This window comes from Atractosteus spatula, chromosome 21, assembly GCF_055471065.1.
Source record: "Atractosteus spatula isolate fAtrSpa1 chromosome 21, fAtrSpa1.hap1, whole genome shotgun sequence".
NCBI classification, from domain to species: Eukaryota; Metazoa; Chordata; class Actinopteri; order Semionotiformes; family Lepisosteidae; genus Atractosteus; species Atractosteus spatula.
This window is the reverse complement of record NC_142726.1, coordinates 4,189,796-4,478,153: the sequence shown is the minus strand read 5'-3', so window position 1 is coordinate 4,478,153 and position 288,358 is coordinate 4,189,796. Positions and strand designations below refer to the sequence as shown.

At 38.3% G+C, this 288,358-nt stretch overlaps 2 protein-coding genes across 2 annotated transcripts; both read left to right on the top strand.

Moving 5' to 3' along the window:
• Positions 1–147,677: 147,677 nt before the first annotated feature.
• znf469 (zinc finger protein 469) lies at positions 147,678–161,448 on the top strand. The gene has a single exon (XM_088938517.1). It carries the CDS (start codon positions 147,742–147,744, stop codon positions 160,300–160,302), a length of 12,561 nt encoding a protein of 4,186 aa, XP_088794643.1. The 5' UTR covers positions 147,678–147,741; the 3' UTR covers positions 160,303–161,448.
• An 11,698-nt stretch (positions 161,449–173,146) lies between these two features.
• Positions 173,147–284,490, top strand: zfpm1 (zinc finger protein, FOG family member 1). The gene is made up of 10 exons (XM_088939068.1): positions 173,147–173,549; positions 221,933–222,076; positions 230,397–230,468; positions 257,349–257,482; positions 274,607–274,709; positions 275,250–275,471; positions 277,361–277,588; positions 277,942–278,037; positions 279,037–279,183; positions 279,835–284,490. Exons 1-10 carry the CDS (start codon positions 173,510–173,512, stop codon positions 282,285–282,287), a joined length of 3,639 nt encoding a protein of 1,212 aa, XP_088795194.1. The 5' UTR covers positions 173,147–173,509; the 3' UTR covers positions 282,288–284,490.
• The last annotated feature ends 3,868 nt before the right edge of the window (positions 284,491–288,358 follow it).

The window sequence follows — 288,358 nt, the reverse complement described above, 5'->3', positions numbered from 1 at the left end:
TGTCTAAGTAAATGTGTTTTGTTGTCCTTGTGCATTTATTTCAATGTACAGTTGTTCTCTTTATAACTTACCCTGTATAACACCAACCCCTGTAACTATCATTTTAATGCCTGGTTAAGAACTTGTGATTTGGGAAGGAGTGACTTTTTTCTGACATATTTTAGATATCACCTTATGATATCTAAAGTGCAATTCCAGTGCATGTTTCTCTTTCACAGGAGCATTGGTTTTGAAAAATCTGCAGACATGGCAGCATGTCTGTGGAATTGATTGCTTGCTTAAAAGTCTTGAAACTGTCTTGAATTTTATTTATTTTATTTGTATGTAATTCCTTGTTCCTTGTAGCCATTAGGCAGGAATTTTATTCTGAACCAGATTCTCAGGATACAGTCTTTTAATTATAAGGCTGTGATACTGGAGCCCCTACAATATAACTCTCCTTAGACCACATACTGCAATTCATTATCTCCAGATCTGTTCTGTATTGACTTGATCTGGGGAAAAGTTCAGAACTGCTTTCACTTTGGTTGAAAATGAACATATAATGGTTTGATTACACCAGTCATGCTGTAAATGTGTCCTCTTCTTAGCAGAGCTAACCACCATGTGTCTATATTGATTCCAGCACATTAACACTTGCTTTAATTGTAGTTGTAAAAGGCCACCAGAGAACAATACCATCTAGTTCCAAGGAATGCACACACATCATATGTATTTAAAAAATCCATTTAAAAAGATGGAGCTGTGGACAAAAGCCATAAAAATATTATATTAAGCATACTTGGTGATGATGCCACTTCAGTAATCCATGTTGAGATTGTAGAAGCTAAAGATAAGCCAACTAACTGGTGCTACAAAAATAATGGTAGCATTTGAGATGTGCAGTGAGTGACATGTCATAGAACTTTTGCAATTAGAAGCATAATGTACATTTTATTTTTTATAACAATTTTTCATTCTTTATCAGGTTTTGAAGTGAATGTAAGCTGTTCGTCATTATCATCTTGGCAGAGTATCACATCCCACTTCTCCCAGGAGATAGGGAGTGTGGACACTGTGTTACTCACAGTACAGTGTCTGTGCAGCACATTGTTTTCTAAATGTCACTGTATTCTCTTAGAATGAATGAACCTTAAAGTCAATTAAAGTACAGTAATGAATCACTGTTATATTGGGTAACAATCCCAGACACTCTTTACTAGTGTCAGTTATCATTTAGTGAGTCATTAAGAAATAACACACTGAATATTTCCACTCCAGTGCAACTATTGACCTAAAAAGCCATTTCCCACAAAACAGCACTTTTTACCTGGCAGTAAAGTGTTGCCTCACAGTCGAGACAACATTATCGGTACCAAAGTAAATCCCAAACAGCTTAGCCTTAAGAAATATGACCCAGGCCGCTGGTTCAATTTCAAATTTGAATTTTGGGTACAGCATGAATTTGAAATATATTCTATGATCAGTACAAAGTTTTTTTTGTTGTTTAGCAATGAAAGTAGGCTTACCAGAATACTTTCACAAAGCTTTTCAAAAGATCACGAGCACATGATCTGATCACTTGGGTTTAAGTCCATTTGCTGGCTGGACCAATTTGTAAAACTGCTTTGGATCTCTTTTTCTCTTTGTGTTGCATGGACAATAAAAGTTAGGCCACCATTTTCATTAAGCAATAAAATGAAAATGCCTCCTATTGCTTGGGGCAGTTGAAGATTAGCCCCAGGCAATAGGAGATAAGCCAACATGTTCTATAAAGAATATCAATATGTGTGGCAAAAGTGACCAAACCTTTTCAGATCATGTGCTGGGGCATGGCACAAAATGATTGCAAATAAGAAGAGGTCATTCAGCCCGTTGGCTGTAGGTCTGGTTGTAGGTCTGCAAGAGTCTGGTTTTCTCTTTTGTAGACTCTTTTTGGTGATGGTGTGAACAAAAAGAGGGCATCGCAAGCATATGAGCCCCACATTTTGCGTAGTGCAATGCATGATTTGTGGGAGACTTAAGTGTTTCTTGCAAAGGTGTCTGGATTCACTTTTATGTCAGACACAGATGTGTACATTAATATAAACAATGAGTAACCTTTGATGGTGCTGTCTGAGTCCCGTGTAGTTCAATAGTTGTCAAGAAAGAAATAATGTCCACTTCATTGGAAAGAAGCGAGTTAACGGATCAAAATAGTCTGAATGTGACCCCAGATGTGTACAAGATGAGTGACATAAAACTGTATAGAAGGAAGCAGACTGTGCACTGGGAAAAGCAAGAATTATATGCTTTGGAACCATTTACTGTACAACAGTAAAATGGAGACTATGTCACAGGCACCCAGCCAATCATCATTAATTTGTGATTTTTGAGAAGATGTACAATTGTTTCTCTAAAGGTCAGAATGTTAGAGTTCCAGAAATATCAAATGCCAAAGAAGGCTGACATATCAACAACTTATATGAGGGTGTCTGACTTGCATGTGTGCATTTTTTTCAGTATGAACCAATATTTGGGACTAATATTTTTTGTGTGTGGTTTTTTGAAATACCATTGTGTAGCTGTTTTTTTAAAATATTTTGCTTCATGTTTAAATGAAACCATCTACTGTAGATGTAATTACATTGTACATGTGTGAAAAAATAGGTCATCCATCATTAATTTGAGTATTAGTATAATAAAGGCTGTTCTGAAATGGCAACAATGTTCTCAGAAGATCTGACCAACGGAAGACCGAACATACCTTTCAAAATACATTTTACATGAAAAAGAACACATTTTAACACGAAAAACAAGCCGCCATCCTCTTTCTAGTAGAGCAGTTGCATTCAATTAGTTGGATCAGCAGTATACATGCCATGCCTTTCTATCATGAACCCTAAGGGAAGAGGATACTTGTGTAATATGAACTGGAAACCATTACAGATACAACAACAAAAGCACTTAGCTGACTTATACCTCAAAACTTGAAAGTCAAACCATAAAAGAATGGCATGGCCTCAGCAAAAAGTATCATATAGCAATCTTGATTTTATTTGAGAATGTAGTGAAGCCATCATATTAAACAACATTAAAATGTAAAGCCTGCTTTTAAAACAGAATGCTGGAACCACAGTTGATGGCCTTGAATTTTTCACGTTTCAAAGGAAGTCATGTTTCTGGTTGTGCTTATGGAACAATACATTTGATTAATTGAATGCAGAAATCTAATGGATCCATCCCTATTTATGTCCTTAAAAATAATCTTAAAAGTAACTTTTAGTTTTTCTTTAGTGTATTTGCATACTAAGTCTCAAATTGTTTTCATAAAAATGTCCAAGCCTCTTAAATGGTGGCAGAGCTGTTAAGATGCATAAAATTAAACGCAGTGTTATTCTCTTTGCTTGTGCTCACTACCAGGGTGATATGGAGCGGTTCACAAAACTATAAGCCCCAAGAGAATTAAGACCAAACCCCATGTATTGATCAGATGTAGACACAGTGAAATGGAAAAACAAGTTAGCAGATGTCTTCAGTTATGTGTTTGAATAAGGATTTGTTGGAGAAAGTGTGTTTTTTATTCTGCTCAGTCAATCTGCTTTTGTGGGTGCCTCTGTTAAACACACAGATGTTTCCTTTGAATGTTTTAAGAGGTCAAAACTATGCATTATGACTCAAATAAAAAAAACAGCACAGAGATGCTGTTCTTTGTGTATTTAGTCTGTCTCCATTCTCATACGTATTCAAGAATGCTGTGGTTAATTGAAGGGATGGTGCTATTTAATGGCAATGTGTTTGAAAAGGGTTGGTTCTACATGAACAGAGCATACGTCTGAACAGTTTTTAGCTAAATATGTAGTAATGTCTTGATATGGCACTTGGCACAAGCCAAAGGTTGTGTATTTTTTAAGAACATATTGTTTAACCATTTTCCCAAGCCTTGACTGATAGTGAGCTGTAATTAGGGCTATGTAGCATAAATATTTATAGGGTAACCCTAGAACAGTTGGTTGTGAAACACCATTAAAGAGCTGCATTTGCCTTTTAGTGTCTGTGTGAGTGCATTACGTCTTTCCATTATTTATCATATTAAGTGGATATCAAGTTCTATATACAGTATACACTGCAGTAGCATCCTTCACAACAAGATCACCTGAGAAACAATGACTTTAACTCTTACTTCACATATGCAGAAACAAATATTGATATGCCACTCATAAAGAGTTAACCAGAAGTGTTGTTTTAATTCAATCTCCAGTACAATATGTAAACATAACTTTTTTCATCTGCTTGAAAGTGGGATCAAGATCAAGACTGAATATGGTAAATATTTAGGCTGCAGTCAGATCTGTACATGTAGCTTCATATACTGTATCTGATATACTGTAGATAGAGGCCATGGCAAAATCTCAGCGTTTTGATTATCATAATGCTATATGTAATGCAACATGGAAATGGCTACATCCTCACACTGGTGAAATATTGCGCTCATGAGTATGCACATTAGGTTTTGAAAGTAGGAAGGTTTAGCCATGAAGATAAAGCACCACCGATCACGACATGCAAGTAAGCCCCACATTGTGAGATGATTTCGACATGGAGATAAACAACACTTGCTCTTATTTTGGCCGAGCTTTATTGTAGTATGTCCACTTTCAATTATAGCTTTGAAAATGTGGTTAGATGGAGTTGGTAAGAATAATTTTGGTGCTGCTCCTCATGCAGTAGCTAAAAGAAGAGTGTCTCTGTGGATTGGCAAGAAACAGAGGAACAAATAGCCTAAATTAAGCTCAGTTTACATCGGAAGTTGCAGTGGGATGAGAAAGTGTTTGGTAAACAGAGCTTAGTGAATTTAAAAGAGGAACACTAGATGTGACTTCTATGTCTGCTCTTCAGGGTTATCTGGTGACTGCTCAGAACCTCATCCAACAAGGTTATTATGTTTCAGATGGTACGTTTGTGAAGCAGGTTGTAACAACTGCTGAAAGAGTTAAACAAAGAAAATAGAGACATTTGACTTTTTTCCTTACTGACCACTTTTATTAGTGAGTCAAATCATTTCTCCATTTTCAAGTAAGATCCTATTGCATATTTAGTCTCATTGACTTGTCTTTATTTGTGTCTGGATGGAATCATATTGCAATTATTTGAAATGTCTTAGTATCGTTGTGAAGTCTGAAGTTGTATTCTGTTACAAGAATTACATCAAGAAGGAATCACAAATGCAGTCTAAATGCTTTGCAAGACTGATATAGCTTGATGAAAAATGTCAGGTTCCCTGCGACCTTGTTTTTTCCTCTTGGTATACTGTGTAATGAAAATCATTTGTGAGTGCTTTAGAGCAAGATTCCTTTCTGTACAGGCAAGATCTTTCTGTTTTCTTTATATGTTGCTGCATTATTACTAAAGAACATCTTTTATTTTGTGACATTTTCTAAAACATAATGCTATATAGTCACCATAGCGGTGTTTATCTGTTATGCTATTTGTTTTTAAGTTTTGGAAAAGTTTAAATGCAGTTATTTTTTGTTCACTGATAAAGGACAGAAATAAGATGAGAAATACAATTCATTTAATAGTGTAAGGCTTACCCCAGAATTAACAGATGTTGCTCAGGAATGACGTTATTGCAGTTTTCAATGTATACAGAACATCACATAGAAACAGTCTAGAATCCTTTTATCTTTCAGAAGAATTGTAATGCCATGGAGACCAGCACTTACTAGTTCAGGCCTTAGTGACAAAAGTTATAACTTCCAACTTTATGAATTAAATAATTGACACATTTCAGAAATCCCGTATGGGTAGTTTGAATGGGTCAGTGATTGAAGACCTTGCACCAGTTTTGACCTAATTCATGCTACTAAGCCTCAAGGCATCCTGCCTATTTTATTACATTATGCGCTTCCAAGAAGTGTTGTTTTTTTTTCCATTTTGTCTCCAAAATCATGCACAGATGCATTTTTTTGCACATTCACTTTTGGAAACCTTCTATTAAGCTGAGCAAGGTGCTAAATTATACAAAATTGTTCTGGAGCAATGTTCTTGCTGTAATTATTACTTGGAATAAGCCACCGGTGCTAATTTCTTTGGAATCAGGCACGGCATTTTGTGCGTTAATTACGTCCATTTTTTTTGTATAGTTATTCGTCAGATGTGTGGTAATATTTTAATAGTTTTAACTGAAGGCCAGACGGGACTGGGAGTGCCAACAACCTGTAAACACTTCGTATCGGGTTATTTTGTTCAGCCATGATTTAAGCGATGCCTGCTGTTTCAGTGAATTCAAATCAATAATGCAGGAGACAGAAGCATTCTTTTGATTTCCCCTTCCACAGAGACTTACTGATAATCACAGCAAGTTCCAGCTTCTCTTGTGAATGAACAGAATGGCTTCACTTCAATGAAAAACGCTTTTCCTTTATTTTAGAAAAGAATGTCTAAAAAAGATTAAGTAAATTTGTTTGAAGGGTTTTCTGTTTTTACAAAGATGGACTGTTATGCTATTCCTTGCTTTCACTTGGGTAATTTTATTGGACATATGCCCTAATAGAATTATTCTTTGCTCGCCACGGTGTTTAATTTTACTGCAGGGTAACAATCTTTACTTTATGTCTGTTGTTTAATTGGATACCAATTTTTCACCTTACTTGAGCATTCTGTTTCTCCCATTGATTCTGCTTAGAACATTCTTACGAATTGTCAAGTGCTTGTAGATTCTGATGAATGCCTTTGTACAAAAGTTTGAAAATATTTCTGATTTACCTTCCATTTATCTCTGCACCTATCATACACGATGTCTGTTTATTACAGTCAAATTGAACACATTATAAAATTTTATGGCAACAAGCACTAAACAGGGAAGAGTTTATATAATTCGATAGCCATAGCTGTCATCAAATTGTTCTGGTTTGTGTGTGGTGTCTGTCGCACATTTTGCCAGCAAAATGACTTCCTCTGATGGTTAACAGGCTGTTTTAGCCGTGTAATATTTTTTGTGAACCCAATGTTAATGCAATTGCCAAATGTTAGTCAATTCAGAATATCTCCAAACATGCACAGAACCTATCTTTAGACAGTGGATAACTCCACAATGCAAAAAGACCAGGCCCTCTACCTCCTCTACCACAGAACTCTGTTTAGATTTCAGAGGGGGGTGACGTCACTTCTGTAACACACAGTGCATGGAGCCCCCCCATCTACTTTCCTCCTACTCCTTCACTGTAACTTCCAAGACCATTAGTCTTGGCTCTAGGCATCAGTGTGACCTGCTCCAGCACAGCTTTACACTGTCTAGATGTCAGAGGGAGGTGATGTCAGTTGTATAACTTGCTCTCTTACTCGAGCATATTGGGAAACCAGTGTAGCTGTTGTGCATCCCGTCAAGGAAACCCTATCCAGCTCCAACCATCCCAAGCATTTGTCAATTGTGTGCTATCCCATTGGGGAGACCCTATCACTCAAAGCTAAATTAAATTATTTGTGACCTATCTTCAAGGTGAAGGTGCCTGCACACCTCCTTGTAACACGTGCATTGAAGTGTTCAAAATGTCCACACTTCAGTGCTTCACAAGTAATCTTAAGGCCATTGAAGAGGAATATATATATAAAAAATGAAAACAGGATAAGGCTGTGCTCATTTAATGCTCTAGTGCAATAGAGCAAAAGGTTTTCATTGCTTTTTAAATGATTGACAGCTTTGAAGAGATCCCCAAAAAATTCTGATTATGTACTTAAGGTTTAGCTTCAATCATCACTATATCAGAAGCCCACCATCTTTTATACTGTAAATAACAAGTTATTATCCAACAGACATAGTTCAATCAGGGGCTACTAAGATATATTATTATTATTGAAAAAAAACAATGGTAAGGAAAGACGTTTGGACAGTTCTTTAAGTCATAAAGCATTTTTATAGACACACTTGCAAAAAAGACAATATAAATACGATATTTTACATGAACTTTTTTGTTGTAAAAAAATGATTGAACTTGGCATGTGAAAAAAATTCATTTGAAATTATACTACTGATTTACAATCTGGAGTACATTGGTGGTTCCTTTTCCACTGACCTGATCACTACCTTTCCTTTCTTCCTTCCTTTCAGACGGCCAGAAACTAAAGTGTTTAACAATGGCTTTTCAGCTTCATCGTGGTATACAATGTTTTGAAAGCTGGAGAAAACTGAGGTGCCATTCATAATTCCTAGTTACATAAATATTTTGTAAATCTGATGACACAACACGTGTTGACCAAGTCTGATCCAGGGAAGTTTCGCAAAACATGATGGTCACTGGACAAAAAGAGGGGTAATGTGATAGGAGCAGCAAATGATAAACAGGTAATTGTGTCTCTACACACATGGTAAAATAAGTTAGAATTATAACGTACTGTATATTAAGATTCTCCTTTTGTAAATCAGTTTGTAATTTTTTTACTTGATTGGCTTTCTTTTGGGATGCTTGTGTATAATAGTTGGATCATTGATGAGTTGTGCATTAGTGTTGCTTTAAATATATATAAGGGTCCCCTTCTTTGCAGTATGTGCTCTGGAATCCTTTGTGCTGAAAAGAAGATGTGTAAATGCAATCAATGATCTTAATTAATAGGATACCCTGGCTTGAATGCATTTTGTTGCTCATGCCATACAGATCGGGAACTATCTTCAAATGATAAAAAGTCATTTATTTAAAAATACATTTAAATTAATACCATTTATGGTGGTATGGTGGCACAGTGGCACAGCAGTTACCATTGCTGCTTTACACTACCAGAGTCCTGGGTCCAAGTCTGTAGATTGTATGTTCTTCCCATATTTGTGTGAGTTTCCACCTGGTACTCTGGGCTTCTGGGAAATTGCCTCTGGTGTGAGTGTATGGATGTTTATCTGTGTGTGCCCTAAGATGGATTGATTGGCAGTTGTGTTCAGGGTGTATCCTGCCTGGTACCTGTTGCTTGTTGTTGCACCAGTCATGCCCTCTTTTGTCTTTGTGTGGGACTAAATATTTCTGGGTCACCCTTTTCTCCTTGCTCAGCATTGAGGGCTCGGATGTCCTGAGACCCGCCTAGCACCAGGTCGTCTCCTCCGCAGCCTGAGGGCATAGGTTTCTACCCGACATCGTCTGACCTCCTGAGCCGGGGCTAACCCCCATTGTGCCGCTACGCATAGGGTCTTTATTGCTCTCCTGGCCATTCCACAGCATGCCCTTCCAACATCCATGACAGTACCCCTGTAACCTTGTATTGGATACAGTTGTTCAAAAATTAATGGGTGAAAGAACAATAAATAATGTGTCAGGGAAAAATAACAGATTCATCCATTTATGTTTTACCTTGATCACAGAGGAAAATGTGTTCATTTCATAAAGTGGACAATGCTTAAACAGCAGTTTGTCACTGGAAAAACGAATGTACATTATTGAAAATGGTAACTAAATGCTATCTAATCTGGATCTAATAAAAGGAGGAAATATTCTTCAAAAGAAACATATGCTGAACAGCAGAATAGAGGAATGCTTTTTCTCTTTTGATAACAAACAGATATTAGCTGACTTTGGAGATCTGTTGTTTTCCAATGAAATAATTTTGATACCACTGTATTAGAATTGAAATTGGAAAGACACTTCCAGAGAGGGAAACACATTTAGTGTTTGAGCAATTACTGAATGCATTGCTGGCCACTTGCCATTAAGTTCTAAAACATCTCAACTTTTCCAGGTGGTTGAACTGATGATATTAACCGTTCTTCAACAATATGGGTGGGGTTAACAGACAACTAATCTAAGGGATGGTGGTGAATCACTAATCTCAACATGAAAGAGACCGAACTGACTGAATGAGAACACATATGGTCTTGAGCAAGAGTTCAGCAAATTCTGCAGATCATAACTGAAAAGATTTAACATGACGAAATGTTCCATCAGAATGGACCAGTCAACATAATGGTGATTGTCTGCATGTATCTTTTATACTGCATGTGCTCTATCACAAAGCCACCAAGGAATGTATAATTTTCCTTGAATTATACAGTATCACATGTTTTCTCAACTCACTGCTGTAATTATGCAGTCTGAAGTTTTTTCCCTTTTTATGTATCCTGTATAATTCATTATCACGTAAAGAAAAAAGTTTGAAATTGTCTGGAATCTTGAATTGAACTAAGTTAATGCAATGCAATGTATTTAGGAGACCTTGTACTTGATTGTCATCAAAATCCTTTATGCTTCAAAATGTTCAGTTCATTTAATCACTGCCTACTTTAGCAGAAGATAGAAAAAGCAAGCCCTTATATTTTAATTAAAAGCTGTTTTTTACAAAAAATACAGTATATTTAAAAATGACAAGAGAAACAGTTTCTAATGAAGCGTGTTTAGTCTGTACAGAACATCATGTATCACTGCAGTAAATCAACCAGGATGTGTTGAATGACACCAGGGATTTGTATTTTGTACATTGCTGTTTAGTGTTTCTGACATTCTGAAATTCTTGGATCAGTACTATATTTAAAAGAAGCTCAGAAGACAACAAGGATAGAAAAAAACAAAATGGTCAAGGAGAAGAATAACAAATATAAAAAAAATTAAGAAAATTACAGATCAACAGTCAATGAAGCAGTTTTACCTACTGTATACTGAGTAATTAAATACTTGTTTAAATTCTATTTTTAATATAAACCTTGAAAACAAAACATTTCATATAAGAATATGGGTTTATTTTTGCAGAAGAATCTCTTGACAATATAGAAAACGGGAAATGTATGATATACAGTAATAACATTTTTTGTTGTAGGTTGTAGATGACCAATCATTTATTTTGCAGTGGAAGGCACTGTATGAAAATATAGTTGTTCCTCTTAATGCCTCTTTGAAAATACAACTCTCTTAAGAGTAAATGTAAAGCAGGCCACTGGTTTTCTAACTTAATTTAAACCTAAATGACTGCAGATAATAGCTATAAAAGTTTGAAGCTATAATTTTGTTTTCACTACTTTTGTACAAGCTGTGATGTTGGAGCCATCACGATTTTCTGCTCTCTGCAAGCTGTTTGGATTAAGGCTCATAAAACTGTTTTCATAAATCTGTAGAATTTATTATCTTGTCTTTTAAGTGAACCATGTACAATAGTTGTGATTGTCTGAGCTTGAATGAAAGCATTTGAAAACAAAAAAGAAAATATCAGATATCAAACTATACATAGTTGTAATCATTCCAGCACAAAGGCATAATTAGCCTTGGAATAATCTACTATAATGTTAGACATAATTGTAAGGCTCAGTGCATATTTAAAGCTGTTTCAGTAGCTAACCCAGATATTGTACACTGTTGTTTATCATGAGCAATGATCTGGTATACCATGTGGTGAAGTAAGTACATCCCCTTAAGATTTTATAATATGAGGTTTAACATGTTTGAGCTTCACCTAGTCCTCACCAGGAATAAATAGTAGATGAAAATAACCTCATTTGACAAATAACACCCAAAAAATCAACATTGTCATTCTTTATTAGAAACATCAGCCAGAATTCAATATCTTTGTATGAAAACGTACAGCCTTTGGCATCCCTAAGCAGCAATAACTTGAGTTAAATGTTGTCTAGAAGAGTTAATCAGTCACTCATATCGCCTGGGAGGAATTTTGAACCACTCTTACAGAACCGCTTCACCTCTGTGTTTTCCAGGGCTTTCTGGTTTGCACAGCTCTCTTTAGGTCCAGCATGTCACAGCATGTCCTGCATGTTTTGGATCATTGTCCTGTTGCATGATCCGCTTTCGATTCAGCTTCAGCTGTCTGGCAGATGGTCTCTAGAATACTCTTGGCACAGTGTGAAATTAAAGGTGGACTCAATAACAGTAAGGCGTCCAGGTCCTGAGGCAGCAAAGCAGGCCCAAATCGTCACCCCCTCTACCACAGTGCATGATGTCATTCGTGCAGCCAAGTTCTTCCTGGAGAGCAGAGGTTTCATTCTGGCTGTTCTTCCATGAAAGCCATTCTTATTCAATCTTCTCCTGATGGTGGACTCACAATCTCTGAGTTTTACCTTAGCAAGAGGGGCCTTTAGATCTCTGGATGTAACCTTGGGGTTCATTGAGACTTTTTGGGAGCATCATACAGTCAGATCTTGGAGAGAATTTCATAGGATGGCCACTGTTGAGTAGATTGGCAACACATTTTTGTCCATTTGTAGGTTTTCTTTCTTATTTATGGATTTAATCATCTTATTGGGAAATGATGGACTTAATGGATAACCCTTTGCAGAATGATAAGCAGGAATAATTCTTTCCGATTCTCACAGATTTCTTTTGATCTAGTCATGATGTGCTTCCACAAACCTGAGTGCTTAAACTGACAAAGATTATTGTTTTATATTCAAATATCTCTTCCAGATAATCTACTAATCATTTGCACATATTTTGGTGCACTTGATTCTATATACTCTCTTAATTGAGATGGTAGAACTACTTTTTCACAGGATGATACTGAATGCTGTCTGAATTTTAAAAAAAAATAATTCATATAATATTACAGTCGTGTACTTATTTTCACCATACTGCACGTGGTTAAACTTTTCTACATTGACCTGACTCAAAGATAAAAGGCCTGGTACACACAAGATGAATGATGGATGAATCAAAGTAGCAGTCTACTGTATATGAATAATCATAGGTGCTACAATCACTCTTACAGAATTCCCCCATATTGTAAAATATACTGTTAAGACATGTTACAGCAGAAAACCTATTAATGAAATTAATCCCTTTAGCATTTCTTTTGTTCTCGTTTTTTTTTCTTTAAAAGAGTTTAATTTGGTTGTGCTAACATGTTGTTATCAATGTACTGTACTTGCAACAACAACTCTTAATTTAGAGAAGAGTCTCTTCCTGCTTCTGTACATAATTATATAAAACTGAGCCAATATCAACCTCAAGGTCACCCACGCAAAATGGCTGCCTGCCAGATTTTGCCATTGGAGAATAAAGCAATATACTGTACAGTACCTGGCAAAACTGGCATAATTTTAACATGCTTATATCAAGCACGTCTGTCACTACTTTACAAACAATTTCGACGCGTTCCTAGAGGCGTTCTTTAAGTTTCTGTTAAGGTGCTGTGATAGAGAATTTGAGTTTTAAAGCATTGTGATTGTTTATTGAATCAGCATTGTTTAGTGTAATCATGTTAAGTTGAATGATGTCAAAATATCAATTTCTAAAACAAGATCTCTGGGCATTCCTTTGATTTCCTGCCATTGTAAACTGTTCCTGTCATATGTCCGATAGGTTATTTGTCTAAGTATGAGAGCTCACACCACCTTAAGCACAGATGTTTATGCAGTTTGTGGCTCTGTTTGGTCTTTATTTTGCCAAAATGTGTCAGACTCCTAATTTTGTGAAATAAAACAGATCGCATTTGCCTCCAGGTCATAATGTTTCCTTGTTTCTCTAAATTAAAAATTAATTTGAGGTACGTTCATGCACAAAATTTGACATGATTCCACAAGAAGTGTAGTTATTGTATGCAACTTTAAACTGTTTGCGAGCCCCTCAAAATTTCGAAACCACCTGGAAATATCACTACAATCATTACGAAGTAGTGAAAATCATAATTAAACCATTGGCTTATGTAAAGTTGTCATATCCAGTTATATTTTATGTATATTCCAGTGCAGTCTAAGAAAATATTCGAATGTGCAGGTTTTTTTGGCTCCTTACATTTTGTGAAAACTATTACCCATTTTAATTGTATTTTGAAAATTATTGAAGAAAGCTTTCGGAATAAATTGAGGCAGGCAGGCATAGAAATCTGGGGCAGAACATAAAGACTGGGTTAAACAACAATTTTAAATGGACAGCATGAGACAGCATCCCTTTTATAAACAGATACAGGGCAGAATAAAGAAAAAAGTTTGTGAACCCCAAAGATAAATATGGAAATTTCATAGGTTTAACATGATAACCTTTTTGAATAAAAAACGTTTTTATATAAATATTCAATATAGTTTTATAATAACTAATTCCATGTTTCCTCAAACAAAATGATGCACAAATTAAACAATGAATAATTAAGGTACAGAAGGCATAAAGAGTACTGTAAGTGAACCCATAGCTTCTATAGCCTAACTAAGGGAATAATTAGGATGAGGTGTTTAAACAGGTGTTTAAACTATTAGGTAGATCTTGGGAGCTGAGTTTGGAAGGCCCAACGTATATATAAAGATTAGAAATGTTGTGAGTCTGGTCTTCTCCATACTGTCTAGGTGCGTAGAATCAAATCATGTCACAATCTAAAGAAATCTCTGAACCTTAGAATAAGTTATGCATGCTCATAAGTATATAAAGGGTTACAAAACCATTTCTAAGGATTTGTTGCTCTACTGCCAGACAGACAGTCTACAAATGAAGAAAGTTCAAATCACACTCTACCCAAGAGTGGTCATCCTACCAAAATCTCTCTAGGAAGAAAGCTGAAAAATCATCAAGGAACTGCAGGCCACGCTTGCATTTGTTAATGTAACTGATCATGACTCAACTATCAGAAAATGACTGAACACAAATGGTGTGGATAAAAGGATAACAATAAGAAAACCACTGTTTTCCAAACAGAATATTATTGTCTATCTAAAGTTCATGAAAGAGCACATGGATGACCCGCAAGACTTCTGTATCTGAAGCAAGATGTCATGGAGTTGAAGGTGTTCTATGAGTAGAAAAGGGGACAAAATTTCCTCAAAACCGATGTGAGACATTGATCAATGGTTACAGGAAATGTTTTCTTGCAGTCATTGCTGCTCAGGGATGGTTCCACCAGTTACTGAATTTAAAGTTTCACAAACTTTGTCACGGACATGGACATTGAATGTGGCATCATTTGAGGATAAATACATGTTAAAGAGTCTTGGGTTTTGTGTCATTTATCAGGTTACCTCTGTGTGTTATTAGGACTTAGATTTTCAAATATGTAAAGTGTGTGGAAATCCTAAGCTCTTGACAAACTTTTTTTCTGACAACTTTACATCAAGACACTTTACAGCAGTTGACACAGACAAAGAGCACAGAAAACAAAGACAATTTGCACCATTAACAAATGAGACCCTTTTGAGAATAATTGTTGAATGAGGGAAAGTTAAAGTAATAGTGTTTTGAAGAGGATAGTTGTGGTTCATGAGACATTTGTGCAGATAAAACACAGCCAGACTTATCACTTGGTTGCTCTTTCTTTTCAGATGGTTAATACATGTTCCTACAGATCAATAGTTCATCCTCATTTGTCTGTATTATTTCTTTCTTTCTTTGATCTTTCAGTTGCCCTAGAATTTTGACTACCGGTAATATGTATTATATACTATTCTATTTGTATGTGTACTTTATTTATTTTTATATTTTGGTTTCTTTGTTTTTTCCCATTAAAATAATAATTCATGGTGGAAGGTTTTGGCATCACTTGTCCAATGTGTGCCACAGATGTGGAAAGTCTGTATCACATTCTATTAGAAGTGTTCTGGAATATGTTTGCCATTAATATTGTGCAACCACATGGCTGTGGACAAACTGAGTCTGGGCTGCATTTGGCCATGTCAGACTTTCATAGTGGGAAACGGTTGATACAAATGGTCATTTGAACAAGTCTTTGAAATACATCATTAACCACAGACATCTCTGTCCCAGCACATGCAGTGTTGCACACTTTTCACATCATCAGCTCATCACATTTTTTTAAATGTTGTTATGTGGCACACAGGAAAAGCAACTGCCAACAAAATGGCATCATGGTTTCTGCTAAATTATCCTTTCTCATCCATTCCAAACCTTCAACCTCACATTACTCTTCCTCTGTTTTGTTGTTCGACAAATAAAAACTCAAATATAATGTTAGTCAGTGTAGCAGCAGAATGTTAAAATTATAATGAAACTAGTATATAGATCCTCTCTACCCCTTATATTATCTACATGCTTGTTATAATCACTTTTTTACACAACAGTATGTTTAGGCATAACCCTGTTTTGTTTAGAAGGTATTTTTTAGGAGTGAGCTTTTATAGGTGTTGTACAGATACAGTACATCTAGAGGCTGTGATGACAATTTACAATTGTGATGACTCTTATCTTGCCTGCAGTCTTCCACATGACTGTCAATGTCCCGGTTTCACTGAGCCTGTATTTTATTTAAGTGTTCCAAATAGGCAAACCACTCGAATTCACCTAGTTTTAGTTTGTAATAATAGTGTATCATTGTCGTTCTGCTTTGTTTAGTGAATGGCAGATCTCCAAACCTGAGATCCCCATCATTAATAATGAGTCTCCTTTCAGATTTCTGACTCTGTTTCAGGATACAACATGTTCCTCTTTCTAATCCTCCTTTTGAGTATTGTGGTATATTCTGTTATGTATTTGTTCTTATTTAAAGACCACAAATGATACAATATTACAGTTTGGAAAAAATAATACTACTGCTAATAAAACAAATGTCTCAAAAAAATAGACTGCTGCACAAGGAATAAATGGAATATATTTAATGACATGAGGACATTGGTATAAGGCCAGAGTGTGCATGTGCAAAAAAAAGTGTTGTGATTGTTGGAAACAAACAATAACAAGAAACATATTCCTGACCGTCATGCATTTGGTAGTGAATTCAGCCCCTAAACTTTCACATGACACTCTTGGCAGTACCCTTGGAAACAAGTTAATTTCTGGCATTTTTGGGGGTTTCTGTCTTAGACTAAAACATGGTGCTTGAAGATTGAATTTGTATACATTTTCTAGACTTTTTAGACGGAACAAGGCCATTTGTCAGTCCTAGAGAAGTGCATAGATAATGGTGCTTTGTTATTTCAACTATTTATTTCTTTTCAATGGTACTCAAAACTACAGGTCTGTATGATTCTGTGTGCAGTTCTAGATAGTATAGACTGGGATAGGTGTGAAGCAATTCAGGTTGTGAAACTCAGTATAAAACATGGATTAAGTTAAATAATCCAGTAGACATATTCACTCATGGCTGTCATTGACAAAAAATAGCCCTCTGTGTTGATCTTTTTCAATAAAAGCATTGGCAATTGTGTTATTTTTACAGAAGAAGAATGTGCAGATTGTAGGCAATATTCTCTTTTATTGATGACACGTTTTTTAAATATATGTTTGTATAAAGTCAAAGTTAAATCACTGTGCCTGCTTGCAATTCAAACGCTTTTGTAATGCCTCTCAACAAAAGAACACGAGCAAATATGTCAAAAATGTATTTTTCAGGTTGCAGTTTTAGTCCCGGCTTATGCTGCTTTCTGTGATTTGGTAAAACCTGATGTTGATTGATTTAATCAATCTAGTCTCTTGTAATGTAAGGAGAGGTATCTGCATGTATCTGAAGAGATTAAAGGGATTTATCATTATAAGACTGCACATTTTTTCTCATGCTCCTTGTCTTTGCAACACATTTATTTTTGAAGACTCAGACAGTTCTTCACTTTTTTTGGCTCTTTTGCTCCCCTTTTGAAATGCCACTCAATTTGCTGTTTTTTTGCAATGGTTCTGGTGAAACTCTGAAAGGTTTTCCACATTGCCTCTCACTAATCCATTGTTTTAAGCATCTAGCTCTTAATAATAAAGAATAAGTATAGTAGACACTGAAATTGAATGTAGTATCTGCAAGCAAGACAGGGTAAGAATGTCACTGTATTAATTATGACAAATAAGTAGATTTGATCATTGTTTATAGCTTTTATGCATTCATCTAGAGCCAAAGTCTGTCTCATATGAAAAACATGATGTCGAAAGTACTTCTTTGTTACTGCTGAATTGGAGATGCAGATGGAATTACACAATGGTGTGTCATTGCCTTCCCAAATTATAACAGATTTGCTACTGTGACGACACCTTATTCCCCAGCTCCAGCTCTACAGAAATTATTATTATGCTGGTGAGGTACATAATATAGAATGAGGAATTATGCTGTCAGTTACATGGATTTAACTTGCAACAGTCTTTGGTCTTAATCTGGAATGCTGATTTAGAGCCACTGCTCTTCTAGTGAAGGAGCTGATGCATTTCTGAAGCAACAGAAAAGAGGGCCTAGTTAATACTGGCACTATTATACTTCTTTAGTATGTTCATGACCAGCAGGAATATTAGAATATACCCAATTTCTAATGGTGAGACTCTGCGTCTGGGATTCAGCAGGTTGCAGCTCTGAATCAATGATCAGTTGAAGACTATGGAAAAGAGACTGGTTTCAACTGGGCCTAAATTGGATCAGCACATCTCGTCTCTCAAGGGTAGAGTTGTTTATGACATTGAGAAATGTCTCTTCTGTTGAACAAGACATGATCAGTCAATTTCTGTTATCTGAAAAAATACTAGACTTAAAGGACTTGAGGAGTCCTTGAATATTTCACCCAGTTAGTAATGACCAGTGCATAATACATTTTGTACATAATGTAGTATATTATGCATTGCCCATGTTTCATGGTGAGGACAAGGAGGCTGTCCCCAAGGGGTTTTGGAACATACTGTACTACAGTTTCAGCTTCACACATTATCCTATATGTGTTTGAGGTCAAGACTTTGATTACCATAATGAAGACGCCACACCATTTCCCCTGTTCCATTCGTTTCAGCTTGTCAATCTGAAAAATCCAGAACAGGACATCCTCAAAATAAACACAACACAAGGACACTGTGACAGAAGTGAAATTAAACTGAGAGGCATTCAAGGCATGTTACAGCATGCACCAACTCACAGGAGGCTCTAGGAGAAGCCGAGTTGTTAAAGATGACCTCTGTTAAGAATCAGGTCATTAGGGCTATCTGTCAAAAGAGCAGAATTGACTGAATTTTCTTGTCTGGTTTGGTTTGTCTTGTCTGGTTATATCCGGTCTTGTACTATAACAGATTGCATTTATTCTTGTTTCTCATTTTCTTTTTTTTGTTCTGCACACATCCCAAATCAAATTGTGTCAAACATTTGGTCAGTTTATTTAACATTTGGCAGTTGTGTTTTCAAAAGTTCAGGGAGACGCTGTAACTGGAGTAGGGATAAACAAGCAGCAAATTTATTATGTTCATAAGTTGTTATGCTAGCTGCAGGATAGATCTACAGTATTACTGTTAAAGGTACTGGATAGTGAACAATAAGGTCTAGGGCCCTGCGCAATGCACCAATTGCTAAGGAGTCTGTCCTTCACTCCGATATCATACATTTAAATGGAAATGGACACTAGTTGACACTGTCTTCAATAACAGGAATCAAAGTACTGTAAGAACATTTCCACAGTTTATTACATCACAACTGGCTGATATACATTTTTCTTTTTAAATAAACTGTGAACATTTACAAGCCTGGCTGCAGGCAAGCTAGTATTTTTATTCCATAGCACTCTCTGAAATTCTCCTCCTTGTAAAACCCTAGGAAGCCTGTTTTCATATCATAAATTCTTTCCAGGATGTCGTAATGTTCTAGGGCAGGCAGGGAGTATACTTTCCAATCTTTTGATGCAAAATAAGAATTCACAATAAACACTAAATTCTTGTGTATGTCGAGCAGATTCAAACACAGAGGTTTATCTGATTAGAACCGTTTCATTGTTCATCTAGATTAAAAGCCTGCAGTACTTCAGCAGTCTGTAGGAAAAGGAGCACTCGAACTATTCTGCAGTACTTTGAAAATGTGGCGAGGGAAGAGAAATATGTCACAAGTCAAAATAATATATATTGTACTTTGGTTTATTCTTTGTTGGAAAAAATATAGGACTCAACACTTTAAACATCTTTGTAGCTAGGCCCCTGATGCCTAAACATATTCCTTTGTCAAATAACAACAAAATAGGTTCTACTAAAAATAGAAGAAGGCTCACACCTGAAGAAGGCTCCACGGCCGAAACGTTGTGTTTTCTTTCTTCTCTTTTCAGCATGGAATAAACCTATGACTTGTTCTTCTAAAAATAGTCTATGATTAAATTCAGAGAGAGTATTCTGAAGATTATTTTAGATATCTGATCATGTAACAAGTTGCATTTATTCTCATTTTCTTTTTTTTGCTCTGCACACATCCCAAATCAAATTGTGACAAGCATTTGGTGAGTTTATTTTATATTTGGCAGTTGTGTTTTCAAAAGTTCAGGGAGACACTGTAACTGGAGTAGGGATAAATAAGCAGCAAATTTATTATCTGTTGTGAGAGAAATTTTTTTCTAGTGCGAGTAGTAATTGCTGTATCGTGTCTTTCTCAAATGACCTTCTTAAAAGGGTTCTTGGAAGAAGCTTAGATCTGCTAATTGATCCACATTGTATTGAACTTGATCTTTTTCTTTTCTTTGATCTCGTGAGGACATTTTTTTTCATCCAAAACATAAACTGCGTATAGAATGGCAAGATTGTATATTGTTGAGCGGTACAATGTACTGTACAGCAAATAAAGAAATCAAAGCACTCCTGAAGCAACAGTTCTTAAGGTTCTGCCTCTTACTTTCCCATAACATAATTCAAAATGTCTTGTATGGATACAATTAGAATTGATGAGTGCAAGGCATTGTGACCTCATAGAAGCTATCATATTGATGTGTTCTGAAGACAATTATGTACAAGATACCCTAATCTATCTGTCATGAGCCAGCATTGTTGCAAATTAACTTCCTTGTCCTTGATGTTGGGTATTGGTGAAATCTCAAAAGAACTGTGTCTCTGACATCTGGAATGGTTTGTAATAGCTTGTTGGGATATTCCAGTATGAAGTTTTCTCAGCTTTTCATTATGCTCTTTAAGTACAGTTATGGTATCGCTGCATATCAGATAAATGTATACATTATATACATTATGAATATGTGGTTTCTCAAAATTTTATTTTATCAACATCGTTTTAAACAATTTAGACCATTTACCCTCACTCTTTGTGATCTGTTGGTCAAAAAGTCTAGGATCCGACCTACAATATTAAAGTCTAGATTGAAATTTTAGTGTAATCTCTCCACTAGCAAGTGTGGTTGAACGGTGTTAAAGGCTGATGAGAAATCCATCAGTATTCTTACCCTCTGTTTTTTTTTTTCCTTCAGGTGTGTTTTCCTCTGCATAATAGAGAGACACCTTTGGGAGGCCTGAACTATTGTGTCCACCGCTGACAACCTGAATCACCTCTTTGAACATCTCAAGGTATGAACCTTTTGAATCCACTCAGCTAGGCACAGCACATTCCTGGAAATGGAGAGAGTGTTTATAGCAGGGCTGTACAGTCTTGTTCTTGTGAACCCCCATGCCTGCTGGTATGTACTACTGCCCAGTACTTGGGTACTTCACTGAACTCATTACATACAGTAAATGGAACTTATTTTTAAAATTTTCATCTTCTTAGTGAAACTGAACTTTTAAGTCATTCTCAAAATGTCATTGTAAAAAGGAAATCTCCAAGACGTTTAAGTGTTCAAAACAATGAAAGACTTTACATTAATCCTATTATTAGTTGTGTAACTGAGATCTCAGACAGAATGAAAACAAGCAGGTGTAGAGATCCCAAGTCAGAGAATCCAGAACCTGAGATTTTCAGGTGTTTTTCTTGCCTTTAATGCAGTTTTCCAGGATCAAGATGTCTGTGTAGTCTCCACAGAAGGCAAGGTATTTAGCATTCATTAAACAATCAGCTATTCCTTCACAATATTTTCATTATTTAATGACTAGATCATTAACAACATTACAATTTACACATTACAAGATTTAAAAGCAGAACACTGAAAATAGCATATTTAAAAATTACATTACTGTGAACACAGTGAATGTTTTTTACCTTATAAAGCTATTAAGTTGCATATTTTAGTAAATCATAGTCAAGTACTTTGTTTTGACAGACAAGCAAATTATAGCATAAATGTTTTACAATTACTTGATTTTTCCATTTCACATGTCCCTGTTATGTTATCCAAGTTCCAAAATAAAATGGAACACTATTGAGTGTTTTTTTTTGTCTAAAACATTAATTCATTCATGTAATTCATTCTCAGTCAATGCTTTTTTTCTATACCATAGTGATTTCCTTTCATTTGTGACTTACAGCTGGTGTTGGATCTTGAAATGTAATATTGTAAAAAAAAGAGGAAGCTATTTTTGAGCAACTTGTAAAATGTAATGTTGGTCAAAAATACTTGTCTTCAGCTACTTCTGAGTTGGCTTAGAAAACAACAACATGATATCCTCATTGGTGAGGGCTGCAGTAAGATATCACATTTTCAGTCTGCTTGGAAAATTTGAAGCTTCTCTTTCTTTTGTTTACTTTTGATGAACTCTGACTGCTTTCAAAGCGTGCCGTGAGTCATGTTTAGTGCTGGCATGTATGGTGACAGAACCTGGACTTTCCTTAAAAAATGAAATGTACTTCGGCAAATAGGTCTGCAATGGGTGAGCATGTGGAAATGGCACATCAAGTGTGCTAATATTGGCAACAGACCTTAAAAACAGCCTTGTCAGCGTGAGACTCACTAAAGTTATTATCTGTTGTTAAATCCACCTCAACTGCAATTAAATAAAGGCTTGTTTATGTGATTTTCTGAAGGAATTCCCACTACTCCAAACAGATACCTGCCTATTACGTTTTATAATGATTATATTTAGCTTCTTTTTATGATGTTTGTTTTATAGAGTGGAATAGACATTTCCAATATTTGAGTGCCTTGATTTCAGTCACCTCCTTTATGTGTGTGAGAGATATATACTGTATTCTATACAGTAGTATTAGACTTTGACCTTTTTTTCACCGGAGGAGCATTTTTTCTTGGGCTAATGAGTCTGGTCAAACTGAATTGAGACAGGAACAGTATTCTCTATGGATGTTAAGGCAGTTTTCTTTCCAACTGGCTAATTTCTGATAATCAATTAACTTTAGATCAGCTTTCTCACAGTGTCTGGGCAACATGCAAGATGTTACAGTGAACTACTGGTTTGGATCATTCTCATCCATCCCTGAATCTCTGAGAGTCTTATTTATGGTATATAAATCATTAATTCGTCTAATTCCATTACTCTGACAAGTATTACTGTACTTGCTTTGGAAAGAACAATGTCTGCTGGAAATACAGTAGTAGGGATGATGGTGTTTCCACCAGTGGAAAACAGTGCAGTGTTTGGTCTCTGAATGTACAGGTTCTGTACACTATTGAATTTCAACCAACATCAAGATCATCATGAATGTAAAAATAAGCATTTTTTATATTTGGAAAAAAAATGGCTTGAATGAATCCAAATAGATCCTTTTGATCTAGAAAGATTATCAGGTTTTGTTGTATTGGTTGCAACCATCGGTTGGTCCCTTCAGTTCAGACTGTACAGTATAAATCAAAGTCTATTTCCATCTGAACACTGTGCAGTCATCTTGGATGTATTGCTACCCATTTGATTAGTGACTTTTGAATGTCAAACCTACAAATGTTCCCTTTGCTTCTGATGTTTTTGTGGCTTCAAAACCTCTGTGTCTCTGGCCTCTACTTAAACTCTATTTGTGCAAGAAAACCAGCCCCTCCTAAACTCAAAGTATCAATTAAACTGAATTCCAAGTTTATTTCCCAAACAGTCTTAGTTCCAGACCATATCTAAAATGTTAGAGTCTAAAATTATAACACGTTTAGTAGGGCAGAAGCCAGTTCATCCTCTTGTATCTTCTGTTTTGCTATAAACATCTTATATCAGAACACATTTTTTTTCTTTTTGCCTTGTATTTGCTTATACAATAAGCCATTCTAGATTGACATTAATTTAACACAACAGGTGTGTGTTCAAGTTTAGAATCAGGCATGGAAAAGCTAATCTGTGTATTAGGGTTCAGTAACAATAGGATTATCTGGCCCATCAGTGCCATCACAGGGATTATGCATGTAGGTAGCATTTAGTGCACAGTAATGAAGTGCAGTGGAAAGGTATGGCATGATTCTTAGTCCTGCAATTGGAAGTGGAAGCATTACTTACTGTATTTCAGGCATGTTTTATTGTGGTGCCTGGAAGTGTTCAAGAATTTCTGAACCACCACTTAGATTTAGGGTTAAAATAGCAAATAAGAGATGACCTATTCAAATAAAATACTGTATGTTAAACCCCCAAATAAAATCCAGTATTATGTACAGGAAACATTGGCTTTATTGTTTTTTCACATTTACAGTTGATTGTGCAGCTAACAGCTTCTGTACTTCTGCTATGCCTGTAGGTAATTGGCAACCAATATTTTAGGTATTTGATTGGTAAATTAACTTGTTTTGTAAAATTTCCTCTTTTACTCTGGCCTGATTAAAAATATCAGATTAAAATTAATTAATATACAACACACTGTATAAGTAAGCTCAAATAGTGCACACTTTTCACAGGAATTTCATAGGTTTTATAAAAACAATGAGCATTAAGATCAAAATTACTTAAATGATTTAAATAACCTCACCAAACTAAACAACCACATTTTTGTACACAGCCCTTGCAGAAGAATTACTTCATAACTGTCATCAACAGGTTGTCTCCGACAGTTAACACTGCTCCGTTGTACCCTATAGTCACATATCATGTTGACATTTTTATTGTGTTCATCAACAGGCAATTTTTAATACCTAATTTTGTGCGCAAAAGAACAGACAGTTAATTGGTACTGACATATGGTGAGTGAGCATATGTTTTCAATAGAAGGGTCACACAATTCACTTCCTGAGCAGTGAACCATGCAAAGGATTTTATTGAAGTTCTCAATGAGCAAACTGGTTATTATACCGATTCAGTGAAGGCATTTACAAGAACAACAATCCTGTAGACCATTCTGAGTTATTGCTCCTACCTTTTACTCTAAGATTTTTTTTTTTACATTGACCTTGTAGGATTTACCATCTGGATACTCTGAGAAATTTCCTTTTGAAGCTATAAGTTGATGTAAACAAAAGGTGTCCATGACAATTTATTAATATGTAGAATATATCATTTGAAATTTATGAAAAGAGGTAGATAAAATATACAGTAATTTCCTCCGCTTTAGTCTACAGATATAGATAGCAGTTCTTTTTGTGACTTGTGTTTTCATCTTGCTAAAAAGGGGGAATGCAGCTCCTCTTGAAATCATTGAAGCATTGACATTTCTGACAGAAATTATATTAAAGTCAAGCCTGCAGCACCATATTCATAGTTAACAGTACATGATCTAACTGATTTTGCAGGAGACATGCAATTCTGCAGTGGCTTAAGGAGTGATGTACTGAAGCGCTGATGCAGTCTAACCAGATGTGTGGGTACCTCTAGCAAGCACCTGCTTGGTCTGACTACAGCTCGGTCCAATTATAATCAATGTTCTGATGAGCAGGGAGTGGCTGATGTCCAATGGATACTCAAGGCTGCTGCTTTCCTTGAAAGAGTCAGGGCTTTTTTGCAATTGCTTCCCAGGCTGATTGATACTGGAGGTTGATGGCAGCATTCTGTCATTGCAAATTTAGATTTTCTTTACGATTTTTTAAAAGATAATAACCTGCATTAATCAGCATTGCACAACTTCCATATGGGCAGCAATGACTACCTCACTGTTATTTTGAAGATCAATGATCACCTTTAATAGATATTGTATAGAAATGTGTCTTTGTTGAATGGTATTAAGTAATTGATACATGTATTAAGAGAATCAGAATGCTGGAATCTGTACATTCATTTATTGAATGAAATGCATTTATATGGTTAGGGTTAGAATGAAGGACAGTTTTAGTGAATCCCTTTAGTGCTTCACTTTTTAAGGTTTGGGATTGCTCTCTGGGATGAATGAACCCTTGCTCTCTGGGATTAAGCAGTGTTCAATAAGCTTCAAAAGTATAATATTGATGAACGTGCAGTATAGATGAATAAATAATATTTCATAAGCTTGATTGAATTGTGAATAACATTGTTTCAAATGAAGTGTTCCAATTATGTGATTGTATTGAATGCTATTGAACAATTATCACCACTAAAATTAACTAAATTAACTAATAGTATACTGCAAAGATTACTATTCAGTATCTTCGGTATCAAATGGGGACGGGGTAGGGCTGTTACAGAAGTATTGCGTCATTGCCTTAACATCGTTGGACAATTTAGTCTTTCATACATGCCGTGCTAAAGAATGCATACATTTGTGTAAAAGACAGATGTGAAAGTTAAGCTAAAAAAATAGCACAACAAAAATCCTTTTATGAGAATTTTTTAAATGAAATCTGTCAGATTCCACTTCAGTGGTAATTAATTGAGATTCTTCTGCAAGTTCACAGTATGTAAGCATGGACCAGGTGTATCTAATTTAATAGAAGATCCACAGAGTGCACTCGGGAGGCAGTTCTTACAGAGCAATTTGTTACTTTTGTCTTCCTCTGTCTTTGTGAAAGGCTGGAACAGAAGCTGTTCAAACATGCCAATGAAGCTTGGGCTGTATCCTGCCCTTGCTGTAGGCTATTTCCATAAAGTAATAAGCCATAAAGATGGATGAAACAAAAAAGGAAATACACCAAACTTCCACAACAAAATCAATTTCAATGGATCACATTTTGTGATGTGCACATACAGTATGTACAGTATGTCATATTATAATCACACATAACATACTGTATAATTTTATAATACATACTGCAAAGCATTTAAAATACACTAACTGAGTTCGGCATCAAAAAAATATTAAATAAGACCTATTATTGTCTATTTATGTCTTAGGTAGTAGAAAAGGGACTATTCCATTTTAATAAGATATTTATTACAGATTAATAACAGATTAGTTGTCAAACTAAGGAAGGTTGAATACAAAGAACATCATTTTTTTCATAAAATTATTTTGATTATTCTGTATCTTCCGTTTTCTGCTAGCTGGCCCCAAAGTGGAACTGGCATTATAGGAGCATTTTTTCTTTCTGGGAAATCATGTTCCACTCAGTGAGAAGCGGTACAAGCAGCTCAACAAATGCATATGATTGAGTATCCCAACGACATACATGCTGATCTCAGAGATGGTGTATTGGGTTCATGTTGGGTTAAAAGAGTGACCAGTTCATCACTGCACTCTGCGTGGTGCCAGGAAAGCACCTATTTCATGCGTCGTCATGCATAAATAGTGTATTGACAAAAGGTGAGATGCAATGGGTGTACTGTAAATATCAACCTGGACCAATCTCTGAATTTCCACACTGCCCTCATTTTGGTGTTGTGCTAGGACTGTAATCAATTGGACCTCTGCATAAGGAAAGAACACTTATCATGGGAGTGTCTGATACAGTGTCATTCCCCTGTCTGCTCATCATCACCTGATCAGCTAGGAAGTGCTGCTTAGACAGAAATGAACCAGTTTTGTGTGCTGAAAATAGCATCCATTAGAGTAGGGTATTTTGACCCTTAGGACTGATCAAGAAACAAGTTACAGTAAATAAAAGTCTAAACAAGCAAACAGGACATTTAAGGTGTTGATTAGCACTGAAGATTTAAAACTGAAATAAAAAGACACAGTTCCTCCAGGACCAGTGTTAGGAACCACTGCATTAGTACAATCACACTTAGAATACTGTGCTCAGTTTTGGTCACCATACCACAAGAAGAATATTATAGCCTTATAAAGAGTTCAAAAAGGGCCAAAATAATGATTTCTGTATATTATATTAGAGTACAGTATATGGACAGGTTAAGGAAGATAAACCTCTTTAGTTTAGAACAGAGGAAATCAACAAGAGATTTGATTCAAGAGTGCAAAATTCTACTCCAAGGGACATTTCAAAACCAGTAGAGACGCAAGGACACAGAATAACAACCATTACCATAAAAAGGGAATTCATTTAGAATGAACTGTTGGAAACTCTTGCTTACACAGGGTTGTGGTTATTGGTGTCTGGAACGGACTTTCCAGTCAGGAGGTCAAAGCCCATACACTGGGCCTTTTTAATAAATGACTGGATGAAAATTTCATTTCACTTAGCTACTATTAAAACTACTACAGAAAAAGGGGTCAAATGGCATTTTCTTGTTTGAATTTCTACATACTGTATGTTTGTACCGATCCCTTTGCATGGACTATCAGCAGATCGGAAGTTGTATAGAAGACCCCGAGAGACAGATGAGAGCCAGGGGAAAACTGCAGGCAGTGAGCTGACAGGGAACAGCTGGGCAGGGCTGTGCGTTTACAGTTACTGGGCTGAGCAGGGAGTGCGCACACTGGAGACGAGCTGCAGGCTGCTTGCTGACAGGCCAGCGGAGTGAGCCGTGCACACAGGCAGACATGGTGCTGCGGTCAGTTAGGGACTCGTGAGGCAGCAGAGCTGCACATTCAGGTCCACAGCGGAGCAGGTGAGACACAAACACAGTCTGAAGCACTGAGGGGAGATCCAAGAGGCTTGGTCAAAACAAGCGAGGGTCAGCTCTGGAAACACAATAGACAACAGACCGGCACATCCAGGAGACAATGTAGTGAAGACAGGCAGGTTCTGAATAAGTAAAAACCGTAGAGCACAAGTCAAAGGGGCATCCAGGGACAAAGCTGTAAAACAAAGTACAGGTCAGGAGTCCAAGAGAGGAAATACTAGGGAAACAGGAAAAAATGCAAAGGAAAAGCTAGGGATAACAAGGACAAGCTCAAGAATTGAGAGGCTCAGAGTACAAACACTATATCTGAGCAGCCCTTAAATTTCTCAGAATCACCTGGAGAGATGAGATGGTAATTGCTTCCAGGTGATTCAGGTCTCCTATTGTTGATGTCCATGGCAACTGTTGCTAAGAGACAGGTGGGTAGAGTAGATGCCAGCTGCAATGCCAGTGCTAGCTCACCCCAGATAGAAGCAGCTGGGGTGAGCCCGATAATGTTCTAGCATTATTAACATTATTAGTGTTTACAGATGTAAATGTACAAAGCTCCTGGGTTAACAGTGTTTTTACAGATGTGTTATCTATGTAGACAAGTTAAAAAATGTTAAACCAACTTGTACCTTTTGGTGTTAATGGACAAGACTTTAGTGCAATTCAGAACATTTGCTGCTTCTCTTTCCTCCTGTTACTACAGAATGTGTAACAAGTCAGGTGTTGTATTGAATTCTACATTTACCAGGTGTTTAGAATGTGTTAATAACACACTATCCATCAATAATAGAGGTCAACCTCTATAAGTTTAACAGGGTTCTGCGAATATGGTTCTTGGATTAAAGAGAATTTAAAAATGTAATGTGCCAACCCAGTGTTAGTCCTCTATTCTGCTCTGGGTATTTGTATTTACCTAGAAATCTATTAAATCTATATAAATTAAATCTAGAAACATAATAAAGATATGGAGGTCAGGGCTTCCTGATGTCCCAATATCTTTCACTGTGCTCTTTGTTCTGTAGCTGGAAAATACACAACAAAATCATTCATTAGAACTTATGGCTGGAATGCCTTATTGGCCCTAACTGATGATTGGATGGAATTGTACAGTCATTGTGGTGTGTGTATTTTCTATTTCCCATCTGTTTAAACTAATTGCAGCTGTGTAATGCACAATGTTTTAGATAACAAATTTAAAATGTCAAAAGCTTAAATCCAACATGAACAACTTCTTGAAAATTGATCAATCTTGCAAATGAAGCTCTCAGCAACAACATGGGAGAAATGTGCAATTAATCAGCAGCTTTAACTAAGATAATTGAAAACGATTATAGCAGCTGTGACCAAAGTTACACTCTCCGGTGCTTGTAAACAGTTGTGTGGTATGATTCAGATGCTGGACACATTGCAGCTATGTGTGGCCTTTAGCATCAGACCCAGTTTAGACACGCCAACACCGTTCAAAACATGTACAGATGAATTGTATTGTAAGATATTGTGGGTTTATTTTGGAAGCATTACTTGGGTATTGGACTCTCCAAAGATCTTGTTAAGAAACCAGCCCATGTTTGCTTATTTTTGTATGTGAAGTGTGTCCTTTGTTTATTTTTTGTTTCCTTGTGTGTGTCTGTCTATGTGTCTGTTAAAGTGACATTAACTTGCTATGACTGTTTCTCAACGATAAAAACAGAACTTTATAAAAACGTTTGATTTTTCTTCATGTATGTTTAGTCAAGGCACACAATCTACAGATGGCTGTTTCTTTCTTATTAGGAATCATCAGTGTGTTGTAAATGCATCTTGACTGTTGAAATGGGCTTAAAGTCATTATGAAAAGCTTAATTCAGAAAAAGGACATTCTTTTCCCAAAACACTAAGAAAAAAGGCATTTCTACAGTTTTGTGTCTCTTTTTAATTCAGTTCTACCTACCTCTGACTGAGGGTTGGCTTGAGTTTGTACCTTCAGTATGTATTATAAAAGTCTTTTTAGAGAGGAAATACTCAGTATAATCAAATTATGTTATATCAATATCATATATTGATTACATTATTCCTGCAAAAATTATGTGCACAATTTTAGTATCTAGATTCTTTGTTTTTTTATAGATTGCCATGCATGGCTGTGGAAGGAAATCTTTGATTTAGAATATTTAAAAGTTGTACCACAACAAAGGACAATATGTGAGACAGATTATTATCTTTATCATCACTTCTGCTGGACAATCAACTGATAAAGTAATATTTTGTTGTTGTGAAGCATTCCATCTCAGTCAGTCCTGAAATTTTTTATTTTTACTTGAAAATATTTTTTGTTTTGTTTTTAAATGATAAGGTCTCCTTGTTCATCAGTAGGCTTGTTCATTTAATACAAAGACATTGCAGTTTAATTAGGTAGAATAAAGAGCCTAGGGAACCTCAAATAACAGTTCTTTATGTAGGGTATTTCCAGTTCTACATAATCACAGCTTTTATCTGCATCCAGTGTTCTGCATCATCGGTAAAGGTATTGCTGCTTTCTTCCTTTGCAGTTTTATTTTGAAAGAGAGCCAACATTGTGTATACCCCCTTTTAGTTGCAAGTTTTTATAAGATAATGCAACCGCTGCATAGTCCTTCAAATGGGATATACTGTATCTTGCACATACTGCAATTGATCTAAATGTGGTAAATTCTCTGTCTGCTCTAAGGCGTTTGTGGAACAAAATATTCTGTGCCAGTGTGCTTATATTTGAGGATGACATTTTTGAACTCTTAATTTTGTTTCGGGCACAGCATGGTGCAAGACATGGTGACTGATTTTTTGAAGTGCTACAGCTCTCTATGCGTAATCCTCTGTGCTTAACATGAATGGGTAAGGAGCTTTGACCAGACTATTTCATGGGACTTTGTGACTCTTTTTCCTGTTGAGCAGGATTAACAGTGTAACAAGAAAGATTGGGGATGATTTGAAACATGAATACAGCATGCAGGGATACAGGTTAGCAACTGCATGACTATTCACTTAATATTATTTTATTACAATAAAATATTTATAATCTTGTCTGGAGGATTGTCCTATGCACCTCAAATCTAATCAAGCATATTGATCTCTGTTATTTGCAGTTTTGTTCAATCCCAAATCAAATTAGATCATAACACATACTTTAATGCTACCTCCTTGCTTCTTAAATATCTTGAGAATTCAGTGTTTTTATTGTGTTGTACTCATTCAGTAGTTTGGTCAAATTCTAAAAATGACACAATTAGTCAAGAAATATGATAAACGGGATTGCTTTTGCATTGAGTCACTTGGCTGAGGAAATGACAGTGCTGGATGAAGATGAGTGCTGTCACAAGCCTCCTCATTTATGAGGAATGAACCAGGGATGCAGCTGCAAGGGTGGAGGGAGCAGAGCTCTGAAAGGTGTTCGAGGAGCTGTGAAATAGCTGTGAAGTATTTACATGTAGAACAGAAAAAGTACAACATTAGAACTTGACCTTCTCCCACACTTAAGTTAAATAACACTGTTTGCTGTGTTCCTAATGCCACACAGTATATTAAATCAATTGAGTTTATGCTATTTTAGAGTTGTGTTACCATTTTTAGTATAACTGTTAAACATATTCAGAAAATGTTACTTGTGCATGATATAACTTAAAATCTTTTTTTGAAAGTATGTGTTTAATTGCTAGTTGGTCTACTTGATTTTTATATTACATAGGAGTCATATTAGGCAGACTATTTTCATTCTTGCATTTCATGCCTAGTAAATTAAACTAATTAATGTTATCCAGTACTTGATGTCTGTGAGTAAAACATTTAAAACATGTTTCTGGTGCATGTTTCTTACTCGTATTATGAAAAGGTAACCCTTGATTTGTTCAGACACATATCAAGTGCAAGTGCGAGTGGTTCATTTCAATCACCTTTCTGCATGATAAAAACACAACATCTTCAACACATAATTTCTTTATAAATTTAATCCTTAATATGAAGCAATAGAGTAAGAGAGATGCTGTATGATGATAAAAAAGTCGAGAATTTACAAATAGAGGAAGGAAAATGGATCACTGAAACGAACACTCCAAGCAGAGAATGTATGTTAGAACATTATTTTAGTTCTGTTTTCTATTTTTATAGGGAAAAATGTTTGGAAGTAATAATACCTTTATCATTAGTATTCCGATTCAATATTATAGATACTAAAATGATCTAAGCAGCTGATATGCAGTAATATGCCATCTCAAGTGTGTTTATGTAAGATTAATGTAGTTTGAAACATTTGTGAAACATTGGTTTGACTTTGCATTGGTTAGGTTTTATTGGCTAAGAAAATCAAAGATGACATCTGAAACTATTAATGTTAGGCTCTGTGCTAAATACAGCTGTCCAAGATGCTGTTACTTTTTTTGCTTTATTAATAGAACCTAAGCCTTTTAAATTATTCTATGTTGAGTGTCTTATACAGTATGCAGCTTTGCTACTATATCAAAATGCCACTGGCAAATGCTCATTATTGGTGGAAATGAAGGAGCTTGTTTTAATGTAGTTTAATAGCAGGTTGGCCATATCTGAATCCTTCCCATGCAGCTCAAAATGACCCAGTGTAACTTATGTCTTTTCAGCATTTCAGTCAAAAAATAATAATGACAAAATGAGCAAATTAATATAATGGAATAGCATATTTAATATTTTGGCACTAAATAACCTGGCTGAAGATCAGTACTGTCACAACTTCCCATCATTTATGAGGAATGAACCAGGGAGGCAGCTACAAGGGTGCAGCTGGGGTAGAGGGAGACCTAGAAAAGATGTGCACAGAGCTGTGGGCAGACAGCGAGTACTTACAGTATATGTAGGAGATTGGAAGTGTGAGATAAGAATTTGACCACCTCTCAAACTTAAATAGCACCATATTAAGTGTGGTTTACAGTAAATTACATTTCAGCAGGATCTTCATCTCACCATGGGGCTGGGAGCTTCAGAGGTGCAGGAGAATGAAAACACCATTTACAGTAAAGTGATTGTGTTCTCTGAAATTGCTGTTAAAACCACATTCAACAGCTTCTTTCGCAGAACATAACAAATATAATAAATTTAACTACATCCATGTTTTATGAAGGCTATTTGAAGTTTGTACCTTTAAAATTAAAGCAGCCCATAGAGTAATTCTTCGGCAATACCCAATACCCTTGAATGGCAAAACAATAAGGAATGAAATGATACTTTGACCTTCCAGTTTTTATTTAATTCTGCTGGGGTTTAAGTGTATATGTCACAGGTGTTTAAGTTTATATAATTTTTCCTCTAATGGATTCCTCCATTAAATGAATGAACAGATTCAAGTAACCTAGTGACTACTAATTATTATAATCTTTACAGAGTCAACTTGTTCCATTGAAACATGAGAAAGGGGTTACTGTTTTTAACCAAAGGGTTCAGTTCACCTGGGTGGGCAAGTAACCCATGACTAGTATTCAGCTCAGGTCTCAAATAAACTGGGTTTTTTGTAAAATGTATACGAAACTTTTGTTAACTGTAACAACTTAACTATAGTTCTGTCACATTTTTTTTTAGAGCAAATCCTGATGCAAACATGTGAATAATCATCATTAGCATAGTTACTAGTAGTTATATGTGTGCACTTACTTGGCAGATGCCATCTCCAGGACTTAATAATCTTTTCCAGGCCTTTAATCAGTATCAACAATCATACTGACTGCTTTGTGGAGCCTAAACAGGGGAGCCTGTGCACAAAAGGTGGTCAAAAATGGTGCTGTCACACTTAACACAAAATGTTGCAACAATATTTTCCAAATTTAAGTCATTTAGACATAAAGTCGTTGCCACAAGTGTTTGTTGTGCATATGTTGTTAGAAGATATTATTGTGACAGACCCTTCCTTCCACCAAGGATCTGTGTGGACAAGGCTTTATTTGCTATCTTTTTTTAGGTTTCTCAACAAACAGCATTCAAAAACCTGCCCTTTAAATAGCAAACAAAAAGTTAATTACACCCCATAGTGTGAAATTCTCACCAATTGTACAATAGATAATTAACACCCGCTCTGGCTATTTACAACGATTACAGGCAGTAGAGTGGCCTCTGGTGGCAGGACTGCTGTAACTGCAGTTCTTTATTAAAATGGCATATCAGAGTAACATGGGGATGTTAATCAAGATGAGAAAATGTTACTTAATTCCAAGATTACAAGTGAGCACTGTAGCAGCCCGTCTGAAAAAAAATCAGACATTAATGTTCAGAAAGTGTTAGGTTATTGTATAATAACCATATGTTCTGCAATGTTTCTGAAATTCTTCACTGCTAATCTCAATCAGTTCGCTAAGTGTAGCCTCATAAACCATAAAGTACCCTTCCCCTCACATAAGAACAAGATTCTCTTGTACTGACGTATTGTGATGCATCACACCCAGTGCAACATCTGTAGACACAAAACAGTCTGTGGGGAAACAAACAAAACGGTGGGTTGCCAATGGCTCCGGGCAGAAATGGCCTCATGCAATACACTAAGTAGTAATATTCTGCATTCACATTTTTTTCCAAATGCAACAAAATCTGACATGTTTCATGTAATGTTTCTGACTGTGGCAACATTATAGAGAATGTTTCAACAACATCCTCTGGTTTCTACATCTACGCATTGCAATGTTTCTGTACTGAGCTGCAAGTGTTTTATGATGGTGCCTCGGAACTACAGTATTTAGGCATCTGGGGTCCTGGTGCCCACTGTTAGTAGGTTTCACCATAACTGGAAGGAGGGTAGGGGAGGTGAGGCAAAGACGTTTCACCACCTGTGCAGCAAAGGAGTAAAAAGGGTAGGAGGGGTGTGGACAGACACAGGGGACTGGAAGCAGGAGGGAGCAGTGTGATACAGGGAGTGGTACTGTAAGTGAGAACAATGTCCTGGAACTGGATCCAAGACAGACAACCACAGTGTTAAGTGAAGTGGCAGCATGGGAGTATCAAGAGTTGAGACAGAACAAAAAAACACCAGAGTTTTGGATGGGAAACCGGGGTCGCAGGGTTGAGGTAGTTAATGCTACAAGGGGAGAGTTGCATGCAGAGTCAGCTTGGAGCAGGAGATGAGGAAATCCTGTAGCTGTTCTCTAAAAGAAATACCATGTTCTTGCCAAAGAAGAGACATGTTTGGTGAGGAATTGATCCTGATCAATGGTGACGCACAAGACCCCTGCTGTAGCAGAAGGTGAAATAGTGCCAGAATGAATACAAAATGAGGTAGAAATATCAGCGGGTGGGGTGAAAGCTGCTTCAATGAATACGTTTTTTTCACGTCATCAAGGTGGTTATCACTAACCCAGGGACTCGTGCTTGGTCCCAGCTTGGCCCCCCTTGCTGTGTGGCACTTGCAGATTCTCCCTTTCGTCTTCCTGAGTGTTTCATTTTCCTGCCACCTTCCCAAGACAGGCAAATTGTATTTGTCTGGCTACTCTCATCTGTTCCTTTTCAGAGCAGTTTGCAAGGGAATTTCAAGCACGAGAAAGTCATTCCCAGCACAGCCAGTACAGGGTGTTTGGACTATAGTGAAAAGGAACCATACCCCCTGACCATATGGCCTTTTCTTCATGTTCCTGTTAGTCCTTGCTTTTAGTTTTCAGATGTTAAGATGTGTTGATCTTAACTACTGTATGTGACTATTTACATAACCATGACACTAAAGGATGAATACAAAAGTGAATTGGGTGAAGTGTATCATTGTGATTACACCATAGAGGTTTTATGAATCTACGATCTAGTTAAAACAACCTGTATACCAGAGCTTAAGTGAAATTGGCAAAATAGCCAACTTTTTTTGGTGGAAGAGCCACCACTTGCTTCTTGTCCAATTTTCTATATATTTTTATTGCACTGGAAAAACACTGGAAGAAAAATATTCTCTGTGCTCACCTGCACATAAAATTACCCCACTTACTCATTTTTCTTAATACATTTTTTCTTTTCTCATGACATGTGCAAGAACCCAAGCTTAGACTTGTAAATTTCAAATGAAATCTCATATTTTCCCCAGCAGCTATTTCAGTGTTCATAGATGCAGAAGATGGGCTGTTTTCTTTAAAAAAACAAGAAGCACTTTGAACATACAGATTGCTTTTATTATTAATGAATGAATGGTCCCTGTCATTAGAGGATCTCATTTGTCTCATGTCCATCATTATCTTGAATTTTCCTGATCTCACAGAACATTGCATAAGAAGCCCTACTGTTACCTTATAAATTTTAGCAGAAGTATTGGAAAAAGAAGCTCATACTGAACTCGCTGGATAATTCTTCATGTTGCATGTCATCTTCAATCTGAATGCTGTCTCATAGTAAAACAAAGTACAGCATGTGGGAAAAGATTTAAAGGAAAGATATTTTAAAGTAAGAATGAAAAGCCCATTGATCTTCACTTTAAATAGGACTTTTTTACAAAAAAGGCAAGCCCATGTTCATATTTTAAATGGAGTCTTTATATTAAACTAAACGCATTAATTCAAGATCATAGATAATTTTGAAATTGATTAATACAAAAGCACTATACAGTATTTTCAAAAAAGTTTTTACAGATAAAAGACTAGAAGGAAAGTGCTTAACAAAAGAAAATCTGATTTCACCCTGTATTTAATTTTTAAAGTTTTGATAGTCTTTTTTTCTTTTTCACCTAAGGTTCACAGAGGATATTATCTGTACACTTACAATATATCATTGTTTCAAAACTCACTTTTCAGTTTCCAAAGAAAGAAAACCTTTTGAAGCGTTTAAGTAATACTGTTTCCTCTTTTTCACTGGTAGTCTCCAGCTGCTTTATCGTAATTGTCAGAAAGGACTCATGTGGTTTTAGTGTCCAAAGTCCTGCAGACATGTCCTGAGTAAGGGAGTAAAGTTATTGTATTGTTTATAATGCTTTACTAACATCACCAAACACATACAGTACTATTGTGGTCCACATTGTGGTTTTCAGAAGTAATTCAGAACTAAAGGAAATGAGGAATCTTTAGGCAATCAAATATATATTATTTTTTTATTTTGTTAGTTGTATTCTTTCTTTTATGTCACTCCATAAGAGAAATAAAAAAACATCACTAGCGATCATTATGAAAGCTTTCCCTGTATAGCCTGGTTGGTCTGTCATTTGAACGCTGTTACCCATACTCTGTTCCGCAAATTATTTCACACAAAATAACAAAAATAAGCACATTTTTTAATCCCCATCTGCAAACTTTTCCAATGGCTCTTGAGACATGGAGCTTCAGTGTAGCAGATGATAAAATAACCATTCATTCATCAAAACAGGGTCTCCTGGGCTGATTATTGTCATTGATTTTGCTTTGGTCATCCTCGGGGCTGTTTTTAATGAAAGGCCTCTTTGAACTTGTTTGGTCTTTTGTTTTGTTCTCCATCGAACATTGTTAGCAGGTCATTGGAGAACACTCTGGCTGCTTTGATAGCACTTTTGTGTTTGCTCGTGAGACAGCTCTAGATTTGTTGGCTTTACGATAATATTTTGATGTGGTGTCTTATAAAGAGTAAAATACATAGTTTTTGGTCCAATTTTAATTCTTCTTAACAATGGACACATTTCCATCTGTTTCCGCTTAGATCAATTGAATTGAACTCTGTATAACTTTGACCGTGGTGTAGGGGTCTAAAAGGAGATTGCAGGGCTGCAGGGGGGTGCTCAGGGATAGAGTAATTCGGATATTTAAAGCAATGGTTTCTCCTTTGAATTACTTCATCCTGCATGTAATGGAGTGAGAGCCGTAGATTTTGGTGTCTTAGTGAACATTCCTTTCCCCTGGTACATTAGAGCAGGTGTTGAAAACTTGTTTGAATCAGTGCGTTGGAATTAATCCTAAAGCATCCAAAATTGGTTCTAGTATTTTCAACCCCAAGGCATGACCTGCAATGAGGAAGGTTTCTTACAGGGAAAGATGAAAGGGTCCCTTACAAGATACTCAGTAATTCTGCTCTTGTTCCTGAGACTTTTATTGCCTAGAGTACATTTTTAAGGTGATCTATTACCTTTACAGGAAACCTGTGGTACTGTATATGAGAAGCTATTGTTTGTTTTGCATTTGAACCCCAAATCGCTTATCCCTATGGATTATTTGCAATTTTTTAAAAAATATACAAAACATAAGACCTAATTGTATGACAATTACAATACCTAATAAAGGGTCTTTGTAAGAAAATCAAAAACATCACAGAAGAAACCCTGTTAATAAGAGAAAGAAACCAGCCTGACATGATTAGGACACATGGTTAGTGTAGTTTCTTTGTAGTAAAAAATTGCAATTAGGGGCAATTAGTTCAAGGGTATTGCAATCTCCACCCAGCTTCGAAAAATAGACTTTAAGTACAGTTAGATCTGCCATCAAAAGATGTTCCTGCAGTAACCTACCTGTAGGAATTGTCACTAAGAAGGAGCAGTGGCTTCAATGACACAGTCACAATGACATTAGTCACAGTAGAGTATATCTTGAACCTGTTTGTGGTATATCATCTTGAATATATACTGTATGATCTTCTGCTCCAGTCATTCATTGCGATTTTCCTGAAGGTGAACAATGTTATTATTTATTCTTCAAAAGGTATGATTAACACATTCCTTTAGCTGAGCAATATTCAATTGAAAGGTGCGCAAACTAACTATATGGTAGGCAAGCCATTTGGGCACATAAACTAATTTCCTTTATTCTACACAATGAGCAGGCTTCTGTCTTCTGTCAGGGACTGAATTTATGAGGCTTATTCTGTATGCAGTTATTATTTCCCTGTGTGGATTTTCAAGGCACTCCTGTTGCACTTAAACTTTTTGTCAGATACTGAAGATTGTTTGGTCTTAAGCCCAAACAATCCCAGAGCATGGGATGTGAAGAGCATTCCCCTCATTTATTTAAATTCTAAAATTTCAGTCTCATTTTGTTTTAATTATGTGTTGGATAAAGTCATTATTAGTTCTTTTATATCCGCGAATCGAATCAATTTGTCATGGCCTTTCACTGGTCTCATGTTTGTGTGTTGTAATTTTCCCCTGGAGTGGACAAGAAACTGAATGCAGATCCCAGAAAAAGTAGATTCAAGGACCTCACGTGGTTTTCACTGAGGCCAAGTGCTTTTCCAGTGAGAGTCGGACTTTTAGAACGGTTTTGATCGTGTTTAAAGTTTACCTTAAAAGATTGCCATCCTCCTAAGTATCATTAGTTCTTCAAACAATACATGTCAGACAAGTGCTTGTCTTCCATTTGCTGTATCAAATGCATTCTGGGAAGCATGGGCAACATGTTGATCCCATGATAAGTCTTCAAGGTTGAAATGCATGACTGGTGTTCATTGAACCACCTTCCATTCTTGCTGAGAGGAGAAGCTGTAACAGAGCTGTTACAGAGAAGCTGTAACAAGGTGGTAAAAGCAAAACATACCCTTCTGCAATCTACAGTATAGCACAAGTGTGCCATGTACTTGCCCGTGGATGTAAACAGTAGCTAGTGCACTATAAGTGCTAAAAGTCTAGTAGAAGGCCAGTTAAATTTTTTCTTGGACGTGCTTCTTGTGTTTTTGTGAAGTGAGGTTGGGCTGGCTTTACTGTCCTGTTTGGGATAATTGTACATTGCAGAGGTCTGTGGTTTCAAGCACTTTTCTGAAACCACATCTTGGGGATCCAGATTTAGTTTTGTTGTACCAACCCCCCGCTGCATCCCTCGTGCACGTTCCCCTGACTCAGACAGAAAGAGCTACAGTACCAGGCGCACAGTCTCTCCCCACCCACATCATGCAGATGCTCACTGCTTACAAGGGTCAATGCTCAAGCACACTGCCCCCACAATAAACTGACGTGACACACACTAGTTGTCCAATATGTCCATAACTCCTTTAGGTCTCATGAGCACACAGATTGCTTTTATCTGTTGTTCTTGATTATACCAAGAACCATTATACCATGCTAAAAGCTAAAAGCCATGCTAAAAGCTTTACAGCAGCACCCTACTTTTGAGCACATGTTTATTTTCCCATTCCCCAAACAAATGCTGCAAACCATGAAGTACATAGTACGCTGTGTTCCTCTAAATTGCTAGAACCTTTGCTCGTTGGCCATAACCTTCAGCACATTGTAATTGATGACAAAATGTGACTGAATGTTTTCAATAAATAACTCAGAAGTACTCATATGGGACTGCTTTTCTCTTTTTCAGCAAACAAAAACCCATTCATCTTCTAAATTAAACCAGATTTTTTTTTTCCATTGTTCATTCTAAAAGCCAAAATAATGCACTTCAAGGTGTGTTTCCATAATCAGTAGATTTCTGCACAATCTAGGTGGTGGAAGACAGTATGACCAAGGACGTCTTTGATAGCAAGATGCTGCAAATGCTATTGTCTGAAAGTACTTTGTGAATCTTTGCTTTCAAGCTTCAGATTTCATGTCATTGGAGAATGCAATAACAGCACAACTCCTCCATTCCATAATTATATTTTGACATAAATCAAATGGATGGTATCAATGGGTGATTTCAGCCAAACTAAGCATGCATATCTTCGATTGTGTGTTTATCATTGGAACAAAGCCATTTATATCATAGCTTAAAAACAGATTTAAAATGTCATTTAAAAACAGTGCCGAAGTCTGAACAGTTCAGTTCATGTGCATTCATAAATGTCTTTAAAAACAAAAACCTTTTTTAAGTCTTGCATTATTATGTGAAATTGAATTAACTTTAATACTTTTATTGTTGTAATTTCCCTCAAACATCCTCTGTTGTGAAAACATTTTGTTCGGGGTCTTAATTAAGATTTCAAGCTTTCTTCTTTGGCATGGTATTAACCATGGTGGAGATAATATGGCTAAAGCAGATGGGTTTTAATCATAGCTGTTCCTGAGTTTGTTAAAAAAGTACAGTTATGTTGCAGTAACTTCAGTCATCTTCATTATAACGTTTGTCCTTGAACACTTTTATTTGTTCTGATTGTAGATAATACAGTACACCTTCGTAGAAAGCACAACTGACACCCCCTATTTAAAACTCTAACCAAATTTGTCGACGGTGGACTTTGTAAAAGATCATACTTGTTTGCTAGGAGCATTTTTATTTTAATTTGTTATTGTCATTTTTCATTTGTTTTTCCTCATCTTGAAAGCTGTAGTAAAATGTGAAGTGTTAGTTGATGATATAAAGTTCTGGAGCTTTGTGCATAAACCCCTTGTTGGTGTGAATGGGATTTGCTGATTTGTAGGAAGACCTGTTCAATCTGATGGGAAGTTTCCTGCCACTTCAGCTCTAACACAATGGAAACTTGTTAGACCTTGTTAGACTCACAATTACATACTGTACTACAGTATATACTGTATGGGCTACAGTTCCAACTTGCAACAGAGATTTCTCCATGCTGTATTAGGCCACTTTTCTAGGACCTACAGTACCTGCTTAAAAATTATTACAGCAAGAAAAGACTTTCTGCCGTGGGATAGAAAAATGTGAAGTTAGTTTTGCATCAGACATTTGTGGGTTTTTTAGAACATTCACAAATTAGTTGGAAGGATTCTTGTTTCTTTCATTAGTGAATTTGAAATGAATTACTCCTTATGAAAACAGGAGCAGACTAAAACCAGAACAGAATATTCAACCCACTGTAGCTCAATGGCATCCTATAATTTAAGTACTTTTAACAGCATTTAAAAGAGAAGATCCCAGTGTATTAGCATTCTGTAATGTGACCTGGCAAGCTATCCTAACCACTATTTCTATAAAAAAGGATTTGCTTGTATCAAGTTGTAAATAATTTTGTGCAAAGTTTCCATGTATGTCTTTGCAATCTGTTTCATAAATTATGTTCAAAATACTTTAGGCTTTTGGACTCACCTTTATTTTTTCCATCCGAGATATTTAAGGATTTGATCATGTTTTCCCTCTGCTTAGGGCAAGTTGTAGTTGTTTTGTGCTGTCAACTTCACTCCTACTTTTCAGTCAAGAAATAGGTCTAGTTGACATTCTTTTGCTATTGGTTAAAACATCTTTATCATTTAAATACATGACATAAAAACACAGTAAATATTGTACATGACAGAACGACATTTGGCCCTTTTATTTATTTGTGGTAGCTAATTGAAATAAGCATATTATCCAGCCATTTTCTTAAACTGTGTGCTTTAAATTGTCACATTGAATTCCTCCAACCTCTTACAACCAATTGTGAATTGCAGTTGTGTATTGTCTTGAAGAGTGTATTTGCTCAGTGCAGTCAGAAGTCTTCCTATTTTGGTGTTGTGCAAATTTAATAAAGTTTGATGACTGTTACCAGGGTCTAGACTGTTGAGAGAAGTGAGGAATAGCAGTGATCCTAATACAGATCCCAGGGGTACACCATTAATTACAGTGTATAACCCCAAATTTCCTATTATTAGGAAACACTCTTTGTAGTTTATATACAGTACATGCATTACCTAACAAACATTGCATGACATCACTGAATGACCCGCTCACAGGCACGGATGTCGGGAGTAGCATTCCGCGACTAGAACAGGGGAACTGAAATTAAAAGCCCAAAGCGATTTGGGAAAACAAAAATATAAAAAAAAACACTGCTCGTGTGGTCAAAGAACGGCTCAGAATTCTGTCACAGAAGCCGGGAGCTAGCCGTGGAGAGACACCGGAAAGACGGGAGGGCCCTATGGGAAGCGGCAGGAATGGAGCAAACACGGGGGTTCGCTCTGGGCTCAAGGTATCGGCTCAAGGAGTCGGGGACGAGACATAAACCCTCAGGTAGCGGACATGGGGCAACCTGGTGAGGCGAGCCTCTCGACAACCGATTCCAAGGAGGAAAGGGAGACCTGGAAATATACTGTATAGCCCCAGACAACAAGACACACCGGAATAACAGGGAAACAAGGAACAGGACAGAGAAGGAGCGCCCTCTGGATGTAGAAAGCATGACAAGTATCGCTTCAGAATACTCCTCTGGGGCATATTGAAGAGTGGTGTCCTGTTTCATTGTAACATCTCAGGAAGATGTTTCCCAAGTTCATTTCCCACCTTAGGATCTGGCTATGAGACACCTGAGCTGTATGTTAGGCTTCTCTAGCTGTTCACAAATAATTTAAATAAGATGATCACCTTAATAACACAAGTGCAACATGGTTGGTTACTTCTACATTGGTTGACTTAAATCTCTACAGCTCTTCAGAGAAACAGTATTATAACATGCACCATACTTACCCAGAGCAGTGTAGGCAGATCGAATTTTGTTCAGACACCATTACAAAGTGATAAGTGTCACTTTGGTTGACAGACTGACAGAGTGAAAAAGCTAGTTAGCTCTTCCATTTAGACAGACAGCATTATCTTTGCTTGTATTGTTTTTCACTTGCAAACCCTCTAGTATTTTAAGATAGAAGTGACTTTGGCCAGATGAGTTTTTGAAATTCGATCTGCATGGGAGTATCCCACCAAAAAGACAGTAAGCAGAGATAAGGATATTAAAAAACATCCATTAGGATGAGGAAAACCCGGACTAGAAAGGTTTAAATAATCATTATTATCATTACACTTTTTAAGCTTTTCCCTAATGTTTGTTTAGAAATTGCCAATATAAAGAATGTCAAATGATTATCTAATCTGACTGTTTCGTAGTAGATTGTAATATCTCATGTACTGTGTATATAGGTATATTCAATCAAACTACAAACTGTGTTTAGCTCCATAAAGCATACAAATGAACTGTACAATGCGAAAAAAAAACTCATTGGTGAATTCCTCTGTATGAATACTGTGCTCGCTCTCTGTGTGTGAATACTGTGCTCTCAAATCCAAGCTAGATTTTCAATGAAAACCCTCAGTGAATTATTAAACTCCTTGGTAAAAGCTTGAAGTTGCTATACGGTTTACTAAAAAGTAGCTAAATACAAATGCACAGCACATGGGGGTGGTTATTGAATGCTGCATGAAATCCAAGAGTACCTGATCTGCTGTTATTGTAAACAGATCATGACGTTGATTATGAATAATAGTGTGTCTTGCACGGAATAAATGAAGTTTTGAAATGTATTAATATCATTAGTTATGTTTTAGCTGAGGTCACAAAGGGCTGAATAAAATGGAATAAAAGAACAGCTGTACTGAGTGTTTGCACATGTCGCAAATCTGACACAATAGCCAGGAGCTGAGTAGCGTGAGCGTGACAGATCACTGAAGCACCCAGGTGTCTGTAGCATTATTGCAATTTATGAGCATGGGATGAAGGTGCAAAGCGGCAGTCCATTATTAACCAACAAGACATCCGCCATTCTTCATCCTATTAATCCACAAATTATTCCTTCTCTATTCAAAGTTCTGCAATCTGCTTTAACACATGTACCTATAAAATTAACAATTGGCTTCTTCTGTCAACGTTATATTTATGCTGTTTTCATAGATGGAAAGATTTTACTTGGCTCTCCATTTTTTCCTCAGGCTCTTCTACATAAAAAAAAAATATCTTGTGGTGGTGCTTGCCACCTTCATCACTGCTAGTGCCTGGCACAATTATATTCATCTGACACACACCAGCTCACATGTCACTCCAAACAAAACCTTTCTGCCAGAAAGAGAGTTTCCAGCCACAAGCTTACATCTATTTTTCGACATTGCTAGCCACACTTGCAGATACAGAGATCTCCTTACACCTTTGTCTTGTTGGTGCAAAATTCAGAGGTTTTCCTTGTCTCCTTGCCAATCACTCCCTTCTTAGCACATTGCAGATGGTGTCTACATTACTGCTTGAATCTGCACAATGGCAGATAGCACTACGTCTCTGTGTTAGTGAATCTATCCCAAAGCTGCTTTTAAATGTATACAGTATGTGCATTATATTATGAGATGTACTGGGGCACCAGACAACATACCAAAGCACAGCTATGTGTAAAATCAACAAGGTCTAGGCACACCCTTGGCCTCTGTGATTGCTGTGGTTCTAGAGGAAGCACTTCACACTTATTCATGCGGATTTCCAGAGGAGTTCCTGCAAAGCTGTTTGAAATGTAAGATGCTAGGTTTGCTCTTCTCAGCAGTTGCTGATTTGCCATTTCAGGTAATTCCATAGATGTTACAGAGGGTTAAGGCCAGGACTCTGACCAGCTCATTAGACATTTTCATTTCTAGTCACCTTGAACCTCTATGTTGCACGCTCATTTTTGTGTAATGTTGCTTTATTGGGTTAGTACTGTAGATGTTCAGACCCTGACCTTAAAATCCTATTAAATTGGAACTCTTCTGTTGTCACTTTCTATTATGGTGCCTTTCACAAAGTTCAACAACCCTAGTCCAAAACATGAGACTGATACCCATAACACCACATTAGCATTGAACAGTTGGTATGAGACAATATGATTTTGAAGCATTCTCCCATCAAAAAAAGTTGCTATATACAGTAGCAGGGCACTCAATAGCAGGGCTCTCAATTGCATAGAATTCACCCTCACTGTCCCGCACCCTGCTTTTGAAAATCTTTCAAATTATGTTGGCAGCTCTGTAATTTGGGACGTTGGGACTCTGTAAGTTGATTGTTCATGTGACTTGGACTGAAATCAGATTAACTATTGGACAGCAAACAGAGGCTGTCAGAGATATGACTGCAGGTTTAAAAGATCTCTTTATAGCAGCAGCACCTGCCAAACCAATTTAGCCAATAATGAGATTATTTAGGTCATTAAGACCCCATGTGGGCTGAGAACCTGTATGTTCTGCCTTTGCTTCACTAGGGTTCAGTAGAGCTTATTGACTCAGCACTTTGTCATTGTATTTCACTGTGTTTGTGCCAGAATAGCAGCTTAGCTGACCTAGTATTATTCATCTTGAAGCAGGCAACTACAGTATCTACACAGCATGCAGATGGAAGCACATCTACTGTATGTGACCTTCAAGTGGGTAATTATATATAGTTATTGCATTTAGCTGACAAAACATTAATAAGATGGGCATTTATAACTACATATCTATACAAGTACATATATACTTTTTATAACCGTAATATAATACTGTATAGTATAATAGTATGCACTATAGTCTAACAAATTGCAGGATATACCCCTTGAAATAAGTTATACAGCATAACAGAAATAATATTAAACATACATTACAGGCAAGCGGAGAATCAAATTTGTCTTGTGTGTTCACCTTTGAGAGGTATGCACTTTGATTTAAAGTTTCCCATCTCAGGAGGTTGTTGTCATTATCATAATCTGGAAAGTGCATCCTCAGCACAACTGGAACAAAGCTAAAAATCCTCTAAGAAGAGAAACAGAGAATGTCCAGTAATCACTCACATTACATTAAATCAAGGTGGACTCTCACTGGACTAGAAAAGAGACAGGACACCTGATCATAAAATCACACCAACACATTACATAAGAAGAGTTTTGAATGAATTATCTAGAATATAAAAAGCTAGCCAGCCTGCCCTGAGCTAAACGTAATTGATTTTGGAAACTCTTCTGAGCTCACCTGCTTACTGTATGTGTTGATGTTTTGTCCTGACTGATTTCGACTCCAGGCAGTGAAAGCAGAAACAGCAGTGCATGACCTAGGGTTTGTCATTCTGTTTCTCAGAGTTGGCAAGTCTGAAGCTGCTGTGTTCCTACGTGTCCTGGCTGGTTCATCATGTCAGCCCTCAGGAGATGTGTTATTGGAGCAGGTGTGATTGGAAACAATGACCTGTGGAAGAATTTTTTTTCCTATATTTTCTGTTAGCCTGAAGCTATATACTGTATACTGCTCTATATACAGTAATGCACTTACACATGTGTACAATATATACTTCTAGCCAAAGAAATCCCACAAGTTGACACAATGTGCAAATGCTTTAACTTTGAAATACTTATTGCATGTGAATAAATGTGTCATAGAGTTGGGATATCTGGGACATAGAATCATTTGATCAACATACATTTTGTGCAATTATGTAAAGTCACTTGATATTTCTTATATTTTTTAGGAAATTTACAGTCATTAGAGACATATAAGATGTAAACAGAACAGTTTTCTAAATCTATTAACTCTTATTTGTATAGGGCACCTATTTATTATTTAATAAGTCACCGGTAGTATGATTGCACATGACTTTTCACAAATGAAATGCTGAAGAGTTACAACAATTGCCTTGGACCTTTTCAACAAATCAACACATCTATGCTGCCAAAATGCTCAGTGAACCAAAAAAACACTCTCTGGACATCACAGGATTAGTGCCAGTATCAATCTAAGGAATCTTAGATTCCTTAGAGAAAGAGGATTCTGTGTTCATTGACCTCTTCAAGGCCATGTGTTGATCCCAGAAAATCCAGGCAATACATCAGGGTGCTGATTCAATATAAAATTAATATCACAGAGTACTGAATAGGAATAACAATTGAAAAAGTGAAATGTCTGAACACAGTTCATGAATCTCATGTGTCTATTTTCTTATTCTGAAACATATGCTGTATATACCAGATACTTATCAGGCCATATAATCAACTCTGATGATAATAGCTCTGCAACCACTTGTTAATGTCACACAGAGTACACATATGGCATCCAAGTCATGTGAAAAATAGAAGAATAAAAATTCCTCATCAGCCGCTATTACAGTATTATTCCAGTTCATAAAGCTCCTCTTCCTGTCTTCCTCAGCTTCCTCAGAGTTATGAGGTTACAGACTGCTGATATAAGCATCTTTCTGTGATTGGCAACTGTGGTGTGTCAAACAGCATCTTTGAGCACGAGCAGAGGCGTGATATGGAGGTAATAGAACTGATCTATTATGTGTCCACAATGTCCATTCTCAAGGGTGAGAGCAGGTGACTTTTCAGGGAGGAAGCCAGCAGTCTTGGTCACAGTAATATTTGGTTGCAGTAATATTTCACTGGAGTGGCAGTGAGAGAAGTTAAACTATCGTGCACGAAGAGGATATCACCTGCGTGTTATCCTTGTTCCAGCAGTGTTACCTTGTGCAGGTCTTGCTTCAGTATGGCTTGCTGATTTTTGCATACAGAACTTAAATGCATGAGTATAAATCAGGATGAAAACTATGTTTAAGATTTCTTTTGCAGCTCAAACACACATGCCCTTTATGGCAATTCATTGTTTGTTCTTGGAGTCCTTTCCCTGCTTTGAATATTTCTTGCAAAATCAGTTTGCAAGATTGCAGGAATGAACAATTTACCAATGCGTCAACAAGAGTGTGTTTTTCAGTAGTTTGGCATTAAACAGTAGTTTAAGAAGATGATATAGCCAGCAACAGATGAAAATTTATCATGACAGAGGTATTTTCCTTCATTAAAGTTGTTACATTATATTTTATAATGTATAAAACAGAAAGCACTGTACTTCTAGTGCTGTTGCTACAGATCATTATAACAATATAATAATAAATTAAATAATAATATCAAAGTGGGACCCATTTCATTCATCATGGAAATCCAGCACCCATCTGGATAATGCTTGGTGGTCATTCTGCACCAGCAGCGCCACAACAATACATACTGTAGCAATCAGTTGGATCAGGTGGAGAAATACGGAAGGGTTATGTTCCCTCAATTTCATGCACTGAACTCAGTAGTTGCTGGTCTTTCATCCCCTTAAAACTAGGTTGCAGATCGGAAAACAGTGTTTGCATGAAGCTATAGAATTCCTTTCATCTATTTATTCATGACTCTGAGTGAGCGGCTATTTTAAAACGTGTTGAGAGACTTACTTTACGGTCTGTCATTGGGAAGGTGCAGGTGTGGCATACTGTATGTGTTGTGATCAGCTGTCCGTATACAAGGCAAAGGTGTGTCTCCTGCTCATTCATCCCCACACTGATATATTATGACTGCGTAAAAGACACGGGCTGACTAAATTTGACACCAGTTTACATGTTTTTAATATTATCTATACTTCAACCAAATCCGACAACAGTTTAACCAATTATCATGTTTGAAAAGTTGCATAATGCGTAAATCTTTCTATAAAATCTATACTTTTCTGGAATGTAAATATTGCAATATATGACGAATCTTTCTATGCCATGTGAATTCACCCTCATTAGCTTCTGTTTCACGTTTTAAAGTTCTGGGATAAATATTTTTGTCCCTGTCCCATGATTTGGACCTGTCACTACAGCATCATTGCTGAAAATATAGAAAGATAAAATAGCACACAGCTAAATAAAATCCTAAACTTTGGAGCAGAAATAATACAGATGGTCCACAACAGCAATGTGTTAGCCCTAAGGCTTCAGTTAGGTAATTAAACTCAGCTGGAATGAAAACCAGCAGGTGTTTGGCCCTCCAAGCCCAGCATTGGGAACCCCTGCCCTGCCTTACAGAATTAACACTGATAGGAGGAGTGGCATGTTTTACTGACATCAATGATGTCTGATATTCGGTCTCTCTTTAGCCAGTGGTGCACCAGGTTTTTTCCTATTCACTGGGGAATCCTGATCATAACCTATGACCTCTGAGTGAGCACCTTTACTGATTTGCCCTGTGGTCACATTTAAAGAAAATTAAACACTGGGGTTGAGACAGACAGAATCTACAGCCCTCCCACCCTACTCTGTTGTTTTCTTTTCCTGACCTTTAAAAGGGGTCTCAAAAAGTGTATGAAATCCTCAGAAAACATGATTCTATAAATGAATGTTACATAGAAAAGCAACAGAAAAGTCCACCTACTGCACTTTCTCTAAATTTTGGTTGTATTATACTATAGTATATAATAACACCTTTTTCCTTTTAGAAAAATCATGTTTTACAAATTTGTGCTAAACATTTTGTATTAATTTGCGTCTTACATTACATTATTAGTTATATTGCATTTTAAAACTTTGAAAAGTTATGGAAAATGTGTGAACAGTCAATCAGATATTTAAAACTCCAGTAGAAAATAGTTTGTTATTTTAAAATACAGTATGCCTTAATAATTATTTTTATTTCTAATATTTTCTTTTAAAATTTTGAAAAACACAGGCAATTATCTTTGTGTTCCAAAAGTGCAGGCTGAAAAGCTAAGTCAAACCTAACCTAAGTGCTTGCTTCTCTTCAGATTGGAAGGCAAATCATGTTCAAGAAAAATAGGTTCTTGTTAAGCTTATTCTCCATTAATGTTTAGATACACCTCATACCAACATAATGAATCAAGACGTCTACAAATATCCTGATACACCATAAAATTAGGTAGGAAAGATTTGTTCACAAGCAGCATCTATAAAATGACCTACTGCATTCTTATTCTCCTTCGTGTTTTATGAAAAATCATGTTTAGCAAATTTGTGCTCAACTTGTTTTATTAATTTGGGACTTACACTGCACTGTATATCACTTATATTGCATTTTCAAACTTTGACAGTTGTGGAAAATGTGTGATTTGGTCAGCATGTTACTACAGAGGATTGCTTCCTGGCATTAGCTTGAAACAGTTTTTCGATGAGCCACACAGGTCCCAGATGTTCTTTTTATAGATTTCCTTTGTTTTTTAAGTAAAAATAAAGAGCAAAGCACATGTGGGGTTTTCTGAGCAGTGACTAAAGTGTGCTAGAGGATCAACTCACGTATTATTTGTTCCTTTTCGCTTGATTCACTGTTGACTTATTGTTGTCATTAAAAGTTAATGGGGCGAAGATGTTTTGAAGTCAGATCTGGAATAGCCATAAAATGTAGAAAGAACTGCAGACTTTCCAGCAGGCCCTGATTGTGATTGACATATTTTTCCATTTTATTGCTTTTATGTTTAGTAAAACATTTCAGAAAGAAAAGAAAAACATTAAAAGTGAACATTCATCTATAGCGGTAGACTTTACCTCTGTGATTTATTTTGATACTTTTCCATAATTCAGGTTTTGACCATGACTAAATATAGCAATGAGAAGACTTTGTCTCGTGTTTTATTTTGTGGGTGTGTGAGAGGTTATTACTCACATAAAGAGGTTTTGAGTTTCTTTATATTACTTTAATATGTAGTCTGTTGCACTTCAGAATTCAGAATATGGCTTCACAACAGTTCCCCTGTATCTCATTATATGAGTGAATCAAAAAAAGACTTTTGGGACAACTTTACAAATGTTGATTTTCTAATTTAATATTGTTAGGTTATTAAATAAAAATTTGTGACCAATTCATTGTATTTCAAAAATGTTTCCGTTATAATTGCAACAAAAAGAAGTGGGTCTTATTACTTTTTATTTCTGAGAGTATTATGATGATTTGATTAACATAAAATGATTTAGCCCACAATCCATCAAAAGTCAAATTATATCAGTCCCGTATTTAAGTTATGTAAACCATTTTAAAGTGCTATAGGTCAACCAATGCAATATGTTTTCATTTTAAAATAATCAAATTCCTAAAATCAATCAAGAACAAAACAAAACTCCTAGTTTCTGGAGTCCCGTGAATTATCTCATAAGAAAACCAAACTTTAGAGAAAACATCTTGCCAAATGGCACTGAGAGAGAACCTTTTGGTTGCCTGACAGTGACTCATAGTTTATAGCCTTTTAAAAGCATACACAGTTTTATCTGAGCTTTAAATTAAAACTTCTTAAGGAGTATGAAGTATAGTGTCTGCATCTTTATTTATTAGTGCAATTTTCAAAATTCTATGCACATAATACTTCTGGCACGTGGTGATTTCCGTGCAGGTCTCAGGCACAGTCTGATTCCACTTAATTTTAGGTTATCTGTGGTGAAGGATGTCCACCCAGATTAGCGGGTCCTTTGATTCTCAGCGGTCTGTTAGCCATCACTAACTTTATTGCCTGTCACTGCTCAACACAGAGGGCTAAGGAAATAATAAAGTAGAATCTGACAGTGTGGATTGGAGTAGGTCAGCCTTTTGAAAACAAGACACCTGGCGGGTTAATTGTTAATGTCCATGTCACCCAAATGAGTTGCATCTGTCAATAGGTAATAAAAGTGAAGCAGTATAAGTCCATTCTAATTAAATGGCAGATAACTAATTACACTAACTTCAAGTGTGTCCATTAAATATCATTCAAAACAATTGCGTTATTTTTTCTACATTTGACAGTCTTCGGTTTTTGTGCAATGCATGTACTTTGAATATATGAATAATGATCTTGATTGTTGTGAGGCCTCATGGATCACCTTTAAAGGCTTTTGACTCCTAACTGGGAGATTCCTACCTAAACTAAAGGCCCAGTTTCAACAAAGTGTTTCACAAATCTATAGCATGTAAACCCTTATTACAGTATAAGACATGTCTCAACATACTCTTTTCCTCTGATAAGACAGGAAGAACTTGACACAAGTAGAGAGTTGACAAAGTTGTCTGAATTTCAAAATAGTGAAAACAGTGAGGCAGGGGCCATAAACACAGAAAGGATTCCTGCACACAACACATTACAGTTTTCTCATTGATGTTTTCAGTATCTTTAGAGATGCATTTTCTAATTTTACTTTGAATTTGCCTTTAAAGCCTTAATCACCTGTGCAGCTACTGTAACTAGACATAAGCATCTAACCTGTGCACCTAACTTCAGGAGACCACACATATGAGTGTGATACATCCCAATGTTGTATTATTCATAGTCTTCTACCAAAGCGATCAGTGATCAAGTGATGAGTAATGTTTGTTTAATGTATGACAATTAGAATAATGGCTTTGTGTTAAATTTGCTATTTGTTTATACAATAACCATATATCCATAACACACAAGTGTAACAATGAGCATTCTTTAAATATCTTAAACTTGGAAATTAACCAAGTTTCTCTTATCTGTTATCTGTTACCAGTCTTAAATGTTTTCAATGGTTTGACTAAATCACCAACACTCTTGGATCTGTCTCAATGTGAACTTTCTGTACTGTAGTGTACTGTACATAAACAGATAGATGGGGTTTTGAAGTGCAGTTGAAGACTCTGGTATGATTCCTGTCATGCAACTCTGAATATGCCAGTATCATTATTGTCCATCATCTAATGGACAATAATAAATTAAGTGGATAAGGATCTTATGAAGGCCTGTGCGTTATTGTATTACAAATGTGTGCATATACAGTACAGACTACAGACACTGATAAAAACATATATGTTTCAGTATGTCTTACATTGTTCTGATCCATTCATCCATTTTCAATAAATTTTGTAAAATCAGCATGGATTTGTGCAATGCAAATGATTTATACAGTATATCCTTGTTTTCACTCTCACTTTAAATCATTGCTAACAACACATTTTGTTATTTTGAAAATAATATCCCAGACTCTCTGTCTCACAGGCAGTGAGCAATTTCTGATTCACCTTTTCTAACATTAGTTCTGGAGGTCTGTTTTCATTACAGGGTGACTCCTCCTTTAAGGCTGTTTTTTTTAGTTTAATTGATACTGTTAGTTCACTCATGACCCGAAAATTAAAAATTAAAACAAACAATACCCCTTTTAATAAAATGATGGCTGGGAATTAAAAAAGAGTCAATGACAGTGGAGTATTATACTTACATGTTCCAAAAATGTTTTAAATATATGAGTGGTTTGTTATAGGCAGACAGATGCTGCACCAACTGGAAGCAGAATGCTGTCTTTTAGCAGACTTGGCTATCACACTGAGCTGCATTGGGCTGTTTGAAATAACAGCAGCAAACATTGTCTCTGCAGTGCTATTTTCTGGGCCAAGTTTTTTTTTACTTCCCTGCTATTTAATGCAGTACAACTTTAGACACTGTGATTAAGAACAGTTTCTCAAATTCATGTCACGTTTCCCTTTGAGTGATTAAAAAGAATAAATGTTTTATCAGCAATTTTAAATGCATTTTAAGGAATAATTAAAGAAGATGAAAGATGTTATAAAGATTTAACAAAACATAAAGATATTAAAATACAGTAATAATTGGACCATTCGTGGATTGCAATGGAACAAGTAAAGGTTTATTACATGCTGAAAAGAGAAGAAAAGAAACCAAACATTTTGCCTGAGGAGCCTCCTTAAGGTGTCAAATACCTGAAACCGAAACGTAGTGTTTATTTTCTTCTCATTCCAGCATGTAATAAACCTATTACTATTAGGTTATTATTATATTACTATAATATTATATTACCTATTACTGGGGCAGTGTGGTGGCTCTGTGTCTAAGGATCTGCGCCTGTGGCTGGAAGGTTGCCGGTTCGTATCCCGCGGCTGGCAGAGGAATCCTACTGCACTGGGGCCCATGAGTCAGGCCCTTAACCCCAGCTGCTCCAGGGGTGCTGTACAATGGCTGACCCTGCGCTCTGAACCCAAGCTTCTCCCCCTGTCTGTGAGTCTCATGAAGAGCAAGTTGGGGTATGTGAAAAAAGATAAATTCCTAGTACAAGAAATTGTATATGGCCAATAAAGTGATCTTATCTTATATTGATTTAGCTCTTTGTATGCACTATAATGCACAAACCACAGAGAATAACCTCCAGCTTTTTTCTCCAGTGAAAATTTACTGCAATTTGTTCTGTCCCCAGATATGTTCTACTGTAGCAAAAAATATTCTGGGTGTTTTGATTATGTGTACTTTCACAAAATGTTTAGGAGCATGTGACCTAGTCTAATTTTTTTTTTTTTTAAATTAAAAATGTTGAAATGACAAAAAATTATTACAAGGAAATTCTTCCATTCCTGTGCAAAGATTTGGGAAAGCTTCATGGAGTTTATTTTCCAGGACGAATTAGTGTGTCAGAGTTCATGTCCAGTGTTGGTGCAGCCGCCAAATCAGAAGCAGGGAAGGGATCCATCTCTTTCTTCCTTCCTCCCATGGTGTAGAGTTCTACACTGTAGGAAGATTTGGTCACATCCGAAAGCTTGCCAGGCTCCCAGCTGAAAGCTCACTCTCGGCAACAGTGAAGGCTCTCGGCTACGCTGCAGGGATGTGCAGCCTTTCATTCCCCAAACTGCCTCATCCAGTACAGGGTCACCTGGCCACCGGGAGGCCAGTCCATCTCAGGCACACATAGAAACACACACACACACACACACTCACACCAGGGTCAATTTTCCCAGAAACCAGTTAAACTACCTTGCCTTCAGACTGCGCGAGGAAAAATGGAGGAGCACCTGGAGGAAATGCATTTGAGCACAGGGGAACATACAGTACAAACTCTGTGGAGATAGCACCCCAGGGCCCCAGCTCTATGAGGAGGCAGTGCTAACCAGTGTACGACTGTGCCACGCAGACTCTCCAGGGCTTTGTTTTTGGCTCCAGACTGGAGCACTATTGGCCCGAGTCCTTTGAATCAGGGCGTTTGTGTTAGTGCAAGCTTTCACGACACCATGCCATGAAAGAAAATTACACTTGTAGCATCTCCAGCCAAGAGCTAGTGCAAGGAAAGCACAGCCGCTTATTAGGATGAATCTGTGGCCAAAGATACAGAGATGTCAGTGGAAGATGAAAAAACAAGAGCTCTATTGTTGTTTAATATTAAACAACAGTTCTGAATTCCAGCTGGAGTAAGTCATCACTCACCGATCCCTCCTCTTCAGGCCAGCTAGTGACAATAGACACTTGCTGTAGATGACTCGGAGGATCTGAGCACCTAAAAACCCATGAGGTCTAATGAAGTGAAGGAATCTATGCCTTGTTATGAGTTAACAGTGAAGTCTTTAAGAATTGTTTTATTGTTTTCAGAATTTTTATTATTTTGTGCATCCCTGGCCAGTCAAAGTCTGTCAAATAGAGATGTAATTCATGTATCCTAAGCTCAGTTTTAGCAACATGAAGGGCACAGGGGTCTTGGTTAACTGCCAAGGCTGACCTGAGCTAACTGCCTGACTCTCTGACCTTGTTTACAAACTGCTACTGACCCATCATAAAAATGTATGTTTTTGCATGGGAAAATATCATATCTTCAGGAATAAAAACCTGTTGTTCTGTTTGAAAAAGTCAGTGAGAGATGAGGCTAACCTCTATTTTTTGCAATAGAGAAATCACAATCTGATTCTTCAGAACTGTGTGGGATTTCCTTTGTGGAGTCTAACAAGTAAGCTGCAGGCTGCTTTTTGGCAGAACTTTTACAAGTCTTACTGTATATACAGTATAAACGCCCCCATCTCTACCAACTAAACTCTTACAGCAGTCTTTCCTGACTGCTTCCTAAAACCGAAACCACTAATACATGCACACACTTTTTATACGCTAACACAGCTAATTAATTCCATGTGAAAATGTGGAACCTAATCCCTCACCAGCAGTCTAATAATTATCCAATAAACACCCAGTGAACATATTTACAATAGCTCGATGTCTTCAGTGACCTCCAGAGACAGGTCTACGGCCAACATAGCTCCTCGAAAGACTGACCTACTAAACTCTCCTATAACGTTCGCACTCGCACCTGTATTCCAAAACTGTGCAAGGGCTGGATCTGGGTAGGCCACTGCGGACACTTAACCGAGGGCTGAGCGAAGGCGTGCTAGCAGTCCTCATCCCAGTGAATCTCAGATCCATTCCTGATAAAACCATGTGAGGTACTGTGAAGTTCAGAGACAAGACAATAATAAGAGACTAAGCTGGGGGAACTGAGAATGTCCTTGATCAAGTATGGAACAGGGCAAGATCTGATCATTAGTAACTTTCTCTTTCTCTATATCACTCATCACACCGTGTTAACCAATAGCATGCCCTAGGATCCAGGTCTCTTGTTGCTATAAATAGTCCTTGTGTACCTGCCCCCTTGCAGATTTGTCACTTGGGGTGTTGACTGCACCCATCCTGCTGACTGGCATTTACCTTCCAAAGCAGAAAGATGTGCTTGCACGAGAGGAGGTTCCTCAGGCTTGAAGAGAGCTCCAGTCAGGTCAAGCCTGATAGTGTTCAGCTCTGCCAGCAGGGATAGGCTGCCCTGTCCAGATCCAGCTCAATCCTTTTGGGGATGCAAAACTGGCTTGCAAGACATTCAGGACACACCTTCTTCTTTCATGCTAGGTGCTATGTCTAGCTCTGTTGGTCCAGCAGTGCAGTCGGAAGTCGGTGTCCATCCGTATCATGACACAGGATGATCAATGCCACCCAGGTCCTTCCAGGTAGTACGCACCAGCCTCAAGCAGTCGGGCGACCACTAGGGGGAGTACTGCCTTACTTATTGCAGAGCAATAGAGAAGAGCAGGGCCAGGAAAAACAACATTTCTTGTATACACTTGTATATACGTGCTTATTCGCTTGAAGCTACAGGGTCTACACTTAGAGAGGCTGGAAACCAGAGTCACAGAGTCACAACAGAACCAATGGAACATGAAGTGGCACCAACAAATGACAACAGAAACAATAAAAAGATATGGTCTCCATCTCAGCAGCTTCAGTGGAGGGGGCTGCATAATTACAGTCCAGCCGTATCTCAGGGGTCCTGACAAATTATATTTAAACCCAATATTTATTCCTGTGTTTCTGGTTCACATAACATTTGTACAGTGAAATATGCTTCTTTGCTGCAAATGCAAAGGAATTTTGGAGAAGCCTGTTCGAAGGGTTAATACATGAGTAAGAGAGAAAAAATGAGAGAGCGAGAGCAGTGAGAAAGATTTCAGTGGCATGCTAATGAGTTGATGACATCAGAAGACAGCAGAGAGGCAGAAAGAGAGAGAGCCTTTATGCTCTGCACAATGAATTGTCCCACCTCAATAACATAACTGTGCAGGTGTGTGCATTCAATCAGACCCAGCTGCAGCCCATCCGCGCGCGTGTGTGTGAGAGAGAGAGGGAGAGAACAAGATCGAGGGAGAGGGAGAGAGAAATGTGGGGGAAATAGTTGTTCAGACCTTTTTGTTCTCAGCCAGTTTCCCTTGCTTTCATCACCAGTCCACATGCAGGACTACTCTGTTTTTCTTTTTTGTTCATGTGCTGCCACATCTGCCTTTTACTTTGAGATAGTGCCGGAGTTTAATGACAGTACAGTTGAAAGAGTACAAATTGAGGACCAGTGGTGAAGGAATGGAATAGCTGAAGAGAGAACCAAGGGCAATGCTCCATTGAGGAAGATACCAGGTGAGGGAGCATTTTGCTGTCTCTCTTCAGGGAATTTCTGTATGCATGTGTGTACATGTGCTTATATACATGCATGGCTATATGTACATATCTCTATACAACCTTTTTGTATATTACTCACAGGTCTGTCTGTGTCCAGGCTGTTTGGAAATTTAAATTGCATTACCAGTGTCAAACATTTCGTATGTTTTTTTTTATTTATTTTCCACACCCTCACTTGTCTTTCCTCCTGATTTATCATGATTCTATATGCATATCATCCAATCACACTGAGAATCACTTCAAGGGAAGTCAGACCTACAGTAGCTATACCAGAAGTAAAAGAAAGAATTATATGAATATATCTCTTACACCTGAATTTGTTTTTAACTCCAGGAAAAGAGGAGGTCCGTTGTGATTCATGCTTTAGCAGGGTTCTGTGTAGTTGCATTGCATTGCATGATTGCTTTACATGTGCTGAGTTAGGAAGTGTGTTTTATTGGCTGGTTCACAGAGGTTTAGAACCTGAATTGACTCCAAGGGAAAAGAGCATTTAGAAGAGCAATTCTCCAGAGAATAACAGCAATGAAGCAAGTTACAAGCACATAAGAGATGTCAGGCTGCTTTAAAGTGGTGGGTATAAAATGAATCTGTGTGGACATCTGATTACAAACTAAGAAAGTTGCTGGCCAGGTTGTAAAACAATCTGGCAGAGAAAGAGGTCAGAGGAGGGTTTTATAATATACTGCACTTGTCTTCTATTGAAAATTTTGTTTTGTTTTACTAGGTTATTGTATGAACATTTTAAGACTTTGTTTTTGCCAGTAGACGAAATTGCTTGTTTTCTTCTTTTTTTATTTCTTCATTTGGTGTGTTTGTTTGCTTTAAAAATTAGAATTATTCCTGTGCTCTTTCTGTAGGTGACAGTTTGCAAAGGACAAAACATGTGCTGTATAATGTAACTTGGTTGGGAATACTGCTGCATGTGCCCAGACTATTAAGAGAATGCCTAAATTGTGAACAGGTTTGATGCTTTCTGGACACTATGTTTTCTGTTATTTATTTTTTTTCCCACATTTTAGATTTTGCTTTGCTTCACATGAACACTCATTGAGTCACACACAGATGGAATCAAATTTTGATTTTTATTGTTCTGCAAATTTTGGTTGCAATCAACTTCTTTTAACTCTCTGAAAGTGCAGTTTCATGTTTTTTTTGTTCAAACATACAGTACCAAACTGAAACAATCCATAAACTAAGTTGAATGCAAGCCATAGAACAACAAATTATTAATTTTACTTTATTTTAAATTTCCCATTTACAGAGACTGTAATTATTATAATATTATTATAATAAAGGTTTGTAGAAATATATTGGTACTGTATATGAATCATGACACCTATCTCTCATGTTGCCAAAACATTCCGACCAACAGGAATGCCAAGCATTTAATCTGTGTCACCTGAACAAATGTGGCCTTGTTTGTTTTTGTGTGTTTATTGTAACTGTTTCAATTGTAAACATAAACTGAGATGTTAGAGGCATTGTCACATTCTTGGGTGGATTTTCTTGTACAAGCTCTGGATAGCTAAAGGCTAGTAGCTCAGATTTTGATTAGGAAAGCAATGCAATTTGTGCCACTTTATTCCCTTGTAACATGCTACATTTTTAATTTGAGAAACAATACACACATTGTGATTGGTTTGAAGCCAAGTTCTAACCAAAGGTAAGAAGTATCATTAAGTTTAGTTTGGGACATAAGGCCATTTGGTTTTAATGGAAAATACTGTCTCTGGGTATGACATTTCTGTGACATACTGTACAATTTGATATTATGAAATGCTGGAAATAAAATCCTGCTCTGTATAATGGTGCAAAAAAGGCAACTGTCCACAGGGAACCCTGGGTAGTGTGAATTAGTTCAGGTCATACTGATGTGAGATTAATGTTTTTTGGGAAAAAGAATAGAAGATTATTTACTCTTCATTTTCAATATGAGAACAGTAGGGAACAGTAGGGCTTCTTGCCCCGGAGAAATGAAATTCTGCTCTGATTTTTTTTAGGTATTTGTCATGATTCACTGAACCCGCAGGACTTAAGCCAAGATTTTGTGGTCAAACATTCTTTCTATCGTGAGACTCCTTAATATAACACACACTTTTACACATAGTTTATCTCTGCATTTTTTCCACAATTAAATAGAAAGAACACATCTGCTGCCGCAAATGAGAAAAAAAACCTTTGAATACAAACATTGATAAAAATCAACTGAAAAAACAGACGTGTATACAAAGACACACCTTGTTTTTCATCATTTTATACTGTGGAGAGATTCTAGACCTTACATCTCATATACTTTAAATATTTCAAAAGCAGTTCTTGAATATTTTAATATGATCTTTTTTGGCTCACATGTTTCCTTTCTATACACTCAGCCCAGTTTTATAAGATAAGATAAGATCACTTTATTGGGCATATACAATTTCTTGTATTAGGAATTTGTCTTTTTCGCAGTTTTGATCAATGAGGAAGACAACGGAGTGTTTTACGGGAGATAAATAATAATAGGAAGAACAAGAAGAAACCTTGATCACTGGAGTATTATTTTAATCTTCATTTTACAGTGTGCATATTTCTTGTATGCATGAGACTTATAAAACTATGTTCTTTAAACAAAAACGCAGATTGGAAGATAGATGGAAAGTTTTGGCATGATGAATCTAAGTGTGCATTTTCTCGCACTATAAAAAGAACCTGTAAATGCTTAGAGACTGCTACAGAGTTATTACAGAAGAGCAAGCATCTGTCTGTCAAACTCCAGGACTTTTTTTAGGTTATACTGCTTCATTTTTTTCTGCCATCAGTAGGTCTTTTCATTTTCTCTGTTTATTTTAAACCACGTGACATCCCTTTAAATCTAACCTAAGTTATTTCTGGTTCCCAGTTAAAAACACTCAAACACCAATAATAATGAAACGAGGCCTGAGCTTCTTTTTCACTTAACATCACAGACACTGAGTGTTTTGCCTCATCAGTCCCTCACGCAGATGACTCTGATCAATAATCACAGAGCAGTTTAACTTGTATTTCAGTCCTGCAGTTTCACAGTGTAGCCTAGAGTGGAGTTCTTATGGTTGTAAGTTTACTTTGTCTCCTTTAACCAGCAGTTCAATGAGACATCCAGACATATATTAGCTTCAACAACATATTAGTAGTATTTACAGTGTAATTGTGAGTCTGGTGTTTAAAATTATTATAGTTAATAATAAAATATCCTCTTAAAATCAAAGGACAATGAATATTTTCATTACCACATCTGAAGGTTATTACTCAGTGGAATAATGTTGCACCCCTAAATATTTGCCTCTTCATATTGCAAGGACTGTCTTCATACCACTATACTGAGAATTATAATGCTAATAAGATTTCTTTGATCAAAATAAAGGAATGCCATAGTTAGTATCTAATGTTGACCTAAAAAGGTCACCACTGGCATTGTCTTTTATCAGGAAATGTTGCTCCTCTGAAAAACAAAAATGGGATTACAGAAAAGCCAACAACTGTTTAAAGTGCCTTGAAAACAGTATAATTAATTTCGTTTGGGGCATTCTATGAAAGCCACAGGATGCTGAAGTTGTTAAAGTGATAGCTCTAGCCAAGAATTTGTTCAGGGGTGTGGATATGTGCAATTGGATTGATGAATTGTCTGTGGAAGATTCTGGCCAAAATCAGGCTGGAGCTTCTGCCTCTGTGTGACTCTGTGTGATGACCAGCTGTGTCACACAGGACTTGGCATTCATGTGTGGATGACAATGAGATTTCCAGATTAGCTAATCATACCTCGTAGTTACTCAGCATACAGTTCTGATTCTGTGCTTTTCTGAAAAGAGTAAATTGCATTTTTATTTGGAGTTTTGAGGTCTTTTTAGCTGCATTTTGTTTTTTATTGTTTTTCTTGTTTAACAGCTGTATTGTTTTTTTATAGAAAGAACAGTTTACTACAAGTGATTTTTGCCTGGTTTTAAGCATAATGGGCGGTATAGTGATATGGCAGTTAGACCTGTTTTTTCACATCACCTGTGCCTTGGACGATTCTGGACTGGACCACATTGTGTGTGGGGTTTGCGTGTTTTACCTGTGTTCATCTGGTTTTTCTCCATGCATTTGGGTTTCCTCTGCCTACCAAAGGCATGGTGGATATGTTTTGATTGGCTACTCTAAATCTTCCTTTACTCCATGGCCCTGCAGTGGGCCTGTGCTCCATCCAGAGCAAGACCTATCATGCACCCGATCGAAGGCAAGAACAGTCATGTGTTCTTATTCCTGGATGGGATATTCAGGCAAGGTCTCATGACCTTCCCAAGGAAAAGCAGTTCCTGATAATGGGTGGATGCATTTCAGCATAACATTCAGGAAATAAATCGTAAAAGATATAGACCCTGCACATTAATCTGTGGGAAACTGTAGGATGTACATATTACAATTATATCATAGAGGTCAGTTATATGCAAAATGTGGCTTATTTTTGATTATCCAAGAATGATCTTGAACAGTCCCTTTTTGCTGTTAACAAATGTTTGTGGAGAACCACAAAGAATCCAAACATGAAAATTTGGAATGCCAGGATTACGGCTAGACTACTGCTTTTAAAGTGGTGTTTTATAGAAGGCTTTGAATTCCAGTTTAGAAAAGCCCATAGAAAGAGATAGTCTACTCTTTGGAAGGCAGTAATTCATATCCACTTCTTGTTTTTTGTATTAAAACAGAATATAATTACTTTTACTATTTGAAAGTGTAGTACAGTTGAGCAGGATACATGATGCACCATTGTGATTAGCAGTACCAAAAACATAGTTCAACTTGCCAATACTGTTTCATGAGAGCAGCCTAATGAATGCATGTTCATTTTATGTTGTCACGATCATTGACATTGACAAAGATTTTCCTGAAGAGATTATCTGGATAAATACCCATAGGTTTACTGCCTGTATTACATTAAGTATGGAAATAAAGATAGTATTCTGAAGACACATTGTTTCCTATGTGATAACCTTTTGCCCTCTTTATTGATAACTGTGAGTCAGATGTACTTGTCAATAAATCAGGATGATTTCTTGAACACTCTTTCAGTTAGTTTCCAGGGTTTAAAATCATGTAAACTTGCTGACAGATCTCATTGCTCTTTCTCTCTCAATACAGTATACACTGTATAGAAGCCAGTGGTAAATGGAATTATGCATATCAATAAACACTCAAGCATTTGTCACTTAAGACATTGTTGAATAGCAAAGAGGATTATGTTTTAAACCTCCTAAAAGCAATGCATGAATGCTGACTTGCTTCACAAAGTAAACAATTACATTTTGGTTGTTTGACTTGTCCTAGCCTGTACATAATGGTATGCCTTTAAAAAAACAACTATTGTTAAATGATTCTAATGCAGTGCTGGTTTTAGTATCATGCTTACTGAATTAATGCTAATAAACGCTGACAAACAGAATATGTCAGTGAGTTTAAGACTGAGGTAAATTGATTTGGACTCACTTGGATTGAGTATTTTGAAGGCCCTCACAAACATTTTCTTTTGTCTGTGTATAGGAGGCTATAACATACAATGTCAAGCAGTTCAGAATGTATGTCTTGTGAAATTACTGCTACGAACTTTGACCTGGCCAATCTTTTCACAAAGCCCTCAGTCTGAGTTTTTTTCTAGGTACTTGGAATTTTTTTTTCTCAAAGCAAACCTCTTGCCTTCAGCAGAATTCAACCTAGTCCTTATATTAATTGTGTTTATTATTGCTCTGGTGAAATATATGAACCACACCCAAAAACATGCTGTAAATCAGAAACAGCAAGGATGTCTCTGTTCTCCGTCAGGATATAGTCCAGATTGTAGCCTTTATCTTACCCCATAAATCTCACACAAATGTCTGAATTTGTTTAAGAATCAAAGTTCCCTTTTCAGACGCTTGCATGCTAAGGTCTTTTAGACAACATAGTGGGAATGTAAAACAAATCTGTTTGAAGTTTACAATTAGATTATGGATTTGATTTTTGTTTTTTTTGTAACCTGTGGGAAATTTTTCATTGAACTCTAATACTAAAATGTGTTCAGACAGAACAGCATAATTATAGATCTGTGAATATGTGGAAGAGAGCAGGCCTTGTCATAAATATATTTTTGGACTAAAGGACAGTTATCTGTCACATTGGACATGCCTTGAAATGCAGTAGACATCAGTTTGGTGCTATCAGTTAAGCAGTACTGGATGCATGAACCATATATTCTGAACTATGCTTTACTAAGCAAATATTGTATAAAATTACAATATACAGTATGTACAAGATGTACATTAACATATGTATACGCTTTTGTACATATGCCAGTTCTTCCTGTGTTTAACCTTCACATATTTTTCTACAATTAGAAAATTAAAGTCAAAGTTGCAGTTGTGACCAAATTTAAATGCATTGTGAAAGTTCTAATCAGAACTCAGATTACAGAAATTATTATCTTAAATGTTTGGATCCAGTGCCACCAGTGTGTAGCCTCACCTGGATGATCGGGCAGCAGCTCCCGTCCAGGTACTGGCCAGGCTCACACCTGTTTAGCTTCAGTGTGTGGCCAGTTGTGAGTTCTAGGGTGATATACAGTAGCTATAGAAACATACAGTATGATTTACCTCAAACATTTCAGAAAACGGGTTCATCCATTGCTGCCCAGCAGTGTTATTGCAGAACTGGCCTTAAGTCTCTAGGATGGGAAGGGGAAGATATGCTGATCGAGACTGTTTAGATTTGCGTGTGCGGCTATGATGTAGCACTGGGCGCTGCTTCTGTCCGTTTTCTAAGTGAAACCTGAGCTCTGCTGTTTTCACTCTGGAATGCAGCATGCCAAGAAGTGACTGGCCTGTCAAGCACATGCCGTGGAAGACCTTGACTTCTGTCAGGTCCGCTCTCAAGTACAGCAGCTGGTTAACCACTGATAATATCAATCTGGGAAGACTGACATACTGTGGGACTGATGTACAGTACCTCATTACATCCAATAGTGACTCCTGCTATAGAGGCCAGCATTGCTGTGTTTGAGTTGAACTCAAGTCTGAAACAAAATTACTTCTCTTGCGTGTTATACCCTATAGTATGATTTTGTACAATGCATTCACCAGTCTGTAGGTATTTAAACATGTATGATTAATGCAGTTTTAATCCCGCATTCTTTTCTTAACGCAGTATTGTAAACTATTTAAGATGCTAATGGTAAAGTAAAGACATTTAAATGTGTGCTTCTTTTAGCATTCCTCTAACAAAATCTTGACATGATATCTGCACTGACACTTTGGGATGAACTGAAAGACTAGGGGGAAATCACTGAGATGTGTAGAGGCCTTGAGGATTTGATATTTCAGCGAAGTGTCTCAACAGCAAAACAGAAGTTTGGTTAGATGTTTTTCCTTTTAATTGGGTGGTTGTGAGGGGGAAACGGTATTCAGTCTAATCTAAGAGAATTAAGGTCCTTTCCCTAGAGTATTTATACATTTTTCCTAATGATAGTAAGCATTGTAGAGAGGGGAGAAGGTATGACAGAGGATGCTGAAAACCAAAGAAGATCCAGTGATGGCCACAGTGGTACCAGGTATGTGGCAATTTGTCTCATTAAATGCATATCAACCCTTCAAAGCCTCCTCATAAAGAGGGACTTAAATCTGTGTACTAGCAAGGTAGAAGAGCACAATGCCGCCATCTGTTTGCCACATGCAACCCTACAGCAGCCACATAAATCTCAGACTCATTCAACGATGCGAAGCAGCATTCCGTCTGGCTAAGCATACCCTGGCTACCTCTCCTCACATGTGTGTATCAGAAGGGATAGCAGAAAATGAGGCACCAGGGTTATAGCACAGGAAATAAAATGCAAATGATCAAATAAGAGCATTAGATGAAAAAATTACAGTCCGCCGTGGTACCACTTGTTTCTCTGATTTGCACAGCAAGGCACAGCAGAGCAATTAATGTACTTGTGCAAACATTGCAGTCCCTTGATGAGTCCATTGTTGAGTTCAGCGCAATTAGCAGTCAAGCACCCATTGGAGTTGTGCTCTGTGGTTCATTATGGCTTGGATCCCAAAGCAATTTTACATCCCTCAGTTTCAGGCCATGATTGTGGGGGAGGATTATATTTCATTGTTTCAGGGCATTTGAACAGAAAAGAACACTGATTGCTCATTTTATACCACTCATTTTGTGTTATTTTTCCTCCACTTGGTTTCCTGTGCAACACATGTAAACCCCACAGAAAAAAAAGATTGCATTACAGAAACACGAGGCAACCGATAAACAAACCTGACTTAATGGTTAAAATAACAGAATTAGCCAGGTGACTTGTATTTCTTTTTAAGATCATCTATAGCCACTTTTTATTTGTTTAGAGCACATTGCTGGTGCACTGTAATAAGTACTGTACAGTATGTCCTTCCACAGGCAAGGAATTGACTTGGCACTTGGCTTTTACAGCTTCAAAAGCTATATTTTCCTACCTGTGTAATACTATTTGGTGCGGATCATCCCCATCTTTCAAAATGTTTGCCACCTGGAGGTTTAATGAAGCAGTGGTTTTCTTAATTTTATTGTAACAAATATGTATATCATTAGCTCATCTTGTTGCCAATTCATTTTAAAGGGATGCGGTATTAAGAAATAACCTACCCTTTTCCGAATTGACCTTTGTTAAGGACTGAGTAGGGAGCTGTGTTAGTGTGCGAACTGCAAGATCATTCCACTCTGGAATATAAAAAGAAAGAAACAAGCATGACAATTCAGCTTTGCTCACACCTGAAGGAGGCTTCACAACTGAAAAGTTGTGTTTTTTCTTTCATTCTACTATTCTTGCTACTTTTCAGTGTGGAATTAACCTCTGCTTTTTTCTTAACTTCTGAAATTGTTTGCAGTTTTACCTATTCTCATTTTTTGTTGCTCCCTATCCTTAGTTCTCTCAAGTGTAGATTAGAAATCAGAAATTTCTAAAAATAATTTTAAAAAATGTTAGAAAATATGTAGAAGTTGCTTAAGAAGTGGATTACTAAACAGACGACAAAGTATTTTTGATGTGCTTTGATATTGCCATTAAATGTCACCTTTGTAGTATTGCAGCCTTTTTGTAAATACTCATTTCTTAATATTTTTATTTATACAGAATTATGCTTATGTATCTGCTATATAGCGTGTTGCAAACTGTAGAATATTCTTTGACCAAGAAACTCAAATTGCACATTCTGTAAGCATCCAATAAATAAAAAAGGCATTGGTAAATGTTCAAGACAGTTTGTAAATTACAATCAACTCCCTATATTATGTTCAGAAATGAAGTAGCCATATTGGGATGTAAAACAGCTGTAAAGCAGATTTGAATTCTTCAGTGATTAATTATAATGGTGTTGTTAGCAACTTTGAAGTGAAAGTGACACAATTTGTCACGCAACTTTATTGGATGTGCCAGAAGACTCAGAGTTGGAGTGTCCACACTAAGGTCTGTAATCTTCCTCTGGCCGTTTGTAAGAAAGCTTTGTTCTGTAGGTGAATACGCCCAGTATGAACTTAATCTCATTTCCCTAAACAGATCATTTGTCCAAGATTCTGCCATTGTGAGTTTGTACTCTATAGCTTATGCAATAGTCCATCTAATGTTCTGTTATTAATTAGCTGCTCTTATTAGTTGCAGAAATGTTAAAGCTCATTTTTAAACGTTTTTCATCTTTCAGATTGTAAAATGTAACTAGTAAACATGAGTTTAAATTCATTGTTATTTCATGATTAGTTCTTTTGAGCCAACATCTTAACATCTTGTGTAAAAAATATAATATTTAATTAAACAGCTATAAGTCTGATAATTCCATTTTGACACAGCTGTTTGAATGCATGTCTGTCAAAATCACATGCACAACTAAAGATCCATATCTGGTTTGGTACAGTATTTATTGTAAGCATCACTGGCTAATAATATTTTGCAGGATTATTCTTTTTCTCTGTCCTTATTTTAGAACTGTAAATTTTTATCTCAGGCCTTTCTCCATCTTCCTCTGTCTTATTCTTAGAAAATTAACCTCATAGGTCTTGGGTTTAGGAGAAAAGGCTATCTACACAAACCTCGGACAGTACTGTTGGATCCCTCCATCCCCAATGTTCTCTATATTATTAATGTAGCAAGTGCAACTGTACACTAAACCATATTTGTTTGACTTTCTTTTGCTGCCAGACAGAGGCAGTGTGAAGGTGTGGTTAGGTTCATAACTAGAAGGTTATGGTTCAAATACCAGTTGTCCACTGTTGTTGTAACCTTGAGCAAGGTACCAAATTGCTCTGGTAAAATACTCTGTTGTATCAATTTATGCATATGCAAGTTGCATGGGATAAAAGTATCTGTCAACTATAAAAATTATCAAATATTTACAGTATATTAATACAGCACAATAAAAGTTGCAAATCCAGCTATACATACCCCATGACTTTAGACTTTAGTTTTTCCTGAATACAGAGACCATGCAATCTATGCTACCCTGATCCAAATTCCTCTGGCCCTAACAATGCAAATACATGTGTTACCTTTTAGTCAAAAATTATTTTCATTCATCTGCTAGGCAGTGGCAAGCAGTCATATTATAATACGTAAAGAAACCAGAGCTTCTTTTGATAAATAGAACACTTTCCAAGGCTTAATGAAACTGCTGATAATAAGAAGTGAAAAGTCGAGGGTGGTGGCTGGGCCAATATTATCTGTAGGTAAAGTTGCTTTAAAGAACATAAGAACAGCTTCAGATGTGAGAACTCTTGCTTATTTGTTTGCTAGTAGCCTGTTGGTCCAAAGAGCTCTTCTAGGCATTTCTTGAAGGATAGCAGGGAATGAGCTTCAATACTGAGTTTTATTGTTGTTTGTTCCAGACTCACACAAAAACTTTTGAGTGAAGAAATGCTTCCTATTTGATGTCCTTTCAAATCAAACTAAAAAAAAAGTTTCCTCATGAAGTCTCTAATGAAGAGACCAAGGAGATGAACAAACAATCCTACACTCAAAGCTTTGTTTTTGTGCAAATAGCACAAATTACAAAGTAGTGTGATTCAGTAACTGAATTATTTACAGCACTTTTGGAATTACTGAAATTAAGGCCAAGGCAAAGTCCTTGATTATATAAATACAAATAGTTACAAAGTGGAACAACTGTATTTTTGGACAGAACTTTACGTCTGGTAAACATTTGGCTTTGCAGATGAACGACTTACCATCTTGAATGAAATAAGTGCCAGCTTAAACAATACTAAGACAGTGGATTCTCAGAAATCAGGAAATTACACTTGCCAGACATTACAGTATCTTCTCTCAGTGGTAGAACCTGCAATTGATAAGACCAAATGCACATTTGTGTAGTTTATGCATTGGACAGTTTGGTTTTGCTGGTCCTGGCTCCCATGAAGCGTAGTTCTGGACCCTATGCAGACAGTATAATCTGGATGTAAGTGGAGAAGGACAACAGGGAGGAGAAGACAAGGATGTGGAGGGGCTGACAGACAGGGGGGTGTGACGATGGTGAACTGGTGCTTGGGGGGCGTAGCCAGGGCGATCAAGTCCAAGGAGTTCAGGGGGGAAATCCGGGGCGAAGTCCAAAAGTCCAAATCCTGGTGATCCAAACAAGATAAACAAGACAAGGTTAAAAACCAGAACAGGATCCGGTGCAGGGACAGGGAATAAAAACAGGATGACGAGGCCAGGCGCTCTGAGCCCCGGACTCAGCTGGGTCAGGACGCCGATAGGAGGCCTATGCCCTCAAGCCGCGGATGTAGGGCGACTTGATGGTAGGTGGGTCTCCAGGCGTCCGTCTTCTGATGCAGAGCCAGGAGTAGCAAGAGCGCCCGGCTTAAATAAGGAGGGGCAGGATTGGGGGCATGTGCACACAATAAGCAAAATAAGAAAGAGCCGGAGCACCCTTAAGAGAAAGGATTACAATCGTGACAGATGCATTCTCTGTATTGTTATGAGTACTGGAACATACTGTAGGATTGAGAGAGGGTACTTTGTTCTTCATTTTGTTATTATTAGGTTATTACGATACAGTAGGGTAAAAGACAGACAACCAATTCTTATTCCAAAACATTTTTCAATATGCCTGCCGCTCTGCAAAGAAATATTTCTTGCCTTTGGTTTTGCTCAGTTCCCTATACATTCTTTGTCATTTAGTCACTCTTACAATGAAGCTACAGCTTTATATAATATGATATGAACAAGATAATCACATTTTGATTTTGGTTACCAAGTGACAGCCTTTCTCTTGTAACAGATGTACAAAATCTGAATATATGGTAATTCAGTTTTTACTGTAGGTGTCATTTTGTATCTATTTTTCTTTGACTATTTTTGTGACTATTTTTCTTATATTTCTATTATTCTGACAAAACTGGGCTATGAATTTGCAGAATTAATCAACAGAGGTTGTTTGCTTGTGAGGGGTTTGATCAGAGGAGGTTTCAGAAGGCTGAGATGGAAATGCTGGTGTGTGTTGGTATGACTGCTCGTGGGCTGGTCATCACAGAATCCATAAAGCATCTAACATGGAAATAAAACCATGCATACAGTATGAAAGAGCTGAGTCTCTAGGTGTATAAATGTGAACCCAGTGGAAAACATGAGATGCTTTAACATGAAAATGTTTCAGACTGGTACAAGTGGAAGATATTCATTGTGTTACTACTAAGAAACCTGTGAACCAGCAAAGATAAAAGAGTGGATAAAAAGTCATGAATGAATGGAAGTGAAACATCCATTCTAACCTTGAAGCAATGTCTCCCTTATTTGATTCAGTTTTACTCATGTCTGTATCTTTTATCCTGCAAAGCACAAGATGTGCAGTAATGGATGTTATTGTCCTTTTATCCATCCATTTTCTTACCTCTTTATCCAATACAGGGTCGCAGGGGAGTCAGAGTCTATCCTGGCAAGCAACAACCACAAGGCAGAATACACCCTGGATGGGCAGACAAACACAAACACTAACATACAGACAGCAGGGCACATTTTCAATGAACAACAAGCCAATGAACCTACCAGGATGTCTCTGGACTGTGGGAGGAAGCCAGAGCACCTGGAGGATACCCACACGAACATACAATTTTTTTCTCCCAAAAGGTTACAGTGCAATTTGCACAATGTAGGAAGCCTCAGTCTGTCTCTGTGTTGAGTCTTTAAGATTTTCTGGCTATCCTGTATATTTTTGGTTTTTTTTAATATAAGCAATTATATTTTGGTCCTTTTGGTGTAGGAATTTGTTTGAGTCCTTAGGAATATGCCTGCAGCCCAGCTCATATCTTGATCTAAATTCCTGTCCATAGCTTAGAGGTTTTAAAGGTTTATTTCATTTTGAAAAATGTTGGCCTGAGATCATCACCTTGATATTCTTCGCAGCTGGAAAATATGTCACTGAAAGATACCTGCAAGGCCAATTTTTCTTTCAAGGAAGTGCAGAAAAAATCCAATTGTTGCCAAGAGTTTTCAAAGCATACTGTCATTTTGTCTTGGGGTACATGGAGTTGATTGCTCTGAGGCAGTGTCTTACTTTGATTTGTAGTTCATATCTTTTACCTGTCTGTCTTTCTTAATATATAACCATTTAGATTGTAACAATCTGGATGATTTGTTTCATTTCATGACATTTGATACTACATCTAGGTTGTTGTGAAGGATGCGGCTTTATAAAGTATCACAGGATTGCACTTATTTGTGGGCAGTCCAGTCAATCACAGCCTGAATTAAATGTATAAGTAACATTGATGCTTTGATTTTTTTTAAGCGAACAGGTCAGAGGCCATGAGTAATGTGCATCCAGCTCTTTTGCTCTTTTTGTTTGTAAGCTATTCTTTCAGCTAAAAGAGCTACACCCAGAAACAATTAACAGTTAATTTAATACAACAATTAAGGGGAAAAGAGGCAGTGTGTTAAGAGCTACTTAATAACTATCTAATAGTTATGCTATAAAATATGTAAGGTGTGTCATGCAACCAGCTCCTGCCATTTTTGGGTGAAATGATGGGGGAGGGGGCATAACAGATCTCAGAATAAAGCATGACTTCATACTCTTTGTATTATCATGATTTAATGTTTTGGCATTTGGTTGCAAAACCTAGAATTTAATGCTAATTGAAATGATTACAAAATGACATAGATGCCGCAAATGACCTGCCACAAATTTTTACTTCCATTGTATTTGTAACAGCAATAGTGGTTTCATGACCCATAATAATAATATCTGAGGGACACGTACGATATGAGATGAGTTGTGCTAGCCAGTAGCATAGCAAAGGCTCTGCCTCATAAGCTTCCAAAGTGGTCAGCAAATAAAAAAGAATAACATGGTGAGCGGAAAACAGTAGTTTTGAGGTGCAATCCTAAGTGCACCAGGAAGTTAGATTGGGAATACCCATAGCTTTGGAAAGTGGGTGGAAATAGTTGGCAATGGTTCATGATCTTTATTTTGATCAATAGTTCAGAATACCTAAAACTAAACTGAAATATAAGCAATATGAGTCCTGAAATAAAAGGATTTTCCATGGTGTTTCCATTTTTTTCTTAGTTATTAAGTAACTAATAGAAACACAGAGTTAAGTGACTAGGTGGCCCTCTCTACCACCACCAGATACTGTACAGTACGTTTGTAATTGCAACATTAATTGTTAAGTGTCTCTTGATGATGACATGGGGGACCAAGAATGGTTTAGCATACGGTAGATGAGACCTCACCATGAGAAATGATTTACTGCTGGGGTAAGCTGTGCTTCTGCCTATCATTTTGCAAAAGGAAACTGCTGAATGAACTCATCAATGGGTTTTATATAAAAAAAGATAAAATCCATTGAGTAATATTGTGTCCTAAGACTGCATGCGAAAGAGATCATCAAATGAAACATCCCTATAAATCAGGTGAGAAGGCTCACACCCGAAGAAGGCTCCACAGAAGAAACGTTGTGTTTTCTTTCTTCTCTTTTCAGCATGGCATAAACCTTTACTGGTTCCTTTGCATCCCTGTAAATCACCTTATGTGTCATGATAAGTGGCATTCTTCCTACATTGCTGTTTGACAGTGGTCTATAAACCATCAGGTGCTTTTAGTGTTTTCTGTAAAGTGGAACTGTTGGAACTGTTGAGACAGACCTGTTTACTGATCCCCCCCCCTCCCCCATCCTGCCCCCCACCATGGTAAGGGCTGGAGGCTGCAGGAAGATCACTGAATGAGGGAGGGGCTGTGTAGGGGAGGCCTTAGCACAGGTTTTCTTCATAGAAGACTGGTGGTTCCAGATTTGTAGACCAATTGTCTCACAAAAGCCAACTGTGCTTTGTCAGTCCAGACGTTTAGGGAGGCCAAGTGAAAACATAATCATGTGTACAGTATGTAGATGTTGTTGAGTGAACTAACAGCCCTTTTTACATGATCAAAGTGACTTTGTGTCACTCAAAATGTGTTAAAGAGCAAATAAGGCAGTAGATTCCAACTCATGCTTTATTAACATTAACCCCCCACGTGTTGCTGCTGTCGTGTGCAATGCAGTGTGACTTTTCTTTTGGCTTTTTTGCATTCTGGCAAGCTTCTAAAATTGTACTTTTTTGAGTCTGCCATAGTCATTTTTTAACATGTTGCTGTGTGAGCTGCAGTCTGGTACAGTGACAGTGCATGCGACTTGTAGAGAAAAGAAACTTGTTTTATACTGACTGTTACAGACACATAACACATGAGTTGTGTTAAGCATGCTCAAGACTGAAAAATAATATATAAAATAGCTTTTATCTAACACAGATTACTCAGTGTAACAGTAATATATTGAAAGACTGCTCTTATACATTAGCATTTTTATCTTTTTAAAAATTATTAATGTGTTTTAAAGTAATGAAGTTGATATAATGTGGCTGAAACTGTGACTATACAAATATTGGAATGTGAAGTACTTCAAAACAAGTTTTTTTTTTCTCAAATACAGTATGTTGTCAAAATGCTATTAAACAAGATTAGATTTCAGGGGTTTAAAGTTGCTTTTTCAATTGTACTTTTCAGAGGAAAAATGCTCAGATTTTGCACCAATATCAGTAATTGCAGAGTGAGCGTAGCTCTTAAAGTCTTTTATCTTTCAATCTTTTTCTTCCTTTCCTTCTTTAATGCTGAGCCAAAATGTCTTTAGACATTTTTTATTAAAAAAGAATAATTCTGGTTTTGTTCTTGGAGGACATGGTTTACATTAAATCAAAGAAGTGATTTTACCTCATCTGAACTTCATTATGAAACTGAATGTTGTCTATAAGACACAAAGGCAATATGTCACTGTTTGTCCAGGTGGGATTAGGTGTGAGTCTTGCTGGTGCTGCATTTATATTTTGCTTAAACCTGTATAGAAGGGCTGTGGAGAGAAGTGCTGTTACAAAAGTGACTTCAGTCCTTATGAAGTTATATGGTTGTTTGAAGCTGGGGATAAAAATAAATACCAAAGGGTAATAATCACATGCTGGATGCTCTGGCTTTGAAAAGTGAGCGCTTTCCTCAGGTCATAAATGAACAGTAAAACTGCTTCTCTCCTGTCACTAAATACTCTGTGCTTTGTAGATAAATCCAGCAGATATCTTATGGCTTTTAGATACCACATCTTTACCTGGTTTGTTGAAACCAATACATTGATGGAGTTTAAGTACTACCACATTAATCCTTCTGTGTTTGATCACCAAAAAATTAATTACTGTAATAACTGATTAATTAGAGAGTGGGCTTTAAGATGCTTAGGTTTTATTACATTTCCATGGTAACATTTACTGCTCTGGTCATCCTTTTTGAGAAAACACACAGTATCAAATTCCTGTAAAGCATTTTGTTCAGTCCCATTTATATGCGGAAGAGATGTTTGTATAAATTAGAAAGGAACTGGCACAGTTCATTGAAACGTTACACATTTTTTCTTCCTATGCTTTGCCACATTTCTGTCTAATCTGGGTTTATGGTTATAGTGGTATTAACTGTCCTGTAATGGAGATGTTGTTTCTAGCTTAGTCATAATTAACCATAAGCTAACAATTAACCATGATTTATATCTAGTGAAAGAATGCTTGAGGAGGTGGCATTTTGCTTTACAAATTCAAGAAAACCAATAAATTAAGGGAATACCACTTACATAGCGATGATTCCACCATTCCAAAAATGAGACTTTCAGAAGACATTTTTTTAAAGACACAAGTTAAAGACATGTATATTTGTATCAGTTCTGTAAATGTGAAACACGGGTGCTTACACTCCTACTTGGTGGAACTGTGGATGTTAAAGCTGTGAATCAAATCACATTCAAGAAAATATATGTTTGAAAACATAGCTTAGGAGTTCACATTTAATAGGTTATTTTTCTCACATTTCCCATTTAATCATTCTGGAAAAACTACAAGTATACAGTATGTGCATTGAGGAACATAATATGAATAAAGTGGTTGAGAAGAATTGCATTACATTTAGACAGTCCTCATTTGCCTGTAAAATGATTTGTTGGTATAGCCAGCTGTAAAAAGCAATATATTGTTATGCATCCTTATTTAGACTTTTTCTTTTCTTACCATTGTTCTTGTTGGCTGAAGTAGTGCTGGGATGGACTCATCAGCAGCTGGAAGTGGTTTATTCACAGTCAGATATTATCCAATGGCTCTGTCCAAGTAAAGAGAGCACATGACTAAATATATGTTTAGGCACTTCCAGCCATTTCTGGAGCTTTGCCAATTTTTTTTTCTAGCCAGGGATAAGCACGAATTAAATGGTTAGCAAGCTCTTTAGAAAGTATTTTGGGGTCAATTACAGGGAGCTCAAACTTTAGAGAGATCACAGTATTTTAAAGCCTTTACATACAGTATTTATTTAGAAAAGTACGTGACCTAAGGTTCACTCTACTTTCTCTGTGTTTGAAGGGTTTCATAACAGAATTGTCACAAACAGCTGTACCAAAGCAGTAACTGTATGCTGTTCTTTGATTCGACTAGCTCTGATGCTGATGCTGATAATGACAGTACATGTTTTTAGATAGCTCTTTACCGTTCTTCCAAATGTTCAACGGCAAAATGCCAGGTCATCAAATTAATTAAAAGTATCACGAAGATCAAATCTTTAAAGCAGCAAGAAGCACCCAAGCATGTTCATTTAAGTGATGCAAATACATACAGTACTTGGGTGGCAGAGAGCTTATGACCTTGTCAGGGCAAACCGAAATGATAGTAAAATACATTAAACAAAGATGATGAATCAATTATAAATGAATTAGATATGCAGTTTCATTAAAAACATCCTAATATCAGGATGAAATTTCTAATGGTACCCCTATCCAGTTATACAGTATTTGTTCTCTAAGTTACTGCAGATTGGCTGTTTTACGTAATTGCAGTACTGTATGTTTTGTCTTTTCTAGAAAATGGTTGATGTTTCATGTTTTCACATTAGACCTTTGTGCTTAGAAGAATCTTGCTTGCTAGAACTTCTTCAGAAGTCAAGATGAAGGCTGTTGTTGATGTTGGAGTCCTCTCTTTTGCAAATGAAACAAGAAAATGTTTTACCTCATTGACCATACAGGGCGAGGAACCGCAGGCAGAAAACACTCTTGACAAACAGCTAAAAGGTGTGTGTGGGGGGGGGTTGGGCAGGACGAAGGATAGCTAAAGGCGGGACTTATTTGGAACCTAATTAGGGTGATGTTGATTGATGATGACAAGAGCTGACCACCACTCCACCTCCCAGATTGAGTCAAGGCTTCAATTCAATAATTGACTAAACATGAAAGTTCTCAGTGGAACTTGTTCCACTTGTAGAATGTTATTATCACCCGGAGATAATCTTCTGGGAGGTGAAAACTCCTGGCCACTGAGGACCATACGGCATCACTCTGTAATTTACCTGTTTAGTCAGTCAACTCCTAATAGCTTCAAACAAAAGACGTGACTGCGTGCAAGGTTCAAATACATTTGAAGTTAAGTGCTCAGTAGTTGTCTCAAAAAGTAAGAACTAGAGATGAAAATGAAGGTGCTGAAAGTATCCCTTAAAAGGTTCAATGGGACTGAAAAAGGAGCAAGAAAAAAAATCTTTTCAAAACATTTTCAGAGAAAAATCAACAGAAATCAATTGACCTGGGTGTTCAAACAGAATATTTCTGTATAATGTCATTTAAAATTTTTATTTCCTCATGGACTACCACTTCACTATTCAGAAGCAACATAATGTCATAGCACAGCCATGAAACACTGTGACACTATCTACAAACCCACTGAGCTAAAATAGCCCTTTTATAGTAGAGAGCTGAATACTGTTTCCTTTTTGCATTTATTTTTGGAAGAAAGATGTAAATTAACCTTGTGCCTTTAGATACACAGAAAGAATATATTAGTTTCTTTAAATGTCCTGTAACTTATGGAAATCAAGGTACTCCATACAGTGAGCCCATTCATATCTGGAGAATATGAAAGCATATTCTATTAAGAATCTAACTCTTCATGGGATATAATCACATGAGCTTGCTTCAAAGAGCATTTTGTGTAACTAGGCATGTCAGCTGTCATGGGAACATCTGTAAACTTTGTGTCTGTGGGTTCAGATTGCAAATCAAATTGCAGTTAATGAGTTTAAAAACCATTTTCAATGGATTACTATTCCAGGATGCATATTTTACATGCAATACAAACATTGATGGTGCTGGTTCTCTAATGTGGTGCACTGTAATCCAACAAACAGAAGTCAGGATTGTGTTCCTAGTGCCCACACACTAAAGACTGAGGGCATTGTTCCAGAATGTACAGTATATGAGTGCAGCAATTTGCAGAAATAAAAGTAACAAAACTGAAGAATTACCCTTTTCACTGGTAACAATAACAATGAATGCATGCCATACCATTTTGCATAAGGTTCTGTTTCATTAATACTCACAACATTATAGTAGTAACAAACTTCAATATACTGCAGATGTGAAAAGGAAAATAGGACATTTATTGATAAGATGGCATTAATCTGCTCTATTTCAGGAGTCAAACCTGAAAACAGACAAATAACCAGAGTAGATCTTAGGCAGGAAAAAGAAAGAGATGGTGGGTAACTGCAGGATCCAGTGTACTGAGGTTCAGGTTGAAGTTAGTTTACAAAAAGACACTGTTCGAGTTTAAAATGATTAAACACATTGTAAGGCAAAGGGCAGGTAATACACTAAGAACTGTCACTTGAGCTCGTGTAGCTGGAGTCTGTGAGTCCTGGACCAAGTTCACAGGCTGAATGCGGGATTTAGCAGTCCAGCATCAGCAGTGTGAAGATTCAGGTAGCAGCTATGGGGCATTGGTGAAAGGCGAAGGGTGACGGCTTAGCTGTGAAAATGGAAGTGAGTCTGAGTTGTCCTCAAAAGCAGCAGGTAGCAGTATCCAAATGACAGATGTGGTGATGGTAGCATGGTGAACGCTGTGAATCATGAGATTTCGCAGTCCAAGGGCAACAATGAGATAAAGAGGCAGATGGCCTGGACCACTGGTGTAGTACAACGTTAGGTAGCAGCTAATGATTGGGAAGAATGCAGACAGTACCAGCAGTGAGTAATTGGCATGTCAGAGCAGTGAACAGTGGAAGAGACTGGACAAAAACCCTGTATTTCTACACTTGCAGTCAGAATTGGCTGGTAGGAATGGAGCCTGTCTTTCTTCCTGGCTTTAATTATAAGCTCCATCAAAACGCTGCATTTTTCTTCTGTTCATTTAATCAAAGGGTTTAGATAATATGGCTTTGTAGACTGTAACTTCACATTGTCCCAGTGTAAAAGACCAGATGAAAAGTATGGGTTAATCCATTTTTTTATGATTGGAAATAGTGGTGGCATGATACATTTGGAAAAGATTATTTGATTGATATTAAACTAAAAGTCCAGTTTGCCATGTTGTCTTGCCAGAGCTCAGATGAATTTGTGTACTCTTTGTGAAAACCATACTGGAGCTCCTGGTAAAACCTACATGAACACAAGGAGAGCAACAAACCCCACTCAGGAAGCAACCCGAGAATGAAACCCGGGTCCCAGCCCTGCAAGGCAGCAGTGCAAGCCAATGAGCCGTTGTGCCAACCACTGTGTTCTCAACTGTGCTTGAGATATATTACATAATATAAAAACGGGTTTTTCTTTTAAATAAAAGTTGAGGTACACGCACTGTATGTGGCGTGACAGCTGAAACATATTTTATACATTAAATAGCGTTCCTAAAGGGTGGGTCTAGTGCTTTTAAAAGTAAAGTGTGACGTAAAAGATTTATGATTATCTACTCAGCAGGCATGCCATCTATAAAACTTAAAGCGAGACCGTTTATTGCAAAACGGTGTGACAAAAATCCCCATATTGAGTCTCCAAAGCAAGATGCATCTGCTTGAAGATTTATGATTTTCATTCCCAACGCCATGTGTTCCCTCCTTGTTATTCATCTCAGTAAAGGTGCAGTGATAAGTAAAGGACTTACAGTTTGCGAGTTTACAATGTATTTTTGCTGAACATACGTATGCTGGCTAAATACTCCTCTGACAAGTGGGGTCCTCTGTTATGTGCTGCCCACAGTGTACTGTAGTAAAAGGGGGACAGTGTCAGATGGGGCTGAGGGCTCTGCACTTCTGACTGGAAGACTGTGAGTGCCCATTTGTGTGCTGTTGATCACTTTGTTTGCGGTCACTGTAGTCCGCCTAGCTGTGTGAAAGTGGAATAGTCCTATGCCGGACTGTGCCGGGGTGGGAATGGAGGAGGGGGAGAGCTGGAAGTTACCATAATCTGTGGCATGGTGAGTCACTTGGTTTGTAGCATGGGCTTACTGTACTTACCTGCCATTTATAGAAAGCTTGGCAGAGAGCATACAGCACATAAGACCGCAACAGGGCTGAGATAGGAGACAAGTTGGTCGCCATTGGGAGTGTCTGACTATTTCTTTTTTGCCTGCTGGGATTTCATCTCTTGATTTCGTGCTTGCAAGCTAGAGGTGCTCAACTTCATCAATGAGAACAAGTCGATGCCTAAACCGAAGCTTTGAAAAGTAGCTCACTCTTTTAGTTGAGTAGCGATGTGTGTATCATCTTGTTTTTTCTGAAGCTGTCTGAGCATGAGCACAGTGTGTAGCCTGCATAAAAAGCTAGAGAAGCACAGCTCGTCTTCAGACGAGATTCGAACTTCCATTTCAGGCGTCTTGCAGCACCCGAAGCCGCACGGCACAGTTTCGGTGAATGAAACATTAATACGAGCGTTACTCCTTCCCTTTCGCTGTACAGTTCATATTGTGTTACAATTTGTAATGGGTTTTGTCAGTCTAAAGGAATTAAAATTAAAGTTTGTTTGGATGTTTCTTGGACAAGAGACAGCAAAAATAAAACCGCAAGGATCACAACGGCATCCGCTTTGGCAAACCTTCAAATCCATAAATCAAACAAATGTCACAATACTTTCGAACAAAAAGGTCAGTAATTAGCAAATCGACTTGGATGAATTGTGCTTAATTCTTTCTTTTTTTTGCCTTCTTTTAAATGCAGAACAGTCAGAAATTCTCCACATGAGGCTTAGAGGAGAGAGAGCAAAAGAAGACATCTTGCGGTTTTAAAAGTGATCTCCAAACACAATTAAAATACTTGTAATTTCATGTCCTTGCATTTAAAAAAAAACGCTTCTTCATATTTTCATTAATGTATTCATGCCTCTGGACCAGCGTGCCGAGTCCTTGAATTCCAGGGCTCTGTGAGTTGTTGTCCTGAGCTGGTTTGTACTGAATGGCTTGATTCATGATGCCTAGCCCAGCCTTCTTAGGTTACCACACCCCCTGGCTTTGCCTGTGAGCCCGTCTGTTTTTCTTTCATTAGCAGGATTCCCCCTGGTGAATACCTTGCCGACTGGATTGTATAGAAAGGGGCTGCAGTATCCATCAGCTTGCATGGGTGGAGGTCTGCTGGTGTTTAGAAGGAATCAGAAGGGTCAGAGTTGTCATCCGCAGAGCTAAAGCTTCAGTTCTGAATTTAAAAACAACCCTTTCTGTAATAATCAGAGACCTTTCTCCTGCCTGTGGTGAGCACCTCACCACACGCACGCATACTCACGTATACTGTATAACTGTTTTGTCTTTCTGGGGACTCCCATTTCATTTTACTTTGCTGTTTTCTACTCAGCTGAAATGAGACGGAACACTGGTGAAAAACTGACCCACATCGACTAGTTTGAACACATTAGGAGTTAAGGGAAGAAGCCATTTGATTTACAAAAAAAAGCCATTGACATGTGGGAGATGCCACCCATTGTCTGATTGTGAGAAGTAACTTTTTTTTTTCACCCTGTTTTTCGTCCGTTGTCTCAAATTATGCCCCAACGCTGAAAGGTAAACACAAGCACACAGAAGCTCTGGCCTCACACGGCCTCCAACAGAAGCTGTTGACAACCTGCCAGTCAGCCTCCTAATCTGTCATCAGCCAGTGCTGTGCAGGGAAGAAATCAGAGCAAAGAGCAGAGGCTGCCTGAGAGAGATCAACAGAATACTAGAAACTCAGTGTCAGAAACCTGTGGCTTAAAGTAATCCATTCACTTGTGCATCAAATCTGCACACTTGATATGATGAATGAACTTGAAGAAAGGTGTCTTTAACACAAAATACAGTTTAATTGTTACACAGTTAAATAACAGAGTAAAGTATTTTAGCGATGTGTCCATGTAGGATGAATGAAGCTGGCTGCCCTGTCCATGCTGGACAAAAAGGAAAAAAAGATTAATCGTATTCTCCTTAGACCTGCCTCTAGAAAACCTTTTCTGCTGGAGCGTTTGTCACCATAACTCAAAGAAGGAAATACTACCTGTGCTTAAAGCTGTGCTTAAATTTCCCCAAAACAACCCCGTGATGCTCATATTATAGGAGTCAATTTCCACTGCATAGCGAAGCTAATTCTCGATTCTGTCTTTCAGAAGAATGAGTTCATTCAGGAGCTGTCCGTGTTGCATATTTGTGAGTTTTCGGTTGAGTCTGTTGCCCATCAGGGAGATGAATTTCTTGGCAGTGTCATTCTGAGGTTTCAGCAGAGTGTGAAATGGCAGAGTATTAAGTACATGGCTGGCACTGCCTGCAGTTTTACCCTATGCAGGAGAGTTGCATATATCACCTGAGGCATTACAGTGAATTATTCACTGTGATCTGAGAAAAGTAAGTTTCCTTTTCTTTCTAAGGAGGGACAAAAGATTCCAGTGTTCTGGGCACTTGAGCATGACAAGATGTAATGCTTTATTTGAATGTCATCGTATGCAGCCAGTATACCACCTACATGGAGGATACATAACTATGCTCTAATAACATTAATAATCATTCATGTGTATAAATATTCATGATGACCCTAACCTAATCCCTAGTTGCAACCATGGCACTAACACTCACACATGCTGTGACCTGTTACATAAACAATTATGAGTATTATTATAGTGTCATACTGTATATGAAGTGTTATACTGGCTATATAAGACACCTTTGGAATAAAGTGTGTCCTTACTACTGGACTTTTTTATGGTGGATTCACAGAACCAATCTTGTAATTGTGTAATCTATTGCTAATTGAATTAATTCATTCCTTATTTATACTGAAGTAATTTAAACACCCTCACCATTGCACCACAAAAACATCCCTCTTATAGAATGATTTTTTTTAGGGGGTTATTGCACTTTGCTTTTTTCTGCATCCTGCTTTGTGATGGAGCCTCTTGAATATTGTGAAATAACCTCTGATCTCTTTAATTATTTACCCATATACTGTATGTATAAAAACTGTCTCAAACAATTAAGTACGATGTCTGTTTCAAGAAAACTACTTTAGATCAGTTGTTTTTAATATTTCGTAGCCTTTAATGTGCTCAACTTGTTTACACTCCTACTGGGCGGAAGTAGATGGGACACCCTTGTCAGTTTTATGGTGGTTTTAAAATGAGCATTATAAAAAAGGGAGGATTGAATTATACTGCAATATATAAAAAGTGGAGTTATAAAATCTAAAATTGTAAAAAATGTACAATTGTTAACCATGCTGAAAGCACAATATAACATTTGTGTTTCAACAAATGACCTCATATACTGCATATTGTTCTCTTGTAGGACTGGTTCAGGATCTAACCTTGTAGTCCTGTTATTATGCTATAATATTCCCAGCGTTATGTTTTAGATAGTAAAATAATGACCTGAATAGGCCTTTTTGAAAAGTGAAAGTAAAACTGAAACATTGCACTTGTACCGGAGTTGTTTAGATTGCGATCTATTGGAACAAGAAACATCTCAATATTGTATTTATTACACAAGGAGGGCAGGTTAGCATTGCCAAGAAGTCCAAATAATTTTCTAAACGCTATGCAGAAAATAACCAGGCAATTGATCTTGTAAGTTGCCTGAAGGTAATTTATGCATGTTAAAGTTAATCAGGAATTGTTGGAATTTGTATTTTATCATGATTTTATGTTTACCTCTACACTAAAAACTAAAGACCTTCATCATTATTAGGAACATTTCAGGTTCTTGGAAGTACGTGTATGAAACTTGTATCTGCACGAATATGTTAATAGCAGTTAAAATGTGTCTTGTGCCTTAAAAACAGATCTTCAATTCAGTATAAAAACACTAATGTTTATATTCTTTTGTGATTTGGATTCTTGTTTATAGGTTCATATTTAGGAATATTTAACAAAAAAAGCCCTATAAGTAAATGTACTGTAAGAATACTTACAAATGAGATGAGGTCATTTGACACATCTAGTTCATTTAGTTGCTGTCACGGGTGCCGGTCCAGGTGTATAGTGCGTAGTTTAGGACCCTATGCAGACGGTATATTCTAGAAGTAACTGGAGTTACTTATCAGGGCAGTTGACAGACAGGGGGGCGTGATGGTGATCTGGTGCTCGGGGGGCGTGGCGCAGGCGAACAAGTTCAAACAGTCCAAAAGGGGAAACCGGGGCGCAGTCCAGGGTTCAGGTGCTGGGAGAACCATCCAAGACAGACGAGGTTAAAATCCGGAACGGGATCCGGAACAGGAACAGGGAGTTAAGAACAGGATAACGAGGCCAGACGCTCCGAGCCCTGGACTCAGAAGGTCAGGATGCCGGGGAATAAGACCAGCCCTCGGACTACCCGCGAGCCCGGAGAATAGGCAAGCCCTGTGGCGTCCATCTTCCAGAGCTGAGCCAGGAATGGCGGGAGCTCCTGGCTTAAATAATAACAGGAAAAACAGGGGTCAGGTGCACGTAATGAACTAAAAGACGAAAGAGTCAGAGCGCCCTTTGAGGAGGGATGATGATCGTGACAGTTGCTTATAGGAAATTGATCTGAAAATCTCATGTTTCTTGAAAGTAGGCTGCTTTGACAGTATTTCTGCGCACTCCTTGAGCACATCTCTTTGTGTAAAGAGATGCCTTTTAAATGCTCTTCCCCATAGTTTCCACCTGCATTCTCTGGTTCATGTTTTACTGTTGATTCTGAAAAGGTTCATTTGCCTAAGAGGTCTTCTGTAGTGTCTTCTAGGCTGCCAATAAGTTCTTTATTAAAGTAAATGTGACTTTTACAAGCTACAAAACTCTTCATCTGTAAACAGAAATCTCCTAATAATCCTTTTTAAAAATGCTGTCTTTGTGTTCTTCCCATGGGAGACTAAATAAATGTACTTAAGTGCTTCTAAATTTGAACTCAGTTCAACTGTCAGTTGAACAATTACATATACTGTATTTTTTATTGACAGCATTTAACACACCTTCATTGTCTTCAGCAGATAACTGCCTCACTCTCTAGTGAGGGCGACTTTATCTGTTGTTACCATAATTATTCATGTGATTTTTAAGGAACAGAAAGCACTCATTTTCATTTCAGAACATTGTTAATATTCAATATTCAACCTTTGTTAATATTCAATCAGCGATTCATACAGCACACGTGGGAGTCTGTGTAATAACTACCTTGAAAAATGTTGTTCCACAATTCTAAATTATTTCATAAGTGTTGGTTACTTTCAGATACAGTAGGTGGGTAAGAATTGCTTAATTGGTGGAACTTAAAATGTTACCAATTTTCTTCCCATCAAACTAAACAGGTGTGAACAGCCCTTATCTGATAATGAGCCAACGCAGTGTAGAAATGGCTGTAGAACTGAGCTCAGGCAGCTGAGGGCCAAACTCCAACAGGCCTAGTAACTCCAGGCTCAAAAGTTGTGAACGAAAAGGGCCCTGTGTTCCTTACTGGCTCCAGCCCTATAGACTTGTGTGCCTTCCAAAGGCATTGGCTGGAATTCTCCTGGGAAAAGTCTTCCTTCCAAGCCAGCATGACCTAGCGAGTAAACATCGTCAGGTCGCCATGTCAACAGGCATCCAGGTTCCCCGTGTTTGCATTTGTTCAGTGCATCTGTTTGCACCAGCTCTCCATGCCGAAAGAAATCTGGAACAAATGAATGTTTTATATTGCTGTGCACACAGCTAACTCGGGAATGAGACATCCTATTGCTATGAAGGCAGCATTTGTAGCATTCCTTTTATCACCTAGCATGCTGTGTTTGGTGAAAGGTGCCTGTGAATGGAATATGCTGAATTTAGCAGTGATGATACAGATCCGAGCAGCCTGTGCGTCAACCCACTTCTTGAATAAAGAGTTCATCGACTTATTCCACTCAGTACTCACCACGTTGTTCCTGCCAGCAGTTCTTCTCAAGCAGGCCTAAATGTTAAAAATCTTTGACATGTTTTTAGAATACTGCTGCTTATGTTTCATTTCTTTGACTAAATATCTTAGGAAGGAGGCTTCTGTGGCCATGGTTGCAGGTCTTGGTCAAGGTGTTGTCACGGTAAATGGGGCTTTAAGAGAAAAGAGAATCTGTTTTTTTTTTTCTCGTCAGGAAAACCTCTTGCGTCAATTGTGTGCTTGAGCCATAATTTTCGATTGTTTAGTAGTAATTGGTGGAACAGCTGGAGATTCTCTTTTATTTGAGGAAAGCTTCTCATTCACTCCTTGGTGTTACGCAACTTCAGAATGGGCTATTGGAAAGCTTGAAAGTTACTTCTTTTTGCAAATCCTAGACAGTGTTTCATTGCAGTTTCAGCATTGCCCAGATCCATGCAATTTTTTAATTCTTCTGCTAAAGTGAAACGCTTTAAAACTGCCAAATTGTAAAATAAATTGATAAACCTGTAGACCCATTTTCTGTTCAGTTGACAAACATGCTATACATTTTAAAGCATTCGCAAAATCACTAAGATTGTTTGCATTCATTAATATTGTTGATAGTGATGGAACATTGTATTGCAAATGTCTTCTCTGGGAATTCATAGGAATTGCATCACATACTGTATTTGTCTTATAGTCAGAATGTTATGATGCAGTTATGTTCTGCCGAAAAAATACGCTAAAACCTGGAATGATACAGTAAATTCTGAGATTGTGCTGAATTAAGATTGATATAAACTTACTATTGTGACACTTAACACAAACCAATACCAATGATCGGTAGGCAAAAATCACCACTGCAACAACAAGGATGAATTACAGTATACTGTATATTTATGTTTACTAAATGTGAAATTTTACTTGCAATAAATATCAGTGTAATTTTGTATGTTTGACACAGTGTGCTGTAATGTGATATGCATCATGTCAGTTCTACCTTTTCTGTGTGTGCTACGTCTTCAAGCTAATGACAGGGAGCAAGACTGAATTGGTTAAGCGAACAGTCTGTGATGCTAATTTGCTGTTGAAGACTGTAGCTGGGCAGAACTGGTACTGTTGCCCCCTAGTGGCGAATTATATTATTGTTCAATTTTTGAAGACCTGTTGAATTTTTTTTTAAGTTGGAATTTTTCTATGAATGTTGTTAAAAAAATATTAATTATGCAGTGATATACTTTGTGTGCTAAAGTTTAAAATTATCTTGCTACTTAATCTGCTGTTAAAGGCCCAGGAGAACCGAGAGATACAGGAATCTCAGTTTACATATTTTTCATATTTTTTATATTTATATTTATTTTTTATATTTTAAAAACTGCTACTTCAGAAAGCAAAATTTTATGGTTCGTTCCTCATGTACAAAACTTGAAATAAGCCATGCACAGTTTAATGTTCTCTAAAGTATTTTTATTTTCTATTTGTTACTCAGAGGTATTTCCCTTTTTCTTTACTAAAGATGTAATATCTAGAACAAAGATATTTGTGGATATTTGTGGATATTATTCCATGAGTAACAATATTACTGATATAACTGTGCTCAGATCAATAAATGACCATTTCACTGAAAAAAGTTCATTTCCCTTTACTCGAATAACTGCTGGAGAAAATAACAATTCATAAATAACAATTTAAAGGTGTAACATGCATTAAAAGGGAGGGAATTATCTGCATTTTGTTGTCTGGATGCAGCTGAAAAGATCCAGTGTTATACCATATTGTTTCCCAGATCAGAAAACAAAACAATCTATTATCTGATACAGTATGTTATAGCAGTGGTTTTAATTAACCCCCCCTCCAAATCAGTGCTGATTAAAAAATGACGTTTGGTAGGCTGGCACAAATGTCTCCTTTCACCCTAGGTTGTGAGTAGATAGATTCTATTCTTTTTTCCCTTCTCTCTCTCTCTCTCACTCTCCCTCTGTTGGCAGGCAGTGTGGCTGGAGGTTTTCTTGGCAGATAAATCACTTTCTACTTGGCTTGGCCCACTCTCACTGCCAATACAAACTGGAGCGTGCTACTGGCTAGGACATATGGGAGGGGGCGTGAGCTCAGAGCCTGAGTCTTTGGTCAGTAATGAAGACTTCTCTTTTCATACACAGATTACAGAGGGACTGTGTAAAGGCAGAACTGCAACTCTAACACACTACACTACATTCCAAAATAAGATAACCAGCCAGGTATGAAGCTTTCACTAACGCCACCTCCAGCCTTACTGCTATGAGGTAAGTCAGACTCATTGTTGCTATTTTCTCATTTTTGTTTTGTCTTTTGTTTGTTCCTTTTTTTCACTTTGAGTAATGCTGACATGCTTTTAATTAAAAGCTGAGATGCTTGTTTTTAGTAGGACATAGATTTGCTAGTGATAAGAGATGGAATGAGAGGTGACTTTTTTTTCTGGAGTTTGCAGTCTCAGTCCCTTAGATGGAAGAGGGGGATTCTCTTTCAGAAGGAATGCTAGTTTTCTTTTCTTTTGTTTTTATACAGACTCTTTCAGATTAAATGTTGTTTTTTCATCTCGGATACTGTTTAGTCTAGCCTATTCCTACCACTGTAAGAATACCGTTTCACTTCCAAAGCTCTAACCCTCTGTGACCCCAGTGACTTGTGTGACTGTGGCTGTATGCCTAAAAGAGGGGTAACTTCTTTGGTTTTGTTTATTTTTCCTCTGATGGTTCATTTCTTCTTCATCTGCTGGACCAGAAAGAAGGTGTTGAGGGGGGGTGGGGTGGGGGGGTCTATTCATCTGTGTAAATAAGAGCTGAGTAAAGCTTTCTTCATCTGCTCAACAGTCCAGAGGCTTTGGAGTAATTATCTGAGTTGTGTCTGTATGACAAATACAGCTTACATCCTTACTTGCCTCTCAGAGGCAGTCAAATCTCTTTTAGCTGTGGTATTAAAATCAGTTCTGTATAACAACAGATTCCTGCTTTTAGGTTGACTATCTTATCTCAGAAACCACATGCAGTATTCTTGTTTACATTCGCAGCTACTTTTCAGATGTCTTTTTGAATCACTCTTATTTATCAATGAGACTGTTTTTTTTCTCCTTAAATGTGAACGCAGTTTTCTGGATAATTGGACTTTCTGTAGCTCTCCTGGAAAAATAAAGGAGGATGTTCCTTTAAGAGCCCTAAGTGACTTTCCATTAGTTTCTGCCGAGTACTGAGAATTGTGGTTTCCCAAATTTTCTTCTGAATAGCGTACAGTAGCCTTGGATAATTTAAAAAACACAGACTTCACTCCAATGAGTGAAACACATTTGCCACTTGCACATGAATTGACTTTCCAGATTAGGTAAACAAAAGGCTAAAAAGCTGCACCTACTTACTTTTGGAGTGTTGGAAAATTAGTGGTAGTGTTAAGTTTTCTAACCAAGCTTTGCTGTGTGAAAGTGTGGGAAAACTTGTAAAGTGAAGTATAGGGGACTACAAGTATGGAAGAGTATGGAAACCATGGCGACTGCAGAACTAAGCTCTGAGAACACATAATTAACTGTAAAATTGCAACACTAAACTTTTACAAGTTATCAAAATAATATGTTTTCCTCCTGTTGGGCTGCAGCAGCAAAAATGCTTTCTGAATGACAAAGGGAGATTGCACGTTTGAAACTGCATACCATCTGAGAAGGTACCAATTTCACATTTGTCTTACATATGACAAGGATATTGCAGCTGAAGCCCGACTGCTGATGTTGATTTACTCCTGACTCAGTGTTGTTTGTTAACAGCGCTTTCCATTAAAATTAAAAAGGTGGCTGTACAATACGACCCATGCCCCATCACTTGTCAGTGTTGAATTTGCTCTGCACATACTAGCAAAGAGACCCATCATTCAAATGTGGTTCTTTGCTCATCCTTGGCGAACTATAAAGCAATGTTATCCCACTGCAGGGATCGTTGACCTTCTGCTCCCCGAACTGACAGTTCACACCTCACTCGGTGTCTTGTGTCTCAGCACGCAGCTCTCTGCTCCAAAGAAAGGACAATCCTGCATCAGATCTCTCTTGCGGATTTGAAGACCTGTGCTGAGGAGTTGAATGGAATCATTTTAATGTAAGGCACTGTTGGCTTTATCAACATGGCAATCCTACAGTGTATGTGCTGAAAAGTAAACTCTGGTTCTTCTGTTACCACATGAGGATTTGTTTCAGTTTCACACTGATCGGATGCAAGATGCAACAAACCGGAGATGCTTATTGGGCATTGTGGCACCTGACCCTTTAATTATCTTTGTGTCTGGCTGCTCTCTTGACCCTCATATTTAGGAGATTCAACTCTAGTGTGGAGTTGTGCGGTAAAGTAGGCAAGTTCCTTGCTTCCACCCTTCATTTTCTGCTTGAGATTTTTAGTTCATTAAAAAGGATTGAAGATGTTGAATCAAGTTGTGTTCTGAGCTTTAGCTCCCCTTAAGAGAAGTAAAGTTATCAAGATGCTATAATGTGCTTTAGAACTACAGTACGTGTTCTTCCTTGATGTACATCATATGATAACTATATGGAATATCACTCATGTAGCATAACAATTAATTTACGTTTACTGGCACACAGTATTATTTCACTTTGTATAGGGCACCCTTTAAATTTTTTCCTGCATAGATTTTGTTCTTAACTGAGTCAAGTTAAACCTTCCATGTGAATCACCTACAATGACTCTTCTGTTTTCTGTGAATATGTCCCAAATGCCAAGTTGGACTATCCTTCATGTGCAAGTCATAAAAAGGTGGCTGGTTTGTCTCTCAGTCAGTCTGAGACTTTGTTTCACCTAAAAAAGGCAGCTGTGAGGAAGAGAGATCCAAGGCACACAAGGTGGGGAGCTGCATGGTGTTGAATTTGAAACCTCCTGCAGCATTTTTTCGAAAAAGCTGGAGATCACTTAAGTGTGTTTTTTATCACAACAGAGAAACAAATTATGTTGATAAAAAGACTTACAGTAGAAGAGAGCCCAAGCAAAAAACATGGCTTATAGAAAAGATAACTCTTTGGAGTGCTGTTTTTATTAGGAAAATTGAATAGTTTGTGATTAGTTTGTGTAGTTCGTGCAATTTACCTTTCATTTACTTTTAATGTTCAAACATTACACACTGGATCTGTTAAATGCTAATGTAGTGTACGTTCCCTGTGATGTGCAAATCTAAAGGTGGCTCCTGTTTAGTAGCTGGTCAATAAGTAGGGTCAAAATCACAAAACTCACAATACGGTATTTATTCAAAGCCTGAAGCACTGTATCAAAATCTACCACTAAATGTGGAGGAGACAAAGCCAGCAGAACAGTGGGTGTCCCTTCTCTCAAGACCTACGCCAATCCACTTTGTACCCAATGAACCTAAATATTGGCTTCAGTATGAGGATGTTCACAGGATTTCCCACTGAATGCTAGACTGCACCATTTCACTTTATGTGAGCTACAGTTTCTTATACTGTACTGTATATACATCAGCATTATTTCCTCTTCATCAGTGCAAGTGCGGTTTATACAAGACCCTGCAGCTAAAATGGATTAAGCTTTGGGAGTCTGATGTTCACCTTTGGGATGGCCAGTTACCTGGGAGGTTAGGATTCATCTAAGAAGTTCCTGGATGGGCTTGTTTTGCACAGCTGCAATGTTACACTAAGTTTGGCAAAGTTCGGCAAATTCCCATTGACTGGACTTGAACTGGGAAATCGGGGACTTCCTCCATAATGTTTTGCAGATCAAAACCCAAGTTACTTGATGCTGGCACAATTCTCTTTTCCTAGAAAGTTCATGCAAACAAAATTGTTCAGGAAGAGCAAGACTGAAACAGTTTAAAACTCTGTCTAGTTTTAGCAGTCCCTTTAGATTACTCCAGACCAGTAATAAGAGAAAAGCCACCTGAGATCAATGAACAAAATCTTTTTTGCCATTCAATGCAGAATTGCTTTCATTTCACTAACTCACAGAAATGCTTTCCTTCCCATCCCTAAATATTGCTCTTTATTTTAGCGTGTAACCAACCCATTGTGCTGTAATTTCTATATTTGAAAAATCTGTTGACATGTTACATTCATATTTTACATTTGCACGAAAAGTTCTAATTCCTCCAGCTGTATGTTGGACACATCATGCAGACTGACTGACAATTAGTCAGTATGCCTGATGCTTTCCAAATTTTTAATGTAGGCATGATGTGGTTATTGTTTCTGACAATGACAACACTTGGGCAGTGCCAGGAGAGGGTTTTTAAAATAAGACTGTCCTAAATCTTAGTGAAAGCATTTGGTAGGAGTAGGGAACATTTTGTTTGTGTGCATTGAAGCCAAGCAGTTCTAGGGATGGGTTCCAAGCAAATGACTTATGAGCAAAACTCTCAGAGAAGGAAAGATGCTTCCACTAACTGTATAATCCACTTCTCCCCTTTTCTGTGCTGCTGTTTCATCATAGTTGGAGCAGATTCTCATTTTTGGTTGAAAAGAAATGTTACTTTTAACCGCAGAGAAAAAAAAAGAAGAATCCAGATTTTGTTGTTGACCTTCAAATTATTAAATAACTGTGGGAGTTCATGTATGTGTTCATTTCTGGCATTTGTCAGTTGTAAAAGATGTTTGATTGTTTAAAAATTGTGCCTTTGGTACATGCAGTTGGGGAGAGGACAATTAGAACTAATAGCTAAAATACATGATTGTTGTGTAGCTTAAGCTTCTAATGTTTCTGCTACTTGTCCCCCATAATATCTTATACTCATTGAAGCCTCATTGTGAAAAACCAGTGACTCTGGCACAGCTTTTATCATTCCATACTGTGTAGGAATATTTCATACAGTATTTCTGTCATTTATCGTGGTATGTGGTTTGTGCTGTGTGCTATCAGCACACCTTGGCCTATGAACAAGGGCTGTGTAATTCTCCCTGTCAGTCCATCGTGTCTAATTATTGCCTCCTGTCCAATTCTCAGCTTTAGCTGTACTCTTTAATAACATTAAACGTTTGCTCAGCTCACTGGGGTCTAGCCTAGGGCATGCCACTCAGAAGTGCAGAGAAAAAAGTTAGGCACGCTGTAGGCTTGTTGTCCAGCCTTGAGAAATCTACAGTATTAAATAGTTTTGTGCTTACCAGCCAAATCATTGTTAAAAGATGCTTTTTTTCTTCTAAATGTTTTTACATTTTGACAAAAACAGCAATACCTCAGGCAATGAGCAATAAGGACTTATCTGTCCACTTGTGTTTTGTAAATTCAAAGGTTTTTTTTTTTTTCAAGAAGAAGTGAAGGGGTCTTTTAATACCGCAATTTGCTACAGTATATTAAATTTTAGATCACGTCTGGTTGTCTCTTGCAACTCTGTTCCAGGGTATTTCAGATTGTCCACCTCTTTTTCTTAAAAACAGAAAAAGTAAACTAATAATAACAACAATGTCTTGCACTTACGCTGTATATTGTGTTAGTCCAAAGCACAGTATTTCAAAAGGATCTCAAAGAAATTATTCGCCACTGAAGAGCAGCACCCACTTGATTTGGTGTGGAAGTGGCAAACTGATTGTATAGCCCAGAGTGGAAGTTACTCAGGACTCCAGGTGTAACACCCTTTCTTACCAAAGGTGTCATGGAATGATTAATAATGGAATGGCACATTTTCCCCAGTCACACTACTGAGCATTAGTTTGGAAATTCTGGCCTAGAAGGAAGAGCACCACCTACTGCTCCACCAGAACTACTAATAGCACCAACATGGTTTTTCTTTGAGTTTTTCAGGATTTCGGAATCCAGGTTCAGCTTAGCTTATCTTCAGAGATCTGATGAGTTCAGGTTACAAAGTAGTAACCACAATGAAAATCATGTTGACGCTTAATGTTGTAGAAATAATTGGAATCTGGAAATCTGAGAGCTAATAATAAACAGGAGAGTATAATCAAATGTAAGGTGGGTCTAACCTAATGTGCTGATTAATTCACCCTGCATTTCATTTCCTGTTACATCAGACTGAACCCCTGTCTCTACAGACTGCCACAGTGAATTGAGGCTGGCACACCGAAGAGTGTTAAGATCTCGAATTTCAGCTTAGTCACAGAGCTGGGACCTTTAACTACCTGTGGACATGTTCCCCCTCTCTCCCCGTTTACATCCTGAGCAAGAAGTATGACCCAGTGCCTACCCCTAACTGTTCGGTAATAGGTTAATGAGCAGGTCACCACCTACAGTAGTAGCTGCGCAGGTAGGCATTGGTGATATCAAGCTTTTCACAGGGGTTTTCCCAACATGACTCAGTGGCATGCTTTGTTTTATGACACATCAATGTTTATTGGTTAGCATCAGAACCTTGTGAACTTTGAAGAGCTTTTTTATTTCCTGGATAGACATTGGTGGTGGAGAGCACTTGATAGCTGTGTCCACTGAGATGCCCTGGTCTGGCTCCATGCACCAGTTGCGAAACTGTTATGGCGCACAGTGCAGCCCTCCTTTATGCCTATGAACCATCCACGCTGTTTGCTTTTATTTCTCTCTAAAGAAAGCTCAAAGAAGCCAGCTGTGCTGCCATTTCCTTCAGCTTCTCATCCTGCAGATGTGCTTTCCTTCACCATTAACAAAAAGAGCAACACTGCTCGGTTTTGATATCACTGTCAGAACCTGCATAGAGTTTTTTTCTCTTCACTTTTTTCCTGTTTTTTGGATTTTGCAGGAGTTCAACCCCCTTTTGGGTCCATATTCTTTTCCTCATTTGTGGCTCTATTGTGTACCATTATAATCTCGGCAGGGCCATCAGATCAGCAAAATTATATCTGGAACCTGACTGCAGGCATTTCCCGAGAATAATAGCGGAAAGACTGAGGTTTGTAAGATTAAATAAAGCTGTCCTTGCTAGGTTTTTTACAACAAAAAGGCTACGTTTTTGAATTTTACATCACTTCCAGACATCTGTATGAATCACAGTAAATTGAAGAGTCTATTGTATGTTTTGTCTGAGTGCATCTGTCTCTAACTCTGTCTTTAATTCTGCCATTGGGTCCCTATTGTCATCCATGTCATAGCTCTCTGCAAAACTATATAATCTATCTGAAGAGGACAAAGGGGGGCTGGAATACATATTGCTATACCAAAAATCTGGAACTTGTGTTTCGCGTAATAAGCCAGTGTACAAACCATCTCTTCACAGACTTCACATTCACTGCAAGCTTGCCCAATAGGATTACTTTCTGCTGATGATATGTTCCCCCTCACCAGTGCTGTTTCCAGCTCTCAGCAAGACAGGATGCTCAGTGTTACAGTCAGAGACACCCCAGGGAACAATGCAGCTTGTGCATGTTTGATGTTGTCTTCTCATATAGTGTGCCTATTGTTTCCTGTCTCCAGAGCACCATTCCTGTAGGTGGCCTGTGAACCTATAAATAAAACCAGGAACGCACTGTATTTATGCTTTTAAATAATTCTCTTGATTGGCTTCAAAACAGCTGCAATCTCCGCCTCTGCCAGGTTTCCGTCCTAAAACAGATAAACTGTACATTCAGTAATGTAAAGCCTGGGGCTTGAATTTATCAAGGGAGAAAGAGAAAGAAACACACCCACATTGGACATGCGACACTGCTACAGAGATAGAGGACACAGAGTACTGAGAGCTGTAAGAGAGGAAACAGCATTGCTCTTGGAAATGAATTCCCCCAGGCAGCAGTAAAGTTATTGACAATTTGTTTTTGTTTTGTTTTTCACATTTCTCCTCTTTCTTTTGTTCAAATGTGGGCCCACACAAACAAAAACCCAGGACCCAGGAGGACCCTGTAAAATCCAAATCCTTGCCAGTCCTTCCTGCCTACTCCTAAAAATCTGTTTGCCAGTGGCATCTCATAACACTGCTTCTGCTTAAAGGAAGTTTCCAGCAACTTTAAATAGGTTTATAACATGGCATAATTAAATTAAACAGGAAGTTGCCCTTTGAAGAAGTGTGTTAATTTAAAGATGACTTTGTGCCTGTCATGCTGCAGGTTGCAGGTTATGTTGCAGTACCAAACATTGCCTTTGGGAGAGTGTCTTCGCAATCTGGCTCATTACCATACATCCCAGACTATTTGTCATATGGCATAAATGTAAAAGTTTAGTTTCTACAGTGATACCACACAAAAGTACAGGGAGCAATCATATTTAGCAGAGATGCCAAATTCAGTCTTTCTTACAATATTATATACAGTACTAGCTTGATTGCTAGGTGTCTCCATTGCTGTTATCAGTGACTAGTATTGAAATAATAATGTAGTAGAAGAAAGGAGATCTCATCCTGTTATTATCATTGTCAATAGATTCCTCTCCATTTTAAGTGGGAGATTTATCAAGTTAAAACATTGCCTTAAAATCTCACATTATAAGGGAAGCATATTTAGAAATTCCATTCACATACAGTAGCTTCAAGAGCTGGTATTACCCACTGAATAGAATATGAAACATAACAAAAAGGTATTTAGAAGACTACTTGTCTCAATTTTCTTGCTGGACAACTAGAATCAATTCAATAATACCAATTAACCAATCAAATGTAGTAGCTAATTGAACCATTTCCTGTAGGATCTGATGACAATAATTGGAGCAGCATTGCCTGCCATTTGTATCCTTTGTCCAGATAATGAAGCTGATCGAAGCTGAGTTCCATGTGCAAAAATAGTAAAAAAGCTTGTATTCAAATAAGTGTAGGTAAAACAAATGTACATCTGACAACCAATCCCCTTTGTCTGAGAAAGTGCTTCCTGTTCTCTATCGGAAATATGTGGCTTCTTGTTGAAATACCACTTGTTCACTTTATATCATTGATCTAAAGTAGCCTGTTGGACAAACTGAGGAATTTTGAATGTTTGTGGGAAGCCCCCTCATAATCTCCTGTGTTTGAGGTCACGATCTTTTTACTGGAGTATGACATACCTTTTGGATCAGGAACTAATCTAGTCACTCTTCTTTGAACTTTCTCAAAGGCAATGATATCCTTTTCATAATACGGTGACCAGAATTGTACACAGTATGTTAAATGAGGTCTGACAGTCTTGACATTTTGCAGGGCCAATTTCACAAAACCCCCTAAAAAACAGGATTGTTGAGGAGCCTTCCGAATTAGCTCAAGAAATCCTAAAGAATGTAGGCTGCCAGATTTTAAAGGGTTTTTTTGTGCATGCAAGGTCAGGGAGCACTTTTTGAAGATCATATAACACAAATATGAAAAAGGCTGTCCCCATTTCAATGTACTTTACCTAGCCTGTTGATTACGCTTTACTGGCTATTGTAGTAGGGTCTGGACAATTTGAAAATCTGGAACTGGATGCGAGCCTGATGGAATGAGTGACAAATTACAAATAAATTGAAAACGATATACAATGATGACTGGAAATATGAGCCAACTATGGCAGGAGTTCTCACAAATCTGCTGTTTTTGTTTGTAAAATATTCTTTCCGTTACCTCACTCTTCTGTTTTTGATGTGGTTTTGGCGTTCTGTTGGTTTTGTTTATTCGTATTGTGGTTTAGTTTGCTCCCCCTCTGTTGACACAATAAGATTTGTACAATTTTGTTTTAACATTTTCAGTAATTAAGAATGAACATGTCTGATTTGATTTCATTACCATAAATTAATTGAAAATAGCAAGGTAAATTCTAATCTTTCATGGGTAGAACTTATTCTGGGTCCAGAAACGATGTTTGTAACACAGTCTTCATCTTAACAGTCATTTCTTGGCTTGTTCAAGCATTTCTGCCTGTTAATTTTAATCACATGCCCTTACTTCCACTGGCTACGTTCCTAATTAGTAGTTTTATCTGTTATGTTTAACACCTGATGCCAGTTAAAAATTTCATAATGAAGAATTAAGGTCAGTATCATTAGAATATTAGTTTAGTTAATTATTTTTCTGAAATTCCCTTCCAGGTACATTGGCAGCAGCTGGATATGTTGTAAAATTGCAGTTTGACAGAAATATTCAATCTACCCGTCAGTATTCATTAATGTTCGGGGAACCCTATTGAAATTCATTCCATATCTTTTGGAATAACTAGAAGGTAACTTCCACACATTCCAGAATTAAAATAATTTGTGCACTGACTTGCAAAGTCAGCATTCAAACATCATCTCACCTTGTGCTCAGGGGCACGTTTGGCAAAGCAAAAGAAAAGTAGTCATAATTATCTCTGGGAAATCTGGCATTTACTTCTATAGCAGCCAAAACCAAGTTTCTTTGCTATTGTTAGACAATAAAACAGAATTTGGAACAACAAAGGGAAATAATCAAAGCTTTTCTTACCAATATAAAACTAACAAGCATCTTGAAAGATTTTGAACAACAATGTTGTTCAATTTGCTAATCACCGGTTTCTTTCTCCTTTAATCACAGATTTACTTAAAGTATAATGAATCGAACCCTTTGAGTAAAATGGACATTTTGAATGCTGTATTCAAAAAGAGAGAAAAGATATTGATATTACTAAATATCAGTTCAATATACAGTATTTTGTGCTATTAGCTCTTATCTTGCCAGTTTATAATTCATGGTCTGAGCAATAAAAAGTCTAGGTTTATTGCATATCTGTTTTCACTTTGAGAGGTAGTGTTTCATGTTGGGAAATGGTTTCACTCTTCATAATATGTGAATAACAGTAAATACAGTACATTAAGCATACACTTATGTTTGTCTTGGAAGACTAATAGCATCCTCCATCTATTATCAGAAAGCCACTTAAGGACATTGGCTTCCAGGAGTCTATCTAAGCCGCACAGGGCACATTGCAGGACTACACTCCATTCACGACACTAAAGCGCTGGAAAAAACACAAAGATATGGAGATAGCATGCAGACTACACATAGAATGTGCAGAATGATGTGCTGGATCCAAAAACTGTGCTACTATTTGTAACACTGTGCTAACCATCTTGCATTCATGTTGTAGTCAACTTAATCCTTTTATAGGAAAGAGGAAATGTGGCATTGGTCTATACTGTACATTTCCTCTCTCGATTAGCATTAACTCTTTTCCATTTGAGTTATGAAATGAAATAGTCAAAGAAGACAACAGAAAGTTATTTGTAGGTTTTTGTATTCCTAAAAAAGAAATATAAGTGTCAAAGGTCTACTGTAATGACCTCCATTTAACATTTTGAGATAAAGCCAGAAAGGTATCATAAACTAGGAATAAATGTGACTTAAGTTATAACATTAATGCTTGCATTCCCTGAGTTCATCTGAAGTTCTGCAGCAACCCCAATGACAGAAACAGAGAAAAACAGCACAGTGTGCGAAGAGGCTGTTTCAGACACTGCTTCCAAACAGTGCACTAGCCGAGTCCATAAATAATATATTTTCCATCTGCAGCAGAAAGCAGTCCTGTCTCTAATTAGAAATATGTGTGCATCAAACAGAAAATTATCTTGGACTTTGAAGGGTTAGAAATTGAAGACGTTTGACCTTAAGCCCTAACTGAGAGATCTTTTCCTGTTTTTGAGTTCTGTGAATTCACTCTGCTTGCGCTGTTAAAGTTTAGTAAGGACAGGCTCTCACCTGTTGCTGGGAGCAAGCTGAGACTTATAAGGATTTTGTCCAGTCACTTCCGTAAGCACTAGACAGTCAAGGAGTTTTTTTTAGTTTGTAGTACACAGTACATAAAGAATTTGCTTTCCCTCTGTTCATTGTGGCTAAGAAGTGATGAATTTGGAACTCTGATTATGTGAAGCACAAATTAATAAGTACTGATTTCACCTCCATTGCATTACTTTTGCTACATGTTTCTATCTTAGTTCAGTCTTTAACTTTAAAAGAACAGTGGCTTTCCTGCATAGCTTATCTAGGAAATACAGTAGCATCCCAGTGTTATACATATTTACAGTATACAGTATAGCACTCCACCAAAAGAAGACGTCCCCAACAATGTGTACAAAACATTACTTATTGCAAGGTTTTTGTCTTAGGTTTTGCCTCTGGAACAGAGAACTATTGACATGATATTCATTCTTCATTCTGAAAACAAAAATTGAAGTTTTGATGATGTTCCAAGTTAGAAAATGCAGAGACTAAAACTTGTGTAAGCTTTGCTATGATGCCTAGTAGCTGCAGTACATCCAGAGAGGAAAGAGGCTACAGCATCTGAATATTGAAGCAGCCTACTGCAACAAGACTGGAGTTGCTGGACAAATCCAGTGAATCAACAGGAGCTTTTTATCAGTCTTTTCGTATTTAAAAAACAACTGCAAACAGAGCTAAAAACTGCGGGTATTAGTAGGCATTATAAGGTGCTTCCTGTTAGCAACAAAAATACTAATATTGTTGAAAGGTAACAGGTTAAAGCAACAGCCCCCATTGTACTTTTCTTCAAAAATGTGTAAATAAACACAACCCAAACTCTTTCTGGCAGCCTTCGTAAGTGCAGTGCTTGTATTCAGGAAGGCTGGGACTGAATCCCAGTAGAGCCTGGCATGACGATAAGGGTTTTTAAATTAAGCTTTGCAAAGTATGCATGACTGGGGATTACAAACTATAAAACAAAGCAAAAAACATTATACACTTTCAAATTATGTGAGAGAAAAGATGTATTGTTAAATTACATCTCACCGCTTTCTCCAAGCCATTTTCATACAGTATATCCAGCCTATGGGAAAAGAAATGTCAGGAATGGCTCCTGTTTATTGATGTCTTTTTCCTGATGTAATAAATTTTGAAATTTGATGTGCATATGCAGATGTTCCTTAGATGAAATGTGAATTGACTTTTGTTTGCACTTGTACAGTAGCCATTGTGTTTCCATTAGCAAATAACCACTTTAATCCTGATAGATTTAGAAGTGGAATTAGGCCTTTGGTTAAATGAAACTGGAAAACATCAAGCAGACAGCTATCCAGCTTGCAATGTACAGTACCTGACCACTGCTCATACCAAGACAACACACACTGTTAAGCTGCATTATATAGTACAGTATATGCACTACACGGCTATACACTTACAAAATGCACACAACTGCAAACACCAAAAATTAAGTTTGCATTAGATATTGTTTCCTTAAAAGATAAGAAAGACTTTATTAATATTTTTTCATAATCTCCACCGAGGGTGCTAAATCAGTATCTCTGACATGTCTGATCTCTGTTTTCTTTACTGATTCATAAAAACTCAGCACATGATATACATTTCAGAAATGGTTGTAGTTTCCAAGAACGCCTGTGGCTGGATATCAATAAATAACATTTTAGCTAATGTGTATATTCTGTAAGAATGGCTATCCTGCTGCTGAATACAATACATATATGACTGCTTATAAATGTATCATTCCAGCTGTTTTCACCAAGGCACTGTCTCTTCAGAACTGCGGTTCATAACTAGTGAGTTATAAGTTACAAAAGTCAAAATGGCAAAGGTTTTTTTTCATTTAAGTACTTGGCTAAGGATGTATTATTTCTTGAGCTTGGCTATCTCACCAAGCTTTTGTTTCCATTACATCCATAATGTCATGTTTTGTTCCTTTTAAGAACTGGCCCCCTCTTTATTTCAACAAGAAGATTTTTTTTTACGGAAGAGGAAAATCTTTAAAATTCTAATCTAATCAAAACGAGATAAGTCTGACTTTAGCAACATAATTGCACAGCAATAAAGCAAAAGGAAAAAAAGTGCCTTACTGACTTGCCCATGCTTAAAATTATATTCTGGAAAACTAGATAATGTTTATGAAAGGGTTTCTGGTTTGAAATGAGTGACATTATGCCAAAAAGGACTGAAAAGGGAGATTTAATGGTAGTGTCTCTCAGCAGCAGTTATTTTTAAGGGTGGCCCTAGCTGTTCAATAAAACAACATGAAACATTCAGGGAACTACATTATGAAGCTGACGTTATCCACATTTGTACTGCATCCAAACTCGCAAAGGGTTTATTTAGGGCATACTTCACAGAAAATTCTGTACATACTTAACCGCGGTTAAGTAGAAACACATTAAAACTTTATGTATATGTAATATATATATATATATTTATATGCAACCCATCTAATACACGGCTGCCAGAATTAAAGCTCCAGGCCTGTTTTTAAGGATATTGTTTGAAATTCTTTTTCATCTATAGTACAATTTATGACTTGTGATTCTATGGTCCTCATGCGTTCAAGAGAAGAGCAAAGGACACCCCCCCCCTTTAAGATTCCATGCCTGTTCAGTAATATATGTCTCATTTCCTTTTATCTGTGTGATATTAAACTTTGAAGGATATGAGAAGAAAAGGCATTATTATATGAACCAGGTGTTGAGTTTTCATGCAGATGGAAAGGGATTGAGTCCCTTAACTTTTGGAACATCTTGCCTCATGTGCTTAAGGGAAACAAAGTTTGACTTTTGCTTGATAATAAAACAGCATAGACACAAATTTAATTCTTTCCACTCAGACTTGTCTTGGAGCTTTCTTACAGGGTTACTTGATTTGTCCTCCTCAAAGAGGGACCGTTTTAACTTGCATGGACTTATTCAGATCTATCAACACATAGTCCCATGGCTTTTTCTGTTGTTTTTTTGGATTCTTTACCACTTTTTCCATAAGTGGCATACAAGGGGAGGGTAAAATAACCTTTATCAGATAGTCTGGGCTTTCTTTTCAAAAAAGAAGCTGAGTGCCTGTCCAGCCTTGTCGTAGTATTTATCTGCTTAAAAGAAAGCTGGAATTCCATTTGGTCAGCCTTGCCCATAACGACCTTATGACCTTCTCAGTTCACTGCCAAAGGAACAGAACCACCTACGTTAATCTGCATCTTTCCCAAGGGAGAAATAGTTGCACTTAAAACCCGTCAAAATACAGGGCTGTTTTCCATATTCATTGAAGTCATCCTTAAGCAGCAGTGAGAATATATGGCACGTCTCAAAGTAGAACACAGAAGAAAAAGTACTGTAATAAAAGTATCATTGCACTGTAATGTCCTCTGCGTGTTGCCCTCAGTTCTCTCCAGGATCTCTGGCTTGCTCCCAACTTCAAACACATGCTGGCTAGATGCTAATAAGTATCTGTAACTTTTCAATTGCATAGGTAAACACAAGTGTACAGTATGTGTGTGTCCTGTAATAGACAGGCAGCCTGCCAGTGGTGCGTGTAGCACTGCGTTGCACTCTGTGATTGTGGAATAGGCTGTGGGCTCCATTGGCCCTTACCAGCAATAAGCCGCTTTCTGGTAATGGATGGGTGAGTGGAAAATAGTTTACCTCAAGGCTCCATATGTGAGGGATAAAATACCAAGTTTCTGTCAGGTGCTCCGCTCCCAGACATGCAAAGTAGACTGACTTGGACTAAAAAACTAATTTATGGAGAGGGGTGTTTGTCATATACTAGTACTTGTCATGGGACTATAGGGTAATAAAACCATTGAGCACAACAGACTGAAGGCCTCCTCTCATTTGGAGCCTTTCTGTACTGGGCTTTACCATTAAGTCATCTAGGTTCATGAGCAGGCATGTCAAAATTCCTAGAGGGCTATAGTATCCACTGGTTTCCATTCCAAAGGGTGTACACATGTAATCTAATCATTTTTGTTTGCTTAGTTTTTTATTGCTTTTTGGTTGGTATCTTAAAATATGCTGTTCAGTCAAGACACAGTGCTATCTACTGAAATTATGTTTAATTATATTATTGGCTTTCAAGGGTTGTTATGTAGCAAGGGCAAAACACGAAACAGAAAACAATGCAGCTCTCTGCGAATGGTGTTAGACATTCCTGCTCTGCAGATATCATCACCAAACCCTTTACAATGATTCTACAAGTTTTCTAACACCTAAAATTAAGTTTACAAAAATGTTTGCATTGCTAAATGCATAAAGGCTTTTCTTACAAAATGAACTGTGAAAACCGTGATGTTTTTCATTTTCATTTTAACTTTGTGTGTATTTATGTGTCTTGCCAAGATAGGACTACTTATGTTTTTGGTCTTTTTAATACGACAGTAACTGATGCCAATTTCCACAACAATCAAAGATCCATTGAAGGTGGATCCAGTTTTGATTCATGGTGTGTAAGTGGCCAGAGAAGGTTAATAATCCATGCTATATATTACTCTATTAACAAACGTTTTGGACGGTACTGACATATTTGTCTCAGCAGGCTCTGTTTGATGGTAGCTTCTTTGGTTAGCCTGCTGTTTGTTTAGCCTTTGGAAATTTGTCCTCTTATGTGTTAACATGGTTAATAAATCATACCGTGTCAACAAGATTATCATAAAATTGTTATTCCTGGAATCCAAGTTTTGGATTCATTCAAAGCCTACTGCGTTGATGCATATATCTTAAGACCAATCATTTTTATTCTCAGTTATGCATTTCAAAACCAACTGCATAGTATTTTATTAATTCCCAAAGTGGGACACATTAGACTGACTCATTAACACACATTATAAATTAAATGCCAGTCAGGAAAAGAACTGGAATGGTTGTATCCTTGTTTGATTTCTGTTTAAAGTAGAAGAATATATTGTATGAGCCCAGTAAATCAAAGTTAGCTTTGTATTTCTCCTGATAAAGTTGAATTTGGCATTGCACTATTTGCAGAGAAGACATTTGTCCTATTTTCTACCAACTGCACTCAATATCAGACATCTCCGTTTTATCCAACGAGAGTAGTTACAGCTCTTTCAATTACTTTTATAATGTCAGATCCTCTGTACCATGACAAATGCTGGCTTTAATACGTTTTCTATTATTTAAGCACCTCCAGATTAGTTTAAATGAAAGACACTATATAAATAAAATGTATTATTATTTTTGCCCAACTGCATGTGTCAGTGGAGTAATTTTTGTTTTCAGAATGTGTCATTATTAGGCACTTTGCGTGATTAATAAGTAAGGAGTTAACCCTGCCCTAATTTGAGGTCTTCTGATCTGTCATTATAGTACCTCATACATTTCTGAATACAACAACACATAAAATCGAGGCTTCTTTTCAATGGGACTATTCAGCTGAGCAGGCACTTTCCAGGGCTCTCCCCACGTCAAAAGCCATTAGTTTAAATCGAAATGGCATCTGGATTTAATATTGCTCAGCGTAAAACAGAAGGTTCTGTCTAGAAGCTCAAGGCTTAAAGTGGTAATCAGTGGGTGATGAAGATACAGTATCAAATCTGGTCTGAAATGAGCCATTGAATAACTAGAAAGTGGCGACCACCACCCTAAAGAGAAGATCTAAGAACTGAAAAGGTTTCCCTTAGAAAAAAGGCTCCAGGTATGTTAACAACATAAGTGATTCTGGCCTGCAGCATAATGATTATTCCTGCTGAGCCAAGGAAAAATAAACCCGAGTCACCCATGTCAACTACTTTAAAATGCTGTTCCTTCCAAAAAAGAAAGGGTAATAGGTGGATCTCTTTAGACACTTGAATACTTTTCTGTACACAACACTGGCATTGGAATTTAGGGACATTAAGCAGATTATTTTCGAGACAGCAAAAGTGGTCTTGGACTTCTTGGTAGAAACATATTGCTTTGGGTGAGATCAGATTCAGTCCATTTCATCACAGCATTAAATAATAGCATAGATACTGGCCTGACATAAAGGATTTAATTTTTCTGTCACAAACTTCACCACTTACTAACAAATGTGGTTTTAACATAATTAAAGTTAAAGCCACAGACTTGTTTAACAAATACTGGACTGGAGCTTTTTGTGTTTCTTCTATCAAGCTCATGTGGATTCTGCTGAAAGGACCTGTACTGTATGTTTCAACGACAAAAGATACAGTTACTTTCAGGTCTGGTTGTTTCAGGCTGCTTGTGTTTCAGCTGATCTATTTAGATACTCTTTCAGGCCCCACAAGTCAGCTGTCTAACGAGATTCCCATTACGCTGGAAAACAATCACTGCTGTGTCGGTCTGCCCCATGTTGAACACCATTTACACTGGTATCTCCACCACAGAAATGAGACAGCGGGCTTCTATTCAGACAATACGAGATGCATTCAAAGAGATTTGTGCTTCTTCTTACATCCAAAGCACAAAACCCAAAATTACAGATATCAAATTCCATTGGAACCAAAATTACAGATATCAGGATGCATTTGCAAAGCTTAAAATAAATGCTCCAACAAAGTACATTGAGTTTTCTAAGAATCTATAGAGATCCTGATGATTTAAGATTGTGGTTCATTGTTACTGCAGCATTTCAGACATTATTATTCATTATTGCTGATGTACAGTATGTCACATGTATGGGAAGAAAGAATTTGTGAAAAACCACATAATAAATTGTATGGAAGATCAAGGCTTAATTATAGACTTTTATGTGTCTTATACAATTTCTTAATTGTAGCGTAGTGTATTATTTTCTGTAAGTGAGCACAATTAGTTATATCCTACATTTTAAGTACAGAGGTACATGAAACTTTTTTAGTCAATCCTTTAACCAGATTTATTCATTAATAATAACATGCACAATGACGACCTTGAGAAAGCTACAAAGCAGGTGTTTTCCAGAACAATTTAAGTAATATACCTTGACCAAGCATATAGCAAGCATCCCACTTAAATTTTGAACCTATGACTTATACCATATATTTGGAGCTGAGATTCCTAAACACTACTCCACGTGCCTGCCCGGAAAGCTCTGTTTCAAATTAATTTAATAGTAAAAAACCTAATGTCTTGATCACAGTTGCCTTCATGAAAGGTTAAAAAATGTTAGGAGGCTTTTTAGCTCATCTCATCCATCACCTTCTTTAAAGATCCCAGTGTGTCAGCTGCAATGACACAGTGGGTTAAATAGTTCAAGACCTCAATAGCCGTTTGTGTAAAGAAATGCCCTGTTTTCAGTCCCACATATGATTTTGATCTTCTTTTGGTTCAGTGTCTTCTGTGTGACTTAATAACAAATCATGAAGCTGTTCAAATATAATTTCATGTTATTGTAAATCTTATGTTAATTGTCTGTCTTACAAGCAACAGGTTTCAGGGCTATGGTGTCTTTCAAGATTAGATAGCTGATTCTGAATTCAAACTTTCTGAAACACCCAGAATTGATGAATATTTGTATTTCTACAATTCGTAGGGTTAAATGTACAGTTATTAGCTTAGGAAATTCACATAATGCACCCCAAGAGCGTATGGGTAAGATACTCAGCAGTACTGTAAGTCAGAGGGGTAATTTAAGTGTACCCAGAAGAAACAATGATCATTTTCAAAACACGCAACCCTTTAATGAGTTGCACTCCACTGCAAAGGTTTATATGTTTAAAAGCGACTTCCCAGTTATGAATTACCCCACTGACACAAATAATTGAGATTCACAAGGGTCAAGTGTTGAAATTGACCTGCAATAAATTTCAAGTTCCTTCTACGATGTGTGTTTGCACCTTGATGCAATACATTAAACACTTTTCAAACAAAGTAGTTTTTTACTCCTTTTTCACTCACAGATACATTTTCATTGTGTGGGATGGCTTGTAACTTAGTGCTGAGCAAAACTAAAAGTGCTGCATTTATAGAAGCAATTGCTATATAAAAGTCCATGCATTAGGCATCTTAGCTAGCTTCATGATATCCTCCCATTGCATGATGAGATCATTAAAGATGGTCATGTAATCCTACTGTTTTTGAAAGTTATGTTACTTTTCTTCACAAGGGAAGAGATTCCTAATAAGACCAGTAGTGGTTCTAGGTAGTTTTCTGCAGTGTACTGCACTCAGTAAAAGAATCAGAGCAATATATAAACACAGACGTAATCTGAAGCCATCCTTCTCCTGTTCAGCTTAAGCCTTTGGTTTTGAGCAGCGTGCATGCAATAAAATTGTATTTCCTGCACACTCCCAGGGCAAATGAATTATAAAATCTTTCAAATCTGTGACTTGGAAACATACATCGTTTTCTTTCTGTTTTGTGGTGTATTGTGCTTAGATACAATTCAGTGTATTCTCACTGCACTTGTAATGAATAAATAACTGTATGAATCATGTGACAATGCATTGACTTTAATTTTATACCTCATTTCATCATTGACATTTGCTCTGTTGCTTTATGTGTGCTGAGAATTCTAAAACTTTATATCCTTTTATATTTGTATGAAGATTCCTCCTTCTACTTTATCTCCAGTTAACTCCTGGAAGATTGCCAAAACAATTATACCTAATACCAAAAGGAAAAAATGATTCATAAGACATTTATTTCAAGAAATGATTCTGCTGTGAAAACACTCTATTGATGTGGGATTTTGGGTAGCTGAATAGCTCTTCCTCTTATCTATGTCCTCCATGTTGTTAAAGAGGTGTTGTGTTTTACAACAAGGAGAGAAAATAATGATTGTTACAGCCCCTTCTCATCTGTGATTTGACTGCAGACACTAACACTTTCCAAAAGGTAATTTTGCTACTGATATATTTATGGCTTCTGGCATGGACAGGTTATCTCTGAGGCTAGTTACACACAATGTCCAAAGCACAGCTGGGGTAAGTACCTCACAGACAACATTTTTAAAATCCTGAAATACATATTAAACAATGGTTCTTTTTATAATATTATTATTGCTGTTGTTGTATTTAATAACCTGCTTCTGGTTACAAGATCACAGGGTACTGTGAAAGATTGATATAGTAATCAATTGAAAATGAAAGCTGTGTAATGAAAATAATGCGTAACTCAGTGGGTATTTGCAGTGAGAGTATCTCTGACTCTGGAAGAACCTTATAGTATCTACCTCACTTCAACTCCTTTATGGTTGCGAGGTCAGAAATGAAATGACTTACTGATATTCTATTACATTATACTGAGATAGCTTGGGGAAACATTTGCATGTGTTCCAACAGAACTTGGAGACCTTTCAATGGAAAGATATTAGGTTTGATTGTTAATAGCCAAATTGTAAATTTTGGAGATGCAGGCAATTTTAAACAAATTTATTATCTGCATGCAGTCACAGTTTTTTTCATGAACTCTTTTGCAAAGCATTCTTTTGAAATCAGTGAGTCACTCTGGTATAGTGGTACGTTGGGAAATTGTAGGCATGTAATTATGAAGGAGTGCAGCATGTCTGTGGCTTGTTTCAGAATGAATTAATGTTAACCAGTTTAATTTTTGGGATATACACTGCGTACATGCATTTAATCCGCAGAAATCTGTTCTGTATTTCTATTTCACATTTGACAGGATAAGGAACACATAAGAAAAACACGAGCTGGGTCTAGACCATGATGAGACCGGTTAGTTTTACCCTGCTTATGATGCGTTTTTGCCATGGTAATCCTGCACAGTGCGAGAGGAATCGCAGGTTCCGACGTGGTATCTGTGCTTGGCCAAGGTGCCAATGGTATGAAACAGCCCTGGGTGGGATTATGAATGAATACCTCAAAGTCAGAATCCCTCCTGAAAGGAACGATACCCTTTCAGTGCAGAACTCAGCTTGGGCTTGGACACCTGGCTGCCCTCCACTGAGGATCACCATTCTCAGCAAGGCTGGGGAATGGACACAGAGGGTTATTTAATCTTCTATCAATGCATCGCACGTTTGTGGGGACTGAAGTGATTCTGGATCATGGTGTGGCGCGTAGCAGGACCATTCTGATGGGTGAATCCACAAAGTGGGAGGTGGGGGACAAAGCAGATCCACACCCGCTGACTGGTGCAATTTGCCCTGCGGGGGAGAGGGCGAGGGTGACCAAGCGGGTATACTGTATGTACAATCATATGGAAAGAAAAGCATTCTCAAGCACGAGATGGGAAATACTGGTGAGATGTATTTTTTAACAGGAAGAAATATGGTCCTCTTAAATTGTGTGCAGTCAAAACATACTGTACAACCCTTTTTCTTGCTGAGACAAGCTTGTAAAAGGGATTTCATTTAAAGAAATTAGTCTGGTTTGAAAAAAAATGCTCATACAGCACACTCCTCTGCACTGTCTGCTTTTAAAATCAAAGGCTGGTACTGTCATTTGTTCCACTTTAGAAATGGCTAGCCATTTAGCAGGAACACAGGGTAAATGCAGTTATTACATACCTACTTGGCTGAGTGGATCTGTGGACCTTACTTGATGCAATAAAAACACCAACTGCTTAGTAACGTATAATAACATCAACTATTTTATTAAGCCAGTGACATGACACTCATCCCAGAGGTTTAACACATAGGTAGTGATTCATTTGTTGGAGAGGGCTGTGTCGTGCTTTCATAGTGATTCCATTCTTAAGATCTTGCATACTTAAGAATAAATAACATTTGCAGTTATATCTCTGAAATTAGCGTGAAAGAATTTCCCTGGAATACAGTGTTTGGACATGTGAAATCCTATTTTTTTTTCATCAGAGACTGTAGCACAAACAGCTAAAAGTGTGAAGCTGTTTTCAGAGACCAGACCAAATGATATACATACCTGTTTTTCTTTTTTATACATTTTCTGCCACGATCCAGAACACCGGAGAACGTTGTCTGAAATAGTTTTGAATTCCGCCTTGATGGCTGCTTTAGGAAAGACAGGTTTTCTCATTAGAGAGGGGGGGAGGTAGGTCAGAACAGAGAGAGGAATCCTGCTTGCAAGGCACATGGATAGATCTGACCAAATCACTGCTGCCTGAGGAATGACCCCTGTCTGCCTTGAGTAGAGATTGAGTGATATTGAAACCCTACCTTGGAAAGATTGACGCCAGCTTCTTTGAAAGCTTTCAGAAGGGGTCCTCTGGACACTTATCACTGCGCAATTGATGAGTCAGCAAATGACTGACACGTGGTGTTCCTCTTCAAAGCCGGTTTAGAAGTCTTCTGAAGTGAATTTTTGAAGTTTCACATACTTGTAGAATGTTAGATGTGTCTAAAGAAAGGGAAGGTATGTTCGAGTTGAATTTAAAAAAGTCAGGTAAAGCTAAAAAAATATTGAGGGAGTGTTTGTTGCAATGTTTTCTAGTATGTTGATCAGATCTAATAAGATCCCATTCCTACACTAAGTGAAATTGATCACATAATACTGTATATGTACAGTAAGCTATCAGCATAACTTACAAATATCAGACAGTTAATGTTGCTTACTGAGGTATTCAATGAACTCATTCATTTGATACGTACAGTATGATAGATTGCTAAGCAGATATCCTTATAATATAGTGACAAAACATACAGTGTACGTAACTACAAGGGGTAATTGTAGATGTACTTTAAAGGTAAAAATGAAACAAATTAATAAAAAGACAATAAGGTTGGCTCAAACTAGATAAATAATGCAAATGCTTTGCAAACAAAATGAAAGACAAAGAACTAAAAACTATACAGAGAGTGTGGATATACAGCAATAATGAAAGCTTCCTGTTGGTATGTGTCCCATGTTGTCAGTGAAATGCAATTAGTCATTTATATCACCTTTTTTGGGGAATTAATATGATGTGTACAATATAGTGTAAAATATAGTGTACTGTAGTTAAGAACTCAAAGGTTATAGGTGCTGGTCAAACCAATGAGTCTTGAACAGGTATTGAAAATGTCAGGGACTGAGCTGTTCTGATTTCTGTGGGCAGTTCATTCCACCGGAGCAGTAGAAGTGGAAGGATGGAGAAGGTGCACAGAAAGTCTGGTAGAAAAGGATTTTGATTTGTTTGCTTACAGGCAATACGGCAATCAAAAGCAAGCAGGGGGATTGAGTATCATGAGACCACAGATTCGATGAGTAGGAGTGGACGGACAGTGCTGACAGAAAGGTGGGCCAAGAATGAGTTACCTGTACAACAGTCGAGTTGAGGAGAGTACATAGGAGAAGGGGGATCAAAAGTGAAACCAAACTTTCCTGGTAGTGGAGGAGAAAGGAGATGGAGTGGCTCACAGAGGAGGAAGAAGAGGAAAGGAAAACAGGAGATCAGAATTTTGAGAGAGTTTAAAATAATGGGTGTATATCTATGAGGAGCTGTGAGACAAGCAGAGATACTGTATCTTCGTGGATATGAGTACAGTATTTGTAGAAGGAAAAGAAAGGAAGACTTAAGTATCATAGGTATAAAAATAATATGAAATGAGAGAACTCAGGAAGCAAGTGTAGTAAGAGAACAGAAGAGGGACCGTGACAGAGCCCTGGGGCACGCCAATGGGGAGAGAGTAAGGAGCAGAGATTGAGCCTTGCCGAGGGACCTACTATGCGTGATTAATGAGGTAGGAATAGAACAAGGTGAGAGCAGTGCCAAAAAAGAGCGAGTGTTGACAGAATAGAAGAATAGTACAGTTGAAGGCGGCAGAGAGATCAGGAAGGATTAGGACAGAGGAGAGGACAGCTGAGGGAAAGGAAGTACTGCAGTAACAGCAGAGTACTTTCTGTCCTTCCATCCATAACAAGGTAATCATTTGTCATTGCCCAATGTACATTTCATATCCATTTAACAGGAACAAGACACCTAGTGAAAAAGAAACAAATGTCATCCAACTTTTCCTTAGATATTTAGAGGTACAAGGTAAGATACAGTTTCCCACTTATTTGTGAAGCTGTATTTTTGGGGAACATGCTGAAAAAAAATCACCTCACTGTTTCTTTTTCTTTTATTGTTTTGTGAATTTTGTCTTAATTCATGGCTATCTGCTGGGGTCTGAGGCACTGAAGGCTACCACAAAAGCTGTAAATTCCTGTGGACTCCAATACAGTAATGCTTTGTTCCAGATTGTGAAAATGTTCCTGATTAACGAGATGCATTAACAATTATATGGGGTTCAGAGATCTTAAATAGCTAGGGCTCCTGCCAAGAACACAATTATTCTAGTGCATAGTTGATAAATGGCTTTAGTGCCCCTAACTGTAACGGAATCAATGAAATATGCTCACACACGCCAGGATGATGAGTCGCATACTTTCCAGGCCGGCAAAACCCTTTTTTTGGCTTCTTTCCTCAGTGTTCAAACTCTCACCAAGGGTTTTACAATGGAACATCAGCTGAAGGATTGCGCAGATTGCATCATCAGATCGGCACACGTAATGCGAACCCGGAAACCAGTTGACCTGCAAATTTTTATTGTGCAACTCCGAGTTTCTGTGAATGCCATTAAAACTTGTCATTTATACAAATGAACACAACATGGATGAAAGCAGTTACTTCTGATCAGCTTTGTTTTGCATAGAGCAACCTGTGGATACTAAGACAAGTTTTCTTTGGGCATTTGTTAAAAACAATATTTCCTGGCCTGTAAATACTTTTGCTTCCTAAAGATATAAACTCTTAACCAGCAAAGTATTGAGTCTGTCTTCAAATTGTGTGTCTTGTAAGGCACATTTGAGTACCCTTTCAAAACACAGGGGGATCAGAACACATCCAGAAACATAAAAAACATAGGTTTTATATTCTAGTGCCAGACCGCTGGGTTAGCCCTTGAATCATTCAGGGCCTTTTTAACTTTAATTACCTCGTCTCTTCGAGTGGGGAACAGAAAAAAGATTTAAATTGATGTCCAAGAACAAGTTGCACGTACTGAAACTTTTACCTCAAGAAAAATTATTAAAAGGACATGGCAGTTCCCTGTGTATTTACATTTTTTTCACCTCTGGACCGGTTTCAAGGATTACCACACCATAAAAACGAAACCTTTTTATCCTCCTTTACTGTATGCAGTGCTCCTTTTTATCAGTTGGAAATTTGGCTTTAAAGGAGCACACAGAAATACCAGCAGTAAGAGATCTAACTAACAGCAGTTTCTAAAGCTTAAATTGAATGCCTCTGAAGTATCGCAACACATTTTGTTAGAGCACATTGCTGCCTTTACTGTGTAGCACACTATCTTTGTGGGGTAGTAGAGGGCTAATTTACTTCTCTGTACGTTTAACCATATTAGCTCTTTGTGAACCCACTTCACAGTCCTGCAATAAAGCAGTACAGGGAAGAGAGTGGAGTAGCAATTCATAAAACAGACATATGAGGGATTTACTAAACTGTACCATACTTTTGCTGCTAGTTATATTTTTATTGCTGGCATTTCTGGCTGCTTTTCTGAAGTTTCAAAAACTGCTCCATACATTTGCATTTTATTTTCTTCCCTGTATATTTGTACTAAAAAGGGATGATTAGCATCATACCCAGCTATATTGAATACGTGCCATTGTCTGGACATCTATACCCTCTCAAATCCAATAATAAACTCTTACTGAAGTATTGTTCCTTAGCCAGCGCCAGTTATTGGATCCAGAACTTACACAGGGAAAAAAAAAGCCCTTTAAATACACTAACATGACGCAATCCTTAATTCATGCTGCACATCTCTGATTTAAATTTTACATAAGACAAGTCAAGCAAGATGAAAACTGATAACAGCTGATGTTGTGGTTTTGGACAAAATTCACTCAGATATTTTTCTATCTTTTCATGTTTCTGTAAGCGTCCAAATGAACATTGACAGAATCTGGATAACGAGCGCATGATTGACTGATTGTGATTGCTGTTGAGGTGTTACAGAACCTGGTTTGTCCCTGTGCTTTGATCTGCTAATAAAGTTCGACAGGTCTTCGGACTTCAGTAGTTTTGCATATGGTTTATTCATAACCACAGACCAGGCGTTTGCAATCTTAATGGTGTAAAGGCACTCTAGATTTCACCAGCAACATGTCTTTTAAATAAGTGCCTGTTCAATTATTATATATATATTATTTATTTAATGTGCTACAATAATTGGATAACGATTTTGTAAAACCTATTCAAACACTTAAGAATTGTATGTAAGTAGGGACAATTCTACAAATGTGAGTTGCAGAGTTTTTTATTTCTCCTTGGAACATCTAGATTTGAATCCATGCATGAATCAATCTTTCAAGCATGGCTTATGGAGGTTTCGTAAGCCTTTAGATCCAAAAATACTATCCAAGCAAAACCGTACCTTCCTGAATTTACTGCAACAGAGGCAACTTGTTTGGCACAAGCACGTTTGGCTTGAAGTGGAAGGATCTGTTTAATTCTTTACGCGCTCAGCTTTGCCAAAGTGATTTCTAAAGTTCACCTCATTCATTCGCTCGTCCTCCGATTTCCTCTGCTGCGCTCAGTGGTGTCGAGTGATGCTGGGGTGGATTGATAGGTGGCAACAGTTCTCTTGAGCACCTCACCCCCACAGCACACCCCTCTCCCCCCACTCTTCCTCCCCCAGCACCATGCACCAGTCTCTTCAAGAACGTAGGCTTGGATATTGCTTTATTCAATGAGAAATGGAAGCCCAGAGACTATATCTAGCTGCAGAAATGTCATTAACTGCATTGAATAGTATATGTGGATTGCTTTTCCCTTAATCCGGAGTTCTTTGTTATGGTCTGCATTATGTGGTTCTCTCAATCCTTAAAACTCATGGAGCACTAAAAAGGGACAATGAGGTACTACAGTATGGTATGTACAGTAGTTAATAATGATTTTTGAGCCTTAGATTTAATTTACTTGCATGAGTGACCCTGCCTTATGTCACATAACGTTCAAGTGACGAAAAAAAAATAATGGAAAAACAGGAGATGCAATGTTTTGGAGGGTCTTTTATTGTCTGTCTGCTGCAGCATTTTTTCAAACTTCAAAAATAAAATGGGTCTGTGGAATGGCAGGTATGACAAAAAAATCACAATGTGATTTTGTCTCTGTCAAGAGCAGTTTGTTTATTCTGAAGCTTCAGCACACCTGATGGCACGACATTGTTTTGCTTTCCTAAACCCCCAAAAGGAGCCTCCCGACTCATTTAGCAGCCTTTCCCATGTCCTCAGGACAGACGCTTTCTGAAGATATTCTGCGTGATTTATCAGTGATTTCATGTTTGAATAAGTGTTTTTTGTATCATTGCTTCTCCAGCATTGTGAGCCCACAGACAGGCACAGCCAGCTTCTTTGGAAGCCCCTTCCTGAGCTGCTGAAGCTTTTGAGCAGGCAATCTAAACTAGATTAATCTCCAACCTGCCCAGATTTCAGGATGTGAGTGTGAGTCTGTGTCTGGGTACATTAGTGTGAGTGTGTGTGTGTGAGCTCACAGTTTTCTTGGCTTTCTCGGTAGCTGAAGAGAAAAACGCTTCAACAGATCAGGTTCTCTCCAGCTGTAAAAATAGGAAAATGGAAGGAAAATATGATTCATTTGGAGGAAGACGGGATTATGGAGGGGTTCAGAGGCTACTGCAGCTAGGATAGAGGAATGCAAAGATATCACCGCAACCTGCCAGCGGGGTTTTAATTCTGGGGGTCTGTTTCCACATCTGTTTGCTGAAAAAATGCAGTAGCAATGATGTCATCTTCTAAGGGAAAAAGGGTAAGGGATTTCAATGACAATAAGGGCAATCTGTGTGATCCAGTTTCCTACCTGTATTGTGTCACAAGAAATTCACTAGCTCTGTGTACATTATGCGAACGTTTCCTAAAAAGGGTATTTAGAATATTGCAACAGGGTATAACAATATACGTAAAGCTCATTTTGAAAATGCAAATCTAGGATTATTGTCATGATTTATGACACAGTTGGGTCTTCCCTAACAATATGAAAAATTATCTTAAATCTTGCCTAAAAGTCTAGTAAGAGTTATATCCTAAAATACTGTTGTATAATCAATTTTTCTTAGCTTTACAGTTTTACAATTATATATTATATGCATCAACAAAAGCATTTGATTTCACAAAATAACAAGTATGAATATGTTTAGATGCAGAAACAGAGACACCTTCACATACGGTATACTCAACTACAGTACTTCATTTTTCAGGAACCTTAGACTGTGTAGTGGACATTGGGTTTGCTCCACATACTGTAGTCCTCAAAATCCAGGTGAATGAAGAGGTCTCTTGTTTATATTAAACAAAGGACTGAACAGTAGGAACGCTGGGAGGATCCTAGTGTTCAAGGAATGTTGCTTGTTTTTGAAAGGAAACTGCTGTCATCTGCTGGCTGGATCTCTGAAATGCTTCTTAGCTCATTTTTTGCCTCCATTGCTTGGAAATGCTGTGCATCACTAGAGCAGTGCAGATGTGCTGACTCCTGTATGAGACAAAGAAACATGAAGCATCATTCTCTGCAGTGCCTTAGTGTGGGAATTGCTCACACTGGTATATAAAATTCAGGTAATGGCACAATCTGAACTAGTTTTATTTTAAAATAAATTGCTGTGTTACATAAATGTTTACGTAACAAATTGCTTTATGACATAAAAGTAGTTCCAAAATGTTGAAATAGATTGGAAGAATCTGTTGCATTTGTAAAATTGCAAGTGATATTTTAGTTAAAAGGGGAATGAGAAGGAGAGTCAGAAATTAAGTCTTACTATCTAGTTGTAAATGAGAATATTGTAACTCTCAAATGTAAAAATGTAAAAAAAATGCTGCAAGGGGTGTAATTAAATGTTTGAGAGTAGTTATGTAAAAAATGAACATAGCATGTTTGTTGCATGTTAACTATGCATATTTTTTCATTTTCTTTGGGTAGCTGTAAACACATCCCATTCTCCAGCCCCTAGTAATTTAGGGTGTTACAAAATAATCAAGTCAGTTCCCTGCAATAAAGAAAAACAAAATGAGACTTTTTTACAAACAAGAAAAAGACAAGAAACACACTAGTCTGTGTGGAGGGAAACATAAAATTCAATACAAAAATTACAAACTGTCCTTCTGATGAGACACTGAAGAAGATTATTTATTGTAACCCTGTCATTATGTCTCAGGGATTTCTAAATTATGATGTATCAGCCTACTTCACCAGAAAACATCTGAGAAATCTATTCTTCTGTGGGATTCGGGCTTCTAGAAAAAAAAGCTACATAGAAAGATATCAGTCCTGTCACCCTACTACCCACTGTTTAAATTAGAAGCAAATACAGTATAAGCATGCCTAGTGCAACATCTCAAATATCTTCACACTGCTTCCTAACTTCGGTGAATATACATCTCCGTCTGCTAACAGAAGACTGCCTGTAAAGAAGTCTCCTGGCTGGATTTTGGGATACAGGTGCTCTAAAAGATGATTTGTCCAGGGATATGCTTTCAGCCCAGATTTCATTGGCTGTGGCCCAGAGTGGGAGCTCTTGGGTAGCAATTAGATGCCTGATAAACACTACAGCCCAGACATCACCTTCGTGAAATCAAAATGGTGATAAACAGCTTGTGGGTTGAAAGAATTCTGTCATGAATATTTCCTTCTTTAAAAAAGCACCTATTTTTTATTTTTTTAAAAAAGCCCCCCAAAAGGAAGAAGATGAATCAAGGCTTGTGCTCCCGGCTGGAGTTTGTGTTTAATTCAGAATTTTTTTCACACACACAAGGCGGCTTGTGAAAGTCTTCGCTGGCAGGAAGCCTCTGTAACGCGATATGGTGCGCAGCACAGTGATCCTTTTCAAGCACTTGTGCTGCCTGGATCACAGCACGCCAAGCAATGGTTAACAATATAAACAACAAACCCTCATTCCTGGAACTACTGAAACTCAGTACAGCATATGGAAGTCTTTGCTATATAAATATGATAGCATATTTCATTAAAACACTTCACACATGGATCATCCTAGTGGGACTTCATCAAACCTTTTTTTTCCAATTATTGATTCAAGAACTGGACACAATAAAGCTATGTATAACAGCAGTGTGCTTTGCAATTCATTTTCACTTCATGGTTGAAACACCTAAAATTTACAGTCATGGGAGCCATCATTGTAACAGTTTAGAAATTAAAACTCCTTGAGAGCTCTGCTTTCTCTGCACCTATCCTTACCAAAATTCACAAAGCTGACTGCATGGTTTGCTTATTCCAGTCACAGAGCACAGTGATTTTGAGTCTTTCAGTTTCCCGGCACACTCACATTTTGGATGACATTACATTTCTACTTTATTTAGGAAGGTAGGTCCAAATGAGAATAAATCATAAATGTGGCCTAGAGGCTAAGTAAGGAGGAATAAATACTTTTTAATAAAGACGGCATTTTGGACAGAAGTTGTGAAGAATGATTTAATGCATGGCAGCTTTGCATCTGTTGCTTATCAAAGTCGGCTGTTACTTCACTGCCTTGTCGACCCTGCATCTGCAAGTCAGTTTGAGAGATTCAGTGTCCTTGATATCATTGCTCAGGATATGAAACCTTCTTCTGCCTGTCTTCATCTTTAAGGGTTTCAAGTTTAAGCACACTGCATGTGACCTCACCTGCGTGCAACTTCCTTTTTTGTTTTGTTGTCCAGCAAAACTCGGCAACCTACGGCATCCCTAGCCAATTACTTCCCCTGGGCTGGTTCGCATAATGCAGCAGAAAACCTCAAATAAAATGATTTTCATGGATAGGTGGCAACCCACACAGTAGTTAGTTTTAATAGTAAGCTGGAATGTGAAATGTTCCAACCGTTCGACCAATTTCCCTTCATTTTCCTTTAATTGCTTCATGTGTTTCAAAACCATTAACAGTGACTTTTTTAAATAGAAAGCATACCACTTCATCACTCTGCATTAAAAAAAGGATATTGTAAGCCTCCAAGAATCTTGCAATTACATATCTTTCACAACTGCATTTTGGCGCCCTGTGTCTGAAGCAAGACTGTTCACTAATTTATTAAGTGTACTAAATATAGTTTGCAAAACCAACACATTTTTCAATGATAGCTTTTGTAAATTTACTGAGCTTTCAGTTATTTCAGCACATGATGTTAAGGTGTTCTAGTAAAGTAACTGAAGACAAGAAGAGCCAGTATCTACAGTATCTCTGCAATTCTATTCTAGTTATATATGAAGTACACTGAATGAATTAATGAAATAAGACAGAATAAATTGTTTAACTGCTGTTCCCAAACCTCGGGCATGTGCACTTTTGGGGGTATACAAGAGGACTGTACAGTAGAAATTGTTTGGCACTGCCACAGCTCACGCAGGATAGCATGTGGTTCAGAGTGGTAATGGTAAGGATCACTTAAATTGGTTTTGCTCATTTGGGATCAAGCTTGATTTTTTTTTAAAAGAATGAAGAAAGAAAAAACTTTATAGGGTTTTGTCGAAGCTATCCCTTTTGTAGTCTTTTTCTGGAATACCACAGTGTCTGTCTGGGTTGACATTCTTAGAATGGCAAAGTTGTAATTAGGTCATTGGGATATTTCCTACCCAACTATTTAAAGCAGGACACATTAGTAAAGTCTGTTACTAAGTGACTCATTTGTTTTTTTTCCCGGAATTCCCATTTGTGCTGCGTGAGCAGGCAAAGGGTCTATTTCAAATGGCACGCGAGCCATTTAAAAAATAATAAAAAAAGAAATAAGTCTTTGAGTGCTGCCTTTTTTTCCTGGTCTGGTAGAGAGACAGGGAGGGACCTTTGATTCACTCAGTGTGGGAATCTTGTGCTTGTGAGTGGCCAGGAGTTAAGGTGAAAGCTGGGTGCAGTCTGGGGTCTCAGTGAGGTGAACCCAGGAGCTGTGCCCTGTTTCTGTTGTCTAATTACTGTAATTCACAACTCCAAAATGCTAAAGCAGAGCCTTACTATTGTGCTCACAATATGTCCAATTTAGAAATTCACTAGGAAAAGAAAATATTTTCACAGAAAAAAAATGGGTCAGCCTGTAAAATATTCCATTTTCATCTGTGCCCGATGAAAGAAAAACACACATTAGAGGGGTTTATCCTGGCATTTACCGCTGAGCACTGACTCCTAGTCAAACAGAGCGGATGGCAGGGGGAGGGGGGCGGGAGTTTCGTCTGCTTGATGAATATTGGCATTATTCAATCACACTTACTCACTGATGGGCCAGATTAAAATGAGTCTTTGCGGGGCTCCCCCAGCCAAGCTCTGCTTGGCGTGTGCAGCCCAGCAACCCCCATTGTTGGAAAGATAGTGATCTGATGAAAGGCTACATCTGTGCTAGACCTGGCAGAGCTGGCAATTTATGAAGTGTGCTTTTGGCCTTTGCGGTCACAGTTACTGCTGGAATGTTTATCTAGACATAGCTGGGACTGCCACTTTTTCACTGACCCACCTCTCCAATTCCCTCCCCCCTCCCTCTCAGGCACCCACACCCCTTCTAATTTCTGTGACTGATGAGGGGAAAATCTAAGTTTGCTTGTGGGACGAGCGAGCACGAAAACAAAGTGCCAATAAACGCTACTGTGTCCTCCTGAAACTGTGCTCTTCACCCCAGGTTATGTGAACCATGAGGAATTAGTGAGGCCCTCTTTGTGAGCTGGCCTGAGATTTGACCCAGTTTTTTTTTTTCTTGCTTTCACCCTTCCAAAGGTGTTGCTGTGTCTGTGCATCTTCTGGAGTCAATGCCTGCTTCAAAAAACGTTTCCTCTTTTATTAATCACTCCTGACAGGGCCAGGTATTAAGGAAATGTCTAACTTCCTTTGAATCAATCTGCTTTTCTGTCTGTGAATGCCACTTCGCAGCACAACAGCAAACATGTTGGAGTTTATTTTCCCTCCCTCGGGGTGCTTGCTTCCAGGCACTGAGGGGTGAAAGTGATCTCAGTGCAACTTGAAAAACACAACCTGTTAGCTGTTTCATAGCTTTATGGTCCTAGAGATGAATTGCTTCGTTTCATAGCACACATACCAAGGTAGTGCTTATTAAATAACCACTTCCAGCTATCTACTGTACAGAGTGCTAGAAAAGCTTATGTTAAATAATAACATTTATTTTTCTTTTTTTGCGGGTTTGGAAGGTTTACATATACTGTAGAAAATGGTAAAATACATTGGGAGCTATTATCTAGTAAATTTTACAAAGCTGTAGCCCTGAGGCAAAAGAAAAAGCTTACAAATTTAGTGTCCGCATTTTTATTATGGACAAGAACAGGCCAAAACAAAACAATTGTCACGGACACCTAAAAGCCTGAATTGAACTATGGTAGTTTCAGAAAGGTTTCATATCAGAGGCTATTTTCCATCTCATAATCTCTTCAGAGAACAATACCTTGGCAAGTGAGTAGCTTTATTTTTTCACAAAGTATTGCCACTCGTGTGTGACGCTTTTGAATGTGGAATCTGTGCATGCTCCTGACAAAGGTTCAGGGTCGGAGGTCAGGGGTTCACCCCCCAGATAAGGAGCAGGAGTCTCTCAACTAAACTTGTCAGGTGGATTCCATTGGATTTTTCAAGTTAATTACAGGTTTCCCCCTCCAGCTGTCCAGGAATCCTCTCTTGCGTTATTTCTCCTGCACACATACAATAGTGATTCACATGCTGACCGCCACACTGTACTGGGGAAATCCCCCATTAAGCAGACATTATTTCCAAAGGAATACCTTCAGTCTTCCATTTCCCCTGGGTTGTTCAGTTTTATTGTTGTTCCATCACAAAATAATAATTTAACTCTCATATTCAATATATCAAGATCTAGTGGAAGTTTTCTTCTTGGTTACTTTCCAGTCTAGAGTCTTTGTATTCTTTGTCCACATTGTATGTGTAACCTTGGTTACCATGGTTAACGATGTTGCCTATGTAATATGAGAGAGAGACACTAAAACAAAGACCACAAAATCATTTCTGTAACAAGCAATTTCCCATCTTTGCAGTTCAAAAAAATACTGACAGAGGTAGAACAAACTGTTTTCAGATTGTGACCATCATCCTTGAGAAGTCAGTCCGTTCTCTTAGTTTTTCATCTTTTTAAACGATACATGACTACTTTGCTGAAGAAAACCACTCAGAAATTTCTACAAAATGAAAGGAGATAACTGCAATTATGCACATAGAGGGAACTAACTGATGAGTATTTGCATTGATCAAAGACAATAATATGCAAACAGCTTTTTCTTGAAATGTTTAAATATAAGTGAAGTATGACCGTCCTTAATAGCCTGAACTATTTAATAGCCCATAACTATTTTGGACTTTGTTTATTTTAACCATCTTAAAATCTCTTCTATACTTCAGGCATTTTCTACAATGCATTATATTTGATGAAAGCTTTCCCCATCTTCATGCACTTGTTTTAACATGAGTGTCAACAAGCACACCAATGGCTGCAGTTTGTTTGTGCTGTACCCAATATCTGTGTTATGGGTCATGAATCCATCAATAAATGCCTGTTAAAACTTGTGCTAATCATACAAATAAAGTAACATTATAAAAACATTTACTTTCTTAAATATTACTGAGTATTCTCTGCTTTTTATTCCTTTTTTTTCAAGACCACAGAAAGTATACAGTATATCTAAATGAAAATTTGTTATATGCTTAAAAGCTGCTAAACTCAACAATCTTGATAATACGCTTATTCTTTCATTGTGTGTTTTATTGCCTGCACTTGCTGTGCTATACAAAAAGTAATCGTAATGGAGCAGTGAGACTACATTTAATTAGTTATTTACTGTGCTTGTACAGGATAACCCCTGCTGAAATACCAAATACTGTTTCCATTGTCACCCTGATGTAGAAATAGATCTTGTTTCAATAATACAATTTAAACAAGTCACGCTGTGCACTGAAACAGAGAGATGGCCCTGCACAAAGTCTGCCACAAGTGGTGTAGTTTTTGAAAATCTATAAATCTTGACCTTCTATACAGTAAGGACCTCAGCAGATAAAAAAAAAACATGCTGCTCCATATGGGTAAAAGGATTTGATGTCATTTTTCAGTAATAAACTAATAAATATATAATTTCCTATTCGTTCACATTACAGCAAAAACATTGCTCAAATTATTTCTTCTCTGTGCGTGACACAAAGAACAGGTTTTTCTCATTCATATTTTGCAGGCTAAATATCCTGTAATAGCTTTTGCTTTTCTATTGTGTTGCTTTTGATAGATTGCTTAAGGTTCATAACCATTCCAAGCATGATTTTCATAATTCTCTTGAGCTCCATAGCTCGCGCTCACCCCCATTCACCAAAAAAAGTTATATTTCTGTTTAGAGGGAAATGTTTAAGTGAGCACATGGGACTGGACACCTGCATTTCTGCAGTTTTTCAAGGCAGATGTCTGTAAATACTCAGTGGGAAACACAGTACAGGTGCACAGCTCCTAGGGTTGGCTTGCTGACTGGCCCCTCTCCAGTAGAATTAAGGGTCTTTGAAAGACAGCTCTTGCAGTACTTTAGGTTGGAAAGGGAACACATTTATTAGAAAAGTCAATGGTCTTGCATAGGAATGACCTAAGCAGAAAGAAAAACAGCAAAGAAAGACAAATGAGTCATGCTGGGATAATAATGAAGAGGTAATAAATATATTCATACAATTATCCAGCAGATGAATTACTGTACTTTATAATAAAATTAAATTAACTTAAGTTTCCACTCAATAGCAATACCTTTTCAAAAGTCAGTCAATGAAAGTCAATCTAAAGTAGTGGGGTTGCAAAAACCCAACTTATTTAATTAATTTACCTAATCATTTCATATTGACTCAGTCTGGGGGTAGAACATATCAGATCTTTCTGAGTGGCAGGGTTTTTTAACTGTGATGCTGAAGTTCAGCAGGAATTTGAGGCATTTTTCCAGGGCGCAGTGATTTCTGAACCCCTGAGGGCTGGGAGTGAGCTTCAGAACTTTATTAAAAGAACCTATCAATTGTAAATTTGAAATGCTGCATTCGGGAATTTGATTGTCGATCGGGTAGCATTCTGTATAACTCAAAAGCAGTCTTTATTTTGCTACCTACATAAAAATACAGTCTATCATATCACCTATAGACTAAATCTAAGACTTTTTGTTTTTCCATTTAGTCTTGCAGCAGCTGGCTCAAAAGGACACTTCCTGTTACAAATCATTTTGCAGAGAGACGATAATAACAAGTATCAGAGGGCTTAGACTTTCCTCTGAACGCTGAACTCCGGGGCCCTGTTAAAAAATGTAATGGATTAAGATGTCATGTGTGGCACACACTCAGGAGCACGATGATGTAGTAAACCTTTGGTTTCTGCATCTGAATTACACTACTGTGCATTGTAGTTGATCTGCACAAGGTAAACTCGTGATACCAGTGAGGTTGTAAGCAATAGACAGACATAACTGTGGTGGCGTACAGTTGGCTGAGTGCTGCTGCAGGAAAAGGTGGGATTATTCTTGGGGACACAGGAACCCCCTGACTCCTGCTTGCGGACACCCCGTGCTTTTGGGGGGGCTGCACACCTCTCTCCCAAAAGGCTCTGAACCTCCAGAACCGGACAGTGTTGCCTGTGACTTGATGAAGGGGATAAGTGACTTAAAGGTGGGAGGGTATGAGGAGTCTTGCCTCTTATTCATTCTCCCCTGTGTGTGATCGTGGGATTCATAGCTGCAATCCAAGGTGTGAAAAACACACAACTGGCAATTCCACAATGGCGAGTGTACCAAAAATAATCAGGGATTCGGAATTTAAAAAAATCTTTACTTATAAGCAGTACCATATTTTACTTATTGTTTTGCCTTTCCTTTTACCACGAGTTACAGTATATATCCAATACACTGGCCAGAACCAGACAGTCATGAAATATAATTTCTATCCCTCTTTTAGTATGATCTCCTGCAGTTGCATCTTCATCCTGTTCCAACAGTTTTCAGCAGGACTGAGAACCCAGGATTGTTTTGGAAAGTAATGGAGTCTGTCTCATGCTCAAACACTAAATGTATTCCTCTCAGGGAGTTTATTAACTTGACAAGTGATCCCTAATAATTTGGCCAGAGAGTGATAAAATATCCACCTGTTCCTTTGTCGCCTATGCATGCTGACGCAGCTCCCTTCAATGGGAATGTTGGGTGCAGGTTTCATTAATCAAACTTTATATACCAGTCCTTCAGCAATGGTATTTATCAGGCAGCCTGTGTGCTTCGCAGTTTATTGTCCGTAGGAGCACGTTAACCTCTGCTGTTTGCCCTCTCATCTATATTATTACTGTATCTATTATTACTCCCATCTCTGCTAGCAATACTCGACGTGCATACAGTACCTCTCTATGCTGATAGTATGCTTTTGTATGTAAACACCGTCTCCCAATGCCTACCTTATCTACTACTGTAACTATTTTGATGATTTGGGCGTTCTGTCAAGATATGCAATAAATCCGAATTACTTCCATTAAATGTTACAGTGGAGAAAACTGGCTTCCCATTAGATTGCTCTGCTTTTCCAACACTTAAGACACCATGGTATTAAGAAGGATGACATGCCATGGAAATATAATATTGTTTCTTTCTGTTTTGGGGGGAAAAAATTAAAAGGGCTCACCAAAGTGATGAAAAAAATAATTTTATTTTTTAAGAAAACCTGATCTCTCCTTATTAGACCAAAACAACCAAAAGTATGTGCAACATGATACTGTATTGGAAGGAACATTACTGAGCTTCTGTAATGCCATGTCTTCATACACAATGCATGTGGTGATATGTTGATGTTGGTAATATCTTTACAGAGGTTGACTTTTCATATATCTTGGTTCTTTTTTAATTATGTTATTATATGGCTGCTTCCCTTATTCTTAATCGGTTGTTTCTTCACATGCAAAGTGTTCTGGATAGATGACAGTTTGTTACCATTGATATCTATACAGTAGCACACATGCTTGCTGATACAAATCATTCAACAGATTGGCCATGGGTGAAGGATTAAACTACACAGCTTTATTCATTAGGAATTCTGTTTTCCAGTTAGTTGGAAACACTGACTTAAATTATAACTAAACCTTGATGTAGGTAATGGATACAAATTTGGAAATATTCATGCATTTAGATTAGTGGTAACTGCATGTGAGACAGCATTGGAAAATTCCTCAAGAAAAATGAAGTTATCCCCATTCCAAACCAGGCAATAACAAGACTATTGGGAAAGAACAGCAAATTCCTGCTGAGGTTTCCTATGGAATGCGGAAGATTAGTCAACTGGCCATTTTAAAGAAAATATTTCAGTTTTTGTGGGAATTTCAGAAATTCCTTCCTGTTTACACTTTGGACTTACTGTAGTGTCATCATATTATTCCTCAGACTTCATGTTTTTTTTCTCCTTTTTGTCTTTTAACAATGCTCTGTGTCATGGTTGAAATGTGAGAAATTACTTTTAATAAAAATGTTTAAAACAAAGCTTCCATCACGTTAACAAAAAAGCGGCAATTAACGATATGGCAACAGGCCCTGGGAAAAAAGGGACTGCTGGACTTAATCGATCTGCAGATGTCCCGACCTCCAGAAAACACAGAGCACAGAGGAAAGACAAGCCTATTGGATGTGTACAGTACAGTGCTTTATACAGTACTATCTCACTGGTTCAGGAACTACATCACACTGCTCCTGGGGGGATTTTAAGAAAACGCATAACTCATAATATCATAAGGTTTCTTGTGATTTTATCCAAATTTTAATGACCTATGTTTGCAAAGAAACTAAGCAACATTGCTTGGAAAATGGTATAATATTGTGTGCGTTCTGAAAGAACGCCTTTTATGTTTTCAAGGTCTCTAGTCCATTGAAAGCTGGACTAATTTCAACTGATAAAACAAGAGATTTCAACTGATATCACCATTCTTTCATTCCAAGTTTTTAAAATAATTGGTCCAACTGCTTGTTAGTTTAGACATATGTAACTGTTTTGGCAAAAGCATTGCCAAAGTAGAATTTCTTGGATGAAGAACATTATCAGGGTCCTGGGACCATGACCATATCTCTGACTAAATATGTGAGCGTGAGCTTGCCTGATCACACAGTGTGTAAAAAAAGCCAAACAAAAATTCAAGACTGGAGTCCTTAAGCATACACAATATTCTTCACCTTTCCATAAAAAACAAAATTTACTTTTCTTAGGAAGTGACTCTAATATTTTTCCTGGAATCGAAATATAAATAATTATAGTAATTTAGAAAGTTTGGTTTTTCTGAATTTTATAATTTTATCTGATTATTTTTATTTATCTGTCAATGTGGTTCATGGTTTTTAATAAATGACTCCTCTCCAAAGTTTTCCAGCATAACAGCAGGCTTTCTTAATGTTAGGTTTTTGTCTGATCCTATTAAAAGTGGAAAGAAATCACTTCCATATAGTGCATTCTGTAGATTTAAAGGCTTTTTTCTGCCTTCAGATTGCTGTTGTAAGCAGAATATTTCAGTCAAATTGCAGAGTAATGGGTACTTCTAAAAATATGCAAGGGTAGACACATGTATCTCGGTATGGTACTGGCAGCTGTACTGGATGCTAGCTAAACAGTGCGTACATGAATCATTATTGAAATTTTAAAAATAATAACATGTGCCTTTTATATTTGTATTTTACACTGTTATCTTGTAAAGAATTGTTGACAAGGTATTTTATTACCATACAGAGATGAAAAGATTTTTCCTTTTTATTGCTTACATTTATTCATTTTAGTTCCAGTCAGTAAGCAGGCTTACAAAGAATTAAAAAAATTCTCAGCCCTTTCCTGAGGGCCTGTTCTGTCCCAAACTGAGAGCATGGCATTGGGGATGTGAATTAAGTTTGGTTATTTCCAGTTCGAGTTAACAATGAATTATCTTTTGTTCACAATTATCTTATCTTACACAAGTAATGTAACTAAGGGAAGCGTTGTTCTGTTTTAATACATTCTGGTACGATATATAAATTGCTGGTAAATATGTGGTCTAATAAGGGATACACATCTGCCATTGTTGATCCATTCAAACATATAGTTTCAAGTTTATTTTGGGTTACATGAAACCTACATGAAAGAGTATTTAAAACTGAGAACAGGGGAAAACATCTTGTGGGAAAAAATCATCCAGCCATGTTGAAGCTTATATCCTGGCTTCTTTCCAGAAATGGCTGGATGAGATCTTTGGATCAATTAATGTCCAAATGACGTACATGGACTGAAAGGCCTCCTGTTGTTTGTACAGTAATAGTTCTTCTGTTCTTATCTTCTAATAGGATCTATCTGTGAAAGAAAGCAGTTGAAATTTCAGCAGATTGAGATGAGGGATTTTTAGTTTACAATTCTTTGCTTTTTGAGTCTTGGAAACAGACTTTGTCTATGGCTTCACACATATGCTTCTCTGCGGGATACTTTGTTTTTGAAACTTAATTTTGAAATTTCCATCTGATAAATCTGACAGCTCTGCACTACTTTATGACATTGTGTTTCCAGAAAGGTTGGCTTAATTTCTGCCATTACTGTCAGGCATCAATCATTCTCATTGCTAAGTTCTAAACAGGGTACTACGTTTTTCACATCTTCCAACCCAGTGTCATCCACTTTCCCTCGTCGTGTGTTTTGTGGATTCCAGCCTGCATGCAAATCACGGAAAAAACAGGAGGCAGCATTGTGAGACAACATACTGTACTTCAGGGGACACGCACCTGTGTCTCCGCTTCTGGTCAGACAGTGCTGCAGTGGGCACCCAGGTTTACCAGAAGTGAAATCAAGTCTCCAGACATGAAGGTGCCATTTTGTATGGGGGAGGGAGGGGTTCACAAAAAATGAGGCTTTGGGTTTTGAGGCAAAAGGCGCCATCGTCCAGACTGTACTAAAAAAATTTAAAGTGTCAGCGGATGGCAACAATGTGCAGAGAGATATCGTTTATGGGATTAGCATCTCCATGTACTGTAGCAATCATTTGTCATTATCTCTAGGAGTTGTCCCAAAGCCCCAGGGCTATGTAGCCCCTATATGAGAGCTTAACTCAGCCCCAGAATGGCAGGGAATTCCACACTGGACTCTCTGTATGACCAGTATACCTGTCAGGGGTATGGGGTAGGCCCGTTATGCACACATACTAGACACACCACAGTCCAGGCTGCTCAGTGCAAGCAGCACACACAAATGTACTGACACTTCAATAATGCTTCTGTAATACGAGAATGAAACTACATCATGATTTCCTAGATGGCCGATGGTTGACTCTCTAGAACCCTGTACTATTCAAATTTAAAAAGTACATTCACTGTGTTTGAAATGAGTGTTGTAACATTGACTTGATCTAGTAAGATTCAGTCGCAAAAAGAAACACAGCTTACTATATTAACTATTTACTGTTATTAATATAAAACAATTTTATCATATCAAATATGCTGAGAAACATAATACATATTGACCCATGTGAATGATGCTAAATTACTTCTTCCAAACAGACCAAGAAGCTGCAGAAATAGAAAACAGCACTTTTATTTTATGAAGAACATCCCTAGTATTTTTCCATTAAGCAACGAAAAAAAAATATCATAGTGTTGCTATTAGAGTCAATGCAGTTTATACAGTTAACTTGCCACTAGAAGGCATGCTAATCAATCAATTTAGGTACTTATCTATATGGCTGTGTGGATTGGATTGTACTTTGTTTAAGGGAACAGTACAAGTATTTGTAGCGGGGACTTGAACCCACAGCCATCAACACAGATTTCCAGTGCTCTAACCTGTAATGTATACTGCTACACAGGGGACTGACCTTTGAGATGCTGTGAGACTGTTCTGTTTCATTTAGCCTTTTACATAACATTCTATCTACCCCCAATAGAGAGACGCAGAAAGCTGTGAATCAGTATTTGCTCACATTGATGTTGGTTTACAGTGCTCTTAGATGTTATATCAGTGACCCAGCTGAAGTGTTGTTTTATAACAGCTGTCCTCTGTACCCCTGTCTATCACTGGAGGCAAGAATCATCTTGTATAGAAATGATAACAGTAACACAAAAGTTCACAAGCATCTTGTTTGCTGTTGAAATGGATCTAGGCTAGGAGATAAGCCCCCTCCTACAGTATTTATTATAGCTCAAGGTTTTCCTTCGGTATAGCATTACCAAAGTAATTAAGATAATGTGATAGATAATTGCTACATTTGTCCTAAGTCTGCTTTCTAGACCATTTGTAAATTTCACTTTTATCCTTCCAAATAATAGGTCTCTGAAACAATACTTTTATTAAAAAACATAACCTTTGTTCCTCACTTCACACAGAATGCCCTGTTTTATTCCTTTTGCCCAATAGGATCTACAAGCTTTCACTGAGAACTTGAGTTACTGGGGCTGTTGCACAGAATGACGTTAGCAAGACACGTTTAAAAACTCCCCCCACCACGTTTTGTCAGCCTTTTGTTTTCCAAAGAAAGAGTCAAACACATGTAAACAGTACATGTACTTCTATAAAACCAGAATTAAATAGTAGAGTTCAAGTGATTTAAGTTTCAAAAGTTGTTTCCTTGTTCTTCTTGGGCAAGATGCTCCTGACAGCTCTAGAGTAAATTCTTATACTGCATGAATCCCACATGCTGAAGTGCTTTTTCTAGAGTGTCCAAATCTGTCATTTTCATTCAACTGTAAAGTGTCAAACAAACAGCTCCTGATAACAATCTCTTGGTTGCTCTTCTGCACATCTCCTGCTGTCAGTATATTACGAGCACGAAGAGAGAGGCTTGTAACTAGTTTAGGTTTGAACAAACAAATGGAAAATATTGGGATATAATGGCTTGTATACAACAGCTAAGATTCTAGTTTAATCAAAGTCTGTTTGCAGCTGGAGACATAGCAGCTCCAGCACTTAGAAAAGTGTATTTTAAATGCTTTTACAATAAAAAGAGAGAATGTGTTAGCTAAGGAGTTTGGTCTTTTAGTTTTGGTCAGCTAAAACTTCATAGTTCATAGAAAAGGTTAAAAATTAGACAAAGCTATCCAACAGATCTAGCTTGTTTGGGATTTTGTTTCAATATTTCTGGATGGATAAATTAGGAAGCATAATTCAAACTTTGTTTTTATTAAATATGTTAGAGCTGTAATCTGATAACCACTCTTATATAATGAGCATTTGGTCTGAATGTGGGCTTTACAGATGTAAAGACAGTAAAGGCTATATTTGATAGTTTATAAACAGAAAAACATATAGAGTATTTCTAATATCCCTTGTAATGTGCTGGGTGCTTGCTTGCTGCATATATTTAAAACAATTGTAAAAAATGAATGCATATCTTTCTACTATGCAGTGTATTACACATATACTCTCTATACAGTACATACATTAGTTTATTGTTAAAAAACTGGACATCACTGAACACTTCATCATGTACAGTATATAGTACTTTTTATAACATATAGTGTTGCAGGTGCTTAATATTAAAAATGTGCATCGCTAGCCAAATCTTTATTACATATATAGCTTAGCTTTTGATACAATGTATTTCTTACAAGATTATTATTATTTCAGCATTTACAACCATATTCAGTAATTCGTTATTCAGAAAACTTATAGCTGGTAGTGCAGCAATAATCTTAATACTTCCTGAGTTGATTGCTATGAAAGATAATTTCTTCTACATAAAATAATTTGGAAAATAATTCACTGTCAGCAGAATATGAAGAAATGATTTACTTAATTTAATGAGTTTGACAGTAATCTCTGAAAATCTGGGAAGCAGGTTAATTCTGTATTGGATTGGGGTTCTGGAAAGAGTGTCCCCTTTTAGTCAAACTAACATTAACATCATTTCATGTCACATTCAAGGTATTGCTGATGTATGCAATTATTATAGTACTTGTGCAGAAGTAAAGAGGGAATATTAATTTTCTGCTTTGCTGTTGGAAGAGGCCTGTGGGGCTAACTGAAGGGAAGGAAAATAAAACTAAATGGGCAAAGCTTGATGAAAGACATATTAGTTGTCAATGTGTTTATAGTGTATTTTGGAAAAAAACACAAAATAATATTCTTTTGACCCCTGCAAACACCTTGAACAATCAAACTTTTTCTGTCCTGTTTTCCTGCAGTTTTGGGCAGACTAAGACCATAGACAGGTTGAGAAAGAATTCAAAATATTACTCGACTCTTTTAGAGCTGTGTAGTTTAATGTTATGTGACAATATTTCAGGGTGAAATGCTGCTTTAACTCCATTGAGTTGAAAATGTGGTGGAAATTCATTCAATTTTCAGACAAATGTCAAGCTGAGGTTAGGTATCAAGAGTATGTGGTTCCTGAGTAGCTCAATCAGAAAATACACAAGCCCAAAGCACAGATATTGCGATACGGAGACTGGGACATGTCAATAGTCCACTGTGACTAGGATTCCCTAAGGTAGGGTTTTTCAATTGCTGGTCCTCTTGTACAAGTGAGGTTTTCCAGGTCTCTTTAAAGCTGCAGCACGAGAAGAGAGGTTGTTAAATTGGTTCAGTTTAGCCAATAATTGGACGATTTAGGGCATGAACAGCCCAGCTGTACTGAAAACCTGCTGCTGGTCCTCCAGGAGCATCAGTTAGGGGCTCTTAGGGTTAGCATTAGTTGTCTGGGACTCTCACAGCCTTCAAGCAAATAGTGACTCCTTCAGCCTGCCAGGCCTCTACAGACTCGCAGCATGTCAGTGAGAAACAGTGCTCTTTCAGTCTGTGCCAGCTCTCCTGTCAGAGACTATTGATTTCAGAGAACGGCTCTTCTTTGAGCTGAACAGTGTACAGTGTACAGCTTTGCTGCCTTGGGTTCAACTCCAGACTTGGGGTGCTACGTGCATGGAGTTTGTACTGTCTCCCTGGGTTTGCATGGGTTTTCTCTGGGTGCTCTAGTTCCCTCCAAAGACAACTAAAGACATACTGGTAGATTAATTGGCTTCTGTTGTAACTGTGTGCATGTCTGTGTGGGCCCTGCATTGGACTGACCTCCCATCCAGGGTGTATCCTGCCTTGCACCCATTGCTTGCTGGGATAGACTCCAGTTCCCCCGTGACCCTGTATGGAATAAGATGGTTAGAAAATGAACAGATGGATGGATATTGTCTTTTCAGATGGATTCTTTTTAAACATACCAATAAATATTACTGCTGTTAAGCTTACTAGTACGGGTGTCTAAAAACACTAGTACATGTATGTGTCTAAAACAGATACACGTATAGGATAGCCATGATTTTACACACGTCCACCTCTACAGTGCCTTACACGTGAATTAAATCAATTGAAGTGTGACTCTCACTGACTATAACCTAGCACCAAGGGCACTGCAGGCTAACAGGCAATCTGAATCTGCTATTGCACAGTAAGGCAGGGATAGGCATGCCAGCTTATGCCCGCACTATCCTGACAGCTCTCTGCCAATAGTTCCCCATCATATGGAACATACAGCACATGGTCAGCTAATGATGTAGCCCAGGTTCAAACTATAGAGCTCAGCCTGATCTCCTTGTACTTGAAAGATGCACTGCGTATTGGCACTGAGGACTTCAGTTCATTTCCACCTGTAATTTGGTTAAAACTTGCGGATGTCAACGTCAGTGGTAAACAGAATTGATTTATGAAACTGACTGCTACCCTGTGCCAGATTGCACTGCAGATTTATGTGGGCTCCACTGTGTCGATGCCTGCTGAACAGATTCCATGGCACATTTACAGAGAGGAGAATGTGGGCAATTTCTTTTCCATTTTAAAAAACACCTTTCATTCCCTGTCCCTTGTCCTTCACTGGCGCTGCAAAATGCAATATGCATGATGACGATAGACAAATCCCACAATACCATAAGACATAATACCTTAGTGGTTTATTTTGGTAATACAAAGATCTAAATAATCAATAAATAGCTCTATATAGAATATGGGTATTACTTTCTTCTGGTTATAAGTGTAGGTTTGTTTGAAATGGTTGTAAAGGTGCGGTGTATGTGACGATGATGAAACAATACAGTATCCAAATTACATTTAAATTCACACGTCAAATGACTGTAGTCTTGGCAGGTTTAGATATGGTTTGATAATGCTAATATGGCCAGCAAAAAAAAAATTTGATTTTAGAATAAGGGATTTCAGATATCAATATGTGGATAGATCACTGATTTTGGAATGGTTTGGACTCTGAATACCGGACATACTTATTTGCTGCTTATTTCTTCTTTCTTTGCTTCTATTTGTTAAGTCACCAGCGATACATAGAGTATTCCACTCCTCTGTAAAGAGCCTTCTTGTAAATAAGTGGCTTCTCTGTTACCAGCAGGGTGGGGGAAGCTTACCAGAACTATCGGCTGGCTGGCCTGATCTGTTTTAGTAAAATGAAGGTTAAACTGGAAAGATACCCAAGGTGGTTAGATCCTTTTTATGGGTGGTTGGCCTGTGCTGGTTTGTCCTTCTCAATTAAAGAGCACAGCACCAACAGAGGGAGTGAAGAAAAGGGCATTGTGGGTGGCTGGAATCCAGCGGCTCTGTGATTAGAAGCCTGAGCGGCAGCATTGCTTCTGCTTTAACTATTCCAGCAGCAAATTAACAAAACAACAAAAGAGCAGAGGTGAAATTCTGGGAAAACAAGGGGAAAATAACAATCGTGACCTTGGCTGTGCACAGAGGTTCCCTTCCATGCCTACACTTTGCGTTTTTGGTCACCCGTGTTTGAGCCAGTTTTAAGTAAGATAAGCCTGTGCTTGTGCTCACATTATGTCCTCTGCAAGGAATATTGGAAAAGTGAAAAACACGTGAATTAGCATTTTGAATCGACTTGGTGTGTTGCTCTTTGTTATGGTTTTCAAAACATTTCAATGGTGTTTGTTTGTTTTTTTTACTTTATTTCTAGAGCCACGTTCACAACTCATTCTTAGACACTTAAATAGTAGTTTAGGGACCAACCTCTCTGCAATGTCAGTTTTGGAGGAAAAGCTTGGGCTGAAAGAAAGAGCCGTTGGAGCCAGCCTGGGCTGGCATCATTAGCGCTTGATGGTTTGGTTCTGATCTGGGCCCGATCATCATCACTAGACTGCACAATTCACACCTGCCTCCGTGTCGTCTATCCAGACTCTCAAACCTGTTGAGGACAGACTGATTAGAGTTCTGTTGTCTGAATGCCTTGACATCTGTACACCAAGACCAGGGCATTTCTGAATCAAAGGATTGTAATAAAAAAGTTACGTGAAGAGATTAACTAGGCTAAGTAATGACTAGGTCAGATGCAGCAAAACAGCAGCCAGTGAACACAGGTTTTAAGCGTTTTCTCAGTATATTTCACAAGCCGTTAAGATTTATTTACTGTAAAAAAAAACCTTAGCTAAACACTGGATAAAAATGCCCATTTAAAAAAAAAGTTCTAGTTGTTAATTGGATTGGTACTACATGTTCAGCAGATACACAGAGATGTACAGTAGCCCCAAGTTTTGCTACTAAGTGTTTTCTGCCCATAAACACTTGACAAGCAAAAGAGATTTTCAGGAAACAAGAGCTCCCTATAGTTTCTCTGACTATGCCTGTATGTGTAGAGCAGAGCAGAATACAGTATATGCAATAGTTAGACATCATTATGTGCTACAGTCTGCACACTGTCTCCATATTTCCAAACGTCCTGTCTGCTAATGCAACTCATGAACTCCCCTCCACATACAGTATGCAGAGCTCATATAAAGTTTTTATGCTTGTTACATTAAGTAATGTCTAGGATAAACTCAGCTAAGTTTCTAATATAGTCTGCTCTTATTGCTTTGTCATATGTAACTAAAATAACTTATACTACCACTGTGCCTAAGTAACCAGTTTATATATTTAAGGAGACTGTTTTTTTTATGTTCTGCACTGTAAAATGAGATAAGGCATTTTTAGTGAGCATTATATTTCAGAAAGTATTAAACAAATGTGTTTTACACGTTTTACTATGTGTTGCGGTTTTCCTATATAATCTTTCAGGAGATTCAGTACATTTAAAATACGTTAGGAAGCCAGATTTTGGTACATTTTTCATCGAACATAGCTTTGTGCTTTTACTGCTGCAGATCCAGAGCACCAAAGTGTGTCTATGTACCAAGTAACTGAATACAGGATGTATTTGTAAAAAGTAAGTACAGTACATGCTGTCGGTATTTTTCAGAACCTTGCATTACAAAAAGTCTTGATTCACAGAACAATACTTTATTAATAGTAATACTGTGAGCATATAGTAATACTGCGAGCATTTACTGCGTCTCGTCCTTATAGGCAAACTAGACAATTACCTAGAGCGGCATTTCAGCAAAGGCGAAACGCAAAGCGTTCACCCCACCAGACTCATGTGTCTGCATGTGTGAGACTGTAGTTTCCAGTGTTGTTTTGCGGTTGCGCCTTTTAAGGCTACATCCGCAACTGCTCTGATGAGGGTATGATATTGGCGACAATTGTAATTTTGCTGTTCACACGAACACTGGTGTTAAAAGCAAAATCATCCGCCGCACCCCACCCGGGCAAACAGAGAGACACAATCGCAGAGCTGTTCCTCTCGCACCGCGTAAACAGACGCTTGAAGTCGGCAGACGGGGTCACTGGAGGTCAAAGCCACCGTGCATGGTCACTTGATCACCGCAAAAACAGGGCGCTATATCTCGGAAACGAAAGCAGCACCAACGCTGCTTTCAACGGCACAAACCGGCACAAACGTAGCACTAACGAATGAGGTGGGTTTCATCGTTTGTGCTGTCCGTAGGGGGACAACTCCACGGAGCTCATTGCCCAGGGACAGCGATCACAGAACATTTTCCGCGTGTCATTATTGTCGGACTTGAGCAGATGGGGAGAAACTGGAGAGGTCATGGCTCATGCATTCAGTTAGCAAGGATGTTACGTTTTGCTTTTGTTGTAAGCTTTTTGGTGAAAGTGAGAGAAAACCAGCTCTGGCAAAATACGGTGTCAAACATTGGAAAAATCTTAAGTGCTATAAGTGCTGTAAGAGTAACCTACTTTCTCAGAAAGGCTGTAACTGAACATATTAATTCCACATTTCTGGTGAAATAGTATATTCATTTTTAAACGTATTGTACAGAACAACATTTTCAACTCCGATTTCACTCTTCCACCATGGAGTTTTAGAAATTCTTATCAAACTTATTTCAGTTTGAAGCAGGGCTGGCTTTACTCTGTTCTTCCTTCCTTAAACCTTATAATAGCTGGCTCTTGCATTAATTGAGATTACATTTGAAATTGATTTCAAAAAAGTTCTAATTAACTAGAGACAGTAGGTTTTAAAGTGGGTGATCCTTTGACTGATAAAACCAAAGCTTTAACAAAAGTGAAACTTAACTTGGAATCAAATGTAGTCACTTTTTGGACATGGTTATCCCAAAGAGCCTGATTTGGTGAACCATTAATTTTGTTCTAGTCTCATGTATGAACAGTGTTATTTAATGTAATACATAGACAAAGCCACAGCTTTTGACGTCTCTGACAACACATTACAGTTGCTGTAATAAACCACAAGACGCCCACAAGAAGCCCCTCTCAGCTTCTTGAGCATCTGCTGTTTAGTTCATGTTTCATCTGGATTTCAGTCCGTAATGGTTAATACTTTAACACCCGTTTACTTGAACAGAGAAGCATTGCAGGAAAGTCTAACGTGATTAGATAAACATTTGCTGTTTTTTCCCCCTGTAAGTGCTATCAAATGCAGAATACTAAAAGAAATACACTTTCTAAACTTTTCTAAAAATTCAAACATTTCTAAACAGTAAAATCTCTTACTATCTATACTGCAGGTTCTTGCTTTGATCTTTTCAGTTCTAATGTTAATGATTCTTGCTCATTGCTCAGCCTCTTTAATGTATATCTTTTTCTGTTTCTACCGTATATTATATATGTAAATCATTTAGGTCCTTTACTAATGTGACTCTTTATCAACTGACACCTTAAATCTAAATTTCACAGCATCTGTGATCAAATGTTCTAGGTCAGATGTAATCAATTTATTATCCCCATTTATTAATGCATGGCATGAAAGTTCATGAAAATCAGATATTAATTGAGAACACACTTCATATGTGTATTTAAAGTTTTAAAAGATTGTTGTTTTTATCAAGACATAATACTAAGCTGTTTACAACTTACCAAAGGAAATGCAAATAAAATTTACTCAAACTCCCAAATTAAAGTTTCATATGAATTTAGATTCACTTGTCATTTACTGTCAGGTGAAATTGTTCATATTTAAATATGACAAAAAGGAAACGACGCACCGGATTTCTTCATCAAATCATTTCCTCTTAGTCTCTTTCATTTCAGTGCACCAGTGAAGCTCAAACATTTTGGTTAAATGTAATATTATCCTGTCATTGCAGTCAAGAAGGGGAATTCTAGAGTTGAATTCTGTTTCACAAAAAACCTAGACTCCTTGAAAATGTGCCTTTTGATTTTTATTGAGCACCTAGCACTAGGGTTTTGATTGATTTTAATTAGGATATCATAAGATGGACATTGTTTTGACTTGAAAGGTGATCCATTATTTTTAAACAAAAACATCATCTTTAATCATATGAAGATAGATGCCATCTGGAGAACTGGAAAATGTTGTCCTAATCCAAAACCAACATATATTGGCGCAGCCGAAAGAATTATACTTTCAGCGGATTTAAACCCGAGCCTGGCAGTAGTAAAGTAATGAATAATTCCAGGAGTTTTGTGAGCTGACAGGTTGGGATTTGGTGCTATTTCTGTGAGGGCTCTGCTACCCTGCACAGCTCTCTTTGTTGTATGTGATTTGCTGGTATAATTTTCTCCCTCTGCGTGAAGCCCCAGCAAATACTCTGACATGATGTATATCCCTGCCTGTTGACTCTTATTACAGCATCAAGCGGTGCCGGTGGCTGCCACAGCATCTGAACGGTTTCACACCATTGCAGGGAACGGAAATTCTAACAGTCGGGCTTTGAAACAGGCGAGCTCACTGGGGGATGTGATTTTTCACAGCAGAGCCCCAAACTTGGCCAGAGCAGATGATGTCTGACTTCGGCCAGCCTCCTTAATAATTTGTCTTTCTTTTCTTGTGTTTGGTAAATAGCTTTTTCAGGCAATGCTAATGCAAAAGTTCATCCAGATTAGGCGGCCTTAATTCACCTACTCTGCTACTACTGTAGTTTTTAAAGGGAACTCGCCCCCTTCCCATTTTATAGCTTTGATCTGTCGGGCACTGTGTGCTTTTATAGTAGGTGCTGATTTGTAAAAAAATTGAAAAGCAGCACCTGCCTTGTACAACTCACCTAGCAAGCTACTTTCATCACTTTAGCTGCTTTTTTTTACCCTATAAAACCGAAGGAAAAAAGGACTGGTAATCAAAGCTGCTTCCTGGATGCGAGACAAGACAATGCGTCATTTTGTATACCTTGATGCAGTTCAAAGCATATTCTTGTTTCTTTTCCTGTTCTTTGAGGAGTAGAGGAGTTACAGTTAAAAGATTAAAAACAGTTATTAATGAGTCATAAATTAATAGGTTAATGTACATATCCATAATACATAGACATATACAGTACTTATACCTTCACAAGAGCATTCTATGGATGGTGATACTAAGTGTTAAAACTTTAAAGTAAAAAACTGAAGCTGTTTGAGTACTTATTTGAAGTAGCTATTCTAAAACTGAAGACCAGACTCACTGTCAACCCCACCCTTCCAGTGAAAGATCTTAGGTTGCATTGCTGCCTCTGCATGTCGGCTAGTTTATTTTTTAACTGTAATTACATCCTACAAAAGCATTTTACACAGTTAAATATATAGGACAATACATGTCGGCAGCGCTTATGAAGTTAATGGAGGGTGTGGGCTGGTTTCTAGGTCTCATATTGACATATTGTGGGATAAAGACCATAAGAAGCCAATTGGCTGTTCAGTTTATTTTTGATGTAAAAAGACAACACTTCTCTAGACATTAGGCAGCATAAATCAAATTGGGAAATTTGGGTAAAATATGTAAAGTGCTACTCTTTTTCACTATAAATTCTAAAGCTTTGCTTGCAAAATGAAGCAAGTGTTGATATACAGTACTTTATCAGTCAAGTATTCCTTTCACTTTGATGTTAATACTTGTCAAACAAGACTGTCACCAATGATTTCAGTGTTGCCTTAATTTTAATTCTATAACCAGTAGAGGACATTTACCAGGTCTAGGAAGAATATTTCTAAAATTAGGATGATTGCATCTTTGCTATTTCTGTAGTTTTTAAATACATTTTTCAGTCCTTAAACTTTTGAGATTTAAAATAATTAAATTAACTTGTTTTTTACATTACATTTAAGTGTGTTAGTAGTAGGTAATTGCCCTGATGGGGACTGATGAAAGCTTTATTTTGGTTAAAATACTAAATTAAATTATTTTAAAATGAAGTTTTATTTTCAAATCATGCTGTTTAAGATCTTTTCCAGTTTCAATATATCAGAGGAGTGTGCACATATGTTTATTAAACTAAAAGCAACCAGGCAGAAAAAAAACTGCCTATATTTCTCATAGTATTTGCATTTATACTGCATTTTGTTATAGCTTCTGGCACAGTGTTTAGCTATGCTGCCTTGTAGCACTGGGGCTCCATGTTCAATTCCAGACCTGGGGTGTTAGCTGCCTGGGGGTTTTATTTGTCCTCCCTGTGTTCACATGGCTTTCCTCCCACAGTCCAAAGAGATATTGGTAGATTAATTGACTCCAGGGAAAGTTGTTCCTGGTGTGAGTGTGTGTCTTTCTGTGCCCAGCGATGGCCTGGCATCTTATCCAGGGAGTATCCCACCTTGCGCCTGATGCTTTTCAGTATAGACTCCCACACGCCCCTGATTTGGATGAAGCGGTTTGAAAATGGATGAATGGATGGATTTTTTTATTGCCCCCTCAGGCTCAGTCTCTTTTAGAAACACTAATATTTTTCTGAACAGATAAAAGAACATATTTTGTACGGTATGATACTGAAGACAAGGGTTTGTGCACACTTAACGTTTACCATTTTACATTTATCTCGGTAGTGCATTTTTCAGTGTGCTCTGATCTTGAACCACTTTACTGTAGAACCAGAAGATAGCCCAGGTGTTGAATATCCATTTAGACATTTCCAGACCTTCCTCTGGGTTTAAAAGCACTCTTGGGCAGCCTGGTATGCAATGCATGTAAAATGAATGAGACTACCAGCATCAGTCACTGAGTCTAACTTTGTCTTCATGCATAAACGCAGTCCGTTTTTTCATGCATCATGATGGCAACAACACAGAGGTGTCACAGTTCCACTGTTCTTACAGTATCCTTGACTGCATTCAGTCACATGCTCCAGTGGAAGCCAAGATATAATCATTATTTGAGTTGGATAATTTGCCCTTCAGTTCAAATGTGTCTTGACAGATGCTCTTTCTCCTGAACCACTTTCTTTTATCACTCCTTGTATTTTGTGTCTTTTTCAGAGGTGTTAACAGGTTTTCAGTGTGTGCAGTGATAAATGAGACTCTGGTGTCAACAGTAAGTTAAAACTTCATGTGGAACATGAGGGTTAGGTTCAGACACAACAAGTTCAAGTTAGTGCCAAAAAAGCATGCTTGAATGATAATGGAAAATATTGTGTGCTTCAACGAGAAGGCTTTTAAAAAAAGAAAAGAAAAACAGTCATTCATTCCAAAGTGACTATCTTCCATGTTCTCGTGGGGGGAGACAGAAAGAACATATTAATACTGTACTTGGCTGCCAGTGTTAATTTTGCTCCTTGGGACTAATAACATCAGTCTTATTTAGGAGCCTTTCATCATGTTGTTTTTTTTGTAGCTGTTTTAAGAGATGTCTCAAGCAGTCAAATGTTTTAATACTGGCTCAATGGATTCTTTTGGTATTATAATTTTCATATAACTAAGTAAGCATATGTTAGATTGCAGAATATAATTTCACAGTTGTTTTATAGAATAATTTTAATGTGTTTGAAAAATATCAAGTTGTTTCTGAGAACATCACTGAGAGGGATGTGCACATGACATAAGGAAATAATGCAATACAAAGACACTATTTGTGGTTTTAAAATGATTTTCCTTTTTCCACTAGGTGGTACTGCTGGGTTAGTTTTTAAGAGATTTCTCTTCAATGGAGATATATAAAAGCTGTTTTTTTATGCAATTTGCCAAAAGAAAAAAGAACTTTATAAAATAATTGTCTTCTGTCATTCTTAGTCTTTAGCTTTAACAGTGCATAAGAAAGAAATCACATTTTCTACTTCATTTTTTACTCATCTCAAAACAATTTATGACTAATTTGTGGAGTACATTTCAGGCCAATGTTTTATTGTAATGCAAGTGATATGGTAGAATAAAGTGAAAAAGTCTGATAAGAAATCTGCATATTGTCTCTGTCACAAAATAATACTACCATAACGAACCAAGAACCTTTGGCTGATCAGTTAAAGTACATTACAATGTCTATTCAGTTACTTTATCCTTTTTTCTGTTTACTCTCTGTCTGAGCTGTGGCGTTCTTTGACTCACCAAATTGCAAGAGAATTCCACTGGGCAATACTTACGGAATAGTGCTGCCTACAGAGTTTTTTGTACCACAAGTTTACTTGTGTTCAGCTGAGCTGTATAGTTCAGTAGTACTGTACTGCAATTAGATAACTTTTTCCGTATTTTAAGCAGTTCTGAGTTCAAATTCCATTTCAAACAAAGGGAAATTTCCAGAGCAAATTTGTTTTGGTGAATTGGATACTACCATATGCTGTTTGAATTGAATTTTTAAACTAACGACCTTAAACTTAGCTGTTCCACCCATCTCTAGGAAGGAATCTAAAGGAATCAATGTCTACTTTCCATTATTTAAATATATTGACCGTTTCAATTCTAAGACAGTAGTTCACAAAGTGCAATGCTCCAAACTGTTATCCAGTCTGTCAGGCAATTTGATTGTGACAGAAGAGCCTGTAGCTGGTGATTCTCCAGTGGATGACAGTGGCTGCATATGGAAGATTCATGGTAAGAACACGAGAACATTTACAACAGGAGGCTTTTCGACCAGTTTTGCCTTTTTGGTAGTTAGTAGCAAATTGATCCAAGAATCCAAATGTTTCTTGAAAGAAATCAGGCTATTGGCCCGAACAGAATGGCTGGGTTGTTTGATCCAGACTAAACTTTGTGTAAAGAAGTTCCTTCTGTTTTTGGTTCCAAATGCAGTTTCATATGAAACCAAGTTTCCACTTGTGTCCTCTGGTTTGTGGTTCACTTCCTTCGGAAACTGATTTTTTTTGGTACCTAATTTGCCATTGAATTTGAATACTTGTATTAGTTCCCCTGATAAAAACATTCAGTGTTTTTAGCCTTTCAGTGTAGTGCCTTTACACCCTGGAATGTATCTTCTTGTTCTTCTCTGAGCCGATTCAAGATCAGCAGGATCTTTTCTGTACAGTACGTACACTAATGTACAGGAGGACCACGTGGACACAAGCTGGTATCCTGAGATTTGAAGTGGTGGATTTTTAAATTTAAAATGTTATCAGGGAGTAAACAAAAAAAAAACATGTGCTTATGTTACTGCAACACAAGACATCGTCGTACATTAGCTATATATTTTGAAGCCCCAAACACTGCCTACAGGTCCTTTAAAGAAAAGCTTTGCAAATTGTCTTTTCATATTTAAGAATACCCTTGTTGAGGTCTGGTTTGGCACAAACAATATGGATCAAATTAAAGAAACAAATGCATTTAGTTGAACTCAGCATTTCACATGAATTGCCATTTAATGTTGCCTTTTCCTTTAATCTATAGTTGCAGCCAAATAAGTCATTTCCCCCGGCATTCATTTAGTCCACTTTGACCAGATGATATTTGTGCTGTAGCTAGATTACATTGCAAATGCAGTTAATATAGGAAAGAACAAGTGTGAAATTTAACCCTGTCTATTACTCTTCGTATCCAAGAGGCAGGAGTCCTGCCACTTATCTTTCTGTGACTCTTAAGACCTAGAACATACAAATTGTGTACTCTAGACAAATTAATGATCTTACAAGAGATTCTTTAAGTGTGCCTGTTTATCCGTCTGTAATTTTAAACACAGACGTCTGGGTAGAGTGGCATTTGGCACCTGGGTTCTCTGTTTGGCATCACGCCTTGGCAAATTTAAATAGTGGTAAACAAGCCTTCACAGTCATTGGTGCGGCCGATATAACCGGCACTTTTACATGAATGTTTAATTCATTCAGGCACAGGATTTGTATGTGAATGGATGCTGGCAGGGCAGCACAAAAATGACATTCTGCTGTAGACTTACACCTTTTTCTCGATTCACTTCCTATAATGAAGCATGAGGCCAATGTAAACCTGCAAAAAAGGCAGTGGTTCTCAGTTTGTAATGTTTGGCATTTAACATAATCAGTTGAAGTGCCAGTATTCTAAACAGTCAATGCACTGGGCGTGATCCTTTACTCTTAGTTTACACATAGAATATGTCTCTATGGAAGATTAAATACAAACTGAAAATGCAAAAAATGCAATACATTTCAGTTTGTATTTAATTTATCATTTTACTTATGTTAGCATTCTGCTCCAGGTCCTTAGTAAAGCTGACTTAGTGTGGTACAGACCTAAACAAAGAACTTATTAATGCTGGACCAGAGAATGGAACTAGATATAAAGTACAGTAGCACTAGTGATGTGCAGTGAATGATTTTAGTCCTCTACACACATGTTCAATTTTGGCTGGATTACATTATCAAATAATAATTAAGCTAGAGGCCATGTTTTCATACTTTCACAGATTGCATAACTCAAAGCCTAATCTTTTCTACAGATTTCATGATCATTCCAAACCTCAAACCAGTTCAGGAAATCTAAGAAATACTAGAAAACACTTAGATGAGGGTCACAAGGGTTTTAAGAGTAAAGGCCCCTGCCTGCAACGCATTTGTGGAACTAGAATCTACAGATCCTTGGTCTGTGAAAAGGCTTCTATATCTTCAGAGGCCCTGGGGCTGTATGGGCTAAATGCTGGCCAGGCTCCTGCAGTCTGGCTTGCTGAGAGCCTGGGACTTTGCAGCATTATCAGTAAGGTACAGTACATCTCCATGGGCACTTTCAGTAACCCTGCACTGTGAGCCTGAAGTGTGAAAAAATGCAGATGATGACAGTATACACAGCTCTGTGTATAGCTGGATTTGGAAAACCAAAAGGGAGTTCTGACTGCCAAGAAAACCAAATTAATATCTGCAGTCTGAGTTCAGTCCTCCAAACAGGGAAGAGAAATGTCAGTTAGACGGACCAAAGCATAGAAAACTAATTTTGGATGTATTTTTTTTTTAAATGACATACACTTTGAGGATTTCTGTCCGCATTAACAACTGAAATAAACACTGTGGTGTAGACAGAACTTATAAATAATCATCTAGAAAATGTTTCCACTCTTTACCGTGTTCTGCAGCAATTTAAATTTCTTTTGGTAATTTGGTTATGATTCTACAGATTCCAGGAAGCAGGGATGTAATCTTAGTTTCTGTGTCGTCTTTTGTTTAAAAGCCTTCTTCACACCCATGTCATGCTGGCCAGCCATTAATTAGAATTTAATCCCTGGATTTTGCTGTAAGACACTCTGTTCTCTCCACTCCTGTTCAGTGTATTGCTGACATTCCAACAGGGTTTTTTACTTTGAAGAGAATCGATATTCACTTGCGCGGAGCTCAAGGCTCTCTGTTTGAGGGACACAAGAAAAGCTTTTCTGTGGACTGTAATATCCTGTTTAGTCTGTCCTTGAGACTAGTGGCCCATCGGGCTGTGGCTTAACCCAGTTCCTGTAAAGATAAGTGGAATAAGAACACATGACTTCCTCCTGGGTGGAACTCTAGTCCAAGGCAGTTTTAACACCAGCAAAGACAGTAGTCATTTATACATCTCACGGGACTAGATGTCTCTCAGCAAATGAGGTTAATAAACTTGCTGAAGGTTAGAAGGTTTAGGTTTTTTTCAGTACAGAACTTTTATTATGTTAATTTTAAATATTGTATGTGGTGTGTATCAATAGCCTAGAATGTGACTGTAACACAATATCAGTCTGAAATTACAAAATCTCTTGCAGTAAAACATCTGGATTTTATCATCCTTAATCTTTCTTTTCTTTCTGCTTTTCCAAGAGATTGATTTGGATACACAAGACCTTCAGAAAGCTTGAAAAAAATAACATAACCAAGTTCCTACATTTAAAATATAAATACAATTCACTTAAATTATAAGTGTCTTTCTTCAGGAAAATAGTACTGTAAAAGCAAACAGATTTTGACTGTGTTTTCATATAATTGCATTTAGGTTAAATAAATGAATTTATTTTGTTTCTTTATTTCATTCCATTATCAGAAATAAATCTTTATTTGTTTCTTGTATGATATTACGTTTTTTTAAGTCTGAGCTATTTAGTAATAGAACAGTATTCTCTGGAGAAATTCTAAAGATGAAACTACACTGCCAAGCATTGCTTCAGTGCTTCCCTCTGCTGGTGGTTTGAAGCTGAAAGAACTGTATGAATACTCCAACGTAAACTGCTCCTGGAAGTGCTTATCCAGCTGTCATGTGTGCAGTGCCCCTGTCTAAGTAATAACGGTCCGTAAATCATTTTGAAGCAGGTATTTGGTGCTTCTGATCTCTTTTAGGATTTTTTAAACTTGTGCTACATATTACAAAAAGAAAAAACATTCTCCTTCAATGTGCTCCTCAGAGGTGAGACAAATGGAACTCTGAGGAACAAATATGGGTTCACCTTGATGTCTTGTGTGTTTAAGAAGGCTTATTCATGTCTCTTATTCGCATATGGATTTAGACATTACAAATGTAACTGTTGTTTCTTAGGTTTTCCTTAAGTTTTGTCCTCTTGACTATTTTTTTTACCTGATTTCTTCTATCGGTTGTGAGGAATTCAGCAATGTACTTTGCAAAGTGGATGTTCCAATAGCTATAAAACAACAAAAATTGAGAGGAAATGCAGAAGTTACTTTTTTAAAAGAAGAAAAAATAGAATACGTTTGCAGAAAAGGCTGTTACAAATACAGTGAGTTTTTCTGTCCAAAACATTTGCAATTTTCAGTCACTAAGTAGAACCCATAGTCTTCATTCTGAGACAGTGATATGAAGACTCCAAATGATATAACTTTCCTTTCTTGCCGAGGTTTTTACTTTTGCAAGTAGTATATTTTTTAATATTTATTGAATTCCTAATTAATAAGCCATTCTGATTTGTGCACTTATGAAACATCGGTTTATCAGGAGATCTTAATATTTCATTTATTCTTTACAGGATTCTTCAGGGAAGATGAGAAGAAAAGCAACAATGATGTCTGTGAAGGGATGATAGAGGTGAGAGCACCTGAGCCTCAACGTGTCAAGAGTTTCCAAGGCCGTGGATAAGGAGCAAAGTGCAATGCCTCTGCAGGCTCCATGTAAGGGCTATACTCAGCAGTGCTAAGGACACATCTGACACCTGGGCCTCTTGCTGGATATCATGACGGGAGACACTCGGCATGTTTACTCCATTAAAGAGTCTGAAAGTAAATCCAAGCAGCAGGATGAGGAGGTTTTGTTTGAGCAGTTCAGTGAAAAAGAGTCAGGAGACTTCAAAAGCAGCCTGCCCGAGAACACAGCTAGCCTGGAATCCAAGGCTGTTAATGGGGCCAAGTTCTGTGTGAAGGAAAAGGACTCCTATACACAGAGAGAGGCTGTGATCAGGCCTCAGCAAGCCGGGAAGATTGATTTCAAGTCTCTCCAGAACAGGCCCAAGTTTTCCAGTGACAGGACATGGCCAAGCAGCAAAGGCAGTCCCCAGTCCCCCAGTGGAAAAAGCAGAACCAGAGACAAAAACAAAAAGTCTGGGAAGGGAGACCGGAACCCACAACAGCTTTACAGACTGAGCATGACCAGTTCTAGGACTAACCCCACCATTGGGATTGCCTACCCACAACAAAAATTGACACCACCCAAAAAGCTTGAAACTAGCAGGGGTCCAATAACGGGCAGTTATCGCTTTCATGTTCCCAGCATACCCGAGCGAGAAGCAGAGCTCCAGCAAGAAGACCTTAACTACAGCAGATGTTTCCAGGAGGCTTCCTCTAACCTTACCTCCGTGAACTATACCTCACAAGCTGCTGGTGCTGCTGCTCACCAACAGCCAGCCACTCAGCAGCAATCCGCTGTCCCCCGGGAAAACAACAATACAGAGAGTGGCCAACTGCATTACCCAGAATTCCAAGGCAATGGAACAAGTTCTTGGCATTCTCCAGAAAAGACATTCAATGGTGCTAACTATGGAGTTTCTTCGCAGAAAACGACTCTTTTTACAGAAGGAAGCAAAGCAAATACTAGCTTTGGACCTATGTCATATCAGTATGGATTTCAGTCATTGCAAGATTCTGTTACTGACCCCTTTCCAAATGATCAAAATAGCCATCCCCAAGACTACATGGATGTTTCCCTGGCAAATAACCAGGTGGGACACAGGGCTTTTCCATTTCATTCTTCGGGGGATGGACAGGAGGAAACATTAAGCAATGGCCAGTTTGATAATGCCCAGCCAGATGGAAGGTCTTACCCACAGCCTTCCCAACAAACACAATATTTGCAGTCTTCCCATGGAGCACAGTCATCTTTGTCTTGCTACAAAGGAAGAACTGAGCACTCTGCAGACAGTGATGGTGCTGTTTCAAGCTCACTCTCCATAGACCAAAACCAGAACACCTTCCCAGAAACTCAAGCCATTTTCAAGCAAGAAGAAATTGGTTTGCATAACAGTGGCATCCCTACTGCTTCAATAAGTAAAAGAAGCTCTACTCCAAAGGACAGTGTTCCCAGTCAGAGGGTACTGACTCAAGGAAGTTCCCTTACAAGAAATATTGTACAAGGTTCGGTATCCCAAATGCACTTTCAGGGCAAAGCTTATGGAAGTTCTCCAGTTAACACCATCCTTACTGGAACGGTGCCATTTGATAAAAACATCCCAAGTACAATAAAAAGTCATGTCAGGATTTCACAGACCTGGGAAGGGGCAAACAAACCATTTCTTTCCCCAGACCAGAATTCTGCACCTTACTCCACTTCAGCTGAAAAGCAGTATTCGTTTCAGTGCCAGCCAGCTGTTGAACCAAGGCAACACACACCCAAAACTGGCAGGTTGCCTTGGCAGCAGATACACCTCACATCTGCCATGCCAAACCAAAACAGGATAGAGCTATCCAGACAACTGAGCAACCAAAAACTGGGTTTCCCAATATCTACTTCTGAGTGGCAAGATAGTAACAAACCACATAAAAATGCACCTTTAAATGGTCCCAGTGGCTTCCATGGCAAAAGAAAAAATGAAGGTTTCACCCGGCAAGAAAGCATCAAGCCAACTTGCAGTCCTGCATCCACATTTTCCTTTGAAAATGGAGTTGATACTAGTGCTCAAGTCTGTGACTCCAGGAATAAAGCAATGTTTTATGGATTGAACCAGCCTGTGCCCAGTGCTCCGCCTAGGAATAACAATCGCACACCTTTGCAGGTGGCACCAGTAGGTTTGATATCAGCTTCTCCATACGAATCCCCATTGCCTTCACCCCTACAAAACCCTGCTTCAAGCAGCACATGCTCTTCTCTTTCTCCTGTGTCAACAAGCCCAGTCAATGTCAGCTCTGAAGACAGTCAGCTGCCCATGGCAGGCCCGCCCCCTCCTTTTTATTCCCAGCACTGCCATCTCAAAGATGGAAAGACACTTCAGTCCTCAGATCAGCTGAATTCCAACATTAACCATCTCCATACTGACACCTCCAGAAACTTCCCTTTCCCTCCAGAAAGAACCAAAGAAGACGTATACAGCTACCTACACGATACCAAATTCCCAAAGCCAAACATAGACAGTGGAAAGGGTTGTATGAATGGCTTTGGTGTTGACCATCCACCTCCTCCTTACTCAGCTCATCAGTTGTTAGCTAACTCATTAGCCACTGCCAACCTAGACCAGCTTGATGTTCTTCTCACCTGCAAACAGTGTGATCAAAACTTCAACAATCTAGCATCGTTCTTAGAGCACAAACAATACTGCAGTCAAAACTCGGTCACTCAAAGTGATTTTAAAGATGTAACAAAAATAGAGGAGAGCAGGAAGCTTCAAATAGACCCAGTAAAGTCTATCCCAAATCAACAGACTTTCCCTTTATCAAGGTGTTCATCAGATCTGCATCTCTCTCTCCTAGGACTGAACAAGAATGGTGAATTACTATCAGACAGTGATATGAAGGGAGATGGAAGGGATGATCCTTTAAAGATGAACTTATTAAACGGTATTCCTATTTCCCTTACTTCTTCAGATTTAGAAATTGATGATGCTAAACTTGACAGCCTTATCACAGAAGCTTTAAATGGCCTTGGCTATCAATCTGACAATGCAGAAATTGACAGCAGCTTCATTGATGCATTTACTGATGATGACATTTCAACTGTAAAGGTGACAGGAAGCAGTCAGAGCCTAAAAACGAAAGACTCTGCATTGTTTGAAAGTAAAAGCAAGCATGTGGCTTCTTCAGAGGAGAGGTCACAATCGCAGGTAAAATATATGTATGACTTTGACAGGGAAAACCTGAGCACTGAAAATAAAAGCATGACAAATGACCCTGAAAAGAAACCGGAGGACTTGAAAGTGGAAGAAAAAGCTAACTTTAAGGAGCTGTCTCATAAAAAAACAAAGGGGTACTCCTTCTTCGAAAAGTCCTCAGAACAAAATGAGACGGTGAAAATAGGAAGAAAGCCAATAAGCAACCATTCCCAAGAAAGCAGGAAAGAACCTGACATTCTCTTGTCCAAAAAGTTCTCAGAGAGAAGTGGGCTCAAAAGCTACCAGGAAAACTCCCCTTTATTAAGACCTGCACTTCCTGATGACTCACCTGGTACAAGAAGCACAATAACACAGAGATTTGGAGCAAAGGAAAGTAAAAAAAGAAAGTCAGGGGGTGGGACATGGAGCAAGGAGCTTATTCACAAAATTGTTCAGCAAAAGAACAAGCTACATAAGCTGCATGTGAAAGGAACCAAGAATCTGCAGTTTTCCCTTGTAATGGAAAGGGCCGCTCCTGCACCACAGAATGCAAAATTCGGGGAATATGACTATGTGTCAGATTCAGATGAAGAGTCTGAACCTCTACGGATATCCAACCGGGGTCGCCTTGCACCAGGACTTGGCGGCAGATCCAAGTACAGCTATACAAAAGATTACAAAGGAAGAGGAAGAGGTGGCAAAGACAAACCATCTCAGTGGAAATACAATCCGAAGGAAAGTCTAGAGAGCAAAATCACCGAGCCCATTTCTCCTCCACCACTGAAAGACACTGCCAGTAGGAGAGTAAGGCGGAGAAGCAGCAGGTCCTCAACAAGTAGTGATCTAAGCACACCTGCGAGTATTTCAAGCGAAAGCATGAATAGTCCAAAGAGCACTGACCGCACAGATTCTGACAATGAAAAGGGTGTTTTAGAAAAGAGAACAAACAAAACTGACATTACCTTTTCTGATTCTTTTGAGCAGGAATCATACAAACAATCACTATCAGAAACGCCCAAAGAAACCTGCATAGCCCCATCACAGTTTTCAAAAAACACAAAGAGATATGGCTCTGCTAAATTTCTCCTTTCTGCCAATATGTGGTGCTCACAAAAATCTAAGTATCTCCATTCCAGCAACACAAGTGGAAAAAGTTCATCAGAACCAACACCTGAGTCATACAGCACAGAAAAAGACATGGGAAAAAAGGCCTCGCCTTTAAACAGCAAGGAAACGTTGAATTATGGTGTGACAGATATTTTAGAAAAACCTAAGGTACAAGACAATACAGAAAACTTTAATACTGGTAGAAAGGAAAGCTCATCTTTTAAAAGGAATCTAACTCACTTCCAGACAGAGACAAATGCCAAGTCATCTCGCATTTGTGATACAACACCTGATGCTATCAATGGAAATAGAGATTGTAGTAAAAACACAAAGGATAATGCACAGGACAGGGACAAATCAGACTATGAAAGCAGCAGCACAAGAGTGCAACATTCAAGTGCAGTTTTACTGCCTGGGGAAGGCCTTGCTATTTCAACATTTGAGAGGATTAATGAAAACGTCTTTCGTGACAAAGACATGATGAATACTTTTAATTGTGATGTGTTCACCAAATCAGCGCCACTTGCCACTGTACCTCCTGATGACATTTGTTTGTGTCCGGCTGACCTTCATGATGTTTCAGGACAGAAAGATGCTCCCAAGCAGGGCAATGTCTCTTACCCCATTGAAACTGACCAAACCCTGATGAAATCACCACTCACCTTTGACACTTCATCAATGTTTGGAGATCTTGCTGTTCCTGCTTTTGACAACACTCTATATACAGATGTTCCTATGAGCAAAGATAGTTTTAATTCTTTCATGCCCAATCATGACAAAAGAGAACTCTTTGAGTCATCATTCCCCCAATATTTAGGGCAGAAAGACTGGAATCTGATGACCGGTATATTGCCTGATGACATTAGTCAATATCAAGATCTCTCTGACAAGGCCATTAATAAGAAATTTAATTCATGTCACGTTCCTTTGGCTTTGCCAGAGAAAATAACTGACTATAGCACTAACTTCATAAATAATAATGCTGAAGATGAGTTAGAAATCAAAAGGATTGTTACAGAACTGGAAAGCCAGCTGCAAACAACCGAATTAAACAGTGCTACTTCACTTTCCAATGAAATCTCAAAAAGGCTAACCTCTGACAAATTTTCACCTTTGCTTCTGGACCACGGAACTGAGAATGAACAAAACATGTCTATGAGTGCCACAGCTGAGAATACAGAATTGGCAGCTACTGGTGTCGCAACAGATCCAAGTTTAGAAGAGCACTATGATGATCAAGAACATTCATGGTCAGGTGCCTTCCAATTTGAGTCGCTGGAAGGGCAGCAATGCCTTCATACACCAGTACATGCTGAACCAAGTTCTCCTGAACCCTTCTACAACAAAGAAGATGCTGAAAGCCTTCAGACAGATACAGGAAAAGCAGCACAACACTTAGAAAACAGTGAAACAGCAACCACATCCACTATAAAGGGTCCTCTGTTAGACAAATCTGAAGAATTGTTGGAAAATCAAATGTATGCTGAAAATCTTATGAAAAGTCTGGAGGTGATTTCAGATTCCATCTTTAACAAAGGTTCCTTATCAGATGTACTTAAAGAACCAGTGTCCCCATTTCTGACTAAAGCTGCTGAAAGCGAGAGTGGTGCTTTTGAACAAAAGCAAAATGAAAAAGAAACACTTTCTCAAACCAAACCTGCAGAAAGAAAAGCAAAGAAGCAAAACTCTGAAAAGCATGAAGCACTTCTTTTTCCATTTGAGCATGCTGATTGTTCATCTGATATAGATGCAGCACAGTCTCCCCAATCAAAAGCATTTAATTCAAAAAGCCTGAGTGCAGAATCAGATGGAGACGTGTGTAAGGATATACCAGTCGGTGATGATAAAACCAGACCCATTGAAAGCCATGCAAAAGAGACAGTTCATGATGTAGACTCAGAAGCAGCACAGCCACAAATTAATGATGAAAAACAAATCATTGAAGAAAGGACCAAAAATAATGCAGCTCTTGAGACCGAGACGTTTGAAAATGACACGATGGAGAAAGAAAGTACTGCCATTTCAGAAGGCTCTTCAGTGAACCCTTTACAACAGCTACAGCTTTTTGTAGCTCGCACTGTCAAACACAACGAGGAAGAAATGGTCTTGCCTTCATATCCCATGATCCTGTCTGGTAGTCAAGTTTCCATTGCCTGTGACCAAACAGAAGTGAGAGAAGAGTTCAAACTCAATCCAGAAATGAGTCACTTACCAGAGGACATGCCTAAAGACATAGAAAGTACAGATGTCAGCAATTATTTAGGTGAAAATGGTGTAGAGAGAGAAAGTGAAGGTGCTGTTGGAGAAATTGTTACAGTTTCATCCAATCCACAAGAACCTGATCTTGATGGCAAAACCCAAGTAACATCCATTAATCATGATGTGCACAAAGCTGCAGCATCAAGATGCATGACACCAGAAACTGCTAATGATGATGCAGTCATCACTGCAACAGTACAGAGTGACCCATTAACACCCTCTAGCATATCAACACACACCATCCCAGAGTCATATTATAAAGCAAATGAGCCTTTAGTGGAAGACGAGGTCACAGGGTCTGAACAGAATGACATGAAAGTTGCAAATTATGATGTAATTGAAAGCGCAAGATGTGACACGACTGCAGCTAGCCTTAAACCTGAAACAACAACTGAACTTTTTGAGTGCAACCACGTATCCGAACAACATGGAGAATCCAGCCTCATTGAGCTCACTTTGAAGCTCCCATGTGTAGAAGATGAGAGAAAGGGGAAAGAGGACAGTGATATCCATAAAGCCATTTCTCAAAGCAGAATTTCTCCGTGTAAGTCCCTGTTACCACCTGGTGAACACAATAATATGTTTGACCAGTGTGATTCCCAAAAGATATGGAATGCTTTTGATAGACTTTCCCCAATTTCCATGGAAAATGGACAGTCACCAAGGAAAGAAAATGATAATGTATTAAATACAAACAATATACAGTTCTGTGACTCCAATGCAATCACTTCACCAGAGGTGCCATGTTTAGTTGGACTTGCAGACATTCACATGGACATCTCTGAAAAGAAATGCCTAGAGTCTGAACAAGGGATTCAGTCTGATCCACCCTTGGTTAGCACACTTGAACCATCAGATTCCCTGATGAGCACACAAGACACTTTCAAGGAAACTCACACGATGGCTGAAGTCACAAACAGGCAAGGGCTGGACTCCCTCTATGAGTTAAAACAAAGCCCTTTAAATTACAAAGAAATAACAAACTTATCCAGCAGCCTTAATAAATATCATAAGGTAACAGGAACCTTAAATGAGTGCAAAGACAATCAAGCTCTCTACAAGAAAAGTCCAAAAGACAACTGTGATGTAAGCTTTCCTATGCCTTTAACATGCAAAACACCAGTCAGCCCTGGGCACAATAGTGTCTCTTCAGAGTCATCAGAAAATCAAAACATTCAAATCAGCCTTTGTTCACCATCAACATCTTTGCAAAATATTGGTATGGACAGTTCAAAGTGTCTCTGCCCTGAATTGCTATGCACTCATTGCAAAGACAACAACAGCACCTCAATCACTGACACAATGCTAAACTTTCAGCCAGTGCCACATGATATTCATGACTTGGATATTTGCCACTCTCCTCTTGAAACCATAGATTATATGGACTTACATACAGGTCTCCTGAAGAAAGCAGATAAAATAGAACTGAAACATGCATCCTCAAATGAAAAAGCAACAGATTGTCTCAACCAGGAATCTTCAGAAACTCTAAGGTCTTTACCAGTTTTTGCGGAGAATGTTTCAGACCTTGATACAACACAGCCAGATCCATTTAAGATGAGAGAGGTAAAAAGCAAGCAAAATAAAATTGAGGCAAAGAATGTTGCTGATGTGAATGATGTTAAGAATGAAAATGCTAAAAGGAATTCCATACAAGGTACAATCCTGTGCGATATATGTTCTGCATGCTTCCGGACAGTTCCTGGATTAAAAAGACACAAGGCTATGAAACATGCAGCAAAAAGGGATGGGAATATCCTTGTGGAAAAGAACTGGGAAAACACAATGACATGTAGGAAACAAGAAGCATTTATGAGAGAAAACAGTTTTGTGAGTGCAAACAGCTCACCAAATGACCAAGGAAGAGGAGACACTCATATTAAGTTGCATTCCTTAGAAAAGGAACAGAATGAAACTACTTTGCTTGTGAATCAAAAAGTCTTTTTGCACCCTGACAATTGTAAAATTCTACCCACCAAAACAAGTTTTTCTCCTTTCACAGTTCATCAGGAAGAAATAAACTTAATTCAAGGAGAAGAAACTGTAGGCTCAGAGGAAAAAAATAAGGAAAAAGTTCTGGAGAGTAGAGGAAAGCAAAAAATGTTAAGTTCACTCATGAAGACTAAAAGAGCTGGCAAAGCTCCGAAAGGCAAAAAGGCTGACAGTAACGGGAGCTATTTTGAATCTAAGCTTGGAATGGCTGACCATTTTTCAGAAGATATATTAAGTATGCTTAAAACGGACATTTTACAAGCTATAACTCCCAATTTTCCAAGTATTGCCGGAGAATCAAACAAAACTGATGCGCTTTCGGTGCAACCAGAGGAACTAGCCCAACCCAAGGTTAATGGAAGCCAAGAAATACAAGAAAATGATATCTTCTCATTCAAATTAGCCAACAATACAACACAGACAGACAAAAGTGGCCTCATTGAAGCAGCTGGTCAGATTTGTCAAAATGGAGTGCATACACCAGATGAGAAAGGAGTGCAGCTGCCAGAAATCAGTGGTAATAGACTTGAAGGTGACAGAATGTGTGGGATGTTCGATTGCACAAAAGAGGATTTTGATGACGTGAAGGAAGTAAGTAAACGGAAAGTGATGTGCCCTGAAAGTATTTGTACAGAAATCCTAGGAGAGCCAGTTGAGACGAAATGTGCAAAGACTTCCTGTCCCACAGAGTGGGGAGATCCACCTCCTTATCCTTTTAAAACACCCTCCGCAAACATCTCTGAGTCACCGTCAGACCTCCAGGCTTTGCTTGATGACGAAAGCACATTCTCCCAGCTGTTTCCCAGAGATGAACAAATGATTCGGAAAAAGTGCACAAGGGTGTATGGAAAAAGAAATAAAAAGCCAAATGTAACCCCTGATACATCCTTAACAGAAACATGCTCTGTTACCGTTATGTCAGTGGACAACAAGGAGCCTTCTGAGGGGCATGAAAACCAAGTGTTCATGAGTAAACTGAGGGACCATTGTGAGTATGAGACAATATCAATTGATGACGCTATAATGCTGGACATGTGTCATAAACGCACTTTAAAGGGTGTCACCATTTCTGGATTTGACGATGTAATCCACACCGCAGATGTTGAAACAGGCCCTCAGAGAAAAGACCCTGAAGTTAATGGAGGGCTACATTCAATTGCAAAAATACCAGCAAAATGGAATGGTTCCAAAGACCTATTGACTGATATTGTTGCAGAAACTGTGTTATCCTTAGAGACGTCAACACCTTGCAAAAAAGAAGATCCAGCCACATCCTGCCTTCAAAAAGTGTCAGATCCTTTAGTTTCTCAAGCTGATATGACAAACCATCATGAGAACCCCTGTCATTTTCACGACATAGATATCCCAACTATGAACACTAAATTTCAGCTCCCTGATATCCAGTTCTTTGAGCCTGGGAAACAGAGCCCCATAAATGCCACCACTGTCAATAATGATATTGCAGTCTGCCAACGTGCAAAGCCTAGCAAAAGACCCCTGGAACGCAAAGTAAGAAAATGCAACGAGGCTGGAAAGAAACCAAAAGACAAGCAGTATAAATGCAAGGTTTGCTTCACTTGGTTTCTCACCCTCGGTGAGCTCAATTTTCACAAACTCTCTCATAACCCTTCCCCTCCTCCAACCTGCTACATGTGTGTACAGCGCAAGTTTAGCTCGAGAGAGCAACTGCGAGATCACTTGAAAGAAAAGCATGCAAAGAACAAAGCAGGGATATGGACCTGTGGAATGTGTCTGAAGGAGATTTCAGATGTCTGGATGTACAACGAGCACCTGAGAGAACATGCAACCCAATTTGCTCGAAAGGGCCAAGCCCAGAAGTCTGTGCTGGGATTGCCTGGCTGCTTCATACAGGAAACAGCAGTGAAAAACTTTCTAAGTTCCATCATGCAGCGCAGGCCAAGCAAGCCTAATAAAAATGAGGGAAGTAAGATGTCTGTTAAAGAAGGGAAGATCACAAAAGACAGCCCTGAGCAGGATATGAAAGTCAAAGAGGAAAATGAAACCGTGGTCAAAATTAAGCTGAACTCTGGTGGGGGTGAAAAACAAAGCATACAGACTCCACCAGATGTCCTGCAAAAAACAGAACCAGCCCAGAAGAGCATCACAATGCATCCAGATTGCAAAGACCCTTCCAGAGATTGTCATCATTGTGGGAAACAGTTCCCCAAGCCCTTCAAACTTCAGCGGCATTTGGTAGTCCACAGCCTACAAAAAATGTATCTGTGTCACAAGTGTCCAGTGTTCTTTCAGGAATTAAAAGATATTAAAACCCACCTGAAGGAAGAGCACAGGGTGATTGAGGAACCAGACGTCAAGCACACCACACTTTATGCATGTGAGCTATGTGCTGATGTCATGCATGTTATTAAGAAGTCCTTCATTTGTAGCACTTGTAATTACACATTCTCGAAGAAAGAGCAATATGACCGCCACATGGAAAAGCATCTTGCAGGGGGTAGCAAGACATTTAAATTCAGGGGAGTGATGAGACCTTGCAAACCCTCACAAGGTGGGGACTTTGAGCTGCAGGGTTCTTTCAAAAGGGATTACATGCCTCCTAATAAAAAGAGAAAGATTTCTCCTGAGAGTGTGAACGAGAAAAGCTCTGACAGTGGCATTGCAAGTGTAGCTTCCCTACACTTTAGCCCCATTGGAGAAACTGATCCCTCAAAACAGACACTGACTGTGACACCAGATTTCTTCACTGAGACCACTAATCCTTCCCCCAGCCTGCAGGATATGAGTGTAAAAACTGAAGAGGAGGAATTTTCAGATCTTTTAGCTAAGATGGAGCACTCACAATTTAACATGGTTGCAGAATCCCCTTGTCATTCCTGTGCTATACCAGACATTAAGACCAGCAACTCTCCTTCATCCGAGCTTCCTGTGACAGAAAAAGCAAAGGAAATTTGTGAAGGGAGTTCAAAGCCATTAACAGAGACCAGTGACGTGAAGGAAAATGGTGATCCATCTCTTCATCAACATGAAAAGCAGTATAACTCACCATCAGGTGATAAAGGGACTGTGGAAGAAGAGGTTAGCAGAAGTAGTTTCAGAACTGAATCAGTAACTGCAAATGTGACCCAAAGTGACCCAGAAGTTTCTCAGAGTCCCCAGAAAGCTTTGCAGGACACAATTGAATCACCTGAGGCATATAAAACTATTTCAGAAACCGTTAACCTTCAGAGCGAGGACAGTATTAATCAGAACCTAACAGAAAGTTTAGAATCTCAAAATGCCTCAAAACAAGAATGTGCAACAGACATGAAAATGAAAGTTGCGGATGTCATTTCTTACCAAACAAGAGAGGAACATAAGCAGCCTTCTGGCTGTCCAGAGCGAAATGAAAAGGAGCAAAGCGATTTAAAGGACGGCAGCAGCAGCGAGATTCAAACCTGTGGCCAGACCAAGGAGAAAGTCTCGTCCAAGTCGAGCGATGATGTCAAACTCGCCGATGACAGTCTCAAGCGTTCTGTGGGATCGCCAGGAGCAAGCGAACCTGTGCCAAACCAGGTGAAGCCAAACACCTTGGGTGGGGGCAAAAGTGAAGAAAAGGATTCTACACAAGTGTCTTTGAAACTTCAGAAAAAAAGAAAAGAAGTCAAGGCTTCTCCAAACGCAAAAGTCTCTTCCTCCTCACGAGAAAATCTGGATTCAGAGATGAGAAAGAAGAAAATCAGAGTTCAGAGCCCTGGAAAAACTGAAAGCACAGGGAGCTATAAGAAAGCTGACATTATTAACGAGTACCCGGTTCTTTCATCTCTGAGAGATGACATGTCCAGCAACAAAACCCACTTAAAACCTAAGGCTGGGGGGATTAATGTACAACCAAAGAGGAACTTTGACAGCTATACCCCAAAGAAAGCAGATGTTCGCCATTTGAATGGGGATTTCAAAGGGAAAAGAGGGCTTCTTGGGAGACCTTTGCATTCTTCTTCAGCAAAAGGATCTGTTCCTTTAGTGAACAGTGCCATGAACAAGTTCAGACCTGTCTCGGGAGTGAGATCTGTTGACTCTCATAACTACAGGACAGCAGAGTCGCAGAACCATCTCCTGAGTCAATTATTTGGCCAAAAATTAACCAGCTTTAAGATTCCTTTAAGGAAAGACACTTCAGAGTAATTTAATAAGTTTGACTTTAAGGGGATGCTGTGAAAAAAAGAAATCGCAGAAAAGGAAAAAATCAAAGCATTAGACTCGACAGAATTATTTCTGTTTCTCGTGTAAATGAGATTGCATGGCTGCCTCTGTGAAATATTTTTTTCGCTTTATGTCTTACTAATCTTCTTCCTTTAATTCACCTGTTTTATCATGCAAATGTGAGGACTTTGATGTTGAGAATGAGTTTGATGAACTCAAATCGTAATCGCTTTTGGGCAGACCAGGTCGAGTGAAATGTCTTTTTTTTTTTTAGAAGTACCGAGGGTTAGATATTACTTAACTGTGTCATTCTCCCTTGAGACTGTCTGTTTCATGCTCCCTCTGAGAAAAATGAAAAAAGAAAAAAATACTTGAAGATGAACTGAATTTTAAATGCATGTCAATGTAGAGTTTCTAAAGGTTGAAAATATTTTAGCTGTGTTTCTCTAGAAAACAAAATAACTGGGCCAGCTAATCACTCTATTCTGTACTGTCCAGATCGCTCTGCATTATGTAGTTTGTTATCTTACTGTATTAAGATGACATTCATTGTATTAGCTTTTGTATAAACAGTACCTGGTGCTATTTTTCTTTGTAATGTGAATACAGATTTCCTTTAACAAAGGAAACATTTAATCTGTAGCAAGTTACATTTTTCAAGCAAATTATGCTGGTGTTCTGTAGCTTTACAGCTCTTTTGTGCTCAACAACAAAGTGTTAAACTGTAGGTTTTGAAAAGGAAAGGAAATCACAAAAGCCTTTTTGACTTAGAATGCAAACTCAGGTGCAAATAAGAACATTTCATATTTTACTGATGTTTATGAAACCCAAACTCCCCATGTAAGGAGGTGTATCCATGCACTGATACTGTCATACAAAAACAAAGTGCTTTGTGTCTGTCCTGCAATTTTTTTTATTTTCTAGATCAAAAAAGGTGCTTTATTATCTTGTTCATATGTATCTTATATTGTATTATAAATGTAGGTAATTTTACTTTTGGTGCAATGCATAATGTCAGAAATTTTATTTTAATATTGTGCAACAAAAAAAGAGAAAAAATACTTATTACATTTTTATGTTGTAAGTGTGCTCTTAAAGTGCCTCTTAAAAAGTTGGTTATTAAAAAAGCTGCAATTTTACATGGGTGTGTTTTTATTTTAATACTTAGAACAGGAGGCATTTTTTATACTTAAAATAGGAATCTGGATGAAGCCACCCTGTCAGGGTGCTGAAGCTGAAAACATTTTGGTTTAAAAATGGATGGGATGCTCATATTCTGTAAATTATCTACTATCTGCAAATTAGCTAGATGTGCCGAATGGTCTCTTTATCCCATTTATAACCTTTCTCACATTCTTAGGTTCAGTGTGTCTACATTGCGAATGCTGAAATACAGATTCTATGTATTTTCTCTGCATCAGACTTCATGGTTCCACAAATTAATCTTCTGTTAGTTAAATCTGCATCTCAGTGGGCATATTTACATTTTTCAGCTTGCAGAATGACAATGCTTAACCTGTTCCCTCTCGACTCCGAAGCAAGATTACCAGAGGCTGATGTATTAGACAATATCCCATTTCCTAGTTTCACAACAGCTCCACTTGGGTGCATTCAGTCGGAATAATTTCCTAAACCCTTGTCCAGAAAACCCTGAAGTGAATTGTTAAAGAGATGATTTGTGTCTGCAGTTTTGATTAGAGTTTAACAATGTGCCACAGCATTGTTCAATTATCACTTTTTAAGAGATAAATAGGCATCTTTAATTGGACAATTACAATTAATGCGGATAGATAAAGGTTTTTTTTCCCCCGGTTGAAAATGATACAGGTATCATGAGATATTTATGATAAAATCACGTGAGCAGAAGTGTGCAGAAATGTTTTAAAGTTTAAATATGATGTTATTTATATTGTGTATATATATTCATATATGAATATTAAAATTAAGAAAAGGTCACATTTTTGCAATTAAACATCTGACGAGAAATCTCATTTTCAACACATCGTCACTAGGGGGCGTGTGCCATTAAAGAAATGCATCTGAAGCTCAAACGAGCCTGCAGACCAAAGAGACATAATGTACCTTTTGCATAACAGTTGACTCGATGTTTCTCTTATTTGATAAAGCGCAAACAATTCTTTGAAAACAATAACGATTCCTTTTTAGCCTTCATTAAGAAAAATTTGAGATGTCAATATCAATTAAAATGAGATATAATTTGTCTGTAATCAATAGACATGCCCATAACAATATTGGCATTTCAGTGCCTGAAAATCTATGCAGTTACAGTACAGAAAGAGGAACTTTGTTCTAAGCATTGAGCTGTCTTTGGTTCACATGATATTTGTCTCTAACCTCTTCCTCTCAGTATTGCACTCTGGGTAGTACAAAATAATCTCAAATGAGAACAGAAGAGATCAATTTAATTCACTAACACAAGTTTCAATTACATTTATTAATATTTACTTCAAAGCCACTTTTATAGTGTCTACAATTTTAAGCAAATATGTATTTTATTCTAGGAGCTGGTGTTGCAGCATTTTGTTTTGAGTTACTATAACACACAGGGTGCATCATAAAGAAAATAGTTTAAACTAATATTAATATTTAGTAGATTGACTTTTTCACTCCTGTTTACCAAATTTTTTAAGTGCTCATCAAAATATTACCTATTGTTAGTGGAATTATGATGTTTAATTAATTTATTAAGATTTCGTACTTATGAACACTGGGTTTGAACCTGACCTGAGTAGTTTAAATGTGAGAAATATTTTGGTAGTATAACAATAGCTCAATAGAAAATAGTTGGAATTGTTACTCCTTGGCACATTATTATTATTATTCCTGATCCTTGACATACTCGTTACATTAACGGTTGAATACTTCATACATGAGCAAGGTGTATAAAAAATACAATAAATCTAAAAATTAGTTAATTCTCATTGTAACCAATGATTATAAAAGGAGCACATGTTAATGGGCACAATGTCCCTGTACACTGTGCCCTTTTAGATTTAAAGCTATAAATTACAACTGCATAAAATGCGAAAACGTAATAGAAATATGTTTACCAACGACTGATGAGGATTTGCTGTGGTCATTTTAAAGTGATGTAGAAGAGTTTTGTTTGCTCACAGGTGGTCGGCTCTGAGTCTGTGGATATGAACCTGCAGAACAAAACTGTGCTGGCCCTCTATTTGCAATTATATAAGATGTCTGGAAGCACTGTCAGTGAGAGATAGCACAAGCCAAGCGCTGGAATCTGTGCTATTGGGGGTTGTAAATAAGACTACGGGATTAATTTGATTAATTGATAGAATTATTTTCTCTGCCAAGTCTTTTGTTTATTGAGGCTCTAAACGCTTATGTTTTTAAATCCGGCCGAGCATTGCAAAGAGGAGATAAAGCCGGCAGGAAATAATTAAATATAAGAAGCGAAAGAGAAATGTTAGAGCAAATGGAAGGCTGACATTTCTTCTCTTTGGCTTTCATTCAGCTCTTCCTCTTTGTTGTCGTTTTTTTTTCTGATACTCAGTGTAGGGGGGGGGGGGAATCCTGGGGATGTAAAACACATATTATGTAGATCTCTGTGGTATTTCCAAGTTAAGTCCTATGACTTTACTTAAGTTCCACCTGTATTGTAATTGACTAGAAGCTGCATTCCTGTAGGCCAACATAGTTCATTTCTCTTAACTATTACCCTACTGTCTGTTCCATCCATCCATTTTCTAACCGCTTTATGCAATTCAGGGCTGGGTGGGAGCTGGCAAGCAATGAGCAGAAGGTTGAGTACACCCTAGATGGGACGCCGGTCAAACCCAGAGCACACAGGGACACAGGCAAGCACACACTCACACCAGGGCTGGCCAATTAACCCACCGGCACGTCTCCGGACTGTGGGAGGAAGCTGGAGCACCTGGAGGAGACCCATTGAACACCCATTAGATGAGGCATTAGATGATGCGTATGATTATCTTTGTTCGGAATAGTGGAGAAAGAAAAAGAAAACTCTTTCCAAAACCGAACCACACCTAGGCACGCAAATAGATTCCCATAATGCCCCAGGACAGAGTGTACACAAAGGTCTAGGGACATAGTCCCTACCGTCGGAGTCACTGTTTCCCCACTTTACACTTGGCAGGGAGACATCCTGTCGCAGAACTACATTTTTCCCTGGATGCCTCAGGGTGCTGCCCTCCCTGGAGAACCTGAAGCAGCAAGCCAGAGTTCCTCCAGGCTTGGAATAGTTCAAACCTGCGCTTGACTTCTCAGTTGATTTGTGTTTAACACCTGTCTAAATATTTAAAGGCATTAAAATTCAGTTTTCTACACACCGGTGTTGATCTTCAAATATTCTAACACCACTGTAAGATGGCATATTTAAGGTTCCTGAGTGTGGCATGGTGCCACGCAGGTCAGCATTGCTGCCTTGGTTCAGTGGGTCCCTGGGTTCAGTTCCAGGCCCAGTTTGTACAGTGTGATCTCCTTGTGTTTGCAGGGGTTTCCTCCAGCTGCTCCTGTTTCTTCTCGCAGTCCAAAGACATGCTGGCAGGTTAATTGGCTTCTGGTGTGGCCCCGGTGTGCGTGTGCATGTACGTGTGCGTGTGCGTGTGTGTGTTTATATCTGTCCGCCCTGCAAAAGACTGACTCCCTAGGTGTCATTTAGGTGTGTCCTGCATTGTGCCTGTTGTTTGCTGGGATAGGCTCTGGGTTCCCATGACCTGGAATTTTATGGAGCAGTTACTGTAGAAAAGGAATGGATGGATGCATTTAATAATTCAATGATTAGGTTTTTTTGATAGCTGAATTTATGTTGCCTCAAATATTGTTCCTGGTCTTCATGTATAGCATTTAAATCCCTATTCCAACTGGAGAAAACTTTCTAATGACTTGTATAAGGCCTCTAACAGACACTATTTCTACAATTTGTGGGAACTTATCCTTTTGTTTTGCCACTTAAGGTCTCCACTGGGGGATGTAGACTTGCCCACCAGGGGGTGCCATAGGCAAGCTTTGTATATAATAAAAGAAATAAATAAGAGTCAAGTAGCTCCTATTGAGATTGCAAGTCTTGGAACAAGCAAAGAATCCCTTTATCGCTCTAGAGGGGAGAAGAGAAAGGGAATTACCTGTAAGAACTATATGATTTGGGAAAATTGGAGCATGATTATGATTATGCCACATCTTGGATTTTGTGCATATTCCCATTAAATGCCAAATTGTAATTAATTATGCAATTATAGATCCACTACACGATCTACAGTGTCTAAGGACAACATTAGTATAACTTAAATCTTGAAATTTGTATAGAGAGACCAGTCTTTCTTCCAATGGATGCAAAAGATGTGATGAGTGTCGGTATTAAACCAAACGGACCGGAGTAACAAAGAAAAGGATTTTGGGATAATGTAAATCTCAAATGACAGGTTATTACAAACCAATAATGACATACAAAAACTGTGCTTCCCTACAGCAGCTTTGAAGCAATACTGATTTTACAAAGATTGAATGCATTTTGTAACTCTGCATTTTCTCAAAATGCTTCATTTTGGGGCTGGGTGTGTAAAGGCTTATCCTGCAAGGTCAGGGAAGAGTCCTACTGGTATGTTCATTCAAAGTAACCATTATAGCACCAACAGAACAAAACTGCAAGTGAGCCTTTTTGAGATGAGATGAAGTTGAGCAATTATAGGGATGTGTAGAATATTAATTGGGACCAGTCGCCCTTAGGGCTTCTTCTGGCACCATTTCAGGTGCGTGTCAACCTGTATCAAGACTGATTAAGGCAAACAATAGCACAAGCTGACGTTATGGACGAGTATTAATGAAGTTGCTGATCAGGTTGTTATCTGGAAAGCGCATGCTTTTCCATTTTTCATTTTTACAGCGAAAAGGTCAACAGCTTCAACAGCAACATTTAAACAGCCACCAGTCGCTTTCCACCACGTGTGAAATGGAAGCCAGCAGAATGTGAAGTGTGAGATATAAAAAAACAGAGCCTGTCCCGGCAAGCAATGGGCACAAGACAGGGTGCCCCCTGAATGGGACGCCGGACAGAAACCCCCACACACTCACACCAGAGGTAATTTTCTCAGAAGCCAGTTTCCAGAACATCTGTGGGCTATGGGAGGAAACCAGAACACCCAGATAAAACTCATGTGAACACGGGTAGAACATACAAACTCCATGCAGACAGCCCCCCAGGAACTGAACACAGGGACTAAGAGCTGTGAGGCAGCAATGAAAATCACTGTCCCACGGTGCTCCCCCCCCGTTTCAAATAATGTCAAAATACTATTACAATAAAACCATTCCCCTCCAGCTTGAAATGAGTACAAGGTAGATGTATTTCTATCATCCCTAAGGCCCCGAGAATCTCAGACAAACCTGTTGTGGTACAGCACATCTCCCATTTCCAGCAGGTGTGAAAGGGACTGCCAAAAAAGAGATATGCCAGATGTTTTTACAAGAGCTACAGGATGCTAAAGCAATGTTACGAGACTTCAGCTGGTGCGCTTGAGCTCACTTGAAAGGAAAGAACGTAACCTTGTAATGTCTGCAGCACATCTATCTCGCTGCTGGACAGCTGCGCTGATGGGCTGTCCCTCACTCCTTATCCTTGAAGCCAAAGCCCACGGGAGCACAGAGGGTGGAACAGGTTACCACACAGCTTTTCTTATTGGTGTACGTGTTTTTACGAGGCAGGCAGGAATCTCTCGAGCCTTCCAAAACAGTCCAGGGCAAAAAGACAAGAGCACAAAACATAAAACCAGAAGTCTCTGAGACGTTATAAGGCAATAAACATCCCTTAGTTGAGAATAGAGGAAAGAAAAAACTAAAATCTTGCTGAAAGCACCATTTTGTGGACGCATGTGTGCACTTAAATATAATTGAATTACAGCAAAGTGAGAGTGAGAAATGATTAGGTCATCAAACACGATGTGCTACTTTTAAGAGAGAGGTGGTATATTGTATATATGTCAATACAAATCCTACTAAAATGCTGACTGAGGTACAATGATATTAGATTAGATTATTACATTATAATATTAGATTATCTATCCATTAATGAACAATGCACTTACATATGCACGCAGGGAGCAATTTAAAGATGTCAATTAATCTATGTTGCATGTCTTTGAGCTGTGGGAGAAAACCAGATAACCCACTGAAGACTCCTGGGACTCACACTTGGGGCAACTTGTGAACTCCATAGACAGGTCTCCAGGACAGAATCATGCTCAGGGTGATTGCTGTTAGGCGCCAGTGCTAGCGTCCACTGTGGCACCCATAAACAGAAATCCATGTATGTTACTATAAATGATCCATTTTACTTTTAAATTTATTTAAATTGACCATTCAAAACCAAACAAGCTCCATTAAAATGCTGCAGAAATTATGATGGAAACATAATGCAGTTTACTGAATTTTTGGAGACCATGTTGATGTTTGTGTTCTGTGATTTCTTTGTGTGGGATTCAAATCGTTACTTTTATTTAGTTTAGATGACAAATCTGTTCATATATGCATTTCGAGTTTCACATATGTAATGTATATACAATTCTGCATTTCAAAGAATTCAGAATCACTGCATGGTGTACCGATACCAGGTTGGAACTAATTTGCTTGGATGAGAGGCTTACAGAATGCTTAGTCCTTATGAATGTCTTTTAGATTCACATAACCTGAAAAAGCTCAAAATATTCTATGAAAAATACCTCAGGTTGATTTACCAGGAAACACACTGTCCCCCCAGCTGCGCAGTCTTCACCCTTAAAGAAGAAAATGTCAGGCTCCTGGTATATTTCTGAGAGGGTTTCCTCATTTATTTTGTGTAACTTGTTTGTGAAGAGGAGATGGTTATCTGCTCGTATATTTAGTTAACTAGAAGAATCGCACTGGGAGAAGGTACAATTTGAGCAATCCTAATCTGTCCCGTTCTTACCGGCCGTTTCTGTCCTAAATCTTCTGTGTTAGTGTGTATTCGAAAAAATCTAAGAAGATAAGCAAATAAGACACCAAAAAAAAGCAAGAAAGAGATGACGGATACAGAAATAGGACAGTCAAACACACGCTTGATTTCTAAGACAATAGCAAGCTGACAAATAAAACCTTTATATCTGTACCTGTGTGGAATAATATGAAAATACAATTCTTGGCTTGTTTAATTAGAAAAATGCCCTTACAGTTAACTGACATTCTACAGTAACTCAATCGCCGACGAAATCATTAGCTCTAAAAAAATTAGAGCTAGGGAGTAGTTGGGGGAAGAGTGGTGAAGATTGCAACAGTGACATGAAAAAATACCAGAAGATGAAGGGAAAAGGGAACCCGATAATGCCGCATTTGACAGGATTTGTTCTCCTTAAGGACAACGTTAAAAGGAAAAGAGAAAGTATGCTTGTGTCTAGATTCGATTACTTTTAAGTTGTGTTAAACGTTTAAACTTTCCATTACAGTATTTACGCAAAAAAGCTAAAAAAATGTTACTTTGATTCCTACCATTTTAGAAGTGTCGGTTATCGGGGTTTATGAAACAAAAATTTACAAATGTTATTCTACCAATTTTACACATACAAATTTCCGCACAGCCCTGCTATCCCCTCAGTTTTTGGACTGACGCCAGTCGGGCCCTAGAGTACTTAATAATCCGAATTCTGCTTTCTCCGAAAGCTCTAAAATGTGTAGTAATTTTATTTTGACTATTTGATTTCTTAATTAGCGGTGCACAGCTAAACAGTGGTAGACTGCAATATACTAAATTACCACTAGAGGACTCTGTACCATTTTTCTTATTTCTTTGCTTTACGAACTGCATATGAAGACAGTTCACAAATCAAGTTCGTCTAAGATTATTATCATATTTAAATTATTCCGATTCTAAATATGGAAAAAAATACTATGAAAATAGCATAGCATTAAGCCAAAATGCACAATCTACTTTGTCATTTAATTCTAAATGTTAAACGACATACATTCTCACTATATTCTTTGTCATTACTTTAGATTTTGCTTTGTGAACTCGGTTGAATGGTATAATATGGAAAATATGTAATACAACCTAATGGCTTGATTTTCTTATAATAAAAATATTGTAATATAATATTAATATAAAATATAAAAATATTGTGAATTCACTTAATTAGAATGTGAAATACTGTAACAGTGGTTTACAGACATAGACTTCATTTGTATCACTCATCTCTAACAGTGTCATTCATCAAATTATTGAGTATCCTGTATTTAACAGTGAAGTTTCCTTTATTTGAACTTGTTCATTTTAGCAAGTGGAATTTCTAGTGAATTAACTATTTTAGGCCTGGGAGGGAAAATGTATTTCTGAAGCTTTGTGGCATTGTACATTAATATAAAATATGGCAGTTGTAGTCGAAGATGAAGGGTGTCAGCACTTTTCTTAGTGACTCTAACCAGTCAGACTGGACTCTGTACTAAAAGCTGTGAGTGAATATTTTCATACCATTAATTCACAAGCTCATTTCCCTGTTCTTTTTTAATTAGTGCTATGTTCAAGTTCAGTGTATTTTAGTCCTCTAAAATATATCTTTTTGCTGAGGTACTAGTTATTACATTTCATTCTGTATTGTTCTTGCAGACTGCAACTCCCTGTATTACATGTGTGCCATCATGTATTACATCATCTGGATTTGTTTGAGTACTCTATGCAGTATTGTCTTGTAACGTTTTTAAAAGAATCTAAACGAGTACAATATTCGATTAAGTATAAATTGCAATGGTGTTATTAGCAAATCAAAGATTGAATATGAATTAATTGTAATAATGTTTGTAGTATTCCTTCTACTGCTACTGTTCTTTCTTTATATAAAAAAATGATGATGAACATATGTAAAGTTGGGAGACACAGTGGTGCCGTGGTCAGCATTTCTACCTGGTAACACTGGGGGGCCTGTGTTCAATTCCAGACCGGGGGGACTATCTGTGTGGAGTTTGTATGTTCCCCTCATGGATTTCCTATGGGTGCTTTGGGTTCCTGCCATGGTCCAAAAACATACCTACTGGTAAGTTGATTGGCTTCCGGGAAAAACTGCCCTGGTGTTTGTGTCAGTTTTCCCAGTGATGGACTGGAATCCTGACCAGGGTGTATCCTGCCTTGTGCCCACTGCTTGCCAGAAAAGGCTCTGGCTCCCTTGCAAGCCTGAACTGGAAGAGGTGGTTAGAAAATGAATGGATGGATACATTTAGCTTTAATGAGACATGTAGGAAATATGACTAAGCCCATGAAAAGATTATATGCCTTCAAATCCCGTGGCATATATTCTAGGTATTATCTGAGTGATCATGAACTCATTTTGCTTTTTTGTATGGCCACACACATACATCCCTGTCCTTACTTTGCTTATAATTTAATACATACTTAAAGTTTTAAGTATGTATATACCTCTTTACTACAAGTATATATGCTGTATAAAACAGTACAGTACAGTATATCATGAGCTGGCATTACAGTATGTTCAAAGCATACTGAAATAACAGTAAAGGTTTACAGTATCACCTAGTACGACTTCTACACCAGCTTATAATGATGCATGCTGTAGGAAAATTTTAAATATGTTTTTTTATTACCTGATCCAGGTTAATAAAGCAACAGGATAAATGTACACATTAGATACAACAATCAAAATGGCAAATACAGAACACTGTATCTAATCTGACCAATCTTATGGGCACTCACAACACACCATGCACAGGAAAACAAAATCTAAAACAAGCCATTAAAGCTAAAAATACTAAATCTATCAAAGAACTATATTTACTTTTAGGTCTCCATTATACATGGAAACATGAAGAAAAGAAAACATCTTTTTTTAAACAAATTGATCTGAAAACTTTTTTTCTGATGCAATCTTGGGCCATTGATCAACACTAATCAGCTCCTAATCTGCATTCTTTTGCAGAAAAACAACAGTTTATCAAGTTTTGTCCTTTAACTTTCAAGTCCACCAATCAATACATATTGGCCTATCTGCAGCTGTGATGGGATATCGAGATGAGAAGGCCTGGGGACTGGTGTTCAATAATAACTGATAGCTGACAGAACTATTGGTCTGAGAGGTGATAAGGTAGACTAGGCTTATAAAGAGATTTTTGACAATGATCAATGCACCGCCCCAGTGAGCTTGTTAATCATTAGAAAGAATAAGGGCTTTCGTTAGATGCACAGAGCCATACTCTATTCAGGTTTGACTAAGCTTTTATTTTCCTTACTGACCCTTTCCTCTAACATAAGAGCCTTGAGGGGGGGGTAGATACAGCCTGCTCTGAGGTCTTTTCAAAATGAATCCAACTTTCTGATGCTAAGTTCACCCCTGCACTGAGCTTGAGTCTTAGGTTCATTCCAAAATTATTACTTGGTTTAATCAACGTTCCACAAACGTTTTAGAATATGCATTAATGTTTTAAATTGATGTTTAATAAAGTCTAGAAGTTCAAGCTGTATTGATACAGGATGTCTCCAAAATATAGCAGTGTGTTCTGCACCAGAGAGTAAATTGTGTTGCTGCTCCGAGATGACCTGTCAAAAGCACCTGCTACTAAATCACAAGCACCTGCTAATAAAGAAACCAGCTACGAGTTTACAGAAAGAGTATTCTTGAAGAAAACAAGAATTGAACACAGTCTGGTGTGTTGCTCCAGCATAAAACCTGGGCTTTAGTTTCCAAAGAAACAGATTGCCATGACATTAGCAATATTGTCTCCACATATCTTGGGCATTACCATCATTGTTTGGGTCCTAGGTTTCGCACAGAACCCATTAACACGGATCTTTGTTGCCAAGGGTTAGGAGCGAAATGTTCATGGGTCTGACGTGCCTCATCAAAGCCCTCCCACCAGCTCCAGGTGAGCCGTGGAGCAGAGATCGCTCATGCTGGGCTCCTGTCTGTTGGTTCTGGGAGGTGGGGAAGAGGTCATGGCCAAAATGTGCAGTGGGAAACTACACTCAGGAATCCATTACAGCCTGACGTGTGGACAGCGGTCAAGGAATGTAGCTTGTCAACCTTGTTAAAGTACAAAAAAAAAACAGTGATAAGAAAATGCAGATTTCGTTGAATTCACCAACAGTCTGAGAAACTACATTGGGGAATCACTGACAAATGCAAATGGGTCAGAGCCCTGCATTCTATTGTAATTAATGTTCTATTAATATTCACAGTATCACAAATAGACATGTACTGTATATTTATACTTTCATCACCGGCGTTTTGGCAAGTATGTTACCGTCTTATTCTGAATTCCAAAACTCCCATAAAAGTAGAAGTTTTAGATGAGCGAGAATCTAATCCTAACGTTGTCACTCGCTGTAGCTGACACTCCAGATTAACAAGGTATCGTCACTGATGTTATTGGCGTTCATTTACGTACACAAGCAGCTGAAGCAGATGTTCTCCTTGTAATAACAGTATCACCCATAGCATCACTGACTCAAGTACTAACGGGAACACGTCCTGTAGTTTTAATTCGGTTCTCTAAAAATGACTGCACTGGGTAGGGCCCGTTTTCTCTTTCAAATCACCTATTTCACTTGAGAGTCCCTTCCGAGAATCCAGCAGCGTTTTAGCCACGCTAAGGGGTTATTTTCCAGCGGCGCCTGAGCGATTTCGGTTCCCAGCCCGACCGCTGGCCGTGTGGTTTGGAAGCCGTGTTTCCTGCGCACAGGAGGCCGGGGCGGAGCGCGGACGCCGCGGTGTGGAACCGCTGTATGAAATCTGCGGGGGGGGGGGGCGTGACGTCACTCGCAAGGGGGCGGGGCGGGGGGCCGTGCCTGCAGCGCACATCAATTCCACCGTTTGAGGCGTCTTGGCTCCATTCAAGAACTACACGCTTGTAGTGCACCGGGGGTGTGGTGAAGCGGTAACAGCAGGAGCCACAATAATAATAATAATAATACCAGTGTAAACAGCAGGCTGCGCGGGCACTGTCCTCCGCTGGTTTTCCCGTCAAGAAGAACAATTAAGGGGCGGACCTACCGTGTGGACGGCAGCGAAGGCAGGAGCCCAGCAGCAGGGGAATAAGCCGTAAAAGTAAAAGCGAGCTTGTCCACAGGTACCGAACAGTATCAAAGTGCATGGACATGCGGATATTGGGGGGGAGCCGAGAGCGCTGCGTCTGAAATTTTATAGTTTCTGAGAAGAGCCGAGCACACCGAATAGCCATGTCCCGGAGGAAACAGAGCAAGCCCCGGCAGATCAAACGTAAGTTCCCACACTTTTCTAATACCAGGCAGCCTCCTGATCCGAGTCCGTGAAACGCCCCGGGATGTGGTCGCTGGGTTGGTCGGTGCCAGCAGGAGACAGGCTGGTTGGCCGTGTGCGCCTGTCTGAGCTGGGTGCCCCGTTTGCCTGCGCCCCCTCCGTGTCTCGCTGGGGAACAGGCGCGACTCCGTGCCGCCAGCTGTGCACTGTCGCACAGCTGTGCGCTGGATCCCTCGAGTACTGTACATGTCCCGGCGTTTGTGTGGGTTGGTAATAAGCGCTGCACGGCTGGTAGGAGCAGACCGTCGTCACTGGGAGGGGAGAGGACAGCGGTGTGTGTGAAAGCGAAGTGTGAACTCCTGAAACAAGTTTCAGCACACGAGGACGCCGAGCCGCCCGAGAGTAGACGGGGAAACGCATTTAGTTCAAAGAGAACAGGGGGAATAAAAGTGCCTGCTCCTGGCTATAGCTTGAGCTAGATCTATAGTAGACGAAGGGTGAGAACTAAGTTACCGTGCTACAGTGGGAGAGCTGTTTTCGTTTAGCGCGGGTGTGTGTGTGCTGAGCGAGTTATTAAAAGCCTGCCTGTTGCCTTCCAATATCACAGATGCAAAATTTTGATAATCTGGTTTGAGACTAAATGTAATAACATCTGAAATATATATTATTAGACTCTCAACTTCGGCTCGCAGGCACACGCGCACACACACACACGACTTTTAAGATAGGTCTTCACTACAGTCTCATTTCGAGATGTCTCTTGGCGATAGTTAAAAAGCGGTTTTTATTTAAGCAGTCAGTGGGGGTAAGATGTACATATCCTAACATTTGTAACGCTTTTTAAAATATGTATATATATATAAATGTTAGTGTTTGCACAGTTGATCTGCATCTCAAGTTTCCTTTTATTCTGTTTTGAAAACGTCACTGTTCTCTGAAAAAAAAAGACGATGTGAAAGAAAGATAAGCTCAGATCTGATCACAGCCCGGATAAAGATTAAAATTGGATCATTTTTATTTGTTTTCTGTCTGTGGCTGCTCCGAGGCTGGCGTTGCATTTTCCCTGCCTTTTTCAGTTCTGGTTCCAAGAGATGGGGCCTTCCGATAACGCAGAGAGCTGATTTCACTTAGCGATAGCGATTACAATTGGATCTTTTTCATTTATCCCTTTAACTCTGTAATGCTCGCTGACTGCGCTCTCACACGCCTTTTCACAGTTGGCTAGGTCTCTGTTTGACAAGTCCTTCCTGCCTAGAAAATGTGCGACGCTTTATCGCAGTGCTGTGATCTCACAGTTGATAAAATTAAAAATAAAATTAATTTGACTTTTTTTCTTTCTCTCTCTCTGAAAGGATTCAGCAGTGCTAAAAGCTTGGTATGCTTTGCTGCCAGTCCGTGTTTCAGTTCTGTTTCCAAAAATGATGCCTTGGTCTGATAAGTACAGTAGCAATATCTGGGAGGGTTGAGTCTGACAAGAACTGAAGAAAAATACATTTTCATGTAAGTCAACGTGAGGGGAGAAAGGTCTTGGCAAAGAAATGAATTTTCACATACGTTAACATTACAAATGAACAAGTTGTTCTTCAGAACAGTCGAGCAATAACAATTCTTTGGAAAGCTTGACTTTTCTCAAAGATGAAAAGATGAGCTGTAAAAATCCGCAAAGACGAAAGTTAAACTTTTTTTTAAAACCAAAAATGAACCGACCCCCCTCTTTAACAAAACATGATTTCTAGAGGGTTTATCAAAGAGCTTTGCTGGAAAAAAAATAGCTACAGGTTGAATTGCAGCTCATGTTCAGTGTCGCACTAATACAAGCTGGGTTTTTAACACGGATGCTCGCTGGTGCTACCTGCGGGGTGGTGGGGTTTAAGGAAATTTGAAGTTAAAGACTGAAAGTGTCTTGATACCTGAAGGAGCCGTCACAGCAGGGGGCACAGTCGCTAGAGGACATTGTTGGAATAAATTGCATGTAATTTGCCTTTTTTCAAAAAATGTTATTTTGTCTATTTAAAACAAAAGAAAACACAGAGAAGGTCAGTGTCTGATAATATTAGTGTTCCAGAGTTACAGGACATGTTAACAAAAGGGGCGTGAGCTGGGTGCTGAAAAATGCGTATTTGTATTCACTAGACGCCAAATACTAACCCGGGCAAGCTTCAAAAAACGTATATGACAGGGGAAGGAAGCTGCAGCGTTTAGTTTATTGTGGCGTTTCTTTGCCTGCCATTTTTCTTAGGTCCAGTCTTTTCACAGCCGGTCAAAGTTCATGCCAGTAGCACTTCAGTTAACAGCAGCTGGCTCTGTTGTTTGTGCAGGAAATCCAGCGATGGTATTGTATAGGCAGGGCCGAGTGAAATCGATGTGTCAGGCCTGATGGTACTGTACCTGTAATTCACAGTTGTGCGTTACTGACCTCTGCTGCTTCCTGTTCCTTTTGCAGGTATCCTGTGTGTCCAGTCTTGCTCTTTGTAATGTGTATTAACCTCACCTTAAACCTGAATGAGAGGCTGCCGCAGCTTTGCGTTCTTCTGCTGCCCTGTGTTTTCAGCTACACGATTTTTTTTTAAGTTGGATCTTTGTTCTGAAGCTGTTGTGATGCATTTGGCTTTTTGGACAAAATCCTGTTTGACTACATTTAGAGAATTAGAGGTTTGAGAAGCAGAATGAAGATAGTATCTGGTTGGTGGGTTAAATTGTAGGAACCTTGTCCTCCTGCTTTTGAACTGTGTGTGAGTTCCTTATTGATTAAAACAGCACTGAACAATATACTGTAGGCAGATTTTGTTTTACAAGCATCCTAGCATCAAATGTACAGGGGAATGTGAAGAAACAGAAGGGGGACAAATGGTATTTGACCACAGAACCAGGGTGTTGTGTTTCAGGAGGTCTAAAAACACACCAGGTGTCCAAAGATGATCTTCTGCTGTAAGAGTATCTAGCATTAAAACATTTTCTGCACTCCACTGCAGTTAAGTAGGCATTAGAACCTTATAAGTGTGCTAAATTAGCACACAAATTAGCACTGATATAAAAACAATCTGAAGACATCTTGCAGATCCATTGTCGAAGTTCTTTATTTTACTTACAATGTTAATTTTGCAGCATTTCCATACTCTTAAAAGACTGCTGTGGGCCTGTAACTAGGTGTCAGTCCATTCCCAAGTTCTATTTTTCCCTAGTATATATTTTTTAAGCACAAATAATAGAGTATATAGACCTGTAATCAATTTGCTAATTGCACTAGCCTAATTGAGCATTCAACACAAGTCATAATGCTTTAGCTAGCTGTGTTGCATTATGGATCATGATATTGACTGTTATCCTGAATTAGCAGATGGAAGCATTAGTCAGAAGACATATGTTTGTATGTGTGTATACACATGATTGTGCTTACTGAAATATGCCTCATTTACTTGAAGGAAAGATTGCAGTAGATGATATTTACCCCCTGAACTAATAATGAAATGCTTTTACATAAAAACCCCAAGCTTCCTGCTATGAGTTCTATTTTCTGTCAGTTAGATTTTGAAGCTAGATAAGAGGGGTGGTGATCACTCAGCAGATAGGTTTCTGAGGCTGATGGGAGAGATTAAAATGGAATGCGAATTTTTAATTGCAGAGGCCAGCGTTCTCATCTTTTGTCATTTTGGTTAGAATTGGCTTTGGCATATCTAGATAAGTTGAAGTAAAATAAAAAATAAAAAGTAGATAAGAGTAGAATAGGATGGCAACCCAGATAACGCAAAAAAAATGTCCAGACTTGAGAAACACAGTATACTTTTCTGCCTTGCCTTTGCAGTGCCTTCAGTTAGATCCATCACACTGATAAGTCTCGGAGCTGATTGAATAGAGATAGTGACAGCTTACCCTAGCAACAACTACCAAAAGAACAGAGGGTGAAAAAAAATCGAGCTTGGTGAATTTTTCTAGCCCACAACTCCCCCTTCACCAGCCTTGCTTTTAGCTGGGTTCAGGAATTTGGTCTAGCTGTCTGGTCCAAATAACATTATTTCCTTCTATCTTATTTTTTTTCCTGTCTATGTGCGTCTGCTTCGAAGTACTGACTTCAGCTTTTTCTGCTCTGTGTTTCTTTGTTTTTCTGTGAACTACAGATAGAAGAGAGGGCAGATTTATGTCCTGATAAAAAAACAGATGCGACTACAACTGAATATATATGTGTGTGTGTGTATAATAGTTGTCTGCGATTTTTGATTATACACACTTGATTGGGCCACAGTTTTAGGTTTGCTTCACGCACTGTGTGGTGGTTGCATAGTTTTGAAGATTGAGGATTTTTTTAATTTACAAATTTCATGAGAAAACAAGAAAAACCTCACGCAGCTGCTTTGCTTTGGCTGTGTTTTTTTTTCCTTCTTTGTTCTGCTTTTAGCTCGATGTGAACTTTTGATAAGCCCTCAGGCCTGATCGCAGCACAGATAATGATTGCCAACTCAGATAAGAGTTCTTATCTCACTCAAACAGACTGGAGAGGGACTCCACTACAATAACAAAGCGAAGAGAAACAGCAAACTAGTGCTTTGGCAATTTGTTCCACTGCTAATGTGATTAATGCTGTTGTATAATTAGATGATAGGTGTGAATGCATTTTACTCTATCACTCCCTCTTTTTCTTTACATGCATTGTACTACATTAATTTAATTAAAACTAATACCACGTATTACTTACTCTAGATTTCATGTCAGATACAGCTAAGATAGGGACTTTTTTCTTGATAATTATCTCAAGAGTTTTATAGTTCTTAAAAAAAAGCTTTGTGCATGCAGAAAAAAACAGCAGCGCAAGCAGCAGGCTTATTTTGCTGATAATGTACTGCGATATTAGATGGTGAGCGATAGTTCTAACATGTTTTTTTTCTCGATAAAGTACCATTTCTTCCTGTTCTTCTGATTTTTGTGTTTTTTTTCTTAAAGTTTTCATATTAATGTATCATTTGGCGGAAAACAAAGTATAAATCCTTCCATAAGGAAATGGAAGTGGGGTGTGGGCAGGCAAGGTAGTGGTGTGGGCTGGGAGGGGGGAGTGAATCGCAGATGAATTCAAAAAGGAAGAGTTATTTTGAAGAGAGGTTACAGAATTGCCTGCTCCACGTCTTGACTCAACCCAGAATAAAATTAACCCAGCAGTTCTAACTTAAGATAAATTGCTAAATTCACGCTAGTGAGACAGGTGGGTTAAGGAAATCGGGGAATTGAAGACCTCAGCAGAAACTCTAGTACTCTGAAGTAGCTGCCTCACAGATGATCTATAAAGGCCGGCTTGCATGTTTTCGAGCCTGATAAGAGTAGTTTTTAAAAATGTCTTTGGAACAACAACTAATCGAAATAAAATCAAGTAAATAAGATGATATTCTTTGAACTGCTCTTTTATGATTTCTGGGAGACAGATAACACTTCCATTAAATAGCAGTTTAAGCTGTTTCAGATTTTTAAAGCTTCTGGGCTCATGTATACAAGCCATCATGAGGTTCTGGTACCAGTTTCAAGTTTATTGCCTTACTTTAGGTATACTTACAGTAGATGCATGATGTGAAACTGTAATTGAATGCATTTTTAATTTAGTATGTATACATTTCTATTTCCTCATTATAGGAGCCTGGAGCTCCTGAAATGGATTAAACTGTTAAGCAATAGGTGCCTTTCCTGATATGTTTCACAGAGTATAAATATACCAAAATCCTGTGCTTGGTGAACATATCAGGTTATGAAGGCTGATGGGCTTCACTCTGGGCTTCTGCTATAGGGTTTGTTCCACTAGTATTCATGCTTTCCATCTGTAGATTTTTAAGAAACAGTAGAGGTTAATTTCACATAGTAAAGCAAAAAGAAGGAAGTCTTCATAGTTGAAACACTGTGCTTTTTTTTCCTTTTCACTTTTAAGCAAAACAGTAACCGCTGCTTGTTCCTTTGTAGCTCCCTTCTCAAGCTCTTATTTAAGAACTCACACCCTCCAATCCCACACTGGGCCTGACTCCCATACTTTGGGTGAACGTGACATTGCAAGACAATTCTAAGACCTTGTTCCACATGTATTGTAACCTTTGTTAGAATTAAGAAGTATATTTTAGTTTCTTTAAGGTAGAAAACCAACACCATTTTCATTTGTGATCTTGTTAGTTTTACAGCCCAGGCTAATGTTGTAACATTTGTAAGTAGTTTCTCACACTAATTTGAAACTGCAGCTGAAGACTGTTCATTTTTGCAGATGATAAGAAATCTGTTTTTTAAGCTGCTAATAAATGTGCAAATCCTAAATGCCATGAGGTAGGCAGCTATTTTATTTTAATCCTTTAACTCTGTTTTTCTTGGCTCTTGTTGCAATTTTTCAATATATGTTCTCTATTCCAAACAAATTAACTCCACAGGAAACATGCTTGTTGTCCTTAATATGATGTGTATTTTTCATTTTGGGACAAGCAGCATACAACTCAGTGGGCCTAAAAAAACAAATACAGTATCCTGCAAACCTGCAAAGGTCTCATCCCAGAAATATTAATTTGACTGACACTTGTAAGCAACTTAAACTTGCATCAATTTATACATCTGAACATTTCCCTAGAGTAATCTTAAGTGAAGTACTTTGCTCAAGGGTGCAACAGCAGTGCTTCCACTTCCCTGCTGATCGGGGGTACTTAGTGGACACCGTACATGTGAAACATGCCGGATTCCCACAACATCACACATCCCATTGAACTGTACCCGTTAGTCAATTAACCAGCTTATTTACCTGTCCTAATTGACGGTGAAGAGTAGTGCAGATGTGCTGATCCCATGCTATACTGTTTGTACTGTTATGAGCCTTTTAATAAATGAAGAGATGAAATGTTAGATTCACAGATTCACTAAACTACTAAACTGCATGGCCACATCTCAGCTGCAGACTCTTCTGTTGTTCTCATCTCCTTGTGTCTCTACCATGGTGTACCTGCCCTGTGGAATGAACAGGAAGAGCTTTGTCTGTCTTCCTTCTGATTCTTGACCCTGCTGTTTTGTTTGTGGGGTTGAACTGAGGAGAACTAGATGATGACAAGGCATGTCCACCCAGTCTGAATTCTCCCCCTTGGTGGTAGAAGCCGTTAGCTGGGATCAGTCCAAGTTGACAACTCTAGAAATTGGGAGTTTGTAATAATAAATTGTAATTAAGGCTAATATTGATTCCAAAAATGTAACCACTAATGTGGACAGTCTTAGCTGAATTTCACAGGTGTGAGACATTTATTACGATAGATGCTAAATATGGGGCAGGATGTGATTACTGGAAAAAGAAAACGTATCATTGATAGCAGTAGTTCTGAATATATTAAAACACAAGAAATGTAAAAAAGGACTGTAGTGCAGTAGGGCACATGAGTCACACAACCACAGGCGCTGTGTATAGCAGGACTGAACCTTTAATGGTGCTGATCTTAATGGTTCCAGAAATACATCTGCATTTCAGATATATGTTTCTATGTTTTGATAGCCAGGTGACAGAGCTTTATGTCAGTGTAACATATTTTATTTATTGTATTGTGTGTGATATAATGTGTACATTGCACTGCTAGTGAAAAGTGATTGTTGGATTAAATCAAATCTTCCTGTATTTAATTGTGCATAGACATTCATAATAGTTCAGCACTACAACTCAAGCAAGAAGTATTTTTCTCTGTTTTTCCATTATGAGTACCTTTAATGCTATAAATAGGTATTGAGCACTTGCAAGTGCATGATTTTTTCTATTTTTATTGCTTATTGCTATGTCATGATTTCTGATCCTGCTTCAGTGTGATGCAAGTCAGTGTGACACTATTAGCAACATCTTTTTGTGGAGAGCAGTGACCTTTGGAATCTTTTTATGTTCATATTTAACAGAAGGCCAAAGTACTGTATGTCCACTCTTAACTGTTTCTTCCTTGTCATGCTGCTTACATTTATGACAGAGTAGCCATGCTTTATGCTGTACATAGAGACATACTCTGAACTGTTCAGTTGCAGATCAGCTGGCAAAGCAAAACCAATTGCTCAAGTTGTTCCTTTCAGTAAGACACAACTGGATTGTAACTGGGTTTTGTGACAGTGTAGGTGTAGGTGTAGGTGAATAACAGTTGCTAAAGAGGATGGGTACTATATATGTGTTACATTGTGCACATCCTATTTAGTCAATTCTGCTCAAATCAGTTTCTAAGTTAATAAAAGTGTAAGCAGACAGACTACTACAAAGTCTGAAGTACTGAAACCCTCCCAGGTAACACGTAGGTAATTTAAAACATTAATTTCAAGTTGGAACATCTAGTGCTTTGCTCCTTCTGCAAGCACCTTTCCTATTGCTTTTGGACCCTGCTCTTAGAATGTCTAACTAGCAAGGCTCCTATTGACATTGCACTATAAACTCTGGTACCGATAAAACTTTGCTCTCAAAAAAAGGATGTTTTTTTTTCTCCTGAAAGCAATAGAGTAAAAAATCCCCTTGCTCATCTGTCATCACCTTTAGAGGTACCACCCACACCTTCCCAAGTTTCAATCACAGTTCCAAAAAACACAAACTGCCGCAGTAGAAGTCACATACTGTACACTGTACCTAAGTAGAAAGGCCCTGACTGGGACAGTAGAGCACTGATTTCTATAACTGGCAGAGGACTGTATGCAACCTTATTATAGGCTCCTACTTTTGATTCTGCTATCCTAAAGTTTTATTATTCCATTATAAACCTCAACATAACTGGGAAAAGACAGAAAGTGTCCACAGCAACACAGTAAGTCACAGACCCACCAAATCACTGATTAACAATCTGAACACACAATCAGAGAAAACTCCAAATCTTCAGATGGTGTAGCTGGCTCTATCCCTTGTACTTGTTTTTCAGTAAATTCAGTAAATACATTTTAATATCAGTGGAGGGACCAGGCCATGCCAGGGGGCAAACAAATACTACAAGTTGAAACTGAATTATCATCCTTCTACACTGTATTTTGAGGTTGCACATTGCTGGCAATAGCGTCTATACTGTTACCCTTTTCAAAAAACCCAGCTTTAACCTTTACGCAGCATATAATCTTTTCAGATTTAAGATACTGTATAAAAGCTAATGAAATGACTTCCCCAATATGTTTTTATTATAAAGATATGATCGAGTCCTCTATCCACCAGAAAGAATATTTACACAGAATTAAAAAGACTGCAGTTAATTTTGGTTATGATTTGTTTCGTTTTTTGGTCATGCCAGAAAGAGGGGTTTTTCTCTCCTTCTCTATACTGTCGCAGCACATGCAAAACATCCTGTGAATCACAGTGATTCAGTAATTATTTGTTTAGTGTCCAACAGCAAAAATCTTTAGGTTAGAGAGCTCATTGATCCTGCTAAATTTGAGGATGGTTCCATTTTTATGCTCGAGAATTTGAAGCCATTGAAGAAATGGGTTCCTGAGAAATAAGTCTTTTTATATTGGAAGCTGAACCACTGGAGTAGATCGATGAAATGGCAGATGAAAGTCGAGACACTCTTTGCAGTGGAAACTGTAAAACAAAGGCATGCAATTTCCAGAGCTTAAAAATGCCTAGCATCAAACCATTGTGTGCGGTTCTCTCTGCCTGGTCTGATGTGCACTGGGACTGCTTGTGCGGAATGACCGCTGTGTGTCACCCAGGTGGGAGCTGAACTTCTGTGGTTTCCTAACCTTTGGGATGAAAAGTGCTGTATAGACCATGCCTTTTCTTATTTATGTGCTTTTTTATACTTTTCTGCTGTATTTTAAGATCTTTTGCACAAAATAAAAGCCAAATATTTGAGCACTGCTGCGATAACCTGCACCTGTTTTGGTGTCATTGTTTCATATGTGGTTTACCTGCACATCAGCATCAATGGAGATATGTATGCACATCTATAAAAAGACATGCAGAGATGTTCATTTTCAACACTGTTTGTACAGAAGGTGTGTAACCAGAGCTTAATGTATTTTATAGTCCTTACAGTTATGCAAATAGACTTAATGCACGCAATAAGATTTAATCTGGAGGGAGTGATCAGGCAACTTCTTCTCAGTAGTGAGTCTGAGCAAGATTTTAATCATTTGTGATTCTCTCCCTGTGAGAGTGTCACTGTTGTTATCTGTCTGTGAAGAAAAAAAGGAAAAACATTTAATTTTTAGTTTTGAACTTTGAATACATATTAAAGCTTTGTAGCCAGATTATTGAGCTGTAGCCCCTTGTGGCACTTGCATACTGACGGATGTACATGACGTTTGTGCATCAATGCACATTTTCCTTGATTTTGATTTTGTATTAGGAGATCATGGTAGTAATTTGTAGGATATTAATTTCTGAATCACTTAGAATATTTTCTGTTCTTCCTGACTCACTATCTGTCAGGTTAAATAACTTTACCGTTATTTAGAGACTACAGAAACAAAAGCTGAAAGACAAACTAGATATTTAAATGTATACAGAACAGCTCAGAAATATTTGTTGCCTCACGACTCTGTCTGCTGCATCTCTGAACTCACAATCGTGCTTTTGAATTAAACGGTTGCCAAATGAATTCTATGTATAGACAGCACACTGAAATATAAAATGACTTGCGCAAGTAAAACCATCAAAGAGCCAAAGAGAACATAGGACCTGAGAGAACACGGAGATCTTAAACCTATCAGACCGAACGAGGAATAGATAACATTTCTTGAAAGTTGATACAGACTTGAAGAATACTGCTGATTTTGTTTAAGCAAAGACATAACCCATTTAGGCAGCAATGCTTAGCAGTCTCTTCATTCTGATGAGTGGGGAAAATGAATTTCAAAGTAAGGTTAAAGCTAGTGTTGTTTCATTGCAAACACCAGTTTCAGCAAACTGGCAGCTAATACCATTAATGTATTCCCTGTGTCTTAGGACTTTTGCTCAGAACTATACTACATCTCCAATGCACTTTTTATATCCATTTTTCATTTTTGAGCATGTCACTTTGAACAAGATTTTACACCATACCCTGAATGAAATCCACATAGCCTAAACCTTAGAAGGAGTGCTTTTTTATGTCCATTTTTAAAAGCAATAACCAGATCATAATTACTCCTGATGACATTTCCTCACTTTTTTTCCTCAAAAAACCTTTATCTCATGTGTCCTCACTTTCACTCTGTAGGGGGGTCTCATCCTCCTTGTCTTAAGCCCAGGAGGTGGGCTGTCAGTCAAGCAGGTAGAGCCAAATTTGCTATGACTACAAATATGAGCATTTTTCAGTACACTTAATTCTTGGGTGTTGTTATTCATCGTAAATTCTTTAAATGTTTGAACGTGTGAAGGCAATATCCTGTTATGTAGGGAAAATGGCAGTCGGAGCGCACTGATGCCAGATGGAGTACCGGGACGAAATGAAATAAGAGGATGAGTTTTTGAACACGCGTTAATCCGGGGCTTTGACAAGATGGTCAGGCAAAGGATGTCAGACTAGCTGTTCACACATGAAATGTGTAAGTTTTGACATGGTAAAAAAATGTTTCCTCTCTGCAACAGCTGGTGATGATCTCAGAGCCTACAACAGTGGCTGTGAATTTCAATAGTGGCTGCCATTACCCGCCTATCACTGAAGTGCGTCTCAGTTTCCACCCCGTCCAGCTGTCAGACAGGATACTAGCCAGTGGTGGTAGGAACTGGACTGTTACTGTAACTCAACTGACGGAGAAGATAAGGAAAGAAGGAAAAGGTGTCACCAGGCAACTGTTGGATGTTTCAAGGACAAGCAAAGGAAATACTTCATTAGGTAAACATTAAATACATTGCTGAAATGTCCTGATGGAAATCTGGGTGAACAAATCAGAAATCTCAATCCAAAATGCTGCAGAAAAGGTTTTGTGGGTACTTTCCGAATGTAACTGCAGGACAGAAATATTATATACAGTTCATGTACACAATGAGAAGTAGTTTTAAAAAAAAATACTTCTAGATTTTCATTATAGTTTCCTTATAAATGTACTTTATCACATTTAGCCAATATTTGATGCCACAGGAGCTATGAAATATATACTGTAGACCATGTATACTTGTTTTTTTCTAAATGATGGCTGTAGATCTTATTTATAGCTGCCTGTGCAGTAAGTGTCTGGATTTTTTTTACCATTTGCTGGATGTTATAATAAGTCTTGATTGTGGGGTGGGAAGGCATTTGGGCTGAGAGCCAGTCAGACTGCAAGGAACACAGGACAACAATAATGTTATTACAAGTCTTTACTGCTGGGTGGTGTAGGCGATAAGAAAGCGATTGGTACTACTGTGTTCAGCCTTTCTCGGGTGTAAATTCCTCTGCAAACATCACGGTTGAGCTTATTTATGACATGCAGGCCGATGGGAGCTGTGCGATGCTGGAGGGCAGCCCTCCTTGCCATGCTTCCGATATCAGCCCGAGTGCTTTTTCCAAACTGCACTTCCACAGTGGTTTATTAACCCGAGAAGACGGACTTTGTAAATGTGCAGTGAAGTCTCTCAAGAACATAGGAAGAATTGTGAACAAGAGGAGGCCATGTGACCCATCTATCTCCTTTGACATTTAGTAGATCAAATGATTTTGTCCCACCATTTCTTGAAAGGAAACAATGAATCAGCTTCAGCAACATGCCTGGGTAGCATGTTCCATGCTCCCACTATCCTTTGTGTAAAGATATACTTTCTTCTCTTCGCTGATGGGGAATAGTGCTTTACATAAACTACTGTATGTGTGGGACACACTGCTGCCTTGGCCCTCCTTGTGTGCAGTAGCTTGGTTAGTTTTAACTCCGCACTCGGATAACTTGAGTTGGATGATGTTTTATGTTTTTTGCAGATTTGAAGCATTGAGTTGAGCAAGGTAACATAATTCTCAGATTGCATACATTTGATCCTTTTGTGTTTCTATAACCTCAACTGTATTAATTTAAAATAGATAGCCAGTATTTTTAACATCTGTTGATTTTAAGGTCAGTCTTAAGTTTATTCCAAGCAAGGTAAGCTTGAGGTACTTCTAAACGGATACTGTAAAAGTAATAAATTAGAGCTATTTGGCTCATCTAAACTAGTATTTTATTAATCCAAGGGTATCATCCATTTTACCCACCAAAATGGCTCATTGATACCTAACAGGTACCAGAGTCCAATAACCTTTTGTGTTAAAAAGTGCCTCCTGGTATCAGATTTAAATGGACTACCACATGGTTTCCATTAGTGTCCCTTCATAAGACTAAAAAGATTCAGCTACTTTATGTCTGTCAGTATAGCACATTTCTTTAAGTCTCAGAATGTATCTAATTGCTGCTCTTTGGGTAGTTTCCAGAGCAATAATATATTTTTATTGCAATGCACTGATAATAATTATACGCAGTACTGTAAAATAATTCTTAGTAGTGCATTGTACGATTTAACATTACATCCTTTGATTTATATTTGACTCTCTTAATTATACTGTATATCCTAACTTTCAGTTCACTTTTTTATTGCTTCCTCACAAGATAGCTAAAGGTATCCCTGAACACCTCTTTCATAAGTACCTTCTTCACATTTCCCTTTTGTATCTATAGCATGTCTACTACCTGTGTGTAGTACTCTTGTCTTCATAAAATGTCATTTTCCAGGTGTTTGCTCAGTCTTGTGTTCTGTCTGAATTATCTGAATAGTTATATTCACTTCTGTTCTATTTGAATTTCCTTTGCTGCTTCTTTAGTGTTACCAAATTATAAGGAGTATAATTTGGATATGGGTAAAAGTCTGAAGCATTGAGAGTTTAGTTTCTTTTCCAGTTGAGCCAAAACCACTTCAATGTCTGTTGTATGCCTCATCCAGAAATCCACAGCAAGCAAAAGTATTCTTGCCTTCTTCCCAGAGAAGTGATAAAAATAGCCAGTATGATGAACAAAAAGGCTGAGAAGAGATATGTGGAAGCCTTTGGGGACTCCACCTTTAACTGCGTCGATGATGGTTCTTACTCTCTCCAGCATGGTACATTTCCCCGGTGGGTTTCTCGACTTCAGCGGGAGCTGGGTGGAACACTTCATTCCCTCTCTCCCTCTCTGTCCTTTTATTTTTCTCCTAGACTTTGGAGGAAATGGAGATGCTTTGTGTTTAACAGTATCTGGCAGGCTGGTTTGCTTTGTACTTGGAGGATGATGATGTAAGGGCGCTCATTAGATGATAAGCTACAGTACATGTTGGCCTGTGGTTGAGGATGGTTGCAGAAGTTCCTCGAGGACAGAAAAGTAGTGGAGGTACACTTAGTGTTTGCTTCTGGTGGAACGCTGATCAGTGTGCTTAGCTGAAGAGGAACAGCTTTTCTCATTTATAAACTTTTAAGAATACATAATATTGCTGGAAAATGACAGATTGTCAAATCTGCCTCTTACAGCGCAGTGTTTAGTTTCATGTGACACCACCAAGGGTGTCACCACTGAGCGATGTTCGGAGAAAGCTCAGGGCCACTTCTGCTCTGGCCTGCATTGGCAGAGGCGGCGCACCAGAGCAGTCCTTCCAGAATAGCCTTCAAGATAGTGAGAACAGTGTAACTTTTGCTTTGTCAATATTAGTCACCCTTTTACTGGATCACAGGCGTTTTGCTGAATTATGCAAGTTTCTTGATAATACTGCTTCACCTGTGTCACTACCAGAATCATACATGGTTTTTCCTAACTGTCCAGTCACAATTGAACCAACATGAGACACCCGTTTTAAAGGCAAAAAGGCAGAGTTTATTACTGTTTCAGATCGCTGCCTCTGCAGTAATTCCCACATACTTACGCCCATTGGTATTTTTGAACTTTGTTTCGTGCAGAGAGGGACCAATCAATATATACTGTCATATTTTGAAGATTGCAAGCTTGATGTTTGTGGCACCTTTTATTTTATGGTTGCTCATTTTAAAATTGGAAAGCACAACATGAAAGCTTGCGGGTGGGCTTCAAATTCACATCGAGAGGAAAATGTTTTTTGGGTTGCAGATCTGTGAGTGATGAAATGATTTGTTTGTTGCAAGCTGATCAAGTAGTAGTGACACTCTCGGAGTTAAAAGATCACTCTCCCGATTAAGCTACACACAGTAATGCAATACTGTGTCAGTCGCATTATATTGAATTTTAGAAAAAAACAGCAATAAAACATTAAAACATCCGTTTTATTTGATATCTGCACATTTATACTATATATGCATTAAACTGCATTGCATAAACATACCTTGCGTAAACACAAGTTACAGAGATTTATCTTGAAACGGTTATCTAGTGGTTCAGAAATCATAGACCCTAACCACACATTATCCAATCAGTTGTATAAATAATGAAAAACTAACGGTTTTATTTCCAGGTAAAGGCCATTCTGTGAGGAAGCTGGTCGGTTTCACCATAGACAAGGCTAGACACTGCGATCACTTCCAAGTACGGTAGTTCCTCAGGCGTGTAAGAAAATGAACTAAAAGATGCCGCACTTTGCAACATCTAGTGTCTGTGATTTAATAATTAATCAGTGAAGCACCGAGTTTCAATGTTTTAAACATTAATTTATTTGCAAATAGACACATAGAAATTAAATGCTACCATAATAAGGTAGGTGTTCTATAATGGAAGTAAAGAAGTGGTTACTTTAATAGTTCTGGTTTTAGACAAATTCCCTTGATTATGCTTTGCTTTACCATGATTCTATTATGCTTTTAATTTGCCGTACTGCGGTAACATATAATGATGCCATTATTTAAGAAAGATCTAATGTCACACAGCTCTTAAAGTTGGGATCTTGTCATAGAACTGTGTTGTGAACTACTGTACATTAAAAGCGTAACAAAATGAAGGAAAGCAGATTGTAAGCGAGATGAGTTTGGGTAGCAATGTGCAGGAAACTGTTCAAGTGAAACACTGCAGCTGAAGTTTCATGAGGGGGCGTGTCCCGAGCGAGCTTTAAAGGGGCACTGACCTTGGCCACCTCTGTGAGGTGCTGGAGAAGGGGATGCTCTGCTAATTGGCTTTGCAGCCCCTGCAGCGACTTGTTCGTGACTAAAGTGTGACGCTGTGGGGACTTCACTTTATTTTTATTATTTTCACCAGTGTGCCTCTCTTGTCTGCCCCCTCGCTGACAGCTTGTAACACTATCTTGATAAGTGGCCAAATATGACTTGGCTACTTGGTGCTCAGGGGTGTTCAGTCATAGAAACGCCACCACTTTTAAACTGAAACTGAAACTCTTTTGAGCACTACCAGATCTGTTACCGAATATGGATTTTTATTTTTGTAGGTGCTATAGCTAGTTGTTTTGTCTCCTGTAGCTCAAATAAAGTTTTAGACTACAAATAATCTTCCAAATCTCCATGCTTTCCATTATGTTTTATTAGCTTGATAAACCTGTCTATCAGGTAGATGTGTTAACATTCAAATGGTAGGGATTAGACTTGCAATATGAAGGGAAAAGAGCCTAACAACAGTTATTACCTTTCCATCGAAACCTGGCATACTGAAAGCCAAAATCTTGATTTAATGGCCTGAAGGCCTACAGTATGGGATATTCAAAAGGAATAGGTTGCAGACTGAAAAGTTAACTGTGATATAATCCCACTAAATAAGTTTGAACCAATTACTCTTCTTATATTACTATAGGATGTAGACTAGTTTATATGTAACACTGAAGATTATTTTAAATGTAGCTTTTCATTTTGCCATAAATACGTTCCAATTAACAACACCCCTGTATTGTTTATGTAGTGGGTCTCTAAAGGATTTAGTGAAAAATACTGACATTGTACGCTCATTTTTATGGCATGACCATATTGTTAGCAAAACAGGTCCCTGCTAGTTTTCCTCACAGGACACATATACAGTAGTTGTACTTGCTTCACTAAACTGCCATGTCGAGGGTATTAGGGAGCCTTATTTGAGAAGTGCACAGCACTACAGATTAGATTATTTTTCGGTCCTGAATCTGTATTTCCTGCTGTTCCTCTGTTCTTATTCTGCGTTTTGGATTTTACGTAATCATTGACATTGATATAGTAGGTGCCAAAGACCTTGACCTAATTTGAAAAAAAACAAACAAGTCTCATCCAAACAAAAGACTTCAGCTTTCTTCACATTTTTGTAAAGGACTTACTTTTGTCTTTCTGTCCACTTGGTCTGCTCCGCTCTCTTTACACTGTAGCATCAGCCTTTTTAAAGGCTATGCCTAGTTATCAACTTTTTGGAAAGAGGGAATTCTGAAGTATTGTGTTGTTTTAAAATTACCACTCTTGATTTGAATTCAGCTTTTTTTAATCCATATCCAAGCTTTTGAATGCTTGCATTTATGAATTCCTCATCACTTCATGTTCCCAAAGATTGTATATTTGTTTTTGATTTACTAAAAGATGTGATGTAAAATTAGCTATGAGTCCTTTATCAAGCTTCTGCTTTTATTGTGCATTTTCTTAAATTCTGAAGTGCACATACACATACAACAATAAGCACACAATTATGAAATGAAAAGGCAATGTGTACTTTATGGGTTATAGAAACAATTTAACAAGCTGCAGAGTATATTTGTATTTCTTTGCCAAACGCAGACATTGTAGTGGAAAACCAACAAAAACAAATGGGCATCTAGATAAACACAGGTGGAGGAAATTTCACACAGCTGTGTAGAGTTAAATGAAAACTAAAACAGGGTATCAATATGAAGCCAGGCTGTAACAAAAGCAGACAATCCGTCAATAATTATAAACTAAATCCCACAGAGAAGATACAGTATTTATGTGGACACCACAATTTTGTGGCTTATGCTTCATGTACAACAGAACACCATTGACCTTTAAGGGAAGTTTCTGACTTAAAGGTGTTCATTCATAATCTCATAGATGGGAGCTTCACACCACTGACTCCACAGTCAAGCTCAAACACCAAATGTCTGAACCTTCAGTTCCTCTCGTGCTGAGTGGGTTTACTATTGCAACAATTGACCCGTCCCACCATAATTATTTAATGTACAGTTTTGGATAGTATTGCAGTTTCATGTAGTTCCAGTTTTAAAAAATAGGGGCAACAGTTGTTTCAATATACATAAGAGATTGTCACTTTTCAATACTGTTTGGTAGTGGACATTTTAATATTAATTTTAGCCAAAAATGGCCAAACTAGTATGCTCTGCTTTTATATTTCACTAATTACTGTTGTGTTACTAAGGTAATAATGACAGGATTACACAAAATGGTTTATGGTATCTTGTTATAGTTGTAAGTAGTATTTTTGATTTCCTGAGCCTAGACATTTTGAGACATGGAGTTGGAGGGCTAGCCTGTACCAGAAATCAACTACAAGCATCATAAATTCACAAATTCCTATTGGCTTTTAAAAAAATGTTTGTGCTCCCCTGTAGTTCAGACACTATTCACCAAATTCTACCGTACTGTACACTTAAAAGCATTTTGTTTCTCTCTTTGTATGGGGTTTGACCTTAGACATTCTAGCAGAGGAATTTATATTTAATTTTCATTCTGCGGCCCTCTTTAATCCTTTAATACAGTATTTGCCTCTGCCTTTCTCTTCAGCTTCTCTGCGTAGCCTGGCTCCTTTGTCCATTAACAATACTCCCAGTTACGGACTTGGCTCCCTCTCTCCGTCTCTCGCAGGCCTGGCCTCTCATCCAGGTCTTTGCCGTATGATAATGTGGAAAGTTGAACTGGCCCCATTACTGCACAGTGATGGCTGAATTGATAAGGGCTCGATAATGGAGCCGATAGCAGTGAGTGAGCGCCCAATAACCAGGCCGCTGTCCCTATTATCATTCTTCTCCACCGATCAGCTCCAAGCGCACTATCTCTTCTCCATTTCCACTCCTCCAAGAGATAAGAATGGAAATACTGACTTCATAGCTGACTGATTAAAGTGTCTGCCTTTCTTGATAATACACAGATAAATTGTTTTATTTTTTCTAAGGGAGGGAGTGATAGAGGGAGAAAAACTCTCCTGTTTTAATTTTTCTCCCCCCCCCCACTGCATTGACCGGAGCTTTGTAATTGTTTTAATGAGCTTGGGGTGGTTAGGTGAATGTCGAGCACAGGATGCCAAACCCACAGGAAGACTAGCCTGCCCAGGTAGCCTTAGCCTGATATTCAGTTCTGCTGAGCTGAAGTTTTCATTTTCTTTTTGGCACGTAAGTAGTGGTTGGCTGAAGTTTGTCAAGAACAGGGCTACTGCAGTCCCTCCCAATGCAATGCATCGATGTAAACAGCAACTTAATTAAATTGATCCTTCATATTATTAGTTATAGTTAGTTAAGGAGTTACTGATTGTTACACGAGTCTATGATGGAGTGGAGGGGCCATAGGCAGAGTGGTGCTGTTGTAGAAGGATTTGGCCATTAAGCTGGTAACCATCATGACATCTTTAGAGTGCAGCAGATGTAAGTGGTATGCTTTCTTTTGTTCTCCCTCAGCTTAGCCTGAATTTTCATGTCTGGAATGACTGCAGAAAAAAAAACATTTGTGATATTGGGTTCAGTGAAAGTGGGCTTGGAGATCTATCATACTAAACAGCGAACTGCTTCAGAAAAGCACAGTGAATTAAACAGCCTCATGTGGTATTTGCTTGCACCTCTAGATTGTGGTCAAAATATCTTGAATTAGTACTCATCAGTATAGCCTCTGGCATCCTGCAGTAGATTAATCTAAAGCGTGTTCCCTAACGAATGATACTGAAAGTTACGGGCATTTCCATCTGCAATTTTATCTGTTATCTTGCCGATGGATTGTGAAGACATTCTGCTGATGAAACTACAGTATGTAAATAATATGGTCAATTCTGAGTTTAGTGATTTGTGAGCCACAGGCTTCCCTAACCTCTTATCCTTTCAGTCCCCTTTTGTTGTGTGTGTTTTTTATACGTTTGCAAATGTGACATTCCCCTTAGTTTCCTTTTCCCTGAACAAGTGTAGCCCTTCATTCGTACATCTGATGTACTGTAAGCTGCCCATGTCTTCAATGATATATATATATATGAGCATACTGTGTGTTGTGTATACTTCAGGTGAGTGGTGGAGATGGTACAGTTATTGATCATGATCACTGGCTGGATACAAATAAGTAAGATTTCTCAGGGCATATCAAATTTAATGTTATTTATACTTGGTAAAAAGGCAGGCAATTGAGTATACTGTACAAGAAAAAATATGAATACCAATGTTTATCTTCTTTTCATGGTCATATTGGTTTAAAGACAATTCACAGATGTTTGTTTTTGTAGTGTCTTGAGTTTCTACCTGCCATTACTGTGAAACACCAAGTGCTCTCTATAACAGAAGCTTCACAGCTTAAGCGGTTGTGTGTTGTGTGTGCTTGTGACTGTTGCATGTACCGTGTATGCAAGTGAATACTTTGTAATTCTTCTGTGTCTATGCATTTGTTTTTCTGATTTTTTAACCCATAACCTTCCAGTTTTGAGCCCAGAGCCCTAACCACTAACCATTGGCATTCTATTTACATACAAAAACATAATTTTTGTTTAAAAAGTTGTAGTCACTTTTTAGAGCATAATTGTGGGTATAATGGAATAATGCCACCTTCTAATCAAAGTCTTAAGTTTCTGTTGATCATTTTTGTCTTTTGTCACAGTCCAGATCCCACAGTGCTCCATGATTTAAGCCCCATCTGAACTAGCCTCTCTGTATGCATGATGCTTTGTGTTTCAGTTCCAGTAAGTGACTCTTGTTCTGAAAGAAATGCAAAGCAAATAAGATTGAAAGGACATGTCAGACGTGAAAAAATATTGCGGTTATTAAACCGTGTCTCAGTAGTCTGACCAAATAAAGAACTACCAAACCAATTTTAGTAAAGAACGGAATATCTCTTTTTTAAAAAAATGAAAGACATTTATAGAAATTTAGAACTGTCTACTTATTTTAATTGTCCTTTCAAAGGAGGGAAGTGAGTTATTGTTTTTCTTTGACCTTCTTTTTCCTGTGAATTCACTCATGTTCAAAATGCAAACTATTTATGCAGGAAACTTGCAGGCCTCTACGATTTCTGGCCACAGAGCATAGACCATATATTTCAAATCCCAGATGATCAAATTTGTGTCCTAGTTTTCTTTTACTACCAGAATCAAAAACAGGAATCTTTGGGAAGGCACCTCCCTCCTTCGTGGTTTCTGAAGTTGAAGGACTTTGTCAAGTGCTAAAAGGTGTTTGTCAGGATGTCATTTTTCCCCTGCTCGAATGTACAGTACGAGTTCAGAAAATTGTTATAAAGCTGTTGTTTTCAGAATCCTTCAGGTGAATGCCCATTTTTTTAAACTCTCCTTCAACCCGTTACAAAGCCGTTAGAGAGTAGTGAATTATTCACATTAATAGGCTGCTAAAAGCTGTACATAAGGTTAATTTGATACCAAACTGTGGACTTCATTTTAAGAGCAGTAGTGCTTTCCAGTTGGTCTGCAAAAAAACGGAGAGCAAAAAAAAACGAAACTGATAAAAAGCCGTGATAAGGGAGCGACTGTTTTGTGTAGGAGTTTATATCAATGTTATCTATCTCTTTTTTTTCACTCTCCAAGCTGTTCTGTTGTTTTTTGTCCTTATCTTGCTCCACCAAAATGCCAGGAACAAAAAAAAAATGAAAAAAGAAATTACTGCACAGATTATTCATGGGCTATTGATAAAATGTTAACATGAAATTAAAAAAAATGTATACATAGCCATATATTTCCACCTTTTTATTATTTTCCTGTGAATGAGGCTGTCATGAATTCAGGATTAATTGCTTCTCCCTCCTCTACACTGACTGGGATGGATTGAGTCCCATGGTGTTACATCTTAACCCCTTCCCCTCTTCAGACAAAACAGACCTTGCACTCTGTGTTCATGCGGAGCCTGCTGTTAGGTTGCTGGTGGTTTCAGGTTGTTACCAAAATAAAATGTGGCTCACGTTGCTATAGAAAGCTGAGCCCAGCAGTCATGACGTCACCAAGGCCACCTTTGGATGCTGTCGCTAAGGTGCGGCTACAAATGTGACACAGCTCTGTGCAACAGACCCTGGCTTCTCCGTCCACGAGTCTTTGAGTAAAACTCTCCTTCAGCAGGGTGTTTCTTCATCCAGAACATACGTCATAGTTGCTACTGGACACTTAATGAAAAGATTCCAGACCTGGCTACTGGCTTTAATAACTGTTCATTCTCATGATAGCCAGTTCTTCACATCTGTAGTTTTGGTTTATGTTGAAAAACAATAATAGTGTGGTGTCGATCAATTGTGGTACCATGTTAAGGGTGTTTGTTCTGGAAACTGACATTTTTCTGTATTTCTTTTGTTGCGTGAACAGTGCAATGGCTTACATTTGCTCCCAGAACCCCAGATTTTCTATGAATTTAGCCACATCTTTCTGGAAGCATTTGTAGTGCTCCAGATTTTGAACAAAGATAGCGTTTTACAGATGTACCCCCCTCATCTTTCATACAAAATCATTGACTAAGAAAAAAGCACTACATCTATATTCATGGGAGATGCATTCCTACACTATCATTGGATAACAAAAAATTGTGTATACTGGGAAAAAGCTCTCTTATACCATATATATACATCATAGATATACCTAACATCATTGAAATCAACACAAGTAAGTGACAAAATTTGACAGAACATAATTACAGTACTACACGGTTCTCCATTATATAAAAATAAGTGCAAAGAATGTACCTTCACAGTTATTGGGTGCAATAATCTTTAAGAAGATGTCATGAATTTTCAGAGAGATCTGATGGATAACATGCATGCAGAATTTATACCGAGCCGCAGAAATGGTCTGAGAAACCTCTGAGAATGATCTAGCAGGTTCAAGAACGCCTTTCAGGGCAGGCTTGGCCAAGCAAATTTGCAAAACCGCAAATGAGGAGGATGGGGTGTGCAGTGTTCTCTTGTGTGAAGGTGTAACAGATCTCCTTCAGTGATCTCCTGGACACTCAATACATTTGGATTCCTGTGTGATAGGAGTCTGGCCTCCCAGCCTAGCAGAATTCTCCACTGTTTGAAGGAGACGCTATATGACTTGGGTCAAGGAGTGTGTCCAATAAATGTCACTTGTCTCACACAGTAAGGGCAGTGGTGCACACCACTCAGGCAATTTACTGTTGTGAGATTTGACTTTGTGTGTTTGCAGATGATTGATCAACAAATACAATTGCTTTACCTGAAAAAGAGCAGGGTTACTTTGTACTGAAAGTATAATGAAATAAGCTGTGAAAAAGACATACTAACGTTTGTGACAGAAGTGTAGGTGATGGAAGATGACAAAAGTGAAGTTCTTTTCGTTCATTCAGGATTATGCTCATTATGCTCACTCTCACTACCTCTGGTAATGTACTATACTTAATCATGAAGTCATTTTTCCCTTTTCGTCTACCAGATAATTGGTCTGTTTGTCTAACTTTGGAATACTGTCGGTCTCTTCTGAAAAATGTCATGCTCAGTAGCTACTCAGCTCTGTATTAAATGAATTTTTAGACCATCCTTTTGTATAGCTCGGTAAGGTCCTTTTGAATTTGGTGACTGAGATGGCCACCTGCCTTATATTTCATAGGTATCAGTTGACCTCGTCTGTTAAACATTTTATGTTTCACCACCTATGCTGCCTCACGCATGAAAGAAAATGTTTTTGCCCTTTTGGTGTAGAAGAATCCTTTTCAACTTTTGATGTATTTATTTCTCTGTGAAAACGGTGAATTCCTGCTGGAGATGGTCTCATTCTCAGCACTGCCTGAGTGTTAGGAGCCAGACTCTGGGTATACTCGTTCACTCACTGTATCACGCAGATGCACAGATTAGATAATAAAATATACGCAGAACAAGCGAATGCACTGGGACAGATGTAGAAGCCATCGTGGGGCGTCGTAACCCTGAGAAGGACTGAAATTTGTAATCTGCTGCAGTGTATTCCCACTTTCTCCCACCCATTGTCTCCATGTAAATGAGGTCACGGGGGGATTTGAAGCGACACAAGCGCTTCAGAAAAATGTGCTTTTATTTGAAGAAAAATGCAGGCATCTAAAGACATAAGCAGCTTTTAACCTTCATACCCCCTAACAAGTCCTCTATTTTTCTTTTTTTTTTTTCCATTTGAGTTCTCCGGCACTTTTTTTTTCTTTGAAAATGTGAAACCCAAGTGGGCCCTCTACTGTAATCCCCCTGATTAACTTCATTTTTTTTCTCTTCTGTTGCTCATTCTGTTTTCCTGTCCTCTCCTATTTGTATTATATTCCCTTTCTGTCTGTCTCTCTGATGTGAAGTCAGTATAAGTATTAGTATTAGTAGCTGTGTCCCCTGAAGTAAAACAATCTCCTGTAATCTATCAGCGTTTTATCAACCCTATCTGAGAGTTGAGAATGCCTGGGCCCTTTCGATGGCGCCATGCTTGGGAGCTGATAAAGTTTCAGAGTTCAGCGGTGATGAATGTTAAGTAACTACACCCTTGTTAGATAGGATATGGACTTGGCAGGAGGATCAGGAGTTTGTTTGAAACCAATCTTCCAGCTATCGGCCTGAGTCTTGTTTTTTCAGACTTTCTCACCCTCTCTTTTCTCTCTCTCCTTGACAATAACGAACTTGGCTTTCTCCAAAACACAATGGCAGTGTGGCAGAACACAAGCTCGCTTGACAAAAAAACTTTTTACATTTTTTTCTTCCCCCACATAACGTTTTGTAAATGTGTATATGAGTTTTCTTTCTGTGGCTGTTTTTCTTCACACTTTGTTTTTTACAACCCTACACAATTTATCTTTGGGGGACTTATACAACTATAAATGCACTTATTAAAAAAAAATATTTTACTGAAGATCTTCCAGTTGTGTTGTTTAGGTTAAGTTCTTTTTCTGTTAAACCCAGTAAACGTTCAACCCCAATATCCTTTCTTCCATGTGTTATTATATTATGTATGTATTTCAGATCATCAAAAGAATTACCAAAGAGAAGATTACTTAGGACTGTAATGATTGTAAAAGATTCAGGAACACATGAAAGGAAAAAAAAACATTAAATGCAATGAAATGCTTGTGTAGATTGAGTTGTAATTCAGTCTTTATTTAATAGAATCAGATTTATATCCTGTATCCTGTGGCCAAGGGTTTCTGTTCACATCAAATACTATTTTGAGTAAAAGAATCATTTGTCAATAATTGCCGTGTCAGCCTTGTAGACATTTGATAATGCTGAAGTTATTCAGTCTTCCTATGGATATTTAAATGAATCCACTGCTGTACTGCAGCAGATTGTAGCTCTCGATATCTTTATTAAACTCCTCAGAAGCATTTTAGCTGAATTCACACAAAGCGAAATAATGAATGGAAACTGGAATATAAACTGTTAGTGAACTGATCTGGACTTCTTCTGGGGGAGGAAAAAAATTATCCCAGTTTTGCTCTTTGTGTTGCTTTCCCTGTTATCTTTGCTGTTAATTCACTTACTAAAGCAATAGTTACTACTAACAGCACTTTAAATGTAGTGTATGAACAGGAGCCTACATACTGGTGTTAATCTTCAAGTTAACGCAGAGCAATTTTAAATTGCATGTTAAAACATACTATGGCAAATACGATCAGATTTGTACTTAAAACGGCCTTATTATTGTCTTTAAAATGACATGCAGCAGATGTCTGTGCTTTAAGGGAAGTTGTCAATTGTATTGGAGTCAAAGATAGTGTTACAATTTGGTGAGAAATTCTATTATTTGGGTTGCAAACAGATGCACACAGATCACAGCAGAGTACACCTGGTAGCTTCTGAGAAAACCTGGTGGCTAGAGTGGAAATAGACATCACGTACAAAATCTGCGGTATCCAGAATAAGTCCTAAAACGCACTACACTGGTGATATAATATTTAATAATAAAGACAAGAGATATCTTTCTATATCTATGCAAATGTTAATAATTATACAGCTAGAACTATTGTGTTAAGTTGATTTTGATATTGTTAAATCTTTGTTGGGGGAAAATCTATTCAGTTTCAGTCAAAAACACAGAAAAAATATTTGTGGAAAAAAGATTTCAGAATGAGTTGTTTTTTTTCTGTGATGATATATGATATACCAGATATATATATGATATACCAGAAGTAAAAAAGAAAGGTCAGGCATAATATGGGAGGTTGTCTCAGAGGCGTATCCTTAGAAAAGTGTTTAAGTGATTTTGTTTAATGTTTGCGAATTGTTTAGAATTGAATAGCTCCCAGTATTGTGTCACAGAGGGGGCAGAACCAGTGCAGTAAAAATTGTAAAGTTTTGCATGTGGTGAAGTGCTTTTGTAGATTTGATTAGAATTTGGGCCATATTTAATAGAAACAGATTTACAGTAAAAGAGTATCCTGTGGTGTCGGGGCTCTTCATATTCAATACAATTTTTAGCAAAAGGATCTTTTGGCAATAATTGTCGGACTTGTAGGCATTATATAATGCTGAAGTTAATCAGTCTTCCTCTGGATATTTAAGTGAATCTGCTGCTGTATTGCAGCCGGTCCTATTTAAGAGCAAGATTGAAAACTGGAAGTTTTGTACATTTTATAAAATGTCTAAAGCAGCCGAGGTCTCTCCCAAGCGATGCGGGTGCCTCTGCACTGTGAAGAGGAAGAGTGGGGTTCAGTGTCCTGGGCTCTCCTGACTCCTGACAGCATAGCGACTGGAGCCCTTTCCCAGGCACCTGCAGGTCTGGGGTGGCCTCAGGTAGTGACCTCAGGTAGAGACCTCCTGTCAGGGCTCATCCTCCTGTAAGATGCTGTGGAGTTGGTCCTGGTTTTTCCCGTTCCGTTCGGGAGCTGGTGCTGTAAGTCAAAGTATGAAGAAATAGCAGGCAGATCCAAACTAGGTGGGTATGTAATGAAAGGTAATGAATGACCCTAAATGAGTGTGAATCAAGGATTTGATCTAATGTGTATTGCCATTATCCAATATGTTCATAACACACTCATTATGTATTGAAACAAAGTTATGTGCAACACCTAATCAGACAAGTTAGCAGTCTTTAAAAATAGACATAGCGCGACCCACTGTGCCTTCCTCCAAGTCTTTAAAAATAACCAAGAGAAATGTTAAATCACAGTTGTAACAATAGATGTTATAACTGCTGTGTTTTGGCCTCTTCAGTACTGCCCCTGGTGATAAATCCCTGTGGCAATGCATTTACTTAAGTGTACTGCCTACTTGTAAAGTGGAGATTGCATAAAAATGACAGGGCTAGCACGTGGCTGTGGCAGAGTCATGGAAAGCATGAAGGCATGTTTGTGTCAACGTCTGCCTTTGACATATGGTTTCCATTATCTTGTCTTAAGAACAGTCAGGAATTTCTTTCAAGATATTGGAACCGGTTATCTCAGCACTTCATCTGGTGGGCAGAAAACCTGCCTGCCACATTCCACTTTCCCATTGGTAATCCAGTGGCTGCACACCGGACATAAGGAGATGCTCTCTTGTCTCCAAACAGAACAACTCTCTAAATAAAATGGATTGTTTATAAAGTTTTATTTAAAAGCTCATTTAACGAGGTGAACTTTGGAGAAGGTTAATGCTTGGTACAAGTGAAGAGAATAATGATAGAAGTCTTCAATTGTAGGAAGGTCCTATTCACCTCCTGGACATTTATTTACAGAGTTTATGCAGTGCATAACATAAAAATGGATACAAACGAGAGGAGGCCATTTGGTAGTTAGTAGTTGATTGATCTCACCCAGCCGTTTCCTGAAAGAATCTGGGGTATCGGCTTCAGTAACGTGGCAGGGCAGCCTGTTATATACTCCCCCAACTATTTGTGTAGAGATGTTCCTCGGGTTTTTGTTTTTAAATTTACTTCTATGTCGTTTCCACTTGTGTCCGGTGGTTCGGAATTCGCGTACATACGGGGGGGCTGGCGTTTGTAGCATCTTCATCTATCACAGTGACCTTTTCACTCACCAGGGGAACTTTGCATATGTCTTTCTGTTTCCTTTCTATGCAAATTAGCACATAGTGGAATCCCGGAAGAAAATACTGTTCCCTTTGGAGCTTTGGAGCCTTTTGAACCTGTAGCCTGTAGAAGCCTAGATTGTGACTGTGTCCACTTCAGGGTAGCACCCTGTCACTTCAGAGGCCCATCCAGCCAGTCTAACTGTGCTCATCTGCCGATGCCCTCCCCTGACAGGAATGGCTAGGGGTCAGTTTCTTTAGCCCACTGCGCGAGATGGGATATTTTAAGCACCTGCAAGGAACAGAAGAACAGGTGGGATTTTTTACAGCTGCACTCTGAGCCTTTACCTTTCTGGCTTTTATCAGCGTGCACACACTCAGCAGGTGCGTGCTATCTCAAGCAGGACCTTCGAAGTCCCTAACGTTAGTTCCCACAATCGAGCTATTTTTTTGAACCGGGTCATCATCCTAGAATACCTGCAGGAGATATTTTAACTTGAAGTATCATTTGCCTTATCCTTCATTTTTCTGGTGTTCAACAAGTATTGTCTCTCTGTTCTGCAAAAAAGGCACGTGTTTGCATGATTGCTTGTTGAGTACTTTTTAGTTTTGTTCTGATATGCAGAGAAGCCCGACTAGGACAGGTTTCTTTTACTTTGGCCTTTACTGGCCTCTAACAAAAGACCAGAAGCCCATGTACTTACAGATATTTGTGTGAAAGCTGCTGCATCACGTTGCTATTTCAAAATAAGGTTTGAAATAAGGTTTCTTAAAAACCTTTGTAAACACAATTATTTCAATATACAATTATATAGAAAACCTTTTTTGTATATGTAAGATACTGCATATCTCTGTTATCCAGTGTGTCCTTTCCAATGTGTCTTGTGTGGGGTGTACAGTAGAAAACTCACGTGAGCTGCTTTGCTGAGCATACAGCCTTCAAATCATTGTGAAGATCCTGTGTTGAGGTGAAGAAGGTCGCTGAGCAAGAGACCTGGCTCGGGAGCAAGAACAGGGCGAGATCTCTGTTTTCTTCCTCCTTCAGTAATGTGTGGGTTCCAGCAGTGATCTGAAGCGAATTCGTATCTCAAGGGGAAATAACTGCAAATGATCATGAAGACAAGTCTAAATTATCTTTTGGCTTCAATACCTAGACATTCAAGTTACAGAAAGGATGAAAATGGATCATGTGCTGTTTGGGGAAACCACAATATCTTTTCACAAAAAAAAAGTTGCTGTAAGGCAGCAAAGTCCTGGAAAAAATAAACAATTCACACAACAAAGGTTCTCAAGACGCAAAACACAATAATTGGTTTTCAGGGCCAGGGACTTTTGCATCCAGTCCTGCCAGCATGACTCACAATAAAGGAGATATCTCTGTCTTTCATTTGCCTTCCTTTTCTTTTGCACTCTGCTCATTTTACATTTCCATTATTCGGAGAAGCATAGCCAAGCCCATCCACATGACTCTCTGACACACAGGCCCCTCCCACCCCAACCCAACACTATTATTAATCATCCTTATCTACACTTAACATCTCCCTGCTATTTGCTGTTTAATCACTAAAATAATATCAAAATGAGAAGGCCCTGTTGCCATGGAGACCAAATGGAAAGGTCAGGTTGAGTTTATCTTATCATGATAGAGAATGGTTACTAATTACAGATAGGTACTGCCATGGCTGAGTCCACTGGGCCTAGCCTTAAGCATTATCAGCAATCCACACCAGGCTGATATTAAAATTATCTGCAGGCTTGAAGGTACGACTAAACGGAAAACGCCTTTTCTTGGAGTCTGATGCGAGACATTATTCTGGGGCGTTTAAAAGTCGTAATTAATGGATCACCCTGTTGTACAGTGATGCAACCTTTTGTGAGAGTTCCATAAAACAATATATGACAATTCTTCTTAATCCGGGACTTCAGATATAATGAAAGTTAGGCCTTGCATCTCAGTTCTAGACTTATCAGGTTTGACATTTTGGTGAATCCTCCCCGCCTTGCCTGAAAAGAGCAGTCTTTTCTCTTAAAATTACATAATTTTAACATTTTAGGCTGGTAAGAATTTCTTCCCAGTGAACAAGATGCAAGCATAGTTGTTTAAGCTCTCCAGAGAGATTGATCTTATCTTTAGAGTAGGACTCAACTGATGGCCTGACTTTATAAATACCTTCTTTTTTCAGTGGTGCAAGCCATAGGTTATATTTAACAAGCGAGTATCTCTTCAACATCCCCTTTAAATGCACTCAAGACTTATCACAGCACTCATAGAATTTTTTTGTGCAACGTGACACATGTGATAACATTTAAAATGGTTCAGCCCCCCTCATACTTTATAACAGGCCCTTTCTCTGAAGCCGTTGCAAGAGATGAAAACTATGGATTTACTTTTATAGCAGGATGTGTTGCAACTGTGAACACAGATGAGTTATGCATTTGCAGGACAGGAAGTAGGTTTTTATTGGTTTTCATTGGGTCAGGAAAAATCAGCCTGAAGACCCACACAAGTAACAAATATATTATCAAACACACCCCCTAGTCCTAGTTGCAGAATTATCTTTTATTGTCTGATTGGCTTTTTAAACCAAAGAATCCAAATTTTCCAAAGCAATTTATATTAGTAACTATATGGTTGGTCATTTTACTGGAGAAATTGTGAGTGAGGTATCTTGCTCAGTAGTACAGCAGTAGAGCCACACTTAAGATCGGATTCGATCCCACAGCCACCCACAATTATAACTCGGAGCCCTAACTAGTACTCCACACTGCTGCCGAAGATTGTGTAAATTAAACAACTTAAATAAGCGATTATTCAGTCGCTATATGAATAAAGACTATAGAGTCTTTTGAAGTTAAACTAACATCTTTTTGTAGTATCAATGTTTACAGAAGCCAAACATTGGAAAAAGTGAATGACCATGTTTTGAAGGTGGTGTGGTGCCTGGCTAATTTGTAGTGCAAAATAATTTAATAATTTGGGCCTTACTTTCCAAATGCCATCCTGTGTTAACTGTAAAGAAATATATAGATGGCATAGCCATAGCTGCAGTTTAGACATGACAATTTGTCTGTTGGCAACATGTTTTTACATTTATTTCCTGATAAATTATTTAACGACACTATAATATTGAAAGAGAAAGTGATTCAACAGGAATCCTTATCTAAGAAAAGAATGTTGTGCTTGAGGTGCTTTTTGTAGCCTTCTCCAGAAGGGGGCAGTAATTCTCATTTTAACCTGCAAAGGACAAGTAGCTCAGCTGATCATTTCGACTCTAGAGGTCTGTTCATAATGTGCGGCACAGTTGTTAGCATTGCTGCCTTGCAGCGCCGGGGCCCCAGGTTCGATTCCAGACCTGGGGTGCCGTCTGCATGGAGTTTTGTATGTTCTCCCCGTGATCATGTGTGGTTCTTTCTGGGCGCTCTGGTTTCCGCCCACAGTCCAAAGACATCCTGGTGGGTTAGTCGGCCCTGGTGGGAGTGTGTTCTTGTGTTTGTGTCTGTCCAGGGCTTACCTTGCCTTGCAGTCGTTGCTTGAGCCAGCTCCCCCCAGCCCGAATTGGACAAAGCTGTTAGAAAATGGATGGATGGAAGTCTGTTCATATGTAGTTCTTCAAATACACCCTGACAAGAGGTCTGTTTCATTCTAATGTATGTTCTAGCTAAGGCTGCTCGTGTCTTCTCCGGAGCCGTGGGACTGCTGTATTTGGCAGGCTGTTGTTTCCGATGCTTGGATGGGAGGAGCAGTCCTCAGACTCAGAGGTACTCGGGAATGTCGTGAGCTTCTCTGAATGTCACGTACTGATCACTTTGATTTGTGCTTTCCTGGCTAACCTAACGCATCCCCTTTCTCACACTGCCAGTTCCAGCTAAACCAGGAACACGAGGGCGTTGTTTTCAATGGAAAAATGGTTTGCTTTAGAATGTGTGGTCCCAGATGGGCAATTTGTGTAGCCTTAATGCTGAGAGCTGTGATTTTGCAGCTGTGGTCCTAGAGAGCTGTTTTTTCAAGAGTGCTTGAAGATACCTGTGATACCTGAGTGTTTATTTTGTCTAACTGAGCCAATAACTGGTTCAATTGTGTGCATGAGAACCTGTAGCTTATTCAAACCACATGTGGAGGTCTTGCCACTGATGAAAGCCTTGGTCATCGTTTTTAGAGAGGAGTATTATGTCTTAAATATTTCTCATCAGCAAGTACAGTAGGTATCAGTTTAGGTCAACCCTCATGTTGATGGACTACATCAGGATTATTTGTTAAACATAAACCTAAGGACACAAGTGTAAACTAAAAGACTGTGCTTTTAGGTCTGAAGATAAGAGACACTACTTTACATAGTGGAGTGTGGATGTCTTGAACAGACTGCTAAAGTCCCTGGAATCCTTCAAAAAACAGCCGAACAGGATCCTCGGATCCATAATCTTTGGTCAAAGAAAGGGCCCAGGGTCCAATAACTTCTTCAATGGCAAAGCAAATACGCTACTACACAAAAGGACGCTCTCATGACATTCACATTTAACAGGGCCTGAGCTTGTGCCTGGAGCCTGGATCTGTGACCAGGATGTGTAGAACTCGCACCGCTGTAACGGAGAGGAAATGTTTTTCACTTTGCACTTAAGCCAAATCTTCTCTGACCCCTGCAAAAGATGCTTTTATTCCTTAGCTAAGGTTCAAAGATGAAATAAGAACCTACACCCAGGCTCTTTGGGGAAATGGGATGACTTTGCTTGTATCAGAAGAAAAAATGCCAGTAAGCAATTTAGGCTGGGGAAAGTTGACCTCTGTTATTTGCTTCATCATGGAGATATATCTGTCTAGTCAAAATACTGTTATGCTGACTGTATTGGAATTGTATTGCTGTCGTTTATTTTTTTGTGTATTTAGGATCCGTGATAGAGATCAGGGATATTTTTGTGTGTTCCTTTCACATGCTATTAAAAACTATTTAGTCTCTGCACTGATGAAAAGCATGTGTTGAAATTTTTTCATGGATGGATCTGAAGATGAATTCAGGGTCAGGAGCTTGATAAGAGTCTGAAGGCCAAGAGGAAACAAAGAAAAGAGTCATTTTCTGTTTTCTGTCAAGTGCCGAACCCTTGTGGGGGGAAACCTGTTGTTGAGGCCTCTTCCATTCCATCGTGATCACTCCTCCTGCTTTCAGGGTCAAGTCCAGGGGAGGGAGCTGGGAACCAGGAGGAGAAAAGTCATGGAGATTTAACCATTTGTGTGTCGCCCAGCTCCTCCATTTTGTAACAACCATTCCTTTGTCTATCAGACATTTTGACCTTCCAGCACCGTCTTCACAGAGTCGTAAATTCAAAACTCACTTGAAATCTTATCAGTTCATATCATTGCAGTGGTTTCGGAGCCCTTTGCATACTGCTGAATATCGTTCTTTTTCCCCCGAACTCTTTTTTTATACAAAGAGTTTGATTTAAAAATTCGCAGTGCGATGGCATGAATCACTAACCGTACCGGAAAACTGAATTCATTTGAAATAATTCCTAATATATGTTAGTTCCCCATGTTCTGATGAAATAATCCCCTGTCAGATGTGATGGTGGTATTCGTGTAAAAAAACCACCAAGACATTAGTGGCTTTCTATGGGGAATAAAAGAAATTTAGCATAAAGCATATGATGGCACACATCTTATATTGTCTCATCTAATTGGCATTAAAAAATCGCACAGTTTTGCTGTACTGCTTTTGGAGCTTTAAAATAATATAGCATTTTCACACTAATGGCAATAAGTATGTTATTAAAGAGAACCCAGTAAATGCCACTAACGTAAAAGGCTGCTTCAGCTATTATGGACACCTTTTAAGCTACTAGGATCTATTTTTTATTTCAGCACTTTTGTATGTGGGTACACATGCCTGAACTAGCTTATAAATGTTTTAAACCAAGGCAGTGCAGAAGTACTCAGAATACAGAGAGAAGAAATACCTCAGCATTGAGTGTTGTACATCTTAATACTTTTCTAAAACCCTTTGGTTAAAACTGTGACACACAAGCCTGAATCCTTTTCAGCTGTATCAGCTAGGACCACGTAATTCTGCTGACCAGCTTATTGGCATTAACTTTGACCAGTTTAGACCAGTGTTTCCACAGGGAAATTGCTGGGATTTGCTCGTATCATGCTTTATTACAAAAATATTATTTACTTTTTGGTTGGTATTAAAGATGCTGCCAACAAATTTGAGTGCTAGAAACAATAGAAAACTGAGGGTTTATAGAACACCTCCAAAAAACTGTGTGAAGACCAACTTCAAACATTTTTATATAGTATTATCATCTTTACTGTATTACTTTATGACTGCAGTCATTGCTAAATTAAATTAAGCACTTTTTTTTCCAAAGTAAGGTACATACAATATTTACTTTTGCAATGGCATGGCTTTGTCTTCTGTTTGTGCTGGCCTTTCAATGACTTTTAATTGAAGTTTCCCCTTTACTTCAAACAGAATAAGAGGAAATTGGTCTGCTGAGTGGTTCAATTAGTACAGGCCTCTGTGATGAACTAGAGTGGGTGCTATATTGCAGAGATCATGGATTCACAGAGACTGATGGTTTTACATTTTGGTTTTTGAGAACAATGATAAGAAGCAGCCTAGTTTGTCAACAAATTCTTTCCCATTGTCATACCTAACCCTTGATCTGAGTCTAAAGAGCTCCTCTCCCAAGATAACAATTGTATTCTCCCAAGATAACAAAGCCTCAAAGTAAGAAGTCTGTTTAGCTGTATTAATATTTGATGCCTGCTTAATTCTAATATTATACATATGTCCAAGTTTAACATTATTCCAGCTTTATAACTAAATGTATAAAGATGCAGTAACAGTTACCTATGTATGAATACGTATACACTACATATACACAGTTCATGGATTCATCTGCTGTTAGCACAGTATGTAAAGAGCTCCATCCTGGGAAAAATTGGGATTTCTGTAAGGCAAAGGAGCCTGTCCACAGAGGTGGCGGATGGTGTTGCGCTTCGTTTGCTGGAGCTGATGGGAGATTACATAGGTTAATTAGACTTGAAGGTTTTGGAATTCCTACCATAACTACAGTAATTTGTACAATGCCAATACAGTATATCAATAGATCGCTGTATCAGTGTATATTGATAACTGTTTTTCAGCATCCAATTGAAGGTTTTTTTGTAGCATTTGGAAGTTTGTAATAAATTCTTCAGTAACTTTTGTTTTTAAAAAACAGTGACTTTTTAGCCACTGTAGGTTTAGTTTAGTTTTGACTAAAACGCTACATAATGGCTGTGTAAGCAAACGTGAAAGAAACACTACATGTTGTACTCTGGTCATCATCTTTCAGAGACGTCTACTGTCATCCTCATCAATTCAAATAGAGCTGCTGGCATTGATGTACAAATTGTACAAATTGCTGTCTTCAGTATCATCATCATCATTAGTGATAGTTTCAGACATCACTTCTCCATTTAGGCCTTTTTGCAGTTGTAGCACTTGTTTTAATCAAGGAATTAATTGAAGGAGCTCACTTGATAAAAATGCCTTGGGATTTGTTTTACTTAAGAATTCCAGTGAAAAAGCTTTTTCTCATTCAGTGATATATTGAAGTTTGATTTTCCAAAGACTAAATTAGGAGAAATTAAACTTTTAATTAAACTTTCAGAGGTAGAGGATCTATCTTCCAGAGTTCTAGATTCTGTTAAAATAAAATGGAGTGATATAACTAGTGGTGTACTACAGGGATCAGTATTAGGGCCACTGAATCTTCCTGATTTATCTCAATGATCTAGATTGTGTTCTAATTGGTAAAGTAGTTAAGTTTCAAGGCAATACTAAAATAGACCTACAGAACATGGCTTGTCAGCCTTTGCTTTATTCAGACCTACTTCAAAGTTAAGTAGTTCTTGCAGCTGATTGAGTTTTCAGTGACGTTTCACTAAAAGATCACTATACTCATGTGATTGTCTTCTCAGAAATAAAGTGACTTTGGTGTTGGTTGGTCTGTACACAAATTGAATTAACAGTTCTAGTTACAGAAGTCATTATATGATCAAACCCTTATTACTTTGGCACTGATTGCCTGGTAGAGGCTAATAAGATGACAGTTTAAGAAATGAGAGAAGTCTGAGTTTACACTTTTCCATGTTACACTGTCAGTTACACCCACTTCTTGATCAGTTTAGGCTTTTTTACAAAATAGTTCATAAACAGGTTGTAGATATCAACACAAAATCCTCTTTCAAGTTGAAGTCCTCAACCTCTGTTTGAGCAAACACTGTCAATGAGCAGCAGCGCTTGAGTCTATAGATTCATCCCACTGAAATGGGAACTGAAAAGTGGCGTGTACCCGTGTCTTGATCCAGCTGCTGCTTTAAATCAGCAGGTAGTACAGATGCAGAAGCTCTTCTTGCCGTGAAGTTTACTCCCAACCCCATTTTAGAAAGAGCAGACATTAAATAAATGTTTGGGTATCACATCGTCTTTACACTCTCAAAAATTTCATGCATCTAGGAATGACTCGTTCTTTTTCACGTTCTGAAGTGCTTCAAGAGATGTTTCCCTGCCTGCATGGCTTTTCTTAAGGGTTTTGGTGGACAAGAATCGAATGTGTCTCAGAACCTGTCTCAGTGAAAGTTTGTTGCATTATGGCTGTACATAATAAATTATCCTACCTGCATTGGAAATACAGAGTGAGTTTTCAAAAGAAGAATTCAAGAATTTCTGCCCACAGACCAGGTTTCTATGAGAAAAAAGCAGTACCCGAACATTAATTCCTGTATTTATACTACTAATACTGCTTCCTCTATTATAAAGCTACTAATTTTAAAGAGACCAAGAGAATTAAAGCTCCCTGACAATATATTTGTGAAGTGAGCGAGCTTTATCGAAGTCGAAGAAACCACGTTGAGGAGGTGCCCTTGTCGTCTTCTGACCTGGCTGGCTTGCCAGGGGGCAGACTGGCCGGTGCCACCCTGGTCGATTCTCAAGGTGACCTGAAACTCGGAGATCCAGACGACTCTGTGAAAGGTTTAGCTGTTAAGAGGCTATGGGTTCAACCTCCAGCTCTGCCCTTGATCGGCTGTGTTCTGCTCTTCCTTCAGCTCAGAAATGAAGCCCAGGACTCGATGTCAGTCGTTCTGCTTGTGTTTTTGCATGGTTATCGCATTGTTTACCCCTCATGTTACTGCATCATGTGATCACGATGGTTACAAAGAGTAAATCCACCTGGGACATGTTAAATGGAGTTTATTTGAGCAGCTTACTCCTTAGAAGGCTGTAAAAGCATGTGGCTCACAAAAATCCAGCTTTAGTTGCCTTTCTGAGATTCACTGCTGTTTCATTTTTGTGTTCTTTGAATTTGTGGATTTTTCACTGTATGGGAGGGACACTGATGGTGAAATACAGGTGCTGGCAGCTTGTGTATACTGCATTCCTGTCTAGCATTCGTTCCACAAAGCAGTTTAGTTAACTGCTCAGAGCAGTGTAAACGATATTTTAATAGCACACTAGCTGAACATTATCTAAGAACTTACGCAACATAGAATTTCTGAACTAAATCTGGGTATGTGGTAAGACATTTAAAAGTGGAGTTCGAGGATCTTGAGTAAAAATCCATAGTGATGTTTGAAGTTTTATTCAAATGACATCTTGACATCACCATCAGCCACGTCAGCATTCATTTTTCACAATTGCTTTCGCTTTGGAAATTCCTTGTGCATTGAGACACACATTTCACTGCTTGAATTTAGCCACCTTCTCTCCATTAGTTTCTGCTAACTGTTCCAAATGTGCGAGATAAGCTCTTAGGTATGCAAGGATGAACAAAAAAGAATACATTTAAAAAAACACAGTGCTGCTGCTTTTTGAACTTGTTAACGGTTAATGTGTTCAGACCCACTCAGTGGCCTTGTGCGTTTCTGTTGAAGAGATAGGGATGCAGTAAGTAGTTAGTTCCATTTCCCTCTTCTGCTGATCACTGGATGGTGGGAAAGTTCAAATCTGCTGCTATTTTCTATCTTTTATCAGAGCTGCTTATCTCTTTGCTCTTGTCTGCATGCCTGACTTCGATAGTCCAGGGTCTCGGGTTTGGCAGCCTGGCGATGTTGTCCCCCCCCCCTCACACTCCACACCACTCCCCGCTTTCAGGCTCTGCAGATAAACATGAAGACCTAAGAAAAGGTTGATTGTTCAGCAGCTGAGCACAGTTAATGTATTTTTAATTGGAGTGAAATGATCAGGTAATTGCCTGAAAGTCTTCTAATGAGTGAAACGTTCCTTAAAGAGTGTGCATGGAGGCTCACCCAGATGGAGAGGTATTCTTTGCAGTAAATGGTTTTTGGATTGTGTTGCCGCCCTTGTGAAAATGACCATTTCTCACGGCCTGGTTCCACTGGGGGGGTAATGTGCCCAAGTGCTGTAAAAAGTAGGCAGAGACTGAAATGAGGTGGGAATTTAAGACAAGTTAAGCAGCTTTTAACTTTTCTTTATTGGAGGTGGTCTGTATAGCACACTTATGAGAAAACTGTTCATTTTACTTTCAGAAACACTGAATCCTCACTGAATCAAAAGCCGTAAGATGCCACCAGGTGCTGTTTATAAACAACACTACAAAATATTTGTTTACTTAATTGACAAAAATGGCTATTATCTACTTATAAATAAATGTACGAAAATATTCACCCTGTTTCTGGATTGCACTTAATTGTAGTACAGTATATGCACATTTTTGTAGCATAATAGACCCATTTGCCTCGGCACACTAAAGAGTTTCCCACAATATCTTGGGAAAGAAGTAACTGTAGTCCTAACACCCACACACAATCTGACATTCAGAATGAAACTTGCTGTCTGCATTTTTTGGTAATTGTCAGTGTTTGTACCTGGAACTGGAATTGAAGAATTAAATAACAGCTAGTCCATCTAAAAAATCAGCTCACTAAAACTAAAAGCCATTAAGGGCTTTTGAACTCGTCTCACCTCGTCAGAATTATAGTTAAATCTGCAATGCTCTAATGAACTCCCGCAGCTTCTCTTTGTTGCTCTTGCACAACTCCATGTCTCCCTTTACTTATGCTAAAGATTATTGGTCCCTTATCTGACTTCAAAAATAACTGGGTGTAGATAGCAAAGGCGTTAGCCAGGGGTTACCAATCCTGGTCCTGAAGGCCCACAAACCTGCTGGCTTATGTTCTAGTCCAGCTCAGTTACCCACTTGAACCCTTAATTGACTAAATAAGGGGATGAATTTGAGCTGTTAGACTGCTTTCAGGTCTCAAATGTGTTGGAGGTTGCCTTTTAACTATTGCATTCCACAAGTAACATGAAATCTCACACCTTTTGCTTAGGAAAAAAAAAACTTGCAGATATTCCACTCAAGCAACCTGTTAGACAAATTAGCTAATTATGCTCACTGGAAAGAAAACCAGTAGGCCTGTGGTCTTCTAGGACCAGATCTGGGAGACCCTGTGGTAAGTGACAAAAAACGTGACCTCTATGAAAACCATAGAGCCATAGAACCATAGTGTGTCCAGAGCAGAGGTCTCTAACCAAGGTACTGGACAGCCTGTCACCTTAATTCACCTGTATGTTTAAGTTTAGAAACACTAATGAAATTGATGAAGTAATATGTCAGTTTTACAATTAAGGGGACTCTGGCTCTTGAGAGCATAGTGGTCATATATACAGTATACAGTATATTTATTTAATTTAGAGACATCCAATGCACAAAACTCATTTAGAGGAACCATGTAACTGGCGGGTGTCGGAACAAAACTCAGTTTTACAGCTGGGTGCTTTGGTTTGGGATCTTTCTATTGGCAGAACCCGGGGCAAGAAACATTACAAACTGTAAGGTGAAAAAAGAGTGCTCTTTAAAGTGAGCTGAAAACAGTGCAACCAGAGCTCTAAATAAATATTTTCTGAAATTGAATCAAATTAAACATTTGAACTTCTATGAAGGACTGGACAATATTTTCACAATCTGCTCTAAATGTATGTTTTCTGCTTAAAAATCTGTCTTTTCTTAAATATGTGGTATCAGTAGCCGGGCAGCTAAGCTGGTTTATGTCAGAAAAACAAAAACTCTTCCTCTCACTAAAAAAAAAACAAAACTTGCTTTTCTTGCTCACTTCTCCCTGTGGTAACCGTACATAACAGGAAGAGAGCAGAGGTCAACTGTCAACTTGAAGGCTCTACTTCCTGGTTTATATACAGTATGTCACCGGACCAGTTGTCTTATACAAAATGGGCAAGTGACTGAGGATGACTGGTCATTCCCCACAACTTTCTGGGGAATTTAGTTCCAACAAAAACCACCATCTTGTCTCCACATACAAATTTCTTCCTACAAGTTGAATTTAGGTTTCAGGTAATGACATGTGTATGCTTGAGACAAGAAGGCTGATATGTGTAAGACCAATTGAATTTTTTGTTTGATTTCAAATGCCTTTTATTGCCTTAAAAGCCTTCCTTTTAGTTAGGAAGAAAGAAAAAGGTTTTAAGCACCACATACAGTAAGATGACTAATGAAAAATTCCCACAAAATGCATTGACCCTCTTTTTTGGTACACATTTTGCTTATCTTTTATTCGCCAACCAAATTGACAAATAAAAAGAAAAGAACACATTTAAATGTGAGTCACGTAACTGGTAAGATGTGCATTTAACAGTAGTTTCTAACAAGTTCTAATAACTAAACAGAAACATTCCCACCACTGTTTGACATTTTGGTTGCTTTAGTGCCAGCCTACATCCAGTGCTTTGACCTAAAATGTCCCTTTGCTTCTTGAATAGAGCTGTTCTTAGTGGAAGTGATGGAAAACCGTGACACTTAATGTTGGAAATAACAATATAAAGAGTGATGTCTTGGCAGAATATTTATTTGGGAGGCTTTGCCTCCTGTGGGCTAGTCCCGAGTCTGAATGAACAGTCCTCTGTTTTCCTACTCATCTTAGCCAGGCGCACAGTTAGCATCAATATCGTGAGGGTTTGAGCTATAGGAATCTACATGTTTGTGGATCTATGCGTCTTTGTCTTTCTCCGACCACAAGAGTTGCCACTTCAGCATGCTCTAAACTTAATAACATTCTCGTTTTTTGTTGTGTTGTAAGTTTACAAAAAGAAGCTGGTTCTGCTCTTTTTAAGAAAGCTTAAGTCCCTTTTAGTTAATTAACATAAAGCCTCTTATGGCAAAAATCATTATTGCAAAATGTTTTAAAATCTAGGAGGGCTATCCAGATATATATTAATCATAATGTTAATGTATTTACTTCAGTTTCTAATTTTATTGCCCTTTAGTATGCTTAGTTTTAGTATCTGTCGGGATTTCCTATATTCATATTGTGGCTTGCTGGATTCTTTTTTTAAAGCATTCTGGACACACTTTAAAAATGAGGTAAGCGGATAAAATATTGACGCATCCGAATTATTGCCAAGTAAAGGCACATACTCCAGTTTTTTAGGCTAGCCTTTGAACGCTGTTCTTTGTGCAAGGCATTGCCTGCGTCGATTGAAAAGCAGGGGTTATCAGGAACGGAAATTGGAAGTGTTGTGTTCAGACAGAGAAATAAGGATGATTGGCGTCTGTCACCAAAGGTGGGACGTGTCCGGGGATGATGCTTGGGGGTAAACAAAAAAAGAAAACTCTTTGATGATAATACTTTAGCCAGTGATGTTTCGCCTTTTAATTTGTATTGGCTGATCTTAAAGATGTGGGAGACGTGGCAGGGCTATTTCATATCCATTGCCAGTATCCCTACCCCCTCTCAAGGGGCACAGATTGGGCATAGAGTATATACCCACACTGGTACAGGTACGTCATTTCTAACAATCTTCTGAGCCCTCTATAATCAAACTTGCTTCCACCTGTCGGTTTTTTAGGACATGCAGGCTAATTTTTCTGTCATATGCCGATAAAAGAAATCAAAGACTAGTGAATCTTTTTTTATTTATAACTTTATTGCTTGAGAGCCCGTTATCTAACTGGGAACTTGTGCTCATTAAGGAGTTAATTTTCTATCCCGTATCTCTGATTAACACAGTGAACCTAAATCACTGTGAATTCTTTAAATTTTTTCCTTGTTATCAAAAAGGTGGGGGGGGGGGAGGGGGATCATGGGGAGGGGGGGATATTTAATCGTTTAAGTAGTTTTACTGGAGAACCACGTTTTTTTTTGCTCTTCCTAGCAATGTAAAGAAATCCTTGCGAAGCCCAGCTCAGTAATTCAGTTTTTAAAGCATGAAAAAAAGACTTGATGAAATTCCACTATCAGCACCGAACCAATATGCAAAATATCTCGCTAGAAATCAAATAGCTATTATGTTTTCATTTCCATTTTGGCGTATTTGCTTAATGAAGAATAGACAGATCAGACCGACGGAGGGTGCCTGCATGCGATGATAACTGCACAAGGCTCCCAGCTATCCGAGAGCAATGACGCTCCCAGTCACATCATTTTTTTTATCCAGAGAGAGGGAGAAAGGAGTCAGTTTAACTCATTCTTCACCACTAAGTCGAAACCTTCAGCTCCGCTGTAGTATTCAGTTTCGCTACCATTAAAAAAAAACGTGCCCCTTGACAGTGTTTTTCTTTGAGAAATGCATTTCCCACTCTGTTTTTTTTTTAATCCAAGGAGCTCCAATGTTTTGGTTGGGTTTTCTCTGTACGCAGGCACTGTAGGGCCCTGAACAGGTATGTTCATTTTGAGCACTGAGCCAAACAAAAATGAATCTCTTCCAAAAGCTGGATTGGGAGACCTCAAACGTAAAAATCAGGTTTAGTCTACACATCTTTTTGAACACCAGGCACTCATTGCTTGATTGGTTGCTGATCATGCGAAGCATTGTGATTACCAGTAAGAAGGGGTCTCTTATTTCTAGGAATTAATATAAACAAGCCAGAAAGGTGAGATGTGATCTGAAAGTAGATGTAAAAAAGGAAGGCATTAGTCTTAGCTCAAGTAAAAACAAAAAACATCATCTGAAGGGATCACTCTGGGATTTAATGACATTGTCCCAGAATGTCAGGGTAAGTGTCCTGTAAAGCTCGGACTTGCATATTCAGGAGACGATCCATTAGCCCTTCATTAAAATCTCACTTTGCTGATGTTTTGTAACAGCTACTGTAGCAAGTTTCCTTATCCATGTGAAAATGTACAGCTGGTGCCTTTTTGAAGTTAGTGAGTAAGGCAAACAAATTTAAATTGCACCATCACTGAAGCTTTTCTGAAATGAATCCATCAGACCCTTTTTTCCTGAATGACATTGGTGTCAAGGTACACTGCAGAGATGCATCTGGCCCTCAAAGGGCAAGATTACAGTTCCTCGTCCACTAGTCTTTTCATTTTAGATGAGCGTGCTTCTTTTTTCGGTGCTTCAGATAATGTAAATCTAAACGCACTGTGAGTGGTGTGAAAAAGCTTGCAATTTTAAAATGTGGTGAAATTACATTATACAGTATTTCTCTTGTTGTAACAGCATACTGCCACATCAATGGATCCCCCAACTTAAGTAACCAAACTAAATAATTCAGTACTAATATGTATTCAAGGTATTTTTATTTTACTTAGTAATATACAGTGGGCTGGAAATTACACACGGGTCTTATTTTTCTTAGAATTATTGAATTAATTTGGTATCGCTTAGTTTACAATCTACGATAAAAGCGCTCTAATTAATATAGTCCCATGGCAATCAAAACCTTGAACACACAAATTAGGTAGTGTATTCATTTTAAATTAAAATATTTTTAATTATTACAATATTTTTTGTCTTTTTTTTTTGCAGCTGTATTGCATTCAGTAAAAACAGCAAAATGTGTTTACCAGCTTACTCATCATTTCATTCCTTCCCCATTAACTCTGTAAGATCTTTTTCTGTGCCTTGAAGAGAGATGATTTCCTACACTTCAGTTCCACTGCATAGTGAGTCACGGGGTAGAAAATTGAGATACTCATTTTCTTTGGAAGGTTCATAAGCTCTGTTTTGTGATGATAATCCACTTCATACCATAAACATATTTTTTGTAGTGGGAGCTGTAAGGTGATTTTCTGGGAGTGATTTTTGTTTGCACCACGAGACCCTGTTCAGCAATACCAAAGATATTGTTTTTATAAAATGACAAAATTAAAATGTGATGGTGTGCGTTTTTCTGACGTTTCATTTTCCAGGGTAGTATAGTATTTCCAACCAACAGACAGAGGCCTGTAGTGTTATACATGCTTTCTGTAATAGGCTTTGCTTGTAATATTTAAACGAAGGCTGAGCTTTTACACTGCTATAGCTGTGAAATGGGGAGCTGTCTGCTCTTTGATGTTAAATACTGTAGTTTTAGAGTAGAGAGAAATTTTTGCTTTACTTTTCCACCTTCTTTGGCCGAACACTTTGTTTGTGGGACTGAGTAACATTGCCATTCTTCACCTTTTACCGTCTTGTCTTTTGAGGAAAATCTCGCTCACCCACATTCAACATCCTTTCCTGGATCGCAATCATCGTATTGTCAGGCACCTCCCCACCGTTCTGTATCTTGTTAAAGCGAAGAATCACCCAGGTTAGGATTTGTTAAAGGATGGGTGAGAACTGAAAAGCTGCTTTTTAGTCCATTTATCAGTAGGTCTGTTTTTTGGGGTGTTTTGCACGGTGTGTTTTTAGTCTTTACCATACTTACATGTATACAGTAGAAAATGTAATATGATTATAGGAACAGTAAATAAACAGTTAGCAGGCGCACGTTAGCTGAATTTATTTAAATTAAATTTTAGAAAACAGGCTAAGAAGTGCTAATAATTGCATTAATGTAGTTTATTCAGGGAAAGATAATTCAGGGAACTGTGGATTTATGTACGTTATATGATAATGTGCGTGCTTACAGTTTACAGGTTTGAACACATTATTAAATATTTGAAAGTGGACCAACCTTTAACACAATTAAAGGAAAATTGTATAGAACTATTCAGTCATGTTTATCATACCATTTGAAACACTGAATTTCTCTCATGAGTTATTGTTCACAGAGATGTGAAAAATCAGGCGAGATCCCTAGTATTTCATCCATTTTCAGATAATGCTGATGTCTGCAAGATTTCGAATGCCTCGTCACTGACCTGTACCTATAAGCTTGTCCATCCTCTCACAGAGTTTGAAACAGCGGCATTTGAGAAGAAGATACCATTTTTCACAACCGTCTTTTATTGCCCCTGTTTTCAAGTCCTATTAAAAGTATTTTTACTTAGTTGCAAGAAAGAAAATCCCAGAAACTTTTGCTGCACCAATTGATGTGGGAAGCAGTGATCCAGTGATTGATTCATTAAACCAAAACCCTAATGGAAAAAAAAAATCATAATTCAAACTTACATTTTAAACATGAAATATAATTGGAATTTTAAACACAGAAGTCCTTTGTACAGTTATGATTAAAGGAAAATTAATTGTATGAAAAGGTCTTCATAAGATACTGAAAATTAGATCTCCAAGCCCAGCTACATTATTCTAAAAATATTGTGTATGGGATCTATCTTTTTTTTATTAAGTTCCAAATCTAACTGTGTTAATTTTATCTAAAATTGCAATGAACCATGCAGGCGTGGAAGACGAAATTAGCCTAAAGATGTTTCATTTACAAAGAGAGAAACACTTTGTCAGGCCGTGATTGTTTCTAAGCATTATCACAGCCTCATTTTTAATTGCTTTGGAAGTGAAATTAACAGAATTAGAAAAATTGCCTTTCCTTTTTCTACAAGCCTCTTTATTCACGGTTATTATTGTGTGCTTTGTATAGATTATAGGCTCCTTTGTTCTGGCAGTGTAAATATATACGCCTGCAGTCACAGCTTTAGCTTAGAACAATCTCCATTCATTGGAACTTAAATGAAAATTAATTTATGAAAAGAAGAAAAAAATTCTAAATCAACCAGTGTGAAATATCTTCAGATTTGCCTTTTTTTTATCATTCGGTATTTTTCTTTAGTTTTTGTATTTTTGTTTGGCATATGTTTTGTTTTTTTTCCAATTTGCCTACACAGAAATTTACAAAATGACTGTCCTGAAGTCCGATCGCTGGATTGTTTCCTTTTTTTTTGTGTGCGCTTCAAGCGTTCCACTCGTACAGCTCCGATTAGAAATGGGTTGTCATCTTTTATGAAACAGAGTATTCTTTTAATAGTCTCTATGATGGCGCATGTCTTGCAATCATACAGTCATTCGGAGAACAATGGTTTGGTAATGGTGCAGGCGAGTGTTTGTAATAGAAAGAAGCTAATGGAAAACTACACAGCTTTCTTCCCTTTTGTAATCTTTTATTCTTTTTCTGCTTCTCTTCTTTACCGTCCCAAGCAGGCTGTCTGTATGATCCAGTTTTAATCCCATTTCAGCCTTCCCTTGCACCAGACTGTGGAAGTATGCAGTTAACGATGAGCTTTTTTTGCGTTTATTTTGTTGCTTTCTTGTTCTTGGCAACCTGTACAGTTTTAGTATTCAGGAATTTATTTGAACAGATCTGGGCTTTTGGTGTTTTGGTGTTTATTTTTATAGCTTTGCATACAAAACATTAATTAGTTTTACTATTCTGACATTCCCTGGGGGTGTTTGGGGGATCATTGTTTTTTTGAGATCTTAATTTTTTGCTAGATGGTCGCCAGATGAGTCCCTCTGAGTGCATATATAGCCACTTGTGAATTACCCAAAGTAATTTTCTCTATATGTGCCTTACATTAGCAAAATAAAATGTACGAAATAGATCAGAAACTGCACTCGTGCAGTTCATCCAAGATTCAATGACTTATAACTTTTCTCTTACCTGCATTGTAAGGGAGGGCTAGTCAATATAAATTCATGCTCCTGAATTTCATACAAAATATACTTGTCCATAGTTACTCTCATTTAGTAAATGCCACATTGTGTATGACAGTCAAAAATAATAATTCTGTAAGTGTGCTGGAGGTTGTGAAGTGGTGAATTTAGTGTTATCATTAGAGACTTAAATTATTTTTTCTCACTCAGTTCTGATATTTTTCTTAATTTGTTATATATACTCAATTTCTTGAAGATTTTGAAAATGATCTTGAAGATATTTTATTAATATAGAGTAAATGTTGCAATTGTTTCATTTCTGCTCTTTATAAGATGCTCAGATGCAACATTGTGGCTGTTGTCCAGCTCTGTTTTTCATTAAACATTGGATATTTAGTTCACATTTAAACATTCATTTGATTAACTAACTACAGTTCTATTTAATTTTACTTTAATCAAAACATTTAAATGTGTGCATAATGTGACATTTTTAGAATCCTGATTGTAGAGTTTAAAAGTACTTGTATGAAATAAAGTACCGTTGGAGAGAAAGCGCTTTACACTATGTTTTACTACAGTTAGAAATATTCAATCTTGACCCTTTTTAACTGCATAGGCCAAAAGTTACATTCACCACAGTAATAAGCCACAAAACCACGGTTTCATCACTCTATGACATGATGTCACACCGGATAGAATATCACAGGGTATTTAGGTCAGGAAGGGGTTGTGTTTGCAACACCACAAATTAATGCTTGTAGTGCATTAAGTGGAGCAGTACCCATACATAGTCACCAATACCATCCTACGCTGTGTGTTGAATGTTGATTTTTTATGTATATTTCAAGTTGGAACTGATTTTGTGGAGGAAAATTAAATTTCTCATTTATTTTTTCTTGTGTTTAACTAGATAGAAAACAGTTCAGACAACAATTTTGAAGGGAATATTTAATGTCTGGTGGCCTTATTGATATCGCATATGTCTGTTATTAATTTAATTTTGCCTTCATCACGAATAATTTTACATTTATCACCGCTTGGACGAGTCCTCCTGAGGCCTCGAAACATTCAAAATTCACCATTTATCCTTTTTCAATTAGATATGGTCTGCAGTTTTATTTCACTAAAAGGTTGTCAGCCATTTCAAAATGAGCGGTGACATTTAATGATAAATACACACCAGTTGTTTTCAAGTTTCATGTTATTGAAGTAGAAATTGACAGGCAGTGTTTTCTTCATTGGTACAGTATGGTTTCTGTTAAAGTGGGCTTCTTTTTAATGAACATCTAAGTATGTTCCATTTCTGAAGGGCAGTGTGGGCAGGTGTGTGACTGGTTGATTGATGGATACAGTATGCCCACTTTAAAATAATTAATGCCTTTTTAAAATACTCTACATGTGGCGCTCGAAATACATTAGGCCCGGGGAAGTCGAATTCCAGAACTTCTAATTCATTCCGGTACAGGATTTTTATATAGCCAGCTCTTTTAACTTTTTCTTTAACATAATGAGACAGCAGGTTGTATCAAAGACTTGAGCTAGAATGCCTTGTGTTTGGCTGCCGTTCCATCATACTTTTTGGATTAAGAGAAGAATCTTTTTTTTTTCTTCTTTCAAATGTACCTTGAATTGTTTTCTCTTTGAAAGTGATCTCCAGCGCGCCCTGACCACAGGCTGGGATGGTTTGTGTGGGCAGCAGGTGAGTGGTCTGTAACCAGCTTCCTGTCTCTGTCTCCGGAAGGTTCCGTGGGGGACTTGGAGGAAGGGGATGATAACCTTCCCGACGAGCACAGTCTGTCGGGAGAGGAGGCCGGAGCCTCGGATCAGGACGACTCGGCAGAGTGCGAAGACTCCAGCCCCTCTTTTGGGCCCCTGTACAACGAAGGTAATTGGATAATTAGGAGTGCTAATGAAGCCCCATGATGCATAGTCAAAAATAATCCCTCAATTGGTCTTCTGTATATCCACCCCTAAAGGTCACCTCATCATCCCTCGCTAATGAGTGATTAGGTGCTGCTGCCTTCAATCACACTACAAGTCATTTGCAAATGTTTCTGCCCTGTTTCCAGTGTTAATTAGGTATTATCTGAATATTTTTTAGAAAACTTCCCCGACAACATTTAACTTGATCTTTCTCCTCGGATTCCTCATAGATGGGACGTTAAGGGATAATTCTATTACAGTTTTTTTTCCCTCTTTTTTTAGAGATTCATGTATACCCTTTCTGAGTTACTTTAGAAAAGTCTGTAGTGTTGTGAGTTATGCTAGGCTGGAAAGTCTTCATTCTCAGCAAGAATGGGAACAAACATTTTTATTCTGTCTAGTCCTGTGACTTAGGAGCAAATTTGTCTGCCCTTTCTAAAAGGCTGGCCTCCATCTTGTACTCTTTTGTATCGACTTTGTGTGAACGGTATTTGCAACCAGAGTGAAGCACCTGTCATTAAAAGCCTAGACATATATTAATTTTGCACCTGTTGTTTTTTTCTTTACTTAGTTATTAACAAAAGTTTCATGGATGTAATTGCAGATCTGTACTGTAAAACTCTCGTTTCTGTATGCCCAATGCTTGGGAGATAATATTGTTTGACTCTCAAAGATGGATGTCATTGATCAGTTGGTTTAAAATGTGCCAGCTGTTCAAAGTAACTACTATGAAACCATGTGGAAGGTGGTTTAATAGTAAAATTATCAAATATGTAAGTTTAGATCTCACGCTGATTCAAGAATGCATCTGTAGTCACTGTTTTTGTAAGATCTGCCTCAGGATATCATCGTTGGAGATCTTTAGTTTATTTAATCAAGAAAGCTATCAGTGAAATAACCACTTTACGGTTTAATTGCCCTGCTTTGTAACCTACATAATATTACATGGTATCCCAGCTGTTGCACTATGTTTGCCGATTTTATTCCTCTTAATTTCCATTGCAGAAAGCTTTCTCTTTCACCATCTGTACCAGTGTATGACCTATTTATATCCCTGTTGCTCTCCTCACCAGTAAAAGTCCCTGAGAGACTCTTTGCCATTCCTAATCCTAGATAGCCCAAAACAAGAAGGACTTCAGGAATTCTTAAAAGTGGCCTGTTAAAAATATATTCTATTACTGTTTTTTTTCCATGGTGCATGAAAACTAATTTCAAGTGGGTAATCATTGGTCCTAAAATGTGTATTACATATTAAGCAGTAAAGATTTTAAAATATGTTGCATGATGATTAAAAGGTTAAATGAAAATCTGTATTATCAATGAACTACCGGCATGAAGAGAGATTAAATGTGTACCAGAAAAATACAGTAATCCCTCATTATACGAGTTTAGATGGTTCCTCAAAAACTGCTTGAAAATGTTCCGTCAATCACCCAAACATCAGCTTAATACATCACAGAATGGTACCTGAGTATGAAAACAATAATGTTCCTGGTTAATTATTGAAGTTACATGCTTAAAGTCATTAGACAAATAGACAACAATAAAACACCTGCTCCGAGACGCTGGGACGCTGGGACGTTTTTCCCAGACACAGAGGAGTACCACTGACCACACCCAAGAATGTTGGCAAAGCCTTACGATAGCCCAGCTTGTAAGAATGAAAAACTGCTTGTTAAATGGAAAATAAAACACATAGGAATTATTACATCTTGTATAAATGAAAATAGTGGTTGCTCGTATAAGGAGGAATTACTGTATCTTTATATTTCTTGAACGTAAATGCTTAAAAGCATTCCTACATACGTACCTAACACACATTTCTGGACTGTATTTTAAAATATTTTTGTTCAAGGTTGCCTTGGCAGGAGGCTGTTTTTCTATATTCAAACAATCTTGCACACATCAAAGAGAGGGATTATTTACAGGAACAGTCTTGTCAAATGTTTACATGGGCCTTTTTTAAAGTGTAATAAAATTATTCAGCTTCCTCTCGTTATCTCATGTAACTGAATGGTTCATAATCTCAGTTTTCTCAATATTTAACAGTTTATTGATCAGTAGGTAGCCAGTTTCACCTAATCGCCATAAGCAGAAGTCCTGGTTCAGTTTCATCAGTGAAATGCATCAGCTTAACGTTTCAGGACACTAGCTCCATTCTGGTGTTATTGCAGAGGAAAAGGTGTAACAAGATGTTTCAGCAACTCAAACAACAATTCTGCAAACTGGCGAAAAGTGAAACTTTTTTCCAATTTCATATCTTCAGCAAAACAAGACTAAACCACTGAGTCACCCACAATTGTCACAATGTTTTCATTGTTGTGTCTGTTACTAAAGTGCAGGTGCATTTCTCGCTTGTCTGCCTTGTACTTTCACAGGAAGTGAAAGGCAGCTGCACTGTTTTCTTTTGTTATCCATTATCTTGGAAAAGTGGGTGTTACAAATTCCTGTTTTGTTTTTAATTAGCACCTAAAAAATAGATTTTGCTATTCTGCGGTACTTTCGACTAGGAACGTTTTCTATTTTTGTTTTTCTCAAACGTTTAATGAGCAGTGCTATTTAACAAGTTTAGGAGGAGGTCATATTCTAATGTTGCACTTCCACCCTCATATGTATAAATACTCTGTGGCTGCCCACAGCTCTGTGCTCATCTTTTCTAGCTCCTTTCCCTCTTCACCAGCTGTACCCTTGCAGCTGCCTCCCTGGTTCATTCCTCAGAAGTAAGGGGGGAGAGGCATGACACTACCAGTCTTCAACCAACACTGTCATTTCCTCAGACATGTGATTTAAGTTTACGTTCTCTATCCCTTTATATTAGGAGGTTTGTTTTGGCATTAATAAATAATAAATAATTAATAAACTACTGAAATTGAAACTGTGCTATTGAAATTGATTTAGGAAACACTTAGAGGGTGTTGTCCTCACACAGGTGACAGCCGATTCTGGATTTACTTGTTAAAGCAAGCAGGTTTATAACATCAATCAAGCTTAAGGACAGCTCGTAAATTATTCTGCCAGTGAACACACTTTCTTTCATGAGGGTGAGCCCTATAGTCCAGACATCACTAGTTTGAGCCATTGGTAACATCAGAGTTGGAATCGAATTGGCTGGGACATCTTTGATTTACTGTGCAGTTGTGATTAACAGAGTGTCTATAAGCTTAGATTGTTGTCGGGGGAGACTCCTGATAAAACAAAACTGATAATGAAGTATGGTGTGGTTTGTTTTAAATAGATACTGAAATGATCACTTTTTGGGGGGGGAGATTTGATTTTTATCCCTAAGTTCAGGCTTAACAATATGCAGAGGAAAAATTAAGAGAACAATGTTCTCTTTATGTGAGAAGTTTATTTACTTAATTAATCTGAGTAGCAGAATGATTTCTGTGCTCATCAATTAAGTCTTAGGTTTTGTATGAGAATTTAACTTCCCTAAGCCTAAAGCTCATTCGAAATGTTCATTATTTTCTTTTTTAAACAGTGTTAATTCCACTAGAAGGTTAGACGTTTTAACGGTGTTCTGTTTTGGTTCTTATTTTGCTCTTAAATATTCCAGTAATTTTTAGAATTAACTTCAACCTGATAAGAGTTGGTTGGTTTTGATAAACTTATGGAAATTTTGTCAGGTGCTAATCGGGATGTGATTTGAGATAAGCTTGGTTTTTTTTTTCCTCCACTGATAGAAACTACACGTCACCTTGTTTTTTTTCAGGCTTGTGTTGTTGGCCTAACTATTATCAGAGTTCCATAAATCAGGGCTGTTTGAGGAACCTGTTTTTTTCTACCTGTGATCAATAACATGGACTTTATCAGGGCACTGGTGGCCTAGTAAAGGACAGAAGTTCTTATCCACCATCTGGGACAGAAACACGCGATAACCAACCCATAATCCTAGAAATTTTTCCATTTATAAAAAAAGAATCGCTCTTCGCAAATGACTTTCACACAATAGGCTTGAGATAAAATATTTTGTTTTGAGGTCAGCTGTAGGTTTAATCGTGCGTTTTGTTTTAAGAACATCCTGGCAACATGCTGTACCTGACTTTGGTTTTTGAACTGATAATTTTCTGGGACACAGACATTGCAAAGAAGAGTAATCCATTGCAGGTTTCAAATGTCGTAGTGTCTCAAACATTTTTACAGCAAAAACAATTTAAAATAATGTCAGCTTAAAACGGCTCTCTGCCCCAATTTGCTTAATAGGTAACACAAAGGTCAGTTGTGTATAAAAGTGTTAGCAAACCCTTTCTCAGTTTTACTCTGCTTTTTATGTGAATATTGAAATTCAAGGGCATAATATTCTCATCTTCAAATATTTTTTTAATCCTAAAAACATTGAGTCCTAATCAGAAAAGATGGCCTAATCTCGTTTTTCAGAGTCATAGGGAAAATAAGACTGAGAAATATGCTGGGTCACTGCACAAAGTATCTGTCTTTTTAGGATCCAAAAGACATAAAAATAAATTAGATGGTGTCTGAGTGGCCACAAATTCAGTGGCTGAAAGCCAGTTCATACATCATGAGTCAAGTTTTTTGATGGTCTGTCTTGCACTATGTGAAGGAAAGGGGAATAGTTAAAATTAATACACGTTGTTGACCCAAAACAGGAAAACTGGATGAGCTTTGAGTATATGAATAGAGAATGATGTGTTTTGGACTGACGTTTTCCTACCTAGTTTACTATACAAGTAATATACAAGCCCCTGGTTGAACCAGGTTTTAATTCATAATAAATAGTGGTCAGCAATGAAGATTGTAGAGTAAACAGGAATTATGAACATTTGGGATGATGTGCATTTTACAATGTGAGGTGCAGAAATGTGTCCTTTGTGGGGTGTTGGAATAACATTGAATGACTAATTATTCCATTTGGAGAGAGCGCATGTAACGTATTAACCACACTATCATACTATGGACAGATGAAATTAGGGGACAGACAAAACAAGAATTTAAATAAGATGGCTCCCTATGTCTGGGGTGATACTGCTTAAACAAGCTTTATCTCAAAACGGTTACATTTGTGGCTAATATGAAGAGAGAGAGGGCGCTGTGCTTGAGGTGTTAATCCTTTAGAAGATTACAATAGACGCGTCACTGAGAAACACTTTCTGTTTTGTACGTATCACAGAATCATTCTGATGAAGACCTGAGATATTGCGAAAGGTAGGGGCTTTTCCAGAGCTGGACAGGGAAGGGAGGTTTTGTGAAAAAGAAAAGTAGAGATTTATTTTAAAAAGTTTGGAATGGTTCCAGGAGCTGGTGTTACAGTTGTTAGGAGACTTTGCCCTGCTAGCATTAAAAGGAAGTTAAGAAGCCTTATCAGATGGAGAGCTTTGCTGCTCACTGAGGTTAGGGAGTTGAAAGTTTTAGCCTCTGCTGTGCCTGGTACCAGCCTTCTTGATAAAGTTGATAGGTAGATAATATTAAAAGCAATAACTGGTGTTCCAGTTCTGCTCCTGCAGCATACTGCTACAGGATAAAATCAATATGCCATTCATTTTGATTTATAGCTGGAAATAATGGGACTGTTTTGTGAACCAGGAGGAGTTAGGAGGGGTGGGGGATTGATTTTGTTTGATGCAAATCGCATCTTTGTCTCTAATATTAATAATGTGAACGCTAACGACGTCACATGAGGGAGCAGTTTATGGCATGTATCGATTGAATTATCAGTGGTTATCGGAGTGAGAATGTAAAAGCAAACATGCCCTTTGTGCAGTCAACTGTGGCCCTTGTCTAAGCAGATAGGTGTTTTATCAGAGGCTGGGTGGGGGAAAGGCAGGTGGAGGGGGGCTTTGTTCCTGTAGTTCATGCAGAAAATAGCCATCATCCGGTTTCTATGAATTCACTGCATGCATCATTACGTTTGGAGTGGCAAGTAGGCCGTCTCGACAATAATCGTGTCGATCAGTGCACAAGAGAAAGAGGTTTTGTCTTCCGATAAGGTTTTCTGTTCGGTCCTGAAATCACTTGCACCAATCTCTCTGCTGTTGTGGTACGTTTTAAGTGGCGGAGCTGTGGAGTTAAGCATAATGAATGGTGGGTACTGACAAAATGAAAATACTGTAGGTAATCCCCAAAGCTGCTGAAATATCTGAAATGAAAAAAGAGAGTAACATCATGTGGACTGAAGATACTTAACACTTTAACAGAGCAGGTGATGTGCTTACGTAGTCTTTTTCAAACACACTTTGAATTACATAACGTGCACATAAACTACTATATGTTGATTCTCATTTTACTTAGTACCTACCCAGTATCTTCTCTGGTATTTTGGATGAAGTGTTGTTTTCTGCTGTTTTGCAGAAGTCGTGTACTTTTTTCTGTATTTCAGTCCACTTTCTAAATTTGGATTAATTAATCATTCACAGCTGACAGCGATACACTGGAGTGACTTTGACTGTTGCATTAGCAATAAGTCGCATCAGAAAGTAATTTGAGACCAGGTGAGGAGGTTCAGTGTCAAGCCTGGTGAAAATCAAGATGGCAAACAGAAAGGAACCAGAGAACAATGCCTTCATAATATGTCTATGTTGGATACTGGACTGAAGTCAGCACAAGGTTACTCAACATCTAGTGAGTTTGTAGCCAGCAATTTCTAACCTGGCAAGACTTTACAGTCCAACAGCCTGTCAATCATAGGCCACAATTTGGGAGACCACAAGTCAAGACACCTCTCCAAGTTTGATGGGGAGTTCAATATGTAATGGCCAGGGCACGCTCCTCTAGTTCAGTGGTTCCCAACCTTCATTTCTGTGAATCACTGGTTTAGATGCTACAGAAACGGCTCTTGTAGTGATTGATAACGACGTAACTGTACAGTACCAGTTAGCTCAGGTCACCTGCTGCCCTTGCTGCAGGCTCATATTCCTTCACATTCTACTGTGAAGGTAACAAGCTTTCTCGTGGGATGAGAATGTGGCGCGTGGAGCAGGCTATCCAGGCATGTGGTTGAATCCACCATCCTGGTCTTTCACGTAACAGCTGGATTAGGTTCTTGGATCTATTAGCTACTGTCTACCAAACAGGCCAGGTGGGCCAAATGGTTACCTCTTGTGTGTAATCTTCATTATTGTATATTCTTATCTGAAAGTCATATTGCGGAAGCCCTGCTTGACAGAGCTGAGCCCTGTTGTGGAATAAGCTGGGACAACCTGTAGCACCTAGGACTCAGAGACCAGTGAACAGGAACATGATTGCTGAGGCTATCCAATAGAAATTGTTCCCACAAGACAGTATCAGCAATTTGGTCCAAATTATGTGTTGTTACCAGCAGTCACTACACGCGCTACTAGCCTGCGATTTTCACAGCAGATACCGCGTTGATGACAAATGTTATTTGGCAAAATGAATTTGCCTGTGAAATCTCTATTCAATACAATTTTGATTTATATATGTAATGATAACTGTCTTTTTAGTTAAAATTGATGCATCTTTGAAAGTTCAGTATATTTTTAATGTGCAATGTGACAATGTGGTTAATATGTGATGAAATAAGGCTACTTAACCAGAAGTTAACTAAGGCTGGGCCTCGCCATTACTGGGGTGGGAAGCCACTGAAGAAAGTGAGGGTGATGCTGAAACTGAAATTGCTGAACTGGTAGATGACACTCTTCTCTCTGAAAACCCCTCTATAGTGACAGGGGACAGACACTATGCTGTAGGAGCTGCCATCCTTCGAATGCGACATTAAACCAAAGTCCTGACTTCTTTGTTGGCGATGTTCGGAATAGTAAGAGCTTTAACCCCAGTGTCCTTGCTAAATTCAGCTCTGGGTCTGTACAATTTGGCCTACCAAAAGTTCTCCCTTAAATCAATTGGTGAAGCAATTTCTCCCGTCTGCTGTATCTCTCATCTGCTGTAGATTGGGGCTGCAGTTGTAGAACGGCTGCCACTTGTCACTGAGTGAATACTGCACTTCAGTGGTAGATCAAGTTGGCTCTCTCCTATGTGTAAATTAGTTCTGAAAACATTTGGAATGAGAATCCATATAGGAATGCAATTAATTATTAATCATTAACACTGAAGGGTGGCCTCAATGTTATGGCTTGCTAATCTTTTATAGAGCTTTTGTTATAAAAATTGGATGATACAATGTGAAAAGATATTTAAAAAAACTGAGAACTCATGACATACGTCTGAATACTCCTTATATCAAAACTTGTACCATTCTTAAACATAGCTCGAAATTAGCTACTCTTCCATTTGGTCCCATAGCCCACCTTCACATTTTAACACATTTTTTGTTTTCTTTTTGTGTTTGTCTCTTCTCGCCCTTGCAGAACCAACTACAAACGAGTCACCTGGCACACCTGAGGTGCAAGAAGAGAAGGAGCCCCACTGGAGTGGCCCAGGTGAGACCCCTTTATATTACAGTGTATATTATTGGCAACCTGGGAGTGTCTGCACGAGTCAACATGTCCAATAATTTATTTTAGAAAATACAGGTTAGACAAAACTCAAGACACTCATACATACTACGCCTAGTGTGAATTCACTGACAGGAAAGATATAAAGTCAGATTTCATCTAATATATTTCTTCTGCTTCTTTTGTAAAAGGCATTTTGTTAACATTGGGAGGGAATGGAAAATGGACAATACAGTAGTAGTTAATGCACTGTTTGCAGCGTTAATAATAGTTTTTTTATTTTCTAAATTTTAGTTGGACAGACGTTGTGAGGGAATTTGTGGAACGGAAAATGACATTGACATTCTGTTCCTTTTAGCAATGAATTGTTGGTATGGCAGACAAAACATAAATTCAAGGTGACAGAAGGTTCAGTTTAAGTTGTTAAGAATCATAACTTAGATCACATTTTTCAGTTCTCCTTTTAAATTTAGTGATGTGTTCTTGTGTAGGTGCTTCAGGTACTCTCATTGAATAAGTTGGGCGTAACAGATTATTTTTTTAGCAGCCATAAATAACTTCAGATCTTTTTTTCGTGTATGCGCTTTCAAATCCTGCAACCGCACACGAGAGAATGAGGGAGTGCTGGGAGACTCATCTGATCCTCCCACCTTCGAGCTGCTTGTTTTTACCATGTTGCACACAGCACAGTCCAGTACAGGAGTTTCAGACGCTGATTGGAAGAGAGGTACATCCCTCACATATGCTGTTTGTATGGACACTACAGAGTTTGTTCATGTGAATTGGCTTCTGGGAAAATTGGCTGTGATGTGACTATGTGTGTGTCAGAGTCTATGTCTGCCCTGCGATGGACTGGCGTCCCATTCAGGATGTATCCCTTCTTAAGCCAATGGCCCTGTAATGAGTAAAGTGGTTAGAACATGGATGGATGGTTACATAGTCTGAACAGGTGGTTTTTGAGGAGGTGCAGTGAAGTGGTTGGAGATCACTGTGCAATGCTGGTGCTACTGGGCAAAGGTGAGCTTAACAATAGAGGCTGGGTTAAGTGATTGGATGCCCCCCTCTCCTTCTGTCCAGCATGGATTTGGCCATTCTTTGGTTCAAGCTGAGGTTGAAGAGCTTACCACATCTTTTCCAATACTGTACTTTAGTTAGTTTTGTTGAAAACATGGTGCTGTCTATAGCGTGCCTGAAATAGCAGCAAAGGCAGTGTTGGATTCTTCACCTTGAAAAAGCTGACAACGAAGGCACGAATGTGAAAATAGGAATTCTGTTGTCTGGTTTATTTTTTTTTTGCTTTCCTGGAACGCAGCGGGTTAAAGAATGCAATCAGCTAGCAGCTCTTCATCTTCAATATTTCTTTTAAGTCCTGTAAGTTTGCTGAGTTGTTTTTTTTCTTTTTTTTTTAATTCTTCATGTGAAGATGTTTCATTATCATCCTTTCCCAGCCTGCCCCTATAACAGTAATTGGAGCGATATTAATTGCTGTGTGGTTGCTGGTTGATGGCAGCCCAGTGATGTTAGTGCGATAGGGTGTTCCTTCCAAACTAACTGCCGAGATAGGCATTCTATCAGCTCTTCTGCAGGCTTCGTATTTATCAGGAGTGGGATTGGCAAAAGGGAAACTTTGACCAGTCTGAATTTTTCTCTTATCGTTCAGATCCCTCCCCCCCACCCCCCCTTCTTTTTTAATGTCAGCAGCAAAGGAGCTGAAGATGTGGACTTGTACAGACAAGGGTTTTGTAATCCGCTGCTGTATCAGTTATTTCTCTCCGGCTGTAAGCTAAATTTGCTTGTATTGGTTGTGGTGGTGTTTTTTTTTTTCTGAATATCTCTCTTTTTATTTTGCCTCTTCTGCTGGATTTCTATGGTTCATTTATTTAGGCAGAAATATCACTGCATAAGTGCTTACATTGGTAGAGTTATGTGCAGATACCCTCCATTTAAAAGCAAACGGACAGTCGTTTGCTCTCTTCTAAGACATTTGGTGTATTTTGTTGAGGTAATACATCCCTGAGACAAGAATGGAATGTGTGTAAGGTAAAGATCAGAGCAGGGCTCCAATCCAGGGAAAATATGATAGGGAAATAATTACAGAAAATGCAATCATAATATTAGTTGCTTTTTTATCTCAATAAATTAAAACAGGCAAGCTTTTATCTTTGACACTGTGGGACATAATTTCCAATATGTACAAATCATGCTAGTGGCGTAATGATGGAGAAGGCAAAAAAATGTGTTTATTTTGCTGTGGACATGTATTTCATTAAGAGGGTGGATGTTTAATGGAAATTCTTGTCATTGTTTTGTGAACTGTCTCTGGATTGTGTTTTCTTTATTAAAAAGGACCATTTTATGGTAAAAAGGTCTGGAACTGTACTTGAATATTGAAGTCCAGTCATGACAGGTGGCAGTTTCTTTAAGCAGCAGAGTCACCTTTTTCATTCTTATTTTGTTCTTAAAATCTGAAGTGATTTTGATTTTATATAGGTTTTGTTTTTTATATTATATATATATAAAGTATATATTAAACTTTTAGTTCTGTAATAATGCTTTCATTTGTGGTGTTATATTCATTACACATTTTAAAAATTAAAATGCACCCTTTTGTGCTAGATGAGTCCACTTTGATATAGAATAAGATCATTCTGTATGTATATTCCATTAGCTCACAAAAACGTGGTTTTCTGTAAAAATTAAAAGCTCACAAGACAACTTGGATAATTAGATTTTAATGAAAAAAGTGAACAGGAACTCATATTCTTTAAATTAATGTTAAGAAGGCAGCTGAGACTCTTCTTTTTAAATAAGATCTCATATGAATTAATCCTGACCCTTTTCCCTGTTAAAATGTAAACATGCTTTTGTTTAAACTAAACACCATTTCATCTTAAGTGTTCGTCTCAGTGCTTAATCACCTTTCCCTGCTGCATTCCGGTTGTTTGTTTTGCCAACGAGATTAAAGGTAAAAAAGTGTAAAAGGTAGAAAAATGCACTATCAGGCGATATGCGATATGGCGAAGCTTAACCCTAATGGAGAAAGACACAATTTAATCTATAACATGTCTGCTGTATGATATGCAAAATAAATTATTTAAAAAAATTATCTTTAAAATGACCTTGCTCGCTGGGGGGTTTGATACTCTTTCTACTTAAAATTCTGATATGCAAATGGCTGATAGCTATAATCCTTAGTCTGTGCAAAGATTGTTGCTGCCTTGTCCCCTTAAATTGGACGACAGCTTGTTACATGAGGTAAATGAAATGAATTCCATGTTGAAGTTGAGGTCTTACATCCTAGCGACTGCTTGCTGAGCTTGTGTTCTCTATTTTTTCCTCAGTTTAGGTATGGAATTTTGTTTTATAGGGAGTTTGTTGGGTGTTATTGGATTGAATTATAAAAGAATGCCTGCACATTACAGAAAATGCTTTTTTCTCCTTGAAGTATAGTTATAATGTAGTTGTATATTGAGTATAGTACAAGGTTACTAATACATAAACACATACATTTAAAGTTTTTTTTTTTACCATGTGCAATATGGTATAAAAGTCTTGATTTGGAGTTCTCTTTGAACAGAAAAGCTAAGCAGACAAATGGGGAAAAAAATTGAGCACTTTTTAAAATCCAGAGTGTGTCCTTGTACATAAGGAGGTTTTTGTAAATCTTTTAGAAATTACATCTTTGCCTTTGGAAGTTTTTCCTGGAGTTTCAGCAAAACAGCTAAAGCACATTATGTAAAATGCTAAATGAATAAATTTAACGGCTGGGTTTTATAACACCTTGATTTCCCCTTCTGCAGGGGGACCAACAACTATGAAATAGAGTTATGCCTTCATATTTTTATACGCATGCCTGTGCGCGTGTAGTGTACGCAACATGGTTTGGTTTGATTTCTACCATTCATTAAAGAAAATCAGGACAACAATTTAAATCCTAGCTTGTTGCACCCTTTAAATCCAGTGAGACATTGGAAAGAGTGAGATGCTGAGACATTCGAAAAGGAGAGCACTAACTTTATTTTTCATACTTACTGAGGTGACATCTCGAATCGAAGTCAGTCCATTGCCTCACCAAATAGCATATTTCTCATAGTGAAACTAAAAGCAAGATATGGTCCAACAAGGTCCCATGACAAAAATAATCTGTCAGTTAAGAGTAGTTACGTTGTATTTAATCCATACACAGCAGTATAGAGCCTATACGGTTTTGTGTATGCAAATTCCAGTCACTGGAAAATTACAAGGAAAATGCAATAAGCGTTATTCAAATCAATTCTTCCATTAAACAGGTGAAATAGCATTTTTTTAATTACATTTTTAATTTTAGCTTCTAGATTTTATCTTATATATAGAGTTTATTTTTTTGTTGTGAAACACTGATGAATGAAACATTTAATAAATATATGTTCATCTTTCTGTTTTTTTCATTGAATGATTGGTGGTGAAAGGTTTCATACTGTACATTGGATGGTACCTGCTACTGTATGTTGTACACGTTTTAAAAAGTATCCATTTTGTATACTGTATATGTGAACATTTATGTTTTGTAAAATATCAAATTTGAAAATATTACTTGACAGAAAATTTCAGAACAAAATTGAACCTTATTGTAACTCATTTTGTGCAGCCAAATCAATGGAATGTTGTAAGTTATTATAACCCCTAAAACATTTTATTTAAACAGAGTATGAAAATACTGTATTTCTTAATCTCACAGTAAACATGCTGCTAACAACCTAAGCTTTCTTTGCTTTACCGGAATTGACAGTCAGACATGGGAAAGATTTCACACTGTGCATCTGAGCTCTTTCTAACCTAGTTTCAAGCTGCCTGCCTTCCTCATCGTCATTCAGTCAAAGCCTGCTGTCAGGCAGGGAGGGGACGAGCAGGGCTCTTTTGAATTAGAGGCAAGGGGCTGGTTGGGTCTGTGTAGTATTTTGTAAAGTAGCAGAACTGTATTAATAATGGGTACAATTAGAATGATGAAAATACTTATTATTTTCATATCCTTTCTTGTGCAGTTCCCCTAGCGCTTAAAGTTAATATTGTTTATAAAGAAAAAAACCTTGCAGGTTTGTTATCAGCAAGAGAACACAACGGTCCAATGTGAAACTGTTCCTCTTGATGGACAGGGCTGGAGAGATCATCACGATTATTCTCTCTGACTCAGTTTGGTATGTGTAGGCGGATTTCATGGCTGTGTTTATTTTGTGTCATTTGCCAGCCTTTGCCTACACTCTGCCTTATTGATAGTTTTGGATTACAAGGCATGCTGAGGTAAACATCAGGCTTATGAAGGCCCAGGATGATAGAGTTGTCTTGTATTAAAAAAAATTGGAACAGTGAAAACTGACTTTAGCAAGAAAACGAGAGAGGAAAGTTTGGTCTGTTTATATTTGTCTCATAAAGCAAGGATCCAGTGTTTCATTTTCAAATACACTTTAAGGTGTTATTCGGTGACTAGTTCGGTAACATTTTTTCATCTGTTAGACAGAATATCATCACCAAATTTTTCCTTCTTGTTCAATGAATTTGTTTTAGTTACGTTGTTCCTTAATTTAGTCAATGTTTAAAAGCTGCAAGCGTTTATTATGTATGAGCAAAGGAAATTGATATAAAACAGTTCTCTGAGAGTCTTTTATCATAATGTACCCCCACCCGACAACAGTTAAAATTGCTCTTCATCCTCTATAAACACAGTTCATAATACAATATTTTTAAAAACGTTTGTGTCCATAATCAAAGTTGTCCAACAGTAAAATAATAATGCTATCTGATATTTATAATCCTGATGTTCAGCAGACAAAATCAAGTACCTGGCATGCTCAGTTTTATTTTACTTATTTTATTTTATTTTTTTTCCAGTTTTATTCAATAGTTTTTCTAGAATATTGTATTAAAAACTAAAGACTTGTTTTTATTATTTTGCATCTGAAGTATTTTGGCCAGAAAAATGAAAAACTAATCATTTTTGTGTCTTACTTAAAGTGTTAAAAGCATATTAGTTAGATCTAGTTGGTGACAATTTTAATACAATTAATTTATATGATCTTTGTTTTTGGACTGTAGAGTTGTAGTGAATTTGTAAGCCTTTTAATAACTTTAAAGAAAATTTTTGCTTCAAATGAAAAAAAACAACACTTTTATCAAGTTTTCCGAGCACTGAAGTCAGCACAGTTACTGTATTTAGTATGTTAAAGAAACACAAAATGATTTTTGATTTCTGACCAATGTAGCATTTTCATAGAAAAAAGTGTTATTTTAGAAGAACATAATTTAGTCTAACTTAAAAGTTTATATGCAGCATATTTTGAGTTGTCGGATTCTGCTATTTAAGCAGTTCTAGATGGTATTTTCTTCAGAAAAAAAAGACTGACAGACTCAGTACAACTTAGCTCTCTATTGTTAGGCACAGAGAACCTATTCAGTCTTTAAAACATTGAATGTGCCATACCTTTTCGACAGGTAAATTGGTCATCTACTCACATCAGCTTGGATGCTTTACAAAAAAGAGTACATCTTGCACTCATAACATCATCTGATGTAGTTATCAGAGTAGCGGGAAGCCAGCAGCCATAAAGTTTTAGTTGTGCTTACCTTCTCTCACTTTTCACACTTCCCTATAAATCCTAAACAAATTCCAGTAAAAACTAAATCAGGATGGATAGATGGACTGCAGTATGAAGAAAAGCTTCAGTGACGTGTATGATTTTCTCCAAAATGTCAGCTATCCTGCCAATAGGAAATTCTATGTCTGATACTTGTGTCAATGTACTGTATAAATATATATTTTTTTCAGAAAAAGAATCAACAAGAATGCGATTTGCCTGTTTTTCATAACAAGGACAAAGAGATGTAAAAATCTTTGTCTTGTGAAACTCTGGGAGGTGTTTATTTAGTTTCAATGTCAGTTTTGCAATCAACACCCTCCAAGAGCTATTTTAGTGGTTTATTGTTAACCTGCTATATATCTGTACTGAGATAGCTGTGGTTACTGGTTATGTGCAGATGTTTTGGCTGCATCATTTTTGTAAATGTTTATGATTCTTTACATAAGCCTCATTGGCTCTTCAGCGTTATCTGTTGTTTGATTTGCTGTTAGATATATTGAAGTTGGGAGCTCTATCTGTTTAATTGATCAAGCACCTGTTGCCTAATTGTGCTTTAACTTTTCATAAAATACTGCACAGCTCAGTATTTGAGGTTTAAATTAGACTGCAGCGACCACAAGCCTTTATCTGATAGTATAGTGCCCACATCCCTCCTGCTTCTGTCATTATGGGGGTGCATCTATTTTTATTTACAAAAAGGGAAAAGTGTTTGTACAAGACAATGCATTAGACTTTATGGGGCTGTATCCCTTTTCAATTAGGCTGCACGTGTGAGCATTTGTGATTCTGACGGCTGTTATAGGATGAAGAAAAACATCTGGTGTCTGGCTTTGTCTTTGCGTGGACAGAGCAGAAATGGCAGGATGGATGTTAGTTTGTCCCCTGACATCAGCTGTAATATACAGCTCAGGAAAGCTCTTGCATATCCGGGTCATTCCCTGGCACGTAGAAGATGAGCAGTTCCTGGCAAATAACTTGGCTCCTTGAACTGCAGATAAAATGCTCGGAACTTCCTGCAAGATTCCAGAATATGTGCGTTAACCCTTGCTCCCTTCACCGGCCAGAGTGAATTCATCTCACTTTGAAATCATCTGGCATAGAGGGCATCAGGCTCCACAAGTAGATTCTCAAAAGGCCTTATTTAAAGGGAACATAGATGTCCTCTTATGCTGCATTTCATGCAGATGCATAGCTACAGTGTTGGCCATGTACTCTACACATCTGGCTTTGAATTGACTTTCATGCTGCCTGAATCATACAACGGGTCAAGAGACCCAGAAATATCTGTACAGATATATGTAATAAAATCATCCAATGGTCCGGCTTCAGGATTTTGTGTCATTTTCTACTGCGGTTAAGGAGCAAATGGCAGAAAATGAAGCGAAAGGGAGAATTATAGAACAAGAAAAAAGTGAGATATATAATTATATTTAATATACAATAAAATAACAATTTAAAGCTTTTTTTAGCAAATGAAACTAGGATGTTAAAGTGTCTTTTTGAATTACAAATGAAGAAATTCTAGAGCTGAAGGAAGCCGTCCAGATTCGCCCTGTCTGTTTTTTGTGTCAAGAGGCGTGTAATGGCGGGACGACTGTAGCTGACATCCTCAGCAGGAGGAGGGCTGCTGGGAGGGCTTTCTTCTCAGAGCATTCTGACACATAGCCTTGGGTATCAGCAGCCAGGCAAGTGTTAACGTTACCACCCGCAGTTTGCCGGGATCCTTTCAAAACTATTTTCTTCTCTCTGTCACTCTCTTCCCACTAGATGATTGATAGGCCTGGCTGGTAATCTAGAGGAACATTTTTCACAGCCATCCCATTTGCTATCAGAAGCGCAGCTACATCAGTGATGTGAAGTACTTTCCGGGACAGGATATCATGATTACTCCTGTATCTCGGGATGTGTTCACTGCAGCAAGAACCACATCCTCCCTTGTTTCTTGGGATTTCAGTGAGTCCCCACTTCTATCTCTTTAATACCAGCCTTAACAACATTCCCATTTTACTTCCCCCTTATAGTGGCAAAATCTCGCAAATAGCTCAGTCTTCTGTGTTGAGCACTCTTCATTATTAACAATAATAAAACATTTAAATTAAACAAAATCTGATGGGCAGGGGAAGACTTTTTAAAAACGTTTTTTGCCTGTTGGCACTTGTCTCTAATCACTTCTGTACTGTCCAGAGCAAGTCACCTTGGGCTTCAGATCCAGTGACTGTCACACCTGGCTACATGTGGTACTGTTTTTAAATTCAGGTGGGTAGCTGCGTCAGCATGTGTAGGCTGCAAAGGAACAAGTAATAGATTTATTCCATGCTGAAAAAAAGAAGAAAGAGAACACAACGTTTTGGCCGTGGAGCCTTCTTCTTTTTTTCAGCATGGAATAAACCTATTACCTGTTTTTAAATTGACATTAGTACATGAAAGGGAATTCACAGGTTTTGTTTGACCTTTCTGCTTGGTATTGAATATTTAATGTTGGTATTAAAAATATAAGATGATGTAATGTAACATATATTCATTTTTTCAATTTCCAGATGCAGGTTTTCTGGACATTTTGTATATAGTACAGAGTACAGAGTACAGTACAGTACAGAGTACTTAACACAGGGTGACTTACTGCTTGTACAGTAAGTTCTAAAAGAGAAAATGCTTAAGGTCTTTTTTTCTCTCATTTTTATTTATACTGCTTCTATGTTCTCATGTCTGGGTCCCTACTGATTTTCTGATGCTTTCTTGTGCTTAGTCTCTGTCAATCTAGAAGAAATTTGTAGCATAAACCATTTTCCAGGCTGAATGGCAGAAGATTAAATTTTCTGTGACATTTTCTATATCTTTGTGACACAGGTGCCAACATACCTTTCTTCGGTAATGGGCATCAGGGCCTTGTGCAACTCTAATTTCCTTCCCTACCACACTTCCTTCCAACAGAGCAGCAGCAGCAGACACCAGCGTGGCTCGTGTAAGAGTATGTGCAGAAGGCGGAAGAGACAATAAGATTAACCTGCCATTATTAGGTTGCGTGTGTATTTTTGACCTGTTGTTTATTTTTTGGAGTAGAGCAACCAATTTTGCTAGCACTCATTCCTGAAGCATAGATTTGAATGGTTCTGTTTGACATCAGAGCAGTTTCAGCAGAGCTGTGTAGTGGATGGATGCTCCACAGCCAAAAACAACTTGAATACAGTAAGTAAGTGAAGGAGGAGACGGACTCTGCTTGTGAACCATAAGGGTGAACAGATGTCAGATGTGGCCTAATGATTTAATCACTACTGATTAAATTATTATATATTTGTTTTATATATAATTGTATATTCTGCCTGCCACCTTGATATGGGTATCTGCTGAGCAAATACAGTAGATAAAATTGTAGTTTTCAGTTATTAATTTGGTTATACACCTAGTTCTAGCAGGTACAAGCACTGAAATCCCACGGGGGAAAAATAATGCCACAGGTGTTTTGGCAGCTTTTCAGTGAGATGAAAGTTATTTCTCTGGAAGTTGTTTGTGATGTAAGACACCTGGCCAGTGAAGAAATTCTTCCTCCCTGAGAACGTAATCATCGTTCTACTTAAGTAAAGTGAGAACATGGAAAATTCCAGGAATTTTGTGTTTTATGGGGGAATGGGAATATCGTTCCTGGCTTTTTAAATTTATTTTTCCATTATTTAACTCCTGGGGTGTGTTTATCAGTTCTTTACATGAAATAGATCTATTCAAACCATTGTAACTTAAAGTGCTAATTTATACTACTCTGCTTATACAGTATAGGTTTTGTTCAGCAGTGAAATGTATGTTGTTAGCAAAAAAACAGGCAGGACAGTAGTTACAAATAATCTCAGGGCATTTATTGAATACACAGGACAAAACAAAACACAGAAAAACCTCAATACCAGCGGAATGTACATTACAGTGTTTAATGGTTTGAATGGGACAATGAGAGGACATAACCAGCAGTGAGTGTTGCTAAAAAAATCAATCGCCTGTGATGTAAAGAAGTATCTTGTTATTCTGTGTTGTGTTCATAATATATTTGCAGGTTCAGTTTTTTAGGTCCTTAATTTCCAATTCTGAAGTTGTGACAGAAGGATAGGGGAAGTAAGAAGTAAGACACACAAGGCCAATACCCGACCTGCCCTTTGCCTCACTTCTGTCTGATTTTTCAAACATTTATGATTATCCATCAAATTCCATGCTATAGAGGTTTCATTATTTTTTGAGTAGCGTAGGTCCAAAGATGAACTGTATAGACAACTTTATTCTCAAACACTGTAATATTTTAATGATGCCATTACCGTCATGAAAGCTTTCACATACATTTTTATCTCAGAAATAAATGGATAGCTGATTTGCTGAAGAAATGGAAATAAAAGGTTGAAAAAGAACTGGGCACCAATTTGTTAATTTCATGTCTACAGTATGCTTATACTTTGTCATTATGTAAACACACATAACCGCAAAAATACATAGCAAAACATCATCTGCCTAATACTTAAAGCACACTTACATTAGAATGATAATTTGTATTCTGGTTTTTCCAGTTGCATGCTAAGAAAAAGGGTCAGGAGTCTAAAGGAGTAGGGCACAGTTTAATACCAGGGAATTTTTATTAACAGGCAAATATCATTCAAAGACTTATGTTTGAATATAACATGCAGTATATGTGGTTTCTTTTGAAGTAATATTCATGTACATGTGTTTTTTCAACAGATACAAAATTTGCATTTAGTGATTTTGTCAGCTATGACAATGGTTGTAATCTAACTGAATTCCATTTGTGCTCTGAATTTCGTTCAGCCATATACAAATTCTCTTGTTTTGCAGAAATAGTGTGAGCGTTGTTAATGAAATGGAGATTTCATACACAGAAATTCTGTGTATTAAGGTTTGCACAGCCTTTGGACAGTTTTCTGTTTGTGCTCAGAGCATGAAGGGCAGCTGGTTGTTTTGATGAAATAATACAGATTTCTGAAGACAAACCCTGTTCTCTCTGCAGTGCATGCCTGTGTTCCCTCAGTTCTGGTTCCACAAAGGATGGAAAATGCAAACAATCTGTTGATAAGGTAGTTTTAAAATGCTTACTTTTAAAGTTCATTCCATTACTCTTTTATTAGTTCCACATCAATTACAGGTACTTTTCCTAAATTATTTTTAAATAAGAAAATATCTTTTGCTTTTCCATGCTTAGGCTGGATTGGAATTCTTAGTCTTCTGCAGGGCCTTCCATGGAATCTTAAAGGAAATCCTCTTTATGAGACTGAAACACTTGCTTGGAAGTGATCATTTCTTTTTCTCCAGATCATGCCTGTAAAGGATGAAAAGTTCCCAGTACCTTAGTTTGTAAAATAAAAACAAGGAAATTGATTTGAAGGAATCCCGTTAGAATCTTTAACAAAATCAAAACTTTTGTAGGATTTGACAATCATTTAATCTTTGCAAGAAAAAAAAGCACAAGAGCAGTTTACCTTTTTCTTATCTTAGCCTGGCAAACTCAGATCTAGATTGCATGTTTTGGCCCATGCATTGCAGAGCTGTCTCCTCCAACTTTAACACCAATGAAAATGATGTTTGATGTTGCGACTGAATTTATCTTCTCTGTTCTGGGTGAGCGAACAAAGTACTCTTGTGCCTAACAGATACAGCAAGGTTGATGTCTTGGAAAACAGTGCCCAGCTGATTAGATCAGATGGATTTTCTTCTCGGTGACCTTTGACTTACAGTACCTGCAATCCTGCTCATTCCTGTGGAATCTAGAGAAAATTGTGCTGGTTCTAGTGAAGTGTCTCTAAGCAGATCTTACCCCTGGAGCACTGCCATGGCAACTGTCCGTCCTGAGTGGACTGGACAGGACACTTCACAAGGGTTATCAAGTTGTTACCTTCCATCGGCAGTGCAGGGAGCGCTCGACTTGGCCGCTGGCATCCCAGTATCATTTACCTTCACTTATCCTCCCACCTCAGCCCAGTATTCCCACCTAACCCCTCCCAGCTTGTCTTCTTTTCTTCCTCCTGCTCCCATTTCCGGTCTCCACGCCTTTTTCCTCCTCATGGTCTGGTCACTGCTTCCAGAACGGGTTTTCGAAACTCATCATTGCCCCTGTCTTTTGGAGCCAGCGGCTCAAGCCAATGAGTGGCGTCTTCATCATAAAGGAAGAACGTTGAGTGACACCAGTAAAGCAAAGCAAAATCCCTTTAAGGTGTTTGCAGAGCACTGGAAACAGAGTCCACATTCAGTGTCTAAAGGGCAGACAATGGCATTGTTTCGAAAAATTAATGCCTCTTCTTCAAAATTGAAACATATTCCTTTTTCTTAATACTTTCTTGTTTGGCTTTCCTTTTCTATCCCTCTAAAAATATATTTTTAAAAAGGGGTGCAAATTTTCCATCTGTGAGATTCCACATACAGTCCCAGTCCTCCTGTTCTCAAAGATCAGGCTCCAGTCTGTCACAGCCAGGCTGAAAAGCTTGATTCCACTGACACGACCCAGACTCATTTGTCATTAACAACTGCAATTAACTAAAAAATATTTTTAAAAATCAGAAATCCCTAGTGCACTGCCTCCATGTGAACAGAAATGTCAAGTTAATTATTGTTATCTTCATGGTAAAGGGAAGATCCTGTTTTAAAGACACAAGGCATGCTTACACATTGGGCGTGATCGTATGAAGGCTTGACAGGTTAACTTGAACATGGTTCACAAAACTGCAGCAAATTTTGTTAGATTCTGAAGATATAGACAAGGGAGAACTGTGCATGATGAAATAAATGACTTTTTTATCAGAGTTGCCATATTGCAGTTTAACAACCCAGTTATGTCCTTGCTTAATTTAGTCAACCATGACAAAGAATTTATTTAAAACAATTGTCAGAAAAATTGTGTTTAGAAAGGTGAACTTTTCTGTAAAAAAAAAACTACAGAGAGATAAGTATGATATTGGGGTTCAGTACTGTTCATTGAATGGTTGTTTTTCTTTTGTGTAATGACAGGATTACCTATATATATATACAAATAATAATTTCCTAATTATCTTGTCTGTATCCTTTAACTGACATTATTTCTAAGAAAGCACTGGACCCGAAAGAACATGATTACTGCTCCATGATAATGGAATATGATAACAGAGAAAAAGACTATTGTTTTGTCAGGTGTAGTGGTTAGCTATCTTTATAAATACATAAAAGAAATATGGTTGATTTCATTGCATGTTAGGACATTGGGAAGTGTTAAGTGTGAGTACTGAGTGGTTAAGTTCAGGAACTTCAGAGAGAGGTCACATTGTTTCTGATACCTGAGGGAAAACAGCTCTTGTACTGTATATTTTACTTATCACAAAAACACTTCATATTAAACCAACTCATAACCAAAATATTGTTATATTCTTAACCATTGACGTTTTAACAAATGTGTGTTCAGATCTTTTGCAATCATGGAACAGGAAGTTTACACCCGCAAAGATTTGAAATGCATAACATACTGTAGAATTATATAGGAATCAACTTACATTGGATTTACACTTTGAACTAATAATATGGTCACTCCTCCCATTTGAATAGAATGTGTATTCCTTAACAACACCTTGTCAAAAGTACTAGAATCCAGAACAATAAAAAAATCACTGATGTAATAACCAAAGCTTACCAAAATAAGCTAAAAATAAGCTTTAACATAATTGCTCCAGATGCTCCTGTTGTCCGTTGTTGTCCGGTATTAATGCTCTGTAGCAGTGGTGATGCACATAAAGGTGTCCATGGGCTGACAAAAGTGTCAGCCAACATCTGGAAATGCTGCAGTCTGTGACTTCTGCAACTATTCAACGCTATTAAATGGAGAAATAGTATATGTAACACACCAAAGCACTCTAAAACAATTAAATAAAACACAATTGCAAATTGCAAAACACAGTTTTACCACAGCTGTATTGTTTATAAAAAATACCAAACACACAATTATATTTGCAGTGATTCTCAATGAAATTCTAACATACAAAGCACAGGCTTAAAGCATTGCAACTTTCTGCCTTTGTCAGTGGGATTGTATTTTAAAATTCAAACTCTGTTACCATACATGCATGTGATAGCAGTTACTACATCTGGGCTGCTAGCTCACCACAGGTCATTGGATTGTGAAGCCTGTGCTCTGTAGAATCATTTAAAAAGAGCCAATTGATGCTGGAGGAGTCACTTTGTTTGCCATTTTTTTCAGTGCAGTGAAGTTGAAGTGAAGCTGAACTTTAAGTTGTGAGTGTCTGATGTCATTTGTCCTGTTGAAGTGGACTAAAACCTGATATACTGAAAATGTGTAGATATGCCAGGTCCTGTCCAAAACCAAACACCTGTTGTCCTTTCAGAAACTTGTTTTTCTTAACACTATAGACAGCTTCCATTTTTAAAAAAGGATGTGTCTCTTAACAAAAGAGTAGCATAGCAAAGTGAATCTTGTTACCAAAACTGAATGAGGTTTTACACCCAATTTCCTGTTGGGTCTTTTCTCCTCTTTCATTAAAGCACATTATTGCTGCTTTCACCTCTTATTTTGACTGTTTTTCTGATATATGTATTTCTCCCTAAATTCATTAGTAGAATTTGCAGCATCAAATTCTCAGGAAACAAAGCTCCTTTCCTGGGCTCCATTAAAAAGAGAGGGTGGTAAATTAAAAAAGTCGAATTCCTGAGTCCCATGATATGTGGAATTTGTCATTCAGCTAAGGTGAAACCCCACCTATTAGCAAGGGTCGAGGTGCGCACAGATAAAGATTTTCTGTTGTACTGTGTCAAAAAATCAATAGCTCGGGAGTGATCTTCTCATTTGATATCAACAATGGTCTTTTTAAAAATCAATTAGCGGAGATAGAGGGAGGGGAGGGGGAGTGGGCAAGGGGATGCCAAGGATTGTATAACAGGGAGTTTAATTCATGAGTCTGTAGTCAGGCATCTCCCAGAGTGTGAGATCTGAAGACAGAAGAGATCTATTTTACATAGAACCGCTGGTGGAAAAACTCGAGCTGCACTGCTTCATTTGCATGTAATACAACTGGGATAATAAAAAGCTCTTTGCATGACTGAAGCGATCAGTGCAGTTTCATTATTGCGTATTGCTCAATAAGCATAACAATTGCTCAATTATGCAATGTTGTTCCCCAATATGTAGTTCTATCAGGATGCTTTATTATGGTATGGTACCTGTATGTGTGCTTCAGAGGGCTTCTATTTTTTTGAGTTTTGTTTATAATGACACCTAGTGGCTGGGTGAGGTAATAATGATGGAAACTTTCAAAGTCAGGGTCACAGGAGTGGAAAATCAATAAGTTGCTTACAGTTATTAAAATGGTTTTTAGCCTCTTGTGGGAAATGTTCGAGATACGGATTTCACAAAGGAGAATTGCCTGGGTCAAGCTTGACTAACAGGAATAAAAATATAAATTTAAACTATAGGTTTTTGAAGATTTTTTGCTAATATTAGCTTTTTCAATATGATCGATTCTGAACTATAAGTGCATTAGATCAGTTTGTTGAGATGATTATTTCTTTTGGCATGTTAAATGTTCTTTTTTCCACCGTATTTTTTTATTTTAAAATGCAAAACATTTTACATTTTCTAAAATACATACTATGCCCCATTGTTTCCAAAACATTTCCACTGGAGAGTCATTTTAAATTTGAGGTACCGTTGTCACAGATCTTCAGCTTTTAGCATCATTGTCATTGAAGTCTATACAGGATAAAGGAAGGTTATTCAGCTCCTGGTTTTTAGAAATGCAAAACTTATTAGACGTCAAGGAAGCAAAGTTTGTCTTCGATCTTCTGTTTGTTTTTTTGATTGCACATACTGTACAGGAAACCTTTGTTTGTTTTGCTAATACAAGATGGCTGGAGGCTAAAGTCTAAACACTATTGATAGATCTCAAGTTTCAAATGAGCGGCATGTTTTGATTCAGATATCCGTTCTTGTGTACAATGGTCCAATCTTTCGTTTTCTAAGTGGGTTTGATTTTAAGACTACATTAATCTTTACAGCTAATAAACCTCATTGTAGTCTGCTCCATGGATTGTATCAGAATAATACAATTTCATTTAAAGGTTTTTGAAAAGAGCTCCCACAAATCAGTTTTGGAAAGTTTAAAGCTTAAAAGAACGCTGCTCCAGAAAGTGGATTTTGTGTTGTTTTTTTACAAGGAGACTCACCGGATTTTTTCAGTGTCTCTCTGTGCCCCGTTTGATCGGAAACTGTTAGAAGTTGTGAATGAATGACAATGTACAAATCACCCTTTAAGCATCCATCGCTGAAAATGTCTCATGGTCCGTCTTGTGCGTGTCACCTGCTTCGGTGCAAACTTTGGTTGGGATTTGGTTTATGCTTCAGGATGCAAAGCATGATTCAGTATTTCCTTCCAGGGCATGCTTAAAGGAAAAAAAGTTTTATTTTCAAGTGGATTACACAATTAGGAAAACATTTTTCTTTATTTTAATAAATTTTCATTTAGATCAGGACTTAAGAATGCTCACTCAAAATCTGCAAGCTGGCAAAATATTTGAGTAGGTACTGCCTTTAGCAGACGTGCAGTGGCCAGTGCTGCTTGTGACAAGGATTTGTGGATGTATTTTCAAAAATACTGCATGAACCTCACGTGGCCTGATGAGCTTAGCAGCAGGTAAAGCAAAATATCCATGTGCCAGATGAATTTGTATTCAATTTATTTGATTTCAGCTTTTTTTTGGTTGTCATAAAGGGGGGTGACATAAGCTGTAGGTTTGAGTGCCTGCAGGAGACACCCTTGAGTGAGATGTTTTACCCCCTCAGCACTGCTGGGGGTAATCCCTGCAATGGCCTGGTGTCCCATCCCGGGTGGGGGGTCTCTAGTGCACTTAACTCTACAGAAGGCAGGCGAGAGCTCTGGCTCAATGAGCTGCAGTGGCTCTGGTCTGGATTTTACCTGTTTGTCAAAAATAGACACTGACTGTTGGACTGGTTTGTCTGCGCTCTGTTTAAACTCTTTTTCTTCCTTGAGACACCTAAGGCTCTTCAGGGCTAGTTTGCACTGAACACCTTGAATTAATATTTTTTCTTCAGAGATGATGTTAACGTTTAAGTGCATGGAAGTACAATATTTTTCAGTCTCAATGCCTGCTTTCAGATTCTGTTTTTTTGTCCTGATTAAGAAGAAAAAACTGATTTCTTTGACCACTTTCAGCATTTTACATAGTTCAATTAAAGGTTCACCCAGTTAAATTGAGGGTGTGGCTGCCCTAAGTGCCTCCCTTTCTAGACAGACTAAAATGAAAATTGACCTTAGTATGTTACATACAAGTCTGCATCACAAAGCTCTCTACATATAGGCTGAGACCTGTCTGTATACAGAGAGGGGGTGACATTATATACTAGCAGCTGCACTAAATGACAGATCAGGGGCAGACGTGAGAAGTCCCTTCATCTAGAGTGGAATTCAAGTAATACCTATTACGAATGGCACTCTTTAATCACCAGGGAGTCTAGGACCTTGGTTTTATGCAGAAACTAGCAATGTGGGTTTTAAGTGCCACGTTCCTGTTCAGTTAGGATCTGATTAAGACCTGGGAATCAGTCGGTTTGACTTTTTTATCCAGTTAATTAGTTTGATTATGTCATTGAAGTCTGGGATCGACTGAAAAGTAGGCACAAATGTGTCACTCCAGAACTGGAGTAGCCTGCTCCTAGTTTCATGAGGGCACTGCATCAGCACAGGTGCCCCGGTCACTGTTCTCAGACACTGGGTCCAGAGGTAAGAGCTCCTCCCTTTGCTCCACCACCTCCATTCACAGTAGCATCCTAATATTTCGTCAGAGCTCTCTCACCCCTGTACTGAGCAGGCACAGCCTTGCTTACCTGCTAAGATCAGACGAGATGCAAATTGTCCATATCTCTTTAGTCCCATGATAGACTGGTGTCCTGTACAGGAGGGGAGTCATTGGCTTTCACATCCTGCCTTGCGCCCAAGGCTTCTGGGATAGGCTCTTACTTGCTGCAGCTCTCATGAGGATAAGCAGCTTCCTGATAATGGATGTATAGTACTATTAACCCTTCAGAGAAAAGGTCTTTGTAGATGTGGTTGAAAGAAATATCCCCTGATGCCATTTTGAATGAAACCCAGACTCAAAGAACTAAAACCTGCCTTGATTTTCTACACAAACTGGCAAAAAGGAGGACAGCACTGCTTTTTTTTTTCTTGATCCTACTTAATCTCCTCGGCTGGTAATTACATTAGTCATTCCATTAATGATAGAGAGATTACTTTATTGTCTTAAGTTGTAAAATCGACAGCTGCTGAGTAACTAGACCCCAAATGATTCATCGCTGCAATGCTATTGATAAGGGTGCTGGGCATTGTTACTTTCCATGGAGGGAAAGGAAAATTATAAGAGATTATAAATGTAACAGGGCAAGCAGCTGATAAAAAAACACTCTACACAATTTACAACACTGAAATGAAGCTGGTCTTTAAACTCCTTTTTTAATTTGGCAACTATTAACAGAGCCCACTATCATATTCGAGATGTGATTACTGCAACAGGTTACATTGAAGGCAACTGGATTGCTTCAGGTAGTCAAGCTGCCTTTGATGGATTTAGTCTGTATGATGGCAGCTTCAGATTTGGGCTTAGGAATGTTTGTTTAAAAAACAGTACTATTAGGACTTGTCATTAATTTGAAGGATAATATTTTCAAGTTTGAAAGGCAAGCTGAAATAGTGTTTCGTTTCTTTGGCCATGTGCTGACAATGAACAGGTGCTGCATAAATAACTGCACCCAGGGGTACAGAAACCAGTTATCCATGCTGTTTTAAAACCCATGAATATGAACTTCCAAAGGCTGTTTTTGAGATACTGCCCTCAGATCTGTGGGTCTGTTTCTTGTCTTGCTATCTTAAAATCATTACAAAGTTGGCTTATCATCGTTACTCCTGTCTCATTTGGTGCACTCAAAAGAAACATTTGTTACAAAATAGCCTCTATCTGTTCTCTTGGAAAGTTAGGGATTTATGATTACAGCTAATATGTTATCTCCAGTGTGGTGTCTTGACTCCCCTCAAGAAGACCTGACTAAGAACTGCAACTGAAAATGGCTGAAAAATAGTTGGTCAAACCTAAGGCCTGTTTGGTGGGCTGCTTGCAGTCTTTAGTCTTCACTTAGCTCTGTCCTGGGGACCTTCCTATCCTCTTAAGTTACCCGTCCTTTGTGGTGAGTACTGGTAAATCTGAATAAGAAACCAAAGACCAATCCAGGTGCTAAAGGCCAAATACAATGAAGAGAGAACAGGGCGATAAATTATTTGGGACCTACAAATAGATTGGGCAGGCATTCAAAGGAACAGCACCTTGATTTCATCCTTCAAGGCAATTAACTGGATGAATAAGCATTGTGTTTATATTCTTTATTTGATGTAGCACCTGTATCATGGCACATCAGGGGAACTGGTGACCTCTTGGAAAATGTTTACACAGAAAATTTAGCCCTGGTGGGATTAAGAACATGGCTTCTCCTTTAATTTCATTTCAAGGCAACAGAAATTGGTATGCAACTCCAGTCATTGGGAGCCAAATCCAGCCAGCGTTTTAGGTCTCCTTCAATGATCAGCAGCTCAAGTCCTTTGTTAAACTAGTTCCGTTAACCAAATGATGAGATGAACTTTGCTGTTAATAATGAAAACCTGCAGAGACTCTCCAGGACTAACGTTCGGCACCACTGACTAGAAGCGTGGATGATCCTTTTCACATAATCTGCAGTGCAGCTTCCTACAGTATGTTCATTTGTTTTATAATCTCATCATGAATCCCTAACTGTGCTCATCCAGTTCTCCTGTGCTCCCTTGCTGGAATCAGAGAGTTAAGAAAAGTCTGCTGTGTGTGTTTTGGGCAGGGAGAGTTTATATGCACAGTATGTATTTGGAAAATAGGCCAGACTGTTGTTTTGGGCTGATGAATCATATATCCAGATGTACAGTTATTCTTTCCTCCCCCCCCTTTTTTGTTGCTTATCAAACACAAATACACTGATACTTTGCACAACTTGGTTAATAATCGTGGAGACAGAAAAAATTCCAGTGATCCCAGATCAGCTGACCAAAGAGAACCAATGTCCTGAGTTTGTTAGTGTGGGGAGTTAGATGGTGAGATTAGATAAAAGAATTGTATTAGTATGTGGTGGTGATACAGAGCCCCCGATGGAGTGATGGAGGCAGTGAACTTTGTTCCCTCTGATAATGAATTGTACTTTCCAAAACCATTAGCAAAGGTATTACTACCAGCAATGGGAGCCTTGATGCGCAAAAAGGTGTCTTTCCTTTTCATATCCTTCTTTGAAAACAGGAACTTCACTCAGGTGAACCCGACATGTGCAGTTTCTAACACATAATATCACTGAAGGCCTCCTTTTTCTTCTTTTGGAAAGAGCCTGGTTAACATCAGTGCAGGAAACAAAAGTTCACCCCAGCTTGCTTAGTTTAAAGGTTGTGACAAAACGTCCATTTTATTGTTAGATGTTTGATCCAGAAATGGTAGGTGTGTTTGTTTTCATTTCCTCAGATATGTGTCATTGCTGTCAAAAAAAGGTCAGAATGTACTGTGGTTACTAATTTACTGGTTGACCTCTAGTAGCAACATATACACAATTTTGGCGACTGCTGTTGATACAATATTTTTGCCATATTTTGTCAAATATTAATGTATAATCTGGATCATAATCTTTGTGATCTTAGCACACGGTGTGTTTGTGCTCATGTCGATTTTGGCATTCATTTCTTGAGCCCACCTGAAAAGGGACACTCCCTCTGTTTAGATTAGTAGAATGAGCTAACGGCTGATTAAAGTTAGCAGTTACAGTTTCACATTTTTCACGTATCTTTTATCCTCTTCTCATTCATTTGGAATGGTGCTTATCAGCCGACTTTTGATAGACCCACTCCTCCGTCAGTGAGAGAATCTGCATTCCACCATAAAAAGTCCTGAGTAGATTAGCAGCCCCACTTGGCCATGGAAGCCCCCAGTACTGTACATGGTACAGTACACATTGTCCTTCTTAATAGCGTAGTGTCTGGGCTCCTCTGTCCAGCTATACTGTTACAACTGAAATGAAATAAGAGACCTAAAAAGTTTTGCATTGTTTTAAATGTCAGTATCCCACTGCCGTGTTAAGCAGAATGAGCTTTTTATTCAGGAACATACGGGAGTTGCACTGAGTTCAGTCATGAATACAAGGTTAACCGAGATGTGGTCAAAATGTGTTGAGTAATTTTAAATGGTACATTTTTGGTTGCTATGAGATATAGTGTTATATGTTTCCAAGGAAGATGTAATGGGGAGATGCAATTCACCATTAGTTGTATGGAAAATGTTCGAGCTGTATAACATAAACAGCAACAAATGAGAACTGTATTATTCTCACTGTATTATTCAACAATCTGACTACTTAACCCTCACTACAATCAAAAGAGATTCTTTCTGTCTGAAGGGAAATAGGCATCACATGGTCACATCATGTACTTATCCAACACTGGGCCGTAAGCAGAAAGTGATGTTACAGCCTTTTTCCAAAGCTAACTGGGCGGTGTAAAAAATGGTTTAATACTGACTATTCATACCTTCACTGAGGTTTATAAGAACCCTGCCTTTCCTTACTTTTAGAACAGCTGTTCATCTGCAAATCATATAAAACCAAATGAAAGAAGAAAATGTGGCATATTCATGCCTGGAACTCTAGTTTTGCCCTTTGAGTGTTGTGCTGGTTGTTTCTTGGAATGGGATATGTGCTTACATTACATTTATGCTATTTAGGTTTAAGAACTGGCTCATGTAGTTCTGTTCCTCTTTTGGATCTGGAAATGCATGAATCAAGCCACAGAGTATCTTTTGTGAGCTCATCTCCAAAAGATCATCTTGAACTAAAGGGAATGAAGGTGGTGTACACCCTTAGGCTGATTAATGGTCACCTTCCAGATGCACAAAACCACTGCTTAAAATGCAGCTGTTCCTGGATGTAATATTCCCCTTGGATGAATCCGTTTCAGTAGCTTTTCTATAAAATAAAGAACAATTCCACACCAGTTCATCAATGCGAAGAACGGTTATTTTTGTAATTTGTTTTACGGATGAACATTACAGAGAATTGCAGTGGCCCATTGCAAAGGAATTGACATTCAGATGGAAATAAGTAAATAGCCATTGCTTGTGTCTAGAGCACATTTGCTTGATAGTCTTGGTTAAAATGGTGGCATGTCATAATACTGAACTCCTTGAAACTGGAAGCCACATATTTGTTAAAAGAAATTCCATTGTTTCATTAGATATTTTTTTGCAGTGGTTCCCAGTAGATCCATGCTATTAAGAGAATGGTTTGAATTTGAAAGACTAAAAAGGGAAAGGTATACGTTATATCTGTCTTGGGGCACAGCGTACGGTTTTTAACCTGAGATTCTGTTCTGCCTTCCCTCTCTTTCTTTGTCTCTCAGAGTTGGCTGGGAAAGTCCGTTTATCTGAGGCTGCCTTGTTTTTCTCTGTTGGGGATTGATACACTGAAGATAGATGAGTGTTTTGACATGGAGAGTGCTAGACAAACAGCCTTATCTGCACACTTCTTTATCCTGACCCCCTGAACAAGATGCTGAAAACCACAGTCTTTTTTAGGGTGGAGGTGGTGTGTGTGTGTGTGGGGGGGGGGGGGGGGGGTTGGGATTCTGAATCATCTGCAGACAAAAGAAAAGGGAGTGCCTTTCATTTCGCTTATAAATATATTGTCCCTCTCAAAACTCGTCATGAGCAACACAACGGGATTCTGGGAAATTGATTGTAAGAACTTTCTGGCCATGCTCTGATATGCAAGTTGCAAGTTTGTTTTACAAACATTTTTCAGTGGCAGCAAATGATTAAGACCTAGAAAAGGTTTGCGTAACTTCTTATCCAAATAATTTGTTCTGTTATTTTATAAGTAATTAAAAATATCAAATGTGGACTCTGCTCTAGATGAGGAAATAAGAACATAAACTTAAGATTGGCCAGATGGCCTCTTTTCTTATCGTGTCTGTCTGGCTGCTAGCAGCGAACTGATCTTATCCAGCTGTTCCTTGAAGGAAGTCAAGGTACCAGCTTCAACAGCATGACTGCGCGGCTTGTCCCAGACACCGACAGTCCTTTGTGCCTGCTGTTTTCAGATTTGCAAGCACTTCCCAATAGTTAGTTAGTGCTCGAGTTGTCTGGTTTGTGTTTCATAGCAGATCTTGAAGAATTTCATTGAGTACAGTATGATGAGAATTTCATCAAATACCTCTGAGGATTTTGAACAATTGAATCAGGTTCTTCACAATCCAACCTAAAGAGATTATTTTTTTAACTGGAGATTTTAACTTGGAGGTGCAAGACATTACTTTAAACTGTGGAATAAGCCTAGTCCATCTTGTTTCGATTAATTCCAGAAAAACAGTATCTATTATGGCAACGTAGGAACCACAAATTGTACACATTATTCTAAATGAGATTTCATGAAATCATTCTGTTCTTAAATGTCTTTGAATGAACTATTGTTAACTAAAAGAGTCTTTAATAACTTAATGATTGTTGTTGGTTCCCATATTTGTTGTGTATAAAGACTGAACGTAAATAAGAGTTGTGTTACTGGTCTGTACATAATACCATTTTACACAACTGGTAAGATACCATCACACCCTAGAGATTTGTTTTACATTCTTCTAAGACCTGCAGCACTTCTGCCTGTTATATGCTAATATAATTCATTACAGAGTTCTGTCTGTCTTTAACCTGCGCTATTTTGTATTGTTATTATGATATGGACAGCAGCCATATCACCTTGCAACTCACAACTGGCAGCCCACTGAAGCTAAGCAGGTGTGAGCCTGGTCAGTACCTGGATGGGAGACCTCCTGGGAAACACAGGTTGCTGCTGGAAGAGGTGTTAGTGGGACCAGCAGGGGACGCTCACCCTGCGGTCCATGTGGGTCCTAATGCCCCAGTATAGTGATGGGGACACTATACTGTAAACAGGCGCTGTCCTTCAGATGAGACATAAAACCGAGGTCCTGACTCTCTGTGGTCATTAAAAATCCCAGGGCGTTTCTCGAAAAAAGTAGGGGTGTAACCCCGGCGTCCTGGCCAAATTTCCCATTGGCCCTTATCAATCATGGCCTCCTAATAATCCCCCTCTATGAATTGGTTACATCACTCTGCTCTCCTCCCCACTGAGAGCTGGTGTGTGGGGAGCGGACTGGCGCACTATGGCTGCTGTCGCATCATCCAGGTGGGGCTGCACACTGGTGGTGGTGGAGGGGATCCCCATTACCTGTAAAGCGCTTTGAGTGGAGTGTCCAGAAAAGCGCTATATAAGTGTAAGCAATTATTATTATTATTCTCTCCTGTGAGACTTGTCCTAAACAATCCAAAACCATTCATCTGCTGTTGTAGTACTGAAAATAACAAGTATTGCTTCAGTCTCCATTGCCATGTTTGTTTATATCACTCTCCCAGAAACTTTCTGATAACTTTTTTGACCTGTGCTTTTGTTTCTGTGATCTTCAGCTCCACCTTGTTCTTCTTCACTTGCTCCATAATGTGGTTCCTCTTATAATATAATGTAGTAATGGATTTATTCAACCTTTGCAAATTCCTTCTGGGATGGACTTGTTCTTTCAAGTGCTGCCATTGCTTCCCTGTTGATCCTATGTTCAGTCTTATCTATTTTGATTACATTCTTATTTAATTGGTTAATGTATTATTTTGTCTTTGAATTATAATAATCTGGGAATTCACACCTTGACCTAGCTGTTAAACAGGGTTTATGACAAAGACACAAAACTATCCTGCTAATGTCCATACTAAAAAAAGAGAAAAGGTCTTTGCTGCAACACTGTGTGGCCCTCCTTTGTGATTCAGATAGAGCAGATCAGTTTGCACTTGCACTTTTCCCCCCTGAGTTTAGGGAGTCTGTCATTATTTTTAGTAAATATATTCAAATCAAGTGTCTCTCTGACTGACTCACTGAGGTATCATTACATTTTATTCAGACACTGGCATTCGTTGACATCTTTCCTGCTTAATCTCTTGTAGAAATAATCAAAAGTTGTACTCTTTTGTTTTCTTTACTATATATCCAAGATGCCCTGGTTTCAGCGCAGTGGTCACTTAAAAACCAAACCCCCTCTAGTGGCGTGGAGTGAATTTTGCAGACTGACGGTGGTCAGTTTCAAAGTGCTGTGGAAAAGCTTTCGGATGCAAAATTTTCTTTAGTGTCGTCTCCTTAACAATTTCAAGTGTTTCACTGGAGACTTGCCCCTGTGAGAGTCAGTATTGCTGTTGAACAATTTCAACAGAGGAAACCCTTTACTTTTTAGTAACCCTTGGTTATCACAGTAAAGATCATACATCCTTTTCAAAAGTCCAAGTTGTTTCATCATATACTACAATGCTAGAATCAGAAATCACAGCAATAATGATAAAACAAACCCCTCAGGAAGTGGTTTCTGCATTAGCACTGTTTAGGTAGGACAATCTGTTTGATTTCAAATACTGTATTACACATGAAGGATGTAAACATGATAGATTTACAGTTTTGAGTTTGTTTTCATAGTTATGCAAATTGGTGCAGAAGAACATGAGACTACACGGCTCTAAGGCCTTGAGGTGTCTACTTGTCTTATCTGGAGAAGGGTGACTTTTTTCCCCCTTTACAGAATTATTGAGCGCCAATGTTCTAGTATTTTAATACATGGAAATTGTCTTCTTCTACAATATCAATTTTCATGTGAAGAGTACAAGACAGTTGTGTAAGTGTAAGTACAGGTGTTGCAATGTCAAATATCTATTTCAAGTGGAAGATTACACACTGTAGCTGTGTCACTGGACTTCATGTGAATTCATGTGTTAGCTACTGTATAGGAACTTCTAGAGGGACTTAAGGGAATGTGTCTAATAAGCTCCTTTTGCAGTTGTACTATACGAGTTCAGAGTTAACTATGGCAGCTCCCAGTAGATACAGTCAGCGAAGCTTTGAAAAAATGGTGTAATAATATCTATAAATGGGAGTGTGTAAGTGTATTTTGTTTTATTTAATCCTGATATTACTCAGCTTGCCAAGTATTGCTTTGAAAAATGTTATGCCTTTTGTAGACATTGTTATAGAAGAGGTTTGCTTCTCAGCAGTGCAAGTTTTGCCGCTGTGTTTGATCCCAGAAATAATGCTGGCTGGATCTCAAGGAGATAATGTGCTGTGTTTGTGCAGATGAGCTGGAGCTGTGCGTTGCCGATGGAGACGCTAAAGTCCGGGCTAGACAGAGCCTTCTGATCGACACCGTCTGGGGACCATACAGAGGGAAGATTCAACAGGAAGACGCCACTGAGGAACAGGCCAGAGAGGTGAGAGGAAACTCGAGCTGGTGAATGAAATCATTTTGAAGCCCCTTTTTCTAATGCGCTCTGAACATCCTTCATTCAGCTGCTCAAAGCAGTGCTATCGTTCTGAAAAATCTTACTGGACATTGTTTTGTCTGTTCATCAAGGCATTTATAGGAAAAGCAAGACCCTGCTTTGAATAAGAACTATTCAAAGAGAGAAAAGCTTACTTTTATTGCTGAAATTTAATAAATAAAATTCAGAACTTGGCAGTAAGGATGTCGTAGCTCCCTGCTAGTTCTCTCCACTGAGGACAGATTAATTTTTCTCCCTACAAGGTCTTTCAAATTCCTCGAAGGAAGATTTATTTTCAGATATATTATTCAGGTTTAAAATCACCATGGACTGTGATTGTATCTATGGAGCCACTAACTGGTCATCCTAAGTGAAGCTTGTTTACTTATTTTAATTGATGTGTTATAACTAATAATTCTCACTTATAATCATTGGTGACAATTCATTTTACAGCATGATAATGTCCCAAAACATGACAAAACAAGGTGTTCGCTGGGAGAAGAGAAGTGGAAGTTCACTTGAAATCACGGGGTCGAACACAAAGTATGATTTTGTCAAATTAAAATGAGATAAAATGTGTTAATTTATTAGATATTTTATTGCCCTTATCATTTGGATTAATCTTATTATCACTTTTACAGATTGCTTGATAGTAAAGCAAATTAAAAGTTTTGGCTTTTCTGTCCCAGTACCTTTGGAAGGCGCAAAAGATGTGGTCAGATTGATTTTCCTTCAGATAAACTGGCTCAAATTAAGAGGCAAACTCGCACAGAATGGAGTTGCAATGCATCGTTTGGATTTAGTTTTATCAGGAGCACCTGTCTCTTCACTGCCTTGTGTTTAAATACTTAGGTGGAGCAGATCTTCATCCCAGTCCACTTGGCCATTTTCCTTTTCTGATGACTTAAACTGGCTCCTCCAGTTGGCTTCTGGCAAATCATGCAGTGCTCCTGCAATCACAAACGAGACGCATTCAGAACTCGTTAGAGCTCAATCGTAAATTATCCGATTAATCTCATTCTCTCGAGGAGAGACGCAAAGCCAGTGCTAGTGACTTTTGAAGTTTTGTTTTGTTTTTGTTTTTGTCACGTCCTGCTCTTGACAGTCTTCCATATTCCCGGTTTTTAAATGGATGTCTTAGTGTTGGCTCTGAGAAATTTTCACCGCTTTCACAGATTAAAATTAAAATGTTGTGACTTTTTATTTGGTGTTCCATGGTCTGAAAAGTTCCAAAATGCTGCCGGTTTTGTTTCTTGGTGCGTCTTTTTCAAGCAAACATACACCATCTTATCTGTTAAAAATTTGACCTCTGATTAACCCTTACCTCCCTCCAGCCCATCCTCCCCCTTCTTTTTATCTCTCCCTGGCGCCATCCTTCTGGACAAGAGTCCAGAATGATTGATTTCTCGTTGATAGTCGCTCATTTCTAAGATTTCATTTATTATCAGAATTCTTCCCTCCCATCCTCTCTCTCTCCCCCTAATGCTCATGTTCAGGCAAAGGTTCTTATCAATTTGGCTTTGTTGATGATTTCCAGTTTGGCCCAGCCTCTTTCCCCGCTATCTTGGAGCTGAATAACTGAGGAAGGGCTCTGAGTATTAGCTAGAGATAGCAGCTGATGACATGTTCCAATAGGATCTACATGGCTGTGGCATCCATTCAGAGAAGTCTCCAACCCCAGGCCTGGTCAGTCTGAGGCTGACAAGAGAAAACCACTGCAGGGGGTTGTTTTGTTTCTGTGAATAATGATGAGACATTTATGACTATGTAATTAAGGTTAGAAAGAAGGGAATGTCATTTGTTCCATCTTACTGTATTTGTTTGATTGCCTTAGCTGCCTATTGATCCAAGAATCTAAGTGCATCTAATTTTGTATGTGTCCCAAGTGTGTGTTTCATTGTTGGAGTGGTTCTTTTCATAGACTTTGGATCACGTTTTGTTTTCCACCAACCCTGTTAGCGCAGAGCTAAAGAGATTTCATCCAGCAGTGAACTGAAGTGTTCAGTAATTTATCAGAATTAATCATAGTAATTCCTTACACTAATATAGTGCATTTCTAGGTACTCCACTCAAAGCATTTTAGAGACTCCCCTCCACCACGATCAATGTGCTGCACCCACCTGAATGATGAGACGGCAGCCATAGTGCATCAGTACACTCACCACACACCACCAGCTATCAGTGGGGAGGAGAGCAGAGTAATGAAGCCAGTTCATAGATGGGGATTATTAGGAGGCCATGAATTGGTAAGGGCCAATGGGAAATTTGGCCAGGACACTGGGGTGTAACACCTCGACTCTTTCTGAGAAATACCTTGGGATTTTTAATTAGAGTCAGGACTTTGGTTTTACATCTCAGCCGAAGAACGGCACCTTTTTTAAAATGTAGTATGACCATCGCTATACTCAGGCAGCTGGATCACAAAGACTACAGTGTGAGCGCTCCCAACTGGTTCCACTAACACCTCTTTAAGCAGCAACTTTAGCTTTCCCAAGAGGTCTTCCATCCAGGTACTGGCAGGTTCACACCTACGTAGCTGCAGTGGGCTGGCAGGTGTAAGTTGCAGAGTAAGATAGATGCTGGCCAAATCTATACTGTATATAGACATTGTAGAAGCTGCAAAGGACATTCAACAAGTCTTAATGTTAAAGACTGGAAAAACACTTGGTGGGTAGTGTTAAATGCAGAGGGTAGAGCCTCATGGAGATGAGGCGAGACAAGGGGAGTCATTGAATTCCACACTAAAAAGTACAAAAAAATTGTGTGAAACATAGGGGTAATGGTAGGTTGTTGGATAAGTTTTTAACATGCACATGACCACAGTGATGTTGCCCCCTGTGAAAAAAACATGTAAATGCAGGATGCTTGTGGAATAGCTGTTCCTGCAATACAGTTTTTAGAAGGCTGTGTGCATGTGTCAGCACTGAGTGAAACAGCCTACCAGCGAACACAAGGGGAAACTCGGGGGCAAGTAGATTTATAACTGAGAACAGGAAGCACGTCTTTATACAAAGAATCGAGGACTGCAGAACAAGTTACTCAGCTGTATAATCGGCGCTGCTACTTCAGGTTCCTTTGAGAAACAGTAGGATGGGATCCTCAGATTACAGTAAGCTGCTCGAAACCAAAACAAGCTAGATTGGCCAACAGTTTCCTCTTCATTTGTAACCTTTTAAAGTTATGTTCAGGAATAGCTTGCTCTATTACTCGGGAGCTTGCATTGGCTTTTGGTTTTCATTCAGCCTGAGCGTGTAGTAATTCAAAGTAAATTGCATTTCTTTTCTTTTCTGCATTTGTCCAAAATATTCATTTAGTTTTATATTTAATGGAACCCACTGAATACTGGCATACAGAATCAACACAAGCGCACACCAATTTGCTGCATTTCCTAAAATACCTGTACCCATGTTGTTTATTGCTGTTGTGTGGCTAGATAACGGTTACACCTGCTTCTCTGTTTTCTTCTAACTTGAGTACACAGAGCTGTTGCCATTGTGTTCATGAGAGATTTATATGAATTTTTTGTCAGTCTATTTGTCAGTAAAGCTCTTGTCCTGTAATTGCACACAGATGTCTGGGCTGACGGTCTTGGAGTGGAGAGTTAAGCAAAATTCCACATCAGTGTGCAAACGGGCTGTAAGATTTGAATTTATTTAGTTTCGACAGGGGACAGGATAGAGGAGAGCTAGATGGAGATTTATAAATCTTCAAAGGGCAGAAGAAACCATAAAACTCCAATTAGTGCGTCAAACAAAGTGGTGTCAGAGGGATTATAGGACATCTTGCTTACTGAATAGATGAAGCTGATGCAGAACTGGAGAGACATTTTACATTTTCCAACCTTTTTGTTAAATATCTGCTGCTGCCATATTAATGTAATGGTGTATGTTTAACAGCAAAAGATAAAGTACTTCTGGTGGATTGTTCTTTCCAGCTGTTTCTTCCTCAGCTTGTTGTAAACTTATGCATTTGCAAGCACAGGTGGTATTGTATTCAGGAAGTGTAGTGAATGGCAGGTACAAAAAGACTGATATTCAGAGAGGAAGAGGCGAGTAAACACAAATCCACTTTTTTGGATTTAGTGATATGCCATTTGAATTCAGTCAATAGCTTCTGGCGTATTTACTTCCATGATTTATGTTCAACAATGGTTCAGTAATGATCTGGCATTATTCCATTCCATTGGTGGCAGACTCCAAGCAAAGCCAGCATGTAAAGCATTTTATGAACAAATTTGCATCTATTTGGCCCGTAAAGATCTGCTATCAGTTTAATACTAGGCTGCACTAACGCTCAACAAGGCCCACTCCCTGTGGTAATATGCGCTTTCACTTAAGCAGAGAATCTGAAAGGATATCAAAACAAGTTAGAGTACTAAACGGTTCATTTACAAATGAGTCCCAGTACAGTATTTGCACTCTTGAAGATGCTGCAGTTTGTCAGTGAATCAAAGTGTTAAAACCTTGGGTCTGTGCTCATGCAGAACAGCTGGGTTTCATAAATGGTTTCCCTCATTTGATGTGTCCCAAAAGTTGCAATAAGCCTTAAAGCCCTACCTCCAGAGCCACACTTTTGCGGCGTGGAGCAGGTGTGGACTGAAGGTGCGTGAGCTTTCAGGGTTGCACTGTTGCCAAAAGAGTCTTAGGACAAGCTTGTGAGGCATCACTCGCTGGTCACAGCCAACTTTCAAATTGAATATGATCTCACCTGTCCCTACACAAAAGAAGTAACAGCACAAAGGACAGTACGTGTTCATTTGTGTAGTTCAGGCCCGACTCAAAACAGGTGAACTAAACTAAATAAGGAAAACTTGGCAATAGCACTCTCTGTTCATTCAAAGCTTTGTACTATTAAATGCATTGTCTTTCCATGTAAAAAATGCACCGAACTGTAGTTAAACAACTCTTCAACAGTCAAAATGCTGTAGTCAGTTAACAAAATAATATTAATAGCTTTACCTCAACACTTCATACCTAGAGTACATATGAATCTAAAGTAGCCTAATTATTTTTACGTGAAACTCTAAAAAAGTTCAGTTTTACTTCAACTTCAATATTTTCTTCTCCATACCAGCTTCACTCCGATGTTATAGGTTACAATATGAAATGTCACCATTCCGCGAGGAATGTGAGTTATAACCTTCAGAACTCTAGTCTGATGCGGACTTGTGAGAAGGGTGCAGTAAGGGCTGCTTGGGGTGCTGTGAAACAAAATTTAGAAGTGGGACACCCTAAGGCCTTTATATGATATCCACCAAATTGCAAGTATGGCTTTTGGGACATGGTCGTTGTATGCACCTCTCCGGCTGTGCTTGGAAGGATAATATCTGAAGATATACGGTAACATGACTTTCTCTTATACAGATTAGTAGGTCAAAACTCTGGAAGTGTTCACATTTTTTGTTACTTCAAAACACTATATTTATCAAGATCTGAAAAATATTTTTAGTTACTTCTCTACAGACCTAAAAATAGTTTAGAACTGAAACATTTTCCTGCAATTTCATGTTATGTTCACCATATTATAGTTACTGTTCGCTTTCTGGTTGAGTGTATAGGCCAGTCTGTAATTTGCTTAGTGATATCTTTTCTTTTCAAGTAGAAAAATAATTTGTTTTTTAATTTGATAGACTTACATATAGAATTCCAAGGAAAGGCAGGTTGCTGATCTCCGTGGTGGTTGTGTATATTATTATTACAATCTTAGTTTTGAAACCATCTCTTTGTTGTCATCGTACAGTTATGGAAATGTCACCATTTGCATGGTTTAAGATTCTGCAGTTGCCCCTATGGTGACTTATCTATTCTGAGCAATTCTTTTTTTGTATTATTAAATGAACCAGTAAAATTGGTGCTACTATATAAGAATTACTGGAGCTTGGTTCCAACAAAACAGTAATGTTTGACCTGCAAAACTACAAAATCTAATCAGTTTCTTTATTTCTGGTTGCTCAGAAGGTTTATGAGAATCCTGGAAAGTGTTAATAGTACTTTAAGGAAGAAAAAAGAACAGGTATTATTTTTACTCATGAAATTGACAGATTTGTTTATGCAAAGCAACTTATTGTGCATTTGTACCAATTTACACTCCTGTGCATTTCACTGAAGCACTCTGAGTGCTTTACTCAGGGGTACAAGAACAATTCCCTGCCTGTGATTTGAACCCACAAACACAGTTCTAAGGGTATTGAATGCAGTTATTATTCAGTGACAGTCTTTGATGAGATGAGAACAGATGAAGATGGCTTTCAAAGCTGTTTTCACCTGTGCAGAATTTGATTTAAACCACCAAAGAAAACTGACATTTCTTTAAATTTTAAAACTTTTTGAAAAAATATTTTTCCACCTCCACCATTGCTGAATTTAGGGTGATTTGTTTTCTTAAAATCTAGGTGTATACATCTACCAAATCTGGATAACAATTCTTGTATCAGAAAAAATACAAGAAAATGTAAGTATAAAAACATATTCAAATGGTCATTCCCCTTCCTACCCATTTTGTTTTATACTTTGTGTCATTTCCAGCGGTTGTGTTATGAATGTTACAAGTCATTTTAACCACTTATCCCAGGAAAAGAAAGCAGTACAGTCATTAAAGATGCTTGGTCTTCTTTAATGAACAGGTCAAGTTCTATGATGCAGATGTTGCTTGCAAATTGCTAACCAGCCTTGATTCCTTGAACAACTAGCATGGCGGGTAGAGTCGCAGGGGGTATTGGGTCAGAGCTCTCTCAGCTCTCAAGGTAAACCAGGCTGGTGATGTCATGGAGGCTGAACCATCCATAAGTCAGTGTGAAGCTTATAGGCAGTCAAAATGTGATCGGCTCTGTGGTAGGGCAGGCCAGCAGCATTTTCCTGCATTTTCTCCTTTTCTTTATATGTGGGACTGTTTTTAATCTGCTAATTCTTTATATGTGGGACTGTTTTTTAATCTTGGCAAACAATACATAACAAAAAATGACAATTCTAAATATATAATACATAAGTAGCAGATTTTAAAAAAGCGTCTGAGTGACCTCTTACAGCTGTCTGGGAGGAAGTGTGCTGGGGGTCCTGGATGAATTACAGAAAGCACTGTGTATGCTTCTCTGCTCTCCCTCATTTAGCATAGGTCCTGCATTTTCAATATTTTGCATTCACAGCTGGCCTGCTGAAGGGGAGTTTCCTCATATTCCAAAGTCATCCTATTGCAAACGTAATATTGTCTTCAAAACTTTGCTGTTAATGGATGTCAATCTTCCTCATGCATATTAAAATATAAACATATTTGTTAATATAGCCTTTTATTCAATTGGCTTCTATTGAAATAATATTCTCAGTGAATTGTCACGATATTGCATGTTCTCTTGTTTTTCTGCTGTGGGTGGTGTGCTGTGAGGAATACACTGTCACCCTGGTTGGTGTGCGTGACAAGGAAAGTGCCTTGGATGAGACATGCAAGTTGTATGTTGCCAATTAAGCACAATGCAGAAATGCTCTTAGACTGCTTTCACGCCTCTTGTGGAAATCCACCCTGAGGCATGGCACTAGACAGAGCTAATACCTAGTTCAAAGCTTTATCATGCATAAATGTCTTTAATCATGTTTTAGAAACAACCACAGTTTCATAATCCCTAATAATCGTAGCTGGAGAATTCTGCTGATAAACCCCACCACCCACGGTTTTTAAGTCACAGCCCTAGACGTGGTCATCAAAGGACATGTCAGGTGACTAATCTGGCAACAGCCCAGGCAGAGATAACACCTCTGTGCCATGGATAATTGTATAAGCAAAATCGGATATTTTAAATATCCCATCGCTTTAATACTCTATCCAGTTCAAGCAACCCATTAATTTCATCTTTCTTTCTTGTGTTTTTGATCTTGACGTTTTAGATTGTTGCATTTGGAACAAATGTGTTGGTGTCCCTTCGTACGTTAATAGTTTGGCTATATCCACCTTGACATGCTAGCTGTTTACTGTAGGTCCACAAATATACAAGAGGGAAAATTCAGTCTCTCTAAAGGTTTTGTTCACAGTAGAATGAAAGGGAAATGATGTAACATCTGTACGTGTTTCACTGGCTGACTTGTGTACTGAGCTCTTCTCTCAGATTGAAGCCTTACTCTTCCATATTCAGCCGCCCTGCAGGGACATTCCAGTTTTTCATGGCCTTTTAGAAACTCTGCGCAAGGGTGCATGTGCTTCTTTTTTCCACGTTAGTGAAGCAAGCAGAAGAGCTTATATGCAAATAGACTTAGAGGCGCATAAAGTGAAGTGTGCTGGTTTTGAAGAGATTGCGAGCAGTTTGGCAGACTTGCACGCTTCTGTTGTGGGTGAGGAAGGGGAATACCTATGCTGCAGATTTCAGTAAGCCGCACATAATGTAATTGGTAAACATCAAAGATGGCTATTGTTTTTATCTGCTAACCGTTCCATATGCAAAAAAAAACACATTTCAGAAAAAAATACTCAGTGACATCTAAGTAACAAATGAGAATCAGCGTGGACTTTATAATTATAATTATAATCTGCAACATGTAGATACAGGGAATTAAAAAATATAAAAAACTCAGAAGGTGAGATGGGTTTTTTAGAGTTTGAACAGAAAATACACTTTAGGGCCACCTACATTTTCTGACTGAGGACAGAAGTACTTGGTTTAGCATTCGTCTTTTGATATCTCTGTACTTCGGGGAGCAAATAATGTCAGTGGCCAGAGTAGAACAATCCTAAGCTTTTGTAGGCCAGGCGAATGCAGTTTCTACAGGAAAACCCTCACCCTTTTGGTTTAGGTTGCTGTTAACAATAATATGTAAAGACCACTCACAAGAACGGCCATCTTCAATTTAACAGGTGTTTGGAGGATAAGTGGTCAGAAAAAGTATTATGGCTTCCCTTTGCATGTTTTCTGAATAGCTATGATTGGCACATTTTGTACTTTTAGAATGCTTGATTCTTTTTGTTCTCCTTGTAGAGTAGCAGTAGTAGAATAGCGAAGTAGCCCTATGCGTTTTTCAGATCTTGGCTCGCACCTCTGAGCTCCACAACTGCACGGTGGGGAGAATAGAGCAGACTCTTTGACCGAGCAGTATCACAACCCCATTCCAGAGGCTCTGTTGCTGCGGTTGGAGAGGCACTTTCTGCCTGCAAGCACCTGGGAGGCTGCAAGGCTCACTGTCTCTCACAGCTGAGAGAGTGCTAGTTGACTAGTTCCTCTCTGCCCTCCCAGCACTTGGACAGTCCCAGTCATAGTCAGCTAGTGATGTGACCCAGGATCGCAGATCTTAACCTGCGCCTGTCTGAGCGCTCGACAAATGCCTTGATTGGTTTTGCTTCCTCTTGACCTATTCATGAGTTTTAAAAAGACCTGCATCTTTAATCCTCTTGACCATCTATGTCATACAGACTACTCAAACAGGATTTCTAATAGCATAGATAGATATAAAGAGGTCCCACTACCTTTCAGTTAAAATTCCAAACTTAAACCCTTCATTTATCTAAACTGCTTTATATTTTGCAGTTTAATGGGGGTGGGGTGATATTGAATCTTTAAGCCTAATCTCTAGCAATTCACAACGCTCTCCAAGAGTGGCTCATTTTGAAATCTCTTATCTCTTTTTTTAAGTTTTGCAGTTTTATATTTTTTACATGACATTTGCATGCATCTCATCATCTTCAATAATGTTTTCTTAGAAACCCAGGCTCGGGGATATATCTGTCACCGAGGACAAGGGCACCAGTGGATGTGCAGATCGAGTTGCTGATGGTTATCGTCCAGAGGGTTTACACACTGACCTCTTTGTTAGGGACCGCGCTGGCCTCTCCCTCCCCATCAGTTGAAGATTTAAAGTGACAGTGCCTTGGCTGCTTTTTAAAGATGGACCACTTGGCAAAATTCATAGTGAATGTAGTCTCCCGAACAAAAGCTTAAAAAAAATTAGCAGGACTATACAAAAAATACCACATAATTCTGAGGCCAAAAGGCCTGCAGTTTCCTGTAAATATCCTACAGTACTTCCTTCCTATCCTGCAGGATAGAAAAATAAAGACATTTTAGGAGACTTGTGAAAATACGTTATTCAATCAAAATTTTAGAATTGCGCATTGACTCTTAAATTGGGTATGCTTTCTTGAATAGCATAACAATTTTAAAAGCTATTCCATACTTGTTTAGTTTTCTCTCTTTGAAGCTTTTGAAAGAAATATTGCATATACTAAAAGCTTGTGACCTTTGCATGCATTCAGTTGTTTTATTTTTTAGTACTATAGTTATAAATGAGCATTCATTTTTGAAGGAGCACAGCAGACTAGCTTTTAGGCCCTGATGATAGCAGGCATTTTGAAAAAGGTTCCTCGGTTGCTTGCTTTCTCTTTTATTTACAGTGCCTTCCATGACATCAGGCCTGAGAAGGTTTGTACTTGTGTAAATCATAAGTAGCACTAAGTTAAAGGATTTCTCATCATAAATCACATGTTAAAACAAAGAGTTTTTTGCTTGTCAAATCAAAGTGTTTTTCAACTGTAATCATAATGGAGGGCTGAAATCAACAGTACAGTTCACATGCTTGGATGTTCATTGGGCTCTTGATTAACATGGTGCTTCTGAAGACACAGCTACTTGTTTAAACAGGGACTTGTAGTATGAGACAGCTGAATAAAATGAGGGAGATTTTGGCAGTCTTTGTTTTTGAAAGTGGCTTGAAGTGTTTAGATAAGTATTACAAGTTTTAAGGCCTGATTCTTGAAGAGTGCAGACTGTGAGAAGACCTTATTCTGGGGTATAAACTCTTCACAGAGACTGAGAATTAATCTAGTTGACTTCTCCATATTTAGAAGTGAAACATGACCAGAAAACGCAAGTAGAACAACTAAGTAAAACTACATTTAAGCCTAAGAACTGTATTCAGTATTTTACACAAAGTGTTGTAGGAGTCTGGAACAAGTCATAGGAAAAAAAACAGCTTTCTCCAAGAAACAGCTGAGTGTTGTGAATGAGAAAGGGTAACTTTCTTAAATTATAGTCAGAGAGGTGTAGAAAGTACTGGTTAATGTAGATTAACATTGTCCTCATTAAAACTTGATTTCACTTTCTGGAGGAAAATTAAGTGATATTTCTGTGTAGACTGTTTACTGTTTTTAGTCTTTCTTTAAAGACCAAATTAATATATTTTTAATAAGTAAAGCCAGCAGCCATATCACCCTGCAACTCACAACTGGTAACCCAGTGAAACTCAGCAGGTGTGAGCCTGGTCAGTACCTGGATGGGAGACCTTCTGGGAAAAACTAAGGTTGCTGCTGGAAGAGGTGTTAGTGGGACCAGCAGGGGGCGCTCACCCTGCGGTCCATGTGGGTCCTAATGCCCCAGTATAGTGACGGGGACACTACACTGTAAACAGGCGCTGTCCTTTGGATGAGACATAAAACCGAAGTCCTGACTCTCTGTGGTCATTAAAAATCCCAGGGCATTTCTCGGAAAGAGTAGGGGTGTAACCCCGGCATCCTGGTCAAATTTCCCATTGGCCTTTATCAATCATGGCCTCCTAATAATCCCCATCTATCAATTGGCTTCTTTGCTCTGCTCTCCTCCCCACTGATGTGTGGTGAGCCTTCTATGGTGGGGCTGCACACTGGTGGGGGTGGAGGGGTCCCCATTACCTGTAAAGCACTTTGAGTGGAGTGTCCAGAAAAGCGCTATATAAGTGTAAGCAATTATTATTATTATTAAGTAATCATATTTATGAATGTAACCCCCCGTCCATGCTGGCACAATGTAAAGAGTTCTAAAAATTGCAGTTGTAAACTAAAAGACAGTATGAAAGAAAAAAGTGATACATTTGAAGTCTATTTTACTTGTAGACCATTTCATGAATAAATAAAACATAAAAAAACAGCTGGGTGAAATCCACAGATCAATTAGTCACTAGCAGCCAAACAGCCTAGATGGGTGAAGGTCCTCCTCTTAATTTCTAACCATTCTTATGTTCTAATTCATTGTTAGTGGAGTAGACAGTCTGCACACCGGGTGAATAATGGCCATTGTCTTTCACAAGCCTGAGTGCCTTAACTCCTCCCTACTGATAACAATGGGCTCCAAAATGTACAGTACCAGCGATTTACCAGACTGATCATTATTTACATACATTCAGGTGGGTAGCTGCGTCAGCACGCGTAGGCTGCAAAGGAACAAGTAATAGGTTTATTCCATGCTGAAATAAAAGAAGAAAGAGAACACAACGTTTCGGCCGTGGAGCCTTCTTCAGGTGTGAGAGAACCTCTCAGACCTGAAGAAGGCTCCATGGCCGAAACGTTGTGTTCTCTTTCTTCTTTTTTTTCAGCATGGAATAAACCTATTACCTATTCTTTACATACTGCCTGAATATGGCCAGAATACCATTTAGAATGAAAAGACTGCATGTAAATTGGTCACGTGTCATTCTTTTGAGGTTTGTGAGAGTTATTTCCGTTTCTGAAAAAAAAGAAGCCCTGCATTAACATAAAAGCATTGTAATTACTTTTACCTGCAAGTGCCTGAAAAATTAAAAGTCATAAAAGTGAATTTATGTATTTATGTGAAGTCTGTGAATCACACTCGTACGTATGAGACTTTAAATTAAAATACAAGGAGCACTAGGGTAAGTATTCATCACATAATTTATCTCCGTAGGCACATTTATCTATGCTGACATAAAAATGACACCATTTCTGACCTCTGTTAAGTGCATATGTTTGTTCCATTTTTTTGCAGATAAAACTTAATTGAAACAGACTCTGGGTTTAGTTTTAACATTATCATCAGCTTAATGACTGTTTGACATAACAAGATAGGTTTGATGAAGAGCGGTTCAACTCTTTCTGCGTCTGTTCTCTTCTCCGGGGCTGTGGACAGCACAGGGTTCTTTAAAGTTCTTGCTGCAGCGCCAGCAAAAATGGTTGAACACACCACAGAGGACATCAGGAAGGCTTTTTTTTTTGCTGAAAAAATGGATAGCAAAAATAAACCGGGCAGGCATCATTAGCATTCCTGTTTTATCATACTTAGAACAGGGTGTTTCTCGGTGTGATAAGCTGAGGGGTGATGAGGGCCTGACAGAGTTGGGTTGAAAGACTGGAGTTGTGATGGGAGGGAGGGGGGGTGCGAGGAGAGGCGAAAGGAGGCGGGGGGGTTAATATCAGACCAAATAATTAGATTTCATATCGTTACCCAGGCAGCAGTGAAGGGATAAGAGAGATTAAAACATTCCTCCTCTGATTAATATTCATAAGAGGCACGGGGCCGGAGAAGGGGCTTAATCTTCACGTCAAAGACTTTTTTTTTTCTCCAGCAAGAGCTTAAGATTTTCAAAGTAGCTCCGTTCCGGAGGAGGAACTATGATGCTTTCGGTAGAAGGCGCTTCATTTCTGTGCGAGGCGCTAACAGCTGTCCAGCGGAAGCTTGAGCAGTGAGGAAAGCATGCAGGACAGGTGTTTAGAGGTGATATGGAGGGAATAGTACCAACGCCAGCTACTGCTGCATCTGTCCCCTGAAACAGGGGTTTTGTCTCTGCTCCCATCCCTCTCCTGTGTTAAATGCCACGAGAATATTGGGGGTACCATATGAGACAAAGAGAAGCATGGAGCAGTGGTTTGGGGTTTGGACTCCTAAGTAGAAGGCTGTGGGTTCAAATCCCCACCACCTATAGGACAGGATACTTGACCCTGGTTGCTCTGGTCCATCCAGATGCATAAATGGGTACTAGCATTGCCCTGAGTAACCCTGTTAGGAGATAAACATTCCCTCAGAGCCGTCAGACTCTGTCTATCAGCACTACAGAAACCCATGTCATTTCCCACCTGATGAACCATTGTGCTCATGCACAATATGATGTGACGTTTTTTTACAGTTTAGAAAAATGCCAGGCTTGGTGTTACAGCCGCCTGGGATTGGAGATGTTCAAAGGCTGGTTCTGCAGTAGATCTATTGCTTTTGCGCTCCCATTATTGAGTCTAGGCCAAGCTGTAGGCTTGTTAGGGTTATTCCAGTAGCGTGTATTTTCCAGTGCCATTCAATGAATTATTTGGTGTTGAATCCCCTTTCAGAGATATCTCTCACTGGTGTGTGCTGTTATTTCTTAACACTTCACACAATTCTGCTATAACAAATAATCTAAAAATTTGAGTGTTTTACAAAGCCATGCTGTATAAGGTGTGTTGTGTAAAAGGTTGGCTTTTTATATTTTAGATTCAAACTCGCCATTTACCTGTAACATCGGCAACAGTGATATACTGTACTGGCCCCTGCTGCCCCATAGATGTCAGCCTGTTCCAAGAGCAGCAGACAGACACTGCTTCTGAAAGCCACCCTGTGCTATAGAGAATACTGCATTCAGTTGTCTGAATAACAGTTCAAAGCTGTTGAAGGACACTACTGTCTCACACATATTTCTTAATAGACTGCAAAAAAATAATTTAATGACTGAATTGCAGGACCTTCTATTTTTTATGTTTACCTCTTCGTTCCCAAACTGCTTTATTAAAGCCAGTGTAAATACGGTACACCTTGCTAGCATTTTTGTCCTGCAAGATCGTCCTGCACCTTTTACACACAGAGAAAACCTTTGCAGTTTACAGTACTGCGCTTCAAATCTTTAACCCTTTTGTTCATGGGTTTAGAATGTGTTACTATCTAAATGGAATGAATTCATGAAATTGTGCAGAAGTGTGTATGCGTGTGTTTCTGAGGGCTATTCTATCTGCATTGGCCTTTCCTTTCAAAATACAAAATAAAGTCTTGTTAAATTAGTCTGAAACAAATTAGAGCAGGCACGCAGTGCTTGTGGCTGCATGCTGCAAAGATATTGGGTTTCAAATTAAAACAAAAGGGGAGATATCTTGGAATCAGAGAGTGTTCCTGATGAAATACAATACTGCAGGTCTTTAGGCTAGAACTGCCATAATTAGAAATAAACCTTTTAGCATGCAGCCTTCTCTTTTTCTCTTTCTCACCCTCTATTTTAATAATTTTTTGCTCTAGGTTTGAACTGTGTCTTTCATTCTTTCAAGTCTGTAAAATCAATTTGGTAGCGCGTCTGTAATATCAGCCCCAAATGTGCCCCCTGGCACAGCACATAACTTTGTGGAACCGATTGTCTGTGCAAGTCAAAGTACAGCCACAACACGGTCTTAATGACAGATAGCTTAGATAGCTATAGCAAACTACTGCCCCCTGGTGGCTCCCTTGCTAACACGTCAGTGGTTCTCAGAGTTTTTAAGTTATAATAATAATTCCTTACACTTATATAGCGCTTTTCTGGACACTCCACTCAAAGCGCTTTAAAGGTAATGGGGATCCCTTCCACCCCCACCAGTGTGCAGCCTCCCCTGGATTGAGTGTCTGTGATGACTGAAAATGTTGAAGCCCAGGTGACAGTTTTGTCTAACTAGATAAAATAAGGGAAATAAGGTCCAAGGTTGGGTGAGGGTATTGCAGAGTGTGTCCATTTCACAGCCTGTCGCCCAAAATTCAGATTACACCCATAATGAGGGTTGCATGAAACTCAGATACTCATCTGTAAAGGCGGTTTCAGAGTGGAGAAAATGAATGAATAATGTGCTCGTGTAGACTTCAGAGAACTTCATGCCTTGGTGAGAAATCCAGTTAATCACTCAAGTTGATAAAGGAGTAAATGGGTGGTACAGATTTTTGGAACCGCAGTTCTGCTTTTAGTTTATTTTTTGTGGAAGGTCAGTCTTCAGAAAGAGAACAGGAATGGAAGGAACGCAGTTGTACCTGGTGCTGCTTTTATACAGGAAAGGCCTTATATGTGTTTTTTCCTGTAGATGATCACATTAAGCACTATTTGAAAAGCTCCCAGGAATGTGAGAGCTATACTGTATGTATATCTTTACTGGTGTGCTCAAAATTAGCCTTTGTCCTAGACTACGGATGTGGGGCTAAAATAACCTCCGTCAGAAAGACTTTAATTTCTCCAGCTGGTATATCGCACTCTGACCTGCGGTACAGTTGCATTCCTCCTGAGGCACAGAAGAGGCCTTTAACACTCGGGGGGCCTGTTGTTTTTGATGCTGTCTGTTTTATTTCCAACTGGAATAAAGAGGCAAGGGCTGAGTTGTAGTCTTTTTAATCTCTTTTTCCTCTTCATTTGCTTATGCAGCTCATGCAAAGCCTCCCCTTGCTAGGCCGGTGTGTTGCTCAGGGTGGTGCAGTGTGTGACACGCCGCATGCCTTTGTTTCTTTCATCTGGGCCTCTTCATTATCTGCTTCAACGCAGGTCGCGAAATAGTACCAGTAATGCTTATTTTTGTTTTTTCTAAACATTCAAAAATACGCTGTAACTCAACTCGGGATCAGTATGAGGCTTCAGGGCTGCTGCACAAGTGAGCGGGAGACTGATACTGTATGTTGTGTGGAAAAAAGTGGAGCTTGTCTTTGGCAGTGCTCATGTTCATATTCATATGGCAGAGCTATATTATATCCACACAGTCTAGCTGTTCCCCTTTTGGGTTAGAATTCAAGCAGCTGCCACCATTTCTTCTGATCTTCACATCATTCTTTTTGCCTCTTGAAGGCCCTTAGATTTGCCCTGTAGCCGGTTCTTCAGTTCGCTGGTTCACAGCCAATTGGCAGCTTTGTCTTACCCTCTTTTAAAGGGTCTTCCCCGCCTACAAGCCCCTTCTCACTCTGATACAGAGGATTTATGTCGGCCTGTCCATGCTGATCATCTCCAGCATCCAAACCATCTCAGACCGTTCTTGCAAATTCTTGCAGCCTGACCTTTTCTGCTCACCCTCAATCACACAAACACACATCGCTTTTAATTTGCACAGCATAGATCTCTGCTTTTAAGTCTTTGTTGTGCTACTATATAACCATATGTACCATGGCTGGCCTGAGAGCACGATCTGCTCGTCTACCTGCCTTCATCTGCCTTCCTGAAATCCTTCAGGTTTTCTACAACTACTTGATGAAGGTACACATTGGAATACATGGATTTCCAACTCCATTCAATCACAGCTTAAATAAAATTAAGTTAGATTAAATTATAGTTCAGTGTGCTCCAAGCACCTTATTTTGTATGTTTTTTTTTTTACCAGGGGCCCACATTTAAACTTCTGCTCGAAGATGAAGAATGCTGGCTCTTGAAACTTTCATTTACCTCTAGTGAAGGTGCAGCAAATTCCACTGTTTACAGCAAAGGTGGGTGTAAAGAAAGAGCTTCTTGAATCTGAAAAATGGTTATTTGTATTTTAAAAAATCAGATTAAAAGAAAATAAAAGATCTTAAACTGGAAAATGGAAAGAGATGAAGTATAAACTTGAAGTCAAATCTTCTCTTTTTAAAATCCATTAAGTTTATTTTTAATTACCTTTTTTAAATCTTGCTTTCAACTTTCACAAGTTCTAAAGTTATATTTGAACGAGCGTAGGTTTTTACAAATACTATTCCTGTAAAACACTTAATTTGAGTTCTTTGGTTACCTGCTTTCATGCTTGTGACCACTAAAGGATGTGCTAATTTCCTTTCATCCAGAATTACGGAGCAGGATATTTTATTTACAGGTCACAACTAGTTCAGTTTTGCGTTGGCTGAAAGCTAGGTGTTAATGAATGAATCTGCATGATTCATATTCAAAGGGAGTTTGAATATAGTTCACAGAATAGTACTTCAAGAGTTCTGCAGCTTTTCCATCAAGAAATGACCTTGCCTTGAATGTTCTGTGTCTGTTTTCACTTCCAGGTGAGGAGGTTTACTGCAAGCTGACCCAGGGGGTGTCAGAAGGGGAATGTTTGACAGCTGTTCTAACAGCGAGCCCTGCAGAGGAGTCCACTCTGTCCAAGTCCAGTACTGCCCGGGTGAAGGAGGAATCTCTGCCCTACCCAGCGGCACTGCACTCTGACATTCAGCTTCTCCCGCAGCAAGCGGGCATGGCAGCCATCTTGGCCACAGCCGTTGTCAACAGTAAGTCCAGCCCGCAACCATTCAGACACCACAGTAAGAGCCTGTACAAAGACAAAAAAGCAAATAGTTTACCTGTAATATTGTCTTCCACCCTTCTGTTCATTGCAAACTTCACACTTCAAATATTTATCACCTTCAAATTATTATTATTATTATTATTATTATTAATAATAATAAAAATAGTAAATTATTACCCTTCAAAAGGTTTATTAGCCCTTTTTGGCTTAGATAAGGCCCACAAATCTTGACTATTTGTAATAAAGTTTGAAATAGAACAGAAGTTGCTGTGCAGTTGGTATCTCCTTACATGTATTTCCTTACCTTGAGAGCAGAAGTGTAAACTACATAGAAACCCATTTGAAACGAAAGACCAGAGACACTTCTTTTCCAAGATCAGTTTTACAAATCCACTTGCTAAATGGCTCAAATCTAGCAAATAGTTCAAAATAGTGTTCTTATGGATTTGAAGATCTACTGAAGGCTACCATGACAACACTCTAGAATCAATTTCCTAAAAGGATTCCTTTTACTTTTTTAAAATCTATGGAATTGTAATCATGCTTAATTCATACAGTACACTCAGCTATATTCTCCTGCTGCGGCATCTAAGCTCAGCATGTAAAATAGCAAGTGATACATAAAATCAGGAGGTTTACTGTTCACCGGTGCACTCCAGCTTTATTTTTAATCAGCTAGCTTTAAATTGGCTGAGCTTGGACCCTACGAGCTTGCTGAAATCTATGACAGGCAACACCAGGTGGCAGCACAACTTAATGGAAGAGGGTGGCATATTGTTCAGGACAGACACGGCAACATGGTCATTTAACTGCATGATTCATGTAGTCATTCCATATATCTATATAATGCTAACTTAATGGTTGTTATTTTTAAACAGAATATACAGAACATGTATTGAATATTGAATATTGAACTGTCGACATCACACGAGCAATCATCATCGAAACTGAAAGCAAAGCAGCTCGACATACTGTGCATTAATTTTGTATAGAAAAAGAGTTAGATTTAGAGTTATGGATAGAGGTGGGGTTTGGGTTAGGCCAAGCATGCAGTACTTTCATATATATATATAGATTCAGATTATATGTGAGAGAAACGTCTTGAGCCTTGCTTGGACACAAATATAAATGTAGTGATGAATTCACCGTTCGCCTATTTGAGATCAGTTTATTTCTTTGAATTAATATTTAAATAATAACTTCTGTGTGCTCCACTTGTACATGTAGTTTTCCAAACTTGTGCTGGTTAGGTTAATTGTCTCTACATAGTCCCTGTGTCCGAGCCTGTGCTCTGCAGTGGATCATTATTAATTTGCCTCTAAGTGATGGGTGTATCAGACATATAAGACAAAGCAGAGACACAGATGCATCTTATTAAATAATTTGCTGACAATAATTGTAGTAAAAAACAGATCTGAACAATTAATTTTGATCCTTTAAATATTTCATTGAAGCAGGTCTCCAGACTTTTTTTGGACTTAAGTCAAAAAGGCAATTTCCGTTTGAAATGGGTTTTTAGGTTTGTTCAAACTGACCTCAGCTAATTCACTAACCCCTAGTTTTCTAATCAGTGCTATGAACAGAAATTCTGATCACATCAGATCACAATGATCAATATCAGCCCATTTTACAACAGTGCTAGTACACCTAGTACACAAACTCCTCACATAGATGTAAATAGCATTAATAAGATTAAAAACAAAACTGAATTATTTTCTTAGCCTTTGATGGTGATATAAAACTGTGCTGGGTCTCCAGCTCTATTGGTGAATTGCGTTTCACCAATATTTGAGATGTGTTATCTGTCCGTGGCTGTAAAGTAAGTGCAGGACTGCTGATTTATATTGTTCACCTTCCCTGCGTTGTTTCCAGAGGACATCTTCCCCTGCAAGGACTGTGGGATATGGTACCGCAGCGAAAGGAACCTTCAGGCCCACCTCATGTATTACTGCGCCAGCCGGCAGAGACAGGAGCCCTCCTCCCCCCCTCAGGAGAAGCCCAAAGACTCATACCCCAACGAGCGTGTCTGCCCCTTCCCACACTGCAACAAGAGCTGCCCCAGTGCTAGCTCTCTGGAGATACACATGCGCACACACAGTGGTAAGACATCCTCTCACCTGTGCTTCTCTGACACCCCAGCAAGGAGAGGCTGAGACTGAAAGCCCAATTAAATTACTGACCATTCCTTTCTTTTCACTTGCTGTTGGTGTAACTGATGTGAACCCGTATTAATTTGTAATACAGTAACTCCCTTTAAAATAGGCTGACACCCATTCCAGGTTTTTTAACTTGCCATATTTCTAGAAAAGGTGTTGTGCTTTGCTTTAGCTTTACCGTGAATGGGACTGTCTGCTGGTCTGGTTGTATGAATGTAAACCGAGTCTTCTTCAGTTTTTCCCTGCTGTATCTTCAAAGTCACCCGTACATTTGGTCAAAACTTCTTATCTTTTCAGGGGAGCGTCCCTTCGTCTGTCTCATCTGCTTGTCTGCCTTTACAACGAAGGCTAACTGTGAGCGCCATTTGAAAGTCCACACCGATACACTCAATGGTGAGAATCTGTTGAAAGGGATTTATTGACCCATGTGTTGCTGGGTTTCTAAATTTGTGTGTTGAAACTCGTGCACAACTAAGACTTACTGTCTGTTGGAGACCATCAATGATTAGATGAACTGATATCACATTAATCCTTCCTTACACCCTTCTGTGCCTTTATCAATGTCTCCAATGTCAAAGCTTAAAATTGTATTCCAGAAAGGGACTAAAATGACCGTAAGTGTGCTGTTTTTTCTGTTTATAGTTTGTTTGGAAGCTCCTTTTCCACATTTGTGCTCACAGAAATGCTCCGATTCTACTTATACCAGTAAGGCTTAGCTGGCAGAAGTTCTGTTTCATGTTCTGTGAAAAATTCTCAAGGTCAGAGATAATCTGTTCATATCAACAGCAGTAATAAAGCTATTTTGTCTGTAACAGTATCTGGTTTACTACTTGTCTCCTTTCAAACGTTAATAAATTTGGGTTTCTTACAGGCTAAAGGCAGTTTATTCTCCCCATAAAGCAGATATTCACAGATTTATCTTTATTTGACTTCTGAAAACAGAGACCTTTTGGAAATGACTGATTTACAGGGAAGCACATGTTGGTCAATGCTGTAACCTCACAGTTCCAAACTCCTGGGTTCAACTCAGAGTTCAGGCATCCATACGTGTGAATGTTGCTTGTTCTTTTCAAGATTTCTTTAGACATTTGTTTTCCTCTCACCTCCCAAAAACATACTGGCTAGGTTGGATTGCTGTAAATTTGTCTTGAGCCCTGTGATATAATGGCATCCCAGCCTGAGTAGGTGTGTGCTGTCTGTTTCACTTGGCTTCCCATGCTCTGGAATAGACTCCTGTTTGCCATGATCCTCAAGTGTCTCGTAATAATGCGTGGATGGAATTCGTCTTTGAGAGTGTTTCATAAAATGAACACAGAACTTAAAATTAATTGCTCCACAGTGTAACATCACTGTGAAGTTTTGCCCTCTGACACCCAGTTGTTGGTTCTGCAGGAGTCTGCCATGGCTGTGGATATGTCAGCACCACTCGGGACATTCTGTACAGTCACCTGGTGACCAGCCACATGGTCTGCCAGCCAGGGTCCAAAAGTGAAGTTAGCTCTCCAGGACCTGGTGTTCCAGTGATGCCCTTAGCAGCAGGTACGAAGCCCTTTTCAAACACTATGATTAAATGGGCATCAACCAAAATCAATAGTCCAGGAGGCCCTTCTCCTGAAATAACAGGGCAAGTGATGCAGCTCCATACAAAAGCTTTCATTCCTGCAAAGGTTGGCCAGTTATTCATCTTGGTTTCCAAACTATAAACCGCCATGTGATTTTATACTACTTACATACTGTACCTATATCAAAAAGATGAATAACTTTGCTGTGGTACTCTGAGGTTGTAATGCTGGCTTTATGTGAGTCTACAAAGTAACTGCTCTGGGAAAACTAAACCATGTTACATCTCTTTGTAACAAAATGCTGCCATAAGCAATGTCTTTACATTGTATATTGCCCTTTATTCATGAGAAGCGTGACATTTTGTTTTTGCTTGATCTATTTAGGAACCATGCCAAAGGCAGATTTCTTAAAAGGAATACAAATATCTTCAAAAACGTTCATTGATATCATTTGATTGATTAATTTGATATCACATCCCTAAAAAGTAGAGGGAAAGTTCAAACAGTGTCAACAGGACTGTTAAAACAACATAAAAATCCAATCTACCAATCTAGGCTGATTAAATATTAAAATCTGCTGCAGTGTGATCTGTTTTGTTTTTGAAATATGCCTTGTCTTCTATTGTAGGCCTGAGTCCTACAGAGTCTGGAGCAGCTGTGAAATGCCAGCTGTGTGGACTTCAAGCTGAGTCCCCAGCTGGTCTCCAGCAGCACATGCTAACCCACGTAGAGGGGAAAGTACAGAACGCGCAAAGCCCTGCCCCAGTGCAGAGCCCACCCAACCCCCTCGAGCAGCCAGAGCGACAGGAAAAGCATCCAGAGGGATCAGTTTCCTTACCGGAGTCTGCCAGTCCAGGAACTGATAGGGGAGTGATAACTCCTAGAGAAGGTAGTCCGGCGGGGGAGCTGTCAGCGGTGAAAATCAAGGAAGAACCGAAGTCCGCCAAGGACTCCGATTCAGAAAATGAAGCTGAGGACAGCAGCGCAGAAGGGAGAGCCCAGGAGAAAACTGTTAATGATTCTTCTTCCCAGACCTCCTCGCCCAAAAGTCTGCACTCCATCAAAGTCAAGACGGAGCTCTCCAGCCCAACCCCTGGCTCTAGCCCAGTCCATTTTGGCACGGGTTCCATGATTCCTGGAGGGACTGTTTTTCTGCCCCAGTACATGTTCAGCACAGAAGCCTCCATTGTACCTCAGGCTTCTGAAATCCTGGCCAAAATGTCGGAGATGGTGCACAGCAGACTCAAACAAGGTCAGAGCGGTGCCCCTCCCTTTTACGCAGGCTCCCCCATCCAGAAAGGGGCCACCTGCTTCGAGTGCGACATAACGTTCAACAACATCAACAACTACTACGTCCACAAGAGACTGTACTGCTCCAGCCGGCATCAGCAGGGAGAAAACCCCATAGCTCTCCCCCATGCAAAAGACAACCCCACAGCTTCAGTCCCTGCTGCATACAGCTCCCCCTCTCCTGCCGCTGGAAGCAGAGCTCCCTCTGCCTCGCACAGCGACACAGAAACGGAGCCCTCAGGAAGCAGCATGGATGCCAAGGCAGTTGAAGTGAAGACTGAGGACCCTGGCCTCAAAGACACATCTTCCGAAGGAGAGAGTGGGAGTAGAGTAAGTGAGGGCAGCCAGAGTCCCAGCAACTCTGTGGAGGACATAGAGGACGACCCAACCAAGACTTTCTGTGAAGCCTGCAATATTCGGTTCAGTCGCCATGAGAACTATATGGTGCACAAACGCTACTACTGTGCTTCAAGGCATGATCCGCCAAACCAGAGGACAAGATCCGGCAAGGTGACCTTCCTACCACAGCCAGTTCGAACCAGAAAACGCAGGAAGCTATACGAGATCCACATGGCCCGCAATGAGGCTCTGGGTAATCCAACTTTAAACATCAAACAAGAGCCTATAGCCATGGTTGGGAGACCACTAGACCCTTCGCCCATGCCTGTAGCCATGATCACAGCAGCAGGGACTGGCACAGTACCATCTCCTAGCTCAAGCCCAGAAGGAGATGGTCCCATTGACCTCAGCAAGAAACCCCGCCTGCAAGAAGATCAGCTGCCCCTTCCCGTGCTTCCCCTAACCGACTACCACAAATGTACAGCATGCAGCATCAGTTTCAATAGCATAGAAAACTACCTAGCCCATAAGACGTATTACTGCCCCGCTACCACGCTACAGCAGAAAACATTCGAGCAGCTTCACAGAATGAAACGGTCCTCCTCTAATTCGCCAAAAGCCAGAATCCCAGAAAAGGCTGATTTCCAAGCGGAACATTTAGACATTAAGGGGATCAAAACAGAAAAGAATCCTTTGGCAGTCCCTGTCCCAAGTCCAGCTTGCACTAATTCCACTACTTTGCCTGGAACTTCTTTGCCAAGTTCAGAGGGTGTCACTCCACACCAGACTGCTTTCTTGAAGGCCTTACCTGTCCTGCCAAACACTTCCCCTGTTGTTTGCCCCTACTGTCCCCTCAACGGAGCTATCAAGGGTGACTTGATGGAGCATTTCAAAAATGTACATGGCCTTCTGTTGACCATGCAGGCTATAGGACATGCAGCACAGGCTGGCAACCTGAAGGAAGTCTCCCAACAAAGTAGACACCAGCCAGAGAGCCAGCCTGCCCAGGCCAGCCCAATTCCCAGTCCCAGAATTGTTCCCAACACGCCCCCGAAGCTGGGGTTCAAGAGCCGAAACGACAACGTGAACGGACGGGAGATGAAAGAGACGAGCTCGCCCTCCTCGCCTGTTGTTAACGGGAACCCCGCCGGGCCCAGTGCCACCTCGCCGAAGCCGGCTCTGCCCGTGTCGCCTGCTGCCGCCACAGCCGCAGCGGTGTCACTTAATATCTCACCAGTGCCTGAAGTGCTGAGGGAGGCCTCGCTCAAACCACTGACACCCCCTCTCCTCGCAGACAAGCCCACCCCTGCACCCAAGGGGACAGCGCCCCCTGTACAGAATGGCAACAGCCGATACTGCCGCTTATGCAACATCAAGTTCAGCAGCCTTTCGACTTTTATAGCTCACAAAAAGTACTACTGCTCTTCACATAGTGCGGAGCATGTGAAATGAATCTTCACTACAGCAGGTGACTTTCGTACTGAAACTGCACCACAGACTGTGTAAATGCTACTGACCCGCCCAAGATACCTAACCCAGAAAGCAATGGCTTAAAAAGTCCTTCTGTCAAGTATTCTCCAGCATGAAGGGAACAGAAATGAGGCTGTTAAGACTGTTACTTGTGTGGCATTTGGTTGTCATGTTGTTTCCTAATGCCTATTATTGTTACTTAAGCATCTTATTATTTGTGTCATGGGTCAAGTTTTACACTAAGAAATCAGACAGCTGAAGTCCAACTTTTCTCCCTGCCCTGTACCCTACCATGGATACAAATCCTATGTAGAAAAAAAGTCTCATGCATTGTGTTGAAGTTTGGCATTTACCCTCTTAATTACCCTCTTAATTTTGCTTGGCAAAATTTGTTTTATACAGTTTTTACTTATAATTAATTGAATTGAACATCATTTGCCCTCTTTTAAAATGTTTATTTCCTAGAGAATCACTGTCAGTCGGTGATACAGATCTGTATTATATGGTCCTGGTATTTTCTGGACAAGTGTAGGTATTTGCTTGCCAATGGCTAAGTTGATTTGGGTGTTTTTGAATGATATTTAAATAGATTAAAATACTGTATGTTTTTGTTCAAACACTGGCTGTCACAATGAAATATTGGAGTGGTTTTAACGATGATTATAACGATCAGGAGAGTACCACTAATAAACCAGATTTTTTTATTCTGTTTTTGAAGAAGGAAAATGTGAAATACAGTATTTCTCATTTTAAGTTCATGTGACCATAAACTACCTAGCTGAATTTACTATTTCTCAACCTTGTAAGAACCTGTTAATGTTATTATTCAAAGTCATTCAACACAAACTTCAGAGAAGTTGGTGTTAGGGTCATATTTGTATTGCACATCTCTTATTTTTAACTAGGTGGCAGTGTTCAGTTATTAATGGTGAAAAAATGTTAGTTCTTAAACACTGGTTCTGAACTAGGATGGAAATATTTTTTATCAATTAAGTTCAGCTTTTCCCATTTTTAAAGAGGCTGCCAGTTGTTAAAATTTAGTATAGATGTGGGAACAGTCATAGAAACACTAAGAGGTAAAACTGTAACACCCTGATGCTCCGTAAAAAGTAAAACTAGTCGGTTTGTGTTACCTTGAAAGTTTAACAAGTACTGCTGTTTGCTCTGGTACTGCAGTACAGCACATAGTGACTAAAACATTATCATTCTTCACAAGTTGCTATCAGCTACATTTCACAACAACAGGAATATCACCGATGCTCTATGAGTTAAACTGCATAATGGATTATGTTCTTGACACTTGGCATTGGAGATTTTTGTTTATAGAGCTTATTGGATTTTTTTTTAGAAAAACCTTGGCTTCAGTTTTAAAAAAGAGGACGGCTTTTTAATGAAATGAAAGAGAACGGCTATCAAACATTTCAAAAGGACATGTTGTGATTGCCCACGTGTATGGTCTGCACAAATGTATCATTTCATTGCAGTGTCTTTTTATAAAGCTGCAAGATAATCTTGATCTCAACTGGCCATTTATAGAAAGCCTTAATACTAACAACAAGAATGAAAATGCTATGCTTTTTGCCCAACTAATTGACTTAATATTTTGCTTCTGTGAAATGTTTTTTGCTTATGTACTTCTTCACATGAATGGTGTGGCCCAAAGTTATGTGTATTTTTTCTGCTGTTGGGACTGGAAACACAAATATGCAATCTTTAATTTGTAAAATAACTGCTGAGATTTTTTGTTCATTTGTTTCATTCTTCTTCTGAAAGGTGCTTTTTAATTTATGGTTTAGATGGAGTGTTTACAAAGAATCTTTGTTTTGTACAGAAAGTAGTTCAAACAAGTGTCACAACTGAAAAGCCAGTGCTGAAAAACTGAGTTTCTTTGGGGGAAAAAAAAAATCATTTCTAAAACAATTGCACTGTGTTGTACAAAACCTTGCTGAATGTTTTAGGTTAGAAGCTTTTTGTTTTGTATTGTATTTATGTTTTAACACAGCACTTTTCTATGTTCAAACCTAACCCTGAAGGACTGGTGAATTGAAAAATAAAATATTTTGTGAATAATCCCCAAAAGATGAAAAGATGGAAAAAAGAATGAATGTCAGATTTCATTTCTATCTATACAGCCGTTTCACTACACACTTGTCCAAGCTATGCATGAAAATAAAGAGTCCAGCGGGACATTTAAAGTGCTTGTCTTCTCTGCTGTCTTCTTTTTTTCTTGCTTTTCAAGAATTAAGATATTTCACACACATATTGCATATACAGTATGGGGGTTATTTTTATGCATGCACATGAGGCGTTATTTGCTCACTTATCTATGCCCCTATGTAAATATAGTGATTATGAGGCACTGGTTTACATTAGCCGAGCAGAGCATGAGATGGCGCTATACAGTATATGACAAAACGACAAAACATGTATAAGGAAATACATTCAGAAACAAAGGATAAGTAGTTTCTGCCTGGGATAGAAATGTTAGGTATACATTTTCACTGTGTGTTTCTGTTTAGGTGAATGTGTTTGGTTTTACTTGAATAATGTAATTTAAAAAAAACTTTTTTTTGGCCTATTTTGCCTGCAGATTTCGCTTAAAGTATGAAATGAACAACCTAGATTTGATTACACTAGTACTCCAGAAGGATCAGAAGCTGCATGTACTGTAGTGCATCACATTTGATTCTTAGTAGACAACCATATAATTTTCACTGAACCTAGTAAGAGGTAATTAAGATTAAAAATCAGTGATTGTATTTCTTAATTCTGACTGTATCATCTGCTCTCGAAGCTAACATTCTCCTGTTATGTAATGGGTAGTTTAGGATATTAACTAATGTCTGCTACACAATTGCAATTAACTAGAACTGCTGTTAAAGAATAATGTTCTCTAGCTCCCAATGTCTCCTTCCTCACCAAGACGTCACTTTGTTCTCAAGATGTCAAACTGTATTATGTAGCTGCTAAATAATTCCTCTAATATCCTAGTGGATTCAGAGTAAGAGCTGTAATGTGATACTTTGATGATTAGCTTGTTTCTTCCATAATCTTTTTTGAATAGATCAAAGAAAAACAAACACAAGAAAAAGAGCATGAAAGAAAGATTTCAACGGTCTTATTCACAATCAATGAAGAGTTTGAAAGTGACAAGTTTAGTTAATAAAGCCTACTGTTGCCATAAATGGTTATTTCTGAAGGACTGGTTGTCCTTGTCTCCATGAATTCAATTTTTTTTGTAGTTTGAACCACCATTAATTAAAATTTACACCAATTTTTGCAATTTCAATCCACCAAACGTATGTACCCTTGTACTATATGTCTTTTTAAATATCTGTGATTGTGATTAGAATAAAAGACTGCTTGAAAAGCAGCATCAGATATTTACTTACAATGTGTATAAATTGAATGTTCTGGCCTTTGTCAGATATTCTGAAGATCAACATTCATGTTTCCTATGTAGTTACAAAGGTATTCGCTTTGAGCCGTGAAAGGAAACTCATTTTATTTTCTACCACTTGCATTGTTCTGTCTAATATTTGGATTTGTTAATTTTCTTGATAGTTTTGTTGAGTATCACTCCAGCTAAAGATGATTACTAGCATCTTCACTTTATAGTGACCAGAAACTGTCTTTTTTAATTTTTACCCAACAGAATCACATTGCATTCATGGATAGTTTTACCTTTCATCACTTTTATGATCTACTGATTGATGCCTCTCCTGAATATCTGTCCATCCATTTTCTAGCCACTTCTTTCAACTCAGCCTTGCTGGGGGAGCTGGAACCTATCCCAACAAGCCAGTCCAGCTTAGGGCAAGCAGACACAAACAGAGGCATGCAGACACTCGCACCAGCGCCGAATTTCCCAGAAGCCAATTCACATACTGTACCAGTACCGGTGGACTGTGGGAGGAAACCCATGTGAACATGGGGAGAACATACAAACTCCACACAGACAGCACCCCACATACAGAATTAAACCCAGAGCTCCACTGCAAGGCATCTATTCTAGCCACTGTAACACCATTCTGTCTTGAATATCCTTGTATTATATTTATCTTTCCTCTCGTGCTTCCCTTCCACCCTAGCACACTCTCTGTCCCCAGGACCATTAACGACAACTTTCCTATCCTACAGGACGATCCCTCCATTGGGGCCCTCTTTTCTGACCACCCTATCATCTCATATCGCCCACCACCTAATCTGAGTAACCGTCTTGTTCACAGCTCCCTTGACCACCCTCAGCAATCATCCACACCAGGCACTTTCCCCTGCAACAGAGCTCGATTCATCACCTGCAAATACATATCTGACACCACACTCATTCAAGGCCCCTCAGGACAATTCCAGATCACTCAGGCAACATCTTGTACCTCCAGCAATCTTATTTACTGTATCTCTTGCAGTAAATGCCCAGCCATCTACTGTACATTGGAAAAGCAAGAAGGAGACTCAGAGACTGCTTCAGAGAACATGTTAGGGGCGTGAAGATTAAAGATTTCTCCAAGCCCATACCTTCTCATTTCACCTCCGACGGCCATAATAATAATAATAATAATAATAATAATAATAATAGCTGGACACTCCACTCAAAGCGCTTTACAGGTAATGGGGATCCCCTCCACCACCACCAGTGTGCAGCCCCACCTGGATGATGCGACGGCAGCCATAGTGCGCCAGAACGCTCACCCCACATCAGCTATCGGTGGGGAGGAGAGCAGAGTGATGAAGCCAGTTCATAAATGGGGATTATTAGGAGGCCATGACTGGTAAGGGCCAATGATCACACTGATCTCCCTGTCTGTGTTCTCAAAGTAGGGTTTCTTAACTCCTATAGCAGAAGGACATTATCCTGAAACTCGGTTCACACCTTCCCCCTTCTCTCAATGACAGACTTGTTTTCTTCTAATTCTCTCTCTTCATTTGTAGGTTTCGTTTCACACCTCCCCTCACCTCTGTCGACCTCGCACCACTCGACTGACCTCTCTGCCTGTCCCCTGCTCCCGCCTCCCCCTCTCTCCTGACTTGTGTTTCCCCAGGCTATATTATCTGTGCTGACTGCTCTATCTTTCTTACACCTGAAGAAGGCTCCACAACTGAAACGTTGTGTTTTCTTCTCTTTTCAGGATGGAATAAACCTACAGTATTACTTGTTCCTTATATTTATAATGTGTTTAGGTCTCTTGAAAATAAACATTGTGAAAATATAATTGACTTTTTAATTATCCGAGTGCAGCCCTTCCTGCAGGCATAGATTACCAGGGACCAGACATAGCTGTCTCATATGCTCAATTAAGGCCACTAGATGTCCCTAGCACTATTTTCTAAAAATGAAGTGCTTGTAAGGTATTCAGGATAACATTAACATCAAAATACATTGCAGCTGAGTTGAATTTCTAATAATATAATTTGATGTATAATAGTCTTTAAATTGGAATCACTTAATTTCTTATGACAGGTTAAAAAGGGTGATCAAACATGATTACTTTCAAAAGAAACATGAGAAATTAATATTTTAATTTTACATAAACACTGTGTGCATGCAGTTCATACAAGATATAAAAGCCAATGAAATATTTTTTTGGTAATGCAGTAAATGCAAGGGCAGTCAAAACCATGGTTAACTGATGCTGTTTTTATTAACCTCATATCCATATCATCTGCTGAATGTTGTGACGTTGTTTTTGCTTATACAGTAAGTCTTGTGCATCATGGAAGACCTTTGTCAATAATTCTCTACAGTTAAAGTAAGGTTACTCAAAGGGAATGGGAGGAGTGAGAACCTTCAATAGAAATCCAATTTGATAACCTCTCGTAGAGCACTAGGGTTGAAAGTCAACAGTTTCCCTAGGAAAGGTCAGCTAAATTCATTCATTTTCCGAAGTGTGCAGTGCTAGACTCTCACAGTTAGCTGGAAATGCATCTTTCCTGCAGCAGACATTTCTGTGACCATGCCATGGCGTTCTACACCTGACGTGCCAACCTCAACCAGAAAACAATGGGTTTACTTTTGGATGTAAATGTTCCCCGCAGTTTCATTTGTATAGCTT

Coding starts and splice junctions, on each gene's coding strand:
- znf469 (XM_088938517.1), top strand. CDS start 147,742: ATGACGGGAGACACTCGGCATGTTTACTCCATTAAAGAGTCTGAAAGT.
- zfpm1 (XM_088939068.1), top strand. CDS start 173,510: ATGTCCCGGAGGAAACAGAGCAAGCCCCGGCAGATCAAAC. Junction 222,077..230,396: donor TGGGCCCCTGTACAACGAAG/GTAATTGGATAA, acceptor TCGCCCTTGCAG/AACCAACTACAAACGAGTCA. Junction 275,472..277,360: donor GGCCACAGCCGTTGTCAACA/GTAAGTCCAGCC, acceptor CGTTGTTTCCAG/AGGACATCTTCCCCTGCAAG.